This window comes from Panthera onca, chromosome E1 (genome assembly GCF_046562875.1).
Source record: "Panthera onca isolate mPanOnc1 chromosome E1, mPanOnc1 haplotype 2, whole genome shotgun sequence".
Lineage (NCBI taxonomy): Eukaryota > Metazoa > Chordata > Mammalia > Carnivora > Felidae > Panthera > Panthera onca.
In genome coordinates, this window is record NC_138352.1 from 27,617,864 (window position 1) to 27,829,682 (window position 211,819).

At 51.4% G+C, this 211,819-nt stretch overlaps 4 protein-coding genes and 1 long non-coding RNA gene across 14 annotated transcripts; 3 read left to right on the forward strand and 2 right to left on the reverse strand.

Moving 5' to 3' along the window:
• Positions 1-9,737: 9,737 nt before the first annotated feature.
• Positions 9,738-34,001, reverse strand: GID4 (GID complex subunit 4 homolog). Its single transcript, XM_060644997.3, has 6 exons — positions 33,704-34,001; positions 28,330-28,389; positions 22,915-23,022; positions 15,043-15,144; positions 12,923-13,053; positions 9,738-10,079 (listed from the first exon to the last, which is right to left on the reverse strand). The coding sequence occupies exons 1-6, from the start codon at positions 33,890-33,892 to the stop codon at positions 10,016-10,018; spliced, it is 654 nt and encodes a 217-aa protein (XP_060500980.2). The 5' UTR covers positions 33,893-34,001; the 3' UTR covers positions 9,738-10,015.
• A 331-nt stretch (positions 34,002-34,332) lies between these two features.
• On the forward strand, positions 34,333-50,920 carry ATPAF2 (ATP synthase mitochondrial F1 complex assembly factor 2). Of its 3 annotated transcripts, none has more exons than XM_060647110.3 (8): positions 34,333-34,661; positions 44,265-44,309; positions 44,575-44,720; positions 45,233-45,330; positions 46,702-46,782; positions 47,994-48,106; positions 48,638-48,753; positions 49,066-49,622. In XM_060647110.3, exons 1-8 carry the CDS (start codon positions 34,529-34,531, stop codon positions 49,264-49,266), a joined length of 933 nt encoding a protein of 310 aa, XP_060503093.2. In that variant the 5' UTR covers positions 34,333-34,528; the 3' UTR covers positions 49,267-49,622. The 3 variants fall into 3 exon arrangements, with proteins under 3 accessions (XP_060503093.2, XP_060503094.1, XP_078293778.1); XM_060647111.3 differs by lacking the exon at positions 49,066-49,622 and adding an exon at positions 50,562-50,920 and having other exon boundaries at positions 34,341-34,661; XM_078437652.2 differs by lacking the exons at positions 34,333-34,661; positions 49,066-49,622 and adding exons at positions 41,196-41,469; positions 50,562-50,920.
• Positions 50,921-51,994: 1,074 nt separating this feature from the next.
• DRC3 (dynein regulatory complex subunit 3) lies at positions 51,995-85,599 on the reverse strand. The gene is made up of 14 exons (XM_081791173.1): positions 85,439-85,599; positions 84,628-84,789; positions 81,623-81,787; positions 78,234-78,350; positions 74,869-75,035; positions 73,226-73,372; positions 68,748-68,867; positions 67,962-68,074; positions 66,378-66,552; positions 61,383-61,514; positions 59,321-59,391; positions 57,362-57,485; positions 52,597-52,728; positions 51,995-52,284 (listed from the first exon to the last, which is right to left on the reverse strand). The coding sequence occupies exons 3-14, from the start codon at positions 81,780-81,782 to the stop codon at positions 52,171-52,173; spliced, it is 1,572 nt and encodes a 523-aa protein (XP_081647299.1). The 5' UTR covers positions 81,783-81,787; positions 84,628-84,789; positions 85,439-85,599; the 3' UTR covers positions 51,995-52,170.
• LOC144614363 (uncharacterized) lies at positions 56,624-59,285 on the forward strand. Of its 2 annotated transcripts, XR_014136055.1 has the most exons (4): positions 56,624-56,785; positions 56,985-57,023; positions 57,419-58,504; positions 58,971-59,285. It is a non-coding gene; the product is annotated as an uncharacterized LOC144614363 (long non-coding RNA). The 2 variants fall into 2 exon arrangements; XR_013552080.2 differs by lacking the exon at positions 56,624-56,785 and having other exon boundaries at positions 56,841-57,023.
• A 395-nt stretch (positions 85,600-85,994) lies between the features above and the next one.
• On the forward strand, positions 85,995-206,564 carry TOM1L2 (target of myb1 like 2 membrane trafficking protein). 7 transcript variants are annotated; one of them, XM_060647099.3, is made up of 16 exons: positions 85,996-86,154; positions 146,222-146,306; positions 153,924-154,002; positions 160,689-160,838; positions 171,062-171,196; positions 172,661-172,819; positions 175,536-175,652; positions 184,966-185,099; positions 187,374-187,422; positions 188,221-188,344; positions 190,131-190,248; positions 191,238-191,313; positions 193,715-193,780; positions 199,389-199,448; positions 201,327-201,363; positions 202,428-206,564. In XM_060647099.3, the coding sequence occupies exons 1-16, from the start codon at positions 86,103-86,105 to the stop codon at positions 202,586-202,588; spliced, it is 1,602 nt and encodes a 533-aa protein (XP_060503082.1). In that variant the 5' UTR covers positions 85,996-86,102; the 3' UTR covers positions 202,589-206,564. The 7 variants fall into 7 exon arrangements, with proteins under 7 accessions (XP_060503088.1, XP_060503082.1, XP_060503083.1 ...); XM_060647100.3 differs by having other exon boundaries at positions 193,718-193,780; XM_060647103.3 differs by having other exon boundaries at positions 193,715-193,851; positions 202,428-202,521.
• The last annotated feature ends 5,255 nt before the right edge of the window (positions 206,565-211,819 follow it).

Here is a 211,819-nt window from a genome sequence, read left to right on the forward strand (position 1 = left end):
ACCCAGGCGCCCCGAGAATGTCTTTATTCCTTTTTTTTTATGTTTATTTTTGACAGAGAGAGAGAGAGAGAGAGAGACAGAGCATGAGCAGGGGAGGGCCAGAGAGAGAGGGAGACACAGGCTACGGGCTCTGAGCTGTCAGCACAGAGCTCGATGCGGGGCCCAAACTCACAGACGGCGAGATCGTGACCGGAGCCGAAGTCAGACGCTCATCCGACTGAGCCACCCAGGTGCCCCGAGAATGTCTTTATTCTTAACAGATGTACCCAGTGGCATTTAGGGATTGTCTTAGTCTGCTCAGGCTGCCATAACAAAATACCACACACTGGGTGGTTTAAACAACAGAATTTAGTTTTCTCACAGCTCTGGAGGCTGGAAGTCTGAGATCAGGAAGCCAGTATGGTTGGGTTCTGGTGAGAGCCCTATTCCTGGATTGTAGACGGTCACCTTCTTGCTGTGTCCTTACATGGCCTTTACTAGGTGCGTGCACACAAGGAAAGAAGGGGGAGCTCTCTCGTGTCTGTTCTTATAAGAGCGTGGATCCCATGATGACCTCATCTGACCCTTCCAAAGGGTCAGGTTCCAAAAGACGAATCTCCAAATACCAACACACTGGGGGGTTAGGGCTTCAACATATGAATTTTGAGCGATACAAACATTCAGTCTGTATCAGAGTTAAAGAACATGATGTTTGTATCTTACTTTAAATAGTTCCAAATATGTATACATTTAAAGAAAGGACGCCAAAGTAAATGGGGCCATATGTTAACAGTGTGTAGGTGTGTATTGAATTATTCTTTCAACTTTTCTGTATGTTTTTCATAAAAAGTTGGGGGTGGAAAGTGGGTCCTTGGAAATGACTCTGTGTTCAGATCTGAGGTTCATAACAGCGCAAGCTTGGTTAAATGTCTTAATCCCTGCGAGCTTGGTTAAATGTCTTAATCCCTCCGAATCTGTTTCTGTATCTTAAACATGGGAATAACACGGTTGTTACGAAAACGTGCACCGGGCACATTGTTTGCCCCTAAGTTTTTCTTGAATGTCAGGGCCACTGTAAGTGATTTCTCCCCTGTGGGTCTCACATCCTTCTCAGATTCCACCCACATTTATTGAATGTTTATCATGGGCCAGGCTCTAGGCTCGAGGGGGGCTTCTGTGAGGTTTGAGCTTGCAATTCTCACCCACCTTTTACAAAGTGCGATTACTAAGCCATGCAGAGTGCCTGGTCTGGTGGCTTAAGCTATTCAATAGCAGGGCTGAGATTTGAGAGCAGGGCCTCCAATTCCAAGTCCAGTGACCCCAAGGGAACATAACAAAGTAGACTGTGGTTGAGAATACCTGCGTGTGAGGGTTTGGGTAAGCTTTCAAGAAGGTTCTGTGAAAGCCCTCTGAGACCTAGGGAGGCCCATGCCAACGTGGAGGTCTGTAAGAACCTTTACCCAGGAGCAGGTCTCCAACACTCCTCCGCCTCCAAATTGGACATGACGTGGCTCACTGGGCTGCTTTTCCAGCTATGCTTGTGCCTACAAAGTTTCCATTTGGGGAAACAGAAGTGTTCTGAAATATGACTCACCTTCCAAGAGTCCTGGCATCTCTGCTGTTGTGTCTGCTTCGGTCACAGTCCCCGTGGACCTCAGTTGCCTCGTAAATTACATGAGACTCATTCCTACTTCAAGGGTTGAGAGAGATAAGCTGAATATGAAGCATTGTCTAGGTAACTGGCCCTTTCTGTTCAGAAGGTCTGGGTTCTCCAAACCCAAACCTGGGAAGCCTTGTTTGTTCATCTCACTTGAGGAATCTTTGAAACAGTGTTTACAGAATTTCTGGAGATGCTGCTACCGTGACTGTAGAAATATTTTTTTTAATGTTTGTTTTTGAGAGAGAGACAGAGCATGAGCAGGGGAAGGGCAGAGAGACAGAGGGAGACACAGAATCCGCAGCAGGTTCCGGGCTCTGAGCCGTCAGCACAGAGCCCAACGCGGAGCTTGAACCCACGGGTCACAAGATCAATACCTGAGCTGAAGTCGGATGCTTAACTGACTGAGTCACCCAGGCGCCCCTTACATTTTTGCTCTAGTCCAGACATTGTCCTGAGGTTCAGAGCCACACATCATCACCCCTTGGAAATCTAACGCATATTTATCTAGACTCAGCGCATCCGAAGCTGACCTTCTGCTCTTCCTCCAGACCTCTTCCACCTGCAGCTGTTGTACCTGAGACTGACCAGTTGGTCACCAAATCGATTCCCCTGTCCTCCCAAGCAACCAGCTAGGCCACCTTTCCACCCTTGTAGTTGGGTGCGGCCGCTGATCAGGGAAAAGCGATGCCCACCCCTTCCAGACCCGGCGCATGGAAGCCTGAAGCTTGATCCTCTGCCTCCCCCGGGACGGTTGCAGAAGGCAGGGGTTAAAGACGGCAGAGCCTCGTCCCTGATGACTGGTGATGACTGGTGGGGAAGAACCCACGCCCACCTTGTGCCAACTGGATTTGGTGGGAACGACCAACAGACGTCCATTAGCTCAAGTCCTGAGAGTTCAGGGTATCTCTTTCTAGCAGCTGGAATACACAACTGTTCTGTTTTCTTTATTTTTTCAAAGTTTACTTATTTATTGAGAGAGAGAGAGAGAGAGAGAGAGAGAGAGAGAGAGAGAGAATGAGCTGGGGAGGGGTAGACAGAGAAGGGGACAGAGGATCCCTGACAGCAGAGAGCCTGATGCGGGACTCGAACTCCCAAGCCGAGCCATGAGATCATGCATGACCTGAGTCGAAGTCAGACGCTTAACTGACTGGGCCACCCAGATGCCCCAACTGTTGTTTTCTTAGATTTATCCCTTTAGCATCCATTCATTACATTCCAGGACCCATACTTTTAACTATGTATTTTCCTCTTTTCTTTATTCTTGATGCTCTGGCATTTGTGGCCTTGCTGACTGGCCTTGCTGACTGAGGAGACACCGCCCCTCCCAGGGCCAGCCAATTCTTAAAGATAGCTAAGGGCTTCCCGCTTCCCAGTATGCCATTCATGTGCAAACCACCGATCTTCACCCCAGGCCTCCAGCCACGTCCTTATCAAATGCTCACACACCAAGCCAATATCCCTCGCCCTGATCGCCCCAGAGCCAGGTTCCAGACAACTAAGGACAGCCACATGCCCCAAGGCCCACTGGAATTATTAAAACTAGTCATTTCTAGATTCTTTTTTAATTTTTTTGTAATGTTTATTTATTTTTGAGAGAGAGACAGAGCATGAGCGGGGGAGGAGCAGAGAGAGAGGGAGACACAGAATCTAAAGCAGGCTCCAGGCTCCAAGCCGTCAGCACAGAGACTGACATGGGGATGGAAACCCACAAACCGTGAGATCATGACCTGAGCCGAAGTCAGACGCTCAGCCGACTGAGCCACCCAGACGCCCCCATCAGCAAATCCTTTTGGCTCTACCTTCGAAACACATGCAGATGAGGACCTCTCCTCTCTTCTCTGCTGTGGCACCACCACGTCTCCCAGGTGCACGGTGGCCTCCTGATCGCTGTCTCTGCACGCTTGCTCCTTCAGGCTGCCCACCATCCACCAAAATCCTTTACAACCTGCATCGGGTCATGTCCCTCCTCTGCTCACATCCGCCAGCGACTCCTGAGTGCAAGCCCAAATCGTTATCACGACAACGATCAGTGAAGTCCCGCAGGGGCTGACTCTCCTATGTGTCTCCCCCACTGCCCCCCCCCCCCCCCACGGCCATGTTCTTGTCACCTCTGCCCTCACCTCCTCCTCCTCCTCCTCCTCCTCAGCTCCTTGTTCCTCTAGCACAGCTGGCTCACTGTCTTGGGAACTCTGCCCGGACTGTCCTTCTGCCTGGAGTGCTCATCCTCACACATCTGCTTGGCTCACCCCCCACCTCCAGGTCTTGGCTCAAACGTCACCTGTTCAGTGAGGCCCAGTGAGGCCCGGCAACCCACACCCCTCCCCCAGCTGGCGCTCCCAGTCTGCTTTTACTCTTCCTGTAAGGCTTATCATTTAACAACACATCTGATATTACGGGAGTTTTTTATGCTATTGTTATGTAGCCCTCCCCTTAAGAACACAGGCCATTCTTGGGATTTGTTGTGCAAGGACGCATCCCAGGCACACCGAACCGTGGCTAGCACACAGTTAAGTGCTCAGAAGCATTGGCCAAGGGGCGCCTGGAGGGCTCAGTCGGTTAAGCATCTGACTCTTGATTTTGGCTCAAGTCATGGTCCTGCAGTTCGTGGGATCGAGTCCCGTGTCAGGCTCTGTGCTGTTGGCTTAGGATCCTTTCTCTTGGCCCCTCCCCTGCTCGTGCTCTCTCTTGCTCTCTCTCAAAATCAAATTTTTTTATTTTTTATTTTTTTTATTATAGGAAATTTATTGTCAAATTAGTTTCCATGCAACACCCAGTGCTCATCCCAAAAGATGCCCTCTTCAATGCCCATCAACTCCCCTCCCCTCCCTCCCATCCCACATCAACCCTGTTTGTTCTGTTTTTAATAATCAAATTTTTTAAAAAGCATTTGCCAAATGAGTGAAAGCCCTGATGAACATAAGCACTGACACAAGAAATGAAGTTCTAGATGGGGGTGAAATGTTCACTGGCTCTGTCCACACATGAGCCAACAAGATCAGGCTGGCATTTGCTATTCTGTCAGATACTAACAAACTATGTTGCCTCCACACTCCAACCAGCATCCCAAGCCTGAAAGCCCTTCTCTTCATTTCTGTGGGAAGCTCAACCCTTCCCTGCACACTGGAATCATCGGGAACTTCAAGGCACTGGGGAGGTTGTGATAGAACTGGTCTGGGGTGCTGCTGGACAAAAGAATTGTAAATGAGTTAGGTGATCCTGATGTTCAACGGAGTCTGAGAAGCACTGCTCCAAGTCAGTGCCAGTTCGAGAAGGTGTGGAGGGAGGGAGCTATTCATTGAGCAAATAGGGAGAGGAATGAGGACCAGTGGGGGAAGCAAGCTGAAAAATCAGAAGGGAAAAAAAAAAATGGCAAAATGAACTTGAATTTCAGCCTCTGCTCCTCTACAAATGAAAAGCCTTGCACGTTTTGCTTGCTGTGTGCAAGTAGGGAGTTTCAATCTTTAGATATTTGGGAAGAAAAATCTAGAAGAAAGAGCTGCTCAATTGCAATCCAATTTTCGGGCACTTTTCTGTGTCAAAGCCAGCTGCCTGTTTCATTACCGAGCAATTTTAATGCGTTCCTCCTCAGGTGCAGTTGAGGTTGATGCAGGCAGCGTTGATATTTATAATTTCTCCTTTGTCCTGTCCTGCAGTGGGTTTCACGCCTACTACGATCCACACATTTTCCACCACGCCCAAGGATGACTTAAAAGCAAAGTGAAGGAAAGGTTAACACTGGGAACCCAGCACGAAGAAAGAGGGTCTTGACTCCTGGTGGGGATCAGAAAAATGTCAGTTTCCACTCTATTCCTGGTAGTTCCCTGAGGCCCCAGAGGGGGGGCTTGGAATGCTCCTGCATTGCCTCAATGCTTGGAATGGCACCTTGCACATGGCAAGACTCAGCAAATACTTTGTGTCATTATCCAAGCAAGAATGACATGTTACATGGGTGGAGCATTTCTTCGGTTTAACAGGTGCTTCCAGGAGCACCTCCTCCAGCCCCTCAACTCTCTGACCTATGTGGAGATTGTTCCTTCCGCTTTCCAGGCTCAGAGGGTTTAGCTGGTACATGGGAGGTCCCTCTAGGCCTTAAAGGTAGATGTGGGAGGGAGAGCCCAGGCATCCCACACCTTACTCCCCCGACAAAACCACCAGTAAATGGTGTCTTCAACCGTAGGGCTTCAGCCTTGTGAACAGCAGATTCCTTTCTTGACCCATCTTGGGAGGAAGTTTATTATCACTGTTGTTCGAACAACAGGAGATCAGATGATACTTTATATCCACAGAGGAACTGTGCCCTGACATGGATGTAAGTTCCCTTAGCCTTTCAACTTGCTCAACCTTAAACCTTTTCAACATTATTAACGTTTTCTCAGAATTCACAGGGAGTTTCCGCTGCCTTCCTTGGCGCTGCCTAAGGAGGTGGTACCAGAAACCTAACACTAGAGCAAGGGAGCCAAGGTGTTCTGGCAACGCCCGTCGGGGTGGTTTGTAAAAATCGGGAGTCAGGCCTTACTGGCTGGGCTACGGCCCTCGGCCACAGGGTGTGGAGAACTCAAGGGCCTGAACTTGCCGCTGACATCTGGCTTCAGGACGTTGCTGGTGCAGCCATCTGGGAGCCCGGGTGCGTTGGGGCTCAGGCATTTCCTCTGAGGACCAGTCCCCGTCCGCTTTGCGGGTGCCCGCGCCGGTCTGAGAAGCAGCCAGTGAACAAATACCTCTGTTAATTTTCTGTGTGTTAAGTAAAAGCATACATCCTAAACACGTGCCAAAAAAAAAAAAAAAAAAATTGTTCCCACATGTTTAAAGAAGTGTAGAAATTAACAAAATGGAGCTCAAACATCAGTGTTGACCAGCAGCTGACAACACTGAAACGAGGAGGGACAAGGACACGGACTGCATCAGTCCCCCAGAGGGGGCCTCGGCCCGGAAACCTCCACAGACACAGGGCCAGAAAGGGGGCTGGATTCTTCTACCAGAACGGTTTTGATTTAGAAATAGGACAAGGAGCGCCTGGGTGGCTCAGTCGGTTATGTGTCCGACTCTTGACTTTGGCCCAGGTTGTGATCTCGCGGTCCGTGAGACTGAGCCCCGAGTGAGGCTCTGCACGGACAGCGTGGAGCCTGCTTGGGATTCTCTCTGCCCCTCCCCCACTCGTTCTTTCTCCCTCTCTCTCAAAATAAATAAACTAAAAAAAAAAAAAAAAAAGAAATAGGACAAAGTCACTGCTTAAATACCTTTATTATTTTTTAAAAATTATTTGGACATTGATAGCTCTGCAAAATACTTCTCCCATCCCAGACCCTCAAACCCTTTCCACATGTCCTCCCTAAAGAAACAAAATACTCATACTTTGTGCCCATTCAAATCTAATTTTTAAAAACATGTAAGATTCAAAATCAAATATTTTTCTTTCCCAGAACTTGTTAGTAATTTTAAACCACAATGCAACATACTTAATGGCATTTCTTTTTAAAAATTAGCTTATCAGACTATTTTATGAGGAAAAAAAAAAATCAATTCAAGGCCTTAGAATATAAATTCCCTGTTTCTGAAAGCAAAAGACGTTGAAAAGCCCCTTTGCTCCCCTGGAGTTTGTGATTTCCACGTTATCAACAGAACCAGCACACAGATGGGACTTTCTACTTCATGTGAAGGATTGCTTACTTTGGGGCTGCAGCTGAAATGCTGTAAAGTTTGAGAGGATGGGTGGGTGGGGAGGGATAATTCCAGCACAGAGGAGAGACGAGGCTGGGGGTACAGAACGGAAGCTTTCTGAGCAGTGGAAAGAACAGCCAAATCCCTAGGATCCTACCTCATGGCAGGTTTGTTTGGGGTGGAGGAAGACGGTAGAAAATCTGCATCCTGCACTGATTTCTTGATGATGAACACAAGCGTCAGCCAAAACTATTGCACAGAGTACCAGAGGCACGTAAACCACGGAGGAGGTTCAGGAAAGAATAACCACAGAGGGGGGTGATCCCCAACATTCCTTGGGGAACTGAGAGAAAGAGAAGGAGTTGACGTGGATTCTTTGGGAATTACCAAGAGGAGGTGGGCAGGCAATCCCTTCCCTGTCCTCAATGGACAGATTTTTACGCAAACCTTCATCTCGGATGTGCCCGAAAGATCTAGCAAAGGTATCACTCGATTTTCCCCAGTACAACTTCATTACCTAGCTAAGAGAGGGAGGGAGGAAGAGATCCTCCAACAGGACCTGGCCCGTTTGGCTAGCTGAACAATAGCAGCGTTTCCAAATGGCCTTCCCTGCCCGCTGACTGCCCGGCTGACCTCTGAGCCACACATACAGGGCCCCGATGAGCTCACCCCTCGTTGGGTTCTGAGCGGGGCCTAGATCCTTCAAGGAGCTTGCAAAACTCAGGCAAGATTTAGGAGCCTGCCGCGAGAGGGGATCTGGGGTGACATGGCCGGCCCGTGTGGCCAGGGAAAGCCAGCACGGCCCCACAGTCTCCTTTTACTGTCAAGCGACGCCTGCCAGCTAAACTGAGGCCATGCGAGTGCGGTCTCCTCGGTACTCTGCCATCAGCTGGTGTGACCAGAGCCAGCCGTCCTGATGCCTTCTGGAGTTTCAGAATCAAGAAAACATTTGACTCATCTCTGGGAACGGACGTGAATCATTTTTCCACTGCAGTCGCCGGGGCAACGTTTTGGGGCTCCAAAACCCTGGCCTCACCAGATGGGTTGGTCTCACCTCCGTACAAAGCCTTAGGACTACGCATCCTAGGTGTCCCGATGCCCACTGACTAGAATCCCAAGTACTTCTCCTCTAAGGTTTCCCCGACATTCAGTCTCAGTAACATACAGTACATGTGTCGTCAAAAGGAAAGTCACTTGTTAAGAATAAAGCGTTTCCCTACACCGCTCATCTAGACCGAAGGGCCTTGTGTGTCCTTACACCGCCCGTGGATCTGCAGCTTGCAGCTGGTTGTGCTCCCGTGGGCTGTAGCTTTCTGTCTTGTGTTCTGAGTGAGTCTTGTAAACCGCCAGCAAACGCGATGCCCCCCAAAGCCCGGCCTGTCTCTGCGGTCTACCACTGATGCCAAACTATTAAGCTTTTTAAACATTAAAAAACAACAACAAAAAACAAAAAAACAACTCCCCCCCCCCCACCCACCCCAAACCACACCCCACCCCAACCCCACACCCCCACACACACTTTGGCACGTGAGCCTTGAGTTCTTCGAGCGTGTTCGCGTTCCCGCCCCTCCCCCACCCCAACATTTTAGAGTTGCTGTTTTAGGAGAATGACGGCCCCTTCTGCTTGACGGAAAAGGTCGCCACGAAGCACTGCTGTTCTGAGTAGCAAAAGGAGGAGGTACAAATGCTAAACTGGCCCCAAAAAACAGCTCTCAAGTTTAGCACTAGAATTTATGCAATGCTGCAAAACTTTTGTACCAGGATGACTAGTTTTAAACTGCTGGTTGATTAAATATACATTTACATATAGATATAGGTATAAAAATTACTAAGTCAACATTTGCTGTTTTCAATGTGAAAACGATAAAAATGTAATTCTGAATAATTGTGCATTTGCCATAGGGTCCTTGTTAAAGGGACCATAAAAATAATTTTGTAATAAAAAAACTCTTTTTTTTTTTCTTTTTTCTTTTTTTTTTAAGTTTAGTATTGCCCTCAAGTTCAAAAGTTTGGAGCAAACGTGCTGAGTAAGCAGGACTGGAATCCGTTCCTGCCAGGGATCTGGAAGCCTGAAATTTAGTGATCCCCGATGGCAGGCCCAGAGAACCTGGCAGCCACTGACTAGCTTAGCGTGACCGCTGCAGGGCTGGGCAGTGCCAGCGGACCCCGTTAAGCAATCGGCCTCCGCCTCACGTTTCACTGGCGGGTGCTGCTGGTCACCGATTCCCTGCGCAGAGCTCTGGGGGGGGGGGGGGGGGGCGGCACACGTGTGCTGGGGCTCTGCCTTCTCTTGAGCTACTGGGGGTGGGGGGCGCAGGGCTGGGGCCTGGGCCGAGACCACTGAGCACCAAGGCTGAGGGTGACTGGGGGGCTGACCTTCTGCTCGGCTGGAGGTGGGGACGGAGGAAGGAATGGGCCTTTCAGTGATACAGAAGTTAGCTGTGCAGGAAGGAAAAGTGCATTTAAGGTAGCTTACAACAGATTAAGACCAAACTGCCACAGAGAGGGAGGAAGCACAGAGAACACTCCCTCCACCTGCCGTTGGTTGGCCATGCTCCTTGGATTCTGTGGGTTAACATTCATGCTTTCTGATGCGAGTCTGCTCGTGAAGAAACAGGAACACACTGGTTCTCCTGGTTCTGGCAGGTACACGATTTTCTTGGCAGAGTTCTTTTTTTGCCAAGTTCAGTTTTATTTGGTTCCTGCTCTGAACCGCTGTCACCGGAACTCGTAGATGGGTGCGCTGTGTTCGGGAACGTGAGTTAGATTGAGTGACTGATACCTGCAATGTGGGAAAAGAGAGAAACGGGAGGCAGTCTGAGCATCCTGAAAACCAAACAAAGGATGTCCAAAACTCCCTCCCTGCCACCGGAGCGCCTGACGGGCCACTTTCTCGGACCGGAACGCAAATTCATCTCAGATCTCGTCAGCTGAACCAACTCTGGTTTTATTTGTTTCTTCGGTTAATCCTCCCGAATGGGGGTAAGAGGAGCTGTTTTTAGGCCTTTCCCTTTTGCTCTGACCATGAAGCAACCATGGTACGTCTTGTAAAAGGAGAGGCGGAGTACGCTGTGGGAGAGATGCAGACCGAGGCCCCCCCCGGGCCTCATCCTCACCTGCCATGCTGCCCGGCCTCCCACGGCCAGCACCTCAGCTCCCCCGTGTGTCAGGCTGGAGCACCCTCGGGACCTCGCGGGTAACACAGGCACACCCCACTTCTCATGCAATGCAAACAGGCCATGGAAGAGAGAACTTCCTCGCTAACCGTAAATCTTATTTGACCCTTTGGCTTCATTTTCTCGCCTCCCTAGACACGGCTATTAGACTTTGAGAACATCAGAGCCCTGACGTGTATGTTTCTGCCCCGTCGGCAGGCTGCTCCGAGGAGCTAAGCAGATGAAAGGGAAACAGCGGCCGGGACAATCCACACAAGGGGATGATAACCCCCAGGCACAATCCGAGCTGATGGGGTAGACGTCAGATCTCCTCTTACTTGTTTCACAGAGGAGTGAGGAGGAGCACAGGAACAAGCAGTTTATTTCTCAACAACAGCAAAAAACAAAACAAAACAAAAAAAATCAAGAAAAGATGATGCATTAGCCATCGGAATATGTGAATCAAAACCACACGACGCCTGCAGATGCCGTACGCGCTAGGAGAGCTGTAATTGTAAAGACATCATAACAAGCGTTGGGAATGATGTGGAGAAACTGGAGCCCTCGGGCCCTGGTGGGAATGTACCAGGGTGCGGCTGCTCTGGAAAACAGGGAGGTGGTTCCTTAAAAAGTTACAGAATTCCCATATGACCCGGCAATTCCACTCTTAGTATCTGCCCAAAGGAACTGGAAGCCGGGACTCGGATGCTTACACACCCTCACTCACGACAGCATTATTCACAACAGGCAAAAGGTGAAGACGACCCAAGTGCCCAGCAACTGATGAACAGAGAAGGAAAATGTGGTACAGTGGTCCCCCCCCGCCTTATCTGTGGGGGATACGCTCAGGTACCCCCAGCGGATGCCGAAAACCGTGGATGGTACCGAGCCCCGTACGTATGGTATGGTTTTTCCTGCACATACATACCCGTGACAGAGCACAACTTATAAATTAGGCACCGTAGGGGTTAGCAACAATGACTAGTCAGCAAATAGAACAACTGTAACAATCTACTGCGATAAAAGTTATGGGAACGTGAGCTCTCTCTCAAAATGCCTTATTGTACCGTGAGGATGGGAGATGACGAAATGGGGGCGGGAGGAGACGAAACACGGAGTGACAGAGGCGCTGTGACGGGCTGTTAGGCTACCACTGACCTTCTGACACTGCCAGGAGGACGATCGTCTGCTTCTGGGCTACAGCTGACCGCGGGTAACCGAAACCCCGGAAAGCAAAACCGCAGATAAGGAGGGGCTACTGTGGATCCAGACCATGGAAAGTTATTCAGCAACAAAAATGGGGAGTGCTGACACCTGCTGTAACGAGGCTGAAGCTTCAAAGGCCAGACACAAAGGCCACATAGTGTATGGTCCCATTTATATAAAATATCCAGAACGGGCACATCTACGCAGCGAGAAAGTAGATTAGTGGTTGCCTAGGGCCAGGAGGGGATGGGGAGTCGGGCTGATGGTCAAGGGGTTACGAGGGTTTCTCCCTGTGGCGATGAGAATGTTTTAAAATTGACTGCAGTCATGGCTGCACAGACCACTGACCTGTACAGCTTCAATGAGCAAACCAAATAGTGTGTGAATTATCTCAATAAAGCTGTCATTTAAAACAGGATATAACATGTTTTGAAAACTCATTTGAAAACTGAACAACTACTGAAACCCTAAGAGTTGTGGCTCTCAGAGGCGCTGAGACTGCACTGAGCCACGGGCACGTATTTGCAGGTATCACTGTGCTGCCACTGAACAAGGAATTTGAGTCAAGCTGGGGTGGCATCACTTTTAAGTCGCTGAAGTGTGAAAAATTTGGAAGGGAATGAGGGGTCTCTACATTCAGAGAGGAAACCAGGTATTTTATGATATGGTTCATTCTTCAGGTACAGCCGGGTGCTTTGAGAAGCAGCGAGGAGGCAGGAGATTCCCCCCAAGAGGTGACAAAAGCTAGCGCCTGAGGTGGCATTCAGTCCTTCACCTCAGGTGAGACACAGGGCAGGACCGCCAGCTCCACGGGGGGACCCCAGGTCACCAGACCGAGATCAAGTGCATGTGGGGCCAGCATCTGAGGAATGTGGCCACAAAATCGAAAAGGCTGCTGGCAGCAAAATTCACCCCAGCAAAATTCATAGTTGGATTTTACATTTTAGTTACTGATGAAATTTGGGAGGAAATACAAGAGCAGCGAGATTGGAAGAAACGTTGCTGATAACACAGAACTGCTTGAAAGCTGTCAGCAATGCGTTCCTTTATCTACACTTCACTTTCATCTTGTTTCCTCTGCTCCGTGTAGAGGGACGGGAGCCCCTACACCAGCAACTGAGGTCGCTTGGAGAGGCCCTCTGCATGCAGACAGAGCATGAAAGCTATGCAGAGACAGGGGAGAGGTCTTCTTTTGGTTGGGCAAGCCAAGGGAGAGCCAGGGGGACAGCAGCAAGCCGCCCCCTGCGCCTCTGGGGTTCCTTACCATTCTGAACTCCTATGGTAATAGTAGCCCTCTATGGAGGCTGCCGACTTCTGGAAGCAGATGTAATAGAACCCAGCAAAGGAAGCACCGCTGATGTCTTTGATCGTGTGGTCTGGGACCAGGAACTGTTCCTGCACACAGACGGAGGAGGTTAGTAACCGACGGTGTGGCCCGGCCACCTCTGGCGTTCCTCTTTAGCCTCCAGGTGCTTCTAAGGTTCCACTGTCACACGGCCTTGCCCAGACTTGCTGGACAATGGCCAACATGTGCGTTTCAACCCAACCTGCCAATAGCATTCGTGTGTTGCTCGAGTATTCTCGATGCTAACACAGGAGCCTGTGTCTTGAGCTCACTGAGATCAGCAGTGAGGAGAAGGTCCTATGGTCTACATATCTCATAAGTGAATCGATACCTACCTACCTTTCAGAGCCCACAGACAGAACCACCCAGGGAGAGAAATTCTCTGCTCCACCCCAGGAACTGGTGCTAGGTTCCTGATCACCTCTAGAACAGCAAGTCACTTCACTCTGAAGGTGAATCACACCCCATAACACCCCATAACACCCCCTGAAAAAGCTCTACGCCTCGGCGACAGCCATCAGAACAGCACCTTGGGAAGAGGCAAGCTTGTTATCTCTGGCTAGAGCCAAGCTGAAAGGACCTACTGTCCCAGTAAGATGAAGTCGGTGGCCCCAAGGCCCCAGGAGGTCTCCTGAAGGCCCACAGTGAGTCACCCTGAGAAGTTCTTTTTTTAAAGTTTATTTTGAAAGAGAGAGTGGGGGAGGGGAAGAGAGCGAGGGAGAGAGAATCCCAATCAGGCTCTGCACTGGCCGTGCACAGCCCGATGTGGGGCATGAACTCACAAACCTCGAGATCATGACCTGAGCCAAAATCAAGCCACCCAGGTGCTCAACTCTTTTTTTTTTTTTTTTCCAAAACACTCTCATCTTTTCCTTTCCTAAACCTCTGAATGGTAGTTTTTAAAATTAATTTTAAAATAAGAACTTCGGAGGATACTTCTTCCAACATGTTATTTCACTGGCACACTTCCCACTAGATGGCAAGCTTGCAAGGGCAGGACCCCGCTCTGACTCTCCACGCCTGGCAAGCGTCCACTCAGAAAGTGATGATCCCCCCTCCCCCCCCCCAAAAAAATTAGCTATACAAGCTAAAGATTGGGAATCACTGGGACGCCTGGGTGGCTCAGTCGGTTAAGCGACCGACTTTGGCTGAGGTCATGATCTCATGGTCCATGAGTTCGAGCCCTATGTCGGGCTCTGTGTTGACAGCTCAGAGCCTGGAGCCTGCTTCGGATTCTGCGTCTCACTCTCTCTCTGCCCCTTCCCCGCTCGCTCGCGTGCTCTCTCTCTCTCTCTCTCAAAAATAAATACTAAAAAAAAAAAAAAAAGATTGGGAATCACTACTCTAAATGATTGGCTTTTCGGAAAGCTGGCAAGATTTCAAGACAAAACGGCTTTTCCCCGCAGATTGGGGACCAGGGGTTGGAAGCGGGTGTCCGTTCACACAGTGATTTCACAAACTGGCTTCATGATTGTGCTATCCTGGAGCTGGAACACAGTAAATACCATGCTATCAAAACAGGGAACACAAAAGCCTTGTCAGCCCCAAAGCCAATCTATCGAGTCCAGCCAGATGCAGTTCTCTGAGGGCTGGTGAGTGGAAAACCCAAATTCCATTCCTGGTCCCTCATTTCCTGAGCTGGAGGGAACCAGACAAGCTGAGACAGCACCGAGCCTTCAGCAAGGACGTGGTGAGGGAGCGGTCCCTTAAGGGGGTGTCGTAGCCTGTGGCTGAGAACCGGAGGTGATGGGTGACTGACTTTGGTTCTCCCCTGAATCCACAGGACACTTGGGAGGACTCCACGTGGACGGTCAAAGGTACCGAGGGGACCACCCCCTAGCCACGAATTCGTCAGCTGACCACCAAACAGTTTAACCAAAGAGAAACCATCTGGGAGGGCAGCAGTCTGCCAGAGTGGCCTGGAGCTGTGCCCGCTTTCCGTGAGCGTTAAAGGCACCGCATGAGGACAGGGCAGATGGGGCGGTGGGTCCAACGCAGGCACTGGCACAGCCAGAAGACCGCCTGGGGTGGGGCCTTACCTTCCACCTCATGAAGACATAATCTCCATTCTTCAGCTCTTCGTAATCAAAGTCATCTGAATTAAATGATTTTGCATACTGATAAAAAGCCAGAAACTTGCCCTGAAAGCAAAAGACACAGCATGAGAACTGATCTACGGAGGGAGAGGCTGGTGTCAGAACGACCCTTCTGTGTCCGGCGGCGACTGCCTTTGCAAACGCGTGCCAGTTGCTGGAGGTGGCCTGACCAGAGCAGCAAAGGCCGAGGCCTGGAAGGGGAGCCCAAGGTCCCCACCAAAGACCTCAGAGCTGGACTCCAGCTGAGTCATCATGGGGCTAAGCCTGCATAGTTCATGTTGTCTGAGGAAAGGCCCCGGGTTGGGAATGGATGCTATTCTGGGGGGCCCGTTCTCAGGACACCTTTGCACAAAGCCAGGAATGACCAGTGACATCTCTGTAAGGGAGTCAACAGTAGCAACAGAATCATGCAGAACAACTGAGAGCCAGCATGTCTCACCGAAGGGGGAGAGAGGGCTTACTACAGTGGGGTCCTCTGACAGAGTAGAGTGGCTTGGGGCCAGCTAGTGAAGAAGAAACAGGAAGTGGGTAATATACGATTAATTTCTTTTAAAAAACGAGACCAGATGGACTTCAAGATGTATACAAAGCGGTTATCATCAAGGCAGTATGGGACTGGCACAAACACAGACACGCAGATCAAAGGAACAGAATAGAGAACCCAGAAATGGACCCACAAACGTATGGCCAACTCATCTTTGACAAAGCAGGAAAGAATATCCAATGGAACAAAGACAGTCTCTTCAGCAAGTGTTGCTGGGAAAACTGGAAAGCGACATGCAGGAGAATGAACCTGGACCACCGTACACAAAAATAAACTCAAAATGGATGAAAGACCTAAACGTAAGACAGGAAGCCATCAAAATCCTCAAGGAGAAAGCAGGCAAAAACCTCTCTGATCTTGGCCGCAGCAACTTCTTACTCAACACGTCTCCGGAGGCAAGGGAAACAAAAGCAAAAATGAACTATTGGGACCTCATCAAAATAAAAAGCACAGCGAAGGAAACAATCAGCAAAACTAAAAGGCAACGGACGAATGGGAGAAGATATTCGCAAATGACATTACCAGATAAAGGGTTAACTCAACACCCAAAAAACAAATAACCCAGCAAAGAAATGGGCAAAAGACATGAACAGACACTTCTCCAAAGACATCCAGATGGCCAAACCGACACACGAAAAAATGCTCAAAATCACTCATCATCAGGAAAATACAAATGAAAACCACAATGAGATACCACCTCACACCTATAAGAATGGCTAACATTAACAACTCAGGCAACAACAGATGTTGGCGAGGATGCAGAGAAAGAGGATCTCTTTTGCGCTGCTGGTGGGAATGCAAACTGGTGTAGCCACGCTGGAAAACAGTACGGAGGTTCCTCAAAAATTTAAAAACAGAACTACTCTATGACCCAGCAACTGCACTACTAGGCATTTATCCAAGGGATACAGGTGTGCTGTTTCGAAGGGACACATGCACCCCAATGTTTACAGCAGCACTATCAACGACAGCCAAAGTATAGAAAGAGCCCAAATGTCCGTTTATGGATGAATGGATAAAGAAGATGTGGTATGTATATACAATGGAGTATTACTGGGCAATCAGAAAGAATGAAATCTTGCCATTTGCAACTAGATGGAACTAGAGTATTACGCTAAGTGAAATTAGAGAAAAACAAATATATGACTTCACTCATATGAGGGCTATAAGATACAAAACAGACGAACGTAAGGAAAGGGAAGCAAAAATAATATGAAAACAGGGAGGGGGACAAAACAGAAGAGACTCTTAAATATGGAGAACAAGCAGCGGGTTACTGGAGCGGTTGTGCGAGGGGGGATGGGCTCAATGGGGAAGGGGCACTAAGGCATCTACTCCTGAAATCATTGTTGCACTATATGCTAACTTGGATGTAAATTTAAAAAATAAATTAAATATATTAAAAAAAAAAAAGGGACACCAGAAATAGATTACAAAATTGTGTCTCATGATCCTATTTTTATTTAAAAAAAAAAAAGAGGTCAATACTTGTTTTAGCTTCGGTATTATTATTATAGATGATTTTTTTCCTTTTGTTTTTCTACTTATTCAAACGCTTAAAAACAAGCATGCGATAATTTTATAAGAATTACACCTTAAATAAAATCTAAGATACAGAATTATTAACCCATAGAATTTGTCACACATGTATTTCTATCCTCAGTAGATTGAGTTTATGGAATCTGGACTTTATGGTACCACCATGATACCAACTTTATCATCATTCAGAAAAACCTGAGCATGAAATAATATAGTGCCTCTGAATCTAGTTTACAGGGAGTCCAGTTTTATTTTTATTTTTTTTTATGTTTATTTAGAAAAAGAGAGAGAGCTAGAGCATGAGAGGAGAGGGGGAGAGAGGGAGGGAGACATAGAGTCTGAAGCAGGCTCCAGGCTCTGAGCTGTCAGCACAGAGCCTGATGCGGGGCTTGTACTCATGAACCACAAGATCATGACCTGAGCCGAAGTCGGACGCTTAACTGACTGAGCCAGCCGGGTGCCCTGGCAGTCTTGGTTTTATTGCACTTCACTTTATTGCTGTTTGCAGATGTTGCATTTTTTTTTTTTTACAAACTGCCAGGGTTCCTGGCAACCCTGATCGAGCAAGGCTATTGGTGCCATTTTCCCAACAGCATTTGTGTCTCTGTGTCACATTTTGGTGATTCTTGCAATATTTGAAGCTTTTTCATTACTATTTTATTTGTTATGGCGATCTGTGATCAGTGATCTTTTTTTTTTTTTTAACGTTTATTTATTTTTGAGACAGAGAGAGAGAGCATGAACGGGGGAGGGTCAGAGAAAGAGGGAGACACAGAATCTGAAACAGGCTCCAGGCTCTGAACTGTCAGCACAGAGCCTGACGCTGGGCTCGAACTCACGGACCGCAAGATCACGACCTGGGCCGAAGTCGGACGCTTAACGGACTGAGCCACCCAGGCGCCCCACAGAGATCTTTGATATTACTATTTCAATTGTTTGGGGGCCCATATAAGGCAGCAAACTTAACTGATAAATGTTGTGTGTGTTCTGACTGCTCCACTCACTGGCTGTTCCCCCATCCGTCTCTCTCTCCTCAGGCCTCCCTCTTCCCTGAGACGTAACAATACTGAAATGAGGCCGATTAAAAAGCCTGCGATGGCCTCGAAGTGTTCCAGGGAAAGGAAGAGTTGCACGTGTCTCACTTGAAATCAAAAGCTAGAAACAATTAAGCTTAGTTGAGGAAGGCATGTCGAAATCCAAGAGAGGCTGAAAGCTTGGCCCCTTGCACCAAACAGCCGTGTTGTAAATGCAAAGGAAAAGTTCTTGAAGGAAAGGAAAAGTTCACTCCAGTGAACATATGGATGATAAGAAAGCGAAACAGCCTTATTACTTGTCTGTTTATTTTTAAATGTTTATTTATTTATTTTGAGAGGAGAGAGAGAGAGAGTGCACAAACAGGGGAAGGGCAGAGAGAGGGCGAGAGAATCCCAAGCAGGCTCCATGCAGAGCCCGTTGCAGGGCTCGATCTCATGAACCATGAGATCATGACCTGAGCTGAAGTCAGGAGTCAGGAGCTTAACCAACAGAGCCACCCAGGCGCCCCCTCAAAACTGCCTTATTACTAATGTGCAGAAAGGGTTAATGGTCTGGATAGAAGGTCAAACCGGTCCCAATGTTCCCTGAAGTCAAAGCCTAATCCAGAGCAAGGCTGATTCTTCTCAATTCTGTAAAGGTTGAGAGAGGTGAGGAAGTGCAGAAGGAGAGTCTGAAGCTAGCGGGGGTTGGTTTGGGAGGTTTAAGGAAAGAAGTCATCTCCATAACATAAACGTGAGAGGTGAAATGTCAAGTGTTGATGCAGACGCTGCGGCAGGTTATCCAGAAGATCGAGCTAAGATAACTCATGATGATGGCCACACTCAATGAAACAGCCTTCTATTGGGTGAAGACGCCATCTAGGGTTTTCATGGCCAGAGAGGAGAAGTCAATGCCTGGCTTCGAAGCTTCATAGGACAGGCTGACTCTCTTGCTAGGGGCTAATTCAGTGGGTGACCTGAAGTTGAAGCCAATGTTCACTTACCATTCTGAAAATCCTCAGGCCCTTAAAATTTTATGCAAAATCTACTCTGCCTGTGCTCTATTAATAGAAAAAAGCCTGGATGAGAGCACATCTGTTTACAACATGGTTTACTGAATATTTAAAGCCCACCGTTAAGACCTACTGCTCAGAAAAAAAGATTCCTGCTTACTGACAATGCGCCTGGTCACCCAAGCGCTCTGGGGGAGACGTACCGTGAGATTAATGTTGTTCTCATGGCTGCCAACACAACACCCGTTCTGCAGTCCATGGGTCAAGGGGCAGTTTCAACTTTCGAGTGTTCTTATTTAAGAAGTATAGTTCCTAAGACTATAGCTGCCATAGATAGTGATCTCTCTGATGGATGTGGGCAAAATAGATTGAAGACCTTCTGGAAAGGGTTCACCATTCTAGGTGCCATCAAGAACATTTGTGATTTGGGGCGCCTGGGTGGCGCAGTCGGTTAAGCGTCCGACTTCAGCCAGGTCACGATCTCACGGTCCGTGAGTTCGAGCCCCGCGTCAGGCTCTGGGCTGATGGCTCAGAGCCTGGAGCCTGTTTCCGATTCTGTGTCTCCCTCTCTCTGTCCCTCCCCCGTTCATGCTCTGTCTCTCTCTGTCCCAAAAAGTAAATAAACGTTGAAAAAAAAAAATTAAAAAAAAAAAAAAAAAAAAAAAAAAAAGAACATTTGTGATTTAAAAAAAAAAAAAAAGAACGAACATTTGTGATTCATGGGAAGAGGTCAAACAATCAAATATCAATGGGAGTTTGGAAGAAGCTGATTCCAACTCTATAGATGACTTTGAGGGATTCAAGACTCCAGTGGAGGCAGACAGGGCAGAGATGACAAGACAGCCAGGGTCAGAAGCGGAGCCTGAACGCGTGACCGATGGCTGCAACCACGGGATGAAATGTGAACGTATGAGGAGTTGCTTCTGATGGGTGAGCAAAGGAAGTGGTTTCCTGAGATAAGATCTACTCCTGGTGAAGATGCCATGAAGATTGTTGAAATGACAACAAAGGATTTAGAATATCACGTGACTTCAGTTGATAAAGCCGCAGCAGGGTTTGCGAGGACTGACTCCAGTTTTGAAAGAAGTTCTACTGAGGGTCAGATGCTATCAAACAGCATCCCGCACCGCAGAGAGATTGTTTGTGAAAGGAAGAGTCGGCCAATCGATGAGGCACACTTCACTGTTCTCTTATTTTAAGAAATTGCTACAGCCATCCGACCTCTGGCAACCATCACCCTCATGAGTCAGCAGCCATCAACATCAGGTGAGACCCTCCACCAGTGGGGCGCCTGGGTGGCTCAGTTGGTTAGGCATCTGACTCTTGATTTCAGTTCAGGTCACGACCTCACCATTCGTAAGACTGAGCCCTACATCAGGTTTGGCTCTAGCAGCGTGGAGCCTGCTTGGGATGCTTCTTGCGTCTCTCTCTGTCCCTTCCCTACCCCACACTCTCTCTCAAAATAAATAAACGAAAAAAAAAAAAAGACCCTCTACCAGCAAGATTGGGACTTGCTGAAAGCTCAGAGGATGGTTAGCATTTTTTAGTAATAAAATACTTTATTTATTTATTTTTTAATTGAAAAAAAATTTTTTTTCATGTTTTTATTTATTTTTGGGACAGAGAGAGACAGAGCATGAGCAGGGGAGGGGCAGAGAAAGAGAGGGAGACACAGAATCGGAAGCAGGCTCCGGGCTCCGAGCTGTCAACACAGAGCCTGACGCGGGGCTCGAACTCACGAACCGTGAGATCATGACCTGAGCCGAAGTCGGACGCTCAACCGACTGAGCCACCCAGGCGCCCCAGTAATAAAGTACTTTAAAATTAAGGTATGTACATTGCTTTAGACACAATGCTATCGCATACTTAACAGAGTACAGTGTAGCATAAAGGTAAGTTTTACATGCACTGGGAAACCAACAAAATTCATTTGACTTGCTTTATGGCAATGTTTGCTTTGTTGCAGTGTTCCGGAATGGACCCTGCAATATCTCTGAGGCAGGCCTGCATCAGGTGCTGCAAATCCCTGACAGACAGAGGTGCAGTACAGAGCTCCAGGAGCCCCACATGGGCATCGGGGACTCCTGCATGGGCTGGGAGAGTTACGGGAGACTCTGAGTCCTGCACAGGTCACCAGACTGCTGGGTGAAGAAGAGCCCTTAGGCCCAGCTCCTGGTCCTCCCCCATCTAGCATGCCGGGAAGGACCCAGGGAGGCCTTCTTAGACGCTCTTTCACTCAAAATATTTCAATTTAGCCTAACAGAGGTAGGAACAGATATTTCCCAGTATTCTAATGGAAGTCTGGAAAATTAAGAGTTGCTTTCTATGTATTTAATTCGTAGCCAACCTAACTTAAAACTGACTTTTCATAGAGTCTCAAAAGACCTTGCTTTTTTGCAGAACCAATTTGAGCTGGGAAACAAAGCAGGATGGGAGACAGGCCGTCATTCGGTACAAGAAAGATCGGGAAGATCGTTCTCACGGGGACTGTCTGGGAGAGGAAGGAGCCACCTCGTGAGGGGTCGAGCCGTGCAGGAAGAGCCAGCCTTGGGCAGGGTGGGGTCAGACGGCACCGAGGAGCCCTCCACCACTTTCTGATGCCCGCACGACCGTGTGCCTCTCGGGCTCCCCAACTGAGTATTTTTTTTTCAAGTGTATTTATTTTAAGAGAAAAAGAGAGAGCGAGCAAGCAGGGGAGGCGCAGGGAGAGAGGGAGAGGGAGAGAGAATCCCAAGCAGGCTCCGAGCTGCCAGCGCACAGCCCGACGCGGGGCTCCAACTCATGAACCATGAGGTCATGACCAGAGCCAAAACCCAGAGTCGGACACTTCACTGACTGAGCCACCAAGTGATCCCCCGACTGAGAATCCCCAGAGACTTGGCTCTCGTTCATTCTCTAGTATTACAGTATTCTCTAGTACCCTCTAGAGTATTACGCAGTATTACGCAGTATTCTACAGTATTCTCTAGTATCACGCAAATGACTTTCAGTTCTATTTGCTACAATAGTCAAAACATGTAGCTCACCAAAAAATGGTTTTAAAAGCTTAAATTTAACTGAAACTCAACATTTGAGAGATGTTCCTTTCCTATCTCAAGTAGGAAACATTAATAAGCAAAGCAGCTCATCTATAGTGATGTTAACCCAGACGAGGGTCTGCGGTCAGGAGTTTTCTCCAAGGAGTATCGTGCCAGAATCAGGAGACACTTGAAGAGCCGGGTGTGAGTGGCAGTGGGAAGCACGAAGAGTTCTAGAATCTTCATTACTGACACAAGAATTTCTGGTGGGTGTAGAGGGTGAGCACATTGGACTTCCCTAGTGTTAAACCAAAATTCATCATCGCCCTGGTCAGCTAAACCGGAAGGCTATTTTGACAGGTAGAGAAATGGATTTTTGAAGACACAACAACTTGTGTGAAAGCCAATGAAAAGACTTGAGGGCAGTGACGATGAGTTGTCTCCAAGTGCTCCCTACTGGTGATCTAGAACACACTCCACTTTTGACACCGAAAAGCAGGGGCACTGGCATTTCCGGTGACATCCTGATGGTACTTCAGCTGAGCCTGGGTGTGTCCATCAGGAGCTGGGGTGAGAAGCCCAGTGGATAGGTGAGCAGGACGGGGCACAGTGATAAGACCCCGAGAGCTAAGTCTCTTGGCTTCCCGGCAGCGCGTGGGCGGCCCAGAGTGGACCCAACACCTACTCACCCAGTGTTTCCGATCAACGTCTTCGTCTGCGTCCCACTTCCGCGTTAAGAAAGGGTGTTTTTTGCTAATTATTTCTCCTTCGAAGAAGGTCGTGAGAGTTGGATACTCCTATGGTAAAAACCCAAATACCAAAACAAGATGTTGAACAGCAGTTTTAACCTTTCCCAAAGGAAAAAGCAACCTTGCTCTTTAACTTCTTCCTAGGACTTTGAAAAAATGGTCTCACTGGCTAAGCAACAACCCTTTGCCGATGGCTGTGGAGTCAGCTTGAATTGGAGGTGCCCACAAAGTCTCTTGGACGTTATGAACTCTGCCAGAAGCAGAGAACCCTTCCCTGACTTCGTTTGTTATGTACTAATCACTCGAAAAGAACCTGAACAAGTAAATTCTGAGTATTCTAGGATACAAAGCAGATGGTAACTAAGTTGACTTTACTTTCCAAGAAAAACACCCCAGGAGGCTCCACAATCACAGCATTTACAGCTCAGTCTCCCTGACGCCATGCCCACTGGTTCTCAAACTAGCTCAGTCATTTGTCTCCTGTGCCCGTCCGGGGAGTGGGTTTTTTGTGTTTTTTTTTTTTTTTGGTTGTCATTGTGGTTGTTTTGTGTTCTTTTTTTATTTTTTATTTATTTTTTTTTCTTTTTTCAACGTTTTTAATTTATTTTTGGGACAGAGAGAGACAGAGCATGAACGGGGGAGGGGCAGAGAGAGAGGGAGACACACAATCGGAAACAGGCTCCAGGCTCCGAGCCATCAGCCCAGAGCCTGACGCGGGGCTCGAACTCGCGGACCGCGAGATCGTGACCTGGCTGAAGTCGGACGCTCAACCGACTGCGCCACCCAGGCGCCCCTTGTGTTCTTTTTTTAAAGAATACCTTGATATGTTAGAGTAACATTTAATTTTATCATATGAACTAAGGCAATTTATACTAGGGAAAATATACATAAATCACGTCTGCAATGGAAAATCACAACAACGGGAAAAAAAACCCCACAAAAACGGGAAAAAAATAAGCTGTCATCCTAATTGGGTGCTTAGAATGCTCTTGTCAATTTTATTTGCTATTTGTTCATCTGCTAAGAAGAAGGCACCAAAGATTCTGAAAAATACTAATGGAAGAAAAAGTTAACAATTTAATAAGTCCACCATTTCTCTGCATTTGTAAAACCCAATCAACTGACTGACCAACTAGCCAACCCTTCAGCCCAGCCTGCCAGCCTCTGGTGCTTCTTGGAAGCACGGTAATGGTGGTCAGTGGCCTGGCAAACCATGGGTTACAGTCTTAATGTCCTTGGGACTAGAGGTCCCACTTTCTTCTTCAGACACTATGTATGCCCCCCTTATTCTGCATCAAACATCTACGTGTGTTTAAAATCAATCTGTTCTGGGGCGCCTGGGTGGCTCAGCCAGTTAAATGTCTGACTTCGGCTCAGGTCATGATCTCGCGGTTCATGAGTTTGAGCCCCGCACCAAGCTCACTGTGGTCGGCGTGGAGCCCACTTTGGATCCTCTGTCTTCCTCCCCCTCTCTTTCTCTCTCTCTCTGTCTCTCTCTCTTTGCCCATTCCCAGCTCATCCTCTCCCTCTCTCAAAAATAAATATTAAAAAAATTTTTATGTAATAAATAAAATAAAGTAAAATAAAATAAAATAAAATAAAATAAAATAAAATAAAATAAAATAAATCTGTTCCAATGGCTTTGCTACTTCTCTTGGCTTGGCCTGCCATGATGTAGCTGGGGACGTCGCTAAGAGATAGCAGCTCCCAGGAAAGAGTATGGCCGCCCGCCCGCACAGGAGCAGACTGAAGGGGCCTGCTTCACTATCCACCACCGAGGCTGGCAGCTGTCTTCACAGTGAACTCTGAGATACATAACGCCCCCACCCCCCACCAAACCTCGACCCTTTACCCCCGACACGGTGGCCGGGTTCCTCGTTCAGGTATTTATATATACGGAGTGAAGAAATTAAAGAGATTTCCTAAATGGGAACCTGATTTTAAAGGTATAGATAAATTATCCTCATCTGTTTTAGGAAGAACTGCTAAGGGAGAAACTTCTGTATCGGTACCTGACTTGAGATTTTAAATTATTTTATTTTAATGTTTCTTCTTTGTTGAGAGACAAAGAGAGACAGAGCGTGAGCGGGGTAGGGGCGGAAAGAGGGAGACACAGATTCCGAAGCAGGCTCCAGGCTCTGAGCTGTCAGCACAGAGCCCGACGCAGGGCTGGAACCCACAAATCGTGAGATTATGACCTCAGCCGGAGTCAGACGCCTAACCACCTACGCCATCCAGGCTTGAGATTTTAAATGAAAAGCTATACATATTGATTTTCTGAGGTTTTAACTTTGTTTAGCTTCCACAAGACAGAAAAGAAGGAAATGATAAATGGGCCCTCTTACAATACAAAGAAAATACTTATGGTTCAAATAGAAAGTCTTCCTAGTGAGCTGATTCTGCACTGCCGTCTCTCCAAAAATATCTCAGGCAGTGGATAAGGGTGACTGCAAGGTACCCCCGAACTCTGAGAATTAAAATAAAATAAATACTGCCTAATGAGTGCGAGTCAATATGTACAGAAGTTACCAAAACCACGAACTACCTCTCAGGGCAGGACCGGGAAATTTAAGCACTTGACTACAGCCAAAGTGGCGGTAACGTATAAACTCAAAGGAAAAACTCTGTCTGCGGGAAGGTCGTCAAAAAAACGAGTCAGAGAGAAGAGACATGGCTAGCACCCCCCACTCTCACCCCCAGAACAGGCGTGGGCTTACTACAGTGGGCCAAGCAGTCGTGGCATTTAAGTCGTCCAAACCACTCCCCGCACGGTTAACAGGCCCACCAAAAACTCTCCAGTAATGGGTCTGGCTTTCCGTGTAGGCCTGCCTTCTGGGGGGATTAACACCCACTGGCTACTAAGTCAGAGAGGACTTCTGGAACGTGCATGTACCTCATTTTAGAAAGGAGTAAATGAGCATTCTTGTTTATACATCAGTCCTGCTGAGTTTGATTAGCGTGACCTTTCTCCCTGGCCTGGCTCAGAGCAAGTCTAGCACAAGCTCAGCAGAAGCTTTCAAACCTGTCTAGTGAGTGAGTGGAGGGCCTGGCCGTGACTCTCCCAAGGCTGGGCTCCTAGGCCCTGTGCCAGCTTCTGGGCCTCCCTAGAAATGTCCCTTCTTTCTGCTGGTGGCGGGCTCAGAATTGCAAAGAAAAGGCTACCTGATGCCCATTCTTCACAATTCTGGGATTCCATTTCCACAAGGCACACGAACTTTGTAAGAACTGTGCTCGTTCGTGAATGTGAGGCAGCCAAGAGACCAATGATCTCCAACTTAATAGTTAATTTTCCATGTGGTGTACAAGAGGAAGACTATGGCTAAAACTCAACCATTTAAATGCTTTTATTAAAATCAATTACATATTCGATATCCTAACAACTATAAATGTTAAAGCAAACAAACACGAACAGCTGTATTTTAGAATACGGGTATAAAGTCATTCAGAGAATCCTCACCCTTTCTGGCATTTCAGTGATCGTGTCCAGTGACCACGTACTGGATTTAGAATTTCAAAGGTGAGTCCATAGTTGTACCACACCATGACTGTACTAGAAGCCAATGAACTGTACATTTTATTTTATTTTTTTTAAGTAGGCTCCATGCCCAACGTGGGACTTGAACTCACGTCCCTGAGACCAGGGACCATGTTCTTCTGACTGGGCCAGCCAGGCACCCCCTGCATCTTACATGGGTGACCTGTGTGGTATGTGAACTGTATGGCAGTAAAGCAATTAAAAAGGTTGTTAAAAGAGATGGAATCCAAAGAACCCTGACGTCCTAGGAGCCTCGGAAACACAGCCACCTCTCTCCAATTCAAGGCCACTTGAGCGCCACACCTGAGTCCACTGCGCAACCCGGCGCAGACCAGTCTGGGGGGCCATGTGCTTGTGAGGCCGCTCGTGCGCAGGCGGGAAGAACTGGCCAGGAGGATGGTCTCCTCATCCCTGTCATGAGCCTAAGTCCCCTTCCCGAACTGGCCCCAGCGAAGGGCCGAGCTAGCAGCTCCTCAGGGAGCCTGCTGCTCATGACTCAGAGCTTCCCCCACCTTGTTAAGGTTACCTGCTCCTGATGGAAACGTCACAGAGGTTCTGTACACGGTTTGGGGATTTTTAATGCTACCTGCCATTTCCGTGCAGCTTCCTATGACCAGAGTGGCTGGTTCTAGAATCAGTGCTAACATTCCAGGTGACAGATGTTGCTGGTTTCCTTATGAAGTTAAGTGTTCGTGTTCTGTGCTCAGTGAATGCATCTGGCTGCCTGTTGTACGAGTTGGGTATACTCTATTCACTTTGTTTCCTACTACCGCAAACTCAAAGGCTGGAATCCTTCATTTTGCCTTCATTTTCTACCCCTACTAGCTTGGGTAACGTTCTAGAAGGGAGGAGTAGTTATCTTTTCATGTCAACACCAGACTTCATAGAAAAGTCTCAAACTTCCAATAGAGAAGCAGAACCGGATGGAATCAAAGAGATGGAAACAATGGTTTCAAGACAGAGGATGGTCTGTGCCTTAGTTAGCACCCCCCCATTTGTATTATACTATAGTCTAGACCTCTTACTCTTACATTCTTTCTTTCCCACTAGGATAAGCCCCTTGAGGAGACAGAGCGGGTATTTTTCATTCTTATTAAGGCCATGGCACCAGTAAAGGGCAAAGCAACAAGGTCACTCTGACCTTTCTATGGCTCTGTGGAGCATTTCTCAACACTGCTGGGCCACGGAGACAGTGAGGAGTGATCAGGCCACAGGGCTCTGCAGCCAGGTCGGGCTGGAGTCAGGCGGCCAGTCCAGCCCCCTCCTTCTTCTTCCTGTTTACTCACCAGCAGGAAAACAAAGGATGCTCTTTCTTGTTTTCTATATTCCCAGGAGTTCTGAGATGTAAAAAGTTGGTTCAAGGAAAGGAAAACAGTCTACATTTCCATAGCAGCTACTCCTGTTAGAAACTGGATGATGACTTTTTCATTGTTCCAGTGAACTAAAAGGTTTAAGGAATTCCAAAGACCTTGGCTCTGGAAGGATTAATGCTTGCCTTAGAAACCTTAAAACTTCCGACGGCAGGTGAGGAGGGTGGTAGCCATGTTCTTACCACATTTTTTTTTCCACGAAAGGATTAAAAATGAAATCAACAGTGTTGGTAACAACACGATGTATTTATAAACTTCTACAGATTTGTGACTCTGTATACTTTCCAACAGGGCACATGAAAACCACATGCTTTGAGCTCACTGTATGAGAACGACACTTAACAGGGCACTTTAGTCAGGCCTCAGAGTTGACTGCTGGCCCTTCACACTCTGAGCACAAGGAGCACGCGGTCCACCTTCCAGTTCTAGTTCGTCTGAGTGAGTGCTTACCTCAGTAAGGCCTTTAATCTTCAGGTACCCACAAAGGTAAGAGTTCCCCGTGTCCACATGCTGGAAAGAAAGGACACACAGCCTCATTACAAACGGAGGAACCACTGGGAGACCAGCTGGGGCTGCTGCGGAAAACCATGTGCCCGGCTGTCAGGGGCCAGGTGGGCTGAGGGAGGCCCGGAGGTTGGTGGGCGCCTAGCACGGCCAGGGCTCACCTGCCTTTGAGACCTTTGTGAGTCCCCTCCGCCCCGCCCTGCCCCCGTGCCTGTTCAGAAGCTACCTGATCTCAGGACCCTCTCAACCTCCTTCAGCTGAGTATCTTGAGACCAAAGGGCCTTTCTGGAACAGTGGGCCCGCTCAACACGGGTCTCCGACTGGTCTAAAAAATGTACTCCTCGCCCATATTTATACTCAGCACAATCCCGCATTATTTCTTTACGAAATGGGCAGCGTATCCCAGCAAGGCATCTTAGGAAGACCTCTCTGGCAAAAATTGCAGTTGTGAACCAAGACGCTGACCCCAGAATGGAAAATACTGTGAGGGGCCACGCTGCCCATTTCATATATGAATGCTTGTGTCTCTTGATGAAGAGTTAGGAGCCTAAAATAAACAGGGGTAACAGGCAACATAGATTTTGAGGTGTAGTATGTACCAATTACGGGTTGCTGCGACATGGCCCGGTACCTACCCTACAACCAAATTCCTACTTTTCCATGCTGGCAGGGCCCAGATCCTGTTCTGACACCTACCCTGCCCCCACAAGACCCGATCAGCCTGACGGGTGCAAGGCAAACCCGTGCCCCTGTCCCCTTGTGAGTCATCAGTTTAGGGGTGAGTGACCCGATTCTGACCAATCAGGTATGTGTGTAAGTCTCCTGGGTGCTGCTGGGAAAGACTGGGGCTTCCAAAGAGGCTCTCTTTCTTCCCGTGACGGTGGCAGCACCTGCACGCGGTGCCCAGGGCAGCCACGTAAAGACCCTGAGGGGAAACAGGCCGGGAAATGCCAAGGGGAAGCACGGAAACGTGGAAGGAAACGGGTCCCGGCATGAGCCAGTGTGGAACCAAGCCACCTCCAGGCTTCTTGTAACCTGAGATGACAGGTTCACCCCTGCTTTTAACTATTCCGAAAAGGGTATGGCTACCTACAGCTGAGTGCACCCTAAATGAGCCATTTCACCCAAATCCGGATGGACTGATCCCCAACAGGCAGATTTTCAGATTTCATGCTGGTTGGGCTCACGGACAAAGCAAACCCCCGGAATTAAAGCAAGACAAAGCACCCCGGTGCCGCAGCACGCGGAGATTTTCGTGTTAAGCGAGGTCTCATTTTAAGCAACTTGGAGAGTCTGGTGGTGTTTATCAGGTCTGGGGACTTAACGACTTCCAGTTACACCAGAAATCAAATACCAAGGCCATCTTTAAAAACTGTAATGAATGCAGTCAGCCAGATGAGGTCAGCACCAAAGCAAATGGGCTTCGATAAAGCTAAAACGCTCCCACAGTTCGGTGCTGGTGACAAAGGTATTCCATGTGAAAACCGCCCAAGCATTTAAAATATCCTCATCTCCGGGCCTCGGCGCTGGACGTCATCCAAAGTGGCTGATCTGCACTCACACGGTTCAGCAAAGAACTTTCATTAAAAGACACACAGCTCTAACCTGAGGCCTTAAATTTCACATATGCAATTCTCACTGAATTCAATATAGTTTGGGGCTTCACAGCTGCTGGAAAGGGTATCAGGTGGCCAGGATACCTGCTAATGAGATTAAAAACTGAACTGTAAATTGGCTAACATTTTGCGTGGATTATCACGTGCCTGAGAATCAGAATTGCAGTTTGGCCTCCGTTCAACCACGGGTCTCTCCCATTCTGCCCAAATTGATCTTGGTGATGGGGGGGTGAACTCATATACACTACGACGCAGAGAACTTTCACCAAACCACGGACCAGCATCTCCATGGGAAGGATGACAAGGCAAACGTTAGGCAAGGAAGTCTGACAGCACAGCTGTGTCCAACAGCTGCTCTTTTTAATATGCTGTCACGGTGACCCTGGCCTTCACGTTACTCTTGGCTCTTGGGATGGCAGAGGAGGAACAGAGTCGTCAAAGTAACAACAGCAACAACAAAAACCTAGTCAGAATCTCACGAAGGTCTGGGGGAGCTCTTTAAACTGGAATTTCGAGGAAAGAAAGGGCTCCAAAAAAGCACAGGAAAAGATGTGCAACATCGTTAGCCAGTAAGGAGATTCCAATCAAAACCACAATGAGATAACCACCTCACACCCACTAGCATGACTACAATCAAAAAGATGACAAATAAATAGCAAGTGTTGACAAGGCTGTGGAGAAACTGGAACCCTCATCGCCCGGTGGGGGGAGTGCAAAATGACGTAGGCACTTTGGACGTCGGTCTGGCAGTTCTTTAAAATGTTAAACATAGAGTTACCATAGGACCCCGCATTCCACTCCTAGGTTTCTACCCAGGAGAAATGAGGACGCGCCTACATAAAAACTCGAAAAGGAATGTTCACGGCATCACTACTCACGAGAGCCAAAAAGTGGAAACAACCCAAATATCCATCTACTGCTCCAAGGATAAACAAAATGTTGTACGTCCATACAATGGATTATTATGCACCCACCCCCCCAAAATAATAAAGCACTGACATGCTATGACATGGGTGAACGCTGAAAACATTATACTTGGTGAAAGAAGCTAGGCACAAAAGGTCACATAGTATACGACTCCGTTTAATACAAAGTGGCCAGAATAAGCAATCTTAGGGAAAATAAAATTAGTGGCTGCCTAGAGTTGAGAAGGGGTGATGGCTAAGGGGTGGTGTTTCTTTTGGGGGTGATGGAAGTGTTCTAAAGTTGGACTGCAGAGATGCTCACCCAAGTGCGTGACTCTACTAGAAACTACTGAAATCGTACGCCTTAACTTGGGTGGACTGTATGATATGTGAATTATATCTCAATAAAGCTGTTATGAAAAAAAGAAAGCAAGCAAGCGAGCAAGCAGGAAGGAGGCTGAGGTATGAAAGGCAGAACTATTCTAAGAAGGCTGAGTCTAAGAAACTAGTCCTGGCTGTAAAACCAGATGATGGAATAAGTCACATGCCACTGACTGTCTCAATGATGGACAAACAGGTCACCGGCCCAGAAGTAGGGCAGCATTCCTGGGCATGACCACCGCTCCCACCATCAAGACATCCTACTGGAGTGGCTTCCAGCCATCAGCCAGGTTTCCGCTCTGGGCTACCCTGAGACCAGTCACGCGCCAACTCAATCACCACGTACACTGCTTCGCGAGGAAATGGGCATCTGACAAGACTTCAGAAACAACACACCCATGACAGAAGGGGGTGGCTGCTGTAAGAACCACAGACAACTTCTCTTTGACACTTAGCTACCCTTGCCAAGTCGTCCCCTACCACCTCGGAAACCATCAAATGAAACAATGGGTGCAAATTCAAGATCATTCCAAACATGACCCACAACCAAGGATCTCACTTCCAGAATTTTATGATTTGTTGCAGAAAAAAAAAAAAAAAAAAAGCCTTTACTTCATAGTAAATTCTCACATTTTAAGCAGAAGGGAAGAGGGATCACCCTATCATAGATCTAATTATGGAGAACGAATGGCTCAGTCATAATAGTTTTCCAGTTATAATAAATATCATGGCTCATGATAGCAACTTAAGTTTACAGACCAAAGATACGATTAACGTGATGTTTTCCCAATCAAAAAAAGAGGAAACTGTTGATTCCCGCAAAACAGTAAGAAAAAAGAGGTTAAGGATGGCCTGCTGTTAGCAAAAATAAAATGTATCCCCATTGACTTTAGGGTGGGAGACCCACTTGCTCAGAGGAGAGGCTGTTTAAGATTTAACATTTTTAAAGAGCCAAGGGCACATAAGGAAAAGACACGGCTTACGTTCTGTCCTCATGCATGGGGGCAGTAAGGTGGCACACTTAGGCCCTCAGAGCTCTTGTGAGGCCTTTCAAGGGGCCAGACATTTGGAGGGGCTTTGGGGAACAGCCTAGGAGGTGGGGCGTCAGGCCAAGGAAAAAAGGGGGCAAAGGGAGGAGGAAAGTGGGTCCTGAGGCAGGCAGGGGTAGCTATGGAGGAACAGTTTTGCAGGGAAGGGGGAGAGAAAGGAGTAATAACTACTGTTGACCTCCTCCCGCTGGGAAAAAAATATCAAGTGTGTTACCACTTGCATGAGAGGGGTGAGGTGCGGAAAAGGGCCAGAGTGGGTAAAGCTGAGCTCCAAAGCTATCAGGGGCTGGCAGCAGGTACTTAGAAATTCAGGTCAGACGGGGGGGAGGTAGAGAGACAGCAAGGAAATACTGTGTGAGAGATAATGCTGGGTGAGTTCGATTTCCCAGCACATGGGTATCAGACACCGGGAGGAAGCCCTGGCTGTGTAGATAAAAGTTAAGACCATAGAAAGAGGGTCCCCTGGAGCCAAGGAGAAGGAAGATGAAGGTAGGGGTTGGGGAGGTATGGGGACACAGGTCAGGGAGACTGGGAGGGGACTGGAGGTGGCCAGAGAACGGAGATAGGGAGCATGAGAAGCCTAGAGCAGGAGGCCTGGGGCTGCCGGCAGCTGGTTGCCTGTGCCAGTTAGAGACCGGGGGACAGTGGGGGGCCCCAGGAGGCAAGATCGTAACAGACTGGGAGGAGCTCCAGCCAGCAGCACCCAGGATGTGAGTGCCTGGTCTTGAGGGGGAACCAGAGGCGAGGAATCAGTTGTGGACTGGGGGCTCTCGTGCTCAGGGGCTAAGGGAGGGAGGATGCTCCCAGGTCTGAGGGGGCACTAGGCTCTCCCAAGGAAGAAATCCTGGGAGGAGGGCCCCAAGGTTTGAGGATCCCTGGAACTGAGGAAAGGGGAGGGGTGGAGGATTGTCTCAAGTCTGGGATAATTTGACACGGGCCCAGACATGGCTAGGGTTCCCAGGCAGGAGAAACCAACGGAGAGTTCTTCAGGTTCTGGGAGGGACTGGAGGGAGAGCTGATCTTGGGGCGACAGGTCCTGGGGAGGAAGGACTCAGGTCTGAGGGTGGCCAGTCACAGGGGGCTTCCGGATCCCAGGCAGGCCGGTCACGGGCTTCGAGTCTGGGAGAGTGTTCAGGGTCGGCCAGGAGCTGCCCACGACAGGCTCCGGTGTGAGGGGCAGGTCAGGGTTGGGGCTTGGAAAGTGTGAGACACCAGCTGGGCAGGTCCCGGGGGTGAAGCGCCTGGTGCAGGAGGCCCGGCGGCAAGGGCCTGGTCCGCGGCTGCGGGCTCGAGGAGCCGGGGGCGGGCACGGCCAGTGAGCGCCGCGAGGAGGCCCTCGGGCCCCGGCCCGGCGCGGCCCGGCGCTCACCTGCAGCACCACCTCTACGTCGTACGAGTTCCCCTTGCTCTTCTGGTGGCCGCGGAACTTGGAGCCGCTGTAGAGCAGGCTGGTGGCCACGCCGGGCTGCTGGGTGTTGATGGGCGGCGGCGGGATGAGCGAGGCCGCGGAGGCGGCCGAGGCACCGGCCGGCGGGGGACACTCGGTGCGGACCGGCATCGCGGGGTCCCCCGGAGCCAGGGCTGGGGGGAGGGGGAGAGGAACCGCCGCCGCCGCGCGGGAGCCGAGGGGGGTGGCAGGGAGGGAGGGGCCGGGGCGCGCACGCGCAGGGTGGGGGCGGAGGGGGGGACCACCCGCCCGCCGCCTGCGGACCAAGCGCTCCGGCTGCCACCGGGACCCCGGGACCTGCGAGCAGGGCCTCCCTGTCCTGAGCTGAGTCCCCCTCCCCACTTGCCCTCGCACACACACCACCCTTCCGATTGGCTCGGGCGCGCCCGGGGGGCGGGAACAGGCTCACGCGGCGCTTCCACCCATTGGCGGGCGAAGAAAACACGTGGCGGGGTGCGCGAGCGGCCCTCTGGGACTTGTAGTCTTCATCCCGAGGCGCGGCGTGGAGGGGGCGGGGCGAGGTGCGTTTGTGATGCTGATTGACTGGGGGTGTGCGCAGGAGGCGCGCCGGAGCGACGGCGCGCCGCTGGTGTCAAGCGGAAGATGGCGGCGTCCAGGGGAGGCTGAGGGCTCTGGGGAGGTGGTGAGCGGTTTCCGTACAGCCCGAGCGTGCGGCTTGGGGATCCCTTCACTCGGCTTCCTGCTCTCAGGTTTCGCGCGGGTCGTCCTCCCAGGCTCTCGGGCGCGATGTGGAGGAGCTGCCTCCGGCTGCGGGACGCGGGGCGCCGCCTCCTGAACCAGCCTCGGGGTGCCCTCACCGCCTCCGTGCGGCCGGGGCCAAACCCCCTGTCCCCTGCCCGGGCCTATGCCCCCCCAACAGGTGAGGGAGGTCAGAGCAGGTTCACTTTTGGCCAGGGATCGAGCCGGGCTAAGGTGGGCTGAGGGGTTCGGCTGTGCAGGGCAGGGTAACCGAGGAAGGGTGCAGGCTCATGAAGTTACGCAGTGCTTTCGGGTCCTGCTACAGATGGGGGTGGGGGGAGGGCGAATAGAAGCGCAGGCAAGGGCAGACCGCTTGAGGGTCATGGGGGGAGGGCGAATAGAAGCGCAGGCAAGGGCAGACCGCTTGAGGGTCATTTGGCAAGTGCAGCTTTTCTCAGCGCTTATGGTTTTCCTTTCCAGTAAGGAAAGCAGATGGCATTCTTGTTTTCAGACAGGGAAATTTGGGTTCTGGATCAGGACTACACCAAGGTCACAGAGCAGACTCTGAGAAGTTTGTGGAGGGCAAAGATCGGCCTGTTTTCTGTGTCCCGATGGCTGGGCACAGAAGGACCCTGGAACCGGGGCATTCGGTCGGCATTCATCTTCCATCCCGGCCAGTTTCTCTGCAGGTTTCCTGGCCCTCCCTCCCACTGGCCTACCACGATCCCTGCCATTTCTGCTAAGGAGTTGACCCCGATGCCTCCTTCCTCTACTTCTGACTGATAAGGCCTAGAAGAAGGTAGTGGCTTTGTCACTGCTTCTGGGGACAATTTTTAGGGAAAGAGTGGGAGTGAGTGCCTTAAATGAGTGAAGAGTAGTAACACTCTCTTTTCATTCAGTTAGTTTTTCTGTGCTGAGAGCTGGAGGCACGGTGGCCTTCCAGGCAGTCGTGGTCTCCCTCTAATGATGTTCACTGTCAACTGCAGGTTATAATAGTCTGATTAAGCAATAGTGTGTAGTATTTTGTGATAAGGGAAATACAAGGAAGCTGGGAGAACATAAAGAAGCACCTGTTTCCACCTCGGGGGTTTTGAGGCTCTAGAAAGGGTCTTGGATGAAAGGACGTTTCAGCTGAGTCTTGACAGATGAGTAGAAGTTCAGTGGAGAGGAGGAGGAAGAGTGTTGGTGGCTAGAACAAGTTCAGAGATGACAGCAGAGTGTGAGGAACCTTGCTGTAATGCTGCCTGCTTTAGAAAATCTAGAACTCTAAGATAGTTTGGCATTGTGGCAGAAGTACAGGTCTGGGGTTTAATGCTGGCTGAACCTGTGAGGTACCGTGAGATATTGGGCATGAGACTGCTTCCTTTGGGCCTCATTTTCCTCTGTGAGTTGAAGGACTAGGTTGCCTTCGAGGATCCTTCTGTTAAGTTTCATAATTTTATGCAAATGGAGAGAGTTGGATGCAGCAAGGAGCTGAGCTTTTTTACCTGTCAGGGTCCAAGTTGAAAGGCCTGGACGTGGGCCATGAAGAGCCAGTAAAGAGGGAAGGGCATCTGTGATGTTATGAGCTATAAGGAGAAATATACAGTTGGCCATTGAACAACATATGGGTTAGGGGCACCAGCACAACCCCCACCAGCAAAAATTCACATGTAACTTTGATTCCCCCAAAACTGAACTACTAATAACCTACTGTTGACCAGAAACCTTAGGCATAACATGAACAGTAGATGAACGCCCATTTGGTATGTTATACGTATTATATTCAGTATCCTTAAAGTAAGCTGGATTAAAGAATGTTATTAGGAAAATTAGAATCATAAGAGAAAATAACATGTACAGTACTGTACTGTAAAAAAAAAAATCTAGGTATAAGTGGATCTGCGTGGTTCAAACCCATGTTGTTCAAAGATCAACTGTTTGTATTTGGTTTCCCTGCAGTTCCTGGCACGCATCTCTTAAAACCCTCGTAATTACTAAGCAATAAGAGCTACGGAAGAAGCTTTTGTTACTTTTGTTACGATATTTGGTCTCTTGTCCTAAAATAGCCTCAGAGATACAAAATCCGGAAGGAGTGTTTTATTCTTAAGGCCCTTTCAACCACACCTGAGGTTATGTTAATGAGGTGGCTTTTGGAAAGCACCTGAGGAGGGTGGGGGGGGCTGGTTGCCAGGGGAACCGACCGCAAGATTAGAGTTTTGGTACTCTCAGTTCCACCCCCGGACCTCTGGGGAGGGGAGAAGGGCGGGAGATTGATTTGATCACTAATGGCCTGTGATTTAATTAATCATGCCCATATAATGAAGCCTCCATAAAATCCCTGAACTGTGGGGTTCAGAGAGCCTCTGGGTTGGTGAACACGTAGCGATGCTACGGAAGCCCCATACCCTTTCCCCCATAGCTTGCCCTGTGCATCTCTTTGTGTGGCTCTTCCCGAGTTGTATCCTTCTATAATAAGCTAGTAATCTAGTAAGTAAAATCTTTTTTTTCTGAGTGCTATGAGCTACTCTGGCTAATTGGAGGGATCGTGGGAACCTCTGATTTATAGCCAGTAGGTCAGCAGCATAGGAGACCGACCATCTGGGCTTGCATTTGCCATCTGCAGGGAGCCGGGGAATGCAGTCTTGTGGGACTGAGCCCTTGTGGGATCCGATGCTATCTCCAGGCAGATACCGTCAGAACTGAATTGAATTGTAGGACACCCACTGGTGTCACAGAGTTGATGGGTGGCAAAACCCCCACGCATTTGGAGTACAGGGTGTCTGTGTGAATGTGTAAAGGAAAACGAGAGTTTCCTTTACAATATCCCGGGAAGATAATGATACAAGCAAAGGGACACATTCAGGAGTTCACTTAAATTGGCACAGGCAGAGGGTTGATTTAGACTCGTGGATGCCACCTGCCACTATGGTGGCCCACAACCCACCGTCTCTGCTTCCTTTCTACTGCATACTTTACTAGTTTAGGCTCTTGGAAGTATCTGGCTCGTGGTAGTTAGTCAAACATGAAAGAAAATAGGAATGAAAGAATGAAGCCCGGTGGGAGGGAGGTACCTGAAACCAGGCCAATGAGTGCACTGCAAAGACATTACCGGTTTGAGATTCCGTGAGTCTCTGGGATGGCGGAATAGTAAACCCAGGTGGGGGACTTCTCCACGAAGACTTGGTTGGCAAGCAGATTGAACTTGGCTCCTTGGGAATGGCAGTGCCGCTGAAGGGTGTCAGAAGGAGAGGAGGGGTTTGGGAAAGGGTCCCTGGGGTGTTGGAGGAGATTTTGCAGCAAGGAGACCTGTGTGAGGGTGTGGGGTGGTCCAGCTCTATACTGCTTGTCCGCGACCCACCAGCTCTTTATAGAGGGGGAAGGTGTTCCGGAGAGGCTGCTTGTCTGGCTGAGTGCCATGCCCAGGAAAAGTCCAGGCTGGTGTCCTGGGTGGCTCAGTCGGTTGAGCGTCCGACTTTGGCTCAGGTCGTGATCTCGCGGTCTGTGAGTTCGAGCCCTGCGTCGGGCTCTGTGCTGACAGCTCGGAGCCTGGAGCCTGCTTCGGATTCTGTGTCTCCCTCTCTCTCTCTCTGCCCCTCCCCCGCTCACGCTCTGTCTCTCTCACTCTCTGTCAAAAATAAATAAACATTTAAAAAAAAATTTAAATTGTCACCCGGACAAGTCATTTAGCTTCTCAGAATCTCTACCACCTCAGAGGCATTACTTGCCCTGCCTTTATAGAGCGGCTGTGTTGGGTTGCGGGAGATTCTGTAGACAGAGCCCCCAGCCTGCCACCTGTTTTTGTAAATAAAGTTTTATTGGAACACCGCCATCCTCATTCATTTTCGTATAATCTAAGGCTACTTTCACTGCAGAGCTGACTAATTGCAACAGAGACCATATGGCCCGCCAAGCCTAAGATATTTACTCTGGCTCTTTATGGGAAAAGTTGGCCAACCCCTCCTCAGGATGCTAGAGCAATTGGGAAAAAAACGTGTTTAGTGATTTAGCTCATTTACATTAATTGCTATGGCAGATGTATTTGCCCCGAAGAGTTTTTAAAGTTTATTTATTTGGAGGGAGACAGAGAGAGAGAGAGAGAGAGAGAGAGAACCCCAAGCAGGCTCTGTGCTGCCAGTGCAGACCCCGAGGTGGGGCTCAATCCCACGAACCATGAGATCATGCCCTGAGCCGAAATCAAGAGCCAGATGCCCAACTGACTAAGCTACCCAGGCACCCCAACCCTGAAGAAATTTTTTTTTAACAGCTTTATGGAGAGACAATTCACTTACAATTCACTCATTTAAAATGTAGAATGCAGTGGTTTCTAGTATCTTCACAGAGTTGTACAGCCATCACCATGGTTCTCGAACATTTTTATCACCCCCAAAAGAAGCCCTGTGCCCTTTAGCCATCACCTTTTCCTTCCCTCCCTATCCCTCTAGCCCTAGATAACCACTATTCTACTTCCTGTCTCTGTAGATTTCCCTAGTTTGGACATTTCATAAATGGAATGCAGTCTTTTTGGGGGCAGGCTCTTTTTTCATTTAGACTGTTTTCAAGGTTTATTTATCCAAGTTGTAGCATGTATCAGTACTCTCGTGTTTTTCATAGCTGAGTAATATTCAGTTGTATGGCCATATCACATCTTATTTCTCCATCCATCTCCTGATGAACGTCTGGGTTGTTAACATCGTTTGGCTATTCCAAATGCTGCTATAAACATTTGTGTACAAGTTGTGTGTGTGTACAACTTTTTATGTGGGTGTATGTTTTTTTTTTAATTTTTATTTTTTAACGTTTATTTATTTTTGGGACAGAGAGAGAGCATGAACGGGGGAGGGGCAGAGAGAGGGGGAGACACAGAATCGGAAGCAGGCTCCAGGCTCCGAGCCATCAGCCCAGAGCCCGACGCGGGGCTCGAACTCACGAACCGCGAGATCGTGACCTGAGCTGAAGTCGGCCGCTTAACCGCCTGAGCCACCCAGGCGCCCCGTGGGTGTATGTTTTCATTTCTCATAGACACATATCTGAAGAGTAGAATTGTTGGTCAACTGGTAACTGACTTTTTGAAGAACTGCTACACTTTCCCAAGGTGGCCGTACCAGCTTACGTTTCCACCAGCCCTGCGTGAAGGTCCCAATTTGGCCACACCCTTGTCAACTTTTGTCATTACCTGTTTTTAATTATAGCCATCCCAGTGGTTACAAAGTGGTTTCTCCCGCTTTTGCTTTGCGTTTTCCTGATGGTGATGAAGTCCAGCATCTTTTCATGTGCTAATTTGTGTACCTTTTCTTTGGTGGAGAGATGTCTATTCAGACCCTTTGACCATTTTTTAGTTGGGTTGTCTTTTTTATTTTCAGGCTGTCAGTTCTGAAATAGATGGTCTGGAGCCGCCCTAGGATTATGGATGGAGTCATGCCCGAAGTCAGAATCTAGCTTTAAGGCTTCAGGCCCACCAGATGGCACTGTTTAAAAAGATAAAGGTGTTGAGACCTTCCAGAGGGCACTTCCTCTGTTCTTGCTGCACTGTGGGAGTTGTAGTTCTGAAGCTTTGAGTCTTTCCAAAGCAAAGGCCTGGCGAAAATTGAGGCTGGTAGAAAGATTGCTCCCTGGTCCATGAAGCCCAGGACAGGAGGAGGAATGTAGGAGAAGGGACACAGAAAACAGCCTGTTTCTTTCTTTCTTTCTTTTTTCAAGTTTATTTATTTTGAGAGAGAGTGTATGTGTGCACGTGCACGTGGGGGAGGAGCAGAGAGAGAGACTCCCAAGCAGGCTCAGTACTGTCAGCATGTAGCCCGACACGGGGCTCGAACCCAGGAACTGTGAGATCATGACCTGAGCTGAAATCAAGAGCCGGGCACTTAACCGACTGAGCCCCCAACAGGCCTGTTTCTTTTTATGGATTGAAATGACCTCATAGGAGAAGGACCTGATGGTCATTAATTTCCAAGTCACTCATCACATGAGCAGGTTTTTAAAGTCGCTCGCTGCTTCTCTGTGTATATAGCCTATTTTCTTGGGGCTAGCTTTTAAAATTCAATACTTGTTCACATACCTGTCTTCATATCTACATAGTCCACGTGTAAAAGGCACCGACCGTGTTTTTGCCACTGAAACAGATGTTCTGTAAAGAGAGCGATTCATACTGAGAACAGACCCAAGTTCTGTGTGCTCCTACAAGGCTTAGGTGTTAATTTCATCTTTAAAGATGAGGTCCCTGTTGCTGACAGCCAGTCCTGTGTTCACTGAGAATATGGGTGCTTCAGAGGTCCCTGGTCTCACGATTTATTTTACGTGACCCAAGACCTTTGAGGGTTCAGGTGAAGAACCTCCATCTTTTGACATTGTTGGGGGGCATGGATTCCGCCAAATTAGTTTTCCAGATCCCGGCTTTGTTTTCCTATGTGAACCTCTAACTTGGCTCCCTCTGCCTCCGTACTGTGACCTACCCAGTCCCCTCCCCCAGATCCGGCCCTCACCACCCTCTCTGGGCATCTCCGGGATAGCTACGTTCTTGTCCTTCTGACCATCTTGTTAGTTCTCCAAACTCTCATGCTCTCATGAGGGCAAAGACCTTCCTGTAAGCAGTTTCTTCTGCTGGAAATTCCTTCCACACACCCCCACCCCCACCCCCCCCCCCCCCCCCCGAGAAAAGAATCCATCAGTGCAGACTGGCCAACTCCTGCCTCTCCATCAGGTCTCAGATGAAATCTGACTGCCTGGAGGTCTTCCTTTAGCCCGCGATGAGATGAGATTAGGCTCTCCTGGTGTGTGTGCGTGTGTTTGTGTGTGTTTCCAGTGTTCCTTGTACTTGGGCCTTCAAAATCACTTTACTGTTTGGCTGGATTCGCGTTCAGCTGCCCAGCAGACAGGAAGTGCCTTGAGAGCAGGGGTGAGCTTTGATTCTGACCCCCAGGTCTTATTCCCCTTCCTGGAACAGGGTCGGTACTCACTGGAAGTTTGTTCTAAGCCTGAAGTTTGCCCCTCCACGTGTCCACTGCGTTCAGGTGAGCACGTGTTTAAAACACACCGCACATGGGCCTGCCCTGTCCTGAAGCCCGGCAGACTTTGTGCCCCTTTCGCCCAGGGCTGTCGTCTCTTTCTGCATGGCTTACTGCTGCTTTGAGCGATTTGGGTTAACCCATCCTTGCCCTTCTAGCCTTCCCACCCCCTTCCAGTTTTCTGAATCAGATACAGAGGGGGACCTGGCCAGGACAGAGGAACCAAAGCCTGACCAGCAAAGCAGAGAAAAAAAGACTTCCCTCGTGGGAAACCTCACTGCCCTGCCAGCTTTGGAAGGTTCAGCCTGTGCTGTCGGTTTCTGCCCCAAGTCCAGGTCTCTCGGGCCCACTTCCCGGGGCTGTGTCGCGCTGTGTGCTAGAATGCTCTCTGGTGGCGCTTCCTGCCGATGGGGGCAGATCCTTCCCCCACTGGTGATGAGTCAGCTTTCAGATCTCTTCCCACTTCCTGTCTGGCCTGGCTTTAGACTCGTTGCCCAGCTCAGGCATTGGAGAACATACTGGATGTGGTCCGGGTGCCTCCAGACCTATGCAAGGAGGCCTCCAGGTTCGTGTTTCATCTGCTACCCGAACGTGACACGTGAAATAGGGGCATTTGAAAGCACCATGATGGCGCAGACTTTCTGTCTTGGAGTCAAATGTGTGAGAGAATCACTTATCGTTTCAGGGAAAGGTGGTAACTCGGGCCATAATAATGCAGGAGCATCTCGGTGGCCAGACCCTGCCTGCCACTTTATTTATTTTTTAAGTGTTCAGACTCCATAAAGACAGGGATTTTTGTCATTTTTATTCATGGTTTTATCCCACGTACCTAGAATAGTGCCTGGCACCTGGTAGGCATACGGTTTTTGGAAGTGGGAAACCCGTTGGGCTTTAGTAAAAGCGTGACTGTGGACATGCAGTTTGGACATGAAGCATCAATGATAGAACACGAAATTTGGGAAAAACTGATGGGTCGCGGGAAACCTGAAAATACCACGTTTGGAGGAAGACCGGATACTCTGCCTCCGTTTTACCTCCCCACCCCACCCCACCCCCACCCCCGCCATGCACAAACGAAGCTCTCCTGATTTTCATAGTCTGTTTGAATTAATTCTTTTTAATGTGTATTTATTTTTGAGAGAGAGAGAGACAGAGTGTGAACCGCGGAGGGGCAGAGGGAGAGGGAGACACAGAATCCGAAGAAGGCTCCAGGCTCTGAGCTGACAGCACAGAGCCTGACACGGGGCTTGAACTCACGAACTGCGAGATCACGACCTGAGCCAAAGTCAGATGCTTAACTGACTGAGCCACCCAGGCACCCCTGAATTCATTTTAATTTATGTTTGGTTCGCTTTTTTTTTTTTTTTTAAGCACTAAAAGAAGTTAAAAAGCATTAAAAACTAATGAGTTCCCTCCTCCGCATGCTGCATTGTTATTTCCAACAAGTAACTTCACTAATGGACTCTGAAGGCTTTTAGCACCCAGTAAATATGGAACAGCAGGAACGAATGAAAGAGTCAAGGTTTTGTGCTAACAAAGGTTAAGACTGGGTTACGGTTTTGAGCTCCCAAAATGTGACCTACTTGTTCCTTATTAGCTGAAGGAATCTGCATAATTCCTCTGAGGCCCTCTTGGTTTTTAAGCCCTCCAAGTAGAAGAGGGGGGATTTGTTTACATTTTCATACAAGATTTTATTCAAGTTATTTTCACATATCATAGGACACATATTCCTCTCCCCCCCCCCCACCCCACTTTTTTAAAGTTTATTTTGAGCTAGACGGCACATGAGAGGGGAAGGGGCAGAGAATCCAGAGCAGGCTCTGTGCTGTCAGCGCAGAACCCAATATGGGCCTTGAACTCATGAAACTGTGAGATCACGGCCTGGGCCAAAATCAAGAGTCAGATGCTTAACCGACCGAGCTACCCAGGCACTCCTGTTTCCCCCATTCTTAAAGGAAATGCTTGGAGGGGCACCTGGGTGGCTCAGTCAGTTAAGCATCCGACTTCAGTTCAGGTCATGATCTCGCGGTTCATGGGCTCGAGCCCCACATCAGGCTCTGTGCTGACAACTCGGATCCTGTGTCTCCCTCTCTCTCTACCCCTCCCCTGCTCATACTCTGTCTCTCTCTCTCTCAAAAATGAATAAACATTAAAAAAAATTAAGTAAAAAAAAAAAAAAGGAATTGCCTGGAGTTCTTGTTGAATACACAGGCAAGCTGGTTAATTAGGTTAATTAATTGGATAGAGAGGATGAGAAATGCTCCTGGGATCTCCCCTTACCACACACGTGCACACGTACGTCCACACTGGCTTTCCTCTCTTGCCTACTTAGAGGCATCAGACCCTTGCCCAAAATGGATCTCGGGCTTTACCACATTCAGATACGATCTTTGGATGGGAGCACGTTGTTCTGGCATGGGGGCAGTGCTGGTGGGGGTGGTGTCGGGGGAGGAGCATGCTTAGACGTTAAAGCACAAAGTGCTGGAAAAATCTGTCACGTCAGACAGTCTGCAGCTTTGCAATGCTTCGTGATCAGACTATTCCTGGGCTCGGGGGCTGGGGGGGGCATGACCAGTATGTCCTGTTCCTCCCTCATCCCTGGAGAGTGCATGCCCTCCTCCTTCCAACTTTAATCAGAAGCTGTTGATTATGCCGAGTAGAGTAGGGCAGACCTTGAATAGTGATATGAAAATCAAGCCAATCAATCAGCATTAGCAGTAATGACACTAGCTGGTCTTGTCACTTCCTGAGCCGTCTCGACGTTATTTTAAACTGCGTTTTTGAAAAATCTTTTTTTACAGAAAGGAAGAGGTTTTATCAGAATGTCAGCATCACACAGGGTGAAGGTGAGTGTCTGAAGTTTTGACTGCCTCTCTTTCTTTCTTTTTTTTTTTTCTTTTTTTTTCTGTGAATGGGTAGAAACATTTTTCATCTCTAGCCGGTTTCAGCAGTGAGATTACCCTTCGCGCTTTTGTTGGATAGGTTTCTGTAAGCCCTCCGTGAAGGGACTCAGAGTTGTCTTTGTCTGCACCAATTCAAGTAGCTAAATATAGGAATGGTCACTCGATTCCCCTTAACAATCCCTGAGAGGTTTTCATTTGATCTTTCAAGGTGGCTTTGAGATAAACCTGGACCACAGGAAGCTGAAAACTCCCCAAGCCAAGCTCTTTACCGTCCCCAGCGAGGCCCTGGCCATCGCAGTGGCCACTGAATGGGACTCCCAGCAGGACACCATCAAGTTCTACACCATGCACCTGGTAACAAGTTCACGAACGTATACCCCGACTGCTGGCTTCCTAGGGTACCTGGCAAAAATTGAGAGTCTTTTCCAAATTCAGATGAGGCCCTCAGGGGTGGACTCCAGCCACACTCGCCTCCTTGAGCGTGCTGACCCTTCCCCTGCTGGTCTGGCCCGCTGCAGTCCCCCTGCTCAGAACAAGGATGTCATAAGGATTCAATTACATAGAGCAGAGCCTGGTAGTGGAGAGCACGAGACCCGGGCAGCTTCATTACTCCCGGGGCTGCTGTGAGAATCCCATGGGCCCACGGGCTGTCACACACAGCGTGTGGCACGGAGCTCTCGGTAGATGTGCTACAGCTGGAGTTGTGGGGACACATGGGGCCGGGGGCTTCGCTTTGGCTCCAGCACTTCCTGGGCGGTGCTGTCTGGTTCTCCGTGTTGCTGTGGTTGGAGGCAGTGTCCCCTGGGACGCAGTGCTTTTTGCCTGGGCCCAGTGGTGGTGACGGGGCTTTTTGCCTCCTGATTCAGACCACATTGTGCAACACGTCTCTAGACAACCCTACCCAGCGAAACAAGGACCAGCTGATCCAGGCGGCTGTGAAGTTTCTGGACACCGACACCATCTGGTAATTGACATTTAGATGGGCATTCCCCTTGGACTGAGTGGGTCCCTTGGGCTGTTTGCCTCATTTGCCCAGACAGTTATCAGCGGAAGACGCAGACCCTTTTCCTTTATCTCAGAGGGCAGGGAGGCGGTCTGCTTGACATCACCACTTAGCCGCCCGCCCTGCGCGTCCCTGGGAGGGAGGGCTCCTCGGGGTACACCAGTGTCAGAGCCCCGGGCGTTCCTTTCTGCAGCCCGGCAGCTGTCCTTTTGTCCGGGCCGGGGTAGGGTAGCATATGTAGCTCTCACGGGCTCCAGGACCAAGGGGGTCACTGGCCAACTCCCGGTGGGGCGTTCGATGCTGGACCTGTGGCCACCGGCACACTCTCACGTAGGCATGGTTGTTCTCACTCGTCAGCTTGGACCCGGAGACGGTCACTCGTTCTCAGGAGCTGGCTGCTTCCACTTCTGAATCCTCCCTCCCGTGCCAGGGTTCTTCAGCTAACTGGGCGGTGGTGTTGGAGGCAAGCTGGGGAAGGACAGAAGTGCTTGAGCGGCACGTGTCAGCCAGCCCAAATGCTCTAGAATCCTGAGCTGTCCCACAGCCTGATCATCGCAGCGGCCCATTTTCCTGCGCACTCACGGTGTCTCTTCTCCCTTCTGCTCACGCCGCACGGTGGCCTTCCGGGGTGTCCCCTCGTCTTCCCGCCCCGTGAGGCCTTGCCGCGCAGCTCCCCTCAGCCGACTTCCATTTCTGGGTCTCTTTGTCACAATAAGTGGCACCACGTGGCGTCAGGCATCCGAGCCAGCAGCTGCATGTGTAGCCAGGAGCGTGTGGGCTCACGAGGTGCCCACGGGCAATTTGTGGCCAGGGGCACGGTCTCTCGGAAGGGTTAGGGTAGGTAGGGACGCAGTGACTGAGCTTCTGGCACAGCATCCCAGGATCCTGATCATCCTAGGATCAGCATCCTGTGGATCTGGGGGTGCAGTGTTAGTGTTCAGAATGGCATTGACCGCGTTGCAAGCCTCGGCCTGTCAGATGACCGGGGACATTTAGGACAGTGGTTCTCAAACCCAAGGTTACATTAGAATCCCCTAGAGGGCTTGTTAAAACACAGATTGCTGGTCTCCACCCCTCAAGCTTCTGCTTTCCATAGGTGGGGGGTGGGGCCAGAGAACTGGCATTTCTATCGGGTTCTGAGGTGATGCTCTGCTGCTGGCCCCAAGGCTACACTTTGAGAACTACTGCTTTCGGGAAGGACTGGTAGGGCTGGGCGGGGGGAATTGAGTGGAGAGGTTTTTTGCGGTGGCCTTTTGTGTTTTTCCATCGTCTGGCACTGAGTGAGAGAATTGTACTTTTTTAGTAACGAAGGCGATTTTTGCAATGAATTAGCTACAGGGTGGATGAGCCAGCGACATTAGTGGAACTTCAAAGGAACGAGTGGGACCCGATCATCGAATGGGCCGAAGAAAGGTAAGAGGCGCGGCCCCACAGTGTTGGGCAGGCTGGTGCGGTCGGGGGGCACGCCGGACCACCAAAGCCCTTGGCTAATTGACCCGTGGAATTCAGCACCTCTCGCACATTTAGGGACGGGACTGGGCACCTTGGGAAAAAATGCTCCTCAAGTCAGTATCAGCCACCACGCACCAAGCACCTGCCGTCCGTTCGTGCGGTGCTGGACGTAGGGATGGAGCCCCAGCTCTGCCACGGTTGGCTGCGTGACCCCGCGGCTAGTGCCGTGAGCTCTCTGAGCTTCCTTGTCTGTGAGTGGTCCTCATAATCCCCACCTCTTAGTGTACTGTGAGGAGCAAACAAAGTGATGCCCAGTATCCCGCTTGGTACCCGGTAAATACTCAGGTCTGGGCAGTAACCGTCTTTATCATGGCCACGAGTGCTGTACCATTAAAACTAAATCCGAAAACGGCGTATGTGATACGTACGCACGTGAGGACGAGTCTGGTAACGTTTATCCTGTGAATGTAAGGCTTCTAGGAATTGACGATACCCAGCATGGTTCCTTAGCAGAAAGGTCCTTTTGTGCAAAGTTGAACAGACTGTTGATGGGGTGGCAACATGAATTCAATTTCATTTCATTCCGGGGGAGTTTGGAAGGGCTCCTACCACGGTACTGCTCTGACCGTAGTATTTTGTAAGCGTACACAGAGTTGTTTTTGGCAAACCATTTTTCACCAAAGTGATGTCGGGCAGTCTCATTTGTACGCGTTTCCTGAATGCCCACAGTGTGCCGGGTATCCTTGGGTTTTATAGTAAAAGGCACAGCCACTGCACTAAAGGATCCCATAAAACGTAACCACTACAGCATTGTGTAAGAGCTCTGAAGGCACGGTGTCACTGCAGAGTTTAATGAAATATAACGACAGCGTAGGTGCCTGGAGATCTTTGCTCTGGTACAAAATTATCCGCTTTCTGTGGCACTTGAGATTCTCATCCTTAATGGTTTACAAAACAACCTGGCCATTCACGGTGTTGCTGTTAGAAATTTCAGCAAGAATATTTCTAAACCAACAGGAAAAATGAGTTACATATGAAAGAAAATGACAAAAATTGCCTTTACTCCATTATGTTTCTCCTGTGCCTTATATAGTTATGACCGTTCTTGAAAATGTGTCATTGTTGAAGCCAGCTTCAACGCAATAGGACACGGCGAAGCGTTTTCCTTTCAGATACGACGTGGAGATCGGCTCCTCCACCAGCATAATGGGGCCCAGCATCCCAGCCAGGACTCGGGAAGTGCTCACCAGCCACCTGGCCTCTTACAACATGTGGGCCCTACAAGGTATTTGAGGCGCTTCCTACGGGCCCGGGAGGGCGGCCTGATGGGCATAGGCATCCGAAGCCCAGAGTGTCACAGGGGCACTCTAGGGGGCGGCCCCGATGCTAACCCTTCTACTCAGTCCAAGGGGGACAGCAGGCTCCCCACCCTCCCAGGAGAAGGTTGGCTTTCTCCTCTTCAGGCATCTCAACTTCGGATCTCATTGGCCTGGCTCCAGTCACGTGGCCATCCGCAAACCAGTCACTGGGCAGAGGGTGGAGCTCTCTTGACAGCGTAGGTTCAGGTCCCGTGCCCACCCTGGGCAGGAGCGGAAGTGGGATCACACCCCCGAGGGAAACCAGAGGGCTGTCTGAGAAGAGCGGGGAAAGAATACAGAGCCGACCGCAAAGCGCATGTCCCCTGTGACCTTTCTCCCCCAGGTCGCGCTTTTGTACCTCTCTAGGGCTGCAGGGACTCACAAAGTGTAGGTCCAGTGACTGCCCTGTTTTGGGGTGGGGTGGGCCCTGGATCCTGACCTGGCTTGTATCCCCGCAGGGATTGAGTTTGTGGTGACCCAGCTCAAGTCCATGGTGTTGACCTTGGGCCTGATTGACCGGCGCCTGACAGTGGAGCAGGCCGTGCTGCTGTCACGCCTGGAGGAGGAGTACCAGGTGAGGCAGCCAGCGGCCCGAGGTGGGGTACCTCAGGGCCTTACCTCTCCTCTCCCTGACTCAGATTAACTGGGGGTGGGAGCTAGCCCATCTAAAATGTTCTTATGTCGATTTGGCCTTCGGCTACTTTCATGTACATCCAGAAATCAAAACTAAGGGCCGATGAAAGTATTGTCAAGAAATAATAACACAAAATAAGGGCAGGGAGGGCTCCGACTGTGTTCTAACACTATGCTTAGCTCTCCCCTCACGCCTCACCTCTTCTGAACAACCTGGCCAGGTGGGGGCTGCCGTTATCCCTTTTTTACACAGGAGGAAACTGAGGCATGGGTCCCACCCCCGGAAAATGCTGGAGCCAGGGTTTGGAGCCAGGTCTGGGTGACTCCAGGCCTTCCCCACTATCTACAGATAGAGGTTCACAGGCAGATCAAGGTCGTCTGCCTGGGCCCCGAAGAACGGGCCCCGCGAACAGGACTAGGAGCCACGTTCGTGCTCACACAGAGGCTAAGCTGAGCCTTGGCGCCCTGACTCACACGGTGGGTCATCTGGCTGGCAGAGCAAACACGGGTGGCTGCTGTTTGTACATAAGTTTTCATTTAGTGGGTTTGAAATTAATATGGTTTCGCTACGCTGTCATTTGCATTTTTTAACTCTGAGAATTATGGCGTTCTCTGCAGTCTTTTTACTGCTTTCTTTCCAACCTCAGAAGGTTAATTGCTATTACAAATCGGCTCCTAGCATGATGAAAACCCTTTTGTAATGACATTATTTCCCAAGCCCGTCTAGTCATCTGCTCAGAAAAATGCCAGGGGTAAAAACTGTTTCTCTGTCGCAAAAGAGGCCAGCTAGAAACAATTAAACAGGCAGGGAGTGATGTGTGGGGGCGTGAGGGCTTTGGGAGGTGGGGGGGGGAGGGCGCCAGGAAACCTGCCCTCTGTTCTGGGCTCTGCATTTGATGGTGGCACCCGAGCCAGGCCATCAGTCTCTGAACTAGGTTCGATCTGCCACAAAACAGGGGGTTACCTGGGTTACGTATGGAGGCCTCTCCAAAGGTGTAAAGTCTTCAGACGACAGATCACAGTTGTCCACGTTGACCGGGCTGCCCAAAGATCCCAGTAGCTCGTGTGGCGTGACAGATCCCGAGTCCCTGGATGGGCTGGGGCAGCTGGGCCTGTGGCCAGGGAGGAGCCAGCAGGGCCTGGCTGGAGTCCCGCTGACATCTGGATGGCCACACTGCGTGTCTCGGCTTCTCCCCTGCAGTTGTTAGAGCCCTGGAGACAATCCGCAAGTCGGCTCCAGCGTGCAGAGCACAGGTTTCTTCAGCACCCCCGGGGAGTCGGAACTGAAGCGACCATGTGGCCTTGGTTGATTTATTTATCCCACCCACACTGGGGGGGGGGCGGGGGGGGGAGGCGGGGGGCACTTGCAGCCCAGCCCAGCGAGGCAGCTTGCAGAGGATGACATTTTCCAGGCTGCCTCCCACCAGCCTCCTTGTGGGAGGAGGATGGCATTCGGGTTGGGCCCCCTTGGGGGGAGATGCACGTGGCATTTGTGGCAGTGGGTGCCTCTGGGCCCTGGACCTGGACGGCACCCCTCCCAAACTGTCCACACCCCGTCAGCATGGCTGTCTGCTCTGCCCACCTGCGTGTCCTCACCTGCCGCCTCCCCCGTGGGGGTCTCGCGTTTTGGCAAGATGGGGGCCCAGTCCGGTCCCCCCACCCCAGCTATTGGGGTGGAATGTGGCTCTGGCCGGTCGGCAGGCGGACCCTTGGCCGGTCACCCAGCGGCATGTCACGTCCTCCCCTCAGATCCAGAAGTGGGGCAACATCGAGTGGGCCCACGGCTACGAGCTCCGGGAGCTGCGGGCGCGCACGGCCGCCGGCACCCTCTTCGTCCACCTCTGTTCCGAGAGCGCCACGGTGAAACACAAGCTCCTGCGGCAGTGAGGCGGGGCGGGCAGCCCCAGCGGGACAGAGGCTGCACGCACGGCCACAGACGCCCCAGCTCGGCGCTGCCCCGAGATGCCCCCAGGACCCGGAGCGGCTGTCGAGGTCAGCTCCAGTCCAAGCTGGGTGCCCCCGCCCCGGCCGGCAGCCAGCGAGCTGGCCAAGCAAACCAGTGACTTCCTCCCAACCTGATTTTATTAAATATTTCTCTGCCCTGGAAATGTGGAGGCCTGTTTTCCTTTGCACCTCCACTTTTCTCCGTCCCTCTTGTCGTGTCTGGGTTTCACCAAGGTCAGACAGCTTCCCTCCCACGGCACGTTTTGATATTTGCCGCCCGTGGCCGGGAGCCTCACGCAATTGGGGAAATCACGTCAACACACAACTCTGTGCAGCCCTCGGCCTGAAGACTCCCCCCCCCTTCCCACCCCCATCCCCGGTTTTTAATCAAACCGTCTTTTGAAACTGAGTCCTTTTTGTTCTAAGCTGGTTATTTCTGTTCCTGGGATTTTAGAAGAAATAATTTACTCTCGAAAATAGAAAATCGGCGTTGTTTGTGGGTTAAAAGCCCAGGCAGGCAGGGCAAGGCCACCTGACTTGTGTCCTGCTTCCAGGAGCCCTCCGTGCCCTCCCGACGTGGCCACTTGCTCTGCCCTGGGTGGCAGGTGCGGTCTCCTGGTGCCAGGACCCAGTGCAAGGGAAGCAGGAAGGATCCGAGAGTTTGGGCAGCGAAAGAGTCTGAGCCGCCTGTCCTGGTACCCGAGTAATAAGCTGGCATCACCCCCCTCATGGAGAGGGTGCTTCTCCACACTTTCCACGTGCCCTCCCTGACCCCCTTGACCGTGCTCAGAGGAGGCACTGTTGTCGTACCCCCACCTCATAGACGAAGCTCAGGCTGCAGAGGTGATAGGGGAGGTCCAGCCCGTGCCCTTAACCTCCAGAGGGTACTCTGGTCCCCGCAGCCAACCTTAGAGCCAGGGAGCCACGGCCTCTGCCTTGGGGGGCTGGCCCAGGCCCCGGGGCTATGCTGGGGTCTGCGGCCTCCGGCGTCACTCCTCAGCACGAGGAGAGAAGGGCTCAGACCACGTCGGCCTCCTCCGCCTACTGCCGGCAGCCTGCCCTGGGCGCGTCAGAAACGGTGGGCACACAGCTGTCACCGGGCCCTGGCCAAGAGTCTCCTGGCTCACTGGCAGCCCCCTCAAGAGGTCGCTCTCAGTAGGCCAGCCAGTTGTTTGTCTTGGACTGTTTCTCCTGCTCAGGAACGAACGGGAATTCTGATTATTTTTTTAAAGACCGGAGAAAAGATGACATAATGCTTTATTTTTCTCTACCCTTCCCAGGGGTGGGGGAAGAATGGGGTTAGGAGGGTTCTGGGTTGAGAAATTCCCAGAAACGCTTCTGAGGCTGTCGGTCGCGTGAGTGTGCCCTTGGGCTGAGGGCTGTATCGGGAAGAACCGTCTGGGCTGGCGCGGCCCTAATCTATGATCTCGCTGCATTCCAGGTTGTCCAGCTCGTTCTGTACGTGGTCGACGTACTGATGGATCTCCTTCACGCGCCTGCGGTTCCTCATGATCTCATCCTTGTGGATCTGAGGGGTGAACCCAAAGCCCGAGGTCCTTAAGTCAGAGAACTCGCTTATGTTCTCTGAGTCCGATTTGGGGGAAAGGAAATCGTTCTTGGAAATGTGCATAGTTCCATCCGCATTTACTTTAAAGCCTCCTCGATCCACTTATCTGTGTCTTTGAGGCAGGAGTTAGGACGGGTTAGCACGGGGGTTTTTAAAGTCCTACTTTATTTCTTATTGCAAAGAGTCTATGCTACCGGGGAAAGAGTTCCCCTTTCTCTCCGGCCGGTAGCTAGAGACATGGGCACAGTGCGTACGTGACGCGCATTCACTCACCGCGTCCACTAAGTGTGAGCACCAAGAGTTGGTCCGCGTCACCAGCTCATCTTCTCGATTGTCGATCTTCAGGAGGTGGAGGTCATGCGACGTCCCAACAGCATTAACGATCGTGTCTTTGTCGACAAAAAGCTGGTGAGCGAGAAAGGTCAAGGGAGCGTGTGTCTCGTTACCACCCCCCACCCCCGCCCCGGCACAAAGAGGGCCACAGAGAAAACCAGCTGAGTGTCCCCTGGCTAGTGGAGGCAGCTGCTCAGCGCCCAGTGGAGAACCCACCTTCGTGTCACAGCCCACCTTCCAGGGACAACGCCCCCTAGACCCGAGCGGCGCGGAATGTTATGGGGAAAGGGCCCGCCATGGCGTTGACTTTGCAATGCTAGTTGGGAGTGTGTTTTCTTCAGGGAACCTCACTCAGGACGTCTGCTCTCACAGTGGTTCTCTCTTGCTTGCCCCCAAGTCTGACTCGCCTGAAACCGGCTGGTCAGGTGGGAAGCGTGAGTCTGGCTGAGGGGTCTCCAGGCTGCTCTGAGGACAGAGGGCCCTGTAAATCGATGCCTCTGCGCCCCATGTTGTCTCTCCATTGCCCCTCATGTTAGCCAGATTGAACCTTGGAGTACACTTGGGGTCTCCTGCCTTCTTGTTCCCGACCTTGTTTTCTGCCTTCTAAAAAGTCGTCGAAAAACGGGGCGCCTGGGTGGCTCAGTCGGTTAAGCGTCCAGCTTCGGCTCAGGTCATGGTCTCGCGGTTCATGGGTCCGAGCCCCGTATCGGGCTCTGTGCTGACAACTTGGAGCCCCGAGCCTGCTTCGAATTCCGAGTCTCCCTCTCTCTCTCCGCCCCGACCCCACTTGTGCTGTCTCTCATAAAAAGTGTTTAAAAAAAATGTTTTAAAAGTTGTTGAAAATGACCACCCCTTACCAGGCCTGGCCGGTTTTAGGTGTCCACACTATAGCTCTTGTTGAAAATCAGGTGGAATCATTTCCCAGAGTAGGGCAAGGCTTCCAAAGCCTTAGCCAACAGTCGCCTCCACTTTGAAGGAAGGTACTTTGTGTAAGGCAGGGGACCTGAATGTTCTACGTTGTAGAGCAGATAAATACTTGTTTTATTTTCTGTAATCTAGTAGTGGTTAACTTAATAGTCTCCAAAAATATGTTCTATGGAATCTTGAGATAAAAAACATTTTCTTTGGTCGAATACATTGGGGAAAGCCTTGCACACCCTAGGCCCCTCCTGAATTTCACAGGGCGCACAACATTTTTCCAGAGAAGGCTCTGGAAAGTATAAACCCTTTTCACTTTGTTCTTCTTGGTTTGCCAGTTTATTTGGCCACAGGCTTCTTTTCAGAGTAATGCCTGTGAACACCTTGTGGGTTGGTGGTTTTCCATAGAATCCCATGTAGAAAAGCCCGGCTAGCTGAGGCAGGGAATGGGCACCTGGGGGACCGGCTAGCACGGCTACATGGGAGAAATGACAAGAAGTTATCAAGATGTTCCTCTGTGCATAGAGGCTCCCAGGCCAGACTCTGGGAAGGGCTCAAAGATGTGTACGTCCTTCCAGCCTGTCAGCTTGAGGCAGCCTGTCCTGGAGCATGTCCTGATGACCTAGAAGTAGCTACAGACACACTCACTCATCACAAGATGTTCCTGGTGGTTTTGAAAAATGGGTCAGGGGCCCCTGGGTGGCTCAGTCTGTTAAGCTTCCAACTTTGGCCCGGGTCGTGATCTCACGGCTCATGAGTTTGAACCCCTCATCGGGCTCTCTGATGTCTGCACAGATCCCGCTTTGGATCCTCTGTCTGCCCCCCCGTCCCCACCTCCGCCTCTCCCCCTGCTTGTGCTCTCTCAAAAATAAACAAACCTTATACAAAAATGGGTCGTAGCAGGTCTCTAAGCCAAGGGGAGACGTCGTCCCCCCCACCCTCTGAGTTTGGATGTGTAGAATACACTTCGGGAACTGTGGAAGTAAAAGTCTGCTTAGAAACTGATGAAGTTAGAACTGGTCATGAAGAATTGTGGCATTTGTAGAATAGAAACCAAAGGAATCTGGTTTAAAGAAAGGATTTTGAAATGCAAGTTGCAGGACGCCTGAGTGGCTCAGTCAGTTGAGCATCCGACTTGATTTCAGCTCAGGTCATGGCCTTGCAGTTCGTGCGTTTGAGCCCGTGTCGGGCTGTGTGCTGACAGCGTGGAGCCTGCTTGGGATTCTCTCTCTCCCTCTCTCTGCTCCTCCCCTGCTTGTGCTCTTCTGTGTGCACACGTGCGCACGTGCTCTCTCTCTCTCTCAAAATAAATAAGCAAACATTTTCAAAAATTAAAATGCAAGTTGTTTCTGGACCTCGGGTGTCCTGGAGTAACTGGGGTGATGGCTGTATCAGTTTGCCCTCTCAGAATACTTCTTAGGGGTAGAGTATTCCAGATTCCCCTCGCGGCCCCTCGTAGCTAGACGCCACACGGCTGTTCAGAGCCCCGGAGCGAGTCTGACCTCCTTCTGCCCCCTAAACGTGGCAGTGGCTCATCGCAGCACGAGGCTGAGTGCCCTCGGCCCCGGTGGAGGGGAGCAGCGGCGTGTGCTTGCCGCCACGCTGACCTCGCCCCGGGCACCTGTGGCTCCAGCGCCCCTCCCGCCCCCTCCCTCCAGGCTTGCTCCTGGAGCACGCACGCGCCTTCTGCCTTTCCTTCCAAAGCAGTGAAGGACTTCAAAAGACAGATTTGGCCCGAACTTCGGCAAGAGCTGATCACAATCACTCAACTGGATGAGAGGAGTTTTAAAGAGATAAACAACGTCATCGGTGGGACTTTGAACCGTGATATGCTCACTGATAATTAGATAAGAGAAGCCAGATCCTTTCTTGGGTACATCCCTGTCTTGCTACAGGCTCTGAATCACACTGCCTGTGTTCAGAATAACTCTACCACTTCTACGCTGCGTGTCCTTGGGCAGGTTACTCTCCTCTCGGTGCCTCAGTTTTTTCATCTGTAAAAGGGAACCGTAATGGTACCCATTTTACCGTGTTGATGCGGAGATTGAAAGAGCAAATACGTTGCGTGGGGCTTCTCAGACAGCTGGCCCCCGGGAGGCCCTCTGTAAATGTCAGCTGTTTGTTGTTATTGTTACTTTTTACAGTCAGGGCACCCCTTTTTCCCCCCTGCCGACAGTCCAGCCTGCTTGTTTTGGGGCCACTGAGTTTCGGGCCCTTCTTTTTCTGTGCGTCTCCGTTATTAGGGAGGGATTTTTCGTTCCTGCACCCACGAGGTGTCACGGACCTGGGAGCCATGCCGTGAGGGAACAGCATGACCCCTCCCTCGGTGGTCCATCCGGGGGATAGCAGAGTGGGCTCTTGGGGGCAGCGTTATTTCAGGGCTCAGGGAAAATGACATCTTCTTGTGTCTGGTCAACAACAGCAGCTGGCAGGTGTTTGGGGAGGCCCCGCCCCTGTGCCACTGAGCTAGGTGTTTGTCTCTGCCCTGGACAGAGGCTGTGGGCGTCAGGACTGCCGGTCTCTGTCTGCGGGACTCAGCCAGCACCGACAGAGCCGGGCTTGGAGAACTCCCGGCACTTGGGCTGAGCTGCGGCAGCTGTGCCGGGCGCCCTCGCTGGCACCGGGGAGGTACGTTGCTGGAGAAGATGCCACCCCTGCCTTCCCTGCGAGCCTGTATCTGCTGTGAATGGTCACAGAAGCGAATCAACACAAGCGTGAGAGCCTGAAATCGTAAGAAGCGCTCTGACAACGACGGACGGGGTGTGTGATAGAGAGACGGAGATTCTCCAGGGAAGTGACGAGGGAAGGCCCCTCCAAGGAGCTGCCATTTGAGCGGAGAGCTGAACAAGGACGAGCCAGACACCTGGAGACCTGAGGGAAGGGCGTGTCTGCTGGGTGGAATATCAAATGAAAGGAGCGAGGGAGGCCGCTGAGGCAGGCGGGCCAGGCGTGAGGGTCTGGTGCACTGCAGCGAAGTGCTTACTCCAAGGGTCACGGGAGGCCGTTAGAGCGTTAGAGCCGTTGTGCAAAGGCACAAAATGATGTGGTTTTCCAAGGCTCTCTGGCTGCCGCCTGGAGAACAGCCTGTAGGAGGGCAGTGAGGAGGCCCGTGGTCCCCGCAAAGGACAATGTGGCTTGACTGGGTGGTAAATGCAGATGAGACAAGCGCCACCACTGGACCCCAACGCAGGGGACCCAGGGAGCGCCCTAGGTGAGCAGACCCACGAGCTCTGGCGGACGGCTGATCTGGAACTATGCATCTCCAACAGTGCTGGCAGAGGGTGGGAGGGGCGACATGCCGGATAAGAAACGGTGCTGCCCATCGCAGACACTCAAGGGTTAGGAAAACCTGCGGGGGAAATCTCAGAACTTAACCTCTATTTGCAACTGCCTCTCTTGGAAACTGCCAGAAGCCCCGCAGAAACGACCTTTTGGAAACCAACCTGTTGGTAAGTTGAAGCCACTTCATTATCATGAGCTCCTCTTTAGTCGGGCCCCACTGAGCACCCAAGGTTGTTCTATCTGTTGGCCTATTTCATCTGCCAACCACCCTGCAAAGGGCATCATTGTCCCTTCTGCAGGTGGGGAAGCTGAGGCTCCGGGAGGCTTTCAGGCTTACCAGAGCCACAGAGCCGGCCCCACCGCGTCTGTCTGGCTTCTGTGCCAGTCAGCCTGGGGGGAGCGGTGGGGGCGGGGAGGGGGGTGTCAGCCTCGCCCACCACCTTCTGCGGGCCCACTGTGCCCGAGCCCCGCCCACCGCAGCCACAGCCCCGCCCACAGTGCTCACAGCGCGCACGTCGTAGGGCAGGTCCTCATCCAGCTCACCCTTCAGTATCTTCTCGAGGGTATTGATGGAGATCTCCAGGAGCTTCTCGTGGTGGTGGTTCTCCAGGTCCCGGCACTGAGCCATCGTGCAGGCAAGTTAAGCAAAGGCCAGGGATCGGAGCAGACCAGGCGCGTCCCCACCCTCAGACCCTCAGACCCTCAAACCGCATGTCTGCAGACCCTCAGAGGGCGGGGCCGTTTCCTCCAGGCAAGAACGGACTTTGAAGGGTGGAGGGGCACACCTGGAGGTGCCAATGCATCACCTCCTTCACAGCCAGTGGTACACATGCACGAAATCCCAGGGCCATCCTGATCCCCACTCCCCCCCCCCCCCCAAACAACACTCACACACCTGCTCACCACTGACCCTTGGCGCTGGGTTCTCTCAGAGCCTCTCCATCCAACACCTCTCTCCCTGCCACCGCCTCCTGACTGGACAGCAAAGAGCTGGTCTTTCCACTCTAGCCTTTTCTCCCAACAGCAGCCAGCACGCTCTTAAACATAGGTTTAAGAGCGGACCTCATCCCTCCCATGCTATGGCTCTCCAGGAACTTCCCACTCTCTCTTGTGGCCTAAAGACCCCGTCTTGAACCTGGATTTCTGTGACCCATCCTCAAGGCCTTTGCACAGGCTGCCTCTTCTGCCTGGGACGTCCTCCCCACTTTTCTGCCTTGTCCCTCTGGCCCACGCTCAGGTTCTCAGTGGACCCTCCCTCGGGGAGGCTCCTGGCCCTGATCTCTCTGTGGGCTGCTCACTTACTGCCTCCGTAACTCTGTCTCCTTGCACGACTGTGGACCCAGAAAGGTAGGACTAGGAGGTTACTTCTGGGGTAGAGCATAGCAGTTTGTCCCCTACACGGCAGGGCCCTGAATTCAGGTAGCAGAAAGGTTGGTCATGCCCTAAATGCTCTAACCCTGACATTTAACCCGACGATCTCATTCTAAATGATTTGTCAGTATCTGTCCCACTCCCAGGGTGTGTGTACCTGCGACATAGGAAGCAGACAGGGATTCTGGGGTGTGGTCTCTCCGTGAACATCCCTCCTTTGAGAACAAATATGCCAGGCCTTATACTGCAATTGATGGGGCCCCACACAGCAAGCCCGGTAGGTATCCAAACCCTTACGCTAACAAGGCACCATCGTTCTGAGAGATGGGAAACTCCCTCAGACCCTGTGGAACATTCTTTGAACATTCCAAGTAGTTGCCAAATCTCCATCTTTTGAAGGTGAGCTTTTTCTGTGGTGACAAACTAGAGGATTTCTATTCCTCTAACGACACAGGTCGAGATTCCCACTAAATGGGGTCCTGTGATGGGGTGGATATCATCTTGGTACAGGTATAGATCTTTCTGTACATCAGACTGGGGCTCAGGTATTTCTGGCAAAAAGTGAAATATTCTAAAGTACGGACTTTTTGGCCATCTCTGCCGACATGTTTAGGGCCCTGGTGGCAGTGGGAGGGGGTAGGTGTGACCCCAAAGGTGGCTACCTGGAAGGGGACCACTTATTTGCATCCTGCTTAGTTGGTGAAAAAGCCTTAACCCTTTTCTGCCTTTTGTTTAAAATGCAGGTGCTGGGGCGCCTGGGTGGCTCAGTTGGTTGAGCGGCCGACTCCAGCTCAGGTCATGATCTCACAGCTCATGAGTTCGAGCCCCGCGTCGGGTTCTGTGCCGACAGCTCAGAACCTGGAGCCTGCTTCGGATTCTGTGTCTCCCTCTCTCTCTGCCCCTACCCAACTCGTGCTCTGTCTCTGTCTGTCTCTCAAAAATAAATAAACATTAAAAAAAAATAAAATAAAAAATAAAATGCAGGTGCTTCTCCTCTGGCTCCCCTGGAGGCAGGGGGAGCCCAGGTGTGGGCCAGGATAACCCCACGAGCCAGGAGCGTCTCCCCATGAAGGGTCATCTGGGAAAAGGATATAGGCTTTGGACGTTTTCAATAAAGAGTGCCACCAAGTCCATGATGTTCCTTTCAAACATGTTTATAGTCTCCTGGAAGTGATAAAGAGCACAGTTAACATGAATATTTAGACATGAACTTGACTGACCTATCATCAGAGCAAAAGGCACTCCTTAGAACTTAGCAGTGTTTTAACTTTTACAGTTTAACTTTTTACAGTTTAACTTTTACTGTTTAACTGTAAAAGCACTTACAGGTGTTTTAATCACAGACCTTCAGGGTAAAGACCAACCACCCTGACCTTCCCAGGTAGATGCCTATGAATGGCCCTCTCTCCTGACCTCTTTCTCACAGCTGCATTACTCCCCAGCCATTTCACCTTACTCACTCCCCCACAAGGTTTAATGCAAAGCTTCCTCCGGGCCTTTGCACGTGCTGGTCCCCTTGCCAGGAATACTTGTCCGGGTCCCACCCCCCGTAACCCTCACGGACACACATAGAGCTAACCCCCTTCCTTTGGGCTTCTCGATGATGGCATCTATCCATCACTTCCAGAGAAACAGGGGAGAGAGTTGCTGAGAGACTGCCTGGATCAGTGTCCCAGCTCCACCACTGTGTTTAATGTTCTTGGAGCTCAACATCCTCATCTATGAAATGGGTTTCCTTTGTAGTCCCCGTCTCATGGAGTTGTGAAGTTTAAATGAGTTACTTCACACGAAATGCTTTGCCAGGTGCCTTGGTGATGCTGGCTGCTGCCCCAGACCTGTCACCATCAGTGTGGCTGTCTGCATGCCTACCACCTCTCTCCGAGGCACACTGCACTGCTGCCCCCCAGGGCTTAGCTGTCCCCCGGGGCTGAAATGGGACTTGAGTGAGGGAGCAATGGAAGAGGTGATGTGAGGCCTGCTCCCCTGTGAGCCCCAGGCCAGGTCATGCCCCTGATCTAGCACAGACTCCCGGGGCTACAGGGGGGGCCGAGGGCCCCGGGAATCTACAGGAGTCCAACCCCTGTCTGCAGGCCGAGCCAATTATACATGTTTCAAATGTGTGTGTACAGATCTGGGGACTTTAGGGACACTGGAGTGGGGATCTCCTTGCATGAAAAGGCTGGGAGCCGCTGCCTAAGCCTCCCCCGCCGCTTGCGAGCTGTCCTGCAGTTCTTGAGCACTCCCGGCGGGAGCCAACACCTGCCATGTGACGTGATGGGGAGATCTATCCCTGTCTGAGGTGTCCCTTGACATGGGAGGGATCGATTAGGCGCCATCTCTTGGCCCGACCACGGCAGCATCCAATGAGGTTTGATTCATCACAGCCTTCGGAGGCCCCGGCCTCGGCTGCCTTGTGAACACACAAGGCACTCTGGCTGCTGAGGAATTTTAGAGAGAGGCGCTCTGCATTTCCGCTGCTTCGTGCTGAATCGCAGGCTCCGCGCGCGGCCCTGAGATGCGGCAAATACGCACTGCAATGCGGAGGAGCCTTTGTTTGTCCCAGAGTGGGGGCCTACTTTGTCTCTCAAGCACCCAGATGACTCCTGGGGTCTAATCAGAAATACCTCTCCCTGCTGAGGCTCTGGGTGCTTCCAGGATAGGGGGTACATTCTAGAGGAATGAGCTCACCTCTGCATGTGGGCGTGAGAACCAACTGCAATCTAAGTGACTGAAATATATTAAAAGCAAACACAGGACGGATGAGCAAAGAAAGCCTTAGTCCGCCGCGCTGAGTCACACAGCGGAGGAGCGCCTGGGAGGGCTCCAGCTAAAATACCATCCGGGGGCACCTGGGGGGCCCAGTCGGTTAAGCATCGGACTTCAGCTCAGGTCACGATCTCACCGTTGGTGAGTTCAAGCCCCGCACGGGGCTCTGTGCCGTTAGCGCAGAGCCCGCTTCAGATCTTCTGTCTCCCTCTTTCTCTGCCCCTCACTTGCTTGCGCTCTCTCAAAAATAAAATGAACATTCAAAAAATAATTACGAAAAAAACAATAAAATAAAAATACGGTTTTGCCACCGTATCCACTATGTTCTCGCAAAGGAGACTGGCAGGGCGCGATCGCATCACACCTGTGCCCCAGGGGCTCGGCCTCACCTCCAGCTGCTCTACCAACTGCATCTCCAGTGTCATGAGCATGTTGAACAGCTCAGTGATGTCCTTGCTGTGTTCCGCTATCTTCATCTCAAGGTTGGTCACTTCGGACTCATCTCGAATGGCATTTAAACTCTGGAAACAAAAGCCTGGGTTTGAGGAATCCACAACTAAGTGTAATTAGTTAATGGCGGGCGACGATCGGTTTTGTTGGGTACGAATGTGAACTCTGGGGTTGGCCTGTCCAAGTTCAAGTGTCGGCTCTGCCATTTGTCAGCTTTGTGGACTTGTGGAAGCTACTCACCCTCCCCATGCCTCGAGGCAGGTACAGCAGATGCCAGCACTAGTCAGTGAGTTCTCGGTCCACGTTAGCTCGGGTTTTCATTAGTGGTGGCTGGGCTGGGTGGAAGGAGCGATGGCTTCAGAGTTGGGTGAACCTGAATTCGAATCCTGTCTGGGTCACTTATCAGCAGTGTGACCTTGAATGAGCCACCTCCACTCTCTAAGCTTCAGTTTCCTTATGTAAAGTGGGACAGAAGTGTGTGTCACAAAGTTGTGGGGAGTTAGCAGCGTGTATGAACTCTTGGTTCACGGTGGGGCCTCGGCTAACAGAGTCCAATACAAGGTCCACAGCAGGCACAGGGAGACAGAGAGACACTGGAAATGTAAGACAGATCCAGTCTTTAGGAAACCAGTTGGACCCACAGAGCACCCCACTGAGCAAGGGGATGCCGGTGGTGAACAGATGCTAGGCCCCTTGGAATGAGAGGATGCTCACGGGCCGGAAAACACCCTGGGGTCCAAGCCTGGCACTGAATCCCAGACACTCACTAACAAAGGTCCTGGGGACTCGGCCATCAGGTGCACTGTCAACTTGTTTCTGTTGATATATGCTATTATTATTTTTAATGTTTATTTTTGAGAGAGAGAGCGAGCAAGGGAGGGACAGAGAGAGGCGGGGAGGAACAGAACCCGACGCAGGCTCCAGGCTCTGAGCTGTCTGCACAGACAGCTTGAAATCACAAACCGTGAGATCACGACCTGAGCCGAAATTGGACACTTAACCAACTGAGCCACCCAGGTGCCCTGATGTATGGTATCAGTTGGGAAGGAGGACAGAGTACTTTGGCACGATTCAGTGCGATGAATGATATTTATAATAATGGTTACCCCGTCTGGAGAAAAATCAGGTTCAATCCCTACCTCGAACCTTACATGAAAACAAATTTCCCACAGAGTGAAGATTTAAACATACAAAGTGAAGCCATACAGTCCTAGAAGGAAAAAATAGACGGACTTTAATAAATAATCTCAGAGTAGAGAAGTCCTTTCTAAGTATAACCAGAAAAAAGACTGATAGGTTGTACTACATAAAATGTGTAGAAATTTTGAATAGCAAAAGCACCATAGACAAAAAAACGACACGATAAACAACAAAGTAGGAAACATATTTGCAATTCATCTCACTGACACAGGGCTAATTTCTTAATCTATAAAGAGCTTGTACAAAGTAATGATTTCTTTTTAAAGAAAGAGATATAGATCAAAAACCAAACAGAAAAAAAATGGATTAGGGCATATGAGAAGAACAAAGAGTTCACAGAAAAAGAAATAAAAATGTTTAGAGGAGCCTGGGTGGTTCAGTCGGTTAAGCGTCCGACTCTTGATTTCGGCTCAGGTCACGATCTCATGGTTCGTGAGTTCGAGCCCCGCATTGGTCTCTGTGCTGGCAATGTGGAGCCTGCTTGGGATTCTCTCTCTCCTTCTCTCTCTCTCTCTCAAGATAAATACACTAAAAAAAAAAAAAAAAAAAAAAAAGAAATACAAATGTTTATAAAACATGCAATGCTTATCCTCACTTAAGGGAAAATAAACACATGCTCCAAGTGCCAGACTGGCAGAGACGAGGAAGCCTGAGAGCACCGGTCTGACAAGGAGCAGGCCGAGGGGCAGAAGCCACAGCCTCCGCGGAGCACGGCTGAGCAGTAACTGGTCAGAGCAGCAATACCCGGGTCTGCCTCCGGGACTTCATCCTACAGATCAGACTCGCGCCAACTTACCCACTGCAACACTGCTTGAAAGAGCGAAAGAACGGAAAAAAATGAATTGTCCGTCAGCAGGGACTGGGTTAATAAATCATGGCTCATCCGTGCAAGGAGAGATGTTACAACTATTAAAAAAGAAGGCGATTTGAGTTTTGGAAGGATCTCTAAGCTGCATAGATAAAAAAGCAAAGGGCAAAACAGCATGGTACACTTTCATCACTCACACACGCGCGCGCGCACACACACACACACACACACACACACACACAGAAGGGTTGGACTGACTGTACCCAACCCCCATCTACATTTGTCATTCTGTGCCCATGCTTAGACATGCATTACCTATCTAGAGACTGCCCGTCACAATTTTACACCTGCTCTGCTCCCCACTGGTCCCCCCCCCCCCCCCCCCCAGTTCTGGGAGGCGGTTACGTCCATTTCTCTAATGAGGAAACGGAAGCCAGTAGAGGGTCACCAGTGAGGGGTCCATGTGAGCATTCTGCCGACCCACTGACCCCAAGCTGTGCCCCGCTGGGCACCAGGAGGAGGCGCTGAAGGAGCCCTGGTCTAGTGGGCGTGGCAGGAGGGGGATAGGACAAGATCAAGAGGTCCCGTGAGGAAAGAGAACTGGGGCCTCAGGCCGACAGAGTCCTGTGAACTTCTAAGACAGCGGGCTCAGCTTGGGCTAAGCAGGAGGCACCTAGGAAGCTCTGGAAAATTCCAGTGCTGTGCCGCACCCCCTGAGCTGGGGCATCAGCCCCAGCCCTGTGGGGTCCCTGTGGACTCTGGTGTGTGGGCTGCATGAAACCACTGCTCTAGGCTCTAGGAGAGGGGCGCTCAGGGTAGTCTGCTCATCCCAGGCAGCCTTTGAGGGTGTCACCATTATGGGGGCCGTGGGGCCCGGTGCCTCAGAAGCCGGGGGAGCCGGCCTGCTCCGAAGAACTACCCCCTGAACGTTAGGAAGTCAGGCTTGGCGCCAGCAAGAGCACAGCACTGGCGGTAGCCTGGTCCAGGTCCTGCTTCTCCAGGGGGATGTGTTGCTGAGGGGGCCGGGCCCAGGCCTGGGAGGAGCCTGCTGGCTGGCGTCCAGGCCTCCCAAACCCAGCGGCTGCAGGCACCAGATAAGAAATGTCATGGAGGCGGCGCCGGGGTGGCTCAGTCGGCTAAGCGGCTGACTTTGGCTCAGGTCACGATCTCACAGTTCATGAGTTCAAGCCCCGCGTCGGGCTCTGTGCTGCCAGCTCAGAGCCTGGAGCCTGCTTCGGATTCTGTGTCTCTCCCCCACTCTCTGCCCCTCCCCGACTCGTGCTCTGTCTCTGTCTCTCTTGAGAATAAATAAACATTTAAAAAAAAAAAGAAGAAGAAGAAGAAAAAAAAAAAGAAACCTCAGGGAGGATGTGCCAGACAGGGTCCAGGAGGACTGGAGACCTGGCCTGTCCAGAGGGGACAACTGCCACTGAGGCCCTGCTGACAAGTGCCTCCAGAGAAGCTGGCAACCACAATTTTTCTGTGAAATCTTCCCATTTTTAACGTCAGCAGGACGTTCAAAACGTTTTAAAATCCTCTGCACGCCAAATAAAACACACATGTGAGCCAAATGTGTTCTTCTGCTGACAGGCTTGAACTTCTGGGTGAATGCAGTCACACCCCACCCTAAAACATAAGGAGGAGGGTCTTGAGGGTTAAGTCGCACAGAATGTGAGGTCGTTGGTGAGGCCAATGAGCCGAGACCAGGGACCGGGGAGTGAGGAGGGCCGGGAAGCATCTGGGAGCTGATCGCCAACCCTATCATATCTGAACGTGCATTATCTGGGGATTTTGCTTGACCTTAAACTAAGAGTTCTCAACCCGACGGTGCTTCGTGGGTTCCTTGAAGCCCCTGACACTGCAGGCGAGTGCCCACATACTCGGTGTATGTGGACAGTTTTTTGAGGAGAAAGAAAGTCCATAGCTTTCCTTAGAGTCTCACGAAGATCTGTGACTTAGAACAAGAACCCATCTTTAAAAATAATGCTAACTAGGGGCCCCCGGGTGGCTCAGTGGGTCGAACATCTGGCTTCGGCTCAGGCCATGATCTGCAGGTTGGGGAGTTGGAGGCCCGCGTCGAGCTCGCTGCCGTCAGCCTGTCCGCACAGAGCCCACTTCCGATCCTCTGTCTCTCCTCTCTCTGCCCCTCCCCCACTTGCACTCTCTCAAAAATAAACATTAAATAAAATAAACATGATGCTAACGAAAAGAAGCAAGTCCCACCAAGCGCACATGGCCCTGAGTGGCCTGGGTCCAGCAGGTCCCGAACGACCGAGGCCTGCTCGCTCAGGTGGAATGCCCTTCCTCCACCACCCCTGGCTCGTTTCTCTTTGTCCTGTGAGCCTCAGCCTGAGTTAAGGTCCCTCCAGCAACTCCCAGAGGCTCCCTGGGCTCCCCTCCAGTGTCGTACTGACCACCGCAGCGGGGAGGGCCCGGGTCTGCACCCCACACCACATGGGAGCTCGCCGAGGGTAGGAGCCACGGCCAGCATTGGTCTGGCTGCCCAGAGCCAGGCACCGAGCGGAGGCTCAGAAAATGTCTGCTAAACGAACGAATGAACCAAAGCAAAGTAGCAGTTTTTGACGTTGCTAATAACAGGAGCGACGACGTGAACACCATTGTTGACAGTAAGGATGACACCGCCTTAACCCCCAGGGGCGTTTTAGGTGAAGGGGACCCACAGGCGTCACCCTGGGCTCAGCTCTGGCATGGTGCTGGAGTTGTGGTTGGTGGCACCGGTGGAAGGCTAAACCTTGGCTCTGCCACTGAGCTGGGTGATTTCTGGCAAACGGGGACAGTGACCGCGGGTCTTAGGGGTCGTCAGAGGTAGAGGGTGTGCAGCCCCTCCGGTGGGGCCAGGCCCGCGGGGTGGGGTCAGCATCCGGAGCAGGAAGCAGAGAGGGGACACGGGAGGGGCAGAGCCTACCAGCAAGTGCGTCTCCTCGAACTTGGCAATCCTGCGTTTACCCTGCTCCCGGTTTTCCTGGATGGCCTCCTGGACACACTCGTTGAAGGTGTCAAGCTCCACTTTGCGCTTCTCCTGCTGTTTCAGGCCATATTCGAAGATGTTCAGGCAGATGATGACGAATTTGTCCTTGTAGGTGAGGCCATTAAGGAAGCTGTCTTGGGGGCAGGCTGCTGGGAGGATGCAGGTCGAGGGTGGTGGCAGCTCCTGGCACAGGGCCGGGAGTTGAGATTTGGAGTCGAATGTGGTGCTGGGGCATCCCTATCCTCACCGTGAGGGACTGGTCTCGGGAAGGAGGCAGGGGCCATGGGGGGATGCTACAGAGCAGAAGAGAGACATGCTAAGAAAGGCCCCAGGAGAGGCATCCTGGGGCACCCAAAGGGGCCGGGGAGGGGCTGGGAGCCCAGGCGGAGCCAGCCCCAGCCAGCGAGCTGGGCAGTGTATGTTTCTGTCTCTGCCGTGATATCTAGGGGGCCTTTGTTGGGCTCCTGTCTTTGTGCTCAGCTGTTGCAGGGGCGCCGAGGGAGCCTGCGAAGGTCAGGGGACCACAGGCTGGACGCAGAGTGGTCCGGGTTCAGGTCCTGGCTCTGCTGCTCCTCCTCTCTGGCAAGCCACTTCACCTGCCTGGACTTGGGCTTCCTCACCTGCAGCATGGAGTCCTTGAGGTCAGGCAGGTGCTACGGCCCAGATGTGAGCCCAGGTCACCCAGCTGGAGGATGGCAGAGCCAGGCCGGGAGCCCGTCTGTCTGGCCTAGAGCTCTGATTGTCACCTTCTGCTTTGCCCCACACCCTCTCTATCCCCTCCCCCACCCTTTCCAAAACGTTGAGTTTTTAAGAGAAAGTTTCTTTCTACCCAGTGATGGCGGCTCCACAGACATACTGTGTGACTCGTTGCCAGTCTCAGCGCTAATTCAGTCTGTTGTGAGTCTGAGTCCCTCGACGTATAGTTTATGCCAACTGAGGTCATCTTGGCTTCGGCCATGACAAGTGCCAGTCACAGCCTCTGGGCTCCAGCTGACTGGGGGAAAGGATGCCGGCTCTTAGAGCGACAGACAAGGGCTCAAATCCCAGCTTCTAACTGCATGACCTTGGACAAGTCAACCTCTCCAAGTTTAGCTTCCCCAATTATAAAATGGGATTAATATAATAACAGCACCCATCTGCTGGGCAGTTGGGAAATTACAAACACTGTATGCAAAGCTCACAGCAAGAGAACATAAATATAGGTACTACAGATTAGCGCCATAGACCCACACTTCAGTTTTCCCTCTTTGACAACCTGGCTTGTCGAGCACAGTGGACCCCGTGCCATGCTGTGCGTCCCCTGAAATCCAGGCAGCGTTTCCCCACGCCCCTCAGCTGACCTCTTGGGTTCTCCACTGCCTCTTGGGTACATGGCTGTGAAGGAGGGGTTTTATCTTCCAGGGTTTCACAAGAGAAATGGGAAAACCGAGGCCCAGAGCAGAAGGGGACCTGCCCCCGGCAGGCTGGTGGTGTGGGGCCCGGGCTCTGCCAGGGGAGGTGACCATGAACTTGGAAGGATATGCCTGAAGGAGCTCGCTGACGCCGGGAAGGTGGGCCAGCTTGTTGCCCTCTACGTCCTCAGCGTACATGCTGTCAAACAGGAAGGAGCCGTTCAGGTGCTCGACGAACGCGGCCTGCAGTCAGAAACACAGCAGGGCTTGGGGGACGCTGATCCACTGGCAAGGGCTCCATGGGTGGGGCCCTGTGCTGGGCGCTGGGGTCAGTGGACACTTTGCAGAGGGTGGGGGAGGGCACGCTGCCCTTGGGCTTTAGCCCTCCAGGAGGACAGGGAAGGCACGCCGGGCCAAGGGCCTGGCACACGCGGAGGTCCAGAGGCATCAGCTGAAGGTTGCACGAGGCTCAGTGTGCCTGGAGGAAGGGGTGCGGCTTGTGGGGCAGAGTGGGTCCGGGGCCGTGCCGGGGAAGGACTTCAACCTTCCTGGCTGCCCGTGGAACCGCCCTTTTCTTAAAAGGAGCTGCTCCCTCAGATTGTTTCCCTAGGCCCTCGTGCTGGACCTGGCAGGCTGGCAAGGAGACAAGGCAGGTGGCATCCGGGCTGAGACAGAGCTGGCTCTGTGGCGAGCAGAGCAAGGAGGGGACAGGGCGGGACAGGGCGCTGGCCTGTGGGTGATGTACACGCTCCGTCACAGCCAGGAGAGGCCACATGGCATATGTTCGCCATCAAGAGCGGTTCTTGGGGCCTGGGCCCTGCTGACTTTGATCCAGCTGGGCCCATACCCTGTGGCCGGCATCTTGGAGCCAGGGCAGGGGGAGGTGGGCGGCAGGGCTCCTCCCGACAGAATGTACCTTGTGCTCCTCCAGCTCCTCCCGCTGGGCCCGCTCATCATCCAGCTGGGCCTGAATCAGGTTCTCTCGCTGCTTCAGCTCGTCGATGCCGTACTGGTGTTTGATCTCTGCCAGCTCCTTCTGAGGGGGAGATGGGAAGGGGCACTGTTACTGGGGCATGTTTGGTCCCTCCCTCCCGGCCATGCCGGCCTCTGCCATCCCGCGGCCTCTCTAGCGAGGGTTGGGGTGTGGACAGCCTCCTAGTGAAGGCTGTGTGGGCAAGGATGGCTTGCTTCCTCCTGGCCTTTTCCAAGTATCCTGAGTCTAAGGGAAATGAGGGAAAGGACCAACAGCATGGGGGGAAGGCAGCACAGGCAGGCGGCGGGGATCAGGGCCACGTCCTGGGCGGGTGCACATGCCCAGAGCAGGTGCTCCCACTCTCTTCCAGGGATGCACGATGGGAAACAGGTAAAGTGAGTTACCTGAGTCACAGGCCTGGTATCAAGGGCCTCGGACCTTGGGTCTGTGCCCTGCCACCTCCTGGCTCTCCTCCCAGCCCTCCTGCTCATCCCCTTATACCCAGCGGGCACTGCTGGAGCCTGTAGGGCTCAGTCCTCACCCTTCTCGGCTCACTCGACACACCCCAGGTGATTTCACCTGTGCTAAGGTCAAGTGCAAGCACGTCCAATGGCTCCACCCTCAGACAACATGCGGGTCTTTACCTTCAGCCCAGACCCTACCTTTGAGAGCCTCTCTCCCCTAGCTGCCTTGAGAACACTGCCCCCTCAGCATGTCCAAGATGGACTTCTGTCCTCCCATGGTCCCACTGAGGTGAGTGCCCCCCCAGTCATCCAGCACCCCGGCCGGAGACCCGGGACACATGCGGGACCCTCCCTCCCCCAGCAGACCCAGGCTGTGCCCTGGCCTGTCTGTGCTAGCTCCTAATCCTATCTCACCATCCTCTCTCTCTGGCCTCGACCCCCGCCTCAGCCTCCTAGCTGGCCTCCCCCGTGCACCCTGTCCCCTCACCCAGTCTGTCCACTGCTCCCGAGCAAAAAGCCAGAGAAACCTCTGTTAAACGCAAACCCAATTTCGTAGGTCCCTTGCCTGCCCTGTAGGACTTCCTCTTGGCCGTAGGGTAATGACAAGCTCCTGCGAGGCCTGCCTGCCACCCTCTCTCTCCAGCTCTCTGAGCGCCAGCCATTGGCTCCCTCGCCGCGCTGCCTCCTGCCACAGGCCTTTACATGTGCTCTGTCCTAACCCTAGCCCTTCACCAGCCCTTCACTCCTGCTCATCCTATGCTTCAAACCATCAACCCCCGCCTTGTACACCTGGTATTTTCACGTATCTGTGAGAGGATCTGTCTCTGTGCGTTGGCACCACAAAGGAAGGTAAGGGCTTCCTCGGGGTCTGTTCGATTCCAGATACTGAGCTTTCTTTCGGCTCTCCTGTGCTGCCTGAAGCCCATCCCATCTTACTCCTGAACGTGATGCGAGTATAGGTATCATTATAGTTTTGTGCCTTAACTTGGGCCTTGGCTGCAAATAGCTTATATTGCACAGCTGAAATCCTTCTAAAGAACTGTTATTCATTGAGCTGTATGCTTATATTGTTTTCTTACATGGTCATACTTTATTTTTAAAATATTTTTAATTCTTTTTTTAAAACTTTTTAATGTTTATTTATGAGAGAGAGCAAGGGAGAGAGAGAGGGAGAGAGACAGAGCATGAGTGGGGGAGGGGCAGAGAGAGAAGGAGACACAGAATCCCAAGCAGGCTCCAAGCTCTGAGCTGTCAGCACAGAGCCTGATGCGGGGCTGAAACCCACGAACCATGAGATCATGACCTGAGTTGAAGTTGGGAGCTTAACTGACTGAGCCACCAAGGTGCCCTTATTTTTAAAATATTTTTAAAATGTTTATTTATTTTGGGGGGGGGGGGAGAGAGAGAGAGAGAGAGAGAGAGAAGGGGTGGGGAAGAGAGAGGGAGAGAGAGAAAGAATCTCAAGCAGGCTCCGTACCGCCAGCTCAGAGCCCAATATGGGGCTTGACCCCACAAACTGTGAGATCATGACCTGAGCTGAAATCAAAGAGTCAGACATTTGACTGACTGAGCCACCCAGGTACTCCTGCATATTTATACTTTAATAAGGAAATTTAAATTTTTGTTTTTTTAAGTTAATGTATTTATTTTTGAGACAGAGAGAGAGAGAGAAAGCATGAGTTGGGGAGGGGCAGAGAGAGAGGGAGAGAGACAATCCCAAGCAGGCTCCACTCTGTCAGCATGGAGCCTAATGTGGGGCTTAAACCCACAAACGTTAGATCATGACCTGAACCAAAGTTGGATGCTTAACTGACTGAGCCACCCAGATGTCCCAAATTTTTAAAAGTCCCTAGTTTCTGGGCCACCCCTTCTTCTCCATTCCCACAGCCCTGCCTTCTCCCTCTCTCCCTCCCCGCTACCCCACCTCATCCCACATCTCTTCTCTATATCCTCTCTCTCCCAGATTCCTGAACTGCGGACCACATCAAGAATTCTGCTGAGAACCGCTCAGGGTTCCCCACGGGCCCCCACCTTCAATCGGAGAACCCTTAAACCCCAGCAGGGCCCTGCTGATTGACCCCTGCCTCCCCTGCCTGTCTCCCCACCTCCCCACACAAAGCCCCTCAAGCTCATAACACCTGCCCATTCCATGTGGTTTGTGGGGGACTGTCCTCTGTTCCTCAGGGCTGGATTGAGGGGAGGGCCAGCCTTCAGGCACAGTCCAGGGCCTCGACTTAAAAGGGGCCTGATGAAAACAGGGGGAGAGCTCCACAGAGCTGAGAGGCACCTCAAGAGCCTGCCCTTGAACCTCTGTCCTCCCACAGTCCCACTGAGGTGAGCGGCCCCCCAGTCATCCAGCACCCCGGCCGGAGACCCAGGGGACATCCTGGACCCTCCCCTGGTTGGCCTGTATCTGGGCCCAGCTGTTCTGCTGCCCAAGCCCTACAGCACCAAGAGGCCAGGGGCTTGGGGCAGGCTATGGCTGGCCTCAGGGCAGGCAGTAGTGTGGACAGGGAAGTTTCAAGTGCCCCTGCTTTGCAGAACTCTGCTCTTAGAGCCTTTTACTCATTATTTATCTTGATGCATCTAGGCAAGTCTCTGAATCATGAAAGGAGCCTTTGTTTCGCTGCGGCACAACGGGGATGCCCAGACTGGGCTGTCTGCCCTTTATGGAAGCTTCTGGGGACTGAGGAGAGAATGCTTGGGGAGGGGCTTTGGAACTGTGCAGTGTCAGGCTGTCCCCTGGTTCTACAGTGGACTTCAAAACCTACCCCAACAGCTCTCTGGCCCATTCCAAGCATCGGAGCCCGTGATGACTTCCAAACTATTATCTACATGAAGCAAAAAATACTTGAGAGTATTAGAATTCGAGTCTCAGCTTTTGGTGCTGTCACGGGAAGCAGAGAAAGCCACGGTCCTCAGAGGGGCACCTCTCTGACCTCACCCTATCTCTGTGGACCTCCCAGGAAGGCACTGGCAAGCAGAGGGCTCCACACTTGGAAGGTGGCCCTGTCCACCTGGGCACCGGGGCTCTGCAACACGGTCCAGGCCAGGCAGGGTCAGCCTTCAGACCTGTGGACGAGTCCTCCCTGCTCCTGCTGGGCTCTCCCAGGTGCTCCCCATCACCTCAGTGCCCCCAAGCCCAGGCTCCTTTCTCTCAGGAAGGCACCAGCTTCCCGCGAGAAGGAGCAGGCAGGTCAAACAGTCCCTTGGTCTCTGTAGCACCCAACATGCAGGGACATCCGTTTCTGCCACCAAAGGCCCCAGGTATTGGGCCAGGTTCTTTCCTTCCAGTGGGGAAGGCACCCAGAGAAGGATCACACTGCAAAGAGCAAGAGGTGAGCGAAAGGGGGCAGCTCATAGCAGGGGGACAGGAACGCGGTGGCCGTGACAGACCAGGCGGTAGGCGGGGGAAGGGCCCTCCTCACTGGGTTCTGCTGCCAGGATGCCTGGCTCCGGCTCCCGGCCCAACCAGCACTGGCTGCGAGCTCCCCGGCGAGGCATCTCACTGGTGCCAGCCCTCGGTTGGCCAGCTGAGGGCAGGAACAGACCCCCCCACCCCCACCGACAGGCTGTAGTGAAAGCGACATCAAACAGCAACGTGTGCGTGGCGGACGCGTACGGGAGGATAGTTAGCTGTTCTATTGTTCCCGGGCTCTGCCACGAGCCACTGATGCTAACTGCTGGCCCTCGGTTGGGTGTCCCCAGCTTCTTCATTCAGACCACCAGACAGTGCCGGGTGGCTGGACGTGGCCTGGAGGCAACACATGGAGGGACCTGGCCACCGCGAGCAGGCACTGAACGGCTAGCATGAGGGTCCTGCTGGAATGGTGCCCACGGGGGCAGGTCGAAGGAGTTAGATCTCAGGGGGGCTCTGCCCCAGCGCCCTTTTCCGTGCAGTCTGGAGGGCCTGAAGACGGACTCACAGAGCCAGGAGACCCAGAGGAAGACACTTGCCATGTGGTCGTCGATGCGCCGGAAGTCCAGGTACACGAGGTCAGGAAGGTAGGCACAGATGAACATCTTGTAATCCTCCTCCTCCGCGATGGGGTTTCCAGAGAGGCTGAGCGTCCGCAGGTCCTTGAACCGCCGCAGGTAGATGATCTGGGGGGAAGAGGGGAGAGTAACCCATCTTCCTGGCTGCCGCAGAACAGAAAACACCTCCAGCGGCCTCTCCCTTCGTCGCTCTGCCAGGGTCTGCGGCCTGGCCACGACACCCTCCGCGCTGCCTGGGGCGACAAGAGAGAAGGAGGGCGGAGGGGAGGAGGGTTCCAGGCTGGATGGCTGTCCTGATCAGCAGGCTTGGGTTCAAGGCCCAGCTGTGGGACCTTGGGCAAGTTGCCTAACATCTGTGAGCCTCGGTTCCCTCATCTGTAAGATGGGCATAAGGGTGCTGTGATGTGTGTCACAGGTGTTCCAAGGACCAAAGGAAATGAGCTATGAGAAACATTGAGAAGCGTGCCTCCCGCCTACTCCATAAAGGGTGGTAGTTGTTACTGCTGGTCCCTCAGAACAGGCGCGCTTTTCCACCGTGAACTCTGTGGAAGGGCCAGATCTCTTAAATTAAATGGAACCCAATTTGTAGTTAACCTTGGATTAGCTGGATGACACTGGGACATTCGCTACCTGCCATTTAGTCTTCCTCTACTCCATTTTTAGGAAAGTGGGGGAAAAGTCAACAAGAGAGCTATTGTTTCATTTGAGAGCATTTCCTGCACACCAGACGCTGGACTGTGCAAAAGGTGGCGAAGGAACCAAGCATGCTTTTCCGGAGGGTTCCTCCCAGTCATCTGTTTGTGCAACAGGATTAAGCACCTACCAGGCCTCCGAGGCAGTGCTAGGCCCCGGGGCTGCAGTGGCAACAAAGCTCACGTGGTCCCTACCCTTAGAGCAAGGGCTCACATTCTACTGGCAGGGACCAGGAATGCTTTAAAGAGTAAATAAAATCATTACTGTTGGGGGTAAGTGCTGTAAGAATACAAAGATGGAGGGGCGCCTGGGTGGCTCAGTCGGTTAAGTGTCCAACTTCGACTCACGTCATGATCTCGCGGTTTGTGAGTTCGAGCCCCGTGTCAGAGCCCGGAGCCTGCTTCGGATTCTGTGTCTCCCCCTCTCTCTGCTCCTCCCATGCTCATGCTCTGTCTCCCCGTCTCTTAATAATAAATTAAAAAAAAAAAAAAGAATATAAAAATGGGGCATGAGAGAAAATAACAGGGAGCCCTCTTTCAGTCAGGCCAAACGCCTCGCTTCCAGGAGGTCCTCACCTCAGCAAATATTTGCGAAGTGAGCATGGGGCTCAGGGAAAGAGGTGCAGGTACGGACTGGTAGCCACCGATGGGCTCAGCGCGGTGTTTAAACATGATCAGATCTCTGGTAGAATCATCTGGATTTCTGGTTTTTCTAGGAAAAGGGGACGATCTGGAAGGCTAAGGCTGCATTCCTCCCCCCCCCCACCCCAGATGACAGACCCTTCTCCCCCACCCCCAGCTACTGCAATGCCCTCGAGCGCCCAGACCCACGGTCCACCCTGGGCCAGAGGCCGGTAGGAGCGGCCAGAGCAGCCACTCCAGTCCTGGCGCCCGCCGCCCCTGAGTACTCACGTTCATCATGTGGCTGATCTCGTTGTTGCCCAGCGACAACACCTGTAGCTTGACGAGGGCATCCAGAGAGTCGATCTTGGAGATCCGGTTGTTGAACAAGCTCAGGTCCTCCAGGTTCACCAGTGTGTCCAGACCCTCAATGGCCTCGATGTTGTTGAAGGACAGGTCTGGAAGGAAGAGGGCTGTGAGGGTCCACTGGTTGGGGTTAGGGGTGGGACTGTCTTGGGACAAACCCATCGGGGCTACCTATGCTCTGGGAGCCAGCACCGAGCTGTCAGGCCGGTAACTGACTCACTGACAGCTTATGGTCTTCTAGAAGCCATGCACGGATTCTTTCCTACTGTCTCAAACTTTTACCACCCTCTCCAATTCTGCCACTTGTCTTCCTGGCTGGGCGCATGTGCCCAAATACTCAAGTCTGTGCTCTGTTGTTCTGGGATGGAAATGATGAATGGGAGGTCCATAATGGTGCATCCTGGAGCAGGAGGAGACAGTCTGGAGGGCCTCCTTCCCTCATATCTATGGGCATTTTCATAACAATACCACCTGTCTGCTTAGCGCTTCCCAGTTTATCAAGTGCTTATGAGTAAGTCTTCTGACAACAGCGCTGAGTGGCAGCTTGGAATTTCTCTCCCCGTTTGAGCATTGGGAAGCTGAAGCTCAGAAAGGCTCAGTGATCTGCCCAAAGCCACACAGCTAACCATGGTGGTGCCAGAGTCCATCCAGGGCTCCTCCCAGGACATGCGGCAGGCCAGGACCCTCCAGCTACATCCCAGCTGACTCAGATCCTCCAAAACCCCAACCCCGACCTGCAGCTGAGGTGCCAGGCCCTCCGTGGCCCAAGTTTCACATCCCGGGGAATAAAACTGCTCTTTTCCCACCGTGCTTTTCTGGGATCGGTTGGGGTTGGAGTTGCAACTTTGTCCTGGAACACCAAGGGCCCAGAGGCCTAAACTAGGAATTTTTCATGAGCTTGGAAATATGCTCATGATAGCTGAAGGCCATCACGTTTTAACGGTAATTTGGGAAGTCGGTTTGTCCACACCTGAATTTAGCCTCCTTGGCGTATCAGGAGACGCTCACTGGCTGACAGATGAGACTAATGGTAACTTATTGTCCCTTTCTTTTTTTTTTTTCTTTTTAATGTTTATTTATTTTTGAGAGAGAGAGAGCATGAGCTTGGGAGGGGCAGAAAGGGAGGGAGACACAGAGTCCGAAGCAGGCTCCAAGCTGTCAGCACAGAGCCTGATGTGGGGCTCGAACTCACAAACTGGGAGATCATGACCTGAACCAAAGTTGGATGCTTAACCGACTGAGCCACCCAAGTGCCCCCTTATCGTCCCTTTCTAAGTGTGTCATCTTATCTGATGCTCACAACATAGGCCTCATCTTCTGTGTTTGGTGGAGGAAAACCAAGATTCAAGGGGCCTGGGGGTATATGCCCAACATCACCCAGCACATAGAGAAGCTGAGGTTCAGAAGGCTCCCGGAACTGGTGTAGAGTCAGTACGTGAGCAGAGCTGAGGCTCGAACTGCAGCCTGCGAGATGCCAAGAACACAGTTCTGTTCTTCAGAGGCCGGGCCTGGCCCACTAGAACTGGCTGCGTGCTGGTAAATGTTTAACCAGGGGGTTGGGGTGGGGGGCGGGGGCCAGGGTTTGGCAGAGGCGGGGAGGCCCTGAATTGCAGCGCTTGCCCATTTCTGTGGTGTAAATCCTCCCATCGTGGCCAATTTCAAGCTACCGGCCTGACATCCCTGAAGGCGCAGTTGGGACTAGTCGTGCGTAATCAGCTTTGGAAAGCCAGCCCTGGCTGGCTCCAGTACAGCCTCAGCCCTGGGACAGCTGATGCGGCAGGCCACCAGCAGGGCCTCGCATGAGGCGGGGGCTTGCTGAACAGTGGGAGACACCGTCTGCCCCACCCCCTGCACCCCGGGGACCCAGATCTTCCTGGCTGTGGTTGGGTCCCTGGGTGACTAACGCTGTGACTGACAAAGGCCAGCTTCTCTCAGGAGGATGACCTGACCTCTTACCAGAAATGTCCCCCCTGTTCTCTCACCCCCATAGTATCACAGGAGTACTGCACAGGGGCCCGTGACACTTGTTTTAGGTCTGAGAGATAGCTGGGCCTGGTGGCTCTCTCCTGAAAGCATGGCACTCAGACAGCTGGTACCTGGCAGGTGTTCCAGAGGGGGCGTGGCTCAGGGTCTGGGCTGGCCCGGAGCCCTCTTATCCCTCTCATCTCCTATAGAGAAGATGCCTCCTGGCAATGCCAAGGAGGCGGGCTGCCAAGACCAGACTCGGCATTAATGGGTGCTGGGGTGCCAGGAGGGGTTGCCTGGGGCAAAAGACCCGGGCCCAGCTGTCAGGAGACCTGGCTGTGGTTCGCCTCCGCTGCCTATAACGTGTGACCCCATCGGGTCCGTCAGCCGCCCAGCGTCAGCTGCTGCATCTGTATCTGCAAAATGGCAACGTAATCCTGTCTGTGGGGCTGCTGTGGGCTGGTGACTGTCGGGGCCACTGTAGCTGAGAGTGTTTTGTAAATTTGGATGTGTGCCGATGCCCCAGGTTGCCTGTTGTCGGGAGCGGCCTGACCGGACGGAGGGAGCATGGGCTTCGGGGTCACACAGATACGGGCTTGTGTGGCAGCTCTGCTGGAGCTTTGGGCAAGTGCCTTGGCCTCGCAAAATCTCAGTTCCTCTTCTTCACATTGGGATTGTAACACTCACCGTTTAGGATTGCCGTGGGGGCTAAATAAGACAGCGATACAAAGAGCTCTCCGGCCAGCCCCCTCTCCTCGTTCACCAAAACCCCCTGAGGCCTTAGCAATGAGGGCCAGAGCTCTACACTTGGACAGAGCTCAGCTGGGAAGCCTGATGCCCTCACTACTCACTGAGACCTCAGTTTGCTCATTTCTACGATGGGGATGCAAATGGATGGATTAAAAGGCCTCACAAGGAAAGCAGACAGGCCCGTGCTTAGCAGGTAGTCGTGCTCAAGGGACACTAGCAGCTGTGATAATTGTTTCTGGCTTGATCTGGGCCCCCCTGACTGGCAGCGCCCACAGTTGTCTGTCACCCTGGGTCTAGAGTAACTAGACTGCTCCCTTGACTCTCTCCCAGATGGGGAGGTTTGGCAGGTGGGTCAGAATATTCTGGCCTGGTGTGTCCAAGCATATCTTTGCTGGCTCTGCACAGCAAAGGCCCCAGGCTTTTAAAAAGAGCAGCTTTCTTGTTCCCAGTAGACGGACCTTCAGCTGCACACCGGCTAATTCCGGGCGGGCAGCGGAAAATTGCCTGCGAGGCAATGACCCTGGCAGTGCGTCACCTTTGATTAGGGCAGACACACATGCAGGAGGGGCCCTTACCCAGCCAGACCAGGTGTACCAGACGCTCCAGGCCCTCGATCTTCTCGATGATGTTGTTGTCCAGCTGTAGCTTCCTCAAGTTCTCAAACTGCCAGAGGTTGTCTATGCGGAGGATGTCTGAAACAATTGGAGGAGGCGCGTTGGCTGCTTCCAGCCTGGGGTTAGGGTTAAGAGTTCAGTGCAGGTGCACTAAAAAATTGCAACGGCCAATACTAACCATTCACAAGGCCCATAACTCCACCGCCCTGACCTGGAGCATGCGACCTGGGGATGTGGGCTAAGCACCCAAGAGTCTCTATTAGTGCAGAGCGGGCGGGCAGTGATCAGTGCTTCTACCCAGGAACACAGTAGAACTCAAAGGCCTACGGAGGGTCGTCGTGAGTGTGGGCTGAACCTGCCCAGGGCATGGGACTCAGTCGTGCCACCTCTAATGTCCAGCTAGGAGGCTTCTCAGGAGCCTGTAACACCTCGGGACATGGGACACCAACAGCGTCCTTCCTGCCACAGCGTGACAAATAGAACGAGGCTGCAGGGTGAATGCCTGCACCACCCACCCCTCGTGCACGTTGGTGAGCGTGTCAACTAGTTCAGCCGTTTTGGAGGGCAATTTGGCCGCGTTAACTGAAATACTTAATGCCTGTCGCCTTTGACCCTGCAATTCCTCTATTTGGAATCTGTCTGCAAAGGCACACTTGTGTGTGTGCCCAAAGAAATACCTATAGGCACATGAGAGGCAAAAAGATCGGGGGACCCACAAATGTCCCTATATGGGGAGCGGGATAAATCACCCATACGACAGAGAGGCGGGTTCCTGATGTCACTGAAGCTCCTGACCTGTTGTCCCTAAAGACCACTTTCATAGACACGCAGCCAACTCATTCTTTTTGCTCCTGATGCCAGGCAGAGTTCGGTCTCTGTTGCTGACAGCCAGAAGAGTTCTGAACTACGCTGACGTATAAATAAGGAGATGTTACGTACGTAAAATTCTGGAGGCCTAAACCTGCCCCCAGTTTCCTCTAGCAGCCATAATAGCTTTGTCGTTTACATGCCCCTTTTTTTTCCGTATTTGCTTTTGCAAGGATTTCTAAAACTTATAAAATTAGAATACGCTCATTAAAATAACTGAAATAATATAGAAGTAAAAGGGGTTAAAAAAAAAAAGCACACTTAATAACCACACATTCGGGGGCAGTGGTTTCGACATTCATTCAGAGGTTGTGAGGTCCTGGGGGAGGCCGGGTGCCCCCTCTTGGCTGCCCTCCCCAAGCCAGGTGGGGGTGGGGATGGGTGGACCGCATTTCTCTCCCCCAGGGCCCTGCCTCTGCCATTCCCAGGGGCAAGTGGGACTGGTGTCTGTTCCCCAGCTCGCTGTGGCCAGATTTCCCAGAATGATACCAGCCACCAGCTCCACCTACACTTCTGGGGCAGAGCTGGGCTCAGGACCTCAGATACCGCCCATCCTGGTCTGGATTTTCCAGGAGCCTTTTCTGGCCCTGGTCTTAGACTGATAGCTCTTGGCTATGACTGACTTTCCGGAGATGCTGCTCCCCTGGGTGGCTCCCGCATTCCGGGTGCTCTGCCTTGCACACCTATGTGCTGCCTTTTCCTTAGGCATCAGCCGTTCATGTGGAAAAGCCAAAACAACACAACAAAAAACCAGGATGTATTCACCAGTTCTAAATGAGTTACTAGCAATGACAGGACTGCTCAAAAAGTCCAATTTTAATCTTCAACATAGACATGGGGTCTGCCTCTACTACCCCCGGTTTGGTCTCAGCTCATTGCCATTGTTTCCTGGACCGCAGTGGCAACTGTCTCACTCACTAGTCTCTCTGCTCTGGCCCTGGGGTGCCACACTCTTATCCTCCCGCAGCCAGTGGGATCTTGTGAAAAGCTAAGTCCCATCCTGTCCTTCTTCTGCTCAGGACCCTCCAGGGGTTCTCATCTCACTCACTATAAAAGCCAAACACTGTCTGTTGGCCCCCAAGACTGATGCTAGCTGACCTCCTCACCTCTCTGATCTGTCTCCATACAGGGGTGCCTGTCTCAGGGCCTTTGCCCTGGCTGTTCCCTCTGCCTGGAATGCTTTCCCTGGATCTCTGCGTGCTTCCTTCCCTCACTTCCTTCTAGTCTTTGCTCAACTGTCACCTTCATGATGAGGCCTCTGACCACCCAATAAAACACCGTGCTCCACCCCCAACTCCCCTTTTTGCCTCCTCTTGATTTTCCTCCATAGCACATATTACCTTTAACATACACTATTTTTATTTTAATTTTCCCATCACCTGGACATCAGTTCCATGAGGACAGGGGTTTTTGTCTTTTTTGTTCACAGTTGAATCCCTAGTGCCTAGAACAGCACCTAGCATATAAGAGGCATTTTATAAATACCAGCAAAATGAACCTTAGGAAGGGGAGGAGGTGAGCTAAAGGAGGCTAAAGCCCCCTCTGGTGACGGCCATTCTGCAGTCCCTTCACCCCTCCCACCGCTGAGGTGGCTGGGCCCAGGGTCCCTTCCTGCTCTGGGTGGTCAGCCGTGGAGGCCATGCTCTGGGGAGGCCCGTGGGTTCATGAGGCTTGGGCCAGGGCTGTGCCTGCCTTGCCCACTGCTGTGTCCCCGTGGTCCGCCCCAGCCTGGCTGAGGCAGGGCCTCAGTCATTCCCCTGTTGTCTCCTGGGTGTCCCGGCAGGCCAGCACAGAACCCCAGGACAGAGCAGGAATGTGAAGCAGCCCGGGTCACTGCTGTGGAGCCACCCTCACAATACACGCAGCACCCTGCCCGCCTCTCTCGCTTCCTCTCGCACCCCCTCTGTCCTGAGCCACTGGCCTTCTCGAGCGAACACACTGTGCGTGTGTTACCTCACTTTCTCCTCCTAACCAGAGCTTGAGACACGGACTATCATCTTCCCATTTTACAGAAGGGGACACGGAGGCACTAAGGACCTGTCTTCCCACGAGGCTGTCCTCCTGCTCCTGAGGCGCCTCTCCTGCTTCCTGCCCCCAGCGCACATCCTCCTCCACCCCATGGCTTCTTCCTGGCTGCGTGGGACCACGCTTCTGGGTTCCACCTGCCAGGGACCCCGCTCCAAGAATTCCATGTGGGATCTGTGACGGAAGCAGCGGGGCCTTTGGGTTCATTTAGAGTTGGAGTGGGAGAATTTTATCTTTTTCCCTATTATTCAGAATCAGCAGTGCCGTGGATATTCAAATGCTAATGATACTTGGTATTAACTTTTCAAACACTCTCTGCCATTCCTATGCCTTCTAACCCACGCGGGCCCGCCCGCTGACGTAGGTCCCGTGATCCTGGACTCTGCGTGGAGTTCTGGGGCAGAGAAGCCAGGGGCGGGGCGCTGGGCCGCCTGGTGGCCCCAGCCCAGGATACGCACTTTGGAAGTCCAGCCGCAGTGAAAGCACATCCTTGAAGAGGATGCCCTCCTGCCTGGCCAGCTGCCCAGCCTCGTCCCGTGGGCCCTGTTCTCCCACAGCCAGCTTGAGCATGTCCTCGTCCATCACTCTTGGCTCCGCTGAGTCGTACAGCCAGTTCATTTTCCCTAAAAAACACCACGTTCCTCCTCCACAATCTGCTCCTTCCTTTGTTTGAAGACAGGGTTTGGCTGGGGTCTTTTTAAGGAGCACGGTGACAGTCACGGATGCTCTGACGCTGCCCCCATCCCGGTCCGTGGCCCACCACACTGAGAGGCTAGTACGTTTGCACTAAGGCTTCTCCAGGCCTTTTCCAGCAACCGTCTGTACCCGTCCTGCCTGGCACCCATCTGCAGGGGTGCACCCCTTGGTCCCATAACCATGGCTGTGACCCTACCCCCACCCCGGGGACTGGTGGTCCACACCGGTCTCTTCAGCCTTGGGAGCTCAGCTACCCTTATGGCCATGGCCGTCAAAGCCTCTGGCTTTCCTCACCCACTGTTATTCAGTGTTTTGCCACCAACCGCTGACCATGATCCTTGGCAGCTCAGGCCAGGCATAGCAGCCGGTGGCTCCCCTTCTGAGAGACTCGTCCCCATCAGACAGTGGTATCCGTACTCCCCCCATCTCACCACAAGCCGCCCAGTGCATGGATATTGGCAGACACTGACCTACGCTGGCCATTCGTATTCTCCCGCTGAGGAATGTGAACTTGGGGCAGTGGGATGAAAGTCTCATCAGAGCTGCCTGTGAGAGCTGGGGAGGAACTGGGGGGGGGGGGGGCATGGGCCGGCCAGACGTGTGGTTAAGCGGAGATAACAAGAGGGGGGTGAGGCAGATGGACAGAGAGAAACAGAGACGGGAACCTGGGTGATCCAGAAAATAAGACAGAAGGGCGGACAGACTGACACAGTCTTTGCTGGCTGTCCCACCCCTAGTGTCCCTAATTCCAGGCCCTGTGAGAGTTTCCTGACTCCTCACATTAAATCCTCTTTTAGTTAAACTGACACCAGTAGGTTTCTTTTTTTTTTTCTTTTTTTTTTCAATTTATTTTTGAGAGAGATAAAGTGGGAAAGGGGCCAGATGAGGGGCTTGAACTCATGAGCCATGAGATCATGACCTGAGTCCAAGTCGACACGTAAACAACTGAGCCACCCAGGCGCCCCTAGGTTTCTACTGCTAATGGGCCAAAGGGAACTGGCTGAGACTCTGCAGGCAAACGGGGGATCTGTGGAGTTGCTCAGTCGTAGGCTGACCCTGGGCTGCTGTTCCTGGCTGGACGGAGCCATGGCCCTGGGAAGCCTGGGCACCCCAACCTCATTCTCATCATTATCAACATCCAGAAGGGTTGGACCCTGCAGGAAGGCACCCCCTATTGGAAGCTCCCAGATTCTGCCTCCTGAACCCTCTGGAAACTCAGTCCTCCCTTCTTCTTTCCACTCCTGTGTCTCTCCTCCCTGCTGGCTTCACCATCTACCTTCACCCTCTTGTGTCCCCAGCACCCAGGCCTCCTCCCTGATGCTGGGCAGTCCCTGTATTATTCCACTGAGTGCTGCTGGAGAGACTCCCGGTGTTGGGCTGATGGTGTTCACTGCAAACTGGGGTGGGCCGGGCAATCCTGCCACCTGGTCTTAGAGACTGCCACTGCCCGCTGCCCTCATCGGTCCTCCCCCACCATCCACTTGGATGCAGCTTATGTAAATATGCATCTTCCATTTCTGGGCTGTCCGTGATCAAATGTCCCTGTGCCTTTAACTCTCGTGCATCCTTTCCTTCTGCTCCTTAGGAGCCACAGCCTCCCCTCCACCCCCTTCCCCACCCCCTGCACTAGCCCCCACCCCCCACACCCCTTCTCCACCTGCGCCTTCCATCTCCCCCTCTCCAGGCTCTCAACGCTGGCTCCAACTCCTTAGGGTGAATGAATCAACTCCCAAAGACGTTTCTAGTCCTCCCCCTCTTTCCATCTCCCCAGTCTTTTGAAACAATTTTTTCTAAGACTTCCTATAACTTGACACCAGCTTGCCTTTGGGGAAATTTTAATGTGCTGGATTTGGCAGATGTTACCTGCAAAGTGTTTGTGCGTTTTCAAAGAAAAATGCCGTACTCTGGGAAATGCTTCTTAATTCCGATTTCAAAACTCTGACTGAATTCTCATCCCTCCCACCTCATCTAGGCCTGGCACCTGGGAAGGATCAGGCTTGCTTTCAGTCAAGCCCACAGTCACTCCGCAGCGTGGAACGGTTATGAGGCACAATCTTTGTTAAGCACGCGAGGGCAGGATTTGGAACTTGAGCGTGCATCCTGCGGCAACTAACCTCACCTGTCTAAGCCCTTGATTTCCCATCTGTAAAAATGGATAATTCCTCCCTCCTACATTTGTTTAAGAGCGTGTGTGTAGCCCACACATGTGTAACGAATTCACATTTTTATTCACAGCTACTACAAGCTGTGAATAAAACAGATCTCCTTCCCTCTGTTTCAGATGTGAATCAGATAATCATACATTTAATTACAAACCATGACAAGTGTGTAGATGGAGGGAACTAGGACAGACAGCATACACCAGGGGCACCTGACCTGGCCAGGGGAGACAGGGCCGAGATCTGAAGGATGGGTAGGAAAGAAGGAATAGGGAACTGCACAGTGAGGGCCCTGAGGTGGGAGAGAATGAGACATGTTAATTTTGGGCTGAAGGGATGCAAGGTCGGAGAGGCCTACAGGAGTTTATTATCCTAGGATCCCTGGGAAGCTCCTGGGGCTTAATAAGGGCAGTGATGTGAACAGCTTTCAATTTTAAGAAGCTCACTCTGGCTACAGTACAGAGAACCCAGGGCACTGTGGATTTTCATTGTCACAGGGCACAGAGTTTCTCACAGCTGTTCTGGCTCGGGGTGGAGGCCCGACCGCTCCTCCCCTAAGGGGATTTTAGCAGTAATTTACCACCCAACCTGGGTTCCTGTTGACTTGCCTGACAATGGTGTTGTTGGTGAAGACCAGAGGTAGGAGATGGTTAAAGCAGCAGCGAGTTTTACACCACTGTCAATGGAGCAGCCTCCTCACGGAGAAACAAAACCAGAGTTGTCCAGTGGAACAAGAACTTGGGATCATTTGAATCTGAAAAACAAAGCCCCTATCGGCCATGGATTAATAAGAAAAATCAACTATTTACCGAGTGCTTACTGGGTACTAAGTGCACATTCATTATTTGATTACATGTCGGCTCTGGAAGCCATCGGAGAAAGGAGTCCTAATTCTCTAACTTCCCAGGTAGGGAAACTGAAGCCTGGGAGGGGAAGGAAATTGTCCAAAGTCATACAATGAACTACTGACAAGAGGCAGACAAGGAACTCGGGTAACTGTATCCCAAGCCAAAATACTTCATACAGCACCAAGGTAAAGAATAAAAATAAAGAAGAGACACAATTTTATGACAGTGAGGAGGTCGGATATGAGGGTTAAACACCTGAAGAAGTTATCAATGGACCGGGTAACTTTCGATAAAAGAGATCAGGCCAGGAGGCGCGGGGTGGAACCCCTAAAAATCTCTTTGGGCCCTGCTCCCCCAGGGAAATGCTTCCTTAGCGTTTTTCTCTCATCCAAAGGCTGGAAGCCCAGGGTCTCAGCGCGGCCGTAAGTGGCTGACAGAGAACCTGTGTGCTTATTTTATAGGTGAGGAGCGCCGGGCCGACTCCCAGAGAAAAAAGGTCAGAGGAAAGCTTTAAGTCGGGGTTCTATCTGCCCACGCGAGACCACCCGCACTCTCAGGTCCAGGGTCTCACCGTCTGAAGCGCCGGCTACCGGACTGTTTCCATGCAGCAGATGCTTCGCTCGGTTGCTAAGGGAACCAAGCGCGGCCAGCCGGTTGCTAAGGGGAAGTCTAGAGGTAGACATCCTGGGTGAAAGTTGACGGTCACGTGACAGCATTTCTTGGGTGGGGAAATACTCCTACCACCAACCAGCAGTAGAAAAAACAAACGTTTCTCCAATCAGCGCCTTCTATGGGCAGGGATATTAGTAGCCCCGCCTCTCCCCCGGCCCCTATTGGAGTGATTGACTCTCCTCTTGACCAATAATGGTAAGGATTCACTAGATTGACCAACATATAGATGAATCAAAATACACAGACTCCCGTTCGGGGGCGGGCCAGGGGAGGTGCCGCTACGCCTGACGGAGATTCCTGTGACCTAGCTCGCCGCTCCGCCCAATCGGACGCCGCGGGGTAGGTGGGGCTTCGCGAGGGAGGTGTGGGGGCCAATCGGAGAAGGGCTTGGCAGGCGTTGCCCAATAGGGACGCGACAAGGGGTGGGGTCAGGGGCCGGGCGTTCGGCGTTCGAGAGGGTGGGGCGGGGGCAAGTGTCAGTCAGGTCGGGAGCGCGGCGGGGGACAGCGGATACCCGGGCGGCTGACAGGGGGCCCGGGCCGCTGCCGTGTTGTCCGCTCAAGATGGAGTTCCTCCTGGGGAACCCGTTCAGCACCCCGGTGGGGCAGTGCCTCGGTAAGGCCGCGCGAAGGGTGGGCAATCTGGGTGGGCGGCGGCGGTGGACGGGGCTGGTGAGGACCGCGGGCCTCTGCCGGGCACCGGTGCCACCTCACCGGCGTGCCGGGCATCCTTGCCGTCGGGCCTCTGCCCACGGGTTGTCTGCGCCTGCTCACGGCGCCGGTGCCACCCTGCCAGGCGGCTCCCCGAGGCCCAACTGGGACTCGGAGATGCTCCGCGCGTCCCTCCGGATCAGGGCCCAGCCCTTCCTGGCTGATAGAGGTGGTGCTGGCTGCTGGTCGGCTTACCTCCTCGCCTACTGGGAGATGCCAGTGAGTGCGTCCTCATCCAGGCCGACAGTGTCGCTGCCACTGCCGGCAGAACCTAGTTCTCCCACACCCTTCTTCCTCCATCCTTGTCCCTCTTTTCAGTACCAGCAGCCCTCACACCGGGCACCCTCCCAGAGAATACTGCCTGCTCTGAGACTTGCTAATTAGAATTGCAACTCAGCTAGGCTGTAGGAGGGACTGGGATTGTGGGGAAGTGTTCCTAGAGGGTGATCATCTTGGCGTGGGGATGGCATGCCTGACTGCCTCTGGGAAAGAAGGGAGCCTGCGTTATTTAATGATGAGAGCCCTGGACTGGGAATCATGAAACCTGGGCTTCGGTGGGGTCTTTGCCAATGACTTTCCCTGTATGACCTTGTGCGAGTCACTGCTCTTTCTGGTTTGACATTTTCCGTGTCACTGCTCTTTGTGGTTTGAGGGTTTTGGAGGTGAGATATGGTAGGTGCCTTCAAGTTCTCAAGTTTTAATATTCTTTATAGTAGTCTCTGCACATTGACTATTGCTTTCCTGCTCTGTTAAGTTTGCCCAAAGCTGAAGTCTATTGGTGACAATGCAGAGAGAGGGGTACTGTGCAGCACCTGTTAATCCTATATGGGGGGTCTGGACACCTGGAAAAGGGCACCAGAGGTGACCAGTATCCTGGGTAAGGAAAGCCCAAGGCTAGGTAAAAGAACATCAGAATGGCCCCCCTGTATGGGATTTCTTTACTTAAAAGGCAACTTGCCTTTTCACCCAAGGCAGGAACTTAAGCCAAGTGATTAGTTGAGAATGTTGATTGGTTTCTTTTAAAACCGGGTTCCTCCTAGTTGGTGGAAGGACTGGTAAAACGTCTTTTATGAGCCGGACCTTTCCTGTCCTTATGGGCCTGGCTGGTTTCGTCAGTAGTGATTTGATTATTTCCTGCTTCACTTACGATTTTCCAGTTTACTTATCAGCCTTTAGTGGGGTATGTGAAGTTATTGAGGCCTCTCTTGGCGGCTAACTGGCATTTTGGAGCTTTTCTTTTCTTTGTAGTACAAGGTCTTTGGTGAGGGATGATGGACACTGGGCCCTGGAAGAGTCTCTTCCCACCTTTATGGACTACGATGTCTTATCTAGATTTTCTTCATTTCCTTTCCTCAGGGGCTCTTTCACTTGTAGCCATATTCCAAAACCTCATTTCTCACTTGGGTATTGAATTACAGCCAGTTACTGGAGGGAGCTGGCGAACTTGGAAGGATTTTTTTTTTCCTCCTTCCTTTACAATAGGAAGTTCTACACCTTCAAAGTGCCAAGGTAATTGATAAGGGGTAGAAGTTAAAGGACATTTAAAAATCTACAAATATTAGGGCTATAGGGGTACATAGGGAGTGGAAAGAGCATGATCCTTCTGTCAGGAAGGCCTAAGTTGAATTTTACCTTACCTATTTGTTGGCTGTGTGACCCTTCTGAACCTTAGTTTGCTGATAGAGAAAGAGAGAGAGAGAGAGAGAGAGAGAGAGAGAGAGAGAGAGAGAGAGTCATACAGAGTAGTACAGTTTAAGTGAGATAATGGATATAAAACACTTAGCGTGGTATCTGGGACATAGTAGAGGCTCAATAAATCATAGCTGTCACTGTTAATAACAATAGTTAAGTTCAGGTTGAATTTGCTATCTGGAAAGGATATGTGGGACAACTGGCCCATCTGTGACCTGTGACCAGGTCCCAGATCCACCAGCCCTTGTAAAAGACGCTTGAACATAAAGAGAGCAGAGCCTCCTCATTGCCAGTTAGCCAACAGGCAAGGCCTAGCTAATTTCACAGTTCAGATAAGTAATTAGAGGACGGAATGAGGTTCTAGTATATATTCTGTGCTGTTGTAGTAAAGCATAAAAGTGATTTTCATGACATTTAGTGTTGTTAGTATTCTTTTGAAAGTATTGCCAGGTGGTTGATGGGAGGGAGGGGATACAGAAATAAAACAACAAAGCTGGTGATTAACAGCAGCAGTTACAGCTTACAGGAAGCAATTCTACAGCCGTTACTTGCTTCTTAGGGCCACTCTGCAGTGTAAGCTTTTTTGTCCTTCCCACTTTAGAGATGGGGAAACTGAGGCTCAGGGGAGTAAAGAAAGCCACTGGTCAACTGGTAAAAGGGAGAGCTGGGATTTCATAGCCGTCCTGGTCCTCAAGGGATTGATTTATGGTATGAAGCGAGAGAGCACAGATGCACAGAATAATGATCACTAACAGAAGGCCACTCCATAGTTAAGTGTTCAGCGGAGTAGTGGGGATTTTCAGTGCTCTTAGGAGTCCAAAAGAATTCATAAGAGCCAAGGAGGTGAGACTGGCGTCGTTGAGCCCGAGAGCTGCTCACGACGTTGGTTGGAATTAGGGAAGAGGACACCCCATGCGCGGGGAAGGGTACATGAGGCAGGGAGCGGGGTGTGAGCACATCTGTGTTCACCAGTCTGAGTGGAAAAGAGGTGGCTTTGGGGAGCAGTGGCAAGTTGGGTTTGGGCCCAGGGTGAAGCCTTGTTTTGGGGGTGGGGGTAATAACATCAAAGATAACGTTCTTTTTCTGACTTCAACTTTCAGTCTTCTCTGGTCCTCGTGTTACCCACTCATGAAATAATACCTCTCAACAGCTGCGTGGGGCTTGTACAGAAAGAACCCGATCCGTTTCGTTCAGTAGGCCTTTCGAGTGCCTGTGGGTGCCAGGCCCTGGGCTACGCATACTTACAAACTGCTCTCAGGGAGCTTTCAGTTGAGGTAACATGTTCACCAAAGGTGTGGTGGAGCTGCAAAGCATTAGGCTTGTAGTCTGAGGACTTGATAATTCGTATTTTTATCATTGTTTTTGGTGGTTTTGTATCTTTATTTGACAGTCTGGTTGGTTCTCACCCACATTAACTGTACATTTTGGAAAGTGGCGATAGGTACGTAGGTAGAGAATGTGCAGAGCTTGTTTGGTGACCCTTCATGTTTATTACACTTTCTGGACCATCCTGCAAGGTTTCGGCATGGGCCTTTCCTTGTGCCTTTGGCCCAGACAGCTTCGTTGAGCCTGATGTCCGTGCACACATCTGGGAGTTCTGGAGTTCCCATTTCCTTCATGGCAAATTTCTGGATCTTTTTGAGGGCCTGAGGGGCACTCTTCCTGAAACCCACCGCATGGATGCCCTGGTGAAAGTTGATGGTGTGTTTTCTGGTCACTGCCTCGTTGATGGCAGAATGGCCCTCCTTCTCACCACCCTGCTTTGTGGGAGCTGTTCTGCTGGGTCCAGATTGGAAAGGGGTAGGATAATTATTATTTTATGCCTGGGGCCTCACATGGACATTGTAAGCTGGTGCTATTTGATTGAATGCACGGATAAGCCCCCAGTCGGACATAGTCACCTGTGTATTTTCGTTTCCATCCTACCTGTCCTTCTAGAAGGTGGTTCCCTAGTAGAATGCATGGTTTAGACCAGAATGAGCAGTAGTACAAGGAACTAAGAAGTGTGGAGGAAGAAAAAATACTTTTATTTCTGGATTTTCTCCTCTGAAACAAATTTCCTAAGGTTACTGTATTTTTTATTAAACATTTTTGTTTTAACATTTATTCATTTTTTGAGAGACAGAGACTGTGTGAGCTGGGGGAGGGACAGAGCGAGGGAGAAAAAGAATCCAAAGCAGGCTCTAGGCCCAGAGCTGTTATTAGCACAGTGCCCGACGCGGGGCTCAAACTCATGAACTGTGGGATCATGCCCCGAGTTGAAGTCAGACCCTTAACCAACTGAGCCAACCAGGTGCCCCGGTTACTGTCTTTAAAAAAAATGTTTTTTTAATGTTTGTTTATTTTCAAGAGAGAGCATGCGTAAGCAAGCGGGGGAGGGGCAGAGAGCTAGAGAGAGAGAGAGAGAGAGAGAGAGAGAGAATCTGAAGCAAGCTCCAGGCTCAGAGCTGTCAGCACAGAGCCCGGTGCTGGGCTTGAATTCACAAACCGTGAGATCATGACCTGGACCAAAGTTGGACCCTAAACCAAATGAGCCACCCAGGTAGGTGCCCCAGGAAGATTTCTGTCATAATCTAAACCCTCCATGACCGCTGGGGGGTTGGATGTCCTATACCAGGAGTTCCCCAAGTCAGGTCCATGATGCTCTGTAAGAGTTGACAGTTCCTTTTACTGGCTGGAGAACGTTTTCAGATTATTCTTTTTCCAAGAGTGAAGTTTGGAATCATTTAAATTAAAAGATTAGTGAGTAGTTAATTCTGATGGGAATATTGTGGGGTGAGGTGGTGAGGTGGTTCAGGGAGGACCATCTGTTCTCTTCCTGGTTCAGCTTTCATAAACAGGTAAGAAGCAGATACTCTGTTGCAGAGTTTGTGCTTATAGGTTGGATGGTGTTAGACATAAACAGCCTCCTAGTGCCCTGGGAATGCTAGGTGTTTGACAGCCTGGGGGTTTGTTCCAAGAAGAATTAGTTATCCCTCAGATTGCTATTGTGCTCTGCAATCTGCCAAGCCCTTTTGACTCCTTTTGACTGAAAGGAGCTTAAAACCATTAAGCACCTACTGTATGCAAATTCTGTTTGAGGGATTGCATTTAATCCCAGTAGCGTTTTAATGGTCTCAGTGTTATTGCTGGTGTTTAATGGTCTCAGTGTTTTGCCTACAAGGAAGCTGAGGCCCTGAGAGGTTTAAGAGCCTTGTGTAGGGCCCTGTGCGAGAGATTGGTGCCAGAGTTAAGGCTGGAATCCACTCCTGATCCACTCAGTGCTCATTCTGTGCTGCCATGTTGCTTCTTGTTCTTCAGGTCTCATGATTCATGGTCGGTAGAATCACCCGGAGGGCTTGTTAAAACAGATCGCTGGGTCCTACTCTTGGAGTTTCTGATTCACTAGGTGCAGGCTGCGTCCTAGCATTCTACATTTCTGAGTTCCCAAGAGATGCTAATGCTGCAGCTCGTCCGGGGACCACACTTTTGAGAACCGTTGCTCTACATGAAAAGTTCTGAAAAGTTCTGCTTCCTTAATCTTTTCTTTATCTTTCTTCAAATGGTAAATATGGGTTTTCCAATGGACAGACGATAAGTGGGATCATTTAGAAATTGGTCATTCATTCAGTGGCCCTATCTTGCCTCTCTGTATGTATCAAGCTAAGCATTTACCAGGATGCTCCGTTTAGTAAGGGAGTGAAGATAAGTACCTCAGTCAGGTACGGTAAAAAGTACCTAAATGAGATATGGGTGGCATTAGACTGGACAGATAAATGAAGTAGGAGAGTGGAGGATGGAAGGGCTTATGACCTCCAGTAGTAACACCAATAGCCAAAGGCTTACTGTGTGCTGGAGACTGAAGTGGTCACTTTGGATGCCTTGCAGTCCTATGATCCATCCACACAACAATACCGTGAGGGAGGTACTGTTATTGTCTACATTTTGCAGACGGGGACCCCGAAGCAAAGAGAAGGTCACACAACTAGGGAAGGGAGCCGGGGTGGAACTCCCCAGCATTCTGGCTCCAGAGCTGGTGTGCTGTTATGCTGTGCTGCCCTCAGCAAGGGAGGGGTGAGGAGGGACACCTTAGGAAGGAAGGAAGAAGTCTGGAAAACTCAGGAGGTGGTGGCTGCTGAGCAGGGCTTTGATGGACGGGTGGAAATGGAGAAGGAGGCCAGAGGGCTCTCTTGGCAAAGACAGCAAGCAGCTTGAGCCCAGGCTGATGTTGAGGGGGGAGGTGCATAATACCATGGGTTCTACTGGCCTAGCAAGGGAGTGTGGCGGAAGGTGAGACTGGAAAGGTAGGGTTAGGCCTGAGGGTAGGGGGCTTCAAAGGTTGGCCAGATAGTTTCGGCTCTTTCATTAGTGGCACTGGGGAGCCAGGAAGAACATCTAGGGAGGGGAGTAGCATGGGTATCATTACAGAGGCGGGGAGATTTCCCCTTGGCAGCCACCAAAGGTCATTCTTGTCTCTTACCATCAAAGCCCCTGTGTGCGCGGGGCAGGGGTCCTACAGGGATGTCAGTAGCAGTCACTGCTCATTCCTCCCAGATTTGGGGTATGGCCCTCCTTATGAGCCCCCATCAGAGAGGAGAAGTGCTGGGGCAGGTTGCTGGGCCACGGGAGGAAATCTGGGGTTCTGAGAGCATTTGTCCTTAACTGCCTGGACAGCTTATAAAACACCAGTCAGTCCTGTGGTGAGGGTCAGCGTCTCCTTGTCCTGCCCTGCTTTCCATGTGCAAGACCAAGGAGCTGAGGCACTCACAGGGCTTTGCTGAAGGTGTTGTCATTGCTTAGAGTGGACTATTTGGGATATAAAAAATTCTTATAGAATTGCGTTTTTTAAAGAACAGTGCTTATCCATGTAGAAAATTTGAAAAATGTACAAAAAAATGCAAAGGAGAAAAAAAAAAATGACCATGATATGTTTTCTTAGAAGCTCATTGAGATTCTTCTCATTTCATGTAATAAGTGGAATACTTGTGTATTTCACCCTGTTTGCTCCCTTGGAGGTGCAACATTGTATAAATACTCTTGTGTATTGCTGTGTAATTTACTTGTTTTTTTTCTTGGAGGGGGGTGGATGTAGAGTGAGGAAGAGTGTAAACACAGTGCCCAGAGGAGTTTCAGTTAAGGGTTATTGTTCTTGACCTAGCAGATAAATCACTCAGAAATTTAGGCTAACCTAGTAGTCTGGAAAGATATAAGTAACATTCAGGCTTGCTTTTTTTTTTTTTTTTTTTTTTTTTTTGTGGTGACCCACCTTGTTGTGGCTAGGAGAGGGGCTGTTAAAAACCATTTTCAGGGTCGCCTGGGCGACCTAAGTGTCCGATTTAGGCTTAGGTCATGATCTCACGGTTTGTGAGTTGGGATCCCTGCATCAGGCTGTGTGCTGGCAGTGCAGAGCCTGCTTGGGATTCTCTGTCCCTCCCCCACCTCTCTCAAATAAAACTAAAAATAAATAAATAAATAAACACCATTTTCAGACTTGGTGCTTATTTTAGTTCTCTCGCTAATCCTCCTGACCTGGAAGAATGTTGCTGATCTTCTAGTTAGAGTGCTTGCTGTCTGGCAGCACCTGCCTCCTCCTCCAGGAAGTTTTCCTAGGCCGCCCTAGGAAACTGCCTGGTACAGTTTCCTGAGGTTATTTATTTTATGTCTCCTCACGTGTTTTATTCCCTTATTTTCTGAATGAGACTGGAGCCTCCCTTAGGCAGGATGCCTTTCTATTTCTTTGTGACCTTCACAGAATGTGGCAGAATACACTCTGCATAGTTACTCCAAAGGTTCCTTTCTATCAATCTTATTTTTTAGTGTCTTTCAGAGCTCAAAATATTGGGCATCATTTACTGATCCTTCAGCGTCTTCTAGGCATCCTCTGACACACATTAGCTTGTTGCAGTATTATTTTCTCTGATAACTCCATTGAGTCAGTGGTATGATCTCCATTTTACAGACGAAGGAATGGCTTAGAGGAGAGGAGCGAAGAAACTTGCCCAAGGTTCAGGGGATCAAGCTCCAAGGCTTGTATTCCCAGGGCCTTGTAGATTGCAAGCTTGGTCTGTTTCCATTTAGACAAGGACGGGCCTTAACTGATTGGATGTGGGGCCTTAACTGATTGCATGTGGGAGTTCCGGAAGCTAGCATAGTCCCATCAAGGAATTCTAGAGCAATGTGGATGCCGCTGTCCTCTCTTTGTTCTCTTCCAACATTTGACACTTTTTGTTTTACATTAGAGTTAGTCCTGTCTCTGTCTCTGGTGTGACTGACTGGCCTGTGTGAGGCCATTAACTATTCTAATATTCACTTCCCTGATCCATAAACAGGGAAGGGAGGTGTGTATGTGACGAGAATACCTGCTCTGTGGTGTCTTACGGGGTAAGAGGATCAACGAGATACCTTACGTAAAAGCAAAACGTGGTGTTACGTTAGAGCTCCTTCTATGCATCAGACTAAATGTTCCATGAGGGCATCTGTTTTTGCTTGTACTTATTTTTTGATTTACTTCTAAAAATTGCGGCAAAATATATCCAACATAGACTTTATCATTCTGACCATTAAAATAAAGTTCAGTGACATTTAAGTACATTCACATTGGCACGCAGCCACCGCCATCCATCTCCAGAACTTCCTTCGTTCTGCCTAACTGAAGCTCTGGACGCATTGATAGCTCTCCTCTCTCCCCACCTCCAGCCCCTGGTGGTAACTATTGTACTTTCTGTCTCTGACTGTGACTACTCAAGGTACCCTCACATAAGTGGGTCTTTTTGTGACTTATTTTATTTAGCGTAATGGCATTAAGATTGCTTCACGCGGAAGTATGTTTCAGAATCTTTCTTTTTGACGCTCAGAGTATCCCATTATATGTGTCTACCGTATTTTATTTACCTGTTCCTGCATCTTTGGATACTTGGGCTGCTTCCACCTTTTGGTTACTGTGAACAATGCTGCTGTGAACACGGGTGTGCAGATACCCATTCGTGTCCCTGCTTTCAGTTGTTCAGGATATATATACCTAGAGGAAGAATTACCGGATCGCAAGGTGATTCTGTTTTTGATATTTTGAGGAAGACCTGCCATACTGTTGGCCACAGCGGTTGTACCCTTTTACGTTTCTACCAGCAGTGCAGAGAGCCCCGATTTCTCCACGCCATCGCCAGAACTTGTTATGTATTTTATTATTATTTTTTTTAATGGTAGCCATCTTACTTGGTGAAGCGATCTCTCGTTTCAGTTTGTATTTGCGTTTCCCTAATCATTAGTGACAATGAGCATTTCCTCATGTGCTTATGGGCCGTTTGTGTATCTTTGGAGAAAGTCTGTCCAGATCCTTTGCTTGTTTTTTTAATCAGGTGGTTTTTTTTGTTGTGTTTGTTGCTGAGGTCTAGGACCTTTCTCGATACGTCGGATATTAATAGGAGCTACGTGATTTGCAAATAATTGTCTCCCATTCTGTGGGTTGCCTTTTTCCTCTGTTGTTCGGGTCCTCGGAGGCACAAAAGTTTGTAATTTTGATGAAATCCAGTTTTTTTTTTTTCTTTTGTTGCCTGTGGTGTCGTGCCGTGATTTTTCAGGAGAGTCTAACACATGCCTTGAAGACCAGAACAATGATGCCAGCACTGCTAGTCAGCATGACTCTTCACCAGGAACTGGGCTAAGTACCTTACATGCATCATTTCCTCTCATCCTCACAGCAGTTCTGCGAGGCAGGTGCCATCATTCACATTTTCTAGAGCAGGGAACCGAGGCTTAGCAATTAAGTACCTCCCCCAAGGTCTGTGGATAATAAGTGGCAGAGCAGGGACTTGAACCCAAGTCTGTGGACTTGAGAGTCTGTGGACTCCAGAGCCAGTGCTCGTTACCACTAAACTGGAGAGCTCAGTAACTATTTGTGATTGAATGAATGAACACCTGAATGAACTTGGCAACTGAAAATCTGACAGTAGCTGTCCCCAATTCAGATGTGCCTTCGTGTTAGAAATTATTCACCGAGTTCAATCTTAGTGTTTCAGTGCACAAGTGTCTGCATCCTTCCAGCACGTTTTCTGAGAGTTCTATTAAAGGATGTGCTTTTTTTAAAAAATTTTTGTAATGTTTATTTATTTTTGACAGAGAGAGAGAGAGAGACAGAGTATGAGCAGGGGAGGGGCAGAGAGAGAGGGAGACACAGAATCCGAAGCAGGCTCCAGGCTCTGAGCTGCCAGCACAGAGCCCGACGTGGGGCTCGAACTCATAGACCGCGAGATCGTGACCTGAGCCGAAGTCGGACGCTCGACTGAGCCCCCCAGGCACCCCAAAGGATGTGCTTTCTTACAACTCAGTGAGGCTCTTCTTGCTCTTGAAAGACCTGTGTATACCCATGTATTTATTTTCTCTTTGGATTTACTTTTCTCTTTGGATTAGTTTTAGAACTGCGGTGCTGGAAGGTCTGGGGAGAGGGGATTTAAGCAGATGTTAAGCTGTCTAACTGACCAACTTGCCTTTAAGACGTTACCAGCTGCTGTTTTAATCATTCATGAAGCACCAGCCTTGTAGTCTGGAAGGCACGTCAAAAATTCTGTTTCAGGTTTTGGTTTAAAATCGAGTGTAATGGAGAGAGACGGATTCCTTCATCTCCAAGAATTGGGCTGCACATCTTTTTTTTTTTTTTTTTTTTTTTTTTCCAACATTTTTTATTTTTATTTTTGGGACAGAGAGAGAGACAGAGCATGAACGGGGGAGGGGCAGAGAGAGAGGGAGACACAGAATCGGAAACAGGCTCCAGGCTCCGAGCCGTCAGCCCGGAGCCCGACGCGGGGCTCGAACTCACGGACCGCGAGACCGTGACCTGGCTGAAGTCGGACGCTTAACCGACTGCGCCACCCAGGCGCCCCATGGGCTGCACATCTTTGAGAGCTGGGGACAAGGACGGAGCCCTGTAATAGGACGCTGTTGAGTTTTTTGCCACTTCTCAAAGGAGAAACCACACAGTTCTGGCACGTCATTAGTCAAAATAGGAAATGAGGCCTGAGAAATGATGTTGCTTGGCGTTGGGAAGCGGAATTTGCTAGTGACTTCCAGAGAGTGAGAATCCCTCGTGTTAACTCTGTAAATTCTTAATCCAGCAATTCAAAGACTCATTGAATTCAAGCTAGAGGAGCATTAGCAGCATTCGGTCCAACCCCCCCTTATTTTTACAGGTGAGGAAACTGAGGCCCAGGGAAAGTAGGTCTGTGACACCAAGTCGGTGTCCTGCAATTCGGTTCTGACCTGACTACCTGGAGTCGTTGCAGATGCTGCTGGTTAAGGGCTCAGTCTGTCCCCAACTAGGACCCCGGTCCCAAGTTCCAGGCTGCCACCTGTCCTTCACGGCTGGCTATAAATTGAGGGTTCCCATGGCCCCCTCCTCAGGTTCAGGAATTTTCTAGAAAGGCTCACAAAATACAGGAAGATACTTCACTTACGTTTATTGTAAAGGATTCGACTCAAGAACAGCCAACTGGAAGAGACGCACGGGACAAAGCATGAGGGGAAGGGGCGCAGAGGGCCGTGCCCTCTCTGGGCGCACCGTCCTCCCCACACCGCAGGGTCTTCGCTAACTCGGAAGCTCCTTGAACCACGTCATGTAGCCGCATTTGGTTAAGTCATCGGCTACCGGTGATGAATTCCTTTTCCAGCCCCTCTCATCCTGGAGGTTGGCGGGGGTGAAAGTTCCCAGTCCTCTGGTGCCTGATCTTCCTGGTGTCCGGCCCCCATCGTGAAGCCGTCCAGGGGCCCCAGCCAACTCGTCATCCCCTTCTCATACAAAAGACACTCTCAGCACTCCGGAGATTCCAAGGGTCTTGGGGAGCCGTGTGCCAGGAACTAGGAACAGAGATCAAATATGTATTGCCTACTGTATGAAAGTGACTTGCCAAGGTCCCACGTGAGTCAGTGGTAAAACCGGGGGCTTGTCTTTCCTCTTACCTCAGGGCCCTTGGCCCAGTTAAGGATATCTGTATGTGGGCAGGGAGGCTAAGGAAAATAAGTAGTAGCAGCCTGCCATTTAATGAAGGGGCAGGTTTTTTTTCCCTAAGGTTTTATTTCATCTTTTCTTTTTTAATTTTTAAATGTTTATTTTTGAGAGAGGGAGACACACGCGCGCACACACACACACACACACACACACACTCACAGCGTGAGTGGGGGAGGGGCAGAGAGAGGGGGGAGACTCAGAATCCGAAGCAGGCTCCAGGCTCTGAGCTGTTAGCACAGAGCCCGATGCGGGGCTCGAACTCACGAACTGCGAGATCATGACCTGTGCTGAAGTTAGACGCTTAACTGACTGAGCCACCCAGGCGCCTCTATTTTATCTTTTATTTTATTTTTTTTATTTTTAGATAGCATTCAAGAAGGGGAGAAGGGCAGAGAGAGAGAGAGAGGGAGAGAGAGAATCTCAAGCAGGCTCTGTGCTAAGCATGTCACCCTAACACAGGGCTCGATCCCATGACTGTGAGATCATGACCTGAGCTGAAATCAAGAACCGGACACCCAACTGACTGAGCCACCCAGGCAGCCCAAGATTTTATTTTTAAGTAATCTCTGCACCCAGTGTGGGGCTCGAACTCATGACCCTAAGATCAAGATTGCACTTTTCACCTACTGAGCCAGCCAGATGCCCCTGAGAGGCAGTTCTGGACCCAGGTTCATGAAGGCAAATGTTTTTTTAATGTTTGAAAGTTAATCACACTCACACATAATTTGGTGGGGGTGACTATTTAGGTTTGAAGGTTGAAATGAAATTAGTTCATAAAATCACCTTTGGTATTTATTCTGTTTCAGCTGCTTTTTCTGGCACCAGTCCAGAATAGACAGCCTACTCCCAGGCTAACACTTGGGAGGCCTGGCATTGGTCAGCACTTTGCAGCTGATTTGCTGTGTGACTGTGGGTAGGTCATGTCCTACCTGAACTCATTTGGAGAAGGGTGGATTGAACAACGGAGTCTCCAAGTTCATTTCCATGCTGAAAGCTTAAGACCTGAATCAAAGTGGCTTTTAGCTTTTCTTTTTTTTTTTTTAACTTTATTTATTTTGAAAATTTTTAAATATATTTATTTTTGAGAGAGAGAGAGAGAGAGAGAGAGAGAGAGAGAGAGACAGAACATGAGTGGGGGAGGGGCAGAAAGAGAGGAAGATACAGAATCTAAAGCAGACTCCAGGCTCTGAACTGTCAGCACAGAGTCTGATGTGGGGCTCGAACTCACAAGCTGTGATAAATCATGATCTGAGCTGAAATTGGACGCTTAACCGACTGAGCCACCCAGGTGCCCCTATTTGTTTTTAGAGAGAGAGAGAACGTGTGTGGGTGTGAGTAGGGGAGGGGCAGAAAGGGAGGGGGGGAGAGAGAGAGAGAGAGAGAGAGAGAGTGTCAGAGTCCCAAGCAGGCTCTGCACCATCGGCATGGAGCCTCATGGGGAGCTCGAACTCAAGAACCATGAGGTCATGCCCTGAGCCGCAGTCAGACACTTAAGCGACTGAGCCAGCCAGGGGCCCCTAGTTTTTCTTAAGTAAGACCGTTAGCCTTCATAGGAGATTCTGATGTCTTTTGCATCCAACTTCTATACATGTGTGTGGATTTTTTATTTTATGTACGTATTACACACACACACACACACGCAGATTTTGTAACATTTTTCCTTGAGATTTAATTTACTTACGGCGAACGCACAAATCTGAATTGTTAGTTTCAACAAATTCTTGGTTAGTTGTAACCCACACCCTTACTAAGATAAAGACTTTCACCCTCATCCTGGGACATTCTCTGCCGCCCCTACCCAGTCAGCCCTCCCCTCCAACACACCCCTTGCAGAGGTAACCACTGATCTCAGCTCTGTCACCAGAGAGGAGTTCTGCCTGCCTGCTCTAGAAGCTTCTATATGTGGAGCTGTACAGCGTGTACTCTTTTGTTTGAACCCCAGTAGTATTTTGAAGAAGTGTTCTGCTTTCTCCTTCAGTCCTAAGAAGTCATACGCATTCCCTCCAGCTGCTGTCTTGAAAAGTCGCGTGGTCTGGGGTCCTGCCGGTCCCCGTGAGCTCCTGTGCTTTGAGAAGTGAGGGCCCTCTGCCAGTGGGTCACCATATTGCCTGCTGAGTGTGAGGGAAGACACGGAGAGAACAGCTTGGTTTCCAGATACCGGGTTGGGTTTGTTTCTATAATTATTGGTGTCACAGCCTTCCCACTTGTCAACTGGGCAAATTGGATCTACCAGCAGACGAAAGAGACTAACTCTGACACCCGAAAATGTCACTTGTAATGGCACGTTTCTGACAAGGTGCCCGTGAGATACACTCGTTTCAATCTCATAAATGCTTTTGAACAGAAAGGCAGACTGCTCCAGGGAGCAAGAGCAAAAGGAAGGGAGGGGAAGGGAGGTCCGGAAGGGCCCAGCAGACAGACTGGGGAGCCAGACGGTGATGGAAGTATTGGGGGCCTCTCTTGGCTGTGGAGCTTAGCGTTAGTGGGAGGGGATTTGTGTGTTTGTTTTTCTTCATAATATCTTTAGCCTTTGTTTCCTTTTCTTAGTTTTCACCTCCTCTAACTTAGGCCAGCCCTAGTCGTGCCTGGGCCGTTGCAGATACCTTCCAGCCGGTCTCCTTCATTCCTTTCTCCCTCCCTTTCTACACAGTGACCACTCAAAACTTGGGACAAATCTACCAGAACCCTCCTGGAACTCCGTGTCTCCTTGAGAATTAATTCTAAACCTAGGCTGGCATTCAAGGCCTCACTGATAGAGCTTCTTCCTGTCGGCTCTCTCCCAGACCTCTGCGTGCGCCCTCCTTCCCTGCACGCCTCACGCTTGCTCCGTGTATGGCATTGCTTCTCTCTTGTTCATGCTCAAGATCCATCTGTCCTTCAAGACCTGGCTCGGATTCTCCCACTGCCACAAAGCTCGCCCAGAAACTCATGAACTGTGGTGGCGTTTCTATTTATTGCTGTGTATTTAATAATTATGTGACTGTTGTAGTGCACCATGTAGAGGGGGGTGGGAATTTGAAGTCCAAGTTGAATAATGCCCCGGGCCTGCCCTGAGAGGAGCTTGGTGCACTGGCCCAAAGGGAAGCTTCTGTGTGTGGAGTAGAAGGAAGGGAAGGGACCCAGTGTGCATGGAGCACCTACGTGACCCAGGAACAGTGCTGGGGCCTCCACTGGTTCTATCTCATTTAACCCTCTTGACCTTGTGAGTTGGGCACTTTAACTCCCGAGGTGAGTTTCTCAGAATTACGCAACCAGCAGAACTGAAACCCAGTGAGGTCTCCAGCAGCCTGTGTGCTTCCTACCCACCTTCCCAGGCTTCTGTGGTGTTGGGGGCAGGTCACTGGGTCAGGTGCCGGCTGGCTCCGTATCCTACTTGTGTGTATGCTGATGTCTGCGACTTCCCTTCTGGGTTGAGGCCAGGTGATGCTAGGGCTCTGCCCCCATGTTGGGCCTTGTTTGGGAACTTGTCTGTTCCCCAAATAAATGGTGAACCCCTTTGCGGGGTGGGGACTATGGTTCTTCATCCTTCTGGGACCAGGGAATGCGGCCTGCCTGCTTGTCTCCATCAGTTTTGGGGAAGAATTCTGAGACCAAATTGCATTTCCTGATTAATTCATTCTCAAAGGCACAGAACAACTCTGCATACTTTTCAAAAAATGCTATGGTAGGGGTGCTTGGGTGGCTCATTTGGTTGGGCATAGAAGTCTTGATTTTGGCTCAGGTCATGATCTCAGGGTTGTGGGATCGAGCCCCACGTCAGGCTCTGTGCTGAGTGTGGAGCCTGCTTAAGATTCTCTCTGTCTCTCTGTCTGTGTCTCTCTCTCTTGGGGTGCCTGGGTGGCTCAGCTGGTTAAGTGTCTGACTCTTGGTTTTGGCTCAGGTCGTGATCTCACGGTTTTGTGAGTTTGAGCCCCGCATTGGGCTCTGCGCTGACAGTGCGGAGCCTGCTTGGGATTCTGTGTCTCCATCTCTCGTCTCTCTCTGCCCCTCCCCAGCTCGCACTGTCTCTGTCTCTCTCAAAATAAATAAACTTAAAAAAAAAAAAAAATTGGGGCACCTGGGTGGCTCATTCGGTTAAGCGTCTGACTTCGGCTCAGGTCATGATCTTGTGGTTTGTGAGTTCCAGCCCCGCAGTCGGGCTCTGTGCTGACAGCTCAGAGCCTGGAGCCTGCTTCGGATTCTGTGTCTCCTCCTTTCTCTGCCCCTCCCATGCTCATGCTCTGTCTCTGTCTGTCTCTTAATAATAGATAAACGTTTAAAAAAAATTAAAAATAAAAAGAAACATTAAAAATAAATTCTCTCTCTCCCTCTGGCCCTTCCAACTCATGTACACCTGCTTGCGTACTCTCTCTCAAAAATAAAAATAAAAAGATTGTGTTAAAGTGCACATAACACATAATTTATCATCTTAGCCATTTTTAAGCGCACTATTCAGTGGCATTAAGTACACGCATTATTGTGCAACCATCACTCACATCCAACTCCAGACCTTTTCCATCCTGCCAAATTAAAACAGTGTACCCACTGAACAACTCCCATTTTCCCCTCCCCCCCTACGTACCCCCTCCTGCCCCTCCCCGTTCCCTGACAACTCTGTGTCTATGAATTTGATGACTCTGAGTACCTCCTGTGAACGGAATCGTAGCGCATTTGTCCTCCTGTGACTGGCTTATTTTACTTGGCATAATCAAGATTCATCTATCCTGGAGCATGTGTCAGAATTTTTTTCCCTTTCTAAGGCTGAATAATATTCCACTGTATGGATACACCACGTTTTCGTATCCGTGCCTCCAGCTTTGGACACCTGGGTGGCTTCCACCTTTTGGCTGTTGTAACTAATGCTCCTGTGAACGTGAGTGTGCAAATACTCATTCAGGTCCCTGCTTTCGGTTATTTTGAGTGTAACCCAAGAAGTGGAATTGCTGGATGTGGTACCACTGATTTTAATTCTTTTTGGGGAACCTCCCTGCTGGTCCACAGCGGCTGTGCTATTTTGCTTAACGTTCCTCCCAATGTGCACGAGGGTGCCAGTGTCCACACACCCTTGCTGACATTGTTTTATTGATAGTAGCCATCCTCCTAGGTGTGAGGTGGTTGCACACTTTTGGGGGGAGTCTGTCCTTCAGGATCTACGTAGATCCGGGATTGTTCAGAGCCTAAGTGAAGGATGTGTTTCTGGAGTAAGGCAGAACATCCATCCCATGGGGGGTATTATGTTCCTTTTCCAGCATGTCCTGTTTGCTAAATGATGCTGTATGGTGGTGGTGGTTACACAAAATCGCGTTGTCGGTACCCACCTAGCCTTCCGGATTTAGAGGCGATGATGGACTAGAGGAACTTGAGGGGTCCAGTTGTGGGTTCAGTGACAGAGTAACAATTAGAGCCCTCAGTTGGGCTGGTAGCATTATCCTGGCCCCTAGTGAATTGGTGTCATCCAGGAGAAGACACCTCCTATCTTCGGGAAAACTCACTGCCCTGGGCACACAGGCTGCAGTGTGATGGGGTGGGGGGGGGGTGGGAAGCGGGACAGCCCCCTGGTGAGATACAATCACCACCCTCAGCGAGTTTTCCACTGAGAGGGAGATAAACACGTCATTTCAGTGCCCAGGGGAGTCTGGGGTAGAAGTGGGGACAAGGCCCACGGGAGGCTCAGAGAGCAGAAGGAAGGTTCCCTGAGAGCGCTGCCTGAATCTCTTTCTTTTAAATTATTACTAAATTTATTTATTTATTTTGAGACCGAGAGACAGAATAGGCAGGGGAGGGGCAGAGAGAGAGAGGGAGAGGGAACCCCAAGCAGACTCTGCGCTGTCGGTATGGAGCCCGATGTGGGACCCGAACTCGCCAACTGTGAGATCAAGACCTCAGGCGAAACCAAGACGCCTAACTGACTAAGTCACCCAGGTGCCCCTGCCTGAACCTGGTTTTGATGGACCAGTAGGAGCTGGCCAGAAAGAGAGAGAACAGAGTTGGAGGAGGGAACCCGCCATCGGGCTTGTTATTGAACTTCTTCAAATGTGTGCTTTTGGGGGAGCCTGGGTGGCCCAGTCGGTTAAGCGTCCGACTTCAACTCAGGTCACGATCTCGCGGTCTGTGAGTTCAAGCCCCGTGTTGGGCTCTGGGCTGACGGCTCAGAGCCTGGAGCCTGCTTCCGATTCTGTGTCTCCCTCTCTCTCTGCCCCTCCCCCGTTCATGCTCTGTCTCTCTCGGTCTCAAAAATAAATCAACGTTAAAAAAAAAAAATTTAAAGCAAATGTGTGCTTTTGTTTGAGAGAATGTCCCAAGGGCTCTTTGGTTTCCAAACTTGATAGACTTAGGGAGAGGGGTGTGAGATGGCACCTGCCTCAGAGTCCTACAAGGGACAGGAGGGTGCAGGTAAAGGGGAAGGGAGCAGCCTTTTGGGTATGGTCTCCCAGAAGCCCCGTTGCATCCCACCGTGGTGGTCAGAAGGCGGCCTTTGAGAAAGGGCCCCGCTCCCTGGCAGCCTTCCTTTGGTGGAGGCAGAGAGGGAAGGGGAGCCTCGGGGTGGCCAAGGGCCTTCTGCAGCGGGGGCCAGCAGTCAAACCCCCGTCTCTGCGGCTCCTCTACCCAGAGGCTGCCTGCTCTTTATTTATTTTTGTGTGTGCCAACTGTTTATTTATTTGCCTTTCAGTGAATGGGCATTGACCCGTGCACTCCTCCTTGTTTAAAAATTAGACAATGAGAAGTATGTTCTGTATAAAGTGTGAGTCCCCACTTTCCCACCCCCACTTGGCTCCCCGGAGGCAACCCTGTCAGCTGCTTAGTGTGTGGTCCTTATGCCCTGAAGTTTCTTTTGTGCCATGGGCTCCTACTGTAGGTTTCATTTTACAGCCTGCTTTTGTCATGCCTTTGTAGATTTTGGAGCTCTTGCCATGCAGCATATTCAGATGCACTTCATTGTGCATAGCACTCCTTGGAGTGGATCCGCAGTTTATACAGCCATGCTCCTACTCGGAGGCAGCGGATTTTCATCCTTGCAAACAATGCTGTAGCAACGTGTCGTGGTACACTTACACATTTCTTTGGTTTAAATTCGCAGAGGGAAAAGCCTGGGTCAGACTCTTGGAGCAAATGAAACGGACAGAGTGCCCGTTTTCCCCTCGCCCGCATCCGTGCTGGGGATCTTCCCCGTTTCTGCGCATCTGAGGAGGGAAAAGGCATTTGCTTGGTGGTGGTCCCCGCTCCCGAAAGGGAAAACTGTCTCTGAGATGTGTGGATGAAAGCTTCCGCCTTTGGCGGACTTCCTTCTGGAGCGCCACGTCGTATGGAAATGCAGGGTACAAAATGCCTGCTGGCGGAGCTGCAGAGACGCTCTGTTCCTCCTGCCTCCTTGGCCTCCCTCTGCCTTCTATCAGGCCAGCCAGGACCTTTGCTCTTCTTGTTGAAGGGTTTGCTCCTAAGAACCCTTTTGGTCAGCATTTTGTAGTTGACTTTCATAGGAAGTATATAGGTGCCTCGCTTCTTGGCCCTTCCTGCCTGCCTGCCAGCCCTGAGGGACAGCTCCAGGGCGGCAACTTGGATGCCCACACTCCTGTTCCCCTGCACGTTCCTGGTGACATGCAAACCTTGAGAATCCACAGGGTCTCCCTCCTTGTTGCTTAACCCAGTAGAGTAAACTAAAGTCAGGCGTTGTGCAAATCCTTTCATTAGAGGCCGAGCAGAGGAGTAAAATTCTGGTTTCCTCCAAATCTGAGGAACGTTGTAAAAGACTGGATTTCAGCTTTGGTTCTCTGCCAGAGAGCCAGGGAGTGGGTGAGGGGGAAATTGCCCTTTAGTGAAGGTTGCTGGCCATTCTCCTTGCAGCAGCCTTTAAGGCACGCACTGGTGTTATTTTCTCTGATTTATAGCGAGGGTGAGTCACATGCCGGAGACCTCCCAGGGAGTAAGTGACAGAGCCAAGACATGAACCCGGGTTAGCCACAAAGCGCTGTTCTGCTCATAGGTTGGTTCCAGGCAGATCCCAAGAGTTGCCATCCCAGAGAACCGCCCCCCCCCCCCCCCCCAGAGGTGAAGATGAACCAGGACCTCCTTCCTAGTGGGCCTTCCAGGTCTCTTGGTCACTTAGAAGAAACTTGCGTATCTCCTCCTTCCCTTTCCTGCATGTCTAGGCTCTGTCTGGCCCGGGGTTTCCTGGATACCACTGTTGCCATGAACTCCTGGGGGATCACCTTCATGATTTTCACGTATCCAGGGGTCACCTGTGCTGCTATCTATAGGATATTTTCTTTATATTGAGTCACTTTTTTTACTTGGGCAAATTTGCTTTTAAAGGACCTTTGGCACTACTGTAAATTGAAAACTAGTTCCACTTGGCAGTAATCCAAAATAACATAAAAATAAATAAATACAGAGAGAGCAAAACAAGCTTATTCTAGCTGGATCCTCTTGCCTTGCTAAGGCTCCCAGCTGAGGCCCCCCTCCTTGTTAGAACAGGGAGCATTCATAGTGTTGGAACAGCCAAACTAGGGCAGAAGCAGGAGGATCTCAAGAGAACCGATTCTGTGTTTGAACAGCACCTCCCTGGCCCACTTAAAGTCATCCACTGGTGGTCCAGCCCACTCTTTGGGGAGTGCTCCGTTAGCTTCTGGCTACCCTGGATCGTGCCTGGATCGAGGCGCACTGCCTGTCTCTGAGCCTTTACTTCTGCCCTTGCCTCCACCAGGATGGGTTCTCCTCTCTGCCTCTCTTGCTCTCATGGTCAGGTTCTCCTCCTGCAAGGTGTGGCTCAAATGCTACACTTACTAAGACATGGCCTCTGATCCCAGAGGGACTGTCGTCCTCACCCCAGATGTCCTGGTTACTCCAGTTACATTTTTCATAGATCTATCCTGGCATCCTGGCACAGGTCAGATTATAGATTGAGTAGGGTGTGTGTGTGTGTGCGCGTGCGTGCGTTTATTCTGTGCGGTGACTCTGAGCTGTGGGGAGGGGTGCTTTGTAGCCATTTATTCCAACTCAACCGGAAGCCTGTGGGTGGGACAGGCTCTTGATAGAACGGAAGCCTCAGGGTGTGCTGTTCCCTGCACTGAGCCTTCTGTTCCGCCATGCTAGGTGTTCAGGCAGTGTCGCTGGTGAGCTGGGTCTCCCCGGCCAGTGTTCCCACAACTGCCACTCTCGGCTGTAGAGCGGCACCTAGCACTGGGAAGAGGCGGGCGTGGGGACCCTGAGCAGCAGGTGGCAGGAGCAGCTGTCTAGGGTAGAAAGCACCTGTGGGAGAAATGCAGGGCATGAAGCCCTCATGGAGGGTGCCAGCAGCATCGAACAGTGTAGCAAAGTCAGGTCCTCTGTAGATGCCGAGGGGCCCTGGTGTTTTCTTGCCTTTGACCTGCTGTGGCTTTCTGGCTCCCGCTGCGCATTCACCTGGTCTTTGGGACAATCTCCTCGTCTTGTGGTCCCCTCTGGCATTACGACCCCTGCTTAACCCCAGAGTTAGCATGCCCACATCTCATGGCCTGGCTGGCTTTGGTCCAGAGGGGTATGGGAGGGAGGCTGTGGGTCCAGGGTGAGGCGGCCAGCGAGGGCGAGAGAAGCGAACGCTCCATCGCTTTCCGTGCACTTTGCTGCTCTCCTTGGCAGGAGTGGGTGTGGATGGCGGGGAGAGGCACAGGGCTGCTGAACCCCAGGAGCTCTGGGGCCGCTCCTGCTTTGAGAATGAGCCTTTTTCTCATTGGCTTGAAACTCCGTATGGGTTGGCAGGGGCCCTGGAGAGCTGTGGCCTTCCCCTGCTGGCTTCCGCACCCCTTCCTAGGTAGGGACCAGGTGACATTCATCTTGGTATACAGAGTGGCCAACACTGCCAGTTGCAATGAGAGGCCAGTGCATAGAATTTAGTTCAGTTGGTCTTTCAAAATGAAACTATTAGACTGGAGAACTTAATGGAAGATAAAGGTAGTGCCAGGATGATACAGATATTTAAAGTCTCTGTGCCTCAGTTTCCTCAGTTATGACTACTATGTATCTCTTAGCTCAAATTGGATAATGCATATAAAACACTCGACTCATTACATCAAATGGTCTTTTCCACCATCGAAAATGTTTCTAAGGGGGTGCCTGACTAGCTTAGTTGGTGGAGTGTGTGATTCTTAATCTCGGGGTCATGGGTTTGAGCACCACATTGGGGGTAGAGATTACTTAAAAATAAAATCTTGGGGCACCTGGGTGGCTCAGTGGGTTGAGCATCTGACTTAAGCTTAGGTTATGATCTCACTGTTTATGAGTTCAAGGTCCACATCAGGCTCACTGCTGTTAGCGCAGAGCTGGCTTTGGAGTCTCTGTCCCCTTCCCCCTCTGCCTCTCCCTGCTCACGCTCCCTCTCTCTCTCAAAAATAAATAAACATTTAAAAAATAATAAAATCCTTAGGGGCCCCCCAGGTGGTTCAGTCAGTTAAGCGTCTGACTCTTAGTTTCGGCTAAGGTCATGATCTCACAGTTCGTGAGTTCGAGCCCCGAGTTGGGCTCTGCGCTGACAGTGCAGAGCCTGCTTGGGATTCTCTCTCTCCCTCTCTTTGCCCCTCCCCCCTCAAAATAAATAATGAAACTTAAATGAAAATAACGGGTTTTTATTGTTTTTTTTTAATGTTTGTTTATTTATTTATTTAAATTTATTATTTTTTTTAACGTTTATTTATTTTTGAGACAGAGACAGAACATGAACGGGGGAGGGTCGGAGAGAGAGGGAGACACAGAATCGGAAGCAGGCTCCAGGCTCTGAGTTGTCAGCACAGAGCCTGACGCGGGGCTCAAACTCACAGACTGTGAGATCATGACCTGAGCCAAAATCAAGAGTCGGATGTTTAACCGACTGAGCCACCTAGGCATCCCATAAATTTTTAAAGTTTCTGAAATGAATGAATTTGGAATTTGGAAAGTGTCGCTAGGAAGAGTACATACTGGGTTTTTAAAAAATGGAACAAAAGTTTTACTTTATTTTAACCGTCTGACCCCTTGTGCTGCAGAAAAGTTAAAAATAGGTTACAATAGTGTACTTTCTGGAAAGAACAAAACTTCGAAATCAGACAAACTTCAGTTTCAGTCTCATCTTTACTAACCTGTTTGAGCCTCAGCTTCCTTATCTGTAAAATGGGGATACTTGTCCTTTTTTTTTTTTAATGTTTATTTATTTATTTTGAGTGAGCGAGAGAGAGCACGCACAAGCAGGGAGGGGCACTGAGGGGGGGGGGGGTGGGGAGAGAAAATCCTAAGCAGGCTCCAGACAGTATAGGACCCAACTCGGGACTCGATCTTAGATCAAGCTGAGCTGAAATCAAGAGTCTGCTGCTTAACCAGCTGAGCCACCCAGGCACCCCACTAGTCCTACTTTTTAAAGAGCGTTTAGGGGTATGAGATAAGTTTGATAGAGGTCCCATAACAAAATATCACAGCCCAAGTGGCTTAAAATTTATTTTCTCATGGTTCTGGAGGTGAGAATTTAAAGATGGAAGTGTCTGCAAGTTTGATTTCTCTTGAGGCCTCTCTCCTTGACTTACAGATGGCTGCCTTCTTGCTGTGTCCTCACACGGCCTAACGCTGTTTGGACGTATCCCTGGTGGTGTCTCTTGGTGTGTCCAGATTTCCTCTTATAAGGTCACCAGTCAGTTTGGTTTAGTGCCCACTCTAGTGGCTTCATTTTCCTTTTACCATTATTTTAAAGACCTATCTCTAAGTATAGTCACATTCAACATATGAATTTCAGGAGCGTTGGGCAGGGGGTTAGTGCACATACGATTTCACCCATAACATTTGCAAAACAGCTCAGTGGATGGTGGCTAGCTCTTCCTATTTAACTCTGTGTTCGTGAATTCTTTACTGTTCTTTGCCGCAGATTGTATCTAATGTGTGTGGTTGTCCTGAGGGCTGGTTGTGCTATTCACTGTCTTCCGTACTTTCTGTTAAAATTAGACCAATATCGTAGGCTCACATTTGGAGACCAGGCAGGCTTCCTTCAGCTCCTGGGCCAGGTCTAAGGGTCAGTAACTCATTGTTCAGCAGAACCCAGGCTTGACTTTGTACAGTTAGCAAAGGATTATGCTTTAAGTGTATAAAAATTAAGATAGGAAGGAAACCTAACAAAAGTGCTAATAAACACCGAATTCAGTGAAATGTTATAGTAAGTGCAAGAAGCCAGACAATAAGGCCGTATACTATATGATTCCATTTATGGGAAATGTCCAGGATAGGCCAATCTATACAGAGAGCAAGCAGGTTAGTGGTTGTGGGGGCCTGGGATGAGGGGGGAATGGGCAGTGACCGCTGATGGGGACAACGTTAGTTTTTCGGGTGGAGGAAAACATTCTGGAATTAGATGGTGGTGGTGGTTGCACAACTCTGTGAATATACTAAAACCCACTGAATTGTACCGCTTCAAAAGGGTGAATTTTATGGTATGTGAATTACATCTCAATAGAGCTGCTATAAAAAAAATGAATTAGGGTGGTGGCAGGCTTATGCGAATGGCTTTTCTTCTTTTCTCTGTTCCTTAAGTTTTCTGTAATTACTTTTTTAAAGTGGAGAAACCCGGAGTCCTACATCTCATAAAGATTACTTGGGATCCAATTTTGTGTGGTGCTGAATGCTAGCAATGCAAAGAAAATCCCCATGAAATATCAAGGGGTCACTTTTGCTCCTAAAATATCAACCACTGACTAAGATTTACAGGCCTATAAATAGAGAGGAAGTGGGTATGTATGTGCTGAAGCTTAATAATGAATTTGATGAGCTGTAATGTGCGTCTCCTAAGAGAGGGTCTGTCTTCTCACCAGTAGCAGACCTGTGGTGTGTAGCAGTATTAGCTCTTTGTGTGATGGAGTCCAAACGGTGCCGGGCATTGAAATCCATGTTTGTTTCCTTGTGTGTGTATTCTCTCAGAGAACTGCTAGTTCCCAGTTTGACATTGTTTTCAATCCAAAAGATTTCTGAGCCATATATATTTTTAATATACGTTAAATAATTCACCAAAGAACGTGTGTGCGCGCGCGCGTGTACTGAAACATTGGTGGCTGCCTCACTTCCAGTCTGACTGTTTTCTACCCAATTTTTAACCCCGTTGGCCCTGTCGGCAGTCTGTTTCTTGGTTAATGGCATAAAATCATCTTTGAAAGAAAAGCTAAAGACTTTCGCATTATCTTTTGCCAGTTTCCGCTTTAAATCCACCCTTTGGTATTTGCAAAGGTCAGATGAGCTATTTTGGTGTCCACGGCTCTGATTAATGGGAAATCATACATTTCCATTGGCCCCCGAGGATGAAGGATTAGTGTGGCGGCGGCGGCGGCAGGCAGGCAGCATCTGCTGTAATGTCAGAAGCGTGGTGTTGGGAATTGCAGGAGCAGCAGGCCCATGAAAAATGTAGGAGGAGGGAAGCTCTTCTAGCGCTAGCCCCTGACGAGTTTTTCTCCGTTTGCAATCATGCAAACATCTCTAGGAGCATTTGTTCTCCTCCGTTAAGCCTTGTCGCTAAGAATTGAATATGGAGAGCACAAGTACCCTTTCCCTGAGAGGGCTGTGGGCCCTGTGTGGAGGCCTCTCGTTACCTGCCAGAAGGTTCCTCAGTTCCCCGAGAGTCGGCATGTTTGTGTTCAGCTTTTTACCCCTCCTTGTAGGAGACGTCGGTTTTATTCCAAGTTAAATAAAAATCGTTGCGTTGGCTCCCAGATTCTCGCAAGAAAAGCAGGTGCCTGGCACGTTGGGGGGAACAACTGAATACGGGGATCGCTGTCCCCACCCAGGAGCAGATGGTCTGCGTCAGTTCATCTTGTGACCTTTCTTTGCTTCTAAGACATGAAGTCTCTGAGCCCACGGATCATAAATATTCTTTAGGTTTGCAGCCATGGAGGTAAGGGGAGTGTCAAGCTGTCGTTATCATTTTCTGTTTGTCTGGAACCTTTGGAAGGAAACCGTTACGGCATTTTTAGGCACTAAATAAGCCTCCTGCAGCTGTGGGCTGTACAGACACACGAAGGGTATCACAGCAAGACTGTTTCAGCCAAGGTCAGGAAGGGGCCCTCTGCTCAGTGTCCTGCCGTCTTCCCCTGTCCGGTCACTGTTCTGGAAGCCCCTTCTGGAAGCCCCTTCGTGCCAGGCACTGTGATGGCTGCCATAGCCTCTGCCTGCCTGCCCGGGAGCCACAGTGTTTAAGACACTAATGGTGATAATAGCCATCTTGTATTGATCACCTGCTGTATTGATGGGGAGCAATGAGAGGGGTGTTCTCTCCCTGCCCTAGAGCCCATGTTCTCATCAAGAGGCAGTCCCACAAACCAGTGCAGCATGGGAGTGTCCTGACAACAGGGCTGTGCTGGAGCAGAGTGAAGAGGTGACATCTGAGCCGGTCCCCTGCAGGAGCTTTTAAGGAGGAGGTGGGGCACGCTAGAAAGAGGGGACATCAGAGAAAGGCACTGTTGGGGGGCGCAGCCAGACCACAGGCTCTGTTGCCTGCATGGGGACCTGGCAAGGGGGGAGGTGGCACTGTGACGGCTGGTGAGTGACAGCCACCCTGAGAGTCAGGTTGAACAGAGCAGGCATTATCTGGAGTTAATGGGGGAGCTCAGGGAGGTTTTTAATGTGCAGGGGGAGCATGTGATCAGATTTTTGTATAGGGGAGATTGCCCTGGGGTAGTGTGGAGGGTGGGCTGTAGGAGGGGAGACTGTGGAAGTGAGGCCAGCGAGGGACCTCAGGAAGAGAGCCAAGGAGGTGGCCTGAGCCCCCTTTTTGTTTGACTCACTGCTCCTTCCCCCTCTTTCTTTTTTCTTTCTTTCTTTCTTTCTTTCTTTCTTTCTTTCTTTCTTTCTTTCTTTCTTTCTTTTTCTTTTTTAGTTTGGAGACAAGTGGGGGTGGACAGAGCATCTGAAGTGGGCTCTGCGCTGACAGCAGAGAGCCCAGTGTGGGTCTCGATATCATGAACCATGAGATCATGACCTGAACCGAAGTCGGAGGCTTAACTGACTGAGCCACCCAGGCGCACCCCCCCCCCCTTTTTATTCCTGCCTTCCCCTTCAGATCATCTAGATCCTCTCCACACCCTGGTCCAGCTTCCTTTCTGAAGCCTTTTCTGGACTCTCCAGGAAGGAAGGCTCCCCTTCCTCTGCACCCCCACAACAGCATGGGCTGGCACCATTTGACCCTCAGTAGAGACTACCTGCCTCTCAGAACTCCTTGATTCAGAATAGCAGCACTTGGGCTCTCGAGTGATGCCTGTCCCCTCGCGGGGCTGGACTCTATGGTACCGGAGGGCAGGAGGAGTACTTTAAAGCCATTATCACAGTAGATTGGAGGGGACTCGAAATTTGGGGACAGACACACCTCAGCTTGAGATCCACTTCTGCCTTACACATTCTCCAGGAGGTGAAGTGATTTTTCTTTTTGTTTGCACTTTTTGTTGTGGGTAATTTCAAACATAAACGAGAACAGGGATAACAGTGTAATGAACTCCTGTGTAGGTGCCCATGACTCAGCTTCAGAGGTTCTCAACATCTGGCGCATCCGATCTTGTTTAATCTCGCCACCTCCCCCGCCGCATTATTTTCAGAATCCTGACCTTGTATAGTTTTATCCGTAAGCACTGAAGTCTGTGTCTCTAAAGGAAAGGGCTTTTTGTTGCACTGGGGATTCTAAGCTGTCTGAGCCCTAGCCTTCTTGCCTGTACAGTGGAAATGACAGTTTCCTCATCCAGGGCTAGTGTGAGTAAGGTGTGTGAAGGCCTTCGCCAGGATCTATTCCACAGCCATCTTTTGTTTACAGCCTGCTGGGTGCCAGGCACCGTCGTGGCACTAAGAGTACAACCATGGGGGAAGACAGTCCCAGGGCCCTTTTCTCAGCCCCAACATTCACCTCCTGTGTCTTCGGGGCACGTTACTTGGTCTGAGCCTCCGTGTCCTCATCTTTAAACTTGGGAGGCAGGGATCGCTACTTCCTAGGGTAGTTTTAAGGTTTAAATGAGACTACGTGTCAGCACATAAGAAGCATTAATACACAGTAGTTGTTATTCTTTTAATTTATTTTTTTAGTAGTTCTTATTTTAAACATCCTTTAAATATAGATATTAGTCCTGATTCTCCCAGCAGGCCTGCGAAGTTTTAGTTACTCTGCCCCATTTTACAAATGAAATGACGGAGGCTTAAAACCAAGACGAACTAACTTGCCTGAGGTCTTGGGGCACATAAATTGCAGAGCCAGGAGTTTGTGCCCAGGTCTGGCTGCCCCCGAAACCCCCACTTCCACTGTGCCTCCTTGTTGAAACCTGCTATGCGGCCTCGTGAAAAAGAACATGCTGAGCTTGGGTCAGGCAGACCAAGGTCCTGTGGTCCTTACCTTGGCCAGTCATCGTTCTGTGCAAGCTGAGGATCCGTGTTGCAGACCTACACTCCTTTGTCCGTGTCTCCCGCCTTTTTCCTGCTGCTCGTTTTAGGAGCTTGTTAGTGTTCGTCAGCACCTGCACTGGAGAGAAATCACGAGAGCAGGATGAGGAAGAAAATTCAAATAAAATGTTCACATCAGCCCTTTTGTGCCAAGTTTTAGTGAAAAGAGGCTGAAACTCTACGGCAAAATGAGGGTCGTAGGTTATCTGTGGATTTTTGTTTTCCCACCGGCCAAGATAGTGAGGAGCGGACAAGGCTTATTTATCCATTTCAACTGTAAAATTGCTAGGAATGGAAAATGAAGATAATGTGGCGGAGCCGGAAATCAAACCCAGACCTGACCAACTCACCGCCTGACTGGGCCCATTGTTCCATATTGCCCCGGGGGCAGACAGGTTCGAGACCCAGAGGGAAGGAGTGGAGAGTTGCTCTCCGGGAGGAAGCACTGGCTCAGAATCCTGTTCTGAAAGATCTGGTCTGGTTCTGGCCTGATGGGAGTGCGCGTCATCATACCAGTGGTCAACATTTTGTCTAGCATTCCACACGTGTTACATTTTCATGGTGCGGTGAGGTTCTCTGTTATCCAGCTTCATAAACAAGGAAGCCAAGCAGGTAAGTGAGTTGTCTGTGGCCACCGGGGCAGAGCGAGGACTTGAATGGCATGTTCGGACCACAACCGGCCCTCTTCCTGCACCAGCACAGAGGCCCCTGGAAAATGCTTGTCAGCGGTGCCCCCTCAAGCATGTGAACAGCAGAACTGCCCGGTCGGAACAGAAACTCCAGGGGCCTGGAGCTCTTCCCCAAGGTGCTCGGCCTGCCGTGGTAGGAGATGTGGCGGTCAGCAAACAGAGAAGGCTCGGCTGCTGAGATGACCTTTGTCCCCCTGTTTAGTGGAGAGATGGTCTTCTCCTGGGGTTGGGGGGTGTGTTCTGGGGTGACCTGTCTGGACAGCCGTCTTCAACAGTGTATTTTCCCAGAACTAGAACAGATTTTAGGAGCAGGTTGAGAGTCCCAGAGGTATAAGGAGTGGAGAAGCCTCCCTCCTTTTGGGTAGGGATGCAAAACCCATCACCTCATTGCTGGAATGACAGCCCTGCTTTCTTGGGATTCAGCCAAGAAAACAATTTATGAGACTGACCCACACACTTAACTAGCTAAAGCTTTGGGCTGTAATCCAGAATCCTTATTATGGAAAGCAGAGTTAAAATTGTTCCCTCTGAAACCCCGTGGCTATTTATTTGAATTAGTGAGGTCACCCCAATGACAGCTGTGGAGACCAGTCTTTAATTAGAAGAAGAATTTGCCCTGAACTTCATCAGAGTGGCATTTCTGAGGGTCTTGAGTGTTTTTCTTCCTTCCTTCTTTCAGCCTTAACCTTATTCCTACTCTTTGTTCGAAGAGCTCATTTTTTCCCTTGACATTTTCATTCCTTGTGTTCTCCAGCAGTCACGGGGCCCTTTCCTGCCCTTGGCATGCTCAAGGGAGCCCAGCCTAGACCTAGCTCTGCTTCTGAAATCCAGGCTCTTACCTCTTATTAGCAGCATGACCTTCTGGACAAGTTACCTTACTTCTCTGAGCCCCCATTTCCTCAGCCATAAAATGGGTCTGATAGTATTTATTGCAAAGCGTTACATGAAGCTACCACTTAACTGAGTACCTTTGCTGTGGGCCAGGTACTGTTCTAAGTGCTTGCTGTGTTTAAGCTCCTCTCCTCTTAGTAACAACAGGATGAAGCAGAATTCTTCACGTCCCCCATTTTGTAGATGCGGAAGTTGAGGTGCAGAGATCACATGGCTGGTGGAAACTGCCTGATGCAGAGCCTACTACAGGATAGGCACTGCATAAATACCTGTTGAGTCTAAATGTCTCCCTCATCTTAATGTCCATGCAATGTGTGATCTATGCCCTGTAGTTTTTGCTTTAACTTTTCTCTGCGAATACTGAGTGTATCGATCTTACCTTCAACTCTGGGCTTACTTTTTAAGCTTTGTGTTCCAGAAAATTTCAAACACATACAAAAATAGAATAGTATAATGAACCTCCACTTACCCTTTAAACAACTCCAACAATTTTCAACTCCTAGCCTATTATATTTTGTCAGTATGCCTATCTGTTTCCTGTCCCGGTCCATGTTATTATTATTTTTAAAGTTTTATTTATTTGGGTAATTTTTATACCCCATGTGGGGCTTGAATTCATGACCCCGAGATCAAGAGTTGCACGCTCCTTTGAGCCATCCAGGCGCCCCTCGTCCGTATTATCTTGAAGTATATCCCTCAAATCATATTAGTTCAGCTGTATATTTCAGTGTGTATCTCTAAAAGGAAATGAACTCTTTTTAAAAACAACCACAATACCATTATTGTGCTCAGAAATCACCAGTTATTCCTGAATATTTCATGTTCAGTTAGTATTCAAATTTCTAGTTGTCTCATAATGTCTTTTTTTTTTTAAGTTCGTTTGAATAGGATCTAAGAAGGTCCAACATTACAATTAGTGGATATGTCTCCTATGTTTCTTTTCGTGTAATTTGCTCCTCCTCCATATTTATTTCATTGCAGTTTATTTGCTAAAGAAACCAGGTCCTTTATCCTATAGAGTTTCCCACTATAGAGTTTGCTGATTGTAACTCCATGGTATCGTTGAATACGTTCACATGTTCCTGTTTTCTGTATCTCACGTAACCTGGACATTGGATCTACAGTCTGATAAAATCCAGGTTTAATTTTTCCACGAGACTGCTTTGGAGGTGCTGTATTTCTTTCTCGGGAGGCTCATGAAGTCTGGTTGTCTTTTTTCTTTGTGATGTTTGCAGCTAGTGTCGATCAGTGCCTAGATCCATGGATTCTTTAGGGATTAGAGAATGGTTTCCAAACTGGATTTTAATTACCTGGAGGGCCTGTTCTTCACGATGCCTGTCCCAGGGCTGGACATAAAAAAGACTTCAGTAAGAATTAGTGCTAATTAATGAATTCTTGCCCCTCTTCCAACATCCTGGCTCACTGGCCGGTCATTAAGAAATAGCCCTCTCTGGAGTGCCTGGCTGGCTCAGTTGGAAGCGCGTGTGATTTTCGATCTCGGGGTCATGAGTTCGAGCCCCTTGTTGGGTGTAGAGATCACTTAAATAAATAAATAAACTTAAAAAAGAGAAAGGAAGGAAGGAAGGGCCCTCCTTGTGAAAGGCATTAAATTCTCCCATTGACTTGGACGCCCCACCCTCAGTCGTTCAGAGGACGCTTGGTGTGTGGCAGGACGGGAAGGGGGGGGGGGGAGGGTGTCAGGCAGCCTGGGTGCTCACCTGGGGTCTGCCTGAAGTGCAGTGTGTGATTGGGGGCAGTGGGTGGTTACAGCCCTTTCTGGCAGCCTGCACCCGGATGAGACTTAAGGTTCCTTCCAGCCGTAAATGCCAGCTGCCAACTTTTTGCCCAGTATCAGTCTCAACACCAAAAGGAAGGCAGTATTAAGGATGGAAAAGTCACACCAGAGAGGGCTGGCCTCACTTTGCATGCCCAGGGAAAGGTTTAATTTAGACGGAAGATTTTTTTTTTTTTTAAAGTTTATTTATTTACGTAATGTCTACACCCACCGTTGGGCTCGAACTCACGACCCCGAGATCAAGTCGCTTGCTCTTCTGACTGAGCCAGCCAGGCACCCCCAAATGGAAGATACTTCTGTGTATTGGGTGAAAACAAATTATTTAGAGACTGTCTGCATATCAGGGTTCTTAATTTTACCCTTTTCTGAGTAGGTACATTATAACTTACTAGTGGGTAAACTGACTAGTGCTTGGGTTTTGAAGTTGGACAGAACTGGATTCTGGTCCAGGTCCTGCTGCTTGCTGTGTGTGTCTGAGCAGTCATTCGGCTTCTCTGAGCCTCACCTCCCAGGTGAGAAGAAAAAGTTTCCACATGAAGGGCGCCTGGTGGGCCCGGTCGGTTAGGCGTCTGACTCCTGATTTTGGCTGAGGTCCTGATCTCAGTTCGTGGGATCGAGCCCTGCACTGGGCTCTGCGTTGGGCTCTGTGCTGGTAGCACAGAGCCTGCTTGGGATTCTCTCTCTCCCTCTCTCTCTGCCCCTTGCCCCCAAATAAGTAGATAAACATTTTTTAAGAAGTTTCCAGGTTAGCATTATGACAAGGATTAACTAAAGTAACGAGGTAAGACACCTAGGATATTGTAAGAGCTCAGTAAGTTTGGTTGGTGGTATTTTACAGTCATCTGTCTTCTGGAATAAGTCATGTATATGTGGGTAGAAGTGGAGTCTGGAGAGATTTGCAGCCTCCTGGTTGATTTGAGTGTCACAGGCTTCCTCCAGGCCAGTCCGCCTTCCATTCCCTAGTGGAGGAGTGAGTGGCTCCTTTATTCTTCCCCAGTGCCTCTCCTGGCAGTCATTTATTGTGTGGAACATCTAATTGGGTGTATGGTTGTTGTCAACATTATGTTGTGAATGAAGAAGGCAGCTTTGGGCCTTCAGTGAAATCAACGGCACCCAGGGTCTCAAAGGTGGAAGGAGCCCAGTGGGTTACCAAGGGCAACATCTCTGGCAAAGCAATCATCCCTTCTAGAGCATTCTGCCGGGTAGCTGCCAGCCCACACTTGTATACTTCCAGTGGTGGAAAGCTTAGTCTCACAGGCAGTGCGTAAGCACCGTTGGCCTCTTCTCCAGTGAAACAGCAAGGCTTGTCTTCATTTTATCTGAAACCTGCCTCCCTTTCATTTCCACCTGCCAGTCCTGGGTGCGGTCTCCATTGTACCACGCTGCTGTAGAAGGTGGATGACTTGGGTGAGGGAGTAATACGGAGATGGTCTCTGCTCTTGGTGGCACTGTGTTCTTGAGAGAGCCCCCTCAAAGCAGATGTGCCAAGCATGTGGCACTGCCTTTGTGTGGGTAAGGGTGGAGACCTTCCCGTGAGTGTCGTGTCAGGAATGGAGCGTAATTCTCTATCAGACAGTGTCCGATGCAGGTGGATGGGTGAGACATGAGGGGGACTGACGTGGGAACTGCCTTAAGCTTCCGGGCTATGATTTGGAGCCTGGTGTGAAGTGTTAACCTTCTCACATGCCCCCTCCACCCTGCGGCTCTCTCAGATGTCCTTTGTTATGCTCCCGCGTGAATGGTGCTCACCCCTGCATTATTTAGTGCCATTCATCCCAGCGCTCTCCCGTTCCTACAGCCCGCAGGAAAAGACACTGCAGCATGTGGGCTGCGTGTCATTGCCGGGCAGTTTGTCAGCCTCGAAAGCTGCTAGCGAGCAGAGAGCCCGCGACACCAGCCGGTGATGCAGAGCCTGCGTGCTGTGGGCTCCTCCATCACTGGGAAAGGCCCTCCCACAGTGGTGACACAGAAAAGCAGGAAAGAATCTTTGTTCCATCCCGTCGTTGTGCACCAGCCCCTACTTGCTAAGGATCTTTGGCCCTCACCATCCACCCCCGTGAAATTCCCCTAATTCCAAACCCGATGGAACCAGATGCCATGCATTGAATGGGCTAGCTATTCATCAGGGGTGGATCTTGACATACAGGCTGCCATTTCCTTGTTGGTTGACTCCTATCAAAGATAAAAGTAAAAATTCTGGTATTTCTTGAATAGGATTACAGCAGAATGCCTGTTCTAAGACCGGGACAATAAATCAGACATCATTCTGTGGGAGGAAGAGGTCATATTCAACAGCCTGCTTAGAGGTGACCAGATAACTTGGGACAGTCTGCCAGGGATTGCTGTCCTTTATCTTTGGGGTGCAGGGACTGATGGCCTCAGCCCTCCTGCTCCCCTGGTATTTGTCAAAACCTGCTGTGGGTCAGGAGACCCTGAGCGGAAGAGTCCTAGGAGGTCAGCACTGCAGTGGATAAGAGGTGTGTTCACTCCAGCTGACCTTGCGTGGTGTAAGGCCACTTTAGAGCAAGGTGGGAGAATTGGAGAGGTTGAATTTAGCTTCTTACACCTTTGTTTTTTTCCTCCCAAGAATCTGAAAGCATGAAGAAATGTAGAGAAGTAGAGAAGCACATTCATTATCTTACTACCCAAAGGTCACTATAAACATTTGGCATATTTCCTTCTTGCATGGTTAATGCATTTTTCTTTGCAGAGATTATACTGTAAATACAATTTTGCGCCCTGTTTTTCCCTGCACTTAACATATAATAAGCATTTTTAATTAAAACACAGCTTATATGTATCATTTTAAAATGACTACATAATGTTCCATCATATGGATGTATTGGCACTGATTTTACCATTCATTACCTAAATGTTGGACATTGAGATTGTTTCTGTTTCTTTTGTCCTGGGCTGTTATAATTAACTCAACAATAAATACGGTAGGGCTTAAATCTTTGTCTGCATTTTAGATGATTTACATATTTTTTTATCATTTCACGGATGAGTTTTTAATTTTGTAATTTAAAACATTTTTTATTTATTTACTTTTTGCTTAAGTCAGCTCTACGCCCAGTGTGGAGCTGGAACTTACAACCCCGAGATCAAGAGTAGGTATGCTCCACCAACTGAGTCAGCTAGGTGCCCCTAGATTATTTACTTATAATAAATTCCTTTAAATAGAATTACCATGTCAAAGGGGATGCTGATTTTTAGGATTCTTACTCCAAAAAATTGGTCCTGTTTTTTATGTGCTCAGCCTTTATTGGGATCCAACCTAACCCGGTCTGGGTTGGGGACCTAAGGACAAGTATGTGGAATGGGGTTGGGGAAGGCTTCCTCGAAGATGGGTTTTTAGGCCATGTTCTCAAGGTGTTGAACATGAACTAAGGTGGAGGCGGATGGGGATCATGTGGAGAGACTGTCCTAGAAATCCAGACAGAGGGAACAGAATGTGCAAATGCCCCAGAGCTGCTAATGAGCACAGGCCTAGAGATGCTGAGGCCAGAGGACACGGAGGTGCAGTGAGATGGGCTAGAGGGGAAGGCAGGACAAGAGTCAGCAAGGCTTGGTGACGGAAATGTAAACCGTACCCTAACAGCAGCAGGAAACCATAAAGGGGCTTTAAGCAGGCCAGTGACATGATGACGTTTGCGACTCGAGAAAGGTCACTCTGGCTGCTGTGTAGAGGATGGATAGGACAGGGCAGGAAGGGATTCTGGGAGACCGGTTAGGACTGCTGCACACGAGGGGCTTCTCAGGTTTTGATAAATTGGCAGGAGAAAGTACATTTCCTCTAAATTTCCATTTCTTTAATTCCTACTGAGGTTGGATACTTTTATGTTGATTTGCCAACTGTATTTCATCATTTCTGACCTAAAGGCTCTTGGAACATTAAATAGGCACCATCCCTGCACACTTCAAGATGGTGTGGCCAGACACATAATTCAGCTTTGCATCAGAGCCCTTGGAAACCTAGCAAGGGGAGGTCATGCCCTGGGTCCCTGGGACCACGGTTGTAGCTTCCAAGGTGCACCATCCCCTGTCCTCTCCAGGCCTCCCAAAGCAGGCACCATGACTGGGGCCTTGGAAAGCACAGTACAGCAGGCTCAGGGTCTGTTGACTAGAAAGCGGTCACTTTTCTACCATCAGATTGGGAAAAAGAGGCCCAGGTGCAGCAGGCACCTATTTATTTTAAAAAATTTTTTATGTTTTATTTTTTGAGAGAGAGAGACCGAGAACGAGCAGGGGAGGGGCAGAATCTCAAACAGGCTCTAGGCTCTGAGCTGTCAGCACAGAGCCCGACACGGGGCTCGATCTCATGATCCTTGAGATTGTGAGCAGAAATCAAGAGTCAGAGGCTTAACTGAGCCGCTGCAGCAAACTCAATTTAAACCAGGGCAGGCATCCTTAGTGATTGGAACAGCTCTGTTGTCGAAGAACCCAGCCAAGGCTGTTTGTTGCCAGCGGGCCATAAGCAATTGCTAGAATGGAAAAGGTGAGTAGAGAATAGAGCCTTAGGTGTGAAGCTTAGCTCCCCAGACTCGACTCACAGTTCCACTGCCTCCCCAAAGTTAACAGCATCCACCTTGCAGATCGTGCCTATTAATATATTTATTAGCTTGCTTGTTTGATAGCCACAGGCTTCCTGAGGAAATTGCAGGCAGGGGTTTGCGAAGAGCGTACCCTGATTGGAAAAACTTTTCTTACTAGCTGGATGCTTGCCGTGCTGTGGGGTCTTGTGCCTTTTGGTTCTTCCCAAACGGGGGCTGGCCTTGTGTGCAGAGTGTGCATGGCACCTCCAGTTCCACCCTAATTGCTGTGTGCAGGATAGCTGAGCGCACACGGTGGCTGAGTAATGACCCCGCACTTCTCTTTGCAGCTCCTCGATTAGGAAGTCACAGGGACCTTGAGCCCGTGTTTCATTCTGGAGTGTTTTCCCCTGTTAAATCAGAATGGTGGCAGATTGTTAAGACGCTACCGTTGTAGCCAGCGGCTGTGTCACGGTGCCCTGCGTACACATGGTCATGCCCTTGCTTTGGCTAAAGTCCTTCTTATTTGCCTTTGAATTTTACACGAAGACCAGATGGCATAGATATGGCATAGACTTAGGTGAGCTGACCCACCAGAGGCCTTCCAAAAGTTATTTTATGATTCCTGATGACTGTTAGAGGTTGACACATTTTTTTTTTTTTTAAATCCTAAATGTGGTTACAAAAGACATGCATGGTTTTCATAGAAACTTTTGGAAAGTTACCAGCCCTTCCCCCAAAGACCCGAAGGGAATGAAACATAATTACTCTCACCAGTACGTTGTCCCCTGCTGTTACCAATTAGGATTAGATTTCCAGGCTTTTCTTGCTTTGCATAGCTCTACGCTTTTTAATACAAAACTCTGTGTAGCATTTTTATCTTGTTTTTTTCCCCCCACTTAATACGTGACGAGTACTTGCCCACCATCAGATGTTTTCCCCCTAACCCAGTGCTGTAAGTGTCAGTAGAGGGCAAGCAAGCCTCCCTAGGCTTGTGTTCCCTTGTGGGACAACGCTGTCATCTCAGGGTATCGTGGTTTCAGCCAGATCTGGGCACGCAAGTCACCTTCTTTAAATACTGCCAGAGGTGACAGATTATCATGCTTTGAAGGATGGATTTGATTTTCAAAACAAGCCAGTAATTTACCACGCCCCAGTGTCCTATGCCGAGCAAAGCAAACTTGAGATGTGGCTGCAGCGTGAGATTAGGTTTTTCTGGGTGGGTTGTGGGGTAGGAAAGGATGGGTGGGTGTTCACTGGACACTGGGATGGCCCTACCAGGCCGAGCACTTGAAAGCCAGACCTGAGCCTCTGCATGAGCACCGTACGCGTGGCGGGGTCCTCCAGCCACGCGGTGGCCATCAGAATCTCCTCAGGAGCTTGGTACAGATGCCCACAAGGCCGGGAGCACTAGGGGCACTGGGAAGAGAGGGTCAAAGGGACATGAACCTTAAGCGTAATTGTGGTAGACATTGCTCATTTGCTGTCTAACTCCCATGCCTCACTCCTGTACTGACACAACCTTGATGTTGTTTGGGCTGGCTGTGTGCCTAGCTAAGACATTTTCTTAGCTCCTGGGGAGAGCGCTCCTTCATAAATAAAACGGCACAGCCCTTCGGCCCCCGTGTCATCTCCTGCCTCTTACAGTCATAAGCATGGAAGCCACAGGCCAGGGATGGCACCGCAAGAACACAGAAAGGTCCTGGGTCCTTCATGTAATCGACGAGGGGCAGCTCCGGCTCTGTACTGCCTGCTTCTAGATTTCTTCTTGTTCCATGAGAAAAATAACCCCCCATCTGTTTAAGCGACTGTTAGTTTTTTAATTGCTTGCAGCTGAATGCAATCATAACTGATAAGGTAATGTTTTAATATTTTACAAGGGGGAAATGTATTTACATATTGTGTAATTAAAAATGAAAAATAATTCAAATCCCCACAGATTTCTGGGCCCCCCATCAGACACACTAACACAGTATCTTTGGGGATGGAACGCACGTATCTGTATTTTTAGCAAACTCTCAAAGTGATTCTGATGCACTGTAAAATGTGAGAGTCACTTCTGCATTCATTAATACCATTATTCCCATTTTATATATGAGAGCATTGAGGCCCAAGAAAGTTAAATAGCTTATCCCAGTTTTTTTTTAAGTGAGATTTACACGTAGGTCTGTCTGGTTGCAAAGTGCACCCCCTTGCCTGCTGCGGGAAGGCCTCACTTTTCACCCCACAACAGAGCCGCACTGCTTCTGAAAGGAACTTCCAAAATAGCAAATTCAAAGCGGTTTTTGACACAGTTTTACACTGTTGGCAAGGGATGGCGTCACTGCCACATATATGTCCCCAGGAAATGAAGGGATGTATGGTTTCTGGAATGTTTGTTTAAAAATGGGCTCATAGGTTCTTGATCTTGCCTTCTGCTTTGGAAACAAAAAGTCTTTGAATTAGCTTTTTCCATAGACTTTCTAGGGTTAAGTCACTTAGGAATTACTAGAACATCTCACCCATGAAAGGTAATTATGGTTGTTTTATGAGTGTGGAAGACATATAGCTTGTAAGTGCTAGAGTAGTCTCCTGTGAGTTATTAGAACTCGCAGTATTCATGTTATACCAAATTAGCCATCAAGGGCTGATAGATTTTATCTCTAGTTCATCAAGGCATTGGTCAGTGCTATACATTCATAACAATTAAATACCCACCGGCTCTCTTCAAATAGGATCTTTGGATAAGGTGGCCACTTCAGGTTGTAATAATGTGATTTGCATGGGTATTTGGAGACCTGTATGATAAGAATGACTTTCTGATGGGGGAGAGGGTTTTCACTGTGGGCAAAGGAAGTCGGAGTGCTTGAGAGCCTCAAGGGGCTGGCAGCATTGTGTGGATAAAGTGTGGCCTGGGAGTTAGGAGGTTTGTGTTTGGACCTGGGTCTGAATCCACCCCGTGTCAGGATCTCTGACGTAATTCCAAATAGGCTTCCAGAAAACACTCCGTTATCAAGGTCTTCCTATGTGGAAGACATTTGGGGAGGGACTTCACTCTGTCACCTTCAGGGAGCTCCTTTTGTAATGCAGGAGAGAAGACAGATACCCAAGTCTGTACATAAGCAGCCATTGTCACGCCCCCTTTTCCTGGGGGCTGCAGTCCTGTGCAGGCCTTTATAGGTGTCCATTCAGTCCTTACAAAGCTTTGCAAGGTATAGGTATTGTGGTTTTTGTTCTATAGATGTGGAAACTGAGGCTCAGAGAGAGTTAGCTGCTTGCTCACAGTCAATAAATAGCAGCATCAGATTTGAGCTCAGGTCAACCTGACTCCTAAGACCCTACCCATCCTGTCTGTGCCTGTGTGACCTCCGTGGTGCTCTGCCCTGAGGTGGTGGCAGGGTTGGAGAGGTGTGAGAGGAGACCTCTTTGACTGGGAGAACTGGAGAAATCTTTGCAAAGAGGCAGGAATTTAAGAGTTTAGCTTAGGGGCACCTGGGTGGCTCAGTCACGTAACCTCTGACTTCAGCTCAGGTTGTGATCTCATAGTTGGTGAGTTCAAGCCCCACATCAGACTCTGCACTGACAGCTCAGAGCCTGGAGCCTGCTTCAGGTTCTGTCTTTCCCTCTCTCTCTGCCCCTCCCCCATTCACACACACACTCTCTCTCTCTCTCTCTCAAAAATAAATAAATATTAAGAAAAGTTTAAAAAAAAGAGAGAGTTTAGGGAGGGGGCACCTGGCTGGCTCAGTCAGTAGAGCACATTTTTTTTGATTCAAACCCCACATTGGGCATGGAGTCTACTTTAAAAAAAAAAAAGAAGAGTTTGGGGCACCCACGTGGCTCAGTCGGCTAAGCGGCTGATTCTTGATCTCGGCTCAGATCATGATCTCACAGTTCATGGGTTCAAGCCTCAAGTCTGGCAGCACAGAGCCTGCTTGAGATTCTGTCTCCGTCTCTCTCTGCCCCTTCCTCGTACATGTACGATCTCCATCTCTCTCTAAATAAATAAATAAACTTTAAAAAGAGTGTAATTAAAACAAGAGTTTAAGGTGAGTAAAGGTAAGTAAGGGGAATACTAGGTGTGTTCCGGGAATGAGAAGTCTGGTTTGATTGAAATATGTAGTTCCTCGTGCGGATGGGAGGGACAGGAAGAAGGAAATGAAGCTGGGAGAGTAACTGGGACAGATTCTGAAGGGTACTCAACGCCTGACTAAGTTATAGGAAGAACATTTTGTATTTTATGTAAAACTGTCGTTGAAGACGATTTGTATTATGCTACTCATTATTCCTTAATGTAAAGGACGGCTGCCGTAATTTCATATTAAAACTGAGTGTCAGCCAAAGAAAATCACCATCTTCCTCAGTGGAATGTTTTCTATTCTGCCTTTATTAATCAGAAAGCAAAGACTGTGGAACTCCATATCTTTCCCTTTTTGCCCAGGCTACCAGGGAGCCCAGGCCTGATTTGTTGTTTAATTGTAATTACTGTCTTATCTCTCCAGTTCTTGGTCAAAATTTCATCTTTCAGGGGTGCCTGGGTGGCTCCGTTGGTTGAGCGTCTGATTTCAGCCCAGGTCATGATCTCAGGGTTCATGAGTTTGAGCCCTGCATTAGGCTTTGTGTTGACAGCTCAAAGCCTGGAGCCTGCTTTGGATTCTGTGTCTCCCTCTCTCTCTGTCCCTCCCTGGCTCACGCTCTGTCTCTCCCTCAAAAATAAACATTAAAAAAAAAAAAAAATTCATCTTTCGTTTCATGTGATTTCCAGTCTTGCTTTTATTTTATTTTATTTTATTTTATTTTATTTTATTTTATTTGCCTTGGGTATAAATTATTATTAAAAACTACCTGAAATTCCTTTTGGAAGTAGGCAGGATATATTCTTTAAGTATATTTTAATACTAGGTAAGAAGAAACTTAAGACTGACTTGTTGCACTGTTATAGGGCAACAAGGAGCTGCAACAGGACTGTGAGTGACAAAAGCTTCTGTGGTGTCTTGATGGGCTGCTTTGCAAGAGGCTGCTGGGAAGGGCATTGTATCTTTGGGACAGCGGATGGCATTAGTCAGTCGCTGGGAACCCCAGGGGTCCAGAGAGGCCTCAGATTGTCATGAGGGGCCTGCCAGGTGTGTGTGTCTGCTGTAGGGGCTCTCTGCAGCCCCCCCTTGCCCCTGCCAAGTTGAAGTTCTCCTTCCCATGCCCAGACCACCTTTTCTTCCATGTCACAGCAGTCTCTGCTTTGGTCATTCCCCAGGACCACTGGGACCCAATGTTTTGGCTCTAATTAGGGGAAGGAATTACAGCGTGTCGGCAGTTTTCTGCACCCCACTTTCTGGAGCATTTAAGGAAACCCTCGGTAAATTGACACTGCATGATGAGTCGGGTGTTGGCTTGCCAGTCCAACGAAAAGAGACCGTCTCAGGGTCCACAGGCCCTGAGGATGTCAGGCTTGGCAGTCTCATGTCTGAAGATCCAGGGTAGAGCGTCTTAGCTATACGTTGCCTTCCTCTGGGAGCCCAGGCATGGGCTCTCTGTGTCATTCCTGGTGGTCTTTGTGAAGCCACAGGCCCCTCCCCAGAGACCTGCTGCACATCACTTTATGCCTGTACCTCACATATCACAGCTGCCTTGCTGTAGTGGAAATTCATGTTGCCATTAGCCTTTTTTAAAGTGTTTTATTAATAGCAGCGGCTAAAGCGCCTGAGACCCTCTAGGGCAGGAGTGGTCTCTGACCGGGGTCAGGAGTTCTTGAAGAACCTGTTGAAAGTGTGTGCAGAATTGTGTACGTGTGTGCACTTTTCTGGGAAGGTCTTACCCGATTCTCAAAGGGAGTATATTCTTCAACATTTTATCCAAAAACAGTTACGAACCGCGGCTATGAAAAATGACCTATGGATTTCTTCCCAACATTCTTGAATATCCGTATGAAACCACTTCCCCCAGAGTCTGCTGCTCGAAGCAGCTCTAAGCAGAAGGCTGGAAAGCCGCCCTGGAAGGTCTTGGGGCCGGCTGTGCAGCTGCCTGCAGAGCCCTTTAAACTCAAGTGCCATCTCCAGCCTCGATGGGCAGTTCTTGTCCTCCCAGCCTGGGGCTGCTGCGCACCCGCGGCCTTTATGTCTCCCGGCTGCGCTCTTGCTCTTGCCCTTCACCGCTGCTCCAGCCACTGAGAGCAGCCACACAGCGTTCCCCTTTCAGGTGGTTTAGGAAAGGCCTGTTCTCCAAGCTGTACTTGGGGAATATCTCCAGACTTGGGATTAGGAACCATAGCACTGAGACTTATGACAAGCTCGCAAAACAAAATGAGGCTTTTCTCTGTGGTCCAGGGAGGCTCCGGACCCGGAAGTCACTTGACTTTGTTTTGCCTTGCTCTCCCACGGCAGCAGAAGCACTTTGTGAACCAGAAAGGGAAGCTTTGTTCTCTGGTAGTCACTGAGAAATGCCTTTCCTGAATGGTTACTGTGGATGTAAACAGCTCTACAGAAAAAAAAACAGAACAAAACAAAACCCAAACCTCTAAGACATAGACAGCAGCTATTTCTGTTCTAATCTGATGGACAAGCATTTATTGAGTACCTACTGTGTGCTGATAGAATTCCTGGAGCACTGGGGGCAGCAGGTCCAGGAAGAGCCATTGCATGGTGATAGGGGCGGGAGAGAATCCACAAGCCAGAGCTGTGGGTCCCAGAAGAACGCAATTAATTCAGCCGGTGTGTGTGTGTGTGTGTGTGCGTGCGTGCGTGTGTGGGTGCAGGGTGTTGGGGGCCTCACGGAGCGGAGGCAGGAGGTTGTTAAAGGAAGGAGGTAGCCTCCTGTGTTCTCTTTTGACCCTTTTCATTATGTGAGCACGCATTTTACCTTCTGGTGATTAGTATGCACATAATATTTCATGCTGCCTGTTTTTCATTTAGCATTCCTTTACCGATTTCCACTTAGCCACGAGGCCAAAGTATTTATCATTTTAAAAAGCCACGTAGCATTTTTGCCTTATTGATGTACCCTCGCTGCTTGGCCATCGTCTCATTTGTTGGGAGTAACGGAGTTTTTCCGCAATTAGGCATCTGCAGAATCAGCTCTCCCCTCCCCCTAACTTATTTCCTTCGGGGCATACTGCTGGGTCAAAGTTATGAATGGTTTTATGCCTTTCCTACTGAATGTTCTTTTCTTTTTATTAGGGAAATTTTCAGACATGTACAGAAAAGAGAGGCTGTGATGATGAACTCACACATATTAGCAAGTTTGGATAGCTATCAACTCGTAGCCGATTCAGTTCATCTACACCGCCCTCCACCACCCCATCTCCTTTCCTGGATTGTTTTGCAGTGAACCCCAGACATCATATAATTGCATCTATAAATACCTAAGTGTGTGTTTCTAAAGGATAAGGAACCTTTTAAAAGTATACTCATAGCTTCATTATCCCATCTAAAAAAATTAACCAAAATTCCTAATGTAAAATATCCAGTCATCAGGTGAAAGATTAAGATTCCCCAATACTTTCTTTTTTTTTTAAATTTTTTTTTTAATGTTTATTTACTTTTGAGACACAGAGAGACAGAGCATGAACGGAGGAGGGTCAGAGAGAGAGAGAGGGAGACACAGAATCTGAAACAGGCTCCAGGCACTGAGCTGTCACCACAGAGCCTGACGCGGGGCTCGAACTCCTGAACCGTGAGATCATGACCTGAGCCGAAGTCGGACGCTTAACTGACTGAGCCACCCAGGCGCCCCTCCCCAATACTTTCTGTGACCATTTTCAGGAGGCCAAATGGCTGTTTGCAACGGTGTGTACAGGAGGGAAGGTTTCACTTGACAAGCGGTTCGGAGGCTGGGATTGCTTTAGGGAAAAGGGTGCCCTGCCTGCGGGTCCTGGCCTCAGAGAATGCGAGAGGAGAGGCCTCTTTTCAGGGCCTCTGCTACTTGTCTTGTGCGATTCGTGCTGCACGTGCTACATGGGGTGATAGGTGCTATGCGCCCGTTGCTCAGGCTTCCTCGGATAAATCTGACTGCACTGCCGTATCCACACACCAGCCTGACTTGGGTGCGATGTGCAGAAAACGTCAGGCTCATTTCTCCCTTTGGACTCCGCTCCATTGAAGAATGAAATATCCTCATGCTGTTTCTTCGGTGCTAAAGAAGCTAGATAGATACTATGTTTCTTTTTCTACAATAAAAATTCCTAGATGCTAGGAAAATGCCTATTCCCCATTGGATTCCCCACATGATCATCTTATTTGCATGTTTCCCTTGGCAGGCTTTGTTTGGTATTATTCAAGGTGACCCAGTTAGAGCCACTGTTTAAAGTCACATTGTCATTAATAAGTTATACAACCTGTGTGTGATAAGTCTGTTAGCTCTGAATATTGTACAAGTAGGAATACATGCTGTGTCTGGTCTCTTCTTCATATTTAAATATGGTTACATTTAAATGTAATCTCCCTGTCTGTTCTCAATGTTGATATTCCTGATTTTTCTATGTTGATGGATAGGAGCAATTTCCCAGATGATTCAGAACCCTGTTGTATCTGTCTTTGGAATGCTAATCACATGTGTATATCATGTCCGCACCTCCCCTGTGCCAGCCCAGCTTGCTCTCTGTTTGCTCCTTCTTGACTAGCTGGGGCCCCTACTAGGTGGTGAAAAACCGAGTCATGGGACACCTGGGTGGCTCAGTCGGTTGAGCGTCTGACTTTGACTCAGGTCATGATCTCGCAGTTCGTGAGTTTGAGCCCCGCATCAAGCTCACTGCTGTCAGCATGTCAGCACAGAGCCCACTTCAGATCCTCTGTCCCCCTCTCTCTGCCCCCAACCTGTCCCTCCCCTGCTTGCACTCTCTCAAAAATAAGTATTAAAATAAATAAATAAATAAATACATACATACATACATACATACACTGGTTCAAAAGAAAAACCAAGTCATGAGTAACCCAGTCTAGGAAAAGGGGGAGTTAATAGGCTTGGTCAGGATGCAAATGCCTTTTAGATCTTAGGGTAAGAGGGCTTTTATTCTTAGGGAAAATAGTCTCTAGAGTCAATAAAAAGGTTTACTTATGTTCAGGACAGCCTTATGCCTGGTGCCTGGCTTTTTTTTTTTTTTTTTTTTTTTTTTTTAATGTTTATTTATTTTTGAGACCAAGAGAGACAGAGCATGAACGGGGGAGGGTCAGAGAGAGGAAGACACAGAATCCAAAGCAGGCTCCAGGCTCTGAGCTGTCAGCACAGAGCCAGACCCAGATGCGGGGTTCGAACTCACGGGCCGTGTGATCATACCTGAGCCGAAGTAGGACACTTAACTGACTGAGCCACCCAGGCGCCCCTGGTGCCTGGCTATTTTTGATGGAAGAATTTAAATAACTGGGTTTTAGTTTTGGTTATGAACTTGCATTTTATTTCTCAGTCTGTTGCGGTACAATATTCCCTTTCTTTGTTTATAAAACAATAATAACAGAACTCATTAAAAAATTTTTGGTGTTAATTCATTTTTAGAGAGAAAGCACAAGCTAGGGAGGGGCAGAGAGAGAGGGAGACAGGGAATCTAAAGCAGGCTCTGTGCTGTCCTTCAAAACCCGATACGGGGCTCAAACTCATGAACCGTGAGATCATGACCTGAGCCGAAATCAAGGGTTGGACACTTAACTGACTGAGCCACACAGGCGTCCCTGATGACAGAACACGTTTTAAAAGATATGTCTCTATGCCAAATACTTCAAGATACTGATTATTTTCACTTTTTTTTCTATTTCTCTCCCAGGCCTTATATCTGGTGCATCTTTTTTTTGTTTGTTTTAAACAATTTTTTTAAACAATTTTGTTTGCTTTATGCCATCATAAAATGCTTCTATGTGATTTTAATAATGGCTGTATGATACTCAGTTGAGTTGATAAACGTACCATAATTTCCTTAGCCATCCTTTTTCGATTTCATATTTGAGTTTTGTGAGTTTTATTTTTTTTAAGTTTATTTATTTTTTCGAGAGAGAGGATGCAGGCATGTGTGTGTGAGCTAGGGAGAGGCAGAGAGAGAGAGGTAGAGAAAAATCCCAAGTAGGCTCCATGCTATCAGCGCAGAGCCCCACACGGGGCTCAGTCCTACTAACCGTGCGGTCATGACCTGAGCCGAAATGAAGAGTTAGATGCCCAACCGACTGAACCACCCAGGTGCCTCTAGTTTTGTGAATTTTAAATAATTCTGTATTGAACATGTGCCTGTGTGTAGCCTTTTCCCCTTGTTTCAACAGCTTTGGTGAGATACAATTCCCATAGTAGGCAATTCACCCATTTGAAGCGTACAAGTCAGTGGTGTTTTTTTTTTTTAATTTTTTTTTTAACGTTTTATTTATTTTTGACACAGAGACAGAGCATGAACGGGGGAGGGGCAGAGAGAGAGGGAGAAACAGAATCGGAAGCAGGCTCCAGGCTCTGAGCCGTCAGCCCAGAGCCCGACGCGGGGCTCGAACTCACAGACCGCGAGATCGTGACCTGAGCTGAAGTCGGCCACTTAACCGACTGAGCCACCCAGGCGCCCCAAGTCAGTGGTTTTTAGCATATTTGCAGAGTTGTGTAGCCGTCACCTCTATTCAGTTGTGGAACAATTTTATCATCCCATACACATTAGCAGTCAATTCCCGTCTCAACCCTAGGCAACCACTAATCTACTTTCTGTCTCCATAGATTTGCCTCTTCTGGACATTTTGTATACATGGACTCCTACAACCTGTGGTCTTTTTTTCCCATTAAAAATGTAACATGGAGCACCCGGGTGGCTCAGTCATTTAAGCGTCTGGGTCTTGATTTTTGTCTCAAGTCATGATCTCATGGTTGTGAGATCGAGCCCACTTCAGGCTCTGCACTGGTGTGGTGCCTGCTTGAGATTCTCTCTCTCTCCCCCCCTCTGCCCCACCCCTGTGTGCATCGAGTACATTAAGTGCATTAAGTGTACATTAAGTGTACATTGTTGTACAACCATTTCTACCGTCCATTTCCAGAACTTTCTCCTCTTCCCAAACTGAAACACTATATCCATTCAACACTAACTCCCCATTAACCTCCCTGCTGCTGCTGGCACCCACCCTTCTGCTTTCTGAGTCTATGAATTTGACTATTCTAGTAACCTCACGTAACTGCAATCATACAGTATTTGTCCTTTTTTTTCTTTTTAATGTTTATTTTTGAGAGAGAGCAGGCGAGCAGGGGAGGAGCAGAGAGAGGAGACAGAGGATCTGAAGCAGGCTCCACGGTATCAGCTTAGAGCCCAGTGTGGGGCTCGAACCCACAGACTGTGAGAACATGACCTGAGCTGACGTCAGACACGTAACCGACCGAGCCACAGTATTTGTCCTTTTATGTTTTGCTTCTTTCACTTGGCATAATGTTTTCTAAGTTCATCCATGTTGAAACACATATCAGAATTTCGTTCCTTTGTATTGCCAAATATTATTCCATTGTATGGATATGCCATATTTTATCTTTTTATCACTCAATAGACGTTTGGGCGGTTTCAACTTTTTGGCTGTTACATTAATGCTGTCATGAACGTTCATGTACAGGTTTTTGTGTGGACATAACGTTTTCATGTCTCTTGGGTGTGTATGCCTATGAGGAGAATTGCTGGGGTGGGTGGCTTTTTTCTTTGAGATGTTTCTTTTAAGTGGAGTCCTAAAGAGATTATTAGGTCAAAGGATTAGAATCTTTTACAGCATACCGCTTGATAGCTATTGTCCAAGTTGTTTTTCCAAAGAGTTCTTAAGTGTATGCTACCTTCAAGAACCTGATGTTCTGGTTTCACATCACCCTTCCTAGCAGTGCGTGTTATTCTTTTAACAGTGTGTTAATTTAAGAGTAAGAATTTAACTTTATTGTTTTACCGGGGCTGTTTTTTATTAGCCGCTATGCCTCCCAAGACAAGGCCTCCAGATGGTAAGACTAGCTTATAGTTGAGCCTTACTCTGCTGGGTTGCCTTTGACTGCTCCCCACAAATGCCTTTGACTGCAGGGAGAGTGTTTCTCTTTACCTAGTTCTGAAGGACAGCGCTTTGCAGGAGTTAGTCAAAGCACTCTGGCTTTACTGAGCACAGCAGGAGTGAGCCCGGGGGAACTTTGGGGAGTCTTTCTCCCAGCTTGGGCTTGGAATTTTGTAATCGCTCTTTGAGGCAGAAAGAAGACCTTCCTTTTTAGTTTGGTTCAGGATGATGCTTGTGGTCTCTGGCTGGTCTAGTAGGCCGATTGGTGCCTGGCCAACAGAGTGCAGCCCTGTCACGGTCCCTCTAGGAGGGACTTAGGGTGGCCTCCTCAGCCTCTGCCTTGAAGACTGTTACCCCCGCCTCTGCCCTCTGCACGCGAGTTCGGTCTTCCCCCAGGTCCAGGCCGCGGAAGGCGTGTGTTAAGAATTGTAGTTCATATTCCCCACACTCTCCCTGTGTGCTGGGTTCCCCATCTGGTGTTTTGTATCAGTCACTCTAATCTTCACGACCACTCCGCTGAGGCGTAGCAACTCTTTGGCCCCCTTTCATGGCAGACCGAACTGTAGTTCAGAGAGTTTAAGACCTGTGCCCAGGGTCGAATGACCCAGGACTGATGCCTACAACACCAAATTCACAGCCATGCCCTTGACCAAATGCCCTTCCTGTCTCCGCTTTTCCACGGAGCCGGTCTGGTAACCTGCCCCTGCTTCCTGCCGGCAGTCTCTGCGCTCCAGTACAGCCCCCACGCTGCTACCGGAGGGGTCTGTGTCAAACGCAAATATTCTTGTCACTCGGGTTGGAAAGGCCCGTCCGTTGCCTCCTGCGGAAAGCGCACACTCCTTACAGAAAATGAAAGGGCTCTCCCAGCTGGCCTCCTGTCACTGCTTCCCTTCACCACAGCCTGGCGTTTCCGTCCTCACATCTCTGCTCGCTGGTGCTGCGGGCGAGGACCCTTCCTCCTCCAGATTCCTGCCGTTTCGTTTCACAGGCCCTTCCTCCCCTCTCTCCAGCGTGATTAACTATTCCCCCAGTCATCTGTTGCCCATCAGTCTTCCTATTTTCCTCCCTCCCGCACACTCCTGTTGGAACACTCCCCACATTCTGTACTGGCTGCTTATTTGCAAGTCTCCTGCCTGGTGACCTCCTTAAGGGCAGGGGCTCCGTCTTGCTTATTTTTCTGTCCCACTCCAGCACAGTGCCGGGGGTGGGGGTGGGGGTGGGGGAAGGCCTCTCAGTTAAAGTTTTTGAATTAAACTGAGAAGGCTTAGGGTGGCCTTGCATGTTCCCGCTCCCCGAGGGCTGGCATTCAGTCTCCTCTAGGACGTAGGCCTCCATAATCAGGAGTCGCTGAGCACGGGCAGCGCACACAGGGAGTGAAATTTGCAGGCGCGCCTGTCTGCTCTCAGGGTGCACGGCCCCTTGAGAGGCACTCTGGGGAAGAAGGAATCAGCAGCATATCTGCTCTGCTTTAAGGCAGCTCTAACCTTAGCACCAGCTCCCCGGGGACCTTTTCTCTTCCCCGTGGTCCACTGGCCCACCTGCCTGGCTGTTACGAGAGCAAACTGCTGGGCTGGCTGGGCTGGGCCCAGCCCACTACCACACCCTCCTCCTGGCCCGGGGCCTGGCCCTGGCCCCTTCCGAGACCTCTCCTCCCCCCACTTGCCCACTGCCACCCCAGCCCTCAATCCGTGTCTTCCCCCAGCTCCTCTCTCGCACGCTCGTTTAGTCCACACATAAAATATTCCAGTAAGTACAAAGAAGAGAACACATCAAACCAGTGGCTCTGCTTCTAGAGAACACACCCCGAATGCATTTTAAAATCTGTGGATCCCTCTCAAGGGAATTCCAGTTAAAAAAGAACTTGGATCAGCAGCCCCGGGCCTGTGTGGCTAACAAGCTTCTATTTTCTCTGTTGTTTGGCTGGCCTGAAGGACTCCTTTGTTTGGGGAGTGGGAGCATGTGGTGTCCTAATTAGGCCAGGGCGTGGAATTGTGGCTCAGACAGAGCTGCCCTTTGGAATTGAGCTCTCCAGACAGGAGAAGAAGTTCGGGATGTTGTGGGTCTGTCCATCTTGAAAGAAAACAGATCAAAAAGAAGGGAAAACTAAACGCAGTGTGGTATTCTGGATCGGATTGTGGACAGAAAGGGGCATGAGTGGAAAACTGGAGAAATCCAAGTCTGGTCTGGAGTTTCGTTAATAGTGCTGTGCCAGTGGTAATTTGTAGTTTTGATAAATGGACAGTGGTTATGTAAGAGGTTAATATTCGCAGAAACCAAGAGAAGGGCGTATGGGGACTGTTTGTATAATCTCTGCAACTTTTCAGGAAAGGTAAGATTATTCCCATGTTAAAAGTTTATTTAAAAATTTAAAAAAGAAGGGAAAAAACGGATCCAGCAGCTAATTGGACTTGACCTTTCTTTTATCAGCACTCTGTTTTACATTTCAGACCCCAGGAGTCTTTTAAGCCCTCATCTGTGTGGTCAGGAGGGTTCCTGCATCCAGGAACTCCTGAGGCCACAGGCTTTTCTTTGCCCCACCGTCCTCTGTTTGGGGATGAGTCCAAGTCCAAGGTGCGGTCTACCAGGAAGACCTGGGTCATGACAGTGCTGCTACCTGCCAGCTATGCACTGTTGGACTAGTCACCAGTCTGGGCTTGATGATACTCTTCACCTGTTAGAATGGGGCTACCCTGCCCGGAGGGGGAGGGGAGGGTTAAATAAGGTAACACAAGTGAAGAACCTGGCCCAAATAGAATGTTGTGCCTGGTAGACTTTGGATTTCTTTCTTTTTTCTTTTCTTTTCTTTCTTTCTTTTTCTTTTTCTTTTTTCTTTTTTTTTTTTTTTTTGGTGATAGAAATGAGAGCTGGTTTCCTTGAAGACTTGAGAGCAGTATTTCAGTGCTAGCTTTGAGGGCAAGAAGCTGTCATTGGGAAGCTAGCAGCAACATTGTACCCCCCCATATCTCCCTCCCCATGCCCCATTTCTAGAAGTCCAGGAAATGTGATACCTGTTTTGAGTAACTCATGGGGAATCTTCTTATTGGATGGCCTCTCACACCTCTTGGAGTTTTAACATTTGGATTCCTCAGGAAATTGTGCCGTGGCTATTCTTTACCTTGCTGATGGGCCATGCTGTTTGGGGGCTTCCTTCTGGAACAGGAGCCCCTTGTGGCTTCTGGGCATGGAGCTCTCCTGGCTCAGAAACTCAGAAAACAGGAAGGCTGGAGATACTTGTATGATCCTAGGGCACTGAATCTGCTGGGCACAGCCTGTGGATAGCTATTTACCTGTAGGTGGCAGTGGTGACACAGAAATGCTGAAGGAAGGGGCGCCCAGGGGAATGTTAGCAGAATCCCTTTCACAGAAGCTGCAGTAATAATGAAAGCTGGGGCGCCTGGGTGGCTCAGTCAGTTGAGTGTCTGACTTCGGCTCCGGTCATGATCTCGTGGTTCATGAGTTTGAGCCCCACATCAGGCACACTGCTCTCAGTTCAGAGCCCGCTTCACATCCTCTGTCTCCCTCTCTCTCTCTCTGCCCCTCCCTGTGCTCGCTCTCTCTCTCTCTCTCTCCCTTTTTCTGTCTCTCAAAAATAAACAAACATTTAAAAAAATAATAAAAGCAATAGCCATTATCATGGCTTGTGGAGGAATGAAAGTCTGTATCCTAGGCTCTGTCCAGTGCTTTGTATGTGTTGTTTGGTCTCACAACAACTGTTGTGAGAAGTGCTGTTGTTGGTATAGCACTTTATCGGTGACAGAAAGGCTTGGACAGGTCAAATTACTGCCCTGGGGTCACACAGTAAATGGCAGAACTAGGATTCACCAAAGTCTGAGTTCAAACCCCCTGTTCACTCTCCACTCTCCACTATGATGGCCCATTTCTCCTGATTCAGAGTCCAAAGGGAGAACACAGAAACAGCTGGAAACCTAGTTCCACTTTTGCCAGACTGCCCAGGGCCTATCACCCAGGGGCCTTGGAAGGGTTTACAGTGATCATCAGACTTCTAAAAGGCCCTCATCAGCATAAGGTTGGGCCTTCCCGAGGAACTGAAGATGCCCTGCCTTCATGCAGCTTCGGGTTTAGATATGGAGCCAAGAATATATTTATGGCTCATCAAGCCAGTGAGATTGGAAGAAACTCTTAGAATGCTAGCATTAGAATGGGTTTGAAAGCTCATCCTTGCATAGACTGTGCCTTCAAGTGCTGGGAAGCTCCTCTCAGGGCATCACTTGGGGATGGTATGAAAGGAGGCTCTGGAAAGGTTATGGGATTGGAGCGAGTTAGCTGGTGTGAAGGCTTTACAACCAGGGAAGTCTAAGGTGATTTCTTCAGGGCTGGAGGCAGAGATACAAGGCCCCTTGGATTGCAGAGTCCTCTGGATTCTGGTGTACTTCTTGCTTTTACACCCTCCCCGGCCCCGCCCAGCAGATAACCTACTTTTCCGTGCAGTGAGTACTCAGATGGGTCTTCTCTTCAGCTTTGTTTGTTCTTACAGCATATGATCAGGTTTTGTAAAAGTGTGTGTTAGCCCAAGAATGCCCATTTTCACCAGCTTCTCTTCACCAAGGTACTGGAAGTGCTAGCCAGAGCAGTTAGGGAGGAAAAAGAAATAAAAAGCTTCCAAATGGGAAAGGAAGTAAAATTATCTCTGTTTGCAGATGACATGACCTTGTATGTAGAAAAAAAACCTAAAGACTTCATGGGGAAAAAAACACAACAAAAAACAACTAATAAACAGATTCAGCCAAATGGAAGGGTACAAAATCAACACTCAAGAATCAGCTGTTTCTATACAATGAACAATCTAAAAAGGAAATTCAGAAAATCCATTTATAATAACATCAACAAGAATAAAATCCTTAGGAATTATCAAAGAGGCAGAGTCTTGTACACAAAAACTACAGAACATTGTTAAGAGAAATTAAAGAAAACATAAATACATGGAAAGACATCCCATATTCATGGATAGAAGACTTAATATTTTTAAGATGATAGTTCTACCTAAAATGAGCTACAGATTCAATATGGCCCCAATCAAATTCCACCAACATTTTTTGCAGGAATAGAAAAATCCATCCTAAAATTCTTATGGAATCTCAAGGGATTCCAAATAATTAAAACAACCTTGAAAAGGAAAGGCATTTGGAGGACTCACACTTCCTGATTCCAAAACTCACTGTCATCAGAACAGTGAACAATGTGGTACTGGCATAAGGACAGACCTAGACCAATGGAATAGAATAGAGAGCCCAGAAATTAACCCTCTCACATGGTCAATTGATTTTTGACGAGGGTGCCAAGACCTTTCAGTAGAGAAAGGACAGTCTTTTCAACAGATGGTGCTGGGGAAACTGGATATCCACTGACACAAGACTGAAGTTGGACCTTTACCTTATTCCATAGGAAAATTCAAATATGTCGAAGATATAAGCATAGAGGTAAAACTATAAAAGTCTTAGAAGAAAACACAGGGAAATAGCTTCATGACATTGGATTTAGCAGTGATTTCTTGGCTATCACACCAAAAGCATAGGCAACAAAAGAAAAAAGTAGGTGAATTGGACTTAATCAAAATTAGGAACTTTGGGGCATCAAAGGACATTTTCAAGAGAGTGAAAAGACAGCCTGTAATGCCTTGGTGGCTCTATTGGTTAATCCAGTTTTGGCTCAGGTCATGATCTCACAGTCCTTGAGTTCGAGCCCTGCATCAGGCTCTTGTGCTGACAGCTCAGAGCCTAGAGCCTGCTTCAGATTGTATCTCCCTCTCTCTTTGCCCCTCCCCAACTTGTGCTCTATTTCTCTCTCAAAAATAAATAAATGTTAAAAAAAAAAAAAGCAAAGAAAAGACAGCCTATAGAATGGAAGACAATATTTGAAAAATATACATCTGATAAAGGATTAATATCCAGAATATGTAAAGAGCTTATGCAACTCACCAAGATGACGTGACCTTATGTGTAGAAAACCCTAAAGATTTCGTGAAGAAAGAAAGAAAAAAAAAACTTTCAGAACCCATAAACAGATTTAACAAAACTGCCTAATTCAAAAACTGGCTCAAATAGACATTCATCCAAAGAAGGTATACAAATGGCCGATAAACATGTGAAAAGGTGCTTAACATCACTAAGTCACTAGAAAGTGCAAATCAGAACCATGATGAGACATAAAATAACAGGTGTTGGCGAGGACGTGGAGAAGTTGGAACCCTTGTCCATTGCTGGTGGGAATGTAAAATGATGCAGCCACTGTGGAACACAATTTGGCAGTTCTTAAAACATTAAGCATAGAATTACCATATGATCCGTAATTCCACTTCCGGGTATATACCCCAAAGAACAGAAAGAAGGGACTCAAACAGCTGTCTGCACACCCATGTTCTTAGCAGCATTCACAGTAGCCAAAAAAGGTGGGAGCAACCCATGTGTCCATCCACAGGCGAAGAGATACCCAAAGTGGGGTATATTCATGCAACAGAATATTACTCAGCCTTAAAAAGGAATGAAATTCTGATAACCTGCTACAATGCAGAATAGCCTTGAGAACATTATGCCAAGTGAAATAAGCCAGACACAAAAAGAGAAATAGCGGATGCTTCCACTTCTCCGAGGTTCCTAGAGTCCTCACATTCGTGGAGAGAGAAAAGCACAATGATGCTTGCCAGGGGCTGTGGGGAGGGGAGTGAGCAGACAGTGTTGAATGGAGACAGTTGCAGTTTGGGAAGATGAGGTTCTGTGGGTGGACGGTGGTGGTGATGGGTGCACAGCAGTGTGAAATGTACTTCGTGCCGCTGATCTGCACACTTTCAAAAGGCTAAAATGGTGAATTTGATGTTCTGTGTATTTTACCACAAAAAAAAAAAACCAAAAACCCACTATTACCAAAAAAGAAGAAAAAGGACACATCGGCCAACACACTGTCAGAAGGGGGTGGGCGGCGAGGAGCGTGAGGGTCAGAGATCACGCCGGCCTGTTGGCTCACTTGTCAGGAAAGCTAACGCCCAGAGAAGAAACGGGAGTAAGTAGTCCCGGGAGCTCAGCGTCCACAGAGGCCGAGCCAGGATCACTTGACTCCTTGTCCTCCTGTGGGCCAGGAGCTTCGTGAGGGCGGACTCTAGGCTGTCTTGCCTTCCTCTTTGTCCCCAGTGTCCAGCATTGGTAGCTGTATAGTACATTTGTGGCGGCTGGATGACTCTGTTGGCTCTCCTTCCCCTGAGTTAGTGTTCTCAGCCCTGGCTGTATGACGAGCCACCCGGGGGGAGCTGTTAAAACATGTCAGTACCTGGCTTTGTGCCCGAAAGGTTCGGATCTGAAGGTGTGGACTGGGACCACGCCAGGAATATTTGTAAAAAGCTTCTGGGTAATACCTCCTGCCCTCCTTGGAGCTCTCTCGCTGGGGTGTGTGAGAGAGAGGCGTGGTCGCTTCCTCCGGGCCGTCACACACGGTCACTGGCTGGTTCTTTCTGGTTTATCTTGTCAACGTTTGTGTTCTGCTTAAAGAAGCTGCTGTTGTCTGTCACAGTGTGTGCGCAGGGTGCCATTAATTTCCTCCCGGCTCCTTGGCACCAGGGCACAGGTATCAAAGCCACCCAGAGGGCTGTGGTTGTCCTCTTACAACTCAGACTGGACTGTACCTTAACCGACTGCCTGTCTGACTCTCCAGAGCCCTCTCCCATTATACTGACCTCTGAAGGTAGCGTCTTCGTCATCTGCAAGTGCAGTGCATGGCACGACTCGGGCTGTGCCAATCTGGAGCGAAGGGCACGGGCACCGTGGGGTTTTATTTTGCCTTCAAGTTACAGAGAAAGCTGCCTCACAATAGTCTACAGGCTGACCAGACATACTTTGTATACCTTCTTCTTGTCCTGTTACCTTCCTTTAGAGGGGTGCGAGAGGAGCAGGGACAGCTGTCATAGAAAAGGACATCCTATAAAATAGGGATGAGTATTTGGAATTCATTCTCTTGTCTCTCCGGTGGATGGGGAGCAGCTGCAATTAACATTCACAAAGCATGTTAGGAATTTGAAGCAATAGACAATAATGGCTCTGTGTAGAATGTCAGGATTGATTTTTCTTTCCACCCGACTGGTATATGCCAACCTGCCTCACTAGCATGTAGTAATCGAGAAGGTTCATCTCCTATTATTGGTGCATATTATCAGAGGAGCTTCCTGCCCACCCCAACCCCCTTTTCTTCTTCCTCAATACCTGGCATGAAAGAACCCTGAATGATGTTCCTTTGTGCCAGTGCCTCTGGGCTGCGACCCACACTCTTGATTGTTGGGGAGGTAGATAATTTGGCTATTTTTTCTCCATTCTCACCAAAAGGATGTTGCTGAATGCAAAATGCTAAAGCCAGCCCTCTTTTGCCTTCTGGTGCTAGCTGCTCTGAAGTCACTATATTTAACATCAAAGTGTAGACAGCAGCAGCCAAGAAACCAAGCCACTGGATTGTGAGGCTCCTCCCAGCAGGACCGCCTGGGATTTCAGACTGTGGGGGTGGGGGTGGGGGGACAGAAATACCAAGCCTGAGAGAACACGATCATTGCCGTCAGGGTCTAGGCTTCAGGGCATCCTGGCTCCCAGCTTCCACCTGGCTGGAGGCAGCCTTTTGTGAATGGAGAAAATGCCTTGTCAATAGCTTTAGGATAATATACTGTCTTGCACTGAAGGTTTAATGGGAGCTGTGTTTGCTTCTGCCCAGCTCTGCCCATCCCAGCCCTGCCCTGGCCTTTCCAGCCCTGCCCTGGCCTTACCAGCCCTGCCCTGGCTTCCCCAGCCCTGCACTGGCCTCCCCAGCCCTGCCCTGGCCTCCCAGCCCTGCCCTGCCCTGCCCTGCCCTGCCCTGCCCTGCCCTGCCCTGCCCTGCCCAGTCCTGCCCTACCCTGCCCAGCTCTGCCCTGCCTGATCCAGTCTTGCCCAGTCCTGTTCAGCCCTGCGCAGCCCTGCTCAACCTTGCCTTGCCCAGCCCAGCTCTGTCCTGCCCTGCCCTGCCCTGCCCTGCTCAGCCCAGACCTGGTCTGCTCTGCCCTGTTCTGCCCTGCTGAGCCCAGCCCTGGTCTGCCCTGCCCTGCTCAGCCCAGCCCAGCCCAGCCCAGCCCAGCCCAGCCCAGCCCTGCTCTGCCCTGCCCAGCCCTGCCCTGCCCTGCCCAACCCTGCCCTGCTTTGCTCATCCCAGCCCTGCCCTTCCTGCTCAGCCTTGCCCTGCCTAGACCTGCCCTACCTAGCCCTGCTCTGCCCTGCCCAGCCCCAGTGCAGCCCTGTCCTGCCTGGTCTTGCCCAGTTCAGCCCCTGGCCATTAGCATATCACCAGAGAACTCTGAAAGGTCAGCTTTTGCAGCCAGGGTCACTGGTGTTTTGATCTTTATCCGTCCCCAGGGCTGGCTGATGGGAATGACTTGCCCCATCGCTCCCTGGAGCGTTGTGTTTCTGCTGTTGCACCAGGATTTATCTTAGGTTTTGACGATTTACGTGACAAAAGAAATGAGATTGAATTTTGCTTCCTCTGGCCCGGGGACAGGACTGAGTGAGGGAGCACGCATTGAGTGGCTGCAGTTCCAGGGGCAATCAGATACAACTTTGTTCCCATTGCTGGGAATTCTTTTATGAGCAGAGAAAAATAAGAACTGATTTGAGCTCCTTTGTCAGCCCTACTTCCCTCATCTGTTTCAGCAGAGCCAAATACCCACGGTTGTATTTATGTGGCATTTCCAGCAAAATGAAAAGAAAGCAGCATTCTTTTTGGGTTGGTTCTTTATAATCAAAACGAGTATATATCTTTTAGCTTGGAAACTCAGAATCCCAGTAATTGAATAGAATGCGCTACCCGGAGGATAAGTTATCATGCCTTTGAACCCCTTCCCGGTATTATTAGAGGAAGGGAGCGGGTGAATATAAGGTTAATGGATTCTGCTGCTAAACCGAACTTGGAAATGAGGTTTCATTGATTTAATATTTCCTCTATTAAGCCTCCCAAGACAGTGTCCCTATGGCCCTACCAGAGTGCAGTCACAGACTTTCTTCCTCATGAGCGTCTGTGCCGCAGCCGGTGCTGTGACAGGGACGGATGACCAGCTCGGAGTGGCCGTTTGGCCAGCTGGCCTCTCCCCTGGCCGGCTGAGAAGGGTTGAAAGCCCGGGCCTGCGGGCAGAGTGGCTTTTTTGGGATTGGTCTCCTCTTGAGCATTTGCTCTGCACTCATGGCCACAGACGCTCCCCTGTTGTGTGAGACCTTGGGGGGAGTCACATCTTCTGGGAGTGGACACCTTGAAGGGGAGGGCCGTTCAGAGACAGCTGAGCGTGGCAGGGAGAGCAGAGGGCCAGAGGCGCGAATCATTTCACTCACACGGTTACCGGCTCCAGGACCTGGCTGTGGCCTTCCGCCTCCGGCTGATGCCCAGTGCCAAGGGGACACGCTGCTGGGTGATTCCCGGATGCTGCCTCATGCCTGTCCCCTCTGCCTTCCTGTAGCCTCTGTACTTAGTCTTTTTCTCTAGGCTAAGCTGACCGCTGCTTCGGGCCATTCTTCCTGGGGGCCTGCCCCTACCCTTCCCACGGTGGCTGTTGTCTGTCCCCACCCTCACCCTCCAGGTAGCTCTCCTGCTGTGGCTGCTCTTTTCCACATGCAGGCGGTGGACGGGGCAGGGGAGCAGCGTCTCGGGGGCCTGTCTGCCTCCAGTGAGTCTCCGACACGGGTTCTCATCCCTGCCTCTCCCTCTCCACACACACTTTTTTTCTTATGGGCACACACCAGATACTCCCTCTGTCCCTGCCAGCCTGGCACCATTGTGGACTTTGGTTAAGGGTTCCTCAGATCTCGGAGCCTTCCCAGCACCCTGCCCAGTCTGCTGCAGGCCCAGCATTTGCCTGAGACACAGAGCCGCCTCATTTATGGGCGCGCGTGCTTGTTTCAACGGGTCTTTGGGTGTTAAGGTTGATGAATAAAGAGGGTGGAAAAGTTGGGGATGTGTCATTTTTGGCAAAAATTAAAACAATGGGGCATTTACATGCAGACTGAAGCTGTTGCACAAATGTCTTGAGCAGTAGCTATATTTTTGGAGTATATTGTCACTGCTTATAAGTACAGCCTTTGTTTGGATGTGTGAGTTCTAGTATGTTATGTAAAAACAAGTGTCACTTCCCCAGAGCTGCATCCAGTAAAACAAGGACAATTTCAGCATGTACAGAGGTCGTTTGTTTTCTTATCTATCCGTGGAAGCGTGGGTTGTATGAAGAAAATGGTGGTGATGTTATCCCTCTCATGAACTGTACAGGTAGGATGGGGCACGTTTAGAATTTGTCTAAGCTACGACCCCAGATCCAAAGTCCAGCTTTCCTAGGGGCACCTGGGTGGCTCAGTAGGTTGAGCGCTGGACTCTTGGTTTCTGCTCAGGTCACGATCTTGTGGTTTCATGGATTCGAGCTCCGCGTCGGGCTCTGCACTGGCAGCACAGAGCCTGCTTGGGATATTCTCTCTCTCTCTCTCTCTCTCTCTCTCTCTTCTTTCTCTCTCTCTCCCTCCCTCCCTTTCTCCGCCCCTCCCCCACTTCTGTCTCTCTCAAAATAAATAAACTTAAAAAAAAAAAAAAAGTTCAGCTTTACTAGCAGGTGGGGCGCAGGATCATGCAACTTTGTAGGCTTTAGAGACAAGCAACCTGAGATTGGATGCCGGTATCCCCAGTCCCAATGATGAGATCCCAGACAAGTACCCAGCCTTTCTGAGCCTGTTTTCCTTCCTTTTCAATGCGGGAGGGAATAATACCTACCTTAGGGGGGTTGTGAGTGTTTTCATTTAATTTTTGAAACTTTTAATTGTGTCGAAATACACGTAACGTGAAGATTACCATCTTAACCATTTTTTCAAGCGTTCCGTGCGTTCACGTTGTCACGCAGCCAATCTCCGGAACTTTCCATCTTGCAAAACTCAGGGCCAGATCTCTCTCTGGATGCTCCCTTGTGAAAATAGCACCCTTAGAACTGCTCTGCCGGCCCAGCCCATGTGCTTGGGAGGGGGATGTGGTGGTTCTGGCCCCTTCCTGTTTCCTGCCAGGGCCCCCTGATTCTGGGAAAAATGTAAATCCATTTTGTCTCTGACTTTACAGAAAAGGCAACAGATGGCTCCCTGCAAAGCGAAGACTGGACGTTGAACATGGAGATCTGCGACATTATCAATGAGACGGAGGAAGGGTATGTGTCCCTCCCCCACCCCCACCTCATGTGAAACTTGTCCTGGGGGGTCACTCAAAGCCTGTCAGGGCTTAAGGGCGGCAGTGTTTTACTTTTTGTTTTGCTTTTCATCTGTTTGCTTTGGCATTTAATAAACTGACACTCGGGGCGCCTGGGTGGCTCAGTCGGTTAAGGGTCCGACTTCAGCTCAGGTCATGATCTCACGGTCTGTGAGTTCGAGCCCCGCGTCGGGCTCTGTGCTGACGGCTCAGAGCCTGGAGCCTGTTTCGGATTCTGTGTCTCCCTCTCTCTGACCCTCCCCCGTTCATGCTCTGTCTCTCTCTGTCTCAAAAATAAATAAACGTTAAAAAAAAATTTAAAAAAAATAAATAAACTGACACTCTATCTTTCCTCCTGCCTCCACCACCCCCCACCAGCCCACCCCCCATCAGCAGCGCTTGCCTTAGAGCAGTGACGACCTCTTTCAATAACTTGCTTTGACTCACAAGTGAAACTGAAGTTGCTTGGGTACTTGGTCCCCCGTGGTTGTCACCTCCTCCGGTCCCTCCTCCCTGGCTCTGCCTCCCCTTCCCCCAGAGTGAGGCTGTCTCTGCCCTGCTTTGCCGGGCTGGACCCGCAAGAGGGAGAGGGCCCACAGTGTCCACAGAGGGAGGCAGGGAGTGGAAGTCCGCGTGAGGCACAGAGTGTCTCTTGCCCCACAGGCCACCCCCTCACATTCCTGTGCTGCCAGGTCGGTCCTTCTGGCTGTTTATGTCCTCTTCTAGCTGCATTCCAGCTGCATTCTGTTTACGCTTCTTCCCGATTTGTCTGTGTTTGGCCCTCTGTCCACACCATAAAAGATGGTATTTGCCGTAGCCACGCCCTCTCCAGCCCTCCCTGGAGTGATGAGGAGGACAGTCCGGACTCCGGCTTACGTCTCGGCTCTGTCCCTTGCAGCCTTGCCCTGTGTAAGCCGGGGCTGAACAGATACTTACCGAGTGACAGCCTCGTGCTGGGCCCCAGGGTGAGTGCCCAGGGCACAGCAGGGAGCAGGACAGACGCCCTTGAAGCCATTACGTGTTCACATTACATGGTCAGTTGGTGACAAGGTTGGAGAGAAACGAAGCCGGGAGTTAGCCATTTTAAGTGGAAAAATCAAGGAGAGCCTCACTTGAGAAGGGGACATTGAAGAAAGACTTGAAGGAGATGAGGGGGTGAGGTGTGAGGATGACACCAGGGAAGAACCTTCCAGACGGAGGGGACAGCAAGCATGGCAGTCCCAGGACAAAGGGCAGGTAGTAATGTTGGAGGAATCACAAGAGGTCCCTGGGGCCAGAGTGGAGAGAGCGAGGAGGGGTGAGGTCAGACTTGTCCCCATCCAAATAGTGCGGGCACCACGGGGCTCTGGCCTTGACGTGGAGGGAGGGGATTTGAGCAGAGAGGGGCATGGTCTAATGCTCATTTTAAGGAGATCACTCTGGCTACCGTGTTCGGAATGGTCTGGTCGAGCGTGGGAAGGACAGAGGGCAGAAAACGGGAAGCCAGTTAGAATAATACAATAACCGTGGTGTGGGGTGATGGTGACTTTGATCCAGAAGACCTTAGAGGAGGGAGAGAGAAATGGTCAGATTCAGAACATATTTAGAAGGTGGAGCCAGTGGAGTTTGTGAGGTGGATGGGGGCATAAGAGAAGAGCCAAGAAAACTCCACTGTTTTGGTTTTTATTAACATTTTATTTATTTTTGAGAGAGAGAGAGCGCGACAGAGGATCCTAAGCGGGCTCCACGCTGACCGCGGGGAGTCCGATGCAGTGCAGGGCTCAAACTCATGAACCATGAGATCGCGACCTGAGCCAGAGTCGGATGCTTAACTGACTAATTCACGCAGGCGCCCCCCCTCTCCAGTGTTTTGAACTGAGCTGCCATAAGGAGGGAGCAGGCAGAGGGGCAGAGATCAGAAGGTCGGCTAAAATCCCGCAGATCTGAGCTGCCCGCTGGGTGCAGTGCTGCTGGGTCCTTGGCACAGAGGGGTATGGAGCTGGGGGCAGCGGCCTGCGCTGGAGGTGTGAGTTTGGTGCCGGGGTCTTCCGTGAACGATGGCATATTGCTGTTTCTGAGTGGCGGTGGTCACTTTGGTGCCTGGCACACAGCCGAGTCACGGAGAGTTGTTGGGGACTGTGCCTTTCTGATACTGGAGCTACTGCGCTCCTTTCTTCCTCTTGTCTCCCACTCACGGCCTCCTTTGTCCGGTTGTCCAGCCACATTCATTGACCCCACAGGTGGAGGTACAGCCATTGCCAGGATGTCGAGATGAGTGTCCCTCAGCTGCTCTGGAGGGGCTCACCCGGTGGGGCCGGGCGGGCTGTGACCGAGGTGTGTGCCCTTTGCAGCAGACACAGAGGGGCAGGCTCTGGGGTGGACCTCAGTGGGGCAGGGAAAGCAGTGTGGCGTGTAGATCAGAGTGGCATGGAAGGGCAGTGTGCTGGGGACACGAGCGATCTGGACGAGCAGGGAAATAGTGGGGAGGGGGTGCCCCTTGGGGAGGGAGGGCTTGGCATGGCGCTTCAGTTCGGTCGGGTTGTAAAGAGCCGTATTCCTGTGTCATCCGTAGAGTCAGGCTGTGGCCTCCGGGTGCTCTACCTTTTCCCCTTTCCCTCTCGTCCCCTGACTGTCTTTTAGAAGACAAGCCTTCGCTCACAGTAAAAGTCCTTAGTGGACTGAACTCTGCGTGATAACCCGGTCCCTCTGCCACTCCGTTTGGGGCCCTCTCCCCTCGTCCTCATCCTTTAACCCCACTGATCTTTTCAATTCCTTGAACTTCCCACTTGCAGTTCTCCACAAATGTGGGCATATATGAATATCTGTTAGAGTGGAGCTTCCTCCTTCCCAGATCTAAGAGGCGGATCACCTTCCGTTCCCAACCCCTGAGTCACCTTCTCCCACGGTGGCCCGCGCTCCTGTTCCTGAAGTTTTGAGTGAGAGCCCTGGGCCTCATGGACACCTGGGGATTTTCTGTCTTAGCCTCTGCAATGAGGGGGAGTGTCAGATCTCTTCTGAATTGGGAGAAAAACTCTAAAAGGTCAGCTAATGGTCGGGCACCCCTTCAGCTCCTCCCTGCTTCAGGGCTTTGGTCCTGGTGTTCCTCTCCCTTTCATCGATTAGTTCTGGCACTCACTGGATCTCAGTTTGAATCTCATTTCCTTGACACCCCTCTCCTGATTTGGACAAGTGCCCTGTCTGTGATTTCACGGCACTGTGTATTATACTACACCCCTCACCGTTGAAACTTACGTATTTGCCCGATGCTTGTTAGAGTGGCTGTCCCCCCGCGGACCCCCGACTGTGCGCTCCATGAGGGCAGGATTCTGTTTCACTGACTACTTTATCCCAACGCTAGCACAGTATACATACACATAATTGACTCTTGACAAGCACTAGTTAAGGAAGCAAGTAAATGGATGGAGTCCCTAAGGGACTTGGTCTGATGAGGAATACAGAACATAATCCTAACACAGCGAGACAAGGGAAGCTGCATATAACTGAGAGAGACTAGGGCTGTGGCAGCTGGCTGGCCCTGGGGCTGTCAGCGCAAAGTTCTTGGAGGAGGTGACACCCAAGTGGAGTCTTACAGCAGATGAGGGCACCAGCCAGGTAAGGTGGGGGGGATGGTGGGGGGTGGGGCAGGGAGGTGGCCGCCCGGGCTGGTGGACGGTGTGTGCAGCATGCCCGTAGGAAGGGGAGTGTAGCGGGAGCCGGCAGCCACCTGCCTAGGCTGGAATTCTAGGTCCTCCACTCCCTTGCTGTGCACCCCTGTGTCTCACTGTCCTCATTTATAAAATGGGGGTGCCAGCAGTGCCTATCGCATGGGGTGGTTACAAGGATTAAAGGAATAAATATTTGTGAAGTGTTGGGCCGTATATGTGCCCATATCCTGCTCTACATAGGAGTTTGCTCTTTATACACGTTAAAGACCCGCATTGGCGTGACTTCTTCACTTTTCATTTGTGGTGTTATCTGGCCGGTCCTTGGTAGTGATCTCTGTGGGTTTGCTGCCCTTACCCTGTCTGCCATTCTCTGAACACTTGCTGTGTATATGCCAGGCCCCCATGCCAAGCCCTGGATTGCACCGCTCGTGCACTCAGTCCCGCGGCAACCCCAGAAGGTAGGGACAGCCTGTTTTAATGTGGAGGAAACTGAGGTCCAGAGTGGTTTGCTCACTTGCCAAAGGTCCCACAGCACAGCTAAAAGGGACAGAGGCCGGACGGAAGTGCAGTCTGCCCCGGCTCCAGCCACCCAAGTTCTGCCCTTACATATTTATTCAGAGCCACACCTCTGGCAGGTGGCGGTCCTGGTGGGTGCAGAGTCGGTCACCGGCCCCACAGGCCCCTCCTTGGGCTTTCCCTAATGTCCAAGGCTGAGATCCCCTCCATCCCCAGGCCTTGTGTGGCAGTCCCCCATACCCTGAATCATCGGCCATTAACCGGGAGTGCCTGACTGGATAATCTGCCTGGGACTGTTTTAGACCCAGTTTACCAGGCCTCGCCCAGACCTTCCTAGTTAGGGCCCAGGTGTGTGGGTTTGAATCCCCAGGTGCTTCTGATGTGCGGCTCTGAGGAGGAGCCGCCGACCTGGGTCATTTTCACGACCACCTCTAGACCTTCCCTTGCTGATGGCATCTTTGTGCGCCGGCCTCTTAAGCTGGAAGGTGTGCACAGGAATAACCACCTCCATGACTGCAGTAGACCACGATGGCAGCAGAAAGGCGGGGGGGGGGGGGGGGGGGAGGAGGGCTGAGGATGGGAGGGAGAGGAAGAGCCTGCCGTGGTGGAGGTGGGGTAGTCATGTCCTCCTGGGAGGGAATAAGGAGCAAGCGGCTCAGAAGCAGCAGTTCTGGAGCCAAAGGCCAAGATGGGTTCAAGTACGACTAGAAAGAAGGGTTCTTGTGAGTCTGGGGTGGAGGAGACCTTATGGGAGGCTGAAGATGGCCCACAGGCCGGATCCTGAGGCCCTGGGTGCTGCCCTGAGGGGCCCACCTTTCTGCTGAAGGCTGCCAGGGCGGTGGGGCATCTCACGGGGCCCTTCCCCCCCCCTCCTGCTCCTTTTCCCTGCTCCATCTTGGCTCTTGACTCTTCTTCCTTCTCTCCTTTTTCCCTGTTTCCAGCTCCTTGCTGTCTAATCTGCCGCTGCTGCTTGAAACTTTGCAATTCCTCTGACATGACTTTGATCCTCCTCTCTGAAGCTTCTCCCCCGGGGAGAGAGATAAATACTTGCTTTTGTGCTCACCCAGTCACTCTGAGGCAGTACTTCCCGCCGCTGAATTTCCATTTTAACTCTAACCCAGGAGCCTGCTGACTCTCTGATTTCCCACCACCACCATCACCCCCACACTGGGAGAGCTCTGTGCGTGCCATGCTCTGTGAGCTAGAAGTGATCGCAGCCCTTGGAGGCTGTGCCCATTTTTCTGCTCCGTGGAAGTTCAAGAGGAGAGGGACGAAGCTGGATGGAGAGGGGCGGCAGCCGGGGGTCAGGGCTGACCGTGGCTTGGCAGAGCCTTTGAGAAAGAGGAGATCAATCCATGCTCCTGGCCAGCAGCCGCTGACCTTCACCAGCTCAAGTCCACAAACAGTCCTCAAAGCCAGGAGCTTGTCAAGCCCCGTATTTGCAGAAATCAGCATCCCTATTTGGAAACTGCAGCCGTACTGCAGACACACTTGGCAGGGACCCCTTCCCCAGAGAGCTCGTCCCATCAGCCTTTGGGCTCAGGAGCCAAGAATTCCTGCAGGCAGCCACGTTTCAAGTTGGGAATGGGAAATAGGTGACTCAGTGTTTTAACACGTCTTCTAGAAGCCTTGTCTTGCTCCTGTGTATTTCTGTCTAAATTGGGCTGATTAGCAGAGTTCCCACCCTCCCTTCCCCCAGCTTCCTCACACATATTTGAAAGGACTTTTTCATCTGGTGAAGAAATCATAAACACTTCTGAGCTGCAGGCATAGGAGGTCCCTGACTTACAGACCTTCAGTTTTTCACGAGACCCAGATGTACTGACACGCTGGTCAGGGGAGGGCTGGAGCCCACTTACGATAGCAAAGGGCCGGACTGCAGCTGGCTCCCGGGGGCTCCCCGGAGCTCGGGTGCTGGGTGTCAGAGGGCAAGGCCTTCATGCCAGAGGTAACCCTGAGGTCCCACAGCTTTGTTGGATCCTGGTTTAGAATAAATTAAATAAGCTTGTTAGATGCACAGGCTGCACCTACTAGGTGCTTCTAGAGGACTGGCTGGGGACCCCAACTCCCGGCTCTAATCCATGATTTAAGAAAGAACGTGTTCCAGGTTCCAAACGATCAGCTTATGAACCTGCCTCTGGGAATCCACATCAGCTCCATTACCTAAAAACACATAGTTCTGTGGGTTTTGAGGACACTTAAGTTTTCTCAGGGCAAAAAGGAGCTCCATGGAATTGGAGAGGAACAGAACAGCCAGGCCTCAGCAAGGACCTGGCCATTCTCTCTTCTGCTTCTGTGTCTGTTGTCTCTTTAGTGTACCCCACGCCAGTGGGTTCATTGTTGTTCTGAATAAATAATACTTGAATTTGAGGCAAAATTCAAAAGGGCTGTAAAAAAGCAGTCCAGTGAAAAACCCACCCCCTCCTCTGTCATCCAGTTCCCCTCTTCAGGGGCAGCCAAAGTTACCAGCTTCTTGGGTCTCCTCTCAGGGATTCTTTTCCTCTGCTGTCACGTGCACTATGTATGTATGAATGTATGTTGTCCTTTTATAAGCCAAAGAATAGCATACATTATACACTTTCTACAGATGATTCTACTCTCACATCTTTGAGTTCCCTCCATGTTGGTGCATAGAGTGTGTCTTTATTCTTTTTTTTTCACGTTTGTTTGTTTGTTTATTTATTTGAGAGCATGAGCAGAGAGGGAGGGAGAGAGAATCCCAAGCAGGCTGTGTGCTGAGAGTGCAGAGGGCCTCGGGGCTCAGTTTCATGAACTGTTGAGATCATGACCTGAGCCGAAATTAAGAGTCGGACACCTAACCAACTGAGCCACCCAGGTGCCCAGGAGTGTCTTTATTCTTGGCTGCAGCTATGTAGTGTTCCATTGTGTGTATAAACATGATTTAAATTAACCTGTTTCAGGGCGCCAAGGTGATCTCAGGGTCATGAGTTCGAGCACCACGTTTGGGTGTAGAGATTACTAAAAAAGAATAAATGTTAAAAAAAAATTTTTTTTTTTAAATTAACGTGTTTCAGGGGCACCTGGGTGGCTCAGTTGGTTAAGTGTCTGACTTCAGCTCGGGTCATGATCTCATGGTTTGTGAGTTCGAGCCCTGCATCGGGCTCTGTGCTGGCAGCACGGAGCCTGCTTGGGATTTTGATCTCTCTCCCTCTCTCTCTCTGCCCCTCCTCCGCTCGCCTTCTCTCTCTGAAGACAAATAAAGTTACAAAAATTAACCTGTTTCACATTGATGAAGATTTCGTTTGTTTCCAATCTTTTATGTTTATAAACATGGCTCCTATAACCTTGTGTATAACATACAACCTCGTATATATGCTAGTCCACACAGACGGGGGTGAATCTGTGGGTCAGTGCCCCAAGTGGAACTCGTGAGGGTTTTAATACGTCCTTCTCTCCAGGCCAAAGGACGCCATTCGAGCCCTGAAGAAGCGGCTCAACGGGAACCGGAACTACAGAGAAGTCATGCTGGCGTTAACAGTGAGTGCTGCCCTCATGGGGCATGGGAGTGTGGGGGGAAGCATTTGGGGAAATCCACATTCCTGGCCTTGCCCCACCCACAGGGCCTTCCCACTGTCCACTCCGCACAGCCTCCGGCAGCCGTGGCCTGTGGACGGCTTGGTGCAAGTGCCACTGGAGAGCAGCAGAACCTTCCCGTAGTGACCTTGGGTTTTCCTGCCTTCCCCTGAAATGGGGGATGGGCTGCAGTCTGGTCCATACCAGCAGAAGATAAGGCATGGGCAGCACTGACTGCTACAAAATCCCAGAGCAGAGAAGCCGAAGAAAGGCCTGGGTCTGGCTGTCCATGCTGCCACCAGTCTGCTGTGACACAGCGAGGCCAGCTGCCTCTCCAGGTGTCAAGGTTCCTGCTTCCAAACCAGAACCTGCCTGGGACTGTGCTGAGCTTTTCAGGGGGTAAAGCGATTGTTTACAGTAAGCTTCCCAAACAGATTTCATCATTCCCTCATGCAGATGAAGAAATGGAGACTCAGAGAGGTCCGGGGGTTCACCCAGACTTCGTGGCTAGTGAATGCCTGGCTATAAATTATGGGGTAAAAGCTGGTCATTGGTGCAGAGGTTCTGGAAAAAGTCAGCCTAGTGACTCCTTTCAGGAAGGAACAGATCAGATTCTTGCCCTTTCTTAAAATGTTAGGAAGTTCAAAGGGACAACTTCAGGTGTTATTTCTGTCCAGAAAGCTAACAGTTACTCAGATGTGGCAAAATCTGGGCCACAGTGAGTTCTCACAATGAAAACTGTTAACAGGTCAGCACGTGGGCTTTTCTGTAGGTTTGAATAGTTTGTTTATCCCAAACAGCTCTAACATGTTTCCTTTTAAAGCAGGAAAACTGTTTGGATTTTTCACCCAAGTGAAAACCCAAGACTTATTAGGAGAGAGTTCTCTGCCAGGGAATTGGGGTTTGAATAATAAAGAAGAAAAAGACCAGCTGAGAAATAGTGACTTGAAAGCTTTTGGTTTTTGCTCAGAATTTGATCCTTGGCATTCATGAAACCCAGGGTGATACCCAAAGTGAATTGTTCTCAGTAGCTAAAATCACCAGGGAATGAGTTCTAACATATCAGAACATTTTCCTGGTACCTACCCCTTTACACACCCAACTTAATGGTAATCGTGCTGGTTGGATGGAAATCTTTCTAAAGGTGTCTCTGCCTTTACTTCCTTCTGGAAGACCATTGAACGTCATTGAACGTTTCCTGATGGTCAGGTCTGTTATTATTATTCTCCCAGTTTTAACGAGATTATTGACCTGTAACATATGTAAGTTTAAGCTACACAGTATGATGATTTGATACATGTGTATATTGCAAAATGATTACCACAATAAGGTTAGTAAACACCTCTGTCTACTCACATAATTACCTTTGTTGGGGGAGGGGGATAGCATTTAAGATCCAATTTCTTTCTTTTTTTGTTTTTAAAGTTTATTTTTGAGAGCGAGAGAGACAAAGAGCACGCACACGCGCTGGAGGGGGAGAGAGAGAATCCCAACCAGGCTCTGTGCTGTCTGCATGGAGCCGATGCAGGGCTCCATCCCACGAGCTGTGAGATCATGACCTGAGCCAATATCAAGAGTTGGATGCTTAACTGACTGACACCCCTAAGACGCCCCTGGGATCTCATTTAACTGTCAAATATATACTGCAGTGTAGTTAATTATGGTCCCCGTGCTGTCCATTAGATCCCTAGAACTTAGTCATAGCTGGGAATTTGTACCCTTTGACCAATGTCTCCCCATATCCCGTGCTCCATAGCCACCATTCTACTCTGTGGCTGTGAGCTCAGCTTTTTTAGGTTCTGCATACAAGTGAGAAACACTAGGTATTTGTTTTTCTTTTTTTTAAATTTTAGTTATTTTTGAGGGGGAGAGAGAGCATGAGCAGGGAAGGGCAGAGAGAGAGGGAGACTGAGAATCCCAAGCAGGCTCTGCTCCGTGAGTGCAGAGCCTGATGTGGGGCTCAAAACTCACGAACCGTGCGATTATGACCTGAGCCAAAAATCAAGACTCATACACTGAACAGAGTGAGCCACCCAGGTACCCCTGTTTTTCTTTATTTAACTTACTTCATTTAGTATAATGGCCTCAAGCTCCATGTTGTTGCAAAAGGGCAAGATTTCCTTCCTTTTCATGGCTGAATACTATTCCAGTGTGTGTCTGTACACATGGATAAAGAAATACGACATACACGTATATGTCACCGTTTTGTCTATGCGTTCATCTATCAGTGGGTACTTCCGTTGTTTCCGTTTGTTGGCTATTGTGAATAACGCTGCCATGAACATGGGGGTACAGATACCTCTTTGATACCGTTTTCATTTCTTTTAGATAGATACGCAGAAGTGGGACTGCTGGATCATATAGTAGCTCTATTTTTGATTTTTTTAAGAAACCTCCATACGGTTTTCCATAGTGGCTGCACCAATTTACATTCCCAACAGTGCCCAAGGGTTCCTTTCTCTCTACATCCTCATCAGCGCTTGTCTCTCGTTTTTTGGATACTAGCCACTGTAACAAGCGTGAAGTGATCTTTTATGGTGGTTTTGATTTGCATTTCCCTGATGATAAGCGGTCGAGTACTTTTTCATGTGCCTGTTGGCCATGTGTGCATCTTCCTTGAAGACATGTCTCTTTCAGGGGTTTTTTTTTTTGCCCATTTTTTAAAAAGTTTATTTATTTTGCGGGTACCTGGGTGGCTCAGTTGGTTGAGCGTCTGGCTCGGTTTTGGCTCAGGTCATGATGTCACAGTTTGTGGGTTCGGGCCCCACATCACGCTCTGCGCTGATGGCACAGAGCCTGCTTGGGATTCTGTCTCCCTCTCTTCTCTGCTTCTCTCTCTGTTAAAAATAAACAATTTTGGGGGGCACCTGGGTGGCTCGGTCGGTTAAGTGTCCCGACTTCGGCTCAGGTCATGATCTCGCGGTCTGTGAGTTCGAGCCCCTCGTCGGGCTCTGTGCTGACAGCTCAGAGCCTGGAGCCTGTTTCGGATTCTCTGTCTCCCTCTCTCTCTGCTCCTCCCCTGTTCACACTCTGTCTCTCTCTGTCTCAAAAATAAACGTTAAAAAAAATTTTTTTTTAAATAAAAAAAAATAAACAATTTTTTTAAGTTTATTTATTTATTTTTTTTAGTAATCTCTGCATCCATCCTGGGGCTTGAACTTACAACCCCTAGATAAAGAGTCACATGTTCCAACTGAGCCAGCCAGGGCATCTTTGCCCATTTTTAATTGGATTGGTTTTGCTTATTTGTTTGTTTATTTGTTTGTGTATTTATTTATTTGCTATTAAGTTCCTTACATATTTTTGATATGAATCACTTATCAGGTAGATAGTTTGCAAATAGTGTTTCCCATTCTGTGGACTGCCTTTTTATTTTGCTGATCGTTTCTTCTGCTGTGCAAAAGCTTTTTAGTTTGACGTAGTCCCACTTGTTCATTTCCATTGTTGCCATTGCTTTTGGTGTCCTATCCAAAAAAATCTTTGCCAAGACCAGGGAACTTCTTTCCTGTGTTTCCTTTTGGTAGTTTTAAGCTTCACATCTTAAGTTTAAGTCTTTAGTCCATTTCAAGTTAGTTTTTTGAGTGGTGTAAGATAGGAGTCCAGTTTCATTCTTCTGCATGTCATTATGCAGTTGTCCCAATACCATCTGTCAAAGAGACTGTCCTTTCCCCCATTGAGTCCTCTTGCCTCTCATCAAATATTATATGTATATGTGGGTTTATTTCTGGGCTCTTACTTCTGTGCCATTGTCTATGTTTATGCCAGTACCATACTGTTTTGGTTATTGTAGCTTTGTAATACAGTTTGAAATTAGGAAGTATGATGTCCCCAGCTTTATTCTTCTTTCTAGAGATTGCTTTGGCTATTCAGAGTCTTTAATGGTTCCATATGAATTTTAGGATTGTTTCTTCTACTTCTGCGAAATCTGTAGATGGCTTTGGGTAGTATGGACATTTTAATAATATTCTTCCAATCCATGAACACGGGACATCTTTCCATTTTATTTGTGTCGTCTTTCCTTTCTCTCATCATTGTCTTAATAGTTTTCAGGGTACAGATCTTTTACCTCCTTAGTTAAATTTATTCCTGAGTGTTTTGCTTTTTTCTTCGCTTGTTTGTTAATGATTGCTTAGAGGCACCTTTTGTGATTCTGTGGGCTTTGGCTGCTGGAAAACGGCTGCTGTGTGTTTCATGCCCTTCAACCCACAGGGACACCGATTCACCAAAGGCACTTTTGACAGAGTCCCTAGAGTGGCCGAGTGGCCCTTGCCAGCCAGGGACGACCTCCTGCATTTCCTCCTGCTCTGCTAGGCTTCAGGGTTGCTTTGCAGCACATGCCATCTCTCTCCAGGGCATTTCCAAACCTGTGTGTGAGCCCGAAGGTCTAGCCTAGGCCACACTGGCTTTAAAGTCTGCTGTCCTGGAAGATGTAAGGGCGTGCTCCCTAAAGGGTGTGCCTGGGACAGGCGTCCTGGCACACTGTTGCCCTGAGCGTGGCAGGAGAGCCACAGCTGGCCTGCCATGTTGGCCTTCCTGCTCCTCTTTTCTCTTTTTTCACCACACCTGCTTTCTTCCCAGCCTCCTGCCCTTCCCTTCCCCACCTCTTCCTGACCAAATAAACCATTCTTCCTGCCACCTGCCTTGGCAGCAGCCTGATGCCTGCATAGGCCAAGTTAGGAGAGGGGATCCTGGAAAGAAGGAGAACTGTGAGTTCCTGGAGGGTAGGAAGAACCCCTCTGGTTCATCCCTGTAGCCCCCGTGGTCACTGTTAAGAGTGAGTGCTGGTTACCTTGAGATCGTCTGGAATTGACCACGTACAGAGGCTAAGAAAGAGAATGCCCCCCTCCCTTGGCTGCGGATGACCCAAGGATGCTAAGCTTTGAGGTCTTCCTTGGCAAGCCGAGCAGAACCCAGGGTCTCCCGCAGTGCAGGCAGCAGTGGGGGAAAGGAACAGTTTTGACTGGCTCTGCGGTTGCCAGGCTCAGGGCACATGTCAGCCCTGGCCTCCTCAGTGAAGTTACTGGCATCTCCAGGCCTCAGCTTCCTCATCTCTAAAGTGGGATAACACCCACCTTACAGGGCTATTTCAAGGACCAGGTGAAAGAACAAGAAATCTAGTACCTGTCGCCTGTCATCTGAGGGACTCCCAGCTGATCTTAGAGGAGAGCCATGGGGGGAGGTTGGCCCTGTGGCCTCATTGTGGGTGAGGAGACAGGGGCTCCAGAGAAGCCTGACCCACTTAAAGAGAATCTAATTCTGTGAGCCTAAAATGAAATGCTGTAATGTGGGGGCTCCCACACAGTGCCTGGCATGTAGTCTGTGCTCAGTTAATGTTAAGAGTGTGGGCCTTTCCTAACCGTCATGCTTTGTCAAGGTGACGCCTCATTGCGTGAACCCAGCCCTGTGGAATGGCTGCCTAAGGTAGCCAGTGATCAGCTCATTGTGGGCAAATGAAGGTAACTGAGGCAGCCGGAAATGTCCCCTGTTGTCCGTCACATCCCTGCTAGTTGACTGTGGCATTGGGGGGTACTGGTGTGGGAAGGGCTGGGTGATTGTATGGGTTGGTCTACAGAGAGCTGAGAAGTTCAGAAAGGTGTGTCGAAGGCTGGGGGACACTCCAGCTGGTGCCTCTGAATTCCAGCCAGCCTCTCCCCTGTCGTGTGGGGACGGGGAAGCTTTCCCGTTCCTCAAGTGTGTACGACAGCCTTCGAAATGATGATCCTATCACCATAGTCCTCCTTTACTGCCCCACTCCTTGCAGGGCACCGTGTTAGATGCTTCAGACAGACTCCCTCATCCTGACTACAGTCCTGCAAGGGGGCACTCACGTGCCCATATTACAGATGAGGAAGCTCAGCGCAGACAGACTCATTCTGGACCATTAAGGGAGCAAGTGGCAGAGCGGAGATTCGAGCCCACTATGGCCATCTGGCCAGAACCCACATGCGCTGTGCTTTTCTTAATGGCTACGGCCTGTGTAACTCATTTTTTCCAGACCAGGGATGGGCGAACAGGGTTTGCGGTGAACATGGACCTCGAAGCTGATTGGCAGCTGAGGCCCACAAACCGTTTATTCAGGGTACAAAATCCTTAGTCATTGCCAATTTTAGTTGCAGAGGCAGGGTCGTGTGGGGCGTGTGCACCCGTGTGTGTGTGTGTGTGTGTGTGTGTGTGTGTGCGCGCGTGTGTGCGCGCACGCACGCTTCCTCGCATAAAAGGGCAAGTAATTCACAGGGTAATTTGGGCTGTCACAGCAGCCCTCTCTGTGACAGAGCCTTATGTCCCATTGGCTAAGGTCTCACACCCAGAAGCCCGGAGAGAGGAGTTAAAATGCTAATTTTCAGGGACCACTCAGTCATTTCGATCTCATTAAAACACCAGCGTCCTTCTCATGCAAAACTGGTGCCTCAGTTCCCAACTAATTGCCTGATTCTTGTTCAGGGACAGGCAACTTCAGACAGCAAGGGACAACTGAATTAGAGCATAGGGATGTGGAGCCATCCAGGTCTGACTCTGGAGGAGATGGTGGGAAGGACCATCCAGGAGAAGGAAGGGGGGGGGGGGGCAGGGTGGGGGTGGAAACTCAGTGGCCTGGGCAGCTCCTCTGGGTCCCACGGTGGTGACCTCTCTTTCCTTTCCTACCTCCTCAGGTGCTGGAGACATGTGTGAAGAACTGTGGCCACCGCTTCCACATCCTTGTGGCCAACCGAGATTTCATCGACAGCGTCCTGGTCAAAATCATCTCTCCCAAGAACAACCCTCCCACCATCGTCCAGGACAAGGTGCTAGCTCTGATCCAGGTAGGGTCAGCTCCCCTTGTCGGGTTTGTTGGCACGGAGTAAGATGGGGCCCTTGACCAGTGGGTCTTCATGCTTTCCCATCATTTGGAGGAAAGAATGGAGGGAGGCCCTTTGGGTTTAAATACGTGTTGCAAAAAGCACCAGTGTTTTACACTCCTCCCGCTGGAATAAAAACCTGAGTGGTAGCTCCCAAGCCAATTGACAGAGGTTTCACCAGTTTTCTGGGTGCCTGGATCTCTGTTACCCCCAAGGGCAGGTGGGAGACCTTGATAGGCCTCTGAGCCATCAGGGACATGGTGGGGTAGGAAGGGCCATGCTAGAGTCCTATGCAGGGGCTGGCGAGGCACAGGGTCAGAGCCAGGTCTGTAGCAGGTGGTGCCAGGTTGGGGGAGAGGGTGTTAAGGAGTGATTCACTAAGGAGATGACATTTCTCTTGGACCCTGAAGGATGTGAGGAACTTGGCGGAAAGGTCAGGGTGTGAGGAGTAAGTTGCACAGACAAAGAGAATAACACGTGCGTCAAAGACAGCAGCTGACACGTTTGGGATGTATTCGTTATTGATTGCTCTGTAGCAGATTATCCCAAAACTTAGGGGCTTAAGACAACAGATGTTTAGTACCTTGTTGTTTCTGTGGCTCGGGAATTCAGGAGCAGCCTAGATGAGCGGTCCTGGCTCAGGAGCTCTCATGAGGTTGCGGTCAAGACGGTAGCCAGAATTGCCTCATCTGCAAGCTCGATGAGCTGGAGGAGCCACGTCCAAGGTGACTCACCGCATAGCTGTTGGCAGGAGGCCTCCGTGCCTTGCTGACTGTTGGTAGGAGGCCTGAGTTTTCTTGCTGTGTGGACTCCTGAGTGTCCTCATAACATGGCAGCGGGTTTTCCCTAGAGCAAGTGATCCAAGCTGCGGTGCCTCTTGGGACTGAGTCTCAGAAGTCACACACCATCTTTTCTGTCATATTCTGTTTGTTAGAAGGGAGTCACCAGATCTGGCGTCAAGAGTATGGGAATGAAGCTGCATCTCTTAAAAGAGAGGATGTTTTAAAACCATCACGTGGAGCACAGAGTGTAATGAAGAGTGTCTGGGGCTGGGAGAGCAGGCCAGAGGGTTGGTCAGGGTCTCGTGGGCCATATATGCTGACGTTTTATGCTTTGTCCTGGAGGCAGAGGGGAGCCACTGCACATTTCTGAGCTAGGCATACGCAGACAGATCTGGATTTAAAAACAATTTTTTTTAACGTTTATTTATTTTTGAGAAGAGAGAGACAGAACATGAGCTGGGGAGGAGAGAGAAAGAGGGAAATGCAGAATCCGAAACAGGCTCCAGGCTCTGAGCTGTCAGCACAGAGCCCGACGCGGGGCTCGAACCCACGGACCGCGAGATCGTGACCTGAGCCGAAGTCGGACGCTTAACCGGCTGAGCCACCCAGGCGCCCCTAGATCTGGATTCTAGACAGAGCACCCTGGTGGGTAGGCTGGGAGACACATACGCCAACGAGCACATCCAAGGTGGGGCGATTAGTGCTGTGGTAGAGGAAAGATAGGGGCCTGCGGGAGCCAAAAGGAGAGGGTGGGAGTGGGGCCAGGCAGAAGGCACTGTGATCAAGGGTGGGCACCGGGGCATTCGAGGTGGTGGGGGCACCTGAGGTTGGAGAGGAAAGTGGGGCCCCAGCCGACGGGTCTGCTGGCTCCGTCTGTTCTCTCCCGCGTCCTCTGCCTGAAAGCCCTCTTCATCATTGAGACAGCTCCCAGAGCCCTCCCACCACTAGGTTGACAGCACTTCCCCCTCTCCTGTCACCCTCTTTTATGGTCTTCTCTGCTTCTGTGCTCACTTTTCTATCCTCTGCCTCACTCTGAGTTTCCCGAGAGCCCAGGGACATTATATCCCCAGGGTCTAGAGCCGTTGACTGTGTAGAGTAGATGTCTGATAAGTTGTTTTTCTTAATGAGTGGGTGAATGTAGTTTGCTGAAGCTCTAAGGAAGGGGAGGAGTGTGGGTGACAGCAGGGCCCCTTCCCATGGTTCCTTAGGTTTCCCCTAGCTCTTCATTCTGCCCACCTGGCATATCTCCATGTCTCTCCCTCCCTCCCCCTCCCCACTCTTCCTCTCTCTCTCCCTCCACCTCTCTCCATCCCTGTCTCTCTCTGTCTCTCTCTCTCTCACGCACATACACACACACGCACACGCAGGTGCAAACCACCTTACTCTCTTCCCTCCCCACCCCCACCTCTGCCCTTGACTCCCTCATTCTGGACTTCCCCAGTACACTCCCCTGCCTCAAGACCCCCAGTATTTGATGGCAAGACAATAAATAGTGGCTTTTTCTCACCAAAAGGGGGCACCCCCGCCTGAACCCTCGGCAGGCCCACCGTGGCTATAGGCAAGGTCTTTCTGTAGTCAGACGTGGAAGGAGTCCTTCCTGTGCTTGGCCACCTCCTGACAAGGGCAGCTGTGGCAAGGCTTGTGATCCGTGCCACTGGGACTGTGCGGGACCTCTGGCTGACGACACAGGGAGCCTTGTGCACTGACTGTGGCTGTGGTTGTTCCCAGGGGCAGCCCGACCTTCCCATCAAGGTCACCACCTCCTCTCCACACTGCTTCTCCCAGCTGTGTGACCGCAGCAAGTGTTTTAACTTCTCTGGGCTTCTGCCTCCGTATGTGTACAATGGGGGCCTTGTGTTCCTGCCTAACCTACTCCTGGTCCCAGAGGTCACCAGGAGGCAGCATGGCGGCCGGCACCGTGTTCTGAGGGCTCCCCCTGCTGGCCTGGCAGCAGTGCATGTGCACCGCCTGCAGGGGCGGGAGCAGGAAGGGGCCCTGAGGGCCTCGCTCGCTTGCTCGCTCCTGTCCGGCCAGGATGCACTGGACAGTCTCCCTGGTCCAACTGGGAAAACCCAACGGGCTTTGGATAAGGGTATAGTTCCCGGTGGGCTTGCTTACCTGCCTGGGGGGGAGGATCCTTCTTCTCCAGGTTCTGGAGCTTCACGAAGAACTTTTATCTTTGGTCGTGGCCAACCAACAGAAACAGATAGCATTCAGAGCTGGCAGATGGCTTGGCTTCTATAACGCGGTGAACGAAAGTATAAACAGGATCTTCAGCCTTTTTTAAAATTGAATTATACGTACAGGAAATCACACGTTAAAAAAGCATGTACAACTTGACAAGCTTTTACGAACTGAACACACACGTAGAATCTAGCCTCTGTGTCGTGAAGCAGAATGTGACCTGCCCCCAAAGAGCCCCAACTGCCTGGGGTGACCACCTCACAGCCTAGATGGGTTTTTCCTGTACTTTTTAATTAATTTATTTATTTTTAATGTTTGTTTATTTTTGAGGGAGAGACAGAGCACGAGCAGGGGAGGGGCAGTGAGAGAGAGGGAGGCACAGAATGCAAAATAGGCTCCAGGCTCCGAGCTGTCAGCACAGAGCCCGATGCAGGGCTCGAACTCCCGGGCTGTGAGATCATGACCTGAGCCAAAGTCAGAGGCTTAACCGACTGACTGAGCCACCCAGGCGCCCCAGGTTTTTCCCCATACTTGAACTTCATCCGCGTGGACTCTGCAGCAGCACTCAGTCAGGTCTGTGTGTCTGGGGCCTTGTTTGCGGGCCTCACCTTGTCATTGGTGTGACCAGATAGGCCTCCCGTGCCCCCTGCTCATGTCGCTGCACCGGGTCCCTTTGGGGGAACGCGCTGCCATTGTGTCTCGTTTCCACTGAACACTCGGTGTTTCCAGTTTGCGGCCTTTGGGAACACCGCTGCTGTGAACAGCTAGCACATGTCGTTGGGTGAACATACGTATTCGTTGTTACTAGGTACGTATTAAGGCACGTAGGTGAAGTTGCGTCTCTGTTGGCCAAGCACAGTTCTGTATTAGCAGTTTCACGTGGCTCAGCCTCATCCCTGGGAGTGGAATTGCTGGGTGGGGAACGGCCGCGCTCTGGTTGAGTGGTTACTCTGGCAGATCCCTGCTGCTCTTTCCCACCAGCATGTGAGAGCTTTCATTGCGCCCCATTTTCACCAATGCGTCCTCATTCTGGCCCACCTGATGCCTATGTGGAGGCATTGCGTCTTGTCAACCTGTTCTCAACTCCCCTTTTAATTAAAAAAATTCTTTTAATGTTTCCTTACTTTTGAGAGAGACAGAGAGAGACAGAGTATGAGCGGGGGAGGGGCAGAGAGAGAGAGGGAGACAGAGAGTCTGAAGCAGGCTCCAGACACGGAGCCCGACACGAGGCTTGGGCTCACAAACCATGAGAAGGAGATCACGACCTGAGCTGAAGTCGGACGCCTAACCGACTGAGCCCCCCAGGCGCCCCTCAACTCCTTGGAGGAAGAAGATGATTTTATTTACACGTTTAAAAACTGCACCACCCCCGCCTCCCCGCCCAGAGAGTCTGATATTCCCCCCTGGAGAGCATGTGCTACTCCCACCATAACACAGAACAGGGCCGGGGGCGACAGATCCCTGGACCTTGTGGCAGCCCGTAAGTGGGCAGCAGGCCACAGTGGAAATGCGGTTAGACAGGAAAGAGGTTCAGTTAAATGTGTGAGTGCCAGAGCCACAACAGGTTCTTCCTCACCATCTGGATGTTTCCTGGTGCTCTCCGGAGTCCAGCTGCCAGGAAGTGGCACCGGCCCAGTCCCAGCCCTGCCCTTGGGGAGCCATCGATTTTATGGAGAGACAGAAGCTTGCAGATGATAGAGGGCCAAGGGCCTCCCCAGGGAGCACTTGAGCTGGCTTGGGGACATTTGAGGGGCAGCCCTAGACTCTGAACGTATCGACACTTGAAAAGCTTTTTTTTTTTTTAATTTTTAAATTTTTTTATTTTTAGTTTCACTTTTTAAATTTACATCCAAATTAGTTAGCATATAGTGCAACAGTGATTTCAGGAGTAGATTCTTTAGTGCCCCTTACCCATTGAGCCCATCCCCCCTCCCACGACCCTTCCAGTAACCCTCTGTTTGTTCTCCATATTTGAGTCTCTTCTGTTTTGTCCCCCTCCCTGTTTTTATATTATTTTTGCTTTCCTTCCCTTATGTTCATCTGTTTTGTGTCTTAAAGTCCTCATATGAGTGAAGTCATACGATATTTCTTTCTCTAACTTCTTTTAGCATAATACCCTCTAGTTCCATCCACATAGTTGCAAATGGCAAGATTTCATTCTTTTTGATTGTCAAGTAATACTCCAGCACTTGAAAAGCTTTTAAAGCCAAGGGGTTATATAGACAAGTGCTCCCCCCCCCCCCCCCCCCGATCAACCTGGCCCAGGACGCTTGGTTGGTGCTCCTGGTGGTTGTGAGACCTGTGGCTCTGACAACCAGGCATGGCCTGAGCCCACTGTCCCTTTGATTGCTTCCTGCCTCTGGTGGGAGCTTTTTCTTTTCTTTCCTTTTTTTTTCTTTTCTTTTCTTTTTTTTTTTTTTTCTTTTCTCTTTTCTTTTTTCTTTTCTTTCTCTTTTCTTTCTTTTTTCTTTTCTTTTCTCTTTTCTTTTTTATTTTCTCTTTTCTTTCTTTTTTCTTTTCTCTTTCAGTTTTATTTCATTATTTACTTATTTAAAACTTTTTGGAAGTTTATTCATTTTTGAGAGAGAGAGACAGAGTATGAGTGGGGGAGGGGCAGAGAGAGAGAGGCAGACACAGAACCCGAAGCAGACTCTAGGCTCTGAGCTCTCAGCACAGAGCCCGACGTGGGACTTGAACTCACGAACTGTGAGATCATGACTTGAGTCAAAGTCGGACACTTAACCGACTAAGCCATCTGGGTGGCTCTTCTTTTTTTTTTTTTTAAGTTTATTTTTATTTATTTTGAGATAGAGGTAGAGGGCAAGTGAAGGAGGGGTGGAGAGAAAGGAAGACAGAATCCCAAGCGGGCTCTGCGCTCTCAGCACAGAGCCTGATGCCGGGCTTGAACTCACAAACCATGAAGTTATGGCCTGAGCCAAAATCACGAGTCGGACACTTACCGACTGAGCCACCCAGGCACCCCAAACCAGCTTTTCTACCAGTCTCCCTGTTCCTTAGAGAAATGGGTGCTTGTCCTTCCGTATCCCCATGGCTTCCTGCCCACCATTTCTTCTGATTACTTTCCTGGGATGCTGATCACAGGCATTGTTGGCCTGAGATTGGTCACACAGGTGCCATTCCCGGAGCTGTTTGCCATCAGCAGCCCTCTGCTGAGAACCCATGGACACCTGTCCCTCGTCCCCACATCCCAGCCTCCTGTCATCGAGGCATCTGTGTCCCTGGCTGCCCTCTAGCCATCCGTAGCCACCCCAGCTCCACTGAACCCCCCAAAAGAGACACCCCTCAGGCCGTGTACACCAGGGGCCCCGCCCTTCAGAACGCCTGGGGAAGACTGCCCTCCGAGCCCAGTGCGTAAACTGCCAGGCAGGGCAGCTGGAAGCGTTTACCCAGGGATTGAGCTGTCTTGAGGGGAGCTGGTCTCTCTGCAGCAAGAGAGCAGGGAAGCCTGGTGAGCTGCTTTCTCACTCCCAGCCTTTGAACTGCCTGCCAGTTTTTTTTTTTTTTAACGTTTATTTATTTTTGAGCCAGAGAGAGACAGAGCATGAACAGGGGAGGGTCAGAGAGAGGGAGACACAGAATCTGAAACAGGCTCCAGGCTCTGAGCTGTCAGCACAGAGCCCGACGTGGGGCTCGAACTCACGGACCGTGAGATCATGACCTGAGCCGAAGTCAGACACTCAACCGACTGAGCCACCCAGGCGCCCCCTGCCTGCCACTTTTAGCACCCTCTCCATCCTGGTCCCTTGGCTGGCCTTTGGCTGCGAGCCTTTCTGTTTCTTCTTGGGGGGTCCCATTTGTTGAGAAGACAGGGATACTCGTGCTCTGTGCCATATCCCTCTGCCTTTCCCTTTGGTTGTTTTCAGGAACAGAAATGATACCATCCCAGTAGGGTAGCCTCCTGGTGGCCATGCCTATCCTGCGTGCCTCCCCCCTTACCCCTTGCCCTGCCTCCCCACCCCCCTCCTCCTAGCGACAGAGTCTAAAAATACTCTCTTTCCACTGAAGGGGTTTTTTTTCCACCAAAGAAAGTGAGCTGACTGGGGAGGAGGAGGGGGTCGGAGCTGCTGGAGGCGTTGTGTTCTTGGAAGGTGTCAGAGACCTGGCGGCCGGACCTTTGGCCAGATTCTGTATGGACTGGCAGTTCTCTGGAGACCCTGTCACCGGGAGTAGGAGGTCTGATCTGGGGGCATAAGCAGAACATGGCAGAAGCGAAGAACAGAACCCATCGTGTAAATGAGCAGTCGTTCATTGATCTGAAAGTTGATGATTTAAAACTGTGTTAAAATTTGAGGGATTTAGAAGCAAGTCGGGTACGGTTTGTGTTGGTATAAGGCCTCTGTCTGGGGTCTGGTGTACAATCCCAAGGAGCAAAGGAGAGAAAAGCATGAAATTCTCTTTTCTCTCCTTCCTTAGACCTTCCCCTGGGTCTTTCGACCCCCTAACATTGTAGGCATAGGCCCGAAAAGGGAGAATTCCATAAAGAGTGGTGAGGTGGTCACTCTGTTGTTAGCCAGCTAGCCCCTGTGACAGGGACCCCTCAGAGTGCCAGCACTGCCGTGTCACTTTGCTTTCCTATAGGGCAGCCTGCCAGCACCACCCCTGTGGCTCCTTGGCTTTAGGTTGGGGACCCAGAGTAGCCCAGACTTCCTGAGGTTTTCCACCTCTCCCCTAGAGCAGAGTCTGAAATCTCAGCTGGGTCAATCGTGTAGAGAGGCTTCTGTGTTGTCACTGTCACCTCAGAATGTGGACAGCCTCTCTGGCCATCTTCCTGTGTTCTCTGATGGAGCTTGGTAACTGTGAGTACGAAATTCAACCTGACTTGACAAATGACGTCTGACTGCCTTCTCTGCAAGGGCGAGACTCGGTGTGTGCCTGCAAATGTCTGACCTAGTGGAGAGAAGACAGGAGCACAGGTATTTGGGCATTGTCCCCAGAAGATGAGAGAGGCATGTAGCGTCTCTGGGTTTCTCCCGGTTCTGTGTTTCCACCTACGACTCTTCCTTTAAAGGTGCCCCTGCCCTGTGCCCTGTTGGCATCAGAATCTTGTTCAGAAGAGAATGCTGCCAGGAACGTATGTTCTGTTAGTGGCCACCTCAGCCACACTGCACAGGGGTCTCATACAGGGGTTGAAACAGTGGCAGGTGGGAAGTGAGTAGCTTAGCCAAGACTGCTTGGTTGCAGATAACAAATTCTCATTCCAGCTGGCCTAGGCAAAGAGGAGAGTCTGTCAGGACAAGGTAGGGCTTCCCAGAACCCTGGGTGTGACTAGACCTGGGAAGGGACAGAAGGGATCAGAAAAGCCCACCAGTCCTCTCGTCTGTACCTCTCAGCACACTGGTCTCAACGTCCCACATAAAAGCTAGCTCTTGCTCCCTGGTCCCCGCTGGGCACATGGCTGCCCACATGTAGAGTGGACAGTGTCACCTACCCAAGAAGAGCAGCCCAGCTCTCCCCAAGCCCGGGGCCTAGCTCCTGGGTGGAGGGGAAGCTGACTGGCCCAACTTGGGATGTGTGTTTCCCTCTTGGTGCCACAGAATACATAGTACTGGAGAAAGGGGGCCTGTTGAGTCGCTGTTTGGGCAGGTGCCCCAAGAACTATCCCCCGTCTGGAGAGCACAGTGATGGTTCTTTAATTTCCACTCTTCCTATCTTGGAGTTGGCTGAGGTGGAGAACAAGATAACTGAAAAGCTGTCCCCTGGAACTGTTGGTCCTCCCGTTGAAATCGAGGCAGGAAGTGGCAGCAGGAAGGACCATCATGCTTTCTTCTCCCTGGCCTCCCACCACAGGCTATAAACCTGGCCTTAGACCCTAAACGAACCCACTAGCTGCATTTTGAAGCTGGAGTCGCAGGACTCAGCTGGATTTTGAATCAGGTGGCAGCAGCCAAGGCAGCTGGTGGAGAATGGGGCTCCGGGGCACTCCCTGGGGGGGCGGGCCTCAGGGGCGCTGCTCTCCAGCTGGTGCTCCGATGGGCCTCCGCAGGCACCACAGGCCCCACTCAGAATCCAGGAGGAAGTGTCGGCCGAGAGGGGCCGTCCTCAAGCGGGCATTAAATCCCTGAGTGTGCACATTCGATAAATGGATCAAGGAAGCCAGGCTGACGGTAATGTTTGTGGTGCGATGTATCAGTCGTGATGAGCAAGGCTTTTTGGAAACTGACCTTTTAACTTCAAGTGGGTCTGGTGGTTAGAGATAGAGTTTCTGGGGCTGCCTCAGGATTGGTTGGAACGCAGTGCTAGAGCCAGGGAGGCAGGGAAATGCTTGTGACAACAGCAGAATTGGCAACGGAACCGTGGGCGCGAGACGCCGCGCCGCCTCTTCTGGGTACATATAGGGTGACAGGACCGTTTTGAAGAGCTGGGCTTTGTTTTGGGGGAGCCCTTTGGAGATGCTGCTGTTTTTTTTTTTTTTTTATCCTGTAACTTCCAAAGAACCAAATATTTAAATTTTTTTTTGAGTGTCATGAATCAATGATCAGTGTCTATTGGGATATCCGTTCTTTGCTCTCTGTGTTGTGTTTTCAGCGAAGGGGCTCTTGTGGCCGTGCTTTCCAATGGCTTCTCCGATGTGGGCACGTGGGCGTTGCCACGGTGGGCAGCTCCGGGCTCTCCCTCCCCTGAGCCTCTGCCACCTCCCCTTTCCGGCCAGGCGAGGTGGTCTCCGCTTTTGCGCTCTCTGAGCCACTGAGGAGACCTTGCATTAGCCTTTATTTCCGCCACACATCAATTTCTCCTTTCCTTTCTGCTCAATTTGCCTACGGTTCCCGCCTCCGCCCACGGGAGCTCTGCTGAGCAGAGCCGCGGCACTCCGGTCCCGATGGCATCCCGCGGGCACGGCAGCGAGGCAGCCTCCGCACGCCCTTCAGCTAAGCAGCGCCAGGAATTGATTTCCCGGCGATTAGGGAAATGCCCGCATTTTAGGATGCGTCACAGTGCTTAGGTGTTACTTCTCCGCATCTTCTCCAAGGAAATGCTACACGCTGAATTAAGTTTTTGTGTTTTTGTTCATGCTCAACAGCACCATTGAAAACCCAGATTTCACCAGCCCCGTCATGGCAGCGCTGGCGGGGGCGCGGGGGCAGAGTGGGTTTGGCCAGCATGATTGGCATTTGAGGGTCGGAGGGCACTGGCCTCTGAGAGAGGACCTGGGCTGCCCTTGGTGAGAAATGCTTCCTGACAGGCCCTCTTTCATCCTCCCAGGCGTGGGCTGATGCCTTTCGAAGCAGTCCTGACCTCACCGGCGTTGTGCATATATACGAGGAGCTGAAGAGGAAAGGGGTCGAGTTTCCCATGGCAGACTTGGACGCTCTGTCTCCCATACACACACCACAGCGGGTAAGCTTCCAGCTGGCGTTCTCTAGAAAGACCTACTGCAGAACGGGCAGGCCACTGCCACCACCCTTCTGCTGCTCCGTTTGAATTATTCAGCTTGTCATCACGCGTTCTTAAAGCTCGAGGGCATTTCTTTTTAATAACAAGGGGAATGCAGGAGTGAGACGGCTGGTTGGCTGGTGATTAAGTGGCAGCAGTGTCTTCCCCCACCCCCGCTCCCAGTTCTCATCTGACTGTGCAAGGAGGATGTAACAGAGGGATCGGTTCCGAGATTTTCCTGGAAATGGCTGCTTGGGTGGAGCCAGCCTGTGAGGGCCCATCCCGTGAGGGTCACTAGCACCCGCTTTTCCGAGGGCCCAGGAATCTCCCTTTGGGAGTGCCGGAGCACCTCCGTGTCCGTGGCAGTGCAGAGGAGCTGGTGACATCACCGATCGTGGGGCAGAGGGCAGCTTTCAGTTTTTTAGACTGTACAAGCCAAATGGATCTAAATTCTGTTTTGAACTGAGTGTTCGGTGTCAATCCAGACATGCTTGAATTCCTCCAGCCTTGGAATTCAAAGCCCAGAGAAGGCCTCCTCCCGTCGAAGCCTCTTACAACGTGAGGCAGCTCTGTGCTTCAGAATGAGAAGCACGCAGGTGATGGTGACCGTTCATCCTGGGAAGCTAGTACCTCTACTGGGTGGAAATCAGCGCCCGGCCCCAGGGGGGAGCCAGGAAGCTCCAGGATCTGGGAGAGAGGCACCTTGTGCCAGCACACACACTCTGCCTCGCTGGCCCCATCTGCCCATCTCCAAAATGGGGACAAAGAGTCCAGAGTGCCTGTGCAGGTCTCTTCCATGAACACAGTTAACGTTCGAGGCTTTCTGAGATGCTCAAAAGGGAAAGCATAAGGAATTCTACTTTGCAAAGCTTTGTTCTCATTATGATCCCTCCAAACCACTTACCATGCCTTGTGGAATAAACGTAACCTGTTTTATTTTTCTAATAATGACACAGAACAGCATTGTTTTGTGCTTATAATTACAAAGAACATTCGGTAAATTGCATAATTGCTATTTATAGTAGTTTACTTGTAAAGGCCAAAATATAATCTTCTGGTACCAGATAGGGATGTGTGATTAGCAAAACTTCATAGCAGCCCCCCTCCACTCAGATTCTGAGGGGGCCCTAATAACGGGAACCCTGACCAGAGCTCTCACGGGGTGCCCTCGGCGCTGCCTTTCTGAGTTGCTTGGTTTGTCTGGGAGGTAAGTAGAGGGAGGAGCCCTTGGTACCCCCCATTTGTGGAAGGAGAGACTGGGTGCAGGAGGGGCAGGGATTCCCCGAGCCTCACAGGTGAGCCGTAGAGCCAGGCCCGCTGCCTCCCTGCAGGTGGCTGTGGCGGGAGGGGCTGCCGGGGCGGGTAGGCGCCGGGCCCAGCTGCACGGGCAGCCCAGGTGAACAGAGGACTTTGTTGTTGCCGTGCCAGAGCGTCCCCGAAGTGGATCCGGCCGCGACCATGCCCAGGCCCCAGTCGCAGCAGAGGACGAGTGCCAGCTCCTATTCCTCGCCTCCTCCTGCTCCCTACTCCGCTCCGCAGGCCCCGGCTCTGAGCGTGACCGGCCCCATCACGGCCAACTCAGAACAGGTACTCGCACACTTCCGGGCCATAGGCAAGTCGGCCGACTGTCTTCGCGCGCCCTTCCCGGAGACGTATGGATGCTTTCCCTGACCAGGCACTGTGCTAGTGTCCGCGACCCACAGACGGAAGGGAGGGCCCACCGTGCAGTGGGGAGACGGGTGCAGAGGCTGCGTGGACGGTGTGGTGGTGCGGTTGCGGGAGCAGGAGCTGAGAGTTAGTGCTACCTGGAGGGCAGCCCCGGGAGCCGACGCTGCTGAGGCTCTCGAAGCCGGAGCGGGGCTTGTCTGACAAGGCGTGCGCCGGAGGCGTGGAGGAGCGGGGCGCTCGAGGGAGCAGCAGGTGGAGGGTTTGGGGGATCAGTGCAGGTGCAGGATCGGAGAGGCAGAGGGTGAGGCCAGCGCACAGCCATGGAGTTGCGTTGTGAACAGCCTCGTGAGTCGCGCGGAGCGGTTTGGATTGATCCTGTAAGAGGCGTCAGCCATCAGAGGCCGGTGACCCGCTCAGCAAGGTGCCGTGAGGCCGAGGCCGGGATGAGGAGGCCCTTAGGAAGCATTCTTCCTGCCTTTATTCCAAACCCTGCCCACCTTCCCTGAGTTATTTCCTGAGAGGCCAATGCCATTGAAATCCCAACCTGGATTTTTTTAGACGAGTCGTGGAGGCTAGTATTTAGATGAATCTGTAGAATTGCCATTCAGTAAAATTTGAGAACTGATCAGACTTGAAAAAAGAAAATCCATTCCAGTGTTTGTGACAACGTCATTATTTACGGAAGCCCATGTAGACAGAGGGGTCAAGCGATGAGGCGTGGTTAACCGAGGTGTTGTGCCAGGGTTGCTCACGTTTCCGTTCTCTGGCGGCCCCGAGGAGGCGAGCAGGAGGAGGTGAGCTGGAGGTCAGACGGGCCTGGACTTGAGTCCCCACTCTGCTCCTCACTGTGAGGCTTCGGCTGGGTCACTTTAACCTCTGTCGACTGTTAGTAGAACGGGGCGGTGGTTCTTCCTCTTACCCACCCCCGGAGCAGTCATGAGCTTGTCGGGCAGCTGGATGGGGTGGCCTCGTGATAGTCCCCCCGAGTGCCGCGTGCCCTGTTGAGGAGAGGAGGTCGAAACCCATAGCTAAAACCCGGGCCGTACAATAAAGTGCTATTCGGTTCACTCCATTCTGCCCTTTCTCACTACTCACAGTGGCCAGGACCTGTCCCCAGAAGGGAAGCCCTGGGGAAGAGGGTCTCTGGCGGCAGGCTCTGCTGCTACGGGCAGAAGTGTGTCCCTTTCTGCCCGGAGGGAAGTCTGACGTGTCTGGAGTTGGATGGTCACTGAGACCCTCCACTGACTCTTTGCCGGTTGCGTGGGAGCTCGGGAAGAGCCCTGCCAGCAGCCAGAACAGTCTGGAGGAGGGGCTAGAATGGGCGAGAAGGGGGAGAATGGAAGAGCGGCCTGGCTTTGAGGGCCCTTCTGATCCCATGTGGTGTCTGTTGCATTCCTGAGCTTCCAGGGTCAGAAAGCTCTTCTGGCTAAGACTGGGGAGGACTTCGCCCACTGGGCGGAACCGGAGGGGAGAAGAGCCTCTAGGGATCTCACCCAATGCTCTCATTGACCATGTGTCCATTTTCCATCCAGTACACATTTATCGAAGTCTCCTGTCACTATCCCTGTGCTCGGAGTGCAGACCTCAACTCAGCAGAGTCCCCGTCCCCAGGAGGTCAGCCAGGACAGGGGCGGGGGTCTGCGGTAGGAGGTGCGCTGCTTGCTTCTGCCTCAGGGAGGGCAGGGGAGAGTCAGAAAAGGCTTCAGTGAGGAGAGAAGGTGGCATTTGAATTAGGTCAAAGCGCAGTTAAGAGCCATAGCAAATCCAGTTCTCTGGATGTTTTAGTGGAAAAGGGATCGATCCTGGGTGCCTGTGGGCCAGCACCTTGCAGGGTTTCACTTGGGTTACTCACAGCAGCCCTGTGAGGCCGTCGTTTTCACCTTTCCATAGCTGAGGAACTGAGGCTCAGATTAACACCCGTCCTTTACAGTGTCCCTCCTGCAAGAAAGAGGGCCCAGGCCCAGGCCTTGGGGAGCTCTGTCGGATGGGAAGGTCAGGTATTTTTCACGGGGACCTTGGTAGGGAGCTGACTTGCAAGGGGGTCTCCCCTGGAGTCTTCTTTTGGTCCCTCTGCCTCATTCTTGCCACACTGGGAAAGTGCAGCTAACGCCAGCCAGCCTCTCAGAGGACCATAGTGCTTAGATTGTGCACTCCTGGGGCCAGAGTCTATAACGAGGGGGTTCTTTATGAGGATCCCAGTCCTGAAGAGCCTTTGGGGATCATACACTCCACCACATTCACTGGCAAGAATAGGGACGGAGGCCTGGGGAGATTAATGCCCCACTCAGAGTCTTGCTGTGGGAGGGCCGAGCCACAAGCCAGCTCAGTCCCCACTGGACCCGGCGCTCTTTCCCTGTACAGCGCTGCCTCAGTGTCATAGCAGAGTCACCTGTGACAAACTCTTGGTTAACCAAGGGCCCCGTGGGGGTGGCCTCACTCCCGCATTCGCTTCTCCCTTAGAGCTGCCGTTGCTCTCACACCCAGACCAGAGTGAGATAAGAAGCCGCCTTCTGCCCAGCACATGCAGAGGAGTGACCTACATGTCACAGTGAATGGGACTGTCACCAGACAGGTTCAGGTTGACTGACCTCTCCTTCCTGCTTTCCTCCCCACTCCCACCTCCCCGGCCTAACAGATTGCCAGGCTTCGGAGTGAACTGGACGTCGTTCGAGGAAACACAAAAGTCATGTCTGAGATGTTAACAGAGATGGTCCCCGGGCAGGAGGATTCGTCCGATCTGGAGTTGCTGCAGGTGAGGGGGGGCCTCATCTTGTGGAAGGTCTGGACCTGGGGAAGCGGCAGTGAGGCAGGAGCGGAGCCCGGGGAGACTGTCATGGGAAGGGACATGTAGGCTCACACTCAGCCTCATGCTTCCTGGCAGCGATCAGATGCCAGCACCAGGCTCTCCTTTTTATTTGCCTTCATAATATCTTGGCCCTGATAATAAATTGCCGACTGCAGAATACGTGCCCCTCAAAAGATGAAGGAAGTATAAGGAAGAAGATAACTCATTTTCTTTGATTCCAGCACCCAGAAGTAACCCCTGTCGATGTTTTGATGCATTTTTTTCACGTTTGTTTTCATTTCAGGTGTAGTTGAGATCCTATTATGTGCCCCGTTTTGTGTATCGCTTTGCTTCCTCAACATTATGTCGTAAACATTTGTGACAGGACCTCCTCAACCTTTCCTACACGAGGGAGCCCTTCTAGCCACACTTTATCCCCCAGAGACTCCTGAGACTGAAATTAAATAGAAGCTCCTTTTCTTTTACTGAATACTGAGGATTCTGGGCTGGGGTCGCCAACATTATGGTTCCTGAGGACCCGTTGCTAACTGGCCTCTTCGCCCCCTGGACACCGAGTGGGTCTGGGGGCATGACCGAGAGGGGTCCAGTAGCAGGGCCAGCCTGCAGGGCCGCCCTCAGACTAGTGTCTGAGCCAGCCAGATCCAAAGCTAGTGACCAGATCTCCACCACACCCATCTCAGACGACTCTGGCACTTGTAGAAAATGGCACCCGCACTGCCCTTAGAAGCAGTGACCTTCTGGAGGCGTGGAGAAAGGGTGCCATAAACTGCAGGTGCCAGGATCTTTTCAGCGGGAGGCAAGATGCTTGAGTAAACAGGTCAGGAGCCAGACTGGCTTGGCGAGCTGGCAGGAGTGCCTCACGACGTGCCTGCTTCTGCTGTTCTTGTCTGGCGCTCAGAGTCGTCAGTCTTGGCCCCCCAGGCGCCGTACCTCCCACCCTGCTGCTGGCACACAGCTCGCAGCCTATGAAGGCCCGGCTCTGATGGCCCTGCCTTTCAGCAGTGTGCACAGCGAAAGTGACCTGGTCCCAGGCAGCCTCTTGTTGTGCCTGCTTCCTCCTGGGAAGCCGTCGGCTCCTAAGGAGGTGAGGTGAGGGTGGGTGAAGGCCTGTTCTGGGCCTGACACGGAGCAAAGCGGAGGTGCATGGAGTGTGGTCTCTGCTCTGGAGGAGCTCCCAGCCTGGTGCGGGAGGCAGACAGGAAACAGCTCCTCTCCACGAAGCCGTGACATCGGGTTGCTCTTGAAGCCGAACTGAGTACTCTCAACCGGCCCGAACGAGGAGCCCTGAGCGGCCTCTCACAGACCTCACCCCTGACACCTGCAGCAGACCAGGTTGGCCTCAGTTTGGCAGGTCCAGCTTTCCACTGCAGGGGACCCAGTGTCCCCTTAATGTGTCACTGACCTCCATTCCCAGCCTGCAGGGGGAGTTCTTCCAGGCACTGGAATCTGAGAGCAGTCCAGAAACAATCGAGAAACTGAGAGGGCCTCTTGAGGCAGCGTTGTGCTGTGTCAGCGTCCGAATTCCTGCTGACGGGGGGTTTGCAGTGGACAGAGCTGAGCTCCTGGCAGCAGGGGGTGGGCCGAACAAAGCCAGCATGCTTCCAGACAGCCATAGCAGACCCAGACAGCAAGCATACTCCGTGCGTGCGTGCGTGCGTGTGTGTGTGTGTGTGTGTGTGTGTTTAAACAAGCCCATCAGCCAAGACAAACAGAACCTAATCTCCTGGCATCAGCTCACAGTTTTCAAAAATAGGTTGCTTCCCATGACGTTTTCCTTCCCTCTGTTTTGTTCCAACTCCAAGCCTACCAGCCCTCCCTGCTATCGTATAAATCAAACAGAGAAGGAACGACTCCGGGTGCCAGTGGGAGGCTGGCCTTCCAACAGGGGAGATTCAGGAGTTGGGCAGCTCTGTGTGAACAGCCACGGCTCTCCTTGCCACCGGCCTTGCTCCTCAGTCATTCTTGACATCTTCCCTCTTCTTCTTCCTGGGACAGTTGGAGCCAGCTGGGCAGGGGCTCCCAAAGGCCAGGGCCACCCCAGACAGCGAGACTGCCACATGGGAAAATGCCACCATCTGCTTGGAAAGTGATGGGATTGGAATGTGCCCCGAGGACCCCTCAGTTGAGCTGGAGGGCAGCCAGATTGCTCAGGGTAGAAGCTGTCCAGAGCTCACAGTGCTGGCCAGGGCCATGGAAATAAACCCATTTGTCACCACCCCAAATGTTCACGCCAACAGAAGCTGCTCCCGATTGGAGTGTAAACCTCTGGGTAGGAGGAGATGCAAAGAGAGGAAATTGTAGGTGTCGGTCCCGGGACGTATCGGTGTGGCGACCATAACCATGGGCGGGAATGTCCCGATTGCTTCCTGTGCCTAGCAGAGCATTTTCAGGTGTGGCCTTGAGCAGAGCCACAGCGAACCTCAGCAGGAGAGCCATTTGCTTCAAGGGAAGCGGAGGCCACTCCTCATGCTGTGCTGTCAGCGTAGCCGGAGACCCTGAGGGAAACTGAGGCAGGGTGCCCGGAGGGAACACTGTGCCGTGTGGGATCCTCCACTCCCTGAGCTGGGAGAGTCGTCCTCGGCAGTCCGGCTCCACACATGTGCTCGGATTCCGCCTACAGCGTGTTGCCTGGTGTGCCTGCCTCATCTTCCTTAACATCTTCTTGACACAACAGGCTGTTCACGTGAGCCCATGGAAGCACTTCGTTTCCAAACGCACGTCCTAGTTAGACTTTGGGAAGCGCCGCGGCGAGGCAGCAAGAGCCACCGGGTTCACATCCAGGCCCTCCCGCTGACAGGCTGGGCGACACTGGGCCAGTCGCCTACCCCTCAGGGCCCAGAGTGATCACACTCAGAAGGGTAGGAATCGTCCGTTCGAGGTGGCGCACAGGCCCATCATACGCAAGTTGGAGCCCCCGTGATTATTATCGGCACCCCCTTCTATACAGCGAGCTAAAGTCTGTCTCCCTGTAGCTGCTACCCTGGTCTGTCATCTTTGACGACGGAACAAAACAAAGTCTTCTTTGGCGAGGTGGGTCCTTAAATGTTTGAGGACTGCCATAAGCCCTTCCACGGCCCGGTCCCTGTGTGGGACAAACGTGGCTGTTGGCCGCCCACCTCGTAGATGACCTGTCAGTTCTCAGCAGGAGTCGGGTGCTGTAAATCGAGAGCATTTCCATCAACACAAAACCTTCCATCTCTTCCTCATATGGCCGGTAAGCCAGGTCTTCCCCCATCCTGTGTGTGGGCACTTGGGTCCGGGCCTGAAATTTGAGACTGCCATCTGTGTCTGCTAGAGTTCACGTCCTTAGCCGCAGCCCGTGAGTCCAGTGTTTGAAATCTTTAAAAGATCCCGAGGCTGTCATTCGGTATTCTCTGTCTCTCCCAAATTAGCCTCTTGAGCTTAGTCTTCAAATAGTAATAACTTTTAATTAATCCGGCGATGCCAAAATTGGGCATTCCTGCGTGGCCATCCGTCAGATAATAAAAGAAGCCCTCCTCCACATTGTTTCTTCAAGTAGCAGATGGTATATCCCCTCTTGCGTCTTGCATCATTTCAGCAAAAACCAGGATGTCCAGGACCATTTTCTCTAGAGAAATCTAGTTTATTCTACATGTTTAGCTTCATTATCCCCCCCTCTCTTCAACAAAGAGTTTCTCCTCCTTCCCCCCCCCCCCCCGCCTTCCTTTGCAGCTATAGAAAAGAGATCTTTAGGACCTTGTTCCGTGCTCCTTAGAACTTGGAGAGGGTTCAGAGGAAATCCATAAAGATGATTAAAAGATTGTTTTATGAGGTGGGGATGAGAATGTCCCTTGAAGAAAAGATAAAGGCATTGGGATTAATTAGACAGAAAGAGGATATTTTAATACGTTCTGATCGATGGAGGGCTTTCGCACAAAGAACACTGACCAGCTGTTCTCCTCCTCTGTTGAGAAGCCGAAATCTTCAACACGTAGGAAATTCCTGTCCTGGCTGTTGCACAGTGGGAAGGACGACCTGGGCAAGACTTCGGGCCAGAAGAAAGTCGCTCCGTTTGGTTGGTTTAGAGATGGAGGTAGGCAGAGGAAGGTCTCCCCAGCTGCGCCTGCCCTGGGTCTGGCTGCGTGTGACCCCATGAAGGTCATGCAGGCGGCCAGCTGGTGGTTGGTGGCAGAAATCTCAACATTCTGGTTCTTCTCTCCCCTTTGATCTCTGGCTTTTTTCTCACTGTTTATTTATTTTAAGACGATGGGAGTGCCGGAGTGGCTCAGTCACTTAAGCATCCTACTTTGGCCCGTGTCTTGATCTCGCGGTTTCTGAGTTTGAGCTCTGCGCCGGCTCTCTGCTGTCAGGGAGGAGCCCTCTTGGGATCCTCTGTCTCCCTGTGTCTGTGCCCCCACTCCATTCTTGTGCTCACTCTCTCCCTTTCAAAAATAAACAAACATTAAAGAAAAAAAAAATGATGATGACCTAGGGTCACATTCAGTGCTGGCTGGCTCATTCAGTGGAGCTTGCAACTCTTGGTCTCGGGGTTGTGAAGTTCGAGCCCCACGTTGGGTGTGGAGATTCTTTAAAATAAAACAAACAGAAAAAGAAGGTGGTGACTTAAAAACTTGAAGGAAGGAGATGGTAAAACTTTCTCTGTGCAGAGACCCTTGGACATCCTTGATTTAGAAGCTCCAGGCCAGACTCTCTGGGCCAGTTTAGGCAAAGCTCTTTGGGAGGTGCCTGGGGACCTCTCTCGGGTTGGGCCACAGAGGCTTTGCCCATGGGGTGGGTCGGGGGCCATCTCTCTGCCCACGCCAGCTGGAGGCTGTGGGAGCAAGGCAGCAAGTGCAAGCTCAGAGCAGGTGTTTCTGGTTCCTGCAGTTCATGAGATCACACATTCTCTGCCCTTGGGTCTCATTCTTCCCAAGAGCTGAGTCGTAATGTTAGAGCCAGGAGAGGTCTCAGAAATCCTCTAGCACTTTCCAAACGCTTCTGTAAAGTAATGGAACCCTTTTCTCCACCAGTAAAATTCTCCAGAGAACCGCAGGGTTTATTTATTTTGAGAGAGAGTGTGTGAGAAAGCATGAGCGGGGGATGGACAGAGAGCGAGGGGGAGAGAGAGAGAATCCCAAGCAGGCTCCTGCCATGTCAGTGCAGACCCGGACTCGGGGCTCGATTCCGTGAACGTGAGGTCATGACCTGAGCAGAAACCAAGAGTTGGATACTTAACCGACTGAGCCACTCAGACGCCCTTGTACTGTTTAAAATAGATAAAAGCTGCCGTAGGGTGGGGTGTCCCAAAACCTCATGCCGTGGAGGCACTTTAGTGGCACTCTGCAGAGCTTCAGCACTTCGCTGACCCCCTTTTCCTTCCCCGGAGAGAAACAGTTCCAGAGGGTGCTGGAGGCTCGGAGAGCTGATCTAGTCAGTCATGGCTGCTTGCTGCCTGCCACTCGGTTCCCAGCACACGGGAGGGCCTGGGCTCCGTGGGGGAGACTGAATCCAGCCCTGCCCTTTTTCATCTAGTGGTTCTGTGCTTTGGGCATTTGGAGCCATGTTACTGAGACGCTCCCTGCCATCTTCTGAGGGATCTGGTTCGGTTCTCCGTGGGTTCCGGTAGACCATCCTTGAGGGCTGCTCTGCGTTCGGAGGCTTCCAGTGGTTAGGGTGGGGGTAAGGGCTGGTCTTCGCTTATTTGAGGCTCTGATGGAGGGGCTCTGGCGACCTGGGGCCGCAGCCCCGAGTAGAGGTATGTCCAGAGTGCTGTGGAAGTCTTGAGAAGGTTGGGGTTGGGGGGAGTCTCCAGAAAAGATCGAGCTCCTTCTGCTCCTCAGAGATCTTTGGCAAACACCTTGAGTGCCGGTCTCCTCTATACCAGGCACGCCCTCACCCAGGGAGAGGGAGTGACAGGGTGGCCCAGGAAGGGGTCCTGGCAGACAGCAGAGAGGCAGGCGCTGCGCCTCTTTGCTCTGTCCACTGCCCGGCCTCCTGTGTCCCCGGGCCCCGTCTCTCCCACTCCTCCATTCCCATGCTCTTTGGCTGGTCTCTGGCATGTCTTCCAAAGCGCTGGGCAGGATCTGCTACCCGAGAATGGCCAAGCTTCTTTTTTCTTTTGGTTGACGGGGGCTGGTCTTTTAAAGTTCATCTAAATCCGTGTTTCCTTCTTGGCCCTAAGCAGGTGCTCCTTGAACTCTAACAGTGTATTAGAAATACTACAATCATTTATACCGTTCACGTCAGCCCTGGCTCCTGGAATCCTTCATGCGATCTACTGTGATGGCTTCTTTCATAAGTGCCTCTGTGGGGTTTCGTTTTGTTTTGTTTTATGTTGATGGCCTGGCTTCATTTTAGCCCTCACTCATGAGCGTACTTTGTGTCTGTAATTTGGGTTTCCACTGGGCCTCTGGCTTTGACTGTTCCTGTGGTGACTGGATTTGACCTGTGAGTGTCCACCAGCATCCATGGCAGTTATTGTGACGGTCCATCACTCGAGTTCTGGAAAGGCTCCAAGTCCCAGGCCAGTTCCTGAATGCCCCTCTCCTGGCCGGCCTGGGGATACGAGCCATTCACAATGGTAGAGAGTGGCCATTTTGTGGTATTTCACTCTTTACTGGATATAATGTCTTGTGCAATTCATTTTTGGTATTTGCCTCTTGTTATTCAGACACATGGCTGTATGTTTATAAGTGCTTACTACTGGGTCACTGGGGCCTGGGATGAGTCCTGGAGAGGGAAAATTAGATTCTAGGTGAAGGAGAATTCCCCATTCTCTGAGTGGAGAGAGTGCTAGGTAGAAGGCTAAGCTGATGTGGATAACTGAGCGAGGACAGTGATGGGGAGCTGGTGGTTTGCATGCACCGAGGACTCAGAGCACCGTAGAGTCCAGGCCCCCATCCTTCTTCCTCCAGCCTCAGCCTGCTTCTGACCTCCCCTCCTCTGCATCTCCTGCTGGTGGGAATGCCACTCCCTGCCTGGGCTGATCTGACCAGGGCTCAGCTGGCACCGGAAGTACCAGCTCGAGGGTAGGAAGAGAGGAGTTTTGACTATCCAGTGATTTGCTGGGAGCCTCCTATTTCCAGGATGGTCCTGCCTTCTCCCAAACAAAGAATGGGGGTCTTAGGAGAATCAAGAGTGGGAATCTGTTCATAGAGAAAATTAGAAGGTCTAGACACTGGGCTTGCTGTCCCTAGAACCAAGAGAAACATTAGCATTCTAACTCTACAGAGGGCCAGCAACTGGGTAGACCCATGACCAAGGCAGTGTTTCCATAACCAGAGAGACCGGGCGCAACAAGCCAGAGAATCTCCAGATGAAGCTGTTTTTCTGCCGGTAAACACCAGACTAGTTTGTACCCAGCTGTCTAAATCTAGATACCTTCTGTCTTGGAAATTACAGCTGGAGTGGGGTGATTCTGGGCTGACCCACGTGGGCTGAGCTGCTTTCCTCAGCTGCCTCCGCTCTTGGGGAAGCAGCCCCCGCAGGCCGAGCAGCCAGGGGAGGGGTGACAGCAGAAGCCGTGTCCAGGCCTGGTGTTTGGCTGGTCATGGTCTACTTATTCTGTGATGGACAGGTCTGTCGAAGTCCCGACCTTGCTCTTACCTGCAGGATCAAGCCTAGGACACGCATCCCCCCCCCTTCAGTGGTGAAGCAAGAATGTGTGTGTGAATGCGTGTAAGGGAACACTATTTCGGTGCCTTGGACCGAGTGTGGACAGAAGGAATGCAACTTGCCTTCAGTAATTCTCCCTGGAGCATTTAGGGAGTAGCTCCTACGTGTCAGTCATGGGTACTGGAGAAACCGGGACAAAGGATGCCATCTCTGCCCTCAAGAAGCTTCAGTGTAGAGTGTAGAGCGTGAGGCAGACCAGGAGCCCGGTCATAACACCCCATGTGCAGTGAGCACAGTGTTACAGGGCGCCATTGGGTGCCTGGATTCCCTGCTTTGCCTTTGCCCACCTCTGTGGTCCACTCGGCAGATGATTCCTGGGTCTTTTCCCTGCGTGTGGCTCCGCACAGGGCATGAGGGGGAATAAATGGTGGCACCTCCCTCATGGAGTTTATGGTCTAGTGGGAGGAGAAACCTAGTTCTAGCCAAGCTCTGGACAAAATACAAAACTGAACAGAGATCGTGTATGTGCAGTGAGTAGAGCAGTGACTTCTACCAGAAACATTTCAAAAGGAGGTGGTTTTGAGGCTGAGCTGTGAGAAGGAAGGACCTCTGCCCCTGCCCTCAGCCCCTTCATTCACTGGGTCATCAGCTGCCTCCTGCGTCTAGGTGGGCAGGGACAAGCTGTCCCCTGCTTCGCCCCCATTGGGACTTGGAGCTTTTGTCCTTAGGCTCTTCCTGTACTCAGGGATGCTGCAGGGCCAGTCTAGGATACAGGATGGCAAGGAGCCCTGGCAGGTAGGTGAGGGAGCTCCACAGGCAAGTTTCAACGAGAGCCCGAGTCAGGCTGCCATCTGGAGCAGGAAAAGCCTTCGGTAGCCAGGCTATAAAGTGGTAAGGGTCTGTCTTCAGAGGGATAGTCCTTCTGGGGGTAGAGAGGGCCCCAGTGGTGACTGGGAGTTCATGAGAGTCATCAGCTGGGAAGAAACAGCAGAGCTTGCTGAGCTCAGACCTCAGCGAAATGTCAAGACGCGCCGCCGAAATACACCTGGTGTGGTCGGGCTGCCGGGAGTGTACAATGAACTGATCTCTTTTTTTGGAGGGTCTTCTGCCGTTACCAGTCTGTGTTCTGAAGGACCCCGCCCTTTCACCCAGAAATTCCACTTCTAGTAGCTTGTCCTGTGGAAGCACTGGCACAGATGCAGGAGGACGTGTGCGCGCGAATGTTCCTTGGTGCTGTGTTTGGGCCGGCCAAAAAGAGGCCTCAGCCTGAATGCCCAGCAGTTGGGGGGGAAGGGGAAGTGTATTATAATACACGAAGGGATGAGGCCGGCTGTACAAAGCCGTGGGAAAAAAGGTTGTCGAGAGTATTTTGCTGAAGAGAAAAAGCAAGCTGCAAAGAATCCTGTTCTTAGATGTAAGGAACGGTCTGCGCAAACACGTACCGATGTACGTACGACGGCTAGCTGTGGACGCTTGTCCGTCTATTGAACAAGAGCTTACTTCCCCTGCGGTGACAGGAGGCAGAGAGGAGCCTTCCACTTTGCATCCCACCCACGTCCAGCTTTCTGGACAAGCGTGCACTCTTTTTGTGACTTTTAAGAATTGGCACACATTTTCCCAAAGGAAATGGAATGTGACCAAAAGCGTCCCCAGCAGGCTAGCCAGAGGCGCGTGTGTTCCCTAGGAGCTGAACAGGACCTGCCGGGCCATGCAGCAGCGCATCGTGGAGCTCATCTCCCGCGTGTCCAACGAGGAGGTCACCGAGGAGCTGCTGCACGTCAACGATGACCTCAACAACGTCTTCCTCCGCTACGAGAGGTGGGGGTTAGGGCCCTTCTTCTCCCTGGGAAAGGCTGGTGCCCTGGCAGAGGGATTTCTTTCCTCAACAATGGAGAGAGGGGGAGGGAGAGATTAGAGTTGGAAAACGGTCATCAGAGATGCTAATGTGTTCCCCGGCTGACTGGGAAAATGCTTCTCCGGTTCTCCTGGGAACCGGGCCGGCTGGGCGGAAGGTGACGTGGGGAATTCGGCTCTGCCCTTTGCAAGCCTCAGGCCGCCCAGCCTTCCCCAGTACCCCCAGCCCCTCAAGGGTGGGGAGGGCAGGGCCCCAGAGCTTCGCACCTGCTCCTTTGAAGATCCTTTGAGTTTGAAAAGGATTAAGGGGGGGGGGGCGGGGGGGATTCTCTACTAAGGAAAAAAGATTTCCTCTTTCCCATCTTTAAAAAAAGAAGAAAAAGATTTTTCCCTCCCTTTGCAAATGTCAGTGTGTCTAGAGTGTTCCAAAGAAGGCAGGGTGTAAGTGCCGGATGCTGCTGCTTAGGGAAACACACACACACACACACACACACACACACTCACATGCGTACATACACGTTCATTTGAGTTCTTTCTGCAGCCAAATCATTTTTGGATTTGAGGTAACCAACTTGAAAATTCTTTTCCTTTTCCAAAGCCTCCCCCGGGAGCAGCAGTTGTCAGTAGGAGGTAATGGCAGGTACAGCTCCCATATCATCACTCCGGTGCCTGTACCTTGGGCTTCCCCCAGTGAAGGCACCAGAAAGCACCTTGACCAGGCCAACCTTCTCCTAAGTCTGAGGCCCTCGGAGACATGGGGCCCTGGTATCAGTTAGGGTCAGTGTGACAGATAACTTGCATCTAGGGGACTTCGAGGGTGATTTTGCTCTGGGTGTCCCAGCCCTGGGCCTTGTCTCAGCTTTGACTGTGATAGTAGGGATGGGGGGGGGGGGGCGGGGAGTCCTTTGTCCATCTGACAGACAAAGAAACCTCTGCAGTAAGAATGTGGAGCTACCCAGGAGCCTCGTGTGTCTGGTGGAGATGAGCAGATCTGGGGTGCCTCAACTCCCAGCCCGAGACCCCTCAGTTTTGTCATGTGGTTCTGGTTTCTCTACTTTCAATGGGCGTGGCCTTTCACCTGTTAAACCCATTTCAGCCCCTCCTAGGATAGGAAGACGGGCTAAAGTGGGCATTTTCCCGAGTCAACCATGCCCAGTCTGACCACAAATTCAGAAGCAAAGCCTGGGCCAGCAGCCCTGAGGTACCATTCTGGCTTGAGACCTTTTGATAAGACTAATCGTCCCTCGAAGATGGTGGGGGAAAGGTACCCCAGGATTAGAAACTTTTCAGATGGGTTGATACTCCTCTTCTCCTTATAGGCCATGGCTCATAAAAACACACAAGTCTTTCTTGAGACCACAGTGGATACACATCGCCTAACCAGATGGTCCTTCCTGGGGATCCCTGGTCACCAGGCACTGACCCCGGCCAGTGGGGAGACCTATGTGGAAGGACAGCAGATCTCCATAAACCCTGCTGTCTCTAGCCTCTGGCTGGAGAAAGTCTCTTAGCTACTGCTTTGCCCATGACGTTTTGGAACTCTTAAGTGCAAGGGCAGCCTACCCACGTGCCTCACAATTGCTCTTGTGTTCCCACCTGGTGTGAGAGTGACTTGGGTATGCCACAGGAGAGGCTCACTGTGGTCGCTCCAAGCCGAGTCCCATCCTCAGCTACTGGGGAGTCCTCTGGCCCTGCCAGGGGCCTGTGCTTGTCTTCCTCCTCTGGCTGTCTGCCCTGTGTGCGCCCCGCCCCCTTTCCACCAGCAAGCTGAGCTGGGGGCATTTTAGCGACACAGGCTAATCACTCCTAGCGCGGCTCTGTGAAATAGGGAGGGGGCTGCGCGTCTCTCCTGGCTTTGCAAACAGACCTCTGAGCACCCCCCAGGTACAGTGGTTGGCCCAGCCACCCCCTCTAGGGGCAAGAGGGGCACTCTGGGCCCAGGATGTGAGGGGACAGCTGGGAGAGCTTTTGGTCCCCTGGATGTGCCAACCAGCACCTTCGTCCCTCCCCTCAGCGGGCTTGTGGGTGAGCCTGGAGGCTGGTTCTCCTCCAGGGCAGCACCCCCTACGGAGGAAGGCGTGGTGAAGTTGTGTGTGGGGAGATCCACTTTCCCTGGTCCCCAGGTGGCCCCGATTGGTCTCCTTTCCTGGAGGCTCTGTCCCCAGGAGCTCTTCACGGGACCAGGGAGCATCACTGTGCCACGTCACGCCCCTTACTGTGCTTTCCCTTCCCCGTTAGGTTCGAACGATACAGGTCAGGCCGATCAGTTCAAAATGCCAGTAACGGAGTAAGTATTCCTTCAGAATTCTCTCATCTCCAGAGGCTGGGAGGCCTATCTCCATTCTGTCTCACCTTTGGTTCTTATAATTGGGGCTTCAATATTTGAGCAATTAGGGGCGCCTGACTGGCTCCGTCTGTAGAGCGTGCGACTCTTGATCTCGGGGTCATGAGTTCAAGCACCACATTGGGGGTAGAGTTTACTTAAAAAAGAAAAAAAAAAGAGCAAGTTCAGGGCGCCTGGGTGGTTCTGTTGGTTAAGCGTCTGACTTTGGCTTGGGTTACGATCTCGCGGTTCATGAGTTCGAGCCCTGCGTCTAGGTCTGTGCTGGCGGTTTGGAGCCTGCTTGGGATTCTTTCTCTCCCTGTTTCCTTCTCTCTGCTCCTCCCCCTCCCCCATTTGTGTGTGTGCCCTTTTTCTCTCTCTCTCTCAATACGTAAATAAGCTTCAGAAAAAAAAGTACAGAGCAAGCTCTGGTTGGTGGGATACTGAGGAAGAGCTACCAGGCACATTCCTGGCAGGAGGGTGGCAAAGAAGCCCCAAGTTACAGCTCCTGGGACAGTGACTGTCCTGGTGGCTGGTTCAGCCCTGCCTCCTTTGGTGGGGGGAGGAGCCAATGCAGAGCTCACTAACAGCCAGGCCCACCATGGACCCTGGAAGTTCCCTGAAACCCAGGTGAGGGAGACTGCCTTGTTCCTGTATTGGGGAAACGTTGATGCTTTTCCTCGGGGACCATGCACGATGCCTGCTGGCTTTGGAGCCCAGCACCAGGGCTCCGAGGCTCACCGCTATCTTATGCTCTGGCAGGTACTGAACGAAGTGACCGAAGACAACTTAATAGACCTGGGGCCGGGGTCTCCAGCTGTGGTGAGCCCAATGGTGGGGAACACGGCACCCCCATCTTCTCTCTCCTCCCAGCTTGCAGGCTTGGGTAAGTGTCTCATAGGGACAAAGAGGGTCTCCTTTGTAGGCCACTTTGTAATTGTGAGTCTGGGCTGAGGGTCCATTTCTCTCTCTCTGTTGTAAGTCCCAGAGAGAGCATTTTGAGGAATCCGTGGGAAAGTGTATTCCTGAGGCCTGGACAATTGTACCATTTTTAGTTCATGACTTTTGTCCCTAAACTTAAAAGTTTAAACCTGTGTTGCAAAGAAGGGGTGGAGGGAGTTCCAAGGAACAGGAAGTTGTTTGCTTTAAAAGAAAGGTAGCTGCTGTGTTTTATCTGGAATATTCCATGTGGTTAAAGTGATTGTCTTCTCAATATAAATTAGGCCAAGGATGGCAAATAGGTTTTAGCTCATTGGCTACTTGGGACACAGGTCTAAGAAGGATGCTGAAGCCACATCAGAGCTTGGAAGCTGAGTCTGTAGTTGATTGGTAATGTCTGCCACAGACTTGGAAGTAGGAAGTGATGACACTGATACATTTGCTCTCCTTGAACTAACATCAGCCTAAAGTGCTCCACTGCCTGAAACCTAAAACAAAAGAAACTCACCACTTTTCCACTTCTCTGTTTGAAAGTGTGTATATGATTCTAGATGCTGCAAATACGCTGGATGATACGAATCTATAACAAAATGACAGTATTGAAATAATAATGCATGGCCCTTGCAAAATTCTGTCTTGCTTTTTTCTGTTTCCTTTTTTTTTCTTAGTATTTCTCTTTATACCTTTATTCCATTTCAGTCAAACAGGGTTTTTATTTAGTGGCCTGTCAGTTACTATAATCCTGGCTTCTCGGCATCTCATATATTTGTAGCTACTGTTTTTCTTTCGGAACAGATTTCTCTGCCTTGAATCCATCCAGCATATGGCCACCATATTTAAAATCCAAAATTCAAACTGAATTCTGCTGTCTTCCTTCTTTTCTTTTTTTGAATGTTTGTTTATTTTTGAGAGAGAGAGAGAGGGAGACAGGATCAGAAGGGGGCTCTGCACTGAGAGCAGAGAGTCTGATGCGGGGCTCGAAATCACGAACTGTGAGATCATGACCTGAGCTAAAGTTGGACACTTAACTGATGAGCCACCCAGGTGCCCTAGCTGCCTTCCTTCTAGTGTTCAGTCTCTGTCCACAAGCATTTTTCATTTCACACACCCTGGACTTCAGGTTCTGTACCTTGGTACTTACCTTTCCCCCTTCTCCCTGCAGCAGAGTCCACTTGGCCTTCAAGCCCCACTGTTGGGTCAGTTTTGAGTCTTTTCCAGTGTCTCAAGCTAGGTACTGGTATTGTCTGTCTGGCTCCCAGCTACTCATTGCGCTCCTTTAGGCCGAGGACCATGTCAAATTCAGTTTGGTGCACGCCGGAGCTGGCTCTGAACGTGGTGGGTGCCTGCAAAATATTTGTCCAGTAAATACATGACCCAGGCCCTTAGATATCCTGACAGAGTTAGTGAGGCACGCACTGGTCAGAGAATTGTGGGAAATCTGCAGGGGTACTGGCCTTGGGCCCCTCCCCGCTGCCAGCAGTCTCGCTTCCATTCATGAGGACTCTTTGCCCACCTTGAGTAGCCTGGGGGATGGGCTTTTCTGTCCCCCATCTGGGTCCCACCGCGGCTCCTCCTGCATGTGGTGGGCTGGGAGTGCAGAGGAGAGGCCTATGTTCCCCCTGCCTGACCCAGAACTCTAACCTGCCCACTGGCTTCCTAACTTGGGGATCCTTCATTAAGCCCACGGGCCACATTTTATTCTCACCCTACCCTCCTTTGTTTTGTTGCCGCAGACTTGGGGACAGAGAGCGTCAGTGGCACCCTCAGTTCACTCCAGCAGTGTAATCCCCATGATGGCTTTGACATGTTTGCCCAGACGAGAGGGAACTCCTTGGCCGAGCAACGCAAGACGTATGTGGGGACCGTTTCAGTGGCTCTCGGAAGGTATTGGGGGAGGATTGATCCAGGCCTGGTCACAGGCCAACACAAAGACGCCTTTTATTTACCAGATCCAGGACTGCCAAGAACGTTGAAATATGGCCGCGAAGACTTGGCAATAGGCACAGATTTTGAATGAACACCAACCCCCGCCCCCCCAACCCCCACCTCCCCGCCTCAGGGTTGATTGTAGTCGGATCTCTCCCATCCGCAAGAGAGTGCCCCTCATTCTCTCTGCTCCCTGTGCTGCTGCTGAAGAGGAACTAGGAGCTAGGAGGGTGCAGCCAGGCAGGGCCTAGCAGCATGGTTTTCCTGCCCGAGTGTGTGGGCAGAGGCTTCCCTGACGGCAGCTCTGGCCAGGATAAGCCATATGAAACTGGGGAAATTGATCCTAAAATAGACACCCTCCCCCGCATCTCAGGGAGGCATAGACACATGCTTGGAGCTTCTTGTTCGGCCTTAAGGCAGGCAGGTGCTTTCCTGGAGCCCAGCACCTCAGCTTTCTGAGTCCCATGCTCAGGCATCAACAAGTTGACCAGCAACCCAAGGCCGCCATGCACCTCTCACCAGCACAAGTTGCTTTTAACAGCAAAAGAGGTCAGAATGCAGAGGGAGAGAACCTCCACGGTCAGTGACAGACCCCAATCCCAGACCGTGAGACCACCTTCCTTGTCAGATGCTACCGAGGCTGCCGCTTCTGAAATAATATTACTTGCAGTGTCAGGGCACTTCTGACGTCCCATCACTGGGCTTTAGAGATGCCCTGGTATTGTTACTTGAGAGGAACAACGAGGGGTACGGTGTCCCAGACCCCAGAGGAAATGAGGGGCTGAGCCAGTGCTGGGACTGTAGCCTCTGCCCGAAGGCCAAGTCTGTGGGAAACTAGAAAGTGATTATAGGTCACCGCCCCGTCCCCTGGGACCACTGGGTGGGTACTGACTGCTTGCGTTGCTTGTCTCCAGGGTAACCTACGAGGACCCCCAGGCTGTTGGAGGACTCGCTTCTGCACTAGACAGTCGGAAACAGAGCTCCGAAGTGGTAGGTCTTTCACCCTGTTTACCTCCCCAGAGTCCTCCAGAGGGAAAGTCGGGCAGCGTCGTAAAGCTGGCGGGGTGATGAAGCAGAAGCTGGGTTGCATGGAGGGCAGGGCACACTGGGGGAGTCGGGCGTGAGAGCACTGTGTTGCCTCATTGCGTCCTCACTCCAGCCCGTGGGTGATGCCCACCCAGTCAGCTTTCCCATGAAGCCCAGAGCAGACGGGCTCAGAGAAGGGACAGCACGCTCTGGGCACCGAGCGTGGATGGCAAGTGGGGGTCCGTCCTAGGAGGTCCAGCTCCACAGCCCCTTGTCTTCCTACATTGATGGCCCTGAGCTCTCAGGGCGCAGGTCTCCTACAGCCAGATAGGGTCTCTTCCCAAATGTTACACAGCCCTGGGGGTGGGCAGTGCTCCGACAAAATAACGGCCCTTACAAGGAAGGGAAATGCTCACCTGAGCCGCATCTCTGCTGATCATTTGTAGTTGGCCTAGAGAAGCAGTACCAACCCACTAGAAGGCAGCTGATGGGCAGGATTTGTCTGGGGATCTGGGGCTGGAGGGAGGAGGAGCAGTGGGTGGAGGCCAGGAGGGTGCTCTGGGCAGCTCCGTGTCTGGAAGGAGCACGGCTAAAGGCAGAGGTGCTTTGAAGTGGAGGGTGGTGCTTGTTTGAGCCCCAGATGGCAGCTGTGGATTCTGTACGATTTCAGGTCACTGCAGGGGAAAGGATTTGTGTCTTAATGCTTCTCATGAGATCGCACCCCTTTTCGCCTAGGAATGCGTGTGGCTGTGTGTGAATGAGCGTCTGTTTGCAGGGACGGGGAGGGGGAGAGCTGTGGGGATAAGGGCCCCGGAACGGCTGGACCTCTTGTCAGGGTCCCCCAGCTGGGTTAGAAAGGAGCAGTGCTCATCTGCCCACTGGACGGGGAGGTTTGCTTCAGAACAACAGTTCTTGGGCTCCTGCAGCCCCTGTCCAAATGGGCCCAGGCAGGCAGCAGTCTGCGGCCTGGTTTCTGGAAGAAGGTTCACCCTGGGGAAGGGACTTGTCCCTCTGTTCTGGCTCAGCCAACTGGGTGTGAGGGGTGTGCGGCCCTCTGCACTGGCCACTAGGGGGCACAGAAGAGCCAGCCCAACTGCCTCAGGTCTCAGCACCCTGCCTTTCCACCCCTGGGACCCGGACTCCCCAAATCTGCGTAGTGGTCGTGGCTCCATTTCTCCCATTACTTAGAATGTGTCCCCCCCGAACCGAGAGAGGGTGTTAGGAGGGCCCACCACCGGGCTGAGGCCAGCAGCACACTGCCAGGTGAGGACATCTCCTCCTGGCCCACCCTGACCTGGCCTGTAGCTCTGTCCCTCAGCCAGGCCAACTTGGTTTGCTTCCCACTCCGTCCCCAGGGCCTGCCCCCGTCCGTACCAGGGTGTGCCACCTCTGCTGTTCTTAGTGCTTAGGCCTGGATCCAAGCTCAGGAGATGTGGCCAGCCTCCCGCTCTTCACCCTTTGGGCGTGTGGCTTGGCCCATCTCCCTGTTTTCAAAGATCTTGATGACTCCAGCATGTTTTCCACCTGATGGCAGGCAGATTACTTTCATGTTTACCGCTCGATGAGGGGAAGCAGGGCTTGTGGTGCCTGTTTGCCTGTGTCCGTCTGTGTGAGTATATGTATATCCCTGTCTGTGTGTGTCTGTGTGCGCGTCTGTGTCTTCGTATATGTGTGTGCGCACACCCTCACTCACATGCATCTTGAGGCCAGTATTTCAGGTCATGATGTTCCATATCCTAAACCGTACCGACCTGGATACGAGAACTGGGCCAAAGGAGAAATTAAGAACACAGTGAAGGGGAGAAAATTGTATAGCCACACCTCCACAATGCAATCCAATCAGAAGTCTTAACTTTAAATACCTTTGTGACTTCAAAAAGAGCAGTATGCCCAAATTCAGTGTTCAAGTTAAGAGTTTGGAAAAAGAAAACCCAAGTAACTGAGAAGGAGAAAAAAAAAAAAAAAAAAGGCAGAAATAACTTAGAAAAAAAAAGGAGAAATGATTTGGTAAAAGCTGGCTCTTTGAAAAGTTGACCCTTTGCCAATTCCGAGAGCCCTAATCAGGAGAAGCGGCCGTGGCCAGCCTTCTGTGACCCCGTGGAGATTTTCCCAGTGTGTGGGAATAGTTGGCATGAGTTTATGTTACCCTGTTGGGATTTTTGGTTACTAAACTTCTCTTCTCTTTTCCAGAAAGGTAAGGGGGACATGCTGGAGGGGGGCGGGGGCAATGGGTCACATCTCCTTACGTGACAAAAGATCAACTCTGAATAGTGACTTTTCCATTTCCATGATATATACTGTTGCTTTCTTTATCCTGGGTCTTGCTGTGACTTTTCTTTCTGGGACTTTTCTGTCCTCGGCCCAGAAGAAAGGTAAAGGTGGGGACTCTGACCTGGAGCCCATAGACAGCTGGCTCATAACCCAAGGAATGGTGAGAGGTCACCAGCTGAGCCGAGCCCCCTGTCTACCCCAGCGCTTACCTGTGTCACCTGCTGAGCCCTTGTGAGTCAGACAGTACAAGGCCATTCTCTCCTAATGACTGGATGCCAAATTTCCCCCTGCCAAAATGTCTTCTTGTGTTTGTACAATCTCCTTAAGCCACAGACTTTCAGTCCTAGAAACACCTCTGGTTTTCTGCTAAGGTCCGTGCCCCTGGGCCTTAAGGGTCTGGGACATTTGTGGAAGTGAGGGGAGGGCCCTCTCCCTCCTTTTACTGTCTCTGGAGCTCTCGGCAGTATTCGCTTTTCCAGGATGAGCACAAGTTACTGTGGCTTTTGCTTATTATTAGGAGGGGACATTTCTAAGAGAACAGACTCAAAAGCATCTGATCAGTTGGAGAAGCCCCCTCCAGCCTCTAGATCTGGCAGTCCTAGGCTGATGGGTTTTTATAATGGAGTAAATGTGTGCCCACTACGTCCCCCAGAAGAATTTGAGACATCTTAAACACACAAACACAATAGAACAGAATAAAAAGAAGACCAAGCCAGGGGAGTTGAATATCATCAACACAGTTCTCATCAAGTAGAGCTTTTCTGCCACAGAGACCTGAGTGGGCCTCTCCTGCTTCATCTGATCAGGTAGGTGGCCCTGAGTCTGCTACAGAGAGAGAGGGTGACCTCGTTCCAGGCCACTTGCCTCAGCGTGATGATTACACTTCTAATGAAGCCACTGTCCTCGCCTAGCACCTCTAACATAGAGACCAAAGGTCTGTGCGTGCGTGCGTGTGTGGCAGGGCTGGAGCAGGAGAGGGTGCACAGAGGGAGGGACGATAGAAGCAGTCAGGCATCAGCCTCCGGGGTGGAGCCAGGCAGACACTAGACACATACTGGGGAAGAAGCGTAACCGACCCCTGGAACGCGGGCCAGCTGTGGCCGGCGGAGGGGTGTTCAGGCAGGCCAGCATGTCTGAGGCTGTAGGTGGCACGGCAGGGGTCACCTGTCTGAGCGAGGTGTGGCCAACATGCAATGGCCGCACGGAGCCATCAGAATCGAGGGGGTGGGGGTATCTTCTACCACCCCAGCTTGGAGCTAGGGACCTTCGCACAGCCACGCTCGGGCGGGGCCAGCCTTCCTCCATCTGTCGGCAGCAGGCACTTCATACTGCTCTCCTCCTGCACGCGACCCCAAAGCCATTCTTAGAGACACAGGCTTCTCCGGGCCCCTCATTGACTTCAGAGACAGGCTAGGGCTGTGGTCCTCGTGTGTGGGTGACCTTAGAGCGGGACTCCTGGAGACCATGTCCACTCCAGTTCCAAATTGGGAGGATCCAGCCGTGTGTCCTTGTGCCCGTTAATCCTGCGAAAAAGGATACTGCCCGAACAAACCACCCTGAGTGTGGCATTAGCAGCTGGTGGTGGCACCTGCCTCTGCCCACACAAGATCCCCTCCCCCCCCCGACCCCCACTAGAGCTCCAGTCTCCAACTTTCCAGAAACAAACCCAACTAACAGCTAACCTGGTATCTCACCTGCCTGACTGCAGTGGTTTGTTTTTTTTTTCTTTTAAACAATGTATATTAATTGCTTTGCCTTATTTCCCCTAGTGTAGAAGCCCTGAGTCCTTCCAAACCCCCAAGTACAAATTCTTTACTTGGAAACTTTTTGTACTCTTGAGTAAGGCTTGAAGGGCTTTTAGGCTGCTGCTCATGTTTGGGGGGGACCATGTTGTAGGGAGGATTTCTCAGTTCTCGTGAAATAGCACACCTGAGCTCTCCAGAAAGTGTTCCTGTTGCGTTGTAAATCAGACTCTGAGGTTTCCCCGTGGGTTGGGGGCTGTGAAATGGGCCCGTGTTCTCCTGGGACTTCAGGGGTCTAGACTTGCAACACCACAGTTGACAATACCAGATTCATTACCAGTTGAAGAGACCCCTGAGCAGCGTCATGAGCCGCTCTGCCTGGAGACTGCTGGGAAATTGCCCCCCGCCCCCGGCCATAAGCAGGATGCAGCCAGAAAGATCCCCTGAGAAGAGCGAGTGTCGGCCCCAACAAGAGCAGAAGTAGGTTGGTAGTAGGAGTGTGCTACGGCCCAAGCCCACGCATGGAGGGGTGCCGTAATCCGGTCCGGCAGACCCCCGGACACAGCAAGCCCAGAGTCACAAATAGCACTGGCTGTGGCCGAGCCGGTGGCACCGCTGCCCCCCACCTGCCGCCCCCTAAGTGGAGCCAAGTGAGGGTCAGCGCACGGCAGACAGCTCACCCAGCGCCCACGTCAACATCTGCCACTTCTGGCACCCGACACGCTGCTTTCTCTTTGGACCCTGAAGATGGGCGGGCGCGTCTCACCGTTGGCTCAGCCAAGCCAGACCCGTATGCGCCGGCCTTTATTGGAGGGTGGTCCTGTGCCAACTTTCTCTTATTTTTTTTTACTTCGCGTCTCCTTCCCTTTCTGTCTCCCTCCCCCAACACACTCCTCTTCAGACCCTTGGATTAGCCTTCAGCCTTGAATCATTGCCCAAGAAGGTGCTCTAACCGTGGCATGTCAGAGGCCACAGTCTCTTAGGGATCAGCTGGGCCAGGCTTCATCTGACGGATGAGAACACTGAGGCCTCCCAGGGGCTTGGTGACGTGCCCAAAGCCACGGGGCAGTGACAGAGTCCAGTGCCCTCTTCGCTGGCCAAGGCCTCTCCCTTCCCTTCCATCGGCATGGACGAGGGAACTTCCTCGTCCCTCCCAGTTTCTGTAGTTCCTGTTGGGAGAGCAGTGTGCACGTTTAGTCTGTGTCTGGTGGCATCCACATTATTAGAAGAAACTTTACCCCAGTGCTACGCTCAAGGCATTGATTTACCAGGGTAGGAGGTGTATATAGGTAAGTTACTGTGTGCAACCACAAGCAGGTCAACCCTTGCCCTGTGTTGTATAAGCTTTACCGTTAGCTCTCCCCCTAGTTCCACGGAGATTCCGGCCCTGAGGCCAAGTGCCTTTCATACTGGAAGGAGTCAATTCCGATCGTCATGATATTCCTGGCTTCTGAATTAGAAAACAGAAGCCCTGACCTGGAAGTTAAGGGGCTCGGAGTCCTGTGGGGTGAAAACTAAATAGAACCTAGCCATCACGCCACTTCTCTGATGGGGAGACTGAGGCCGAGAACTGCCCAAGCCCCCCTCTCCCTGCTCTGCCTCTTTACCCAAAGTCCTGAGGCTTCTTAGGACAGCAGAGACTCCAGGGCTCCTGAGTGAAGAAAGAAGCAAGTCCAGAAAAAAGTGATATGCTCCAGGGATCTGACTAGCCCAGCCCAGCCGACCCATAGCCCAGTGCTCTGTCATCAGCCTGGCTCCTGGGGCTTTGCCTGGAGGATGCCCTTCCATAAACACACTACTTATTTGGAGAAATCTGAAAGGGGGAAGAAAAGCGTTCCCATGATCCAGCTTTTGGGAAATTTTTGTTTTTGAAGGGGTGAGGAGTTTCTCAGATGTCAGTGTTTGTTTTCTGAGCGTGCTGGCTTTCAAGATTAATCCTCAAAGAAGAAAACTGGAGCGTGATACCCAGCCTCGAGGGACTTATTTTTGAGCAGTAACAAAAATATTGTAAAGCCGTATCTGAAGGTTTAAGACCCATGACCCCTTAGTGGCTGTTTTTCAAGCTTCTGCAGCACATTGGAAAGCTCTACCCATCGAACCTCCATTTCTCCTCGATAGACTGAAGCTGGGTGGGTATAAGAAAGCCCAGCACACCCTCCCAACAACTGCGGTTGGCCATGTTTTCTCTTTGGAGACGCCGCTAACTTTCCAAGCTTTTGTTTCTGGGAACTTGGCGTGGCGCGCATCCTCCCAGAGGCCAGGCGTTCTGACTTAAAAGCATAAAGATAATGAAAATTGGCATCTTCTGTCACAGGAACATGTCAAGACAGAAGTCCTGCCAGCAAGCGTAAAATTAGCAGATCGCACTCCACGCGCCTTTACTGCTTTCTTTTCGATGGAGGAGTTGGGTGCTGCCTTGGGTGCTGTTAGCACATCCACACTGGGCATCTGTGCCCTCTGGAATGAGAGTCACGTGCTCCTTGTCCCTAGGAGTCATTTCAGGGTGATTTGAACTCCTTGACGTTTTTTTCATTCCAACACGAGATTCCCAGTAAGTCAAAGAGATAAAAGGACAGCGTAGACAGAGTCTTCCTAATCTGATCAAGGGGTGGGCTTGAACCTTTATGAAAACGCGTGTGGGGTGCCCACGCTGGGTCTGTAGTGCGGCACGATACACGTGAAGGCGCTCCAGGTTACCAGAGCGAGGGGGCTGCCAGCCTCGCCAGGTGCGTGTGTGCACGGGACACCTGCTCGGCACACTCGGGCCGCCCTAGGGGCCCTCGCTCTACCTCACGCCCCAAACTCTGCCAGCAGCAGGTTTCCGTCTCTAAGGAGCGGCTTGTCCCATCAGGGCAGGGCTGGGAATAGGAAATCTTTGTTCTTTTCCTTTGTTAAGCTCATGTTATTTTTCAGATTTGGCAAACACCAAGGCAGTCTTCCCGGTGCTTATTTTAACTGTATTCTTACCCTAGACTGTGACGCTGGGGGGAAACCAGCTATAGACACAGTGCTAGAGAATTTTCTAGAAATAGTGGACTTGTGAGCCGCTATTGCATTCTAGCCAAACGGACGTTTCAGAATCACCGCCCCGGAGGCCTTCCACAGGTGGGCCAGGCATGGAGACTGCTCAGGCACCCGTGAGGCATGTCTTTGTTTTCTCGGGACCCAGTCACCCCCACCCCGGCTACCGCTCCCTGGTTCTCAGTTGAGCTTTTCTTTGGCTCCCGAAGCGCAGCCAGCCATTGAGAGCTGGGGAGGCAGGGTGAGACTAAAGGAGCCGCTGCATTCAGGACTGCTTCGTGATTCTCCCCTGAAGAGACACAAAGACAGCTAAAGCCCCAACGTCGCTTTGGTCCTCAAAGCCCCAGCTTTGCCCGCTTGTGTTGGTGGTGAGATGTGCCCGCCTGCTGTCAGCCAGGCCGCACCCAGGCCCCGGTGCTCCCCTCCTCCCACTCAGAGACGCACTGGGACACATTCCGAAATACTTTCAGCGCCCGCCTGGCCACCTGTACCCCCTGCTCCGGGCAGACTGCCATCTGGGATCCCCAGGGGCATCAGGGGCTTCCTGGTGTCTCCTCCAGTCACTCCCAGGGGCTGGGCTCGATGGCGGGTAGGCAGGACTCTTCCAAGGGTCCTAACCTGATGAGTTCGAAACCAGCCTGTGGGACCAGCGCATTCCTGAGATGAGAAGGTGCTTTGCAGCCCTGGGCTGAGAGTAGTCAAAAAGTTATCCATTTCAAGAATGCGTACTGCTGCCCTCCCTCCTCTTCTCCCCCCCCCCCCCCCCCCGAGCGCCCGCCGGTCAGCCCTGCTTCTTAGAACTGGCCACCTCATTGCTTCCCTCACCTGCCATTTCATGTGTGGCTGCCTTGTGTTGCCCGCGCCTGCTGTGCCAACGTGTTTTTTTGCTCTGTGTACGTTTTGGTTTCGTTCCGGGGTTGCTTTTGACGATTTATTTTGTTCGGTGTTCTGTCTCCCCTCGCCTGGCTGTGGGGCTGCCTGACCCGCTGCTTGCCGCCTCCATAGATCCCCGTTGCGCAGCCCTCTGTCATGGACGACATTGAGGTGTGGCTCAGGACGGACCTGGTGAGACTCGACTTTTCTCTTCTGTGTGTGGGGCGTGGCAAGGCAGAGGTGCTTCTGAAGACAGGCCCGGGGCCAGGGGCTGCTCCCCACTGGGGTGGCAGAGGAGGAAAGCCCACTGGGCCCAGAGCACCTGCTCCGGGCGCGGCCCCGGGGCCTCGGCAGGCAGGGCTCTGGCTGGCTCCGAAACCACACACACTTGCCTCCAGTTACTTTTCTGTATCTAGTGTGTGTGTGCTTGGGTTCTTTTGCTTTGGGGTTTTGTTTGGGTTTGGGGGGGATTTTGTGGGTTTTATTTTTATTTTTTCTTTTTCACTGTAAACGATATACAGAGATGAGCCAGGTGTTTTTTTTGTTTTCTTGTGGGGTTTTTTTGGTTGGTGTTTTTGCTTTTGTTTTTGTTCTCGTTTTTTTTTATTTTTTACTTGTCACCCCACTTCCCCGGTATGTTCTGGTGTCTTGGATTTAAAAGAACCCTTACCCTCGAGACTGTTGTCTCTACCCGCAGGGCTAGGACAGGAAGGTGAGAACATCACGCAGCTGCAGATGGCAGCAGGTCCCAAGAAAGGGAGGGCTGCAGGGGCTGGTCCCTCCTGCTGCTGCTTACAAAGCACTTTCCCTCTCAGGCGGCTGCAGGGGAGGCAGAGTGGGGGTTGCTGGCCAGGGGGGCTGACAAAGAAATGCACTCTGGGAGGGGAAGTGGCTTGCCCAAGGTCATGGGCTGGGCAGATTCTCCCTTAGTCCTAGAGCCTCCTCATCTCTTGTTCCTAGCTGCCACCTCTTCAGGGGACCTCGTCCCCAGAGCAGAGCATCTTTAACCACAGGATTGGCCTGGCTGGCAGTGGGTTGCCGACTTGGCCCCCTTCTGTACTAGGGTAGGGCCTCCCACTGCTCCAGGCCACCTCCCCACAAGGCCAGGCTTTCTGAAGACACTCATTGCCCAGCGAGGCAGGCACCCAGGTGCCATGCCAGGGGAGGAAGAAAACACCCCATTATATTTTTCCCAAGGGAATGCCTGGAAAAGAACTAGCTCTTGTCACAGAGACAAAGCAGGAAGGAGCAAGGCCCTCACCTCATGGGGCAGGGGGGGCGGGGAGCCCAAGGTTCAGAAAGGGGGAGGGACCTGTCTGACAAGGCTGAGCAGATCAGTGGCAGGGCCAGGAAGGAAGCCACGTCTCCTGCTGAGCCCAAGGCCCTGTCCGCTTCCCCATCCAGCTCCCTTCCCTATCACTGTGCAGTAAGTTCCCAGTGACCACTGCGTTCTCCAAACAGAAATCAAGTCCTATCCGCTGTCATCGTTAAGAGCTCTCCGAGCTCCCATGGCTTCTCAGGAACCGGCAGCAGGTGACGGAATCTGGGCCACAGGAGGCCGTGGGACATGGCTTCTGGCCGGACAGCGCTTTACTGCCAAATACTGCTTGGTATCCGGCCCTGTGCCATGGACTTCATGGCTCTGTCCCTTCCAGGCCTCATGCAGTTCCCAGCTGTTGGCATGGACAGCGGGTTCCCAGAGTCCTGTGGCTGCTGAGTGAAGGAGCACCTGAGGGGGCCCTGGGCACGCGCGCAGCTCAGCCTCCTCCTTGGGGCCCTGCTCTGGGAGTGTCACTGGGTGGCCAGAGGCCTGCTGTGGTCCTGCCCGTAGCCTTAAACCCAGAGAACCGGCCTGCGCCTTTTTTTGGATTTTTCTTTCTGGTTCTTCTGGAGGATCAAAGCCTAGAACTACGGAGTTTGGGGTGGTTTTATTTTTGCTTTCTAGAAAACAAAAGTTTCCGTGTCTTCAGTAAGACAAGCAGTATTTTACTATCACAGAGCTCTGGGCACGGGGAATGGGGGTTTGGCCCAGGCTGGGCCCTAATACTGCTCTCTCTGCTCCTCCCACAGAAGGGCGACGACCTGGAAGAGGGCGTCACAAGTGAAGGTACGACTGGGCCAGCACCTTGACAGCTCCCCACCTTCTGTTGGCTACCCCTGCCCCAGACTCTTGAGGTGCATAGGGGCCGGCACCCCACTGTCTTGGAGCCTCCACTGCCAGCGTATCTCCCAGTGCCCATCCTTGCTTGGCCTGGCCTCCTGGGCCAGGGGCTTCTCTGCTCTGTCCCAGCCAGGCCCCGTGCTGATGAGGGAAGTGTCAGAACATGTGACTTTAAGAAGGTCACAGAGCTAGTGAGTAGTAGGTCCCGATTGCCATCCCAGGTCAGCGTGACCCCCAGATCTGCAAGCCTAATCAGTTTGTCCCTACCCCTGAATTCTTAATCTAGCAGAGAGACAAGACATGCTGTGCAGTCCACAGGGCTGCCTAGGGAACTCATCGGGCCTGGCGTTCTGGGACCCCACTTCTGGGGGGCCAGTGGATGACGGGTCGGGTAGGGAAGTTCCCATCAAGGTCCTCCAACCCCCCCCCCATCTCGCCCTCTCTTTCTCTCCCCTGCTCCTCCTGTCTCCCCCACTCCCTGCCACTCTCCCCTCTGCACTGCCTCCTCCCTGCTTTGCCAGACCATCTGGTCAGACCCCCTCCACTGGCAGAACCTTGCTTGGAGGATGAGCATAGGGTAGGGGGATGTTCTCTGCCAAGTTTAAGTGGGGACTTGCCCCTCCAACTTTCCCTGCCCTGCCTCCAGTGCTGATCTGGTGCATGGAAAAGCCCCAATTGAGAGGGGTGGGGCTGGAATCGTACCTGCCCCTTCCCCCTGTACCATCTGCGGGTAGCCAGGCTTCCTGCTTGCCCTGGAGGCGGCAGAGGAGGAAATCAAGCCCGGGTGTCTGGGCAGCAGACGGGGCCCAGAAGCACCCCTGGCTCTGGCTGGCTGCTCCCCTGCCGCTCCCTGCCTCCCTCCTTCCCTGGCAGGCAGCCCAGGCTAGTGTGCTGAGGGTGGGGACAGTGAATGGGGCTCCGAGGGGAGCAGGTGAGATGTGGCGGTTAGAGCCTCACTGTGGGCCTAGCCTCCTACCAACGCTGCCCCTTGCCCTGGTTTTGTATTGCAGAATTCGATAAATTTCTCGAAGAAAGAGCCAAAGCTGCTGAAATGGTTCCCAACCTCCCCTCGCCCCCAGGGGAGGCCCCGGCCCCGGCCCCAGCCTCAGCCTCAAACCCCTCCGGTCGGAAGAAGCCTGAGCGGTCAGAGGATGCCCTCTTCGCCCTGTGAGCTGTTCTGCGGTTCGGCTCCCCAGATGGCAGGTCACTCCTTGTTCCCCCGGTCCACACTAGGCACTGGCCACTCCTCCTGTCCCCAGTCCTCACTCGGTCCTGTGCTGCTGTGTCTCCATGGAAACGCCACTGTGTTTGCTCCCAGGCCTCCCACTAGTCAGGACCAGCTTTAGCCACCTTCTTCTCTCTGGGTGGTGGGACAGTATCGAAGCAGCCAGAGGCTCTCTTCCCCTGCCCCCGCCCCTCTGGCCCACAGGCTCCCTCTACCCATGTGTCCTCCCCAGAAGAACAGGCAGTGGGACCCAGACCCAGGCAGGGCAGTCCCCGTGGGACCATTTCCTGAGGAGACACCTGGACTGCCTTTCCTCCGGTTTCTGCCCACAGAGAAGGGGCTCCGACCCCAGCCCCTTCCCCCCCCTGTGCCCTGCCCCTACCTGACTCAGTGGGTCTCCTTGGACCGGCCTACGCTCCCGTGCCCCTGTTCCAGAAAGGGCTTGTCTGCACCTGTGGGCTTGGTCTCCCTCCCTGGAATGCTGCTCCCTGACGCGCGTCCCCCTGTGGCACTTGGCGTGCTTGGCACTTTAGAAGGCTCTGCGGGTGCCCTTGTGTGAGGCTTCTCGCCCTCTTGACCCTCTCTCCATCACTCAGCTGCTAACCCGGGCCCACGCCAGGCTGGCTTAGCAGCTGAGCCTGGGAGCGAGGGGTCCCCGATGCACCCAGGGAGAGGGAGAGCCAAAGGCAGTTGCAAAGACGGCACGCGACCCATGGATGATGGTCACGAGGCACACGGGTTAGCTCTTAGAGATACACAACTGTAAACCAAACTGCCCCACGTCCCCATCTGTGGAGGGGCCCGCATGGGGAGGAATTGCTCTGGCTGCTTGGGAAAGCTTGGTGGGCTTGTGAGCACACCTGGTCTGTGGCAGCCTCTGTGCCACTACCTCCAGGGTCCAGGAGCAGATGGCTCTGCACCATATTTGGAGATCCAGTGACCAAGGGGCTGGAGTGACCTTAGGGTCCCTGCACTGCTCCTTGGTGTGGTCTCCGCTTCCTCCACAGAACGTCCTGACAGCCTGCCCTCTCCCTGCCCCCAACCCCCCTTGCTGCTGATTTGTACCCTCTCTCCAAACCAACCTAGAAGACTAACAGCCTGGGGCTCAGAGCTAGGGGTTGAGGACACCTGCTCCCGTCACGGGGTGTCTCCTGGCCGTGGGCAGGACGCTCAGGCTCGGTGCGGTCCAGGGTGCAGCCCGCCCCGCCCCTGTGCCGCGGTTGGCCAGGAAAAGAAAAATGCTGCGGCAGCTGCTCCGAGCCAGCCCGTGAGTCCCCGGGGCCCGGGTCAGTGTTCCGGAAGGCGCTGCCCAGGTATTGGGGCCAGACGTGTTCCCGAGCCGTGGCGTGGCCAGCCCTTCCCACCTGGCAGCCGGAGTGGGGTCAAGAGGCCGGGCTGGGCACAGGCCAACATCAGTGCCTCAGGCTCTGGAAGAAGCATTTAAGCCACGGCCCAGCACCTCTGGTGGAGAGCGAGGCGCTGCCTAGCCCAGAACCCTGTGCCCTGGTCCGGGGTCTGGCTGGGGGCCCTCCTGGCAGGACCAGCCGGGGGTGTCACACTCCCGATTCCTCAGAGGACGTGCAGGAAACTCCCCCTCAGAGATCAGAGCTCAGCCAGCCTGACTCCAGCCCTGCCCTCCCTGGCAGCCAGTGCCACACCTCTACTGTCCCCCACCCCGACCCCACCCCTCGGTCCTCTCCTCCTCTCGTCAACGTTGCTCACAGGCAGAGAGCCCCCTGAGGTCTGCCTATTTGGACGTTAGGAAGTCTTAAGTCAGCTGGCTTGACGTGAGCTGCCGAGGTGGCTGGGATGGTCCGATTACACCTAGCCACCCAGCTAGTACCCCCCAGCGGCGTGGAGCGCTGGTCTCTGTGAGGGTCAGGGGCCCGTCCCTCCGCGGCCAAGCCCGGCAGCCTCTGAGGGAAGAACCAGCGTCCCCGCCTTGTGGAAGGAGAAGTCCCCCCAAGAGCAGGAGCCTGAAGGGCCCAAGGGGAGAGGAGGCTCCTGGCAGAGTAAAGCCGAGGCCTGTGTCTGTCTGGGGGAAAACCCAGCACAGCTGCTCTTAGTACCCACGGTCCAGAGCTGCCCCCCAACTCCAGGCAGGGCTTGCAGAGTCCTGGCTGCCCCTGGGTGGCAGATGGTGATGGAGCCTGTGGGCTGGCAGGAAGGCACTGGCTCACACAGGGGAGAGCCCCCTGCCTTCCCGGCCTGCGGCTGCCCTTCCTGTTGACAAGTCCCGTCCAGAGGCAGCCTGCCTCTACCTGGAAGCTGAGGTGACACATGCTTGAGGCCCGCGCAAAAACCCAAGCAGGGGCCCAGGTGGCCTTAAGGGGGTGCTGCTCAGCCCTTTCTGTCTTGTGGCCCGCAGGCACCCCAGGCCACTCAACCACTGGTTCCCTTCCATGTGGGGAGCACTGCTCCCAGGCTCCCTGCTTGGGGAAGGGAGCCGCGCTCCGGCAGGAAAGCTGGCCAGTGCCTACCCCCCGGGAGAGTGAGACCCTCACGAGCCACCAGCCGCTCCACAAGTGTTAGAAATCACAGATACAGTATGTACTTAATTACACTAAATTATTGCTGGGATTCCTTATAAGCACTAATTATACCTGATTATAGGTTAAAATATTTATTTTGTCAAAATATTTTCTTGGGAATGTGTTTAACCTTTTCTGTGTTCATTGTGTGCTGAGATGAGAAAACTAACCATTTCTTCCTGCCTACTTTTGTGGCCAGTGGGCAGCTGACCCAGGGCACACTAGTGGGCTTTGGGCCAGCCTGGCCCAGAGCAGTCCCTGCCTGGGAGCCCCCCTCCCAGGGACTGAGCAGGCCGACTGGGGCCAGGCCGAGAGGTGACCCGCCTGCTTATCAGCCGGGACAAGGGGTTTCTGAGCTGAAAGGGCTTGATGCTGGCTGGGGCCGGAGGGAAGGGTGACTTCGTCTGTGGTCCGTCCTGTCTTTCTGCTTTGTCAGCCCCATCGGTGTGAGCGACTGGGCCATCTGCCTTGGCTCACTGCCCTTCCCTTCCTCCCCCTGGGGTCCAGAGCAAGGGGGCCTGGGGAGGTGTGGGGCCCTCACTGTCACTCAGGGCCTCCCACAGGGAGAGTGGTGGCAAGGGCTGTGGATAGCGGTGGCAGCAGGCACCTGGACCCCTCCGGCTTCATGGGGTGGACAGCTGTTCAGCCTCCTACATTCTTGTCCCTCCTCTTCCTTCCTGCCGCCCACCCCCACTTTGTCTCCACGTCTGCTACACACGTTTCTAACTCAGTCTGACCCAGCCTTCTGGATGGTTTGTGGAGGACTGTGGGCTAGCAGGGGAAAAGCACCATGCAGGAGTGCCGTGTTCTCTGCCTGCCCCAGCCGGCCCACCACGAGCCTGTCCTCCATGTGCCATAGGGACTCTGGGCCCCTCTGCTCGTCCACCCCCATGGGGAACAGCCAGCTTCACCACCATGGCTGAGTGTGCGTGCCCCCAGAAGATGCCCCCTGTGGTACCCGCCTCTCCCAGTGCCCGTCTCCGGCCCTTCCTGTCTGGGGGGGTCCAAGCCAGGCTGCCCCTGCGGCCACCAGCTGTCAGCCCTGAAGTTCTACTCCTCCTCTCGTGTCTGAAATCTCCAGGCTCCCCTGGAGAAAGGGGGATGGATATTTATTTTCTAAAGTTTGCACTTAATTTGTGAGGGTCTCAGGATTGGGGGGGGGGGGCTATTGAAAGAGAGACGTGTTGAGTTCGTTGTCCAGTCCTGGAAGTCTGATGTTCTGTTGTTCACTGTTGTGCGTTTCTGTGGGCAGAGCCGGTTCTGGAGGGCGGGTCAGTGCACTCGAGGCTCAGCGCGTCCATCCACCCACTGGCTCTCCTTCCAGATACTGTCTCTCTAGTTTGGGTTCTTGCATGTAAAATACACCACAATAAATAAATGAACAAACTGTTTCTCTGTGATCTCTGTGGAGTCAGCTGTGACTGTCTAAAGGACCTGCCAGTTCTGGGCACCTGCTTTTTTTTTTTTTTTTAAGTGTTAATTATTTTTGAGAGGAGGCAGGGAGGGAGAGCGGGAGGAACAGAGAGGAAAAGAGAGAATCCCAAGCAGTCTCTGCACTGTCAGTGCAAAGCCCGATACGGGGCTTGAACTCACAAACCGTGAGATCATGACCTGAGCTGAAACCAAGAGTCGGACGCGTAACCCATCGAACCACACAGGTGCCCAAGGGCACCTGCTTTCTTTAAGCAGGGGCTGCCCCAGGGGCCCCACTAAAGGCAGCCATTCTGGAAGCTTGCTCCGCTCCCCCCTCACCCATGCCCAGGCTGTTTGAGGGTGCCGGTGAGTCTGGGCTAAAGGAAAATCCCCATGCCTGTTCCAGTTTGGCTATCTTGGGGCACAAGGCTGGTTTGGGGGTGTTGGTTGTAGCAGCTGGAAACCTGCCATGGCCTGCCTGCAAGCTCTACCAGAGCCTGTGGTTCTTTCTACGTCTTATGCCGGGCCTTAGGCACGTTGCGGGAGGCCCTCAGCCCTGTCCCAGGTATCCAGGCCTTGGGCAAACAGGCCAGAGCCATCTCCTCCTGGGCTCCCCAAAGTTAGGCATCCACCAAATCATCTGGACAGCTTGTGCCACACACTGAGTTTAAGAGCTGCTGCTCCAAGAACCACTCCCCCCTTCTAGAAACAGCTTTATCGAGATCTGATTCACATAGCATACGATGCACCCATTTTAAGTGTCCCATTAGGTCGTTTTCAGTCTATTCGTAGAGTTGTGCAGGGGCCTCAAGATCCCTGCATCACCATGATCAAGTTTTGAGCATTTTCATCACCCCAAAAAGCAGTACCCCCCCCCTCCCCCCCCCCCCCCCCCAGCGCTCTCCTTTTTAAAAGGTTTCTGTCTTGTCCTTTCCCGGGAGCTGGCCACTCTGGGTGCTTGCTGCCAGGCCACGGTCCTCCAGGAAGCAGGCTTCAGCAAGCCCAGAGGCACAGGCGTCCTTAAGCAGCACATTGTGGGAGCCACGTGGTGCCTGCATCTTCCTGAGTGGCTCAGAGGAGCCTGAGAGCCCTTTAATCCCTACACCACACAGGGTTTGAGGATCTGAAGTGGGGTGGGCTTATCAAGCCCCCAGGTGAACCTGGAAGACTTGCAAAGACATCTACCCAAGCTGTTGTATTCAGGTGAAAAGACAGAGCCAGGAAGACCCACGCACTTACCTGGGTTTGCCCAGCGCTCCAACTCAGACCTCGGGCCTGGAGGGGTGGGCAGCAGGCGAGGCCATCCCATCCACCTTGAACACCAGCCCTGCAGGAGGGTGGCTCAGGCGGGGGCTGCCCTGCCTCCTGGTACAGGGCAGGAGGGACCACGACGGGGGCCGCAATGGGACCATCCCCAGCCCAGGTCAGAAGTGGCAGCACCCAGCTCCCAGTTGCTCTAGGGAGCTCTGTGGAGGCTCTGCCTGTTTCTGGCCAGTCAGAATGAGAGGCTCCCACACCAGGGGAGTGTGGGAGTGGGCCTCTGAAGGTTGGGAGACCCCCAGTCCCCAGTCCCGGTGAATAGAAGGTGTGGACCCTGAGCCCATTCTCTGCCCCCAGCCCTGTACGAGGCACTGTGAGTGCCAGAAGAGGCCCGAGCTCTGTGGACAGCGGCTTGGCCCTGAGATACCACCGTGAACTTGCCAAGACACGCGGTCAGCGCATGTTCCTGAGAGTTTGCTGTGTACCAGGTTGGTGCTGGAGGGGAGGGGCTGCTCGAGTCCTACCCTCAGGGAGCTCCCAGCCTGGTTCAGTTCCCAGAATCAAGGACATTCTGCAGCCAGGAAGCACTGGAGCCCTTTTCCAGGGCTTGCAGGACCAGGAGGCTCTGGGGGAGCAGGCAAGGCCCAGAGTAAGGAGCTGCTGTGTGAAGTTGCACTGGGCAGGCCAGCCACAGGAGGGAGAGGGTGGTGAGGCAACTCTGACCTAACCGACCAGACTCCTGGGAGGGACCTCAAGATCCCTGGCAGGGACTTGCCAGCATGCATTTCCCCAGTACATTAACAGCTGTTGCTCAAAAGGGGTTCTATGGAGAAAAGTCTGGGAAATGTAGAAGTAAAGTTAAGCAGTGTTAAGACCTGTTCAGTCAAGATAAAGGTGGTTTGTGGCCCAAACTGCTCAGAGATGCCATATTGGAACTTTTTTCATTGTGGTAGAAAGACGTTTGATTTAGTCAGAAAGAGGGATTTGTTGACTTACGTAACTGAAAAGTTCTGATAGTTCAGCTTCAGGCATAGCTGGATCCAGGTGCTTAGGGATTTGGTTAGTAATTTGCCCCTCCCCGTGTCTTGGCTCTGCTTCCTCTGGGTTGGCCCTTCCACGTGGTTAACTGAAGGCTGCCTGCAACTCCAGGCTGACTTTCCTTAAGCAGAGAGAAGGTACGTCTTTCTCAATAGTTCAAGTGAAGTCCCAGAACCCACCCTGAGAAACCAGGCTATTAGCAGAGAAGGGATGAAATCTGAGGAGGCGGGGCACCTGGCTGGCTCAGTCGCAGAGCACCACCGGTTGTACGTTTGAACCCCATGTTGGGTGTGGAGGTTACTTAAAAATAAAATCTTTAAAAAAAGGAAAACTGAGGAAGCATCATTAGTCACTGCAGCGTGGGTGGAGAGGGCCAGAGATAGGACTGACACACTGAGGGGTGGAGACTTGGACAGAGACAAGCTTCTGGATTCCTCCTCAACCTTTGGTTGTCTCCCTTCATCACAGCCTGAGAGGAGCTGCTTTCTAGCTATAGGTACCCTCCCCAGAGAGCTGGAGGGGGCACTGTGGGACCACTGTGGGTCTTCTCATGGCTCACGCAGGGTCCCCCTGCTCGCCAGTCACACGCTAAAGCACCTGAGGAGGACAGTCTTTTTCCAACCCATCTCCTTTCCAAGAAAAGAGTCTCCTTAGGGTCCCCAGGGACCAGGGGCAGAACGAGACGACTTGAATAGGCATGAGCCACCCAGAAATTACACTTTATTTCAGAGGAGCCCCTGCCCATTTTTGTTGGGTGGCCCTCAGGGGAGTCTGGTCAGGGCCTCCAAGCCCGGGCCCTAGGCATCCCAGCAAGCAAAATCTCTGCTTTCGGCACGAGGGGGTCAGCGGGATGTTTCTGGAAACCGAGTGGACTCCCCTGCCCGGTGCCATCTCCTTCTCGCCCCCATGCCCTCTCTAAGAGCACCCTAGCAGGGGTTGCAGGCTTCACTGTGGGTCCCTGAACAAGTCCTTGCTCCTTTCTGGTGTATACTCCCCTGATCTATAAATTGGGATCATGGGTGGTAAACCCAATGCCTATAGGGGCCTTTTTTTTTTTTAATTTTTTTTTTTTAACGTTTATTTATTTTTCAGACAGAGAGAGACACAGCATGAACGGGGGAGGGGCAGAGAGAGAGGGAAACACAGGATCAGAAGCAGGCTCCAGGCTCTGAGCCATCAGCCCAGAGCCCGACGCGGGGCTCGAACCCGCGGACCGCGAGATCGTGACCTAAGCTGAAGTCGGACGCTTAACCGACTGAGCCACCCAGGCGCCCCGATAGGGGCCTTTTTTTTTTTTTTTTTTTTTCAACATTTTTTATTTATTTTTGGGACAGAGAGAGACAGAGCATGAACGGGGGAGGGGCAGAGAGAGAGGGAGACACAGAATCGGAAACAGGCTCCAGGCTCCAAGCCATCAGCCCAGAGCCTGACGCGGGGCTCGAACTCACGGACCGCGAGATCGTGACCTGGCTGAAGTCGGACGCTTAACCGACTGCGCCACCCAGGCACCCCTAGGGGCCTTTTTATTACACGTTCATTTATGAGTGAAGTGGCCCAGGTGTGATACCTGGGGGCTGATAGGAACTGTGGCGGGGCGGGGGAGGGGGGGTGGTCACAGCCCTGGCTACAAGGCACCCAGTTGTGGAGCCCAGGGTTACTCAAAATTCTCATTTTTCAAGAAAAGCCAGAAATCCAGCCTTTAAGTGGAATCTTCCACACTTGACAATTAATTCAAAATCAGAACCCACGCAGAATTGGATTTGGCTTGTGGAGGTCAGATGATGTCTTGGGGTCCCCATGTACTCTTCCTGCTACCAATTCAACCCACCTCATTCTGCGACTCCCCCTGAGTCTACAGCTGGCCTCACCCCAGATAGCCCGTTAGCACCCAGGGGACAAACGTCCCCCCCCTCCCCCATTCTTCACTGCTGTCAGCTTCATCCCTCGCAGTGCAGCAGAATTGGTGGTTCTACCGGATCTTTGGTGGAGTGTCTGTCGAATGACTCACTGATGAACCTGGAGGTGACCTCCGTTAGTGAGGTGCTTTGGGCAAAGCTGACCCAAAGAAGCTCAGAAAGGGCTAGAAATAATTTGTCCAGTGCACAGCAGAGGTCAACACGGAATGAGAATATAGGGTCATCTAGGACCAGAATCATCCATGTCAACAGCCGTCTGGTTTCATTACGTCCAGATGGAGAAAGAGCCGGGGTTGGGGCGAGCAAGAGTCCCAGGCTGGCTCTGTGCTGCTTGGCCCCCTAACCTGAGCAGGTGCTAGCTTAGCTATTGCAGAAATGAAGGATACATGGGGGCAGGCAGGGTTGAGGGGGGATTCCCGGAGTGGGGAGGGGTCTTAGTATCCTCCTGGGCAATGCCCAGGGTTGCACAGTGCCAGCAGCCCTGGCAACGCTAGTGCCTGCCCCTCTACCCATCCTTGAGCTCCGCCGAGATGAGTAGCCGAGGCCCTGTCCGTGCCCCAAATTGGTACCCCTATTTCACAGTTGGCAAAGCCGAGGTCGGGCAGGGGCCCCGCTGGGTGACCGAGCCTCTGGGAGCTGGGCGGGCCTCACAGCCCGGAGAGTCCCGGGACTACAGGGGCCCCGGGCAGGGGGCGGTGCCGTCCCAGGTCAGCCCCGCCCCCGTGTCCGGACGCACACCTGGCGGCAGTCCCAGCCAGGTGTCTGGCCTGGAGGCCGGGCCGAGAGAGCAGGCCCAACTGGTCCCAAGGGCCCAGACCCTGCCAGCCCGCACCGCGGTCCCGCCCCACTCCCACCCCGGGTCGAACGGGCGCGGTGCATGTGACCCAGGGCCCGGCTCCCGGGAGTTTCGCGCTGACGCCGCGTCACCCCACTCGGGGCCGGGCGTCCATTGGCTGCGCCCCGGCCCGTGGGGGCGGGGTTTGTCTGGCTCCGCGCCCCAACTCCCCTGGGTCTCCGGC

Coding starts and splice junctions, on each gene's coding strand:
- DRC3 (XM_081791173.1), bottom strand. CDS start 81,782: ATGAACTGGCTGTACGACTCAGCGGAGCCAAGAGTGATGGACGAGGAC. Junction 61,515..66,377: donor TCGAGGAGACGCACTTGCTG/GTAGGCTCTGCC, acceptor TTTTGTTTCCAG/AGTTTAAATGCCATTCGAGA. Junction 57,486..59,320: donor ATTGAAAACGTCCAAAGCCT/ATATCCTTTTCC, acceptor ACTTGCCTGCAC/GATGGCTCAGTGCCGGGACC.
- TOM1L2 (XM_060647099.3), top strand. CDS start 86,103: ATGGAGTTCCTCCTGGGGAACCCGTTCAGCACCCCGGTGGGGCAGTGC. Junction 172,820..175,535: donor TCACGGCCAACTCAGAACAG/GTACTCGCACAC, acceptor CCGGCCTAACAG/ATTGCCAGGCTTCGGAGTGA. Junction 175,653..184,965: donor CCGATCTGGAGTTGCTGCAG/GTGAGGGGGGGC, acceptor TGTGTTCCCTAG/GAGCTGAACAGGACCTGCCG.
- ATPAF2 (XM_078437652.2), top strand. CDS start 41,211: ATGAGATTAGGCTCTCCTGGTGTGTGTGCGTGTGTTTGTGTGTGTTTC. Junction 45,331..46,701: donor CTGGACACCGACACCATCTG/GTAATTGACATT, acceptor GCAATGAATTAG/CTACAGGGTGGATGAGCCAG. Junction 48,107..48,637: donor CAACATGTGGGCCCTACAAG/GTATTTGAGGCG, acceptor GTATCCCCGCAG/GGATTGAGTTTGTGGTGACC.
- GID4 (XM_060644997.3), bottom strand. CDS start 33,892: ATGCCGGTCCGCACCGAGTGTCCCCCGCCGGCCGGTGCCTCGGCCGCC. Junction 28,390..33,703: donor ACGTAGAGGTGGTGCTGCAG/GTGAGCGCCGGG, acceptor CTTTCTTTCCAG/CATGTGGACACGGGGAACTC. Junction 23,023..28,329: donor AGATTAAAGGCCTTACTGAG/GTAAGCACTCAC, acceptor TTTTTACCATAG/GAGTATCCAACTCTCACGAC.